General features: G+C 35.2%; 1 protein-coding gene and 1 long non-coding RNA gene across 3 annotated transcripts; both read left to right on the top strand.

Annotated features, from left to right (window-relative positions):
• The first annotated feature begins 42,995 nt into the window (after nt 1-42,995).
• TUSC3 (tumor suppressor candidate 3) lies at nt 42,996-178,574 on the top strand. 2 transcript variants are annotated; one of them, XM_045535831.1, is made up of 11 exons: nt 42,996-43,414; nt 86,001-86,170; nt 102,700-102,817; nt 108,516-108,656; nt 114,557-114,697; nt 117,678-117,767; nt 150,997-151,060; nt 161,744-161,818; nt 165,187-165,277; nt 171,566-171,630; nt 178,277-178,360. In XM_045535831.1, exons 1-10 carry the CDS (start codon nt 43,277-43,279, stop codon nt 171,582-171,584), a joined length of 1,047 nt encoding a protein of 348 aa, XP_045391787.1. In that variant the 5' UTR covers nt 42,996-43,276; the 3' UTR covers nt 171,585-171,630; nt 178,277-178,360. The 2 variants fall into 2 exon arrangements, with proteins under 2 accessions (XP_045391787.1, XP_045391788.1); XM_045535832.1 differs by lacking the exon at nt 171,566-171,630 and having other exon boundaries at nt 178,277-178,574.
• LOC123626657 lies at nt 152,648-161,730 on the top strand. Its single transcript, XR_006730959.1, has 3 exons — nt 152,648-153,230; nt 155,740-155,850; nt 161,684-161,730. It is a non-coding gene; the product is annotated as an uncharacterized LOC123626657 (long non-coding RNA).
• Nucleotides 178,575-288,358: the final 109,784 nt, after the last annotated feature.

The following is a 288,358-nucleotide window of genomic DNA, read 5'->3' on the forward strand; positions in this document are numbered from 1 at the left end:
AAACATGTCAATTGCCTTGTATTTTTTTATACTAAATGTTAACTTTTAGGTATAATTTCCAAGTTCATGTAAAGTATATCAGTTCAAAATTTTAGAATATGTCCCTAGCAGATTTTGTTACCTACCAAAAGGAGGGATTCATTTGGTTGGTGCATATCAGGCCAATAGACACAGCCAGGTTAATTATAGCAAGGGGATTTTATTACTAGACACAAGTATGGAGCACACTGGGGATAGTCCCCAAAGCAGTGTGTCCCCAAACAAGTGGGTTGGGCAAGTTTAATAGTCAGAGGGTCATGAGTCATAATCTGATCGAATTGCAATGAGATAATGCCCAGAGGTATGATCTTACTGGATCCTGCCATGCAGTATCCACTTCTTAATTCAGTCCTTGCTCCTTAATTCAGTCCTTGCTCCTTAATTCAGTCCTTGTTCCACCTGTGGTTTCACACTGGGTTCATCTGGGCATGCTCAGTTTATGTTAACTTTAACCTGGGGGTCCCTGGCAACTGAAAAACAACTCACAACTTTGTTACATAAAAGTGGAGCCAGTGGTCTGGTGCAGTTACAATATTACAGGTGGAAAAGAGGTAAAGGTCTGAGAAAGCGCAAAATGTATAACAGGTATTAAAACCTGCATTCCTGCCTGAGGGCAGTAATCAAAGGACAGAAAAATGTTCTTTGTTCTTTGTTTTCTAGTATCTTAAACCACAGGAAATGGCTCAACAGAATTGTCTGGAGGTCACTAGATCATCTTCTCCAGAGATAAGGTCAACCAAAACTACCAACTACAATTAAACAACAATAGCCCAAAGTCATGACATGTGACACTGGTCACATAGACTCAAGCCAGCCCAACCTCTGAAAACTCCCCTTTAAAAAGCCGTGTATTTCTGCTTAATGGTGGAAGGTGATCTTTCCAGATGCTAGTCTGCCGTTCTCCCACCACTTGTCCTTGTTCTTCGTTCTCACTGATTTGGCCTTGGGCACAAGTGCTGAACTTTCAGTAACACGGGCTCTGTCCTCCAAAATGTATTCTAGAGGAATCAGAGCAAAAGACCAAGCAAACTGTGGGGAACCTTTAGGGCAATGAGAGGTGGCAGAGAAGGAAGCTTTAAGATCACTGGACAAGGTGATGACTTTGACGTGGGCCAGGAGTCAGCTTCAAAGCACAAGATAGTAGTAAAGGTACTATTTGTTGTAGTTTGCACTTATCCCTACCATTGCCTCGGTATAGGGCTAGAGGATCATAATCTAAGAAGTGTCTAATGTGGCTTCCCCTTGGGCAGCCAAGTGTGAAGCCCTAATGTGTAAATCTCCTTTATAGACTGAGGAGCTAGCAGCTGGTTTCGTGGTGCCTGGGTTTCTTCACCAGAGGGCCCACAGGTCCAACTGATAAGATATTTGAGTGGCACAACTATGTAAAAAGGGTAAAAAGACAAACTGAAATACAACTTTTCATTAGGAGCAAACATATTAGAAAAGATGGACCAAGAATATAGAAGTAGTCTGATGAAATATTCTAAAAGTTATTACAAAGAGATTAGCACTATGGCTATGGACAAAAAAATCATGAGAAAAGACCAAGCAGAAATATGGGGTAATTTTTTTGGAAAAAAAAAGAACAAAGTATATGAACTAAATATCTGAAAACAAAATATTGAAGAATGAATTAATACATTGGAAACCTATATTGATTAAATCGTCTAGAATAGGAGCTGGCAAACTTTCTCTGCAAAGAGCAAGGTAATATACCTTAGGCTTTATGGGTCACAGTGGTCTCTGTCATATATATATAATTTTTTAAACATTATTTGTTAGGTAGATAGTGAGGGACCTCCGAGACTCTCCTAGGGACAAAAGTGCCTTGCCTTGGTGCTGCCTCAAGCAATTGCCCCATCTGGGAAGGACAGGGGCAGCCAGTCTTAGTGCTGCCCCACCTTTCAATTGTAAAAGGATAGTAAAAAGAGAAAATTAAAAAAAAATATCTTTGAGCAGTTTCAATTATTTCTTTTCTTCTCTTTTCTCTTTCTTCTCTTCATCCTCTTTCTCCCTCTTCTCCCCTACATCCTCCTCCTCCTATTTCTCCTCTTCATCCTCCTCCTCCTTCTTCTTCTTCATTTCTCTTCTCTCTCTCTCTCTTTTTCTGGCTTAAGAACATTAAGAGGGTTCCTATTTTAATCCATGAAAACATAAGTTTGTGACTCAGTAATTATAGTATAAAATTTTCTGTTAGGGGACTGATTTACTACAAATCACTTAGCATGAATCTTTAAATAACTGTATACATATTGGTAAGGACAAAAAAAATATAAGCTGTCATTTTAGCTAGCCTAAAGTTAGAGGAGTCATTCTTCTCTGATTCACATCATCAGCTAGGGTCAGATGAGTTTTTTCCTGGTGGCATAGAATAGTTTCAATAGAAACATCGGAAAATAATTATGATCTGATCAAAATTATAAAAAAAGATAATATTTATTATTGGCATCAAAATTGGACTTGATAAGCTCACCTGATTGTGCAATTTATGCTATTCTCAATTTATATGCTCTTAATGAGAAAGCATCTGGCAAATTAACACCTGAGCGGCAGGAAGGTAGCAGAATGGAATAATAGCTCTTCATAGTGTTTAATGGGCTGTATTGAAACAACTTTTTCAGATCATGAAGCCCTTTGATTATTACCAAATAATTAGTTCTGCAAAGCACCATTAAGTTAAGTTATCTTTTTCATTCACTTGCGTTAGAGAGAATAAAAAGGGAAAACTCACATAGCTTGGCTTACCCTCTGGTGTCAGAGATGGTTATCAGTTTATAGTTTCTCTACAATGAGAATGATTATGCTACTATAATACTTAAATATATTTATACTCATTTTTTAGTTCCCCAGGGCTTGCTATGACATCACATCTTTTCAAAACTATACATATAAAGTTCTGTTTTTCCTTCCCATAGAGTTCTACTTGCCTTTTTGATCATTGCCATGCTTGCACATTTTTTAGTGCATTCCTTGACTACAATTTTACAGGTGAAGGAACTTATACATTTGTGAAAAAGATGCCTAGAGTTCCTGTAAAGATGTTATTTAGTAAGAATCTATCGAATTGTACTCTGAAAGCCTCAGAGTTAGTTAAGCTTTAAGTGCATATAGCCAACTGGAGCATGGGAAATTAGTCAAAATGTTTTACTGGTTACCATGATTACTGATCCTTCCAGATAAGAACAAGAGTCCATGTAACTAGAGTGTATCTCAACAGAGCCGCTATGGAGTGACTCATGTCAGCCAGGTGGATGGTGCTGCTGACTGTGTTGTAGTCTCATTAATGCTCCAAGAATGAAACAAGCATGAATTTAAGCCTTAAGTACTTGACAATACAGGAGGGACCATGCAATGATACATATATAAATAGCTGTGCATCACTGGATGTGACTCAACCCATTCATGCATTCACTCATTCATTTAACAAATATTTCTTTTTTTTTCAACCCCCTGCTTTAGTACAACAAATATTTCATGAGTGCCTATTATGTGCATGAGACCAGTAAACAGAACAGAGAAAACTTGTGTTCATGATGCTTTCTATCTAGTGACCTATTAGATAGGTCTAATGAAACAAACATGTGTTAAAATAAAGTTATTTAATATTTAGATATTTATTGTATAGTTGATAATATATAATTTTTTCAACTAATAGCATTTAATTTACCTCAGTTTATCAATTAGTTTCACTTTTTCAATTGGAGTTATGGGACTTTCATATTTAACCAACGTGTATAATACAGCTCTAGATTTTTATTATCTGTAAAACAAATGGATTTATGATTTGTTTTCTTTATAGCCAGTTTCTAGTGCCTCAGAAACTATACCTTCATGAGGCACATAATGGTTTTTCTTTCTCTGCCAAAATTTGGTTATTATGATATCTTCTGGGAATCCTTGAAGACCTCTAAGACAAATTTCTACTTTACTTTGCATTTAAAAAATTTTCCATTGCCAGGTGCATCATTATTTTGCATAGCATTATGAAAGCAAAAATGCCCAAGGTGGGACACCAAAAGGCTACACTTTCAGTGTAAGGATAGAAATAAATGAAATCACCATGCAGAAAGAAGCATCAGGGAAACTTGCATGTCTCAATCTTAGCACTAGGTAGAGGAAAGAAAAGAAAGTATCTCTTCTCTGAGATTGTGAAGCACAAGCAGAAAGATTTATGTTCTGAATTCACACTATCAATGTGGTCTAAAAATTCATGAGGAAATTTTAATTTAAAGTGGTCTCCGTCTCTCCCAACAATGCTCGAAAGACACTATTGATTGTAAAATGGAAACTGATTTAAGAGATGTTAAAATGCTTTTGAAAAGCACAACATATATGCAGTAAAGTGTGATCAAAGATTTGCCATATAAAACTGCATTTAGTGTTCCTGATACTGAATTATAAAAGGCTTATTTTTTAGATCAGGAAGTCAAGCTCATGTAGGACTTTCATCTGCTTAAAATAACTCATAGTATCTTGGAATTAAAGATCACACATAAGGGTACTTCATAAATTAGTTACTTCTCTGCAGTGCAACCTTGTCCATTTCCCTTAAATGACTTATATACTGACTTGGTTGGTTTTCTCTTGGGTCGAGGTGCCTCCAAAGTAAACAAGCATTTCATCACTTTCTGTAACAATCCAATGAGTGACTCCTAGTTCATTGCAGAATACTCAGGTAACACTCAATAAACATTGAAATTAATTTAATATAAGTGTTTTGTAATGTTTTTATTTATAGTACACCTCTCAAGAAAAACATTATTAGAGTGGCATCATGAAAACTCAAATTCACATTTTTTTGTGAGGGAATTTTGAGTTTGTAAACTAGTACATGCCTCTTTTTCTTCCTGGGAACAATGCCTCACTGTATAAATAGTCAAATCATATTAGATTATTTTTAACCGAAGCAAACTGTAAGGAAATCACTATTATTTTAAAAGGTGTATTTTTAAAGTTGCTTATCTCTTCAAGGTAGCATCTTGTCTACCAGGGCCTACCTATACCAGACACATTCCTTTGGAAAATTTTAATACATCTAAAGAGCTCTATATCAAGAGGAAATCACTTGAAAATTACCTTACTCTAGTGAATTTCTTTGGAAATGAAACAATTTTTTATATTGCACAGAATCTTAATACTCAAAGCAGTTGTATGATTTTCTATACTTTAGGATATAATGTAAGTTATTTCAAAATTGTAAAAACCTAATTTTACAGTCAAAGGGATGTGCCCAATGTAGGGAAAAAATGCTTATATAAAATCAGGAAAGGTTCTTAGCTTGTTTTTAAAGTAAAATTCAATAATATACTCATAATTAAGCTAGTAAAAATCTTTAAACAGTTTTTATCCTTAACATTTGAGTTAAGAGAGGTTCGATCATCTCTTAATTCACATACTAGCTGTCCAACTTAAGCAGGGTATTTCTTAAATATTCTTTTGCAATTGTCTGAATAGCGAATGAAGGCAAAAGTTATGTGAGCTTTCCCTTCAGTCCTATTTCATTTTGTTTTCTTTTTTAAGTCATCCTTTTTAAATTCACTGTTATTGTTTTTTTCTGACTTTGCTCCATGGGAATGTACATCCACATCATGATGGAGAGTAACTATGAATCTCAATTGTTACACTTTTAATTTGTCACTTGTCCCTGAGAGGAACATTGATACTCGAACATTGCTACTTTTGTCCTCCAATGTAAAAGACTTCTTTCCTTTAGTATAAAGGAATTAGTTTCTGAATACAGTATTCAAATTCATGACTTCATCCTCCTTTTGATGTCATTTTATTGACATTTGAGAAGTAATCTTTACATTATATGAAGCAAAGGCCAGGCCAGGATAAGTGTACAGTCTTGGCTACACAGTTAAGAGCCTGGTGCATTTGGAAAGGATTCAGAAAAGAGGTATAAATTTTATCAAAAAGTAAATAAAAATCTATGGTTGAATGGTTAAAATACAACATTAATATTGTTTTTAAAGGGCAGTCAACAAGTATGTGCATTATGGTGACATTCTACTTGGGATTCATTCCCACAAATTCAGATCTGACAGCCCTTCTGGAAAATATTTAGATTTTGAATAATACTCACTTTGGTGATAACTCATTCAGTTCTTGCCAGACTATAAAACAACCCTAAGCCAGCATAGAGACTTCTAGAAAAGTATGAAGAAACAGAGAAAAAAATGACAATGGGTATGAAGACATCCTTCATATTATTAGAAGGTGTGCTTTCTGGAGATTCAAAGAATGTATCTCTTCTCAATATATAATTTAAGAAATATTTATAAAATATCTTAATTCTATCCTCAAAACATTTACAAAAAGATTTTCCATGACACTCCTCAATAAAAAAGGAATTATCTAAGTTGAGTAGATAATGCAGACAGATAAAAAAAAGAAGTTACTGTATTAAAAATAATGAGGGAGGCAGATGTAGAAGATCTGACCCTGAACAGAATTAATTAATGAAAGTAATACATGCCATACAAGTTCTCCTGGAACACAGAGGAAAAGATAAGAACAAAAACCAGAAGGTAATATTAATAATAAATTAGGCATCTCACCCTGAAGATAATAAGCTTCTCAAGAGATAATAAAGCAATTGGAACCACCAAAGCATGATTCATGAAAGAAATAAATGATAAGCTGGACTTCATTAAAATTGAACTTCTGCTCTGTGAAAGACACTGTCAAGAGAATGAGAAGACAAACCACAGGCAGGGAGAAAATATTTGCAAAAGACACATCTAATAAAGGACTGTTATCCAAAACATACAAAGAACTCTTAAAATTCAACAATAAGAAATCAAATGACTCGATCAAAAAATGGGCAAAACATCTGAATAGACATGTCACAGAGAAGATACATAGAAGGCAAATAAACAGATGAAAATATGTTCTACATATGTGGTCAGTAAAATGCAAATTAAAGTAACAGTGAGATACCACGGCACGACTATTAGAATGGCCAAAATCCACAACACTAACACCAAGTGCTGGTGGGAATATGGAACAACAGCAATTCTCTTTCATCACCTGTGTAATGCAAAATGGCACAGGCACTTTGAAAAAGTTTTTCAGCTTCTTATGAAACTAAATATACTCTTACCACATGATTCAGCAATTGTGCTCCTTGTAACTTACCCAAATGAATTAAAAATTTAGGTCCACAGAAAAACCTGTACACAGATGTTTATAGCAGCTTTATTTATAATTGCCAAAATTTGGAAGAACTAAGATGTCTTCAGTAGTTAAATAGATAGGTAAACTGTGATACATCCAGATGATGGAATACTATACAGCGCTAAAAAAGAAATGAGGTATCAAACTATGAAAAGACAGGTAGGAAACAAACTTAATTGCATATTGCTAAGTGAAAGAAGCCAATCTTAAAAACCTATATACTATATGATTCCAACTATATGACATTCTGGAAAAAGCAAAACTATGGAGACAGTAAAAAGATCAGTGGTTGCCAAGGGTTGAAGGGAGGGAAGGATGAATAGGTGGAGCAAAGAGATACTTTAGGGCAAAAAAACTAATCTGTGTGATGCCATAATGATGGATACATGTCATTATACATTGTCAAAACCCGTAGAATATACAACACCAAGAGTGAGCCCTAATATAAACTATGAGCTTTGGGTGATAATGAGGTGACAATGTAGGTTCATCCATTGAAACACATGTACCATTCTGGTGCAGGATGTTGATAGTAGGAGAGGTTGTGCATGTGTGGGGACAGGAGGTATATGGGAGTTCTCTGTACTTTTTTCTCAAATTTTTCTGTAAACCTTAAACTGCCCTAAATAATAAAGTGTATCTTAAAAAGATTACATAGCAAGTCCTTGAATAATGACATTTCAAAGGCCTTTTGTTATAATGTTGATAAGAGAAAAAATTGCTTTCCAGCCATGGTCACTGTGTGGAGTTTGCACGCTTTCCCCGTGGGTTTTCTCTGCATACTCTGATTTCCTCCCACATACTAAAGATATGCCTGTTCGGTGAATTGGCGCATCTACATGGCCCCAGTGTGAGTGAGTGTGGGTGTACGTGTGAATGTGCCCTGCAATGGAATTGCATCCTGGCCAGGGCTGCTTCCTGCCTTGCGCCCTGAGCTGCGGGGACAGGCTCTGGCCACCCTACCCTGAACTGGAGTAAGCAGGCTGGAAAATGAATGAGAGAAAGAATGAATGAATGCATACAAATTATTGTAAGATAAAAATTCATCAAGTAGACAATAATCATATAAACGCACAACAATAAGACCATGCAGTAGGAAAGCACTCAGTGAGCTGCTACTTTTGTGAACTTTGTGGTAGGAGGAGATGCCCTTGACACTTTTCACTTTGCAAACATTCAATCCTTGATTTGACCCACCATCACTATGACCACTGGCACTCATTCATTCACCAAAAATTGGGTACATAATGATCTTATTTATTTTGATTTATCTGCCTTAAATATATGTATAGCTCACATTTATGGCTATATATAATAGCTAAATGATTGAAATAAGAAGTCTTTATTTAGAAGTTTGGTGAGGTTTTTGTGACCAGAACTATGCTGTGGGAATATCACTCTTATTTATGGCAATTAGCCTGTGGTCAAATTGGCTTCATTATACATCGTTTTGCTTAGTCGCAGTTTCCAAGAACCTATGGAGGATATTAAGTGAGGATTTGCTGTATTAATTGTTCCTGGAAAAAGAGATTTTCTTACTATCTTATTACTATTAAAGCTTTTTCTTCACTTCACCTCTGATATCAAATATCTTAAATTTACTTAAATCTTTAAGGAGGAAGTGGACATTCACATAAAAGACTTCATGAATCACAGTGTTAGAAATTTATTTATAACTGAAATTTCTTTCCAGTTCCACTGATTTAATACCATAATTGAATAACATAATTCATGAGTTTCAGTGCATCTTCTGGCTATATGCCCAAGAAAGATTAATTAAAATAGGCTGCCCTATTCAAACAATGCATAATCATAGCAAACAAATTTTTAATTTTTAATAATATATGTGACATATATAAAATAATTATTAGCTTTGAGGAGTTTTTTTTGGTTTATTTCTAAAGGGAATGTGTGAGAGGAATTTTCCAAACTAGAATTAGTCTTTTTCAAACATATGGAGAAAGAAAAATAAAAGTCTTAAATTATGCCTGAAACTTGATAAATTTGCCTTTGTATGGTGAGCTTCCCCAAAATGTCTGTCTCAAATGATTTCTGTAATTTGAAAGCCCAAGAGATGCTGGAAGATTTCCAGACCAAAGATAGTTGACCACAAAAATCAGCATAAAATGAATTTCTGAAACTTTTCCATCCATGAGGTTGAACTAAAGTTTTTATATCATACTTAGGTAGGTAATTTATGATATTGCTATGAATAAATCATTTTGCAGGTGACTTTAGCAGATCTGAATATTGTCTCTGGCCATTCCTTCCATTAGAGGCAAAAGAATGTTCAAAGTAGTTAAAAGCTCTCTAGTCATCTCAATTTCCTCCTTAAGTATTCACCAAACCCAAGCTTTTGCTTCAGAGTAGGACATTGAAGTGAAAGATCATTTTTTTCTTCTGAAGCAAAGCTCAATTCGCCACGTCCAGGATGGCAAAAGGATTTATATAAGAAGGTAGTTTACCTGGGACTCTCCAGTGATAAACTGAAAACCAGGTTAATTATAAGTTTTTAACTTCATGTGGTATTAATTATTCATATTTCTACTTCTAACAAATAAGGTCAAATCTATTATGCTGTAAAAATCTATTCAAATATTTTTATGCAATTAAGTGGGAAATGCATCACAGACATAGGGAGAATGTCTACATGCAGGGTTGGATATACCCACTGACAGGACACAGTTTATAGTTAGGGTATATAAAGTTGTATCTGAAATTATATCTGAATATTATATCTAAACCTAAAGCAAAATCTGAAATAACTTACTGTCTTTTTGCTATTTATATAAAGTTCATGACACAGTCACTATTTCATTCTTTCTATATGAATCATAAATTGGCAGAAAGAGTGCAAACTTCAGAACCAAGCAAATCTGGATTCTAAGGTCAGCTATGCCCCTTACCCAAGTGTGTGAGCTTGAGTAAGTTACGTTATTTGACTCTCAGGCTGTTATAAGAAATAATGATTTCACTCTATAAATTCTTCAAACACAGAGAAATAGTTCTAGAGATGGAAAATTACTGAGACCTTTCTTGGCCATGGCACTAATAAACAGCTTTCCAGTCTTACTAAGTAGAGCTAATCTATAGTCTGTTTTCAGAAATATTTGAACCTGTCTATCAGCCAAGGATAAAAAAAATCAATCCAGTGTAGTTTAAACTTGCAAGGTAAGAAACGATAAAGTTGTATTCTCTTAATAAGGAGATTTTTTACAAGACTTCTGGAAACAAAAGAGCTATAAACTAAAAATGTACTGAATTCTCAGTGACCTTCAAGAAAGGGTACAATTATCTGAAGTCTTTGTTGTTCTCATCTCATTAAAAACCTTCTCTCATATACTTTGCTCCTTATATGACATAAATGATACTTAGTGGATTAAAATGTTACCCTTGCCAGAAATATGTGCGTTCACATAGGGCACAATTGGTGGCATTTTAAGTTTGAGCCAATGAATTGGGTCATATGATCCCTGCCTATACATCTGAAATATCTATAACTGACCAAAAGATTGGCTATTTGTAGAAGAAAGTATCAATGTTGAAGTTCTGCTACCTCATTTCTATAAAATTTTGCATGCTGTTTTATAGTATCTTATATGGATTAAAGTAGGGATTCAATTTCTTTTTGTTTTTTGCAGGCAGTACCAATTGTTTCAGCATGGCTTCTTTATCCTAATCATTTGCAGTGCACACTCCAAGATATTTAAATTTTTATATATGCATGATCCTGTGTTGGAGAGCTCTATTCTGTTACACTGATCGATACATCTTTCCCTGATCTCATGTCTCATTGTCTGAATTAGTGTAGCCTCATACTATGTCTTGATATCTCTTGGGGAAATTCCTTTGACTTTATTCTTCTTCTTCAAGAGGGTTAAACATCTGCTCTACCATATAGCCTTTAGAATCAGATTGTAAATTTGAAGAGTTCCATTGGAATTTGGAAGTGAATTTTATTGACTCTTTAGATCAATCTAAAGAGTGTAGCTATTTTCAATATATGGTATAATTCTAACATTGATGCTCCTTTAGGGAGACACAAGCTCTAGCATTGCTGTTCAAACATGCCATGAAGGAATGTGAAAAATCCACGGAGAACTGTCTTCTAGCATAAGCAAAAAAGGAGGGAAAGAAGGAAGGGAGGGAGGGAGGAAGGAAGGAAGGAAGGGAGGGGGGGAAGGGGGGAGGGAGGGAGGGAAAAAACTACTTGGAATATGGGCAGGTCCAGGAGAAATTGGGCATTTAGCGGAACTACAGCCAAAATCGTGTCACAAAACAACTTCAGTGAGAAGACTGAAGATACCGCCAATAAACCCTGAGTTTATACCATTTCTTTCATTGGTCCTGGAAGCCACTGTTGGAACTCTGGAAGCGATGAAAACATAAAACGTCTGTTCCTAGATGTTTGATATTACTGCCAACTCTGCCACCATCTGTCCCAGAATGGATTCTCTGCTAGTTCTGAATCTTTGCACCAAAAATTCTAGATTCAGAGTAGGAGGTGAGTGCGTCTGAAAAGAGGAACAGAGGTCACAGATCCTGCCCAGCTTCAAACGAGATTGAGAAGGTGAGTATCCACCATTTCTAGGTTCCATAGAGAGAGGATGGCTCAACATTATGCCAAGAAACGAGGTTCACAAGTTGGGGAACTTCTCAAAATGACAAATTTATTTATAAAGGGCTCAATATCCATTACAAACGTATGTTCAGTTACTCAATTTGTTTAAACATTGGTTAAAACTGAAATATTACTGCCATATAGTCACACTTAAGGCTAAAAATATGTGTTTTGACAGACTGAGGACAGGGAGAGAAAACATTTATAGACATAACCAAAGCGAGTTAGAAGTTAAGAAGCAAATTAGAAGTTAAAATTTACTTGTCTTCATTTGATCTTATATATTTTGATGTATTGACAGTTAATGACTAAAAAATGTTAGTCAAATTATCTTTTACTGACAAGGTCACTCTGCAGGGAATCTGAGTACATTTATAATTTTTGACGCCTTAGGCCAGAATTAAAAATAAATGAAAATACTAGAAATGTGATATGCTTCTTGGGATATCTTATTTTGGGAATTATCAATTATCTTGAAAAAAGTACATATGTATAATACGTATATACATACATATATATTTATTTATATCTACACAAACACACAGAACAAATCACACTTGTTCCTAAGTAGGTCAATGAGATCTTGAAAAATAAATTTTGAAGTTAAAACTCCCCATGAAAGTCCAGTACAAAATTCCTTCCTTCTTCCCTTCTTGCAAAACAGTTTTCATTTAATTATCTGAATAACATTCTTAAAGCTATGAATGTCTAATTTTTGCCTAGAGTTTTAATCAATTCTCTATCATTCTTTCAGATTAGGAAAGAGAGACAGATACAGACACAGAGATAGTTACAGAGACAGAGGCAGAGACAGAGAGAGAGGAAACTGTGTCAAAATGAATCAGCTAAATGAAAAGTGCAGAACTTGCCTGTTCAAACCTAGACAGGATAGAGGTTCTCATTTTATCATCCAGATTTTATTGAGTCTAATTCCGCAGTGACTTTTCCCTTAGGAAGTCTACATTTTACATATTTCTTTGTCAAAATACTAACATGAGCTAATACATAATTAAAAATATTTATTTTTATCTTTAACTAATTTAACATTTAAATATCTTTTTAAGTATTCTTGATAATAATAATAATAAGAGTAGGATTTTGGTTTTCTTTTCTTTTTCTTTTCTTTTTTATTATTTCTTTTTCTTTTGGAGGAATGGGAGAACAGGCATGTGAACATTATGAAATGATTTAATATTTCATTTTTTTGGACAATATTTTTAGAAGCTTTATTTGAGGTACAATTTGCATTACATAAAAATCATTATGTAATCACAGTTCAGTGATTTTTAATAAAATTGCGTAGTAGTATTTGCCACAATTCACAAATCTCTACATGCAGAGATTCATTTATTAATACTTATTTTGGGATTACCTATTAAAATGTTTTGATAATTGCCAACTGCTATAATTCAATTACTGCATTTGTAGGTGTCCCTTTTTTACATGGTTTGCTGCTATATGATAAAAATGGCTAATTTTAATGAGCAATTATTATGCTATCAGGAACCATGCTAAGTCTAAAGGCTTAAATTATCCCATTTAGTCTTCGCAACAACCCGAAGAGGTAAATATGACTATTAAATCCATTTTATAGATGAGCCTAGACATGCTGAGAAACTTGCCTGAAGTTGCAGAACTGGTAAAGGGCAGAGATTACACAGAATCCAAATTAGCCCATCCCCAGAGAGAGTGCTACTGTTTGGCACTGTTCCCCTAAGTCCTTTGTATGATGCTTATACAGGTAAGGCAGTATTTGAGATTTTTTTAAAGTAGTATCATCTTTGGATTCATTTTATTAGTACTAATATTATCCTTCCCATCTGCCAGTTTTCTGTTTATCTCTCAGCCTCGTAGCCAAATTTCAAAAGTTATTTTTAAACTCCCCTGGATAAACTTGGAGAACAGAAATGGTTTAACCCTGTGCAGACATTTTCCTTTTCACAGAGTTGAAAGAAAAAGTATAAATAAATAAACTGGAAAATTGGAGCTTTAAAGTACTTTGGGATACATACCATTACAAAAGCTATTTTTTAAATAAACTAATCATTTTGGTTTTATATAAAGATTATGGGCTTACGTGTGTTTTTTCCTTAGTTTAAATTGGGCACGTTAACATAAATACACATAATAAAGAGAAGTAACTAGTCTGAATTTTATAAATGTAATTAGCATTAATAGAATGCATGCACTCTGAAAGTCTAGATGGTATAGTTGCATTAATTCTCTTCTCCGATAGATTTAAGTGATTCCAGAATGTATTCCTTTCTAATTAGATTGTTCTTACAAGAATAACTCAGTACGATGTACATTTAGACTTCAATGGAACAGGACTTCTGGAATTTTAACAACATAATGAGGGTTTTTTTGGCTTTCTGTACATCAAGTTTTCAAAGATGTCTTTAAATTATTCCTACAATACTTGTTTGCTCCTACTTAGAAATTTCATTCCGAATAAAGTGAATTTTTTTTAACACACCAAAGTACAGCATGTACCAAAGGGATAACTAGGCAATTGTGTGATTTTTCAAATAGTTTTTATGCTCTTATGTAACAAAAGAACCCATTTAAAGAATTTTAAAACTCCATAGTATCTAATTCAATGTGAACACTAAGTAGAGTAGAATGAAAAAAAAAATCCACAAGAATTCCTAGGAAATACATTTAATCACCCAATATGTATGTCTTATTTCTTAATGTATTGTATTCCTTTGTGTTTTATTATCCTTTTTGTATAGTTCAGAGGTTAAAAGGATATGCTCACTTTGACACACTATGGTCTTTCTTATTTACTAAAGAAATTTTTTTCTTAAGGGACATAGTATCCACATCAATAAAGCTAGTAAATCCTCAGACACTAAGGTTTAAGAAAGGGCTCACTTGTATTTTTGAAATATTATTTAGAAAGGAATTTATGGCCAGGCGCGGTGGCTCACGCCTGTAATCCTAGCACTCTGGGAGGCTGAGGCAGAGGATCACTTGAGGTCAGGAGTTCGAGACCAGCCTGAGCAAAAGCAAGATCCCATCTCTACTAAAATTAGAAAAATTAGTCAGGCATGGTAGCATGCGCCTGCAGTCCCAGCTACTCAGGAGGGTGGGGCAGGATGATCACTTGAGCCCAGGAGTTTGAGGTTGCTATGAGCTGGGCTGACGCCACGGCACTCACTCTAGCCTGGACAACAAAGTGAGACTCTGTCTCAAAAAAAAAAAAAAAAATAGAAAGGAGTTTATTCTATATTGTACTCAAAAATTGGAATTTTCCTCTACTAGATGGGTTGCAGAGAGAAGAAAAAAGAAAAAAATTTGAAATTTTCCAATTCCATCGACCTATGGGTAAATAGGCCTTCGACCAGTTATCTATGAAGTTATACCTCTCCTTTCTTTTTTTCCTTTTTTCTGGGATGGAGTCTCGAAACCTTGCCTACAGCCTAATATCAAACTTTTATCGTAGAGATAGCTTAATTTTGCAAATAATTACTTGTAATTAACTAACTAGGAAAAATGATTTCACTTTTCATATTTGACAGCTTATAAATAATAAATATAGTAAAGAAATATATCTGTGTATACACATATGGTGTTTTCATATAAAATGTCAAAGAATTCAAGATGAGATGATATTGGCTAAATTATCTCCTTGCCTTCCTGCTTTTTTTTTTCCCTTATTTTCCTCTTTCTTGCTTATTTCCATTTAGGCTCCATAATGCTACACAAATCAGTAAAATTTCCATAGAAATTTTTATGAAGAGATACTATACTTGACTTTTCCTGGTCTGCTAGCACTGCCATAACAAAATACCACAGACTAGATGATTTAAAAGACAGAAATTTATGTTCTCACAGGCCAGAAGTCCTAGATCAAACTGCCAGCAGAGGCAGTTTCTCCTCAGGCTTCTGTCCTTGGCTTGCAAATGGGTACCCTCTGCCTGGCTGCCTTTCCACACAGCTGTCCCTATGTGCACTTGCCTGGTGTCTCAGTGAATGTCCTAAACTCCTCTTCTTACAAGGATCCCCGTCATATTGGATTAGAGCCATCCCTAAGACCTAATTTAACCTTATTGCCTATTTAAAGTCCCTATCTCCAAGAACAATTATATTCTAAGGTAATGGGGGTTAGGACGTCAACATATGGATTTTAGGGTGACACAATTCAGTCTATGCCAAAAGCATGTGTTGGTAACTTAATCACCTTTGTAACAGTATTAGGAGGTAGGCATTTTCTATGTTTCTTTGATTCTGTGTCCCATCCTGATTGAAGTTTCCTTTTCTTGAGTCACTTAAAATTCTTCTTCATTATACACTTTATTTATTTTTTATTATTTTATTTTTTAATCTTCTCAGTATCATTCCAATTTTAGTATATGTGCTGCTGAAGCAAGCACTATTATCCACTTTAAATTCATGCATTTAGTCTCCCAAATATTTTTGTCACTACGGTAGAGAAGTAGACTGAATGTTTGTGTCCTTCTCAAATTCATATGTTGAAGTCCTAATCCCCGATATGATGGTATTTGGAGGTGGTGCCTTTGGCAGGTAATTGGTTTTAGATGAGGTCATGAAGTTGGAGCCCCCATGATGAGATTAGTGGCCTTATAGAAAGAGGAAGAGACCAGAGCATGTGCACACATGAGAGTGCACTCTCTCTCTGTCTCTTTCTCTGTCTCTGTGTGTGTCTCCCTCTCCCCCATATGAGGATGCAGCAAGAAGGCTGCCTTCTGCAAGCCAGGAAGAAGGTCCTCACCAGACATCAAATCTGCCAGTGCCTTGATCTTGGACTTCCCAGCCTCTGGGACTATGAGAAATGAATGTTTGTTGTTTAAGCCACCCAGTCTATGGTATTTTGTTACAGCAGCTCAAACTGACTAAAACAGTCAGCCACTCCCCCTTAACTAGAAATATGAATAAGTATGTTGACTTTGAGACCCCCTGATAATCTCAATTATTATTTCTAAAAATTTCTAACTATTTAAAATATGGTATATCATAATATTTTCTATTCCCAAGCAAATCATATAAGGTAGTAAAAATTAATTCTGATATGACCGGAAAATCATATATTGTAAAGTTTTGTGATTCTGTTGGTGCTGAAACAGTCAAAAGAAAAGATTTGTGTGATTTTACAAGGACATTGCATCAGTGAGGCTTTAAACAGAAAGAAAGAGTCGTCAATGAGTATTTTCAACAAAAGGAATTTATTAGAGTTTGTTTGTTTGTTTTGCATGGATAATGGAAGGGTTAGAAAGACAAACAGGTGATGGTGAGTAATCTTAAACATCAAGACGAATATGAAGCCACAACTACCCCTAGGCAGGAGAGACAAAGAGAAGAGGCACTATTAACCAGAGGGGAGTAGACAGGGTGTCATCCAAATGATGCTGAAATTGTGGCAGGACTGTCCTTTGGGAGCTGGAGCCACAGAAAATTCATGACACCTACCAGAGAGCTATCTGTTCAAGGTAGAGAGGGAAGAGAAACACTCTAGCTTTCTCCTCTCCTGCTTCCTCATCACCAACCACCACCACCATCACCACCATTCTGCAGTTTTCCAGCAGTGCCGCCTATTGGCTGCACCTAGCTGGAGGTCTGCTGACACTGAGGTCTGGGAAAATGCCACCTTTGGAAGCCAGCCCTGCAGGGGAATAGTGAGGAGGGGAGCTGATGGCTCCCAGGCCCAGCACAGGCACAAGTATAGATAAGTGTGCTGGTTTCTTCCTACTATAAACCAGAGTGTGTTTGGCCTGAGAGAGGTGCTGATTTGTTCTGTGTGTGATAAACAAACATTCCCTTCTGCAATAAAAGTTGCACTCATCAAAAACAATACACTGTTTTATATTACTTAGCAAATATGAAAATCACCAAAACAATCTGCTGTAGAAGATATTTCCCTCATAATTTCATTAGCTAGATTTGTGTTACAAATCAGAGTGAATCTCCCAGATCTACCCAAAGGCCTACCTAAGGCAGGACTGAATTTCTAGTAGAGAGAGAGAGTTACAGACCTATTCTTTAATCACTGAAATGTTCTCTCTCTGCTTACACACTGACAAATACGGCTAATTGCTCTGGGAAGTCATTCCATAACCTTTTTGTGGTGTACCTTCTCTCTGACTGATTCACCAGGCAGAGGCTGGGGGTACTAGGGCTAAGGATAAGCACTATCTGAGAACCTTGCACATTTTCTAGCTACTGCCCTTCAACCTAGAGACATTAGCTGAAGAGAATAGGTTGAACATGGCCCAAATTCCTCAACAAGTTCTATTATTAATATCACTGAAAATAAATGCATTGCTAACATTTCACAACATTGCATATCCTAGACTCTCTTCTAAATAATTCACGTGATTCACTTTTGCTTTATATATTAACAACTTTAATGTTCTTTGGTGTAGCTAATTTCATCTAACTACTTAGAGTTACTTCAAATTACTAAGCAGTCTCACACTGCCAGGTTTTTGTATGTAGCTCCTGCTTCCTGAAATGCCTTCACTCCTAATCTACCTGGCAATGTCTTATTCACTCGCTTATTTGTAAGCCATTTGTTGAGTACTAACCACATGGCAGTCTTTTTGACCGCCATCTTGGAGCTAACCAGGCTATAGGTACATACAAGAGAGACCTGTGGAGCACAGAGAGGAATCTCAATCCTATTTGGGCACAGTGAGTGATGATATGAAGGGCCATAGGAGTTAGCACCAACTCAAGAAATACCCACTCTCCAAAGTCTTTCTTGACTGACCACTCCTCATATCAATAATATTAATGTGGCAGTTAATGTTACCTTCTCGTTGTTAATATTATTTGCATTTTATTATTTCAAGAGCTTGTATGCAATACAGACTTGTCCAAACAGTTCCAGAAGGCAAGATTAAGGTCAGTGAGGGGAATGTTGCAAGCATCTTAATTTGTTTTCATTTTAAAGATTAAATCTTCTAACTTTAAGAATTTCTCCAAGACTGATGATTTGAGGTGATAAGAGCCCTGTTTCCAGAAGTATTCAAACAAAAACTGGACAGAGTGGGAGATATGATGTAGTGACCTCTCAGACGACTTCAGACACAAATTATATGGTTTTTTTAAATATATAATATATCATTTAACAATATCCATATGAGGTTTCATCCTTGCATATACAAAATATGCAAAAACACAAAAACTAGGGACTTGATTATCTGATGATGCTGTCTTCACCAAGCCCTATAATACATTGTAAAAAAGACAAAACTGATAATAGTGACTACCATTTATTAAACTTCTACTATGTTCCATACACAGTGCTAAGTAATATAATCTTTAATCTTCACAAAAAATTGTGCATTGTAGATATTACTAGAAGAAGAATAATTAGGGTGGTTAAGTAACTTATTCAACGTTGCACAGTGAATGAAAGAGCTAAAGATTCTACCCTGATGTGATGCCAGATTCGGTATTATTTGACTACATTGTATGAGTCCCACTTGTAGGCATCAACTTAATAAAATGAATCACCAAATATATATTGGACACTTGGTACTAGAGCAACACTAGGAGAGTGCAATAAAATTCACAAATAAATATAAAACAGAGTTTCTGCCCTCAAAGATGGAACCATCCAGTTAGAAAAAGAAGACACTATATATTGAAAGGTGAACTTAACAATCAAGTTCAAAAATTGAGCACAAATAAAACTTACATTAATTTTGCATCTAGAATATAAAACACATAATTTTACTTCTTAATCAGTTAACCAGTTATAACTTTTACTTTAGATTGAGTTTGGAAACCAAAATACTAGAATGTCTAAATATCACCCTTCTTCATGGCTGAAGTATTCTACTGATAGTTTTGACTAAAAAGGCCAATAAATATGCTACAACCTCTTTGATGATTTGTCCACATAAAATTTGCCCTTTGATTTACAAGGCCAGCTGCTATTTGCACAACTTGGTATTATTGGCACTTCCTTCTCTTAAACTCATGGCATGCTTGAAATCTTTGTTCGAGAGTAACCCCACCATCCCAGCCTGCTGCTCCTCCAGCTGCTCTGCTCTCTGCTGCCACTGTTGTCCTCACAGCCTCTACTAAGCTATGCTGTTCCGAGTGGTCTTTTGGATGTTATATATAATCAACAAAATTTGGTCTGAATTCCTGAATTCCTTCATAATATGTGGATGTCCTATGTAGTCTATGATCTAAATGGTAGTGAGTGATATAGAGCAAGGTTTTTTCTCACATGTAAAAATTTCACTGATGTGTCAGGCCGCTGAATCTGCAGAGGGTTTATCTCCCATCTTCTTGGTAAGATTTCCAGCACAATGGCCACCTTTGCACATCCTGTCTGATCAGCATTATGTCGTAGATGTAATGGGTCAATGTGATGTCATGCAGAATGTCCAGACAGAACAGACAGACACCTCTTTGGATTTTATTATGACAAAGGTCGAGAGAGAACATAACCTTACAGCAAAAATTGGAAATACACCATTGTCCTTTCTGTGTAACTGCATAGGAATGAAAAAGAACTTATTCACCAAATCTACAGCTACATATTATGTACTCAAGGCCATTTTAAACTTTTCTAACAAAAATAGAGCATAGACAGACTGCATAGCCAATACGTTTACAGATTCAATTTGGTTGAGTTGGTGGTACTCATTTTCTTGCATCCTTCTGGTTTTTGCATGAGTGCCAAACTGGTCCATTCAATAGAGGTATGGTAGAAACTACCACCCCTGCACTCTTTAGATGTTTGAGTGGCACTAATTATTGCCTTCCCTCTGGGAGAAACTGTTTTGATTTCTGTCTTGGCTGGAGTGGGGAGGGGCAGCTTCAAAGGCTTTCACTTAGCCTTCCTGAATATGACAGTTCTTACCTGACAAAGAACATAGTGTTGGTATTTTGCCAACTACCAATTATTTCTCTTCCCAGTATATATTCAAGAGCCATGCAAATGACCTTTGGGTGAGTTCACAGACCTAGTGGACTCACTACTGTGCCTGGACCTAGACCAGGACCTCGCTTATTACTTGGCCCACATATGTCCCCAACTTTAGCAGGGCCTCACAATGACTCTTTTGGTTGCTAGGTATTATTGACACCTCTGATTCTTTGTCTAGCAGCCCTCAAAATGTCTGTGTATTCCTGTTCCTCTAGAGCTGCGGTCCCCAACCATGGCTTGTTAGGAAAACAGGGCCATGCATTATGGCCTGAGCCCCGCCTCCCACTCCCAAAGGCTACTTTTTAAATCCCAAAAGAAGTAGCTGAAAGGGTTGAGAGGCGAAAATGGGGTGGGGAAGATTGAGTGCAAGCAGTTGCACTACTTTAACACAGTGCTTTTGGTACCATTTAATTTTTTATCCCTTATAGATATCTGTCAAAAATAAAATGAAAACCATTTTTTAAAATTCTAGGTAAATTTAATGTAAGAAAACATAACATTATTAATGTTTATACCATTTTCCAAAATTTTGAAGATGATTTCTCCATCTCTCATATTCCAATATATCATAATATTTATTACGGTTGAATCCTCCTAATGTAGCACTTGGTGCATGCCAATCCTCTCCCCTGAAATTTTTAATGACTCCACATTACTTATCAAAAAATGCTTGCATTATCTTCAGTTAGTGTTTGCTGCATAATACATGTGTTACTCACTGGTAGGAAGAGACAACATCCACACTCTGCTATAAAGTCTGGGTTTGTGAGGTCTAGGATATGGATCACGACAGTAGAGAGGCAGTCACAAACAGCAGCGACTGATGGGGCTTACTTTAGAGTATGTTTTCCCTTGCTCTTTGATCCCTAGAGGGGTGCACACCCTCCTGTAACTTTTTCCCATTTTACAGTTGGAATGTCCTGTCAGAGCCGCAAAAATATTGACCTCTTACTACTCAATAGCCCTTTTATAATCAGACCTAGATCACCACTCTGAAAACAAAATAGAATTTACAACCATCAGGAACTCCTGGATCTCGAACCAATTCATTTTCAGAAAGATTATATCCTCCTGAGATTTAAGTTACATTTGTATAACTTTCAGTCTTGAAGTCTACCTTTCATAGGAAGAATCAAAAGGTACTATATAATTTGTCAGATATAAATTAATAATTGTAGAGTATAATTTAAGGATATGAAAGCCAAAAAATCTAATCTAAAACAAGATTATATTCAAAATTTTCAGGAAGTGCTTGTGAAGCTGTGGGTCAAGGGGCAAAGAAAAAAATATCTCCAAACAGGTCACTTTTAGATTCAAGAATCTTATTGAGAATTTAGGTGGTATCTTATTGACAGTACATTTAATGGTTGTTAAGGCGCTTTAAATACTTTTAGAAAGAAGACAAATTATACATTCTGGATGTTTACCTATGCAGATAAGCAAGTTACAATAGTTTTGGGTCAAGCCTATTGTGTCCTTGGTTCTACACACAAATTCTCTTCTAGTCAAAAGCAGAAAATTGGATCCGGAGTCACATGTAGGTGGTAAAACTCATAGGGGCCAATTGCCCCTGCATCTCAGCAGAGCTAATGAGAAAGCTCTTTCTCTTTTCAATCTACCTCTTACTTGCCCCCAACTTTTCCCTCTTTTTGTCTCATCTCCATCTCCTTTGCCTGGTGCCTCAGCTTCTCTTCCTCTCCTTCTTCTTCCTACTTTTCTGCTCTCAGCTTCTTTCCCTCATCCTTAATGTACAGTAGTCTTCCTTGTACAACATATAGGAACATATACAGTGCTTTTCATTCTAGTATGTGCATACTCTCTTCTATGTACCATCACTTCACAAATATACACTAAGTTGCTTTCGGCTGATGTTTATGATTTACACTGTCAAATCTAACTGGATTTAATGTAACATCATTTAGATGTTTCACCCTTATGTTGCATTACTCAAGGGAGTGCTATGCTCTTGTAATTATGTATTAATAGATACTCAGCTCTGTCTTGTTCTTGCATATTACCAGTGAATAATGAAAGAGTCATTAGGTGTAAGCTGACAAAATAAGATGTTTTCTTTCAAAATAACATTTAGATTTGTAGTAATCATTTATTTTTATATTTTAGATATTTTCTCATAACACTGTGCAAAGAATGAAGTTGAGCAAGCAAATCAATGTGACAGGAATACAAAAAATTGTTCATCATAACAAAGCATGCAAAATAAAATATATTTCTTTGGATGCTGTAATATTTTTAAATATATTAACTATAAAAGCCAAAAATATAAGGTTGTGAAATCCAAAATGTAGATTCTCCTTATAATCATGCTGAAGCTGCGTTTCTTCTTGGTGCAGAGCTCATGCCTCCTGCACATTCTAGATGCATAATTGTGTTTTGTTTTATTTTAATTTTTGGTATGGAATGGCCTACTACATTTGTTTATTAAACTATTTTTATAATTATGTTTATATGTTAAGATTAGAAGAAAATATGTAAATATTCTAGCTCAATGCCTGGCATATAATGGATACTCCATAAAAGATAATATTATTATCTAATTTAGGTTGGAAAATTGATGGCCATAGATGGACGGTTTTATTTCTGGACTCTCAATTCTTTTCCATTGATCTATATGACTTTCCTTAAACCAAGACCACACTGTCTTGATTACTGCAGTTTTGTGGAAAGTTTTGAAATCAGAAAGTGTGAATCCTTTGACTTCGTCCTTCTTTTTCAAGATTATTTTGGCTATTTGGGGGTCCTTTGCATTTCCACATGAATTTTAGGATGAGCTTGTCAATTTCTACTTTTAATGTTTTCCAAAGAACAATTAAAAAAAAATCCAGCTCTGTCAGCTGCCAATCCTGAATGAGACATCAATGCTATCAAAGTCAAACATGCTTAGTTTTTTTTTCTAATTTGCTCCATTGAAGAATGAAGATAAGACTTCTGGATGACAGACTTAAGGAAGATTGCCTGATAATTTAGCTGTGCATTTTATTTGAGTTTTTCTCCTTTATTTATAGAATGAATTGTCATTCAGTGTTTTTCTGAATCTAGCAAATGACCAAATATTACATTTTCCTTGGTTCATTATTAGGTATAGATTTGAAACCAAATTTAGAGTCTCTCACATTAACACCAGCCTAGAGCAAAATGTCAGTGCAGTTTTTGTCAATCAGGTGTTTTCAGATAGAAACATTTATACTGTATATTATGCAAGAAATTTTATTAACTATATCCTTAGCACTTTCCCCAAAACGTCTAATGTGTGACATTATCCTAAAACAAGTTTTAGGGGACTTTGGAGGAATGCATAAAGAGATCAGATTAGTATAGATTTTTATAGTTACTCATTGTTAATGACTTTCATGGTTGAGTCAACTGAATTTGACTCACCCTCATCTATTGTATCAGAGATGCTTCACTGATCTTAGAATTGGCATTTATTTCTCATATTCTGTCCTTGATATATTAAGCATATAGAGGGCTTTAAAACAGTTACAGAGGAATGCACTGACAATCAATATACAGAACTCATAATGTATTTCAACTTTTAAAGCAAGTTATTAAAATATTTCTAATGTTCTCACCTGACCTTAATTACTGACAATTTCATTTTGTTTACTAGCTTCCTTGGTTGCAGACTGCTTCTCACTTTGATTACTTCAGGATAGTATTCATTTGCAACACATTATTACACTTGAGTTCTATGTATTTCTCTTGATACATACATAGCTTCTTGATGCTATGGCAGGTGGGTTTTTTTCCCCTCTGAAAATGGTTTGGGTTTCCATTACCATACAGATTACTTTTCTTAATTACAGTGGGTAGGTTTATAAATTGGAGGCTCCTCCTTGAAACTCTCTCTTTTGCCATTCATTATTTGAAGTGTTCTCTCTCACATTCACACCACCATTAACCAGAGGGCAAAAATGCTTCTCATTTAGATAGGCTATATTTAGACAAATTAATCCTGTAAAATATAAAAGGTCACTTACTATTCCTCCAATGTTAGTTGAACAATGAAAATGATGAATAATAGACAATCAGACAAAATATAAAAATGAGGGTTATCTATTATAAAGATTAAACTTTCAAATGAGTATGATTTTAACAGTAGTATATACTGTTAGAGTGTTCATATTATTTAAGTTTAATTTTAAAGAGTGACACTAATAATTTTATGTTCTTTTTAATACAATTAGCTGAATTGAAATTCCCACTGGGCAAAAATTTTAATAAAATGTGATAGAATTTTATTTTTAATTTAATTAAGTTATTTATTTATTTTCCAGAGATTTTGCCTAGGCTAGAGTACAGTGGCAAGATCATCGCTCACTGCAGCCTTGAATTCCTGGGCTCAAGTGAGCTCAAGGAGCTCCTTCCTATTTTCACATTAATGCTGGTGTGTCTAAACTCCAAAAAGGAGGGGGTATAAGGAGGCATGTCTGACCTCCCTTTCCATCATGGCTGGGAACTCAGTTTTAAGGTTTTCTGGGGCTCCTTTGCCCAAAAAGGGGTCTGCTTGGTTGGCGGGGCCTAGGATTTTACTTTTGGTTTACAAAGTCTAACATAAAATTGAACCAAAAAATGAAAACTCTGTGTGCAAGTAAGACACAAAGTAGCACTTGCTTATACAACAAAAACATCATTACAACAGCGTTGATTGGTCCTGTGTTTCGGCTCACTGATTTGGCTCCCTGCTCACTCTGATATACACATCTGCTGACATGAGATTTATCACCCATCTTTTAATTAAATTGTTGAAGCATGATGGAGGAGTCATGATTTTGTGAATAATGATAGCATTTTATTCTCTTATTTGGCTAATTTTAGGATAGTTTTAAAACTTTTTGGGAGATAAAATCCTAATTGGATCTTAATAAAACTATAAAGACATTAATATCTTTTTATATTAATCCTAGAAGTATATTTTGTATAATCACCATTTCTGATAGTTTTTCTTTTTTTATAGCTATGTGGGCTTTCAACTAGCTTATTACTCATAAATTATAGAAACTCAACGCTGTAACAGGCTAAGAAATGATCATAGAGTTGTGGAAAGGTCTACATTTACCATCAAAGGCAACTGAATGCCTATTGTATTTTTAAATATTTTTTATGAGTGAAAATTCTCTAGTTCTTTGAATGGCCTATTCAATATGGAACAATAGTCTTGGCATGTGGCCATAGCTACTATAACTCTCAATATACCTGTTAGGTAGGGATAAGGAGGGAGAGGAGCAGATGGCACTAGGAGATGCTTTGTCTACAATAGGAAGAACAAATTGACAGAGGGGGCTTCTAAGAAGGAATGCATGACATGTCAAGGTGGCTTCCAAGGACTGTTTGGTCTACAATAGGGTGTCTCCCATGACTGACCAACCAAAAAGAGATAGAAAAGGCACAAATCAGAGATATGACCAAGGCCACAAAAGAGGGTTTTTAAAGCACACGTATAAGTAAGGTGACAATAACCTCAAGTGACCTACCATCATTAACATAGTAAAAATCACACCCACCAGTGTTATGACAGTTTACAAACGCCACGGCAACCCCCGGAAATTTCCATACAAGGATAGAAAAGGGGAGGACTCACCATCCTGGGAATTCATCACCCCTTTCCAAGAAAAACCATGAATATTCTGCCCCCCCACTTAACATAAAATTAGGGAATTGGCATAAAGGGGAGAAATCTCGTTAAACCCAGGATCTCCTCCACTCTCGGAGATAGACCTGTTTCTTCTCCAGAATGTACTATGCTTTAATAAACTTTGGCACTTTGCCTACTTGCATATGTTTGTTCTGCTCATTTGCTCCATCAGCTCAGTACCAGTAACTATTCTTCAGTACTGGGAGCCAAGAACCATGGAACACAGAGCTGGCATCTGGTCCCCCCACCTGACATAGCTAGATGGAAAAATTGAAGGTACCCATGGATAAAAGAATTAGGAATCTGTGCTCTCAAAAGCTGCCACTTCATTGATGCTGTTCTCACAGCCCCCAAGGTATACCTAATTAGATTCAGACAACAGACTCTGAGATTTTATCCTTCCAACTCACCTCTTCATCCTGCTATCCTTTCATGTCCTAATGCTTCTGTAGTCACATGATCTGTTTGTCACTAAAATTCAAAAAGCACCTTTTTCTGCAAGGGAGTATGATCTCTGTCAAGAGGGATTCCTGATTTTGTAAGTTTATACACCTGTTTAAATATTTTTAATATCATAAAGACAAATGAATGCTATCATACAATTGGATTTTCCTTCTAGCCGTACCACTTAACAACATTGTGACCTTGAGCAAGATATTAATCCACTGAAAGGCTTCATCTCCTCATAAGAAGAGATGAATAAGAAAATTTATGAAAACCACTTAGTCTAGGGGTTGGTAGAGTTCTAAAAAATTGTTGGTCATTGTTAGCTATTGTTATTTCAATGGTATTTATCTATATTTCTATGACATCAAGAGTCCTAGAGGATGCTATAAAACATTACTGCTTCTGCATTATATTAAACCTCTGCATTGTATGATAAACAAAGCTTTTGTTGCATATACCTGGCAATATAGAGACATGTAAATGATAGAGATTCATAAGTTTAACTCCTCCATAATTTTCTTCATGCATTCATATTTCTCTCTACCTATTCAGTTCCAGCCTACAGCCTGTTATTGACTTTATCCATAAGAGATTTCCCATAAATGCTATCAACTATTCAACAAAAATACAGTAAAGTTTTTCTGTGTGCTAGCTCTAGGAGATGCAGAAGTGAGTAAGTTGAACTTTCTGTCTTATAATCTTATTGGGAGAAAAAAAAAGGAAACCAACACTTAAAATGATGAAAGTGATGGTCTAGGCAGAGTCTGAAACAAAGGCTAAGTGTAGGTATTTTATTTGAGAAATGATCACAGGGAAAGAGTGAGGGACAGTGGCAGTGAGATAAGAAAAAGGGAAACCCTTTATAAGGATGTGTTATCCAGTTGGTCTCAACTATTGGAGACGGGCACATCATCCCATTTGACCTTCTGAGGCACTTTATGAAATGTTTCTCAAACCAGACACCTGTTTTTGTCCGTTGACTCCTTTTCCTCATTTGTCTGTTTCCCCATTGGTCAGGGGTAGCCCCAGGGCTTTAACTCTCCTGCACTTTTAAGGTGGTGCATGGCTGAGTGACTAGCTGATTGTGCACGTAACTCAAGCCACTGGGGTTGGAAATGAGAAGTATGTTCTAACATTCCAACCCCCACCTCCCACAGCCGCTGATCCCTTCCTCAATAGTATGGTAAAGCATTTCTGGAATCATCACCTCATGTACTGCAGAGCATTTTTGTACCGAAGCGTAAAAGAACTGTGTCAGAGGTTTTTGTACCAGCTCCAGGTAGCTTTACCAGGCTGTTCCACCAAGAGTCATATTAAGTGCTCCGAAGTCAATAAATACTCCACCTTGAGCCAACACATTCAAGATCCACTCCCACGTTATGTTTCACTGGTTCCTGCCTACCTACTGGCCAAATTGAGAACACTTCTAGAGGGTCAGCTGTTTCCTCCCAAGGCACTGGCTATTTCCCACTCCAGCTATACAGATAATCCGATCCAGGATACAGGACTGAAGGCAATGGGGAGGAAAGCATCACCTTATGAAGCTCTGGCTTCATGCGGGGCTTCTGCAATGTCTCCAGGCAAAGTGAAGCTTCTTTCCTCTAGTGAGGGGTTTACCTCTGCCAAGCTCAGGGATTCTGATGGTTTAAGATTCCCAAGCTTGTCCACACACATACCCTATTTCAGGGTTTAAGTGCAGGTAGTTTGTTTGAGAAGTGAATGAAGGTAACAAGAGAAAGAGGCAGTGAGAGTGAAACAGGGAAGGGTTAGAAACTAATACAAAGATGTGTCATCAATAAGCTGTTACCTCCAGAGACTGATGCTCATTCCTGTAAGACCTTACTAGAAGTTTTCTGAAAGACTCGAAACTATCTGCCAGCGTGATGGCAGAGGCAAGCATCTTTCCCCTGGTTCTCCTCTCCTAACAGTCAAGGGTTGCAACATGGCATGAATTCGCCTGTACTTGTGGATGTCTCGTAACAACCCCTCAGGTAGAAAACGAGAAATATGTGAGGCAGTCTGAGTTGAGGCATTGCCCCAGTGCATCTGTATAAAGCCTAGAGAAAGTGGTCACCAAAAATGTGGCTGAAGAAAGGCAGGGGATTGGGGGGAATGTGTGAGATTAGAAGTGATACACACAGATGTCTGTGAGCGCTGTAATAGAGACATAGACTTGCATTATCATTTTCCACTATATGATATACAGTCTGCAGTATCGTTTGTATTATTACTCACTACTCATGCAGCCTTCATAAGAGTTTGTTTTGTCTTCCAAAAATACATAAGCTTTTTGAGGACCAAGACTATTTATTTTACTTATTTTAAGTTCTAAGATCATCCATCAATATTCTTTATTTCCTAATAGAAGCATGTTAGATAATTGTTGATTAAATAATAAGTGTATTGCCAATTTCCCAAATATTTGATCTCCCAAATAATTGGCCTAAAAGAACTTTAAAAATAATATATTTCCTAGTAAAGGTAAGGAGATAAAATGGAAAGTAACATGGAGTTTGTTTGTTTGTTGTGCATTTTATTTAGATATATATATTTTTTTATTTTAAATTAGCCCATACTTTAAATTAGCCAGTCCTAATACTTTAATAGAATCACTTTTTTCTTAACATATGTTAACTGCTGTGATCATACCACATACTTAATTTTGCATTCTTAAAAGAAGAAATATTAAATAGGAATTAATTAGCATGCTTTAAAAATAGTAAACCTATTTACCCTAAATATCATCTTTAAATAAATCTACAACCAACCAGCCATAATAATTGTGGACATTTGAGATAATTAATAGACTTAATTTTCAGTTACCATATCTAATGGAAAGGAGTTGTGACCCAAATAATTCCCAAGATCATTTACCTTTGAGTTTGAAATAGTGTGGATTTATAAACATAATAATGTCTTACATTTATGTAAGTTCAGAGGCTTTGCTTAACAGATATTAAATTTTGCATTTTTTTTCTTAAACTAAGAATAGACCACGTGGAAATGACACCCAATATTAGTACTTAGAAGAAGTTTGAGATTTAAGGTCTCAAAGTGGGTAATCTGTGCTTGAATACTTGTGATCATGTATGATTTCCCTGTTCCTTTTATATTTTGCAGGTGGATCAAGACACAAATAGATCCAATGAAGGACTTATTTTTAGATACCCAAAGCTAGAGTTTATTCCACAGTAAAACACTTTTCACTGTCATTCTCTCAAGAGTATAAAGCAAAGTTTTGCAGAAGCTATATGACATGTCTTATCAAAACAGATTAAATGTAAAAAGACATATGAGAATAGAGCCTTTATCAAGCTAGATACTAAGACTGGCAAAAATGTAAAACAATTCCATCCTTCTCACTAATTTGTTTTAAGTAAAAATATGTATTTATGTTAACAAACAATATAAGATTACTATTACTTTTAAATAAGTTGTTTAAATTTTCTACTCAGCTTTAATTCATAATATGGCAAATATTGATAGATATAGCCCAAATAAACAAAAGCTCTTTGGGTCTTCAATAATTTTCAAGAGTGTAAGGGGGTTTGTCTTGGTAATGGGTTAGAATAGATACTATGTAGAGGGAAACTGGTAGAAATTTTTACCATAGGGATTCGTGTATAAAATGATAAGGACCTGTACTAAAGTTTCAGGGTTTGAAGCCTGAATAATGGGGTATACTAGGTGTGGAATTAAGGGAAACAGAACACTCAGATAAGATTAGAAGAAAAAATAAATATCCATAATGATGATAAATCATCATTTGATATTGAAGAGGTTTCTGGATCATAAATAGTAAATAATATTTCATACAATTTAAATATTAAGTGTATTTTTATCACAGAATTTTAATTGTTTGAATTCATAGCAAAGTGCATGAAGAATTTTAAATTAATTTGAATGATTGATTAATCAGCATCCTACATTTTCAACCATGCTACATAACTAAAAGTTTACTGTAATTTGCACATTGACATGCCCTATTAAGCTGTCTCAGTTACAATAAAGAAAATATAGTTCTTGTTGATTTAAAATTGTTACTTCACACATTATGAACCCTTTTCTATGTTATCTTTAATGCTTTGAATCCTACTTTATTCTCGGTGGGAAAGGCACTACATGCAGTAACTAAGTACCACTACTGAGAAGCAGCTTCAGTATCACTGGATGAAATAAATCTCTCACTTAAAATACTTTTTCTGTCATTCTGGAAACATTCCACATACACTCCCCCTTCTCTACCCCTACATTCATTTATATATACTTTTTATTACTAAAATGACTTTTTAGTAATAAAATCAATGTAGATTAAATCCCATTAACTAATAAATTGGTACACTTAAAAGTAGAGCTTCTTGATAAGTCCTGGTTTTAGCCCAGAGAAATATTTTTTGACATTTCTTAATAATGAATTTAGCCCCTGAAACAGATGATGAAGTCTTACAGGAAACCAGCTGGATATTTTATAATATTTTACTAATAAAACTTAATGACTAATTATAATTGCAATTAAACACTTAATTTTGTTAATATGAAAAAAAAAACTCATACTTACTCAGCTCAGCATTTGTGATTTTTTTTAAAAAGCTATACATGATTTCTTTCCATGAAAATGACAAGGTTGAAATGCACATTTATTCAGTGAAATAAAAATTATTGGCATGAAAGTTAATACCTCATTTGATGAGTTTAGGTAATAAATTAGGAAGAAAGCTGTGTACTTGGAGATTCAGTATATAGTTTACTCATTAATTTTGAAAGTTCAATTCAAACTTCTTATATAATTCAAAAGAAAGGATAATTGAAAGGAAGCCAAAATAAATTGGTCACTTGGACCCTAACAAATTACGGCATTTTTAAAACATGAGAACCACAAATCAAAATATACCGTTAAGTATTCTGCAGGAAACTCACATCCGTCCAGACCCAGACAATTTGTTTGGCATAATACGGATAGCAAAATTATCTCTGCTGCTCACCTGGCTTCATAGTTTCCTTTCCAATGTTTTCCTGGCTCTGTAGAACACTTCTTCAATTATTTCCAGAATCTCAGAGATACTCTCTACACACTCCTGTGACCTTCTTGGATTCTTTTCTCTTTTTAAAAAATTGCTACAGATTACTTGAATTAAATAGCTTCAATCATTTGTCCATATCCCTCCCTTCCCACTGTATAATTTCATTAAGATAAAGTGAATGTTCTTAGTGAGTCTAGGAAAACTGTAGATGCATTCTGCCAGAAAGCAGCCAGAGTTCGGGCTTGACCTCAGAGCATCTGATATATCTAAGAAAGTAATTCCCTTCCCATTCTGCTCCCAAGTTACTAACAAATGAACAGTTCTTTGAAATTATATTTCTTAGCCTTAACATCTGCTCCACTGGCCTCTCCAGATACATGGAACATGCTTAATAAATTAGTAAACTACTGTTTGTTTGAGATAACCAAATGTTCAACATAACCAAATCATATGCTGAGGGTTGTTTCTGAAAACATCCAAAACTCAAACACAGGTTCTGAAATGCAATTGCACAGGTGCATGCTCTTTAGTACTATAATTCCTCTTGATAAATCTTTTACTAGACTATTCCTTAATGCTGTGTTTAAAATATTAATTTATATTGGCTTTGATAGAAATTCTAGGGCAGAAAGCAAACAATGAAAAGCATATGCAAAGGCTTTTTATAAATGCTACTAAATTATAATTCAAAAGGAAAAGTTTTAATTTAATATATGAGAAATGGCATTAGGGTGAGGTTTAGCAATATTATTAAAATAATTTAATTCCTATTGATTACATAGACACAGCACTCTGAAATTTCACTTATTTTTAAGGTATGGTTTAAAATAATTGAATTAAATTTATTATGAGATACAAAATCAAGTTTACTTTAAAATATTTCTAAAAAATACTCATTTTAGAAAAGTTGTTTGCTTTAAATAGCCAACTGTTTGGCAAATACTAGCATAATTTAGATATACTAACATATTAATACATTTAGAAAAATGAGAAAAGGCAGGTAGGATTAAATATTGCCTGGTATTTCCAACCAATGGTTTTCAAACTGCGTTTTTTGGAGCTTTGGGGTTTTTCCCCTTATAATTTCCTCTGTATGATACATGTTGGCATCTGTATAATAGTTTTGAGGGAAAAAGCTTCTATACTCCTGTATTACATCATATACAGTACCAGGAGTGTGGGGCTAAAGGCTCTGCTCACATCTTTGCTCCCTGATAATGTATTGTCCATACAGCAGTCAAAGGGACGTTTTACAAGCCACTGATCTGCTCATTCCTCTAAAGGAAACATGCTGTACATTTTCTCGGATAAAGACTTTGCCTATTATTTCTTTCCTGTAGCTATTCCTGTATTTACCCCAGTGTCTGGCACAGTGGATGAGTTCATGTTTGCAATTCAGTTAAATATTTCTTGAGCAACTATTAACATAATGAGAGTTAATATATAGCCTTTACAATGTATTGGATGCTGTTATAAACACTTCCATATATTCACTTATTTCATCTTCACAGTATAATGATCCTTATTTTACAAATAAAGAAACTGAGGCACAGAGACGTGAAGTAATTTGCCTGAGGTCACAAAGCTTCTAAAAGATGGAACAAGGAGTCCAGCTCCTTAGCCCATGCTCTGGACATTCTACTGTGATTGATGCAGGGAGTACAATGATAAATAAAGCACAGTCCTTCTCCGCAAAGTGTTTACCACTCAGCAGGAGGGAAACAAACATAATTTCAATGCAATGGTAAATGCTAATAATGATGACACTGGCAAATATGTATTGTGTATCTGTTCTGAGCTTTGTAATAATTGCTTTATAAGTATTGTTTAATCCTCACAAGAATCCTTTGATTATTTTATTAGGAAGTAAAAGTTGTTTTGCCCAGTATGAGAAAAAACTAATCAACCCCTGATTCTTGTCAGCTTGAAGATGGTGTAGCCCTAACAACTGTTCTCTAACAAACAGAACAATATAAAAATATGTCAAAGAATGCTAACATCAGACAAGATCGCTATGTGCCATGGCAGAGCAAGACCAAAATAAGTATCTTCCGTGATCTTTTTGGAGCACAAACAAAAGCACGAGCACTGTCCAAACAACAAAAATGACCAATCTTCCACCTCTCTCAGCTAATACAAAGTGACTGGTCCTTTTTGATCAAAATCAATTTTAGCTTTAGTTTCACTTTGTTCCCCCAACCTTCTAGATAAAAATTATTAAGATAACCTACCATAGAATTTCCCAATTCTGACATCTTCTAATCCAGCAAAACCACACTTCTTTGAATCCTCCTGAAAACATCTAAAACCAGCCAAAATCCTATAACAAACCCCTTCTAACACTCTCTTGCTGAGACTCTTCACAGTTCCTCATGGTGTGCTATTTTCTTTGCTGCAATGAACCAATAAAGCCAACTTGGTTCGACTTTATGTGTGTTCCTGGTGGTCTTTGGCTGCAGGATATTAACAGAAATGGAGTTTCCACCAAGGATCAGGTGAGACCCTTGTTGTTGAAGCAGGACACTAACTAGACTCTGTAATAATGCACACATTGGAGGCCCCTTGGAATCTCTACTTGTCCAAGGGTTTAAACAGGCCATGGATAAGAGAGGTAAGTTTCACTCTGAATAAAACTCTTATTAATATTTCAGTGTGACTCTTCAGCATTGGATTTATTTTGTTTTGTTTATTTACCTAGGCATATGTTCTCCTGGGACTTTTGGTTATCTGGTCAGATTTATATTGCTTCTTGGTGAAATTATTTTCTGTCCTTGAAGTATTCATTTATATGGTCTACCTATTTAATGTCTTGTCTATATGAAGATATGTCTATTAGGAAAGAATGAACATAGACCTAAGACCATCTTTGAGCCAGTGCTGAGGAAGGAGAAGTTCAGACAATATCGGTAGGCTGGTGTTCTTTGGATAAAAGTTACCCATGGTCACCATTTCAAAACCTTATGAGGACTTCTCTCCCAGTCTTGCGAGAAATGATTTATTTAGTTTTATCTTCCCAGAGTCAGGGGGTTTTATCTGGCCCCTGGTCAGGTTCAGTTAGCCTTTGGCCAAGTTCCAGAGACAAAAGGTTCACTAGTACCAACCTTGTGGAGTTCTCACAGGGTCTTCTCAATCTAAAACTGCATCTCTTTCAGGTCAAACACTGGTTTCCTCTCTGTTTTCTAAATATAACGTATACTTACCCTCTGACTGGTGACATTTCCCAGAGACAATTTTGAATAATAGTGACTACTGGGGGAAAACTTTGACATTAACAAGATGTTGGTTGGACAGTTACATTCAAAGTAAAGGGGAAGAAACATTCATGAGATTGTCTTGTTTGTCTACAAAAGAGATTATTTCATGTAGAGAATGCCACTTCCATTTTGTTAAGGGGGCCAATAATTCCTAGCTTTGTAATTGTATGGCTTGATGCAATTGTGAAGGACTCTGCCTCCTTTTTGTGAGTATATGTCAAAATGCGCCTTAACTTTCTTTTCTCTCCTTGCAGGTAGGAAATAATTAGCTCATTGCAGTGATAATGTAATATTTATCTGAACTTGTCTCCTTACTTCTTTTTTTCCTTTTCTGTTCTTGTTCCTCTCTTCTTCTGGCGCTTGGGAAATTTTGAAGAATAACAGATCGGAAAAATCATTTCGTTAGTATACATGTATTCTGGGGCTATCTAGTGTAAACATTGAAAATTGCTTAAAAGAGAAAAATATTATTGTGTTTTATTTGATTTAAAAAAGTTGTGGAAGCTGAAAAGTGCATGTACAAGGTATGTAACAGGCTTTATTACTATTAATTCAATTATGAACTAAAAAGAAAAGGCCTTAGTTCCAGGATAAGAGAATAACTTTTGGCATCATTTAAACAGTCTGTAGAATTCACTTTGCAATATATTAATACTAATAGAAATAATATCAGTACAATATTTAGATTTACAGAAGACCAGGATTATATTTCTCATGGTTTAAATTTCCTAAAGGGTTTCATAAATGAAGTAAATAATCACTGTTCCTATGACTTTTTAAAAAAGTTTTAAAATATATAAAAATATGTTCACATAAACAGAGTGATAACAATGGGTATATTTTTAAAAGGTTAAATTTTATAAAATTCTTACAATGTACCAGTCATAAAGACTTACAGTCTTAACTAAAATCACATTCCAGGTTTTTAACTAACTTTAAGCTTTAAGACCTTAGACTGTTCAGTATAGTACCAACTACTATGATAGCCACTGTGGCTATTTAAATTAATTAAAATTAAATAAAATTAAATATTCATTTCCTCCATTGCACTAGCCACAGTTATCCCTCTTAAAGAATATGGAAAATGAAATATCCCTTTGTACATTTTAAAGTAAACATGTAAAAGTCTTCATCATTATTTTAAACAGTTACAAAGAATAAAATTTCCAGCAAGTTATAAATATTGACATTTAAAAAATAAAACCGTCACAGCATTCTTTTAAATATTTCTAAAAGAATGGAAATGATAGCCATTGTTATCCATGAAAAAAACCAATGAACAAGAAGGAGCTCTTTTTACAGCTATGTATTCTATATTATCTCTTTATTCCCCTGAACTTATATTTTCATTCCCTTACATCCATGGGATTTTAAAAATATACTTTTTATGAAGTTCTTTACTAAAAAATAAATTGGACGTTCAAATATAGCATATGTATATGTCATAAGTTTATGACTTGATAAATTTTCATAAAGAATATGCACTTATGTAGTAACCAGCACCCAGATCACAAAATAGATCCTAGAATATTTATAACATTTCAGAACCTTTTCTTGGGCTCTATTCTAGTCACTGTTACCTCAGCCCAAGGGTAACCACTTTCCTGACTTCTAACACTATTCATTAGTTTTGCCTCTGGATTCTTTTGTTGTAAGATTCACTTATGTTGTTATGTATAGTTGTAGTTAGTGCATTGTTATTTACGTATAGTATGACTACATCACAAATTGTTTGTTCTACTGTTGATGGATATTTGGTCTCTTTCCAGTTTGGGCTTTTCTGGATAAAGCCATTATACACATTTGTACATGTCATTTGGTGAATATATATATGTCCATAAAGAAGTGCTTGGTCATAGGTAGGTACATTCAATTTTTGTAGTATCAAAGAAAAAACAGCACTAGGTGCTTGTTAAAGATGGCAAGGCAGATTTTATGCAGACTACATCAGGAGGGGAGAGATACCGGTACAAATCGAGCTCAACTCAAGACAAAGGTGACTGAGGCTTTTAAAGGGAGAACAGAGAGGGAACAAAAAGGGGCTATGGAAAGTGAGAAAGGGTAAACAAAAAAGAGATGAGGGGGCTATGAGGAAATGGAAAATTACAGAAGGGGGTAGGTGCAAAATTACTGAAAATGATTTGGCAATATCTGTTTGGCAGGATTGTGTTTTCCTGAGCAAAAACTCAGCATGGGTGTTGGGGTTACCTTGGGGACACAGCATAATGCAAGTGAAAGCCAGGTTAAATTTGGTCAAGTTTCTGAGGCCTGTGTTTGGGCAAATTCTTGGGAGTTCATAGTTCACAGTAGATACTGCCAAACAGTTTTTCAAGATGGTTGAACCAATTTACTCTCTCACCAGCAATGTAATCCAATAAAATTTTATCCTAATTTTTTTTATGCCTGAAAGTCTTTTATTGATCTTCTAATCATTCTTTTCTGCAACACAAAGTTGTGTAAATTGAAAATTGATTTAAATAAACTTCTTGTGACTGTAAGGCTATATTAAAATTTTTGGGGATTAAATTATCATTACACTTATTATTAGTACCTAGTGGACCAAAATGTCATATATAGTTAACCCTTGAACAACACAGAGGTTAGGGGCACTGATCTCCGTGCCTTTGATAATCCACATATAACTTTTGACTACTCCAGAATGTAACTACTAATAGCTTCCTGTTGACAGATAGCCTTACCAGTAACAGTCAATTAACACATATTTTATATGTTATGTGTATTATATACTGTATTCTTACACTAAAGTAAGCTAAAGAAAATGTTATTAAGAAAATCATAAGGAAGAGAAAATACATTTACAGTAGTGTACTTTATTTATTGATACTGATTACAAGTATGTGTTGTTTACAAGATGAATCGTTGGTCTGAAATGATGGGCAACCACAGCTGCAGACCTCAATCTATGGGACATAGCAAGCAATTCAACTTTTTCTCGTAATGTCATAACTTTGCTTCTTGGGAGCACTTCAAGCATCACTAATGGCACTTTGTATGGGTCCCATGGTGTTATTCAAGGTTTACAGCATTTCACTAAACACTATGAAAAATATAAGAGAACCCCAAGAGATCACTTTTTAGTGCAATATGCAATTTATTGGAGAGATGAGCTGCTCATGTGGAGATGATAAGCATCACACAGCATTTTAAGTGGAAAGTCACAATACTTGAGCTTACCTCAATAGCAACAGGAGGTGGCTGCGAAGTTATTACAGTAGTACGGTACATACTACAGTTAATTTTATGCGGTTATGATTTACTATTGCATCTTTACAGTTGTTTGCATTTCTCTCAACTTTGAACTGTGGTGCCACACACCAGTTTGTGTGTGTGTAAGTTTTGATAAAATTTAACTTTTTATAATAGATTTGTGTATATTTTATGGTAGTAAATGATAAAATAGACTAGTATCTACATATATTTTGTTCATTCATGACATATCTAACTTTTTCTTAATTTTTTTGATATTTCTAGGCTATGTAGTTCATCTGCGAGTTTTTTCAAATTGTCACAAATCTCAAAAAATTTTTTTAATATACTTATTGAAAATAATCCACATATTAGTGGACCTCCACAGTTCAAACTCTTGTTATTTAAGGGTCAACTGTATTACAAATTTGAAAAAATATTATTAACATAGAAAGCAAAGTTGTATTGGAAAAGCATTACTTTAGAGATAATTAAGGTTTTTTTTAATTAGTGTCTCTGAGGATGTGTTACTTATTGCTAGGATGAGATAACAGCAACACTTTATTCTTATTTTAAATTTTTCTCTATTTTAAGTGCTAAGGAGCTGTGTTCATAATAAGTAGACAGGAACAGAAGATTTCTTTTAATCATATCACTAAATTCTTTGAACTCCTTTTGAATACTGTGCCAAAAATTAAACACCGATCTATGTTTATAACTATTTTTAATGATCTATACCTGACAACTGGATTATGTCCTCTTTTAATTTTATTGAAAACAGAAAATTGGAAACCCCTATTTAGCAAAAGGATTTATTGTTCTATCAGTAGAATCACTCTTTCAACAGCAACACACATACTCAGAACTGTCCTTTTGTTTGGTGCTATGGAAACGTTTAGATCCACTGGAGGCAGCACACCTTAGCGTACCACTCAGGGTGGTTGTGGGATATACCTTTCTTTTGCAAAGAAGAGATGATAATTGTGCAAAGAAAGGTGGACAAGGAGAAGGAGAGCCAGTTAACATTCAACCTTCACCTCAGGCAATTTTTCAAGCCAATTTTAGGATAGTACACAGGGTAGTTTAGAGTCTGGAAATCAATTCTCTTAAAACCATCTGTGCCTGCATAGTTCTTATAAAGTCTTTGTGCCCTCCAATTTGAAGGCTTATGTTTAGAGCAAGGGTAAAGAGTTTGAGTTGGTTGTAAACCATTTTTAAGAGTTTGGACCTCCTTTTGAACCTAGTGGGGAGCCACTGAAAATCATTGCAATAAAGGGAGTGACATGATTAGTGCTGTGCTTCAGGGAATAAACCGAGAATGGCTGGCTGCATCCATTCATTCAATAAGCGCTCTCTTCTGTGTAGTGTGGATTCAAAAATGAAGAAAACAACATCCCCGCCATCCTAAAGTTTACATTCTAATGTGGAAAGACAGACAAATGAATACAATAGTATAATGTCAGTTAGTGATGGATGCTATAATAAACAGAGCAGGCACTACTCTAGACAATGTGGATACACAGCCCCAGTCCTGTGGAGCTTGCATCCTAACGGTGGAGACAAGAAACAAAGCAAACAGCATAATGTCAAGAAAGTGCCAGTACTATTAAATGTTAAGATGTGTGTGTGTAAAGGGTAAGGAATTTATTTTTTAGATGGGGGTTTCAGACATTAGTAGATAACATCTTAGGATATCTGAGCACTGCTGTGAATAAAGTGATGAAGTATATTATGTGAACTTCTAAGTAAAAAGGGTTACAGAGTGTGCATGGCATATTTAGGGAAAACAAGACAGCTAGCCTTGCTGGAACAGCATGAGAAAGAAGAAAAATAGGAAATGAAATTGGAAAGGTGGCCAAGTGTAAGGTAACGTAAGGTCCTGAGAGTATGGAAGACTTTGTTTATTCTGGTGAGGAGAGAGAATATACTTTGCACTAATTTATGTATTAAAGGGATCACTCTGGCTGCTTGACCAAGAATAGATTGCAGGAAGGTAGGATTAAGCAGCCTTGGATTATGCTGGTATTCTAGAAGAGGCTGTTTAAGATTCTAATCAAGGGAAGGAGGATCAGCTAATAATGATATCTCATGTCTTTCTAATGAATGCTAGACTTACCAAATGGACAAAAGGAAAACAAATTCCTAAGATTCTGTAGAGGGAGGGTAACTTGGAAACTGAATATGGATGGCAGCATAGTTGGAGAGAATGAGGAAAATGAAAGGCAGCTCTGAGGCTCCAACAATTGGTAGCTGGAAGGATGGTGGTACCATTAACTACAATAAAGAAATTCAGTTTGGGAGAGAAAGGAGAAGGTGATGGATTTTGGTTATGTTGAGTATATCTAGATGTAAATGTTCAGCAGATATAAATCATAAATTTACTCTTGTCTATTACTTTGTCTATTTGGAAATAGACAAAAGTCAAGGCCATTTTCACAAGTCTCATGGAAAAAGCAAGCAGCTATTCTTTTGGGAGTGTTAAAGCAAAATAAGCAGGAGGTCCATCAGCCTGAGGTTGTTTCTGTATCTGGAGGTCTTACACAAGCACTCCAAAACTTAACTGGAAACAGTTGTCCTAACTGACTTTGAAAACAAAACAAAACAAAAAAATAAACAGTGAGCCTCAGCCATTAACAAACAGCCAACCAGCCAATTGGTTTTACAACTAGGGACCTATCATCACACCATATCCAAATAAGGCAAATGACTTATCACACCATGCCTAAATAAGGCAAACACCTAGTTGTAGTCAATCAGGTAATTTATTTTTCCTGATTCCCTGTTCAGCTGCAGAAGCTCCCTGCTACATTGCTGCAGCTGAGCTCTCTGAACCTCTTCTGGTTCAGTCTTGCCAGATTTTGAATCATTCTTTGCTCAAATAAACTCTGTTAAATTTGTCTAAAATTTTTCTTTTAACAGGAGTGATAATGTGGGCAAAATGCTCACATAATAGTGGGAAATCAAAAGCCTGGGAGATGAAAGAGATTTATTTGTAAATTCCTTTAACAAAGGTGGTGTAGCATAAACATGGCTGTGGAGCAAAAGTGCCAATATTCAAATTCCTTCTTTACCCTTTCTAGATTTACAAGTTTGAATTTGATTTTCTGGCACGGAATTTCTTTATCTGAAAATTATTATACAAGAACCTACCTGTTAGTGTTGTTGTGGAGCAAAGATTCTTAATCTGGAGTCCACAGAATTTTAGCATCTGTGAACTTTGTGTTGAAAAAATTACAACCTTATTTCTATTAACCTCTCACAAAAATTTAGAGCTTCCTTCAATTATAAAGGCAGGGAACAGACCACAGTAGTATTACCAGTACCCAGGACTTTGTTTCTTAAAGAAATGACAGATATTTTCATATCACAGTACAGTTGTTGCAGATATCTTGAAACACAGTGATCATCACTACTTCAAAATTAACATATTTATTAGAACTGCCAATATATTGCATGCGATTGCAAAATTTATTCACACTTCATGTCAGTTAGTTGGCCAAGCATCCTACAGTTCTGTGCATCTTGGTTAATCATAATCACACTGTGAAGTCTCAATGTTTACACTTTGGTTCTCACATTCACACTGCTTTCCAGTATTCCCAAAATACAAATGTTTATTGATCAACATGAGAAAGGAGGTGAATTGTTTTAATTTTGATAATGGTATTTTATCATAGTTAATTCCCTAGTAATCCTATACATTTAATTTCATGCACTTAGAAATTTGTACTTATTTGTATGAATTTAAGGGGTACAAGTGCAGTTTTGTCATGTGGGTATATTGTGTAGTAGTGAAGTCTGGGCTCTTAGTGTAACTATCACCCGAATAATGTACATTGTACCCATTAGGTAATTTTTTTATCCCTCACACCCCTTCTACTTCCCGAGTCTTCGATGTCAATCATTCCACACTCTCTGCCCATGTGTTACACATTTAGCTCCCACTTGTGAGAACATGCAGTATTTTTGTTTCTGAGTTATTTCACTTAAAATAATGCACTATTTGAAGACGGCGTCTATAGGCTTTATCAGCTCATCAAAGGTGTTCGTGGCACAAATGAAGAAATCTTGAGGTAGAGGAATAAAAAGGGTACACGTGATCCTTTCAAAGAACACTACCAGCCCCATATCAAATGCTCAATACACGGTCTGTAGCTATTGTTCTTAAAATATATGCAGAACAGGAGTTGCATTAGGGCCTATTCACTTCTGCATTCAAAATGTAAAATACAGCTCGTAGAGTGCTCCGCACTCTGGCATTCCATCAACGCTGAATGAACGAACGAATGAAGCAGAATCTAGGTTGGCGCCACAGGTCCCTCAATCGGGACTGGAAGGAACAGCTGTTAAGTTGTGGAGCGGCTTCTAGGAATCCAGGGGGCTCTGGGGTGTGTTAGATGAATGACCTCAGAGGGCTCAGCAGGAGACCCAGCCGTGTCCCTAACAAAGTCCCAAAGAGAGTGGAGACTGCAGGTGGCTACAGGAACCAGGTTCTTTCTTATTCCTCCAAGCTCTATCACCCAACATGGCAATTAGGTCTGAGCAAGGCTCCAGGTGAAGGGCGGGACTAACAGCCTCCTCGCCTTGTCCTGGGACCTAGTAACGGTTTTAGGAGCAGAATAGCCTGCGAGGAGAGTCAGCGCGCGGGCGAGCGGCGGAGAGCAGCCCCGGGCGGAGCGCACGCAGCGCCCTGCAGCGCGGCTCCTTCGCCACGCCCACTTCCTGCCCCCTCCCGCGCCTTCCCGGCCCCTCTCCGGGTGAACCGGATGCTCTGTCAGTCTCCTCCTCTGCGTCCCCGGCTGCCGCCCGGGTGCCTCCCGACGCCGCTGCCGCCCCCGAGGGCCCAGCCAGGGGGCTCCCGGAGGCCGGCCTGGCGGGTGCGGGCCGCGGTAGGAGCTGGGCGCGCACGGTTACCGCGCGTGGAGGAGACACTGCCCTGCAGCCATGGGTGCCCGGGGCGCTCCTTCACGCCGGAGGCAGGCGGGGCGGCGGCCGCGGTACCTGCCCACCGGGAGCTTCCCTTTCCTCCTCCTCCTGCTGCTCCTCTGCATCCAGCTCGGGGGAGGACAGAAGAAAAAAGAGGTAGAATAATCCCCTCGGCCGTCTCCTGCGGGCCGGGGCGGGCCGCGTTGCTAGGCAGCCGCGCCGCGTTGCTAGGCAGCCGGGTCGCGGGCGTGGGCGATGGCGGACGCCGAGCGGGAGCCGCGGGGGTGGGGGCCCTCGGGCGTCTCTTGTGGGCGCCACAGCCTCCTACGCGGGGTTCGCCCGGTCTTGACGTGAAAAACGAGGAAGCGGTCACTTGATTCTTGAGTCAGGGCGCCTCGCATCTTTCAGACCCTGGACGTTTGGACCCTCAGCTAGAGGCGGAGCTTCGGGCACTTGTGTCACCAAAAGGGGTGTGTTGGATGTGAAAATACTCTTCAGTAGTATTTGTAAACCTACAGAAATCATTTCTCCCTTATTTTCTTACTCTGCTTCCTTCGTTATTCATTTCAAGAGGCAACAGAACACTGAAAGTGTGGTTTAAGTTATTCTGTATCTTTAATTATACATTTTTAAAACCTGTTTATGTTGCACCCTACTTGTGAGAATAACCTTACGCTGTTCTGCAAATCTTTGCTGAAGTTCAGACCACCTGATTTCAATCTTAGTCCTACCATTGATTTTGCTGAGGGTGAGATTTGAAGTGACTGTATTTAAAGTCGTCGTAGGTATTTAAGGTAGTTGTATAGTTACTGGTGAATTTCAGTTATCCATCCTGGGTAGCTGATCTAGCAGCTTCAGAACAAAAAATTATTTTGGGAATATGGCCAAGGTTTCTAATTATGGGCCGTTTTGGTGAGAGTACTGTGCTTATATAATTCAAGATGGTTTTTCCTGGCGAAGTTATACACCCACCTACACGTGGCTCAAAATCTGAATCAGGTTTAAGGTATTACCAAAATTATCCTAATAGCTGAGAGGAGGGAGTGAAAAAATAGCCTCACCTGCAAAGTAATTTTGATTCTCTCTTTATTCTTTGCCTTGAACAAGCGTGCATGCAATATTAACTACTATCTTTCTCTTTAGCTTTTTTTAACGATGAAAGTAGGCCATATAAAGTTCTTGGTGGAATTCTGGTAAGGGATATAGAGAAGAACCATTGTTAAATTAAGATTGTGTTTACAAATATAAATTAAAGATATATTTTCTAGCACTTGGCATTTATATTATCACATTCCAAGAGTTTTAGATTTCATAGTTATTCATGAGAAGGGTAGAGATTGAAAAGTAGTTTCTTGTGACTTACCAAGGCAGAGGGCAATAAAAGACTATGAGGAATTCCATGGAAATTCTAATGTTTTATCTCCTAGGAAGATCACTGTGACTACACTACCTTTAAATCGAAGGTAGAAAAAAATGTAAAAAGTGTACATGTTCATAGCATCTGAATATCTCCAATTGCAAGACTACTTTAATATGTGGAAATGTTAATTTATTATAATTAAATAATTACAATAATATATGTTTCTATTAAAATATTTTACAGAAGGTATTTTAAAAAGAAAAATTACGGAGAACATTGTTGAGGATTTAAAAAAGGTGTTATCAAAATTACTTTTCTTTGGTGTAAACAGGAGAGACTAATACTAACATATATTGTTGTTACAGTGTACACATGACAACTTAAAATAGTTGAAATTTTGATACTTCATTCAATGAATGTGCGTATCTCTGAAATATAGGCCAGTTCCGTATCTGGTACTCAGTTCACAAACTGTGATCTCTTCCAATACTGGAAAAGAAACATTCCATATTGGAAATAATGAGAAGTGGTTGGTGACCAGTGTGGCCCTTCTGTAATGGTAGCCCAGGGTTGGTTTGACCGTATGTGGTTTCTTTCTTGCTTGCTGACTTTAGAAGCTGATGCCCTGTATAAGATTTGACACCAGAGAACCAGAAAGTATAGCATTTGGAACTTAATTTACCACAATAAATACTACTGACGTATGTGCCAGAGCTGTTGACTTGGCATGAGCGTGTTTTCCTTCTTTTTGGGGAAGTCAAACTGAAGTCTAAAGTTGAGCCTGGAGTCAAGAATGAACATTCCTTTCTTTAAAGGAAGTAACGGTTATGGCAATTGTAGTTACCACCATGAGTTTTTGAGTCAGAGAGATGGTCCAGTTACAGCCCAGCCTCTAATTGTGTGAAATCAGGTAAACCACTTAACCTCCCTGAATTTTAGTACCCTTGTTTTAAAATACAGATATAGTACTTACATCTGAGGGTTGTTGTTGGGATTAAATAAGACTATGTATATAAAGTGCTTACTGCAATGCCTAGAATATAACAAATGATCACTAAGTTGTAGCTGTTACTTTGAATTCCTCATTTAAATGAAAACATTAGCAGTATGATGAGATTCTAAAATGTGGTGAGATTTTTTAATTGAAATTTTTTTTGCTAAGTAAATGAACTTTATAATAGTAAATTATATGGGCTCTAGAATAAATTATCTATTACTTATTATGAAACACTGAAAATTCCAAACTCTCTTAAGTTGTTTGAGAATTTCCCAGGGGGAGATTTTGCATCATAGAATTGGTGATACTCTGTGAATTTGTGTATGTGCGTGTGTGTATGTGTGTTGTGTATATGCTTATTTTTACACACACATGCTGCTTCATTAAGACATTTTCATTCTTTAAAAATAATTAGTTTTGCCATACTCGATGTTTGAGAATGTAGTCAAGAGAAATAGTTAATAGGTAAAGAAGACTGGAGATTTTCAGTCACTTTCCTTAATTAAATTGAGTATAGTCATTAATACTAATTTTTGAATCTTCAGTCATGTTAAGCAATGTGAGTTTGTGAGAGATTTTGGCTTCTTAGTAGTATATTATTTGCATATTCATATCTAGTGCATTTTGCTTTTATTTTGACTGTCTCTGTTTTTTACATTGTTAACACTTATCAGTTAATCAGCTTCATTTAAATTTATAATAATCTGATAATGTTGAGCTCTTTTACAGCTCAAATTCTGTAATGATTTTCAGTATACTTTTTGACTTTGCTACCATCAAAAGCAGCTGATACAATAATTTATCCTATCTGCAAAGAATGTGATTAGCTAATAGGCCATGATATGTAGGTAACAATGAGTATGGTATATGAAAAACTGAACAGCTCATAAACATTTTCTAAGAAGTAAAATGTTTGCCTAAATGAAATATATTTCAATTGCCTTTGATGTAACATCTGTATGTCATTAATGTTTTTAGGCACATTTTACATGGAGGTGTATAATATCCAATTATTTTTTGTGGCACAAATGTGAAACAAACTTTACTATCTTAGCAAATGATGAAAAGAGAAAGGATGGAGGTAAGCAATGGATGGATACTGCCTTTAAACAAAGAACCTATGGGGAAGAAAAAGTTTGCAAACATAGCACAAAAATGCATAGTAATTATACATCAATATATATATATACACAGATGATATAGATGTCAGGCGGTTTCATTTAGGTTAGATGATATGTATGATAACCCCTTGGAGAATGATTGGAAATGACAGGTCTTATCTAGAATAGCCAAAGCTGCTTGTCATGTCTGCCACAGTGTCACGGATGGTGGCAGAAGACATGGGATTCCTGTGTCACAGATGAAGATAGTTTATTACTCACAGCATAGAATTGCCAGAGTATGGGCATTTGTCCTGTTTCCTTGAGCTTCAGTTCACACAGAGCAACGTGAAAAGGGCCAGATGATGCCCGCACATGTAGTGAGTTGCATTGCAACAGAGGAGCTTTGAATTTAGGGAACTCAGATCTTTTAAAATAAATTTGTTTGGCCTCTGCCATAGAGGGAGACCTTACCTTTATTAAACTCAAAAATAAACAAACATGCCCATTTTTCTGGAGGAAGACTCTATTTTCCATGGCTATGTGCTACACAAACATCCTTGGTCCAGAAGAAGTCATTCCTTCCACTAGCCAGTTGGGGAGAAACCCTTGAAGAATTCTCTCTCCAAGAGATAGGAACTTTGCCAAAAGGGAATGTTTTCAGGGTTTTTTCTCCACATGCATTCACCACCAGCATGTTCAGTTCCATAGATGTACCCTGTTCAACATGTAAGGTACAGAGAAGAGAATGAGTGGAAATGTTACCGGAGCCACATTGGGTTTATTTGGCATATCAGACTATCGTGATTGCTTATTTCCATAAGAATCCCCCCTGGAGGATCATGCTGATCCCACCAAGATAGAAAAGTTGCCTTTGGCTAAGGGCAGGAGTTCTGTGATCCCCTACTGGAGACCTGGTAAATGATGAACAAATGTGTATTTGTTACATAACATGGTGTATGTGTGCAACAAATGGATAATATTTTTGCTAGTCTCTGTCAAGTTTTTATTTCTATTTATTGGGCAAGATTTCTGCAGCGTCTCAAATTGAGCATATCTAAAAGGAAACTCTTAATCCTTCCCTTGGCCATCTGGTCCATCTGTTTTCTCATTGCTGTTAACAGTGCTGTTTTATGGGAAACAAATTTTAACATTCTAGAACTTCATTTTTTTGTCTAATCACTTGCCAGTTTAATAAATCTTTGTAGTTTTTAACCTGTACTTTGTAGACAGTACATGGGGAGGCTGGCTTCACATAATTTCTTGGGGAGTTGTGCATAGATCTCTTATCTTACAAAAATATAATTACTCTTATTGTACATGGATAAATCTCAAGGTGGATTTTTTAGAGGTGTTTTCCCAGTTCTTTGGCTCCTGGTGTGGAGGAATCCCAAGTCAGGAATGATGACAGACACTTAACACTTCCACACAAGCAGCTTTTATTGCAAGCACAGGAGCATAAAGTGAAAGGTCATTTCCTGAGGGGAAATGGGTCTATCTCCATGAGTGGAGGAGACCTTGAAGTTGTACCACACTTTTGGTTTTATGTCTATGTCTTCAGATCCCTGAAGTAACCAACGTCAGTCATTGACATAACAAATCACACTCACATCTAAAATCATTGACTATTTAGGGCTAAAGGGAAAGAGAATGAAAAAGTAAATGTTGCAAAAGGTTGAGTTATTAATATGTGGCTCGGGTAACATTTCCACTCATTCTCTTTCTCTATACCTTATGTGTCTTATGATATGCTAAATGGGGGGGGTGGTGGAATATTCATTACCTTTTCTGGAGAAAAGGGTGGAGAATTCTTAGAACTAAGAGCCCTCCCCAATTCGGTCCTTATAGGGTCACTTCCAGAGGTTGCCATGGAATTTATAAACTGTCATGGTGGTAGTGGGTGTGATTTTTAACATGTTACTGTATGTTAATGAGGAAAAGTTCACCTTTGAACATGAGTTCCTAGGTTCTGTGTATGTTCCTGGGGACTAGGAAAAGTCCCTAACTGCAAGTTCCTGCTGTTGCAGGTTAGGTTCTAAATACTCATTGGTCTCCTCCTTTTTGCCCCCTTTCTCTTTTCCTGTGGTTAATGCTGCCCAGCTACACCTATCCCTAACATATGTAACACACATATAAATATTTAGTTTGAATATTAAGGTTTCAAAACTGTTATTCACACGAATGGATAATAGATTTTTTCATAATAGTATTTATCTGCCTGCCCGTCCTTATTTCTATTTAACCTTGGAAAGAAAAAGATCAATAGTAAACTTAGAGTGTTTTGAAATCTATGATAAAAGTTTCAACACAGAACAGCATCCTGAAGGCATGAAAAAAGCTCAGAGTAAAAGGAAGGCTGTACCGGCATATTTATTGTTATTAAAGTTTTGGTTGATCATATAAAGGTATCTATCGAGTTTGACATTTGAAGGTGAAAAAGAAATTTTCTTTCCCTTTCATGTTACTGTGAGCATTTAAGTACCTTTAATGGAAAGGGCACTTAGTTTAGGTTAAATAAGTTGTGGCATTAATTTTATTTAATGGACATGTTTGTTGTTTATTTTAGAAGTATATTTTTTACAAATTGTTGTCTATATGATTTGACTCAACTTTTGGAAATATTTTGGTAGAGTCTTCTCTGCTTGGAAACAGCAAAGCGTTGACTAGTTAGTTCATATAAGTTTAGCAGTAAAATTTAGGGTACAAAATTGGTTATAAACTGTGGAATCTGTTTGCTATTCATATAAAATTTTTAATGGAAAGAAATATCATAGTATAACTTATAACTTAATGAATTTAACAAACTTGGGAGTTGAAAATAAGGTTTAAATTATATCAGGAAAAGAAAAATAAAACAAGTAACCATAGAGCTGACAGGGTGCTAGGCATTTCGCTTAGATTATTATAGCGGATTGAATGTTTGTGTCCTCCCAAATTTACAGGTTGAAATCCTAACTTTGAACGTGAAAGTATTAAGAGGTGGGGCCTTTGGAAGGTGATTAGATCCTAAGGTTGGAGTGGTCATGAATGGGATTAGTGCCCTTATAAAAGGAACCCCAAAGAGCTTTCTCTTACTACACCATGTGAGGATACGCTGACAAGAGGGCAATCTGCAACCCAGAAGAGAGCCCACACCAGAACAGGACCAGGCTGGTACTCTGATCTTAGACTTCCAGCCTCCAGAACTGTTAAGAAATAAATTTCTGTTATTTAAGCCTCCCTCCCTGTCTATGGTAATTTGTTATAGCAGCTGGAACTGACTAAGACAATTATATAATCTTTACCTCTTTTCATGATGGACTGTTATGGCAGACAGGTTAGTTTGTCTAACTTTTGTCTTTGCTAACAGTACCTTGGTTTGGTTTGGTTTGGTTTAAGTATTGAGAAAAGCTGGGACGCCTGTCAGCCCCAAGCAGTACTTTTTATTAGTCAGAGATCATTGTGATGATTCTAGTGTCTTGCAAATTATCGTTTTAGGAGTGAACATATGATACAGTGCCTGGGACTTTTTGGAGATTTTCCTTCTTTTTAATAAAGTATACAAGGAAGGGAAATTTTTTCTTCCTGTCTTTGGATATGTATGTGGCAATGGGATGCTTGAGTTGCAGAAGCCATCTTGTAACCACGAAGTACAAGCCTGAGGGCAAAACTAGAGCAGAATAGGAAGAACATGGGTACTCCATGACATGACTTAGCTAGCCTTGTAATTGCTCTAACTCTGAACTCCTTGTTATGTGAGTTAATAACCTTCCTTATTGTTTAGGACATTTTGAATTAGATTTCTAATTTTTTGTATCTAAAAGCATTCTAAGGGAAGTCTTGTTGAATTAAGGGTTTTGCCTATGAGTGTACAATGTGTACATTTACAGTCTTACTCCATAGTTGTCCTTTTCTATGTTTTAATAACTAGCTATATAACCCTATTTGCGAATTAGATATTAAATACCAGTTTACGTATATATAGCCCTTCCTGATCCTTGAATCTAGGTGATCAGTATTAGAAAACATCTGTGTGTGTTTGGAAGTGAATTTGTCCATGTGTTCCTTTTATTGAAATAACTTTTTATTGTATGAATTGAAGTTGTCTTTTTAGATGTTATGTGAACCAAAAGATTGTAGAAAAAAGATTGGAAATGAATTTAATATGTCCTTTAAAAGCTGTTAGCCCAGGAAGAGAGTGGAAGAATAATTTTTGCCTTAGTATATGATATGTTTTCTATGTGAATGCTTTTTCTGTTGTTGAAGAACCCGTGCCATAGTAGTGAATGCTTTTAAAAGTACTTATTTCTTTTATTGTATGTGTGCTTTTAATAGATTGATAGGTGGTTTCATTTTAGAAGCACACTAAGTAAAATACAGGGAGACATTTAAGTTTTATTTTGAAAAGATCATATTTTAATAATGTCCTTTTGGTTAACATTTGAATTAGAACTAAGCGAAAGAAAAATTGGGACCTCCCTTAAGGAGGAAGGAATGCTGATTGGTCAACATTTTCTAGAGTTTCCAAGGGGAATAAAGGTTTTTGCTCTTATTCATGAAACTAGAGTGGCTGTGTTGTGTCTTGCCATTGTTTCCTGTATGTTTTTCCTCTTGGAGCCTTTATGGGGAGAAAGCATTGCTGAATCAAAGTCTAACACTATTATGATGGTGCTGTAATTCAACTTAGCTTCCCACTGACAGCTACATGAGTAACATGCTTTGATGTTGGAGCACAGTGCAAATCATGAGAGAACAGTAACTGTAGAATGTGGTTTTTTATGCTGCATTATGGAATGTTAGTGCAGCAAAGTCAGCTTTTATAATAGTTCCATATTCCCATGCTCAGTTATTAAGACTTCATGCTGTCAGGGTCCCCCCAGCCCCTTTACCACTCTCATACTATTCATTACTATCACTATTCTTTCCTCTGTCTTTTCATAGGTGATCCTTCACGGAACTTTCTCTTCAAGGTACTTTTTTGTAATCCAGAAAATGATTAAAGATTTGGCAGAGTAAAACAAGCCTATTAATACTGCTTAAACTTGCCTGCTTTGAGAGTATAATTTATAAAATTAGGTCTTCTATTTCTTTATGAAGCTATTTAAATAAATGAAATTAGGCTAAGGGGAACCTAAGTCACAAGCGGCATCCAGATTATATGTAACCTACCTGGATTAAGTATGAGGGTAAGGTTCTGTTCCATTTTTCTTCTCCAGACTGTTCTGTTTATAATCCCTAACACTAAGTGAATCACTCTTACACATCTATTGCCGAGGTCAGAAATCTGGGCACATTTCACTCAAGTCTCAAACTTTTACCCACTTGTGAGTTTTTCATCACCCGACCCTCCCACCTCGGCTAAAGATATCATCTGAGACTTCTCCAAAGAATGCCAAGTCTTTGAGGAGTGCTGTTTAAATACCATTGGTTTTTATAGGACACAGTCCAAACTTCTTTGCATGTTATTTAATTTCTTTTCTAAGTGAGCCTTTTTCCACCTCCCCTATTTTATATCTCACCACTCTTACATGCTTCCTTCTGTATCACCTTAGGCGAGTTACCTCCTTTTCCCCATTTTGGATGAGGTACTCCTCTGTGCTCATGTAGGTGGATCTTTGTGCTTATTTCTTTATAGCACTTGTGTGCAGTGTTGTCTATTGTTTGTCATTCCGTTTATAAGCCCTTTGAGGAGTAGGGTTGTAGTTTTTTTTTTATATCTGTATCGCTATATTGAAGCATAGTGCCTTGCACTTGGTAAATGCTTAGAAAAGTTACTTTGATCAAATTACTTAATCTCACTAAGCCACAATTTTTTCATCTGTAGGGTGGAGATAGTCTGCTGGTCTCTCCTGTAGAGTTGTGAGTGTTAAATGAGATAATACTGTAAAGTGCTTAGCCTGAAATAATGCCTGAAATGTAGTAAGTGCCTAATGAATGTTAGGTTTGGTACTGATAGTGGTGAATGAATTCTCAGGATGTGGTATGGGTTGTTTGTCATGTTTTCAAAGTTATTTTTTTTTCTGGTAGTACAAACTGATTTAGCATTACAAAAGTTTTAAAAAATACTCAGTTTTCCTGTTAGACAAATTCTGGTACTGAATTGGCTCTTGAGAAGGCTGCCATTGATTTCCTCATTTCCAGACCTAATGGGGACCTTTGCTACTTTACTTTTCTATGGCATTTGACGTTGTTGGCTAATTTCTCCTTTTTTGAAACCTCACTGCCCGTAGCCTTTATGCTGTGACCCTTACATGGCTTTATACTAGAATGATGGGTAAGAAATTATTAGAATACCACTGTTTGCTCTTCTATTTTGCTTGCTATTAATTTAATTGTCACTTTTCTTTGGCCCTTAATTGAGGACTATGACATTGTATATTATTTGAGTTGGTCTTTCTCCCTTTCTCTTTCATTTGCTCTTTTATTCTCTTTTTCTTATTTTACTGTTTGGTAGTGTTACAGAATGGAATTAGAGTGAAAAGCAGATAATGTGATGTCTAGCCCTATTGTTTATCTTTGCAAATATTTTATCAGTTTAGACTACAGTTTCCTTCTTTACAAACTACGGATAATAATACTTGCCCATGGTTGTTTTGAAGATGAAGTAAAATAAAATGCTAACTGGCACTCTCCCTGCGCTAAGTGGGACATCTGGTCACCTTAGAGGTAGGGTAGAAGGGTTTTAAAATGGATACATTATGCTTAATACATTTTTGTTGATTACAGTAATTTTATAGAAATCTCAGTTGAAAATTTCTCTCTCTGTCTTCAAATATGGTGTTATATAGTGTGTGATTCGTTATTCATGTAGTGCTGACCAAATGTTTAATATGTTGCTCCGGTTGCTTTAGTGCTGCTTATTTGTCTTAAGTTTTAAACTCAGCTTTTAAAATTTTATCATACTATTTTTTGTGATTTCATCAGTTAAGAAACAATTCGTTTTCATTAAAAATAAAGAACTTTATTTGCTTTCATTATAAATAATGAATTTTAGATCTTATATGCAAAGCATTGGTGGGAGAAGTTGCTCAGAAAGAGCCTACGAATTTATAAAAGGTACCCACAGAATTGCTAGTTTTGTATTGTTTATAGCTTGTCTATAACATTGTAAATTCTTGATTACTTTCTCAGTATAGTGAAACTGTTTTTGCACATTATATATCTTCTCTGTAATTTATTTCACAAAACACCTTAGCACATCTTTTGGTCTTCTAGTGTTAAAAATATTATTTTATATATTACACATACACATTGAAACACATCTAATTGAATGTTTACTGATCTTCATAATGATGCTTGATGAAAATTGGTTGAAAGATTGTATTCGTTAGCTTGAAATAAGTTGCAACTATATTTATAGCATATGAAACTACATAAATTCAAATAGAGACTTAGGTTTTTTTCCTCCCCTCCTGTGTTAATCTAAAGAGCTTGGAAGAAGAAATTTGCAAATGATTTTAAAAACATATAATTGTTTAGATTTAGTTAAAGTAGGTACCACTATTTACATTTTGTTAGTATGTTTCAACATAGTTGAACGAATGATAACTACCATTCATTGAATACCTGCTATGTGCCATGTTCTAAGTATTTTATGTACTATTTTATTTAAGCACCACAACAACCTTAGTATGATTTTATTTTATAGATAAGGTTCAGAAAGTTGAAGTAATTTGCCTTGAATCGTGCAACTTGTAATTGGGCTGATATTCAAATGAAGAATTGACTTCAGAGCTGTTCTTCTGAATTAACTATTCTTTTTTCTGTGGTTCTCAAAGTGAAGGGAGAAGAGAGTGAATGCATACCTCTGGGCATCTGGAGGTATGGCACGAAGCTGCTCGATCATTCAAAATATTTTTTGTGATCTTTTAAAACATTTTGCAAACTTAGCTTTCTAAACCGTTACCTATTTTTTTTTAAATGTGACTGTTTACTTTTTGGGTTCTTAGTTGTATACAGGCATACTGCAAAGACATTGTGGGTATAATTCCAGACCACTGCAATAAAGTGAATATCACAATAAAGCGAGTTACATGAATTTTTTGGTTTCCCAGTGCACATAAAAGTTATCTTTATACCGTAGTCTATTAAGTGTGCAATAGCATTTTGGCTGAAAAAGGTGTTCATACCTTAATTAAAAAATACTTTATTGCTAAAAAATACTAACAATCTGAGCCTTCAGTGAGTTGTAATCCTTTTGCTGGTGGAGGGTTTTGCTTCGATATGGATGGCTGGTAACTGATGGTTGCTGAAGTTTGGGGTGACTGTGACAATTTCTTAATATGAGAAGACAAATGAAGTTTGCCACATTTGATTGACTCTTCCTTTCATGAAAGATTTCTCTGTAGCATGGGATGCTGTTTGATAGCATTTTGCCCACAGTAGAACTTCTTTCAAAATTGGAGTCAGTCCTCTGCTGCTTTATTTTAAGTTTATGGAATATTCTAAATCTTTTGTTGTCATTTCAACAATGTTTGCAGCGTCTTCACCAGGAATAGATTCCATCATAAGAAATCACTTTCTTTGCTTATTCATAAGAAGCAACTCCTCATCCCTTCAAGTTTTATCATGAGATTGCAGCAATTCAGTTACATCTTCAGGCTCTACTTTTATTATAATTGTAATTCTGTCCCTGTGTCCACCGCATCTGCAGTGACTTCTTCCTCTGAAGTCTTGAACTCCTTGAAGTCATCCATGAGGGTTGGAATCCACTTCTTCCAAACTCCTATTATGTTGGTATTTTGATCTCCTCCCGTGAATCACAAACGTTCTAAATGGCATCTAGAATAGTGAATCTTTTCCAGAAGGTTTTCAATTTACTCTGTTCAGATCCATCAGAGGAATCACTGTCTATGGCAGCTATAGCCTTATAAAATGTATTTCTTAAATAATAAGACTTGAAAGTTGAAATTACTCCTTGATCCATGGGCTGAAAAACTGATGTGATTGTAGACATGAAAATAACATCTTGTGTTGATCTCCTTGATATATCCCCATCAGAACTCTTCAGTGACTAGATGCTTTGTCAATGAGCAGTAATATCTTGAAATGAACTTTTTCCCCCCAGATCAGTAGCTCTTAAACTATTTGGTAAACTATGCTGTAAACAGATGTGCTGTCATTCAGGCTTCGTTGTTACATTTGTGGAGCACAGGCAGAGTAGATTTAGCATTATTCTTAAGGTTCCCAGGATTTTGGGAATGGTAAATGAGCATTGGCTTCAACTTCAAGTCACCAGCTGTATTAGCTCCTAATGAGAGAGAAGTAGCTTGTTATTTTAAACTGTAAAGCCAGGCATTGACTTCTCTGGCTATGGAAGACCTAGATGGCATCTTCTTCCAATAAATGTTGTTTTGTCTACATTGAAAGTCTATTGTTTAGCGTCCCACCTTCATCAATTAGCTTAGCTAGAATCTTATGTATAACTTGTAGAAGCTTCTCCATCAGCACTTGCCGCTTCACCTTGCACTTTTTTGTTATGGAGATGGCCTCTTAAGCCTCATGAAGCAACATCTGCTGGCTTACAAATTTTCTTCTGTAGCTTCCTCACCTCTCTCAGCCTTCATAGAATTGAAGCGAGTTAGGTCATTGCTCTGAATTAGGCTTTGGCTTAAGGGAATGTTATGGCTGGTTTGATTTTTCTCCCAACCACTAAAACAGCAATAAGGCTATTTTACTTTCTTATCATGTGTGTCTTTACCAGGAGTAGCATTTTTAATAATTTCCTTCGAGAACTTTTCCTTTGCATTCACGGCTTGGCTGTTTGACACAAGAGGGCTAGCTTTCAGCCTGTCTTAGTTTTAGACATGTCTTTCTCATTAAGCTTAATCAGTTTTAGCTTTTGATTTAAAGTGAGAGGCATGTGACTTTTCATTTCACTTTAACACTTATAGGCCATTGTAGGGTTATTAATTGGCTTAATTTTGAAATTGTTGGATCTCAGGAAATAAGAAGACTTTGAGGAGAGGAGAGAATGCACACAACATTTATTAAGTTTGCCATCTTTTATGAGCACAGTTTGTGGTGCTCCAAAACAATTACTGTAATGTCAAAAGATCACTGATTGCAGATTACCATAATAGATATAATAATAATGTAAAAATTTCAAATATTTCAACATTACCAAAATGTGGCACAGAGACATGAAGTGGGCACATGCTATTGGATAGATGGTGCCAATAGACTTGTTTGATGCAGGATTGTCACAAACTTTGAATTTGTAAAAAATGAAGTTTGTGAAGTGCAATAAAGTGAGGCACTATAAAACGAGGTATGCCTGCATAACTGTTGCTTCAGGATGGTGTACCATATTTTTCTTGTCATAGTATCAACTCACTCCAGGGGGCCTGTGATTAGTCTGTTTGAGAAGCAAGAGAGTCAGAGCTGCCTTCTAATAGAATCCACATTCAGGGTATTTACCAGCTTCAACCATTTAGTGCTTGTATGTGTCAGGCAGTTAAATTGTTCTTATACAAGAGTGGTTTGGAACTGGTAGGTTGGCTTGCCACAGTTCCATAGATTCTGCCGCTAAGGATACAAGGAGCCACAATAGGTTTTGGTAGTTTATTATTCAGGGCACAGTCAGCTGAACCTGAACCTGCTTGTTCAGGTTTGAATGGGCACATCCCAAGGGGGCCTTGGTGGGTGGATGACTCAGTGGATCTATGTCACAGCTGAGGAACATTGAATTTATGAATTCCCCAGGCTTTTAAAGGGGTTGTTAGCAAAGTTCTCCAACCTCTGCCCTGAAGGAGGTGTAGTTTCATTATTATGATGAGGAAATAAATCTGCCCTCTGACTGAGGTGGAAACCCTGCTTCTGAGGCTGTTATGCAAACGTTATTGAGAGATATTTTGGAAGAAAATGTGCAGAAATAGCATGAAGAATTGTTTGTCCAAAACGTGACATTTTGCAACTTTCCTGAAAGTGAAATATGAGGGACAAAAACAATAGCATACATCTTCATATTAAAAGGTAGAGAATGAAGAAGCTGGCTAAACCAGTCCTTTTCTTAGATAATTTTAGGTACTTGCATGCCATTTTTGGATGATATTTTGTTCCTGGAAGTTATTCCAGACTTTGTTGTTTGTATCCTTTATTATCTCAGGTGGATTTAGTATGGGAAATTCAGCATTTTCCCTCAAGGGAGCCTCACTGGCATTCAGTTGTTAATCCACTTCTGTCTCCTGTTAGTTTTTTTTGCATAATGAGTGTCCTACTTCCTTGTCATCTCCTACTTGTCCTCCTTGTTTCTCCTCTCTCTCTAGAACTATAGAGATTTAATCTGTTGCATTCTTCATTGCTGCTACCAAAAATTATACAATTATGAATAAATATGAGTGTGAGAAAATTGCATAGGTTATAGAATTGTCAAGAGGAATTATTCTTTAGTGTGCAAACTTCTTTTCTTCTGTGTCTTGTTGTCATCCTATTCTCATGTATTCTCTAAGAATAGAGTTCATCAGACTGTCTCTCTTGCTCAGACTCTTTCCTAGAACTGGAAGATTATTTTCTCTTTGTAGTTTGTACGATAGGGTAGGTCTACAGGTGTGATTCAGTAAAGCATTCAGCTGCTGCTTTACCGCAGGAGAGTAATTGATAAGTTGGTAATTCTTCTGGTTAACTGTCTCACAAAGGTTACTTTTAGGGTTTTGACCCATAGTTGTTTCCATGAGAACTAGCTCTCATTTTGTAGCTAACATTATGTCATTCCTCTTGAGAATCTGAGAGAGTTTATACTACTTTGGAGCAATAGATTAATCAAACATTATTTTAAGCTATATGTTATACTTTGTGTCCAAATGAGTTTTTATCTAGGTGTAAATCACTTGGAAAACATTTAGAGGGATTAGCCGATTAGCACTTAATAAACACGGTCAACTTTATGCTTTCAGTTATAAGGAATGTCTCTGGCTGTGAAACTAAGTGTTCTAGTGTTTATTTTAAGGTTATTTTGAAGGAGAAAAGATAGTTTAACTTTGGGATGTTCTTCTTCTGCAGTGCTTCGTTTTTATTTAAATTTTTCTTTAATTATTTAGAAAATGTTTACATTCACTGTAAGCTTACTCATCCAAAAGTGATTTTTAAAATATACTACATTGTCATTTAAAATACACATTTTATGAGATGTATTTAATCAAATAAATTTTTTTTGTGTGTGTATATATGCACACATCTTTTTCCATAAAAACATATACTACTTTATATTTGGAATTAATAGGAATTTTGTGTGTCCTGTTTTAAACACTTTGTTTTGTTTCAAAAGGGAGTAAGGGCGCCTTGTAAAGTGGCCAGGGTTGTGTTAAAAGATTTCTGAAGTAGAATTATTTCATTTTATCTTACAATGATTATTAAAACTTGCTATTTTTCAAGTCAAATGGAATTTAAATATTAAAGAAGTTAATATCTAATTTAATTTGATTTAAATATAAAGAAGTTAAATATCTAATGTGTGTGTGCACATATTGTTTCATTATAAGAGAATGGTGTGTGTTTATTTCAGAAATTCTTTTGAGATGTACTTCTTTTGCAGATACATAGTTCATATCATTTTTGGTGGAAATTATACATTTTCAGACTTTTTGAAACTATATTATGCCCAAGATTGAATTGAGTTTTAAATTGAAGAAAGGATTGTAAAGGTGAATCAGAAATTTATGGTTTACATATTAAAATATGTACCAATTTTGAATTGATATGATAACAATTGAATAAGATTACTGACTGCAGATTTTGAGACTGACCTTTTTTTTTCTCATGGAATTTGAAAGTTATGATTAAACTTTTTTATTTGAATCTATGTGTTGCTAAAGTTTCCATTTTAATTTTTCTAAATAAAAGTTTGATTTAAAGCCACAAATCAGAGTTTTTGAATGTGTGTAGAACTCTTATTTACCTGTGAGAGACTTAATTATAAGTGCATTAATTGATGCACTAGCTTTCTTTTGCTGGGTAATTAGGCATCCACTGCTTTTTTTTTTAAATCAGGGTTTGAACACTGAGCTTAGTTAAATACATTGTTTTTCTTGAAGAATGAAGTTTAAACCAGCCAGTTTTTACTATTTTTTTTTTTTTTTTTACTCCAATACCTTTTAAAATTGTTATTTGGAAATAGATTGAGGATGCGTTCATGCTATAACAAAGGACATTTTGACCACTTTGAATATCAACAACTCTAAAGTTTCTGAAAATTCTCATTTACATTTTAAACGGCTATTACAAAATTAAAGATTAAAGAGACTAAAAATTAAAGGTACTATTGACATTGTGAAAGTTGATCATACAAATTGGGTCATTCTTGTCGTACCCAGCTAAAACAAAGTCAAGAGGCTGGGCGGAAAAAGCATTTAGGACATATTTCATTGCTCCGAGAATGAAATTCTCTGTAAGCCTGGCTGCTGGAACTGCCTGCTGTAACCTGATACCAGTTTTATCTAATAGCTACTGACAGACTTGCTGGGATTTTTAACCCACTGCAGTCACTCACCAATCCTAGTTTGCCAGCTCCCCAAAACTTTACTAGTACCAATGAACTTTCTTTATGTAACATTTCTCCTTTTATAAAACCTCCAACCTTCTCTTTGTTCTTTGGACATACCAAAGACCACCCACATTCAGTCTGTTTATATGCCCCAAATTGCAAATCTTCACTTCCTAAATAAAACGTTAAATTTAGAGAGTCGTCTCTACATTTTTATTTTAACTTAGACAACATGTACAGATACATACTGCTAGGTTGACCATATAATTGATTAATAGAACTGGAACACATTCAGGAATGGAGGGAGATGCTAGTAAAAATTATCCTATTACTAGAACTATTATAAGCAACTGTAATGCAAATAGGGTTAGAGGTTATGTCATAAAGACAAAAATAAATAGTATATTTTGGTTTATATATCTTTTAAAAGCAATGTAGAGTATTAAACATTTAATATTTAATCACAATGGCTACAGAATTCAGTACTATTTTAGATTCTTTTCTAAGCTATGTTTTTTTAAAATAAATTCATAGTTCTTTTGTAATAAAATAGAACAAATAAAACTCACTCTAGATTCGAAAGGTAGGGCTAGGGCAGAGAAGATTGACAGTGACGGTAAAAAGTGAAAGCCATGTTACATGGAGAATGTTGGAAATAATTTTCTAAGTTTACCTTAGAAAGTGAAAAATACAGGCTCATGGTTGGTTGTTCACCTTGGAATTGTAAAAAATGTATCTTCTATGGCTAAGACTTATGTTTTGTAGATCCAGAGGGCAAAACAAGGTCCGGTGGGTGTATATTATTACATGGCTAAATATATGTACTCAATATAAATAAGAATGTTGAAATATTATCATTGTTTTTAAATGGAATTGAGTGCCTAGTGAGATAGCAAGCTAATTTTTACTAGATGTGTTCACCATTGATGATCAGCTGTTAGGATACTGTACGTGCCACATTGTGTGGGAGATTTAATTAAATTTCTTCTATTCCAGTGCTGATTCTTTGATGGAGGGGAATGGTAATGGATTATTTTAAAAAATGGACTCTTTTGTCTTTCTTGGACAACTCTTGAAAGGTTACAGCCATTTATATAAACCGGAAAAAAAAACCACCTTATTTATTTGAGAAGAGACTTCTCTTAAATGAGGATACAGCTTTTGGAAAGAAAAATCAGGAATAGGAATAAGGAAGGAGAATATCACCTTAATAAGCAGATGTGCTGAAGCAAATCCCATGGTGGATGGTGTAACTGGTTTGCCCACTCTAGTATATTGGCAGTATTTTGCAAGAAAATATTGTTTAAACAACTACTTGTGGGAAATCTGATCAAACACAACAGCTTAACTGTTTTAATATTTCTGTGGGAATTTAAAATGATTAGATGCTTAATTGATGTTAAACTTATTTGCTGGTTCTTTGCCATTCTCAGTTTTGAACCTCATAAAAGTATTATTATAGTTAATAGTTCTTTATCATTTTCAATTTTGAAACCTCAGAGAAGTATTATTATAGTAAATTTGAGTAACTAGTTATAAAATTATCAATCTCAGCAGAACATTGATTCAAAGGCAACCGATGCAGGAGGATAGGGTTTTGGCCCCCCCCACCTCCTTTTTATATTATATTGTAAGGGGAAAGCTTCCACTTCTATGTAGGAATTGTCTTACTGTTCTCTTATCTGTCCTGACTAATTTGTTCATTGATCATTCATTAAAAGTGGACTAGCACTCTTACAGGTTCAGGGAAAATCTAAACTGAAGAAAGTACATCCTATTCAGAAACTCTGTTTAGTGAGGGAGACAGATATGAAAACAGCAGCAATATAAGTGCTGTGATAGAGACACTTTATGACCCAATAAAAAGTCCATATCTCTCCATAGTAAGAAATGGAAAGGCTTCATAGTTGGGTAGTTCAATGAATTTAGTCTTGACAAATGAGAAAGAGTTTGACATGTTGATGGAGGCTGCAGGTTGTATCTAATGTATGTGTGTGTGTGTGTGTGTTGGGGAGTGGGCCATGGTCAAGGAGGAGGGTGAATGGAGAGTCTCAGGTGGTGAGAACAGGATTTACAAATATAGAGAAATTTCAAAGTATACTGAGTTTAGGGAATTTCAAATAGTGGGGCATTTTGCATATACAGGGTTCTGTTGGGATTCATGAAGTGAGGCTGGAAAGGTATGAGTGGAGGGCTTGGTTAGCTTGAACCCAAGCATGACACATGCTTCTACATCAGGAGGACTAGAGGCAATTAGTGTGGATACAGATCATTTGGAATGAGATGTTGGGGAGGTTTATGAAACATGGCTTCACTTTTTTTCTGTGAAGTAGGAGTCAAGATAACTGGATGCTGTCCAAATACTATATGTCATTTAAGGCTGAACATACCTATTGCTCTGGAGCCAGGCTGACGTGGACTAGCAGCTGGGGAGTAGGATCAGTAGGTATTAAACTGATAGCAGCATTAGTTTAAATGCAGTGGTTTTCATTGTATTAATAGGTCTTAAGACCACCACCTTCAGCATTATTGGGAGCTTGTTAGAATGAAAATTCTTGGGTCCTACCAAACTACTGATTTTGAAAGTCTTAATTTTAAAAGTAAGCCTTCCTAGTGATTCTGATAAATGCTAAAGTTTGAAAACTGCTGGTTGAGGGATTACACTTTGAAAACTACTGCTCTTCTTAATATGTTAATAACCAGTTTTCCTGACTCCCTTAGACATGCCTAACTCTTTTTCTTTTGTTAAAGAGGCTCTGTTTCATTTTTTCCTGTAATAGTTATTTAACAAAAATATCATAATGTTCAACTGGCTATATTCTTAAAGTGTATTACTTATATATATATATATTTTTTCTAAATATGGCACAAAACTGAAGCTAATGAAACTGCTTGTGGATTTTATTCCTTAAACTGCTCTCACCACATCTATCCTGATTTTGAGTTTATTTTTTAAAAACTACTTTCTGGATATGTTAGCATTCCAGAAATGTAAGTTTTTTTTATTTAATGTGAAGTTGTAACATTCTGTTTTGTTACTATTTCATCTTTTATATTTTTTAAAAAAAGGATTCAGTATTCTAGCTAGTCTCTCCTTATATTGGGATGTTGCATTCTCAGCACGTCGTACAGTTATTCTTGAAAACTACAAGTGAGAAATAGGGGAGGGCTGGGTCTGTCCAAGGCCACTTGGAGAATTACTCTGTAGTTCCTCATTATACTTTCAGGTAGATCTTTTTCCCAGCCTAAGGTAATTTCATCATGTATAGTAGTTGATTAGCACTCAGCTGAATACTCAAAGAGGATCTCTAAATCTGCAGGTGTCTCTCTGTGCAACACTCTCCTCGCTAGGACTCTGCCCTGTGATTCTAGCTGCCGTGGTTACTTGGACTTGCAGCTTCATCTCCATTCATTAACTCAGGAGTCAGCTGATCTCTGCTTGTACTCTCCTCTCTGTGCCTCAACCTTGAATCTCTCTCAAGGCTGTAATGTGGAGCAGTCAGAGGGCTCATTTTGTTTGTTTACTGACTCTTAAGCATCAGTGTCTTTTATTTATTTCCTGCTGTCCAGTGTCCTGAACATTATGTAATATATTTTGTTTGTTTCAGGCAGGTGGGTAAGTCCAGTCCCTGTTGCCATATCTTGGCCAGAAATGGAAGAATTATATTTGTTGCTGCTTTTTCAAAAGTGATGAAGTAAGAGATGAAATTGTGATATTGATAAGAGAAACTCTTAAGGGAAGAAGTCATTTTTAAGCCAAATGCAGTACAGTGTAGCATTCATTTTAGCTTTATATTTCTTAAAAGTTTTCTCGAAAATTAAATAAGTAAATTTCTTTTGTAGTATGTGTATGGAAATCAAAATAGATTTAAAATATTTTTTTTTTAGTCCTCAAAGTTATACTTCAGCTATCTTTGCTATAAGAATTAAAATGACAATCTTAATAAGATCAAGGTATATTATAGGGAGTTAATGATTTTAGCAAATGACTAGAATATGACCAATTGAATAATAAAAGTCCCAAAGGTATGTCTTTAACATATTTCTCCTAATCTTTAGAGTTAAGGTTATAGGTAAAATACCTCCAAAATGATAGCCAGTTTTAGTTAAATGTAGTTTGAAAGTTTTCCAATATCTCACTTAAAGTAATACAGTGTTTTCTCAGAATGAGTTTACAAGAGGCATTTAAAAACCTAAGTATTCTTTCCCATTTTATCGTCACATCTTCTAATTAGGAACATATATCTGCTAGTAATAATGAGATGTAGTTTCTGAAATGGATGTCTTTTTTAAAAGTTGATTTTATTTGCATAATTGCTCACAGAAAGAATAATATACCATATTTTAGGAGTATTTTGCTAAAAAATTATTTGGAACTTCAGTTAATGTGTCTCATAATAATAGTAATTATAAAGTAATTATGAGGCACACTGTAAATGGTAACCTCAGTTTTTCACACTATTATGCTAATGTCCTCATATTTATATTTCCCTATAAAATCCAAAATTTCATAGATTTATAAAGAGATGTTGAAAGTGGGATATGTGATGTAGGTATTGGGAGAATTTACATTGCTTAGATGAGTGGATGTAGTTCTTGGTTGGGATTGAATATAGTTTTATTATTGATAACTCTTTTTCTCCCTTCCCTGAATGTTTCATGAAATAAAAATATTCTAATTATACTCAGTTATTTAAATAGAAAATCTTTTAAAATTTAACGTAGTAGACTAGAGGTTGTAATGGAGACTGTGTAATAGGTAACAGGGTTAATAGTCCAATTTAAACCTTCGTCAGATGGCAGGAGTTGAAAGTAAATAGTTGTGGAAGGCTAGGGGAAACTGGATCAGTTTACTAGGAATCAGACTTGTCTGAGGATATCCGCAGGGGTAGCACAGTAGGTAAGAGATACAGTGATAGATGGCATATGGAGATGAGGTAGCACCTTGTCTCCAAGGTCAGAAACATGATAGTGGGATGAAGGGATAACTTAATAATAGAGATTTGCTGCAGATTTTAATGGGGATAAATTCAGTCTTTCACAGTCCAAACACAAGAACTGTTTACACAGATTTTGAAGGCCCGTGGCCCTTTGAGCCTAGGGGATCTCATTTGGTTTATCAGAGTATAGTCTGGGAAACTATTTTTTGAAGATAAACTTTGTATTCTTTTTGAGCCAATTGGGTGCTGGGTTCCTGAAGTATTAGTTGCTAGTTTGTCAGTTATGCTTCGTATTTTTTTCTTTCTTTTTCTTGAAATTATTCTCTTTGGCACAGTGAACTTTGAGTTAAGTAAAATTCTTTGCAAATCACTTTTCAAATGATCAAGCCTATAAATTACTAACAAACCTAATGTCTAAAATATTAGTTTCAAAAGCCTGGAACATTGGATATGTATAATAAATTAAGGTGCATTGAAATTAGATTGATAATACCTAGAAAAACCTTCGTGAATTTGTTTTTGGAAAATGACCAGATATCTGACATTGGAATTAGAACATTTTCTGAAAGCATATGGCTAAGTATTAACTTCCTGACCTCTGATGGTTCCATACTTTGTCATCTGTCAGACATAAGTACGGCCTAGATTTTGAAAGCAATTGGATTTCTGAATTAGCAAAGTGGCGGGTGGTGGTGGGGGGAACTTTAGTTAAAACTGTGCATTGTTTTTATTTCTTATTTCTAAATTTGTAAATTTTATTTAATTTTATTTCAGAATATTATGGGGGTACAAACGTTTTGGTTACATAAATTGCTTTTATGCCATTTGAGTCAAAGTTATAAGTGCGCCCATCACCCAGATAGTGTGAGTTGTACTGGTAGGTGTGAATTTACCCACCCACTTCCTTCCCCTTCACCTACTTGATTTCCAATGAATGTTATTTACATATGTTGTGCATTGTTTTTAGATAATAATATATAGTAAATGATTATTGCTCAGCATTTATGTATGTATACATTTACACATACACCCCTCTTATCCTGTGGCCTGGCATTGATATTTTCAAAGTGCTTTTCACGTGAGGCTGAGGCTGTTCTTTCTAAGTTCAATATAAATAATCACTGTGAGCATCAAGTTATTTATAAACTTTAAGAGTTTCTGGTTGAATAAGTCTGGTTGAAAGCAAAGTTGGGAGAGCATATTGTAAATTGGGACTTTATGTGATCTTGTTATCTAGAATTATATTTTTTCCCTATCCCCTCACTTCTTCTACATGTTCATTAATTCATAATTAAAAGTTTTTCTTCTAATTTTTTTTGTTCTATACATACTTTAGTTTCATGATACTATCCCTCCCCCGTTTTTAGCACATTTAGATTTGCAGCAGAATTGCAAGTAAGGTAAATAGATTTTTCATGTATCTCCTGCCCCCACACATGCATAACTTCCTCTAATATTAACATCCCTACCAGTGTGGTACATTTGTTATAATTCATGAAACTGCACTGAAATATCATAATCACTCAAAGTCCATAGTTTACATTAGAGTTCACTCTTGGTGTTGTACATTCTATGGGTTTGGGTAAATGTATAATGAAATGTGTCCATTATTATAGTATAGTTTAATTGCCCTAAAAATCCTCTGTACTTCACCTATTCATTTCTGCTCCTCCCTACCACCCAAATCTCTGGCAAGCACTGATCTCTTTACTCTCTCCATGGTTTTGCCTTTTTTAGAAAGTCACATAATTGGAATCATACAGTATATACCGTTTTTAGATTGGCTTCTTTCACTTAGTAATATTCATTTAGGTTTCCTTCATGTCTTTTCATGTTTTGATAGCTCATTTCATTTTGGTACTGATTAATATTCTATTGTCTGGATGTGCCACAGTTTGTTTATCCATTCACTTACTGAAGGACATCTTGATTGCTTCTGAGTTCTGGCAATTATGAATAAAGGTGCTATAAATATCTTTATACTGGTTTTTATGTGTACATAAATGTTCATCTTCTTTGGGTAGAAACCAAGAAATGTAGGTGCTGGATCATATGGGCAGAGTGCAGTGGCTCACGCCTGTAATCCCAGCACTTTGGGAGGCCAAGTCGGCAGGATTGCTTGAGACCAGCCTGGGCAATATAAGGATACCCGTCTCTACTAAAAATAGAAAAAATTAGCTGGGCATGGTGGCATGTGCCTGTAGTCCCAGCTACTCAGGAGGCTGAGGCAAAAGGATTGCTTGAGGCCAGGAGTTTGAGGTTGCTGTGAGCTAGGCTGACACCATGGCATCTAGTCTAGACAACAGAGCGAGAGTCTGTCTCAAAAAAAAAAAAAAAAAAGAGAAGAGTATTTTATTTTTAATAAATTGACTTTGAAAAACTTGCTACCAACTGATTTTAAAGTATAGAAATAAAACAGGATAGTTATGGTCCAACATGCATTGGAATAAAACATAACATGTTAATTTCAATTAAATGTAAAATAGAGCAAAATTTGTAAGAAAATATCACATCTCTAGGTTAGAATAAATTTAAAGGTCACTTAACTGGATCAAAAGCTCAATAAAAAGGGATAGTATACTTCCGGTTTTGAGTTCTGCATGTAAAGAGACTGGAAGTCATCATTCCATCCTAACAACAAGTAAAGAGCTAAACAGACTGAAAAAATCTACAGCTTTTCTTGGATCCATAAGAAATGTGAGGGCTCAGAGCAAACTGCTACACTCAAAGTAAGTGAGACAGACAGGTGAAGAAAGGGAATCTGCTTATTAGAGCGGAGACTTAACAGTGGAAACTGCCTTGGGAACCAGTGCCAGGGCAGGAAAACTTATAACTGAAAAGGTCCTAGAGGCTCCGAGTGGACAACTCTGAGAGTTAAAAACTCCAAACGTACCCAGTTACATGGGGAGCCCCACACATTTGTGTTTTAACTCCAGGAACTCAACCAGTTTCTCACAGTATCAGAAAAATCTCCTCATATTTCCTGCAAGAAGAAGAGGAAAAGGAACTATTTCTTAATGGTTCTTAACAAGACCTGCCCTCAGGAGAAGCTAGTTACCCAGAGCTGAATCTGCTAGGGTTACCAGAGGCTAACTGACCTGGGGGAAAGGAAACACCCAATTCTATACCCCTGTAGCCATCCTGTTCCACCTAAGAGGGAATAAAAGAACTGAAAAACACTTGTGAGGTCCACAGTCCAGAGGCATAGACTCACTAAAAGACTGGGATACAATCATAGGACTGTAGAATGCTTCACCTCCCCCAACACCTTACCACCACATTACTAAAGGCCTATACATTGTAGTTCCTTTCACCTAATACATCATGTCCCGCTATCAGAAAAAATTACAAGACAGTAATAGTGTCTAGTAAAAGAGACAAAACACAGTTTGAAGAGATAGAATATGAAAAGAATGTTAATTCACTTTAAGGAGAATTAGAGTGGATAGTGATTCTTACAGTTTATTTTGTGTATTAATCTCTTTTCCTTGAGAAAGTTTTATCATTGTGACTAAGTTTGTTAGGCAAATATTAATAGAATATATTGTTTTTATTCTATTTGCTTTGTCTTAGTGGGTTACAAGTTAAAAATGAATTGGATAGGAGATGGAGGAGATGGAAAACATACATGAACATTTATTTGAAGAGGTGACTCAGTAGTGGTTATGAGATAATGAAGTATGAGATATTGTTTTGCTGTGTAAGTTAAGAATTAAAATTACTCTTTTCTTGAACCTTCTCAAAGAATAGTTTGGCTACCATCTGTGGATTCTAAACTTTTTTGTGTTTGTTGGCATTGCTGGTTTTGCTCATAAAAGAATTTTGTTCTTGGTAGATGGGTTAAATAGAATATCAGTAACATTGCTTAGTAACAATAGAAATGACTAACTTGAGTTACTTAATTATAGTAATTATACATATTGAGAGCTAATGTGAGCAGTACTATGCTTAATGCTTTGTGTTTAGTGGAAATAATATTTTTTCCCTCACAGGAAATACACAGGTTCACTGGAAATCAAGAGGAGTAATTCAAAGTGCTAACTGTAATACTACAGAACTTTCTTTTATTTTTATAGATTTAGTGGGTACAAACGCAGTTTTGTTACATGGATACAGTGCATAGATGCGAAGTCTGGGCTTTAGGGCAACCGTCACGTCACCTGGATTGTGTTCATTGTACCCATTAAGTAATTTTTCACCCCTCACCATCTTCCCATCCTTCCAAGTCTCCAGTGTCTATTGTTCCACTCTCTATGGCCATGTGTACGCATTGGTTAGCTCCCACTTACAGGTAAGAACATGGAGTTTGGCTTTCTATTTCTGGGTTATTTCACTTAATAGCCTCCAGTTCCATCCATGTTGCTGCAAAAGGCATGATTTCATTCTTCTTTATGACTGAATATTACTCTATGGTATGTATATGTCACATTTTCTTTATCCAGTCATCCGTTGGTGGACACCTAGGTTGATTCCATATGTTTGCTATTGTGAATAGTGCTGCAATAAATACATAAGTACAGCTAACTTTTTGATATAATGATTTCTTTTCCTTTGGGTATATACCCAGTGGTAGGATTGCTGGATCAAGTGGTAGTTATATTTTTAGTTCTAACACTACAGAACTTTAAAATATGATTTAACTTTGTAAAATGTCATTGGATTGATTCTCAAAGTATCCATAGGTAGCAAGTCTAAAGTGAGTCTGTTGCCCAAAAGATTCTTATGAGGATGGGTTCTTAATTTACTTCAGAGGACTGTTACTTTAATAAGTAGTGTTTGCATTTACTTATTTATTGTCATGGATAGTTTATATTTGTATTTGGCAGTCTATAAAATGCATTCCCTTGCCCCTGCCTCCCTAAAAAATAAAAAAATTTCACAAACCATTCTGTGAACAGTGTCTACTCATGGTAGAGATGGAAGGTCTAAAGCAAGAGGTTTATAATTTGAATGGATTTGGGGAGAAATCCTAGTCCCATTAACAAGAAAGACCGTTGTAGTGATACTCCACCTAGTGGTGGAACCTGGCAACCCAAAACAGCGCAAAACTGAGGTCCCATTCTATAGAGAATTTTTTTGTTTGTTGTTTTAAAAAATGATAAGACACAGGCCACACAACTGGTCTGGGGTAGAACATGGATTATACCCATAACAATTTAGATTTAAATTTGATACTTTCTATTTAATTTTATTATTATCCATTTATAAAATCTATTCTGTAGCACTAGGAATATTGCTTTAACATTGAGTTAAGGCTAAATCTTAGGAGACTTTATGAAGGAAGAAGAGAAATGTATAGTGGTATTTTGTATAATACTTAGTGAAGATGGTTCTAATGTAATTGAGTACTATTGATTAAGAGATTACCTGAGTTTCTAAAGTAATGATGGGTTTTGAGGCCTTGAGAATAATTTTTATAGATTTGTGGATAAAAACATGTTAAATGTTTTATATTTCTGATGCTGTTTTTGTAGCTATACCAGTTATTGCAGTATGGATTTCTGTTAGAATTAGTTCATTTTTCTCAATTGTGATACATATTATAACTAGTAAAATATTTGCTTTTACTACATATCTGAACATAATGCTGAATTCCTTCAAAAATTTATTACATTGCTATATGCATTGAGCCATTTTTTCCCTCTATGTTTTTCCACGTGTTATGATGACCTGTATATAACCTGGAATGTAGGAATTGATGCATATTTACTGCATTTTGTGGCTTGCTTTATACCAGTGTGTATGGATATATTTGCTTTGTTTATATATGCTACATAAGAATTATATATACTACATAAGAATATGCTACATAAGAAGAAACAACTACAGTATCTTATGATATTGTAGTTATTTGTATTGTAGTTTGTTTTCTAGTTTCCAGAATTAACTGAAATGAAGAAGCAGCACTTACTTTTACATTACAATTTGTATTACAGGTTGAGTATCTCTAATCCAAAAATCTGAAATCCAAAATACTCCAAAACGCAAAATTTTTGAGTGCCAACCTGATGCTCAAAGGAAATGCTCATGGAGCATTTTGGATTTCAGATTTTTGGAACAGAGATGCTTAGTTGGTAAATGTCATGTAAATATTTTAAAGTCAGAAAAAATCTGAAATCTAAAATACTTCTGGTCCCAAGCATTTTGAATAAGGGATACTCAGCCTGTATATGGATCTTCATTCACTAGTAAATTTATTGTGTTTTAGTGCCTGCTGTTCATATAGAACCATTTTTTGTGGACTAAAATGTAGAATATATGATTAAAGTTCGATTTTTCTGTACACAAATTACATTAAATGAATTTTAATTACAGGTATGATAAAAATATTTAATAGGTTTTATTTCCCCACAATTTATCAAATGGGTTGTATTTTTACATCTCATATTTTATTGCATTTTACATCTACTTGTGAAAAGTGGCATTGAGTTTATTTAGAGGTGGTTTCTCATGGTGGAAGGAGGAAGTAATGCGCTGGCTGGAGATAAGTAACATGGAGTTTGCAGTCAGACAGGCACAAACAACTATCTTTGTGATCTTGTGCAAATTGCCTACTCTTGGTAAATGGGGTTATAGTAGTTGCTCTCTTTTTGAGTTGTGAAGATTAAAATTTTATACGCAAGTATATATGTATGTGTAAGTATATGTAGGTGTGTATACATATACACACACACAAAATATGTGTTAGTATGGTGCTTAGTATACAGTATGGATTTAATTTATGTTAGCTGTTATTAATGTTATCACTTGTTATTAGTTGTGTTTGTTTTATACAAAGCAAAAAGGTGCTGAAAGTGATCCATGGAAAATAAAATTAGGTTATTACCTCATAACCTAAATTTAAAAAGAAAAATAAAAAACTAAGTGTAAATAAACTTTAATGTTATTTTAGGAGAATATTTTATGATTTCAGGGTAAAGAGGGTCTTTTTAAATAAGACTCAAAGAAGTACAAATTATAAATGAACAGACTGAATTTGACCAATTAAAAAACAAACCTTTGTGTGACAAAGGAGACCATCAATAAATTTGTCATGTCCTTCATAGAAAATAGTTGCCATACATGTAAATAATTAATATTAATTACTAATACATTGCTAGTTAATTACCAATAAAGAACAACTATAAATTAATGAGATAATCCAGTTGAAAAATAAATAATCTGATCAGGCAGTTCATGGCAGAAAACTGAGTGGTTAATAACCATTAACAAACATCATTAATCATCATGGGTATGGCAATTAGAAGAAGATTGAGGTGGTATTTGTTACCCAATAGCCTTGAAAAAACTTAGAAAATCTGACAGTGCTGGTGTTGATATAGATGTGGGAAAATGTGAACCCTTTTGTTGCTGGTAGGAGTATAAATTGGTATAATTAGTTTGGAAAAGCAATTTGGCAATATTTTATAATTAATCAGTAATTTTTGGTATTCCAGGGGCATATTTGACAGTCTGGTGAATGAAGCCTGTGTAGTTCTTTGCAGAATAATTTTTAAATGCATAAAATAAAATATACAGGATTAAAAAAGATAACCATATTGAAACATTATTATCAAAATATAAAAATGTGATATAGTAATCTTTTCATGAAGACATTTTATAACAAGCATCTAATGGCGGGTGTGATAACCACTGTAATTTTAAAGTAAAGATGAGTGTAAACTGTATCTTGAGCTGTGAGCAACAAAGGGAATGGAATAGGAAAATATGTCTGATTTTTGTGGTTTAAAAAGTCACAGGTCTGCTAATGCTACTGTGGTTTTTTGACTTCACTTATAAATAAAATGCTAAATTTTGGTTAGAGATCTGTGTAAATGAAGACATTTTGCCCCCCCTTCCAAGTTTATCATCTCTTTAAATTACAATAATGGAATTTATGGAGAACAGTTTAAGAACGCTTGCAGAGTGTGTTTGTCTTACCCATGAATAATGCTAATGACTATACCAGTGCTTAAAAGAATAAAAAAAAAAAATGGGAAAAGTGTATGTGACCATTATTAAGATAAATGGAAAAATATAATGTGATAGATTAATATGGGGTGCTCTACAGCAATGGAAATAAGTGAATTATGCCTATATGTGTAAATATGCATTGGTTTCTAAAATAAGATTTTGAATAAAAAGTTTCAGTATGACATTGGAAAAGAACATTGTACAAATTAAAGACACATATAAAATCATAGTGTATCATTTCTGATTTTATGTATCTGTTTGTGTATCTTTATATATGTAAAGATAGATTTGAAAAAAAGTATTTCTACCTGAGTGTGATAGAGGAGAGTAAGATGGGATAAATGAGTTCAAATATATCTGTAATATTTTAAGTCTTTATGTTAAAAAAAAAAAACAAAAAACATCTCACACAAACTGACCTTATTCAATGATAATTGTTATTTATGGGTGGTAGGTACATGGATGTTTGCTTTGGTATTCTTTGTACTTTTCTGAATTAAAATAGTTCTCAAAGTTTTCAAAATAATGATTGTAAGAAAAAAATATATTATTATAGTTATTATAAATAAACATTGTAATAAAAAAGAAGTGACGCCAAGATAGGTTATCAATTGAAAAGAGGATTAACTTCTGTCATTTGATCTAGGTACATATGGGTAACTCAAGCACATAATTACAGAATTGATGTATTATAATTCAAGGTTTTGTTTGCTTTTGCTTTTCTATTTAGAATGTAAAAGTAAGTTTTTGAACAGTGGCTGATATTTATGGTAACCGAATGTAAACTCCCTGAATGTGGTTAGGACTATGGTATTCTGCAATAATTTAATAGCCCTAAATTTGTCTGTTTTTGGCATCTTTATCACCAGAAAAGCTTAAAACTTTATCTTACTAGACCCAGGAAAATGGTTTTATTTGTTGGGTTTATATTGGTTTCTTGTATCTCTTCTCTCTAATGGTTCACTAAATTAGATTTGAAACATCTGGGATTGCTTTCTTCAGTTTCTTAGTAAAGAGATACATAAAACTCTGGTTATTGCAGAAGAACTTCTGATACTCTAGGAGTCTAGGTCATTTTTACTGAAATGAACTAAGGTGTTAGTCAATAAAGATGAATGTAGTAGTAACTGCAAGTTAGAATATAATGAAACATCCTAATTTTCTCAAATAGCAGCGTGACCCAATATAAGGATTAGATTAAAGTGAAATGAATGTAGCTTCCAAAAGAGTGGGATCAATCAATAGAGGGGAAGATAAGTATAGGAACAGCAAAGGGGCTTACAGTATCTGATGCCAATGCCTGGCTTTGTTTCACATTTCTTCCTAGAGGGATCAAAATTTCTTGTCTTTTAGCTACTCTTTTTGCAATATTTCTTTCACTGTCTGTTTCTGTCTTGCAATAGCTATTGTTCTGTTGTATATAATGTAATGCAGGTAAAAATTTCAAATCAGGCCAGGCACGGAAGCTCATACCTCTAACCTCGGTGCTTTGGGATGCCAAGGCAGGAAGATAGCTTGAGGCCAGGAGTTCAAGACCAACCTGGGCAACATAGTGAGACAACGTCTCTACAGAAAATAAAAAAATAAAAAAAATTACCTAGGCATTGTGATGTGCGCTTGTAGTCCTAGCTACTTTGGGAGGCGGAGGCAGGAGGATTGCTTGAGCCCAGGAGTTCAAGGCTGCAGTGGATCCATATATATACTGATATTCTAAAATAAATATTAATATATTGGAAAATTTTTTGGAGATTTGTGACTATTTGAAAAAACTTGCAGATGTACTGTGTAGCCTAGAAATATCAAAAAATTAATGTTAGGTGTCATGAATACATGGAAAATATGTAGATACTAGTCTATTTTATCATTTATTACCATAAAATATACACAAAATCTATTATAAAATGTTAAAATTTATCAAAACTTACACAAGAGTTACAGACCGTACGTGGTCCCATTCACAGTTTAGAGAAATGTAAACAACCATAAAGATGCCGTATTAAATACCTGCGTAAAACTAACTGTAGTACATGCTATACTGTAACTGTAATAACTTCATAGGCACTTTCTGTTGCTATTGTGGTAAGTTCAAGTGTTGGGAGTGTCTGCTTAAAACAACCTGTAATACTAATTAATCTCTGTGTGAGCAGCTCATCTTTTCAGTCAATTGCAGATCACAGCAAAAAGTGATCTCTCTAGTTTCTCCCGTATTTTTCATTGTGTTTAGTGCAATACTGTAAACCTTGAATAACACCATGGTACCCATATGAAGTGCCACTAGTGATGCTGGAAGTGCTACCAAGAAGCAGAGAAAAGTTGATGACATTACACAAAAAAGTTGAATTGCTTGCTATGTACCATAGATCGAGGTCTGCAGCTGTGGTTGCCCATCACTTCAGATCAATGATTCATCTTGTAAACACAACTTAGACTTACAGTATTGATAAGTATAGTACACTACAGTAAATGTATTATCTCTTATGATTTTCTTAACATTTTCTTTTCTCTGGCTTTATTGTAAGAATATAGTATATAATACATACACAAAATATGCATTAATTATGTTATTGGAAAGGCTTCTAGTCAACAGTAGGCTATTAGTAGCTAAGTTTTGGGGAAGTCAAAACTTATATGTGGATTTTTGACTGCATGGGAGTTGGTGCTCCACTCTCTGTGTTGTTCAAGTGTCACCTCTATATCCTTTCAAATATTTAGCATATATGTAAAAAAATTAACGAGTGAATAGGTACATACAAATTGTGGATATCCTTTTATGTAAGTTTGTCTCATCTTGTTAAATAACTATAATACTGTCCTATTTCATATCATATTATGATTTAATCAAACTCCTCTTTGTAGGCACAAATATTGTTTCCAAATATTTGCAATTATAAACAGTGCTGCACTGAATATCCTTTTACATAAAGGTATGCTTTTTCTGATTATTTCTTTAGCGTAAATTCCTAGAAATGATATTGCTGTGCTGAAGGAAACAAACATTTTAAATTTTATATGCATTATTAGTGCAACCTCTTAGAAGATTTTACCAACCTAAATCCATAATGTGTCCCTTGCTATGGTTTTAACTTACATTTTCTAGTGGTATTTTTAATATAATATATTTATATATTAAATGAAGTACAATGTTTTATAATATTTTTTCTCAATGAATATTAGCACTAAACATGGTGTCTTATGTACAAACTATCTCCAAGTTTTAATGATCAGCTTTTACCCTGGGCTACTATTTCTGATCATAACAGCAAATGTTTTAAAAAAAAGGGTAAGTCTGCCACAAGTGGTTGGGGGAAGGTCTCTGGACCACGGAAATATTTCAGCCATAAGAGGGATGTATTAAGTTTATTTCTGAATTTTCAATAAATTGTTTCATTAATTATACAAATATGTATTCATGAGCTATGCACTGAAATGGTCACTAGAGACACAGTGATGAATAAAGCCATAGTTCTGGGCTTTCAGGAGTTTATAATTTAGTGATAGAAACTCACAAGTAGCTAAAAATAGGCAATTCTTTTTAAAAACTACAATTATAAAATTATATATATTTGTTAAATGATACATTATAACAAAAAGCAAAATAGAAATAAAGATGAGAGCAACAAAAATTCACTAAAACAATTTCATCACCCAGAAATAACTGTTATAACATTAAGTAAATTTTATTTTTCTGCTAACGTTTTATTATGAATTCTTCAAACATGTAGAAAAGTTGCTAGAATTTTACAGTGAACACTCAAATATCCACCACATAGATTCTATAATGAACATTTTACTGTGCTTGCTTTTTTGCATATCCATCTTATCTATCATCCATCAGTCTTTCTTTAATGCATTTTATGGTAAGTTGGAGACTTAAGTTTCCTTCCCCCATCTACACGTATAGCATTATCTTTTGCATTAAACAACAGTGTGTTTTAATTAAAGCTTATATTGATTGACTGTATGCTGTAAAAGACATAGAAATTTGGTTCTCTTACATTTCCTCCTTAATTCCCTTCCCTATTACTAAATATTTGATAAATTACTTTGTTTAATTATGGAACATAATGTGTCATAATCCTTGGGTAATCATGAAACTTACTCAAACTGGAATATTTTCAAGAGAGTAAGGGTGTGCTTTTAATAACTATACAAAGATAGTGAGTGCAGCCTGGGGCTCCCTAAGCAAACCAGGATGGTAAGACTATTTTATAACTATAATTGCTAGAGTTCCTTGTTTTTGGTTTTATAATTAAATGTGTTTGCATTTAATAAACACTATATTCAACATTTAGTCTTTAGACTAAAGACTTTAGAGAAGTCTTAGCTTCTCTGTTTCCTGAATTCTTTATTTTGATTCACCTCTTAGCTGAATTTTATCCATAGCTTCTCCTTTCCTGAGTTCTTTATTTTGATTCATCTTTTGGTTAGATTTTTACCTCAAGTAGTTCTCCCTTCTCCATGAAGTTCTAATGTGTACTAAATTCCCTAATTTTTTGTTTGCTTTGTTACCTTACATTATTTTTGTACTTTTTATAAATAAAATATTTCAATATGAAATGGTTATTTATCTCATAGGGATAAAGTGGACATTAGGGGCATCTTAGTCTACCCTGGCGGTGAGAGCATGAGGCTAGAATACTGTCTCTAATATTACTCAGTATGTTCTGCATAAAGTTCCATGTTTCTTTGGAGACTTTAGTGCCTCTGCCAGTAGTACAGATGACAGTTAGCTGTGATAATACTATACCTTTTACACAAAATAACCAAAGTGAATCTTTTGCTCTACCCCAAAAAACTTGACTTTCTCCTGCCAGTTTTGAAGTAACTTAGTAGACCAAATCCTATTTAAGTTGATGAAAAAAGCACTGGAAATCTTTTTAAGTACTTTTAAAGCTTTGTTCTTGGCTTGTTTTCTATTGGATTCTATTTAATTTTTCTTGGTTTTAATAATTTAACCATTATAGATTTTACTGATTAGTTTGTGTGCCTCAAGAATAGACTTGTTGAAAAATTATCTCAATTTTGCAGTTTATGAATAATTTTGTTTTTATTTTTTCTATATCCTTGCAGAAAAACTTTTCTTCAGCTGTGGCACATAATATGTTGCCATTAATAGTGAAGAGTTATACACAGTGACTTCTAGAGCAGTGATGATCTTTGATGATATAATGTATTATTATAATAGGGTACCTGCTATACTCGTTTACACTGGTAATGGCCGTCTTGCCTGGATCTGTGTTCCCAAGAGAGTAAGGCCAGCTGGCTGTGTACAGCTGCAAGTAGATTTTCCTCTCCGCTCTTAACAGCTGCTGACATTTCTTGTATCTGGTAGCTGTTATAATATGGGATATTTACTTATACGATAATAAATATCCAACAGAAGGATATAAAAGAGTTCACGAAAGATGGTGACAGAAGCTAATGCAGTGATGGAATAAAAATGGGATGCTCATTTGGCACATTTTATGACTGTCCCTTATTAAAATGACTTCATAGTTTGATCCTTCAGAGAGAATGTCATGGTAACCATCTTAATGATGTTGCCTCTTGACAGGAAAAGGCTATTGTATAATACTTCAGCAATTTTACAGTGAAAAATAGTTACTAGGACAACCCACATACATTTTTTATAAAAAGTTATTTTTACTTTATAATAAAAATAAAACTGAATAATTCCTGATAGTAAAAAAAATTTTGAACTATTTACATGACTTTATGACCTATCTTTATCAACACACATATACTTTTGTGTTGTAATTATTATAAACATATTACCTTCTCTCTTTGCCCTTACTGTTATGATTGAATTTTTTCACTAGTCACTGACCACTACGCCATTTTATTCTTTAATATTTTATGTTTTGATTTTCATTTCATAGCTGTTTTTATTTGTATTGCTTTTAATCATGTAACTATGTTTAGACTTTTTCTTTTGACTTATTTTTTAATGTATATTAAGAAAGATGTGATTAATAACTATAAGTTTAATGTATTTTGTATCATTGTTTTTATGTGGGACTTTAAATTTTAGGCTTGAGATTTATTTTACAGTATAACTTGAAATTCGTTTAATTCTATGCATTAATTGATCTGAGTTTGTTATTACCACCAGTATCAAATACAAAATACTTCAAAATATTATGTCATGTTTTCTGATAGAATTGAAGTATAACAGCATCTAACATTAGAATTCTTAATATTTATTACTGCCAGGGGATAGTTAAGTTTCTCATGGAGCAAAAATTCTGATATTTTTCAATGTAGAATTTATATTGTTGTGGTTATGTGAATACACTGCTCCTTTTATGAATAAGGAAATCCTAAAATAATATAAAATTAAAATTTATATTAGATCTTTGAAATACTTAGAATTTTTAAGTTCTTCTGGTTATGCCAATCATATATATATATATACATGTATATATGATATATATGCAAGTTTCAGAAACAGTTGCTTCTTCAATAACATTCTTTTTGTTTTTGAACCGGAGAATAAAAGAGAGCAAAGAGACTATTACAGATTGAAGTAAACCACCTTTAAAATATGACATTTGAATAGCACTCGTGAGTTACCAGTTACATTATACCTTAAAAATTTTTATAAATTGTCCATTCATTCAGTGTAGGGAGTTAGCCATGTTTAGGGGGCTTTTAGGGATAAGAAGATAGCCAAAATGTGATCTCTCTTCAGGAAAAATTTCTGAAGAGAGTTCAGGCTAAAGCCATAATTAAAAGAGTGTTACTGGAAATATTTTTAATGAGTCTTTAGAAAATGTTCATTTAATTGAATAGTGTAGTACCATAAATTGAAAGCTTCTTTCTTAAAAAAAAGGACGAATATCTGAATAAATGTTTTCTTAAATAGCTTTATTTCTCATTAGATCTTAATTGAATTAGATATTATACTATCTTTGACATTTTGGGCTTGAAAACTTACATGAACTTGTGGATACTGCTGTACCTGTCAGAGATAACCAAATTCCCTTTTTACCTACTGGTAGACAAAAGATCTTTAGGATCTTCCCAGAGGAATTGGTCTGAGATTTTTCAGTATTCCTTTCTTTAATTTTAAAGTGCTTGATATTAAATACATTAAAGAACTTTCAGCATGATTTATTTAGTGTATTCTGAATCTCTTTTTACCTTTGAATAGAATGATAAGTTGAAGTTTTCTGATAGAGGGTAGAATACATTTTCTGTAATGATACCATGATTTCATGAATTGTTAACTGATTATACTACATTCTTGTTTGAATCTTTGCTCGCTTTATGGCATGTGTGCTCCATGCATTTTATATTTTTGGTAAAAATGGTCTACTTGTCTTATTTATTGTACAACTCATTATGGTCTTCTGAGTGCCTTTATTGATGATATTTAGTGAACAATCAGTTTGTAGTGTAGATGAGGTGGTATAGTGCTTAATTTCTGATGTTTGGTTTCTAGAATTGCCCTTTACGTTTTATTCACATCTGAGAAGAATGACATCATTTTGAGAAATATGAATATGGATTTTTAAGTTCAAATAATTTTAGAAATTGAAAATAACTTTTTGCCCAAATACTAAATGGTATACATCTGGCTACTTCGTTTGGTTTATCATTGGGGTTTGAACTCTCAAGTCTTGAGAAGTAAAGTTGTCTTTTCCTCTCAGAGGCTCATATAAAATACAAAGAAGAATAGAAGAGGTCGTGAAATTGTTTTTGTGTGTCACCCATAGATACCTTCAGCATGCACCTCTTATTTGCATTCCAAATCTACAGCCTGTGAATTGTCGTTAGCAAGTTATGTTATGGTTATTTTGATGATAACAGGTATCTGAATAAAATGCCTTGGTAGGCTTGGTCATTAAAATGTATCTAGAGATAAAATGCTGGAAACTTAGCTTAAACAATAAACAAATTATACAGCTGTACAAAAATATTTTCTGTTTTCATATTTTCATAAGCCTTAAAATTTTTTTATTTCATAAACTTTTTTGTTAAAAGTTAACATACAGACATACATTGATCTCCTACACAGGGTCAAGATCATCAGTATCACTGCCTTCCACCTCCATATCTTGTCCCACTGTAAGTTCTTCAGGGGCAGTAATATGCATGGAGCTGTCATCTCCTCTGAGACTTTTACGGTTAACTTTCTTTTTTATTAATATAAGTAAAGGAGTACACTTCTAAAATAATGATAGAGAATATAGTATGGTAAATACATAAACAAGTAACATCGTTTATTATCAAATATTATGTACAATATAAAATTGTAGGTGCTATACTCTTGTATGATTGGCAGTGCAGTAGGTTTGTTTACACCAGCATCACCACAAACGGTGAGTAATGCAGTGTGCTACAGTGTTACCACAGCTACCCATCTTCCCTAAACAGTAGGAATTTGTTAGCTCTGTTATAATCTTATGGGACCACCATCGTATAGTATATATGGTTTATCATTGAATGAAGCATCCTTATGGGGTACATGACTATTTCTGTGGGTTTTGATGAATGAGTAGTTATGACTCCACCACCTGAGTCATGAGACAGGACACCTGCATCACCCTACAGGCTGTGATTTGGAAATAAATATTAAAAGTTGTTTGATACTTAAAATCCATATGAACATTTTTGTGTGGATTTTACTTATGTTCTGGTCTGATTTGAATAATCTAATTAAGAGAGAAGCTTGTTTGAATAATCAAGCAATTGGGACTAAGAGAATAAGAGGGACATTTCACTTCTTAATGTCACCATCATTTGATATTCACTGGAGTGCTAGAACATGGATTTTTTTTCTTTACAGCTTTTAAAGAATTGAGGGTTTTTCATATAATATATTTAGTGTTTTTAAACAGTTAATTCACAAATTATAATCAAATACAGTATATGCTTTAAAAATGATATTTTTCTCACTTCTTACTCTTTGTTCCTCCTTGTTTAGTTTGTAAACAAAAAGAAAATTTTATGGTACTGTTATAATATTGATTAGCCTGGAAAGAGTTTCATTGCATACATTTTTATCTCTTCTATAAAACAATTTTATCTGTGAGTAGATTAAGGATAAAGGACATGAGATAATTAGTAAGAGAGAGAGATAACTAATATCCAGAATTGTATAAAACTGTTCAATTTTGCCAGAAAATAACAGTGCAAATTAAAATGAGGTACTGTTTTTACCTGTTAAGTTAGAGATGTATGCTTATACACATGCACAAGAAAGAGAGAGAGAATGAGTAAGAATGAATACCCAAATCTGGTAAGGGTATAGTGAATCTCACACTTTAATGTGCTAATACATTGCAAATAGCATTAGGATTTCACCTCGACACAGTACTTTTGGGAAATACTGATCACAGTAATGAAAAATACCAATAGTGGGTTTGTCAGACTGATGCAAAATGATAGGACTAATGGGCATTTTCTTTAAAAATTTTTTCTAGAATATCTATTGTGGGAAAACTATTAATACATATAATTTTATGTGGCTTTTCAAGATATGATTGTACAAAAATTATATTTTTACATTGATTTTTAGTATGAAACATTACTGTGTACCCTAAAATCTGTAGCACAGTGGTTATCAATTTGTAGATTCTCAGTATTTAGAAAAAGGAAAGATCTATATTTACTTAATTCTGAAGGAATATAGTAACTGCATAGTAACTGCAAGTGTACTACAAAAAGAAATTCAGTTAAGCCAAGTTATGATTACAGACAGGTTGTTGCGTTTGGTTTTTAAAGGCACACGTAACTTACCTAGTTTCTTGTCACTTAAGTAAGAAGTACTCTTCTCACTGAGGAATTTCGTTGGTGATCAGGCCAGTAAATGAATTTAATGTTAACTTGAAGGTGGAGAGCTCTTGGAAAATATGAATACCAGCCTTGATCACCTTCTTTCATTTAATACAGGTTTTGGTGGAATGAAAGCATTATATGGAGTACCTGTTAAAATGGATGGATATTTTTATGGAAAGTAGCTGCTGGATCTGGCCTTTACCTTCTTGAAAGCTTAAAAAAAAAAACAAAACAAAAAACTAAAGATAATATCCTGCCAAAGATATTTTAGAGTACATGGATGTTTTTCGTAGCCAAATACAGTGTCATCTCAGAATCTAATTATGAGCGTCAGGGTTCACTACCCACATCTACCACACAATTAGTTATTGTTGACAATTTGGTATATATTTCCATACTGTCTTTTAAGTGTATATAGCATAATGAGATTTTAAACTCCTAAATGGTCAATAAACCTATATTTAATGTTTGACTTTGTCTTGTTTTTTTGTTATATCTTCAAATTATGTGTTTTAACAATGTACTGATTGACACTGTTGGGAAATAATTTCCCATGGATCTCTCATGTTTCTGCATATCTTTTGAGCACAAGCATTAACTACTTTTGTGTTGGACTATCTTTTCTAGAATATTGTTCTACAAAAAGTCTTGGAAGAAAGAGATATTGTCTCCCTCCAGGTCAGAGGGCAGTTTTGTTTACTGTCCAGGATAATAAAGATAATTTCCTCCTCCAGGGGATGTGTTGTGCAGGTTTGCTAGAAGTCCCTTTAAAAGATCGGGGTTTTCTAAGTTTTGGGTTCTTCAGCTGTGACGTAAACCCACTGTGTGTGTGACATCCACTTGGGCCACTTCACATCTCTCCCTTTTGGAATGTGAGTGACAGCATGAAGCTCATGCTAGCTATTGTGCCTTAAGAAATCTCTCTCAGGATTCTCATTTCTTCCAGCATCCATGAAACTATGGCTGGCTTCTTTGATAACTTGGAAGTAAACTCTTTGACCCTTTACAGTTATTTAATATTTTCATAGATACATATCTGTATAATTATTGATTTTCTAACAAGAAAAAAGTAAGATTATTTTAGATATAAAAGTGTGTGTGTGTGAGAGAGAGAGTGAGTGTTCTGTATGTATTTAATGAGAAAAGTATGTTAAAATATTGCAGGAACTCATAGATAAGTAACTCTTTCTTAGACCAATTCCCTTCTGCCCTCATTAGTTGATTACCCTGCTTGATTTCCAACCTGGAGGTTCTGTTTTTCCATAGAGAGTCACAGTTCCTAAATACTTAAAATAGAAGTATTTATATAGTTTTTATCTTATTAAAAAATTTTTAAGGTACAAAAGGATTTATAAACGTTAAGTTGTCTCACTGAGTGTTACGATAAACAGTAGAAGACTTTAAAATAAATCCTGTTAAGTACATAACAGTTTTCTGTATGGCAAACGCTAGTAAATTGTGTTTAACATGGAAATTACCCTCACTTTGCTTCTCGATTAAAACTAAAAACAATTAGTAAAAGTCTTTCTATATAGTTTCTAACTGTTTTGGGTGTATCAATAGGAGGCTGGATCTTCCAGAATGAGTTTCATTTAACTTTTAGTTTAATAAGATGATTATTTTACTTTGTATGGAAATATATTCATATATATTTGCAGTCTGAATTAGTTAAATCTAACTAAATCCAAGTAATTAGTTTGTTTTAAACTTAGAATCCATTTCAGTTGATGCCTTTTTGTTATGGCAAAATTATGCCAATTTTTTAAACTAACAGTTATCCCAGTAATCAGCTATAATTTTTCTTTTTTATACTGTTAGCATGCTGCTATGTGGTTATCTGAATGTTTTCTCTGTGCTGATTACTAATTCAAATGTTCTGCTCTTTGGTCAGGTTAATCTCTTTCCCTCTCTTCCCTCTGTTTCTTTCATTTTATCTTTTTTCCTCACTTACATGGGTGCAGGATGCTTTGACAAGTTTTTTACTCTAACTCAGGATAAGATGCCTGTCTTCCCTTCTTTCCTCTTCATATGTACATACATGCCCAGTCTCTCTGAGGGATTCACGGGAAGCCATTGTCACTTTTCCACTTTAGAGGAGAGGGGAAGAGATTATTTTGTCCCCAAATTCTAGAGTAGAACTTGCTCCAGTGCTACAATTGAAGCCCGTCTCTCCTGATTACTGATACTTGCTTGGTTTTGCAAGGGCAGGGAATTTCTTTTTCTTATAGGAATGTAACCCTGTAGAATTCTTAGATCTTGGACTGTTTTCAGTAAAAAACCATCTAAAGATAAGAGCACTCTGTATAGAAGCAAGAGTGCTATCTCCTTCCACCTTCCCAGGAACAGAGTATTACTTACTGGTAGGCCAGCTCCACTTGTGTTGTCTCTGTCACTAAACTTCCCAGATGAGCCACTATCCTGACTTTTTTTAATCATAAATTAATTTTTCCTGTTTTTAACCTTCATATAAGTAGAATTAAACAATACTTTTTTCGTGCATTGTTTCAGGTTTGTGAGGGTGGTATGAGATTGCAGGGTTTTGTTTTTTGTTTTGCTGTGGTATTTGGAGTAGAGCAGTTATTTGTCTCACAAGGCTGCTCCTTCTTGTCCTTTGGATAGAGAGAGCAAGGTTTTCTTGAGGCTTTGTTTTTTTGTCTGCACCCATTGGCATTCTTGGATTGCTGACTTCTGAAGCAACTAGTCCAGGATGCGTGAGGCCAAAAGAAAACCCAGGAAACTCATCGCCATGTCATTCTTGAGGTCCTGAGGTCCCTAGCCAGTCTGCCTTCTCTCCACCTTTCAGAGTCGTCTTACACTTGTTTTTTTTTTTTTTTTAATGAACATTTTTAGCTGTGTTTAGTGGGAAGATTAGGAAAATGTATGTCTGTTTGATCTTTCTAAAAGGAGAAATCTGATTGTTTTACCTCTAAGATATTTTTTATAAACCTTGAAATCATGAGAAAAAAATAAAATGAAATATTTTATGCATTTATGGTCAGTTAATGATGAGTATTTAATATATTCACCAAACCAAAGTATTTTAACAAATTGATTAGGGGTAAAATACAATCTCATGCAATTCTGTTTCTATGAAATCCAAACTGAAGAATTTTATCCTGTATAAATTTAAATTTCTATGTTTAATTGCAGAATCTTTTAGCTGAAAAAGTAGAACAGTTGATGGAATGGAGTTCCAGACGCTCAATCTTCCGAATGAATGGTGATAAATTCCGAAAATTTATAAAGGCACCACCTCGAAACTATTCTATGATTGTTATGTTCACTGCTCTTCAGCCTCAGCGGCAGTGTTCTGTGTGCAGGTAATTTATATAATTTTAAAATTGAAAAAACTATAACCCAGGCTTATATATTAATTTTATTATATTTTAAAATATGTATAAGAGAATTAAAACTTTTCAGTAGTCAAATATAACTATGTGCATTTGAAAATAAGTGTATTCTAGAAAATGACATTGATAGGCTGATATTACCTTATTTGGGATATGTAAAATATTTATTGACCAATGGAATATAGCGTTATAAAAACTTATTTGTTATCTTTATATCCTACATATTTTCTTGTAGGTCACCTGATTATATCCAGTCAATGAAGAAACCCCCTTAAATATATTTTAGTACTCTGTTTTAACAGTTTAATAGAGAGGACTCACTTTTACCTAGAGAAGTCCATTCATTTACTTTTTGATACCTCCAATGATTAGAAATTTCTTCCTGTTCTATAGAAATAAACAATTAGAAATTAATGAAATGTTTGTTGATAAGAACAAATTAAAGAAAATTTTGGATAAGTACGAATATAATACATATGCAACAAATACTTTATTAAACTTTTTATTGTGAAATAATATAGGTTCACCTGCAATTGTAAGAAATAATGTAGGGATCCTGTATACTTGTTACTCAGTTTCCCCCAGTGGTACCATGTTACAAAACTACAGTATAATATCACAAGCAGGATATTGGTATTGAGACAGTCAAGATGCAGAACAGTTCTATCACCATAAAAATACTTCCTTTTGCCCTTTATAGCCACACTCACCCTCCAGTCTCCCCCTACGCCTTGAATTTGATCTTTGGCAATCACTAATCTGTTGTCTATTTCTATAATTTTGTCATTTCAAGAACGTTATGTAAATGGAATCATACAATATATGACCCTTCGAGTTTGGCTTTTAAAAAATTTACAGTAATTCCCTCAAAATCCATCCAAGTTGTTGTATTTATCAATAGTTCATACTTTTTATTACTGAATAACAATCCATGGTATGGATGTACTGCAGTTTATTTAACCATTCATCTTTAAAAGGACATCTGGTTGTTTCTAGAACTTACATTGTTATTTTTCTGGGATAAATGCCAGAGAATGTGGTGGCTGGATTATATGGCAGTTTCATATTTAATTATATAAGAAACTGCCATAATGTTTCCTAGAGTGGCTGTATCATTTAAATTCCTATCAGCAATATATGAGTGATTTCGTTTCTTCTTATCCTTGTCAGCATTTGGTGTTGTCACTGTTTTATTTTAGCCATTCTGATATGTGTTGATATTTCTTGTGGTTTTATTTTGCATTTCCCTAATGGCTGATGGAGTTGAACATCTTTTCATGTGCTTCTTTGTCATCTGTATGTCATCTGGTCATGTCTTTTGCCCATTTCTTATTGGATTTTGTATTGATTTTTGAGAGTTCTTTATATATTTAGGTACTAGTCCTTTGTAAGATACATGATTTTCAAATATTTTTTCTTAGCACCTATTACAGAGTCTTTTGTAGTTTTAATTTTGATGCGGTTTCTCCCTTTATAGTTCTTTCTTTTCTTGTTGAATTGAAGAACTGTTTGCCTTGCCCTAGATCCCGAAGGTTTTATGTTTTTTTCCTGCAAGTTTTCTAGTTTTACCTTTTACAGTTTGATCTCTGAGGGAAAGCATTCAGTCTTTCATGGTTAAGTATGATATTAGCTGTAGGTTTTTTTGGTAGGTTTTTTTTTTTTTTTGTAGGTCTTTATCAAGTTGAGAAAGTTACTCTTTTTCCTAGTTTGCTGAGAGTTTTTATCATGAATGGGTGTTGGATTTTGTCAGTTCTTTTTAGTGTCAGTTGAAATGATTTTTTCTTCTTTAGCCTGTTGATATAATGGATTACATTGATTTTCAAATGTTGAAACAGTCTTGCATCCTAGAATAAATCTCATTTGGTTGTGACATATTATTCTTTTATATATTGTTGGATTCTATTTGCTAGTATTTTGTTGAAGAATTTTGCATCTAAGTTCATTAAAGATGTTAGTCTGTAGTTTTTATTTTTTATATTGTCTTTGCCTAGTTTTGGTATCAGGGTAATAATGGCCTTACAAAATGAGTTGGGAAATGTTCCCTTTTTTATTTTTTGGAAGAGATTGTGTAAAATTAGTATTTATTCTTCTTTAGTTGGTAGAATTCTCCAGTAAAATCATTTGGGCCTGGAGATTTCTTTTTCAGGAGCATTTAAATTATAAATTCCATTTCCTCAGTGGTTAAGGACAGCACAGATTGTCTATTTCTTTTTGGCTGAACACGTTTTTTTTCCAATAACAAACACTTTTTGTGTTGAGACTCCATGTTCCAGGACTCTCCCACATTGTATATTCATTGTAGGCTTCTAAACCATTTTGAGCTCTAGTGGAGTTATTAGTAACTTGGATCAATGAAAAAAATTGGTTTCACTCAGACTAGCTTACAGAAAGGAAATTTTGAAATTTCCAAAAAGGATCTCATGACGTCCTAATAATGAGTGTATGCTGGGGCATGGCTAGAAGTGGGTAGAGAAGAGAGTGAACAACATATTTTGAAAAACAGCACTTTAGATGATTCTGAGTTCCCCACTTATCAAATTTAAGGACCGGTACTCAAGTGGGTATTAACACTATTGTCGAAATTGGGCTAACACACATGGAGAGAATATATATACCTTAAGGGATATTGTAAAGCCCTATTCAGAGAAAAATGCCACCTTAATTGCCATTTTGGTATAACAGTTCAGTTTCTACTAAAAATAAAAAATGCCTGGCATCCTGTAATGATATATATATTTTAGGGAAATCATTATTTCCTTAAAATTGAATATATTGATTTCCTACAGTCACCAGTATTGTGAAGAAATGTATTTAATTGATCATTATATTTTTGTAACTATAATCTAGAAAGATTTTATCGAAATATTTATTTCACAGTTACATAAAATTATATGTACTGTGATAACATAAACCATAGCATACTGTTAAATGGTGCATCCTTTGGGTAGTATTTTACTTGGCTCATTATGGTGTTAAATGGATTGTTAAATGTAGACTCTTAATTTTTAAATGACACTTAGCTTCTAACAACCTTTATGTATTTATTTGCTTTTTGTTTTTCACAGGCTATTTTATAAGAAAGTTTTACATTTTAGAAGAGTTTTAGATTTATAAGAGAAAAAGATTGAAGGTATTAGAAAAAATTTAATTAATGGATCAAGATGAGGGTGGTGTTAGAGAAGAAAGAAAGAACAGGTGAAAGTTGAAAAGCAAATAAAAAGTATAGACCAGATTTGTGGACCCCATGCCTAGACATTCTGATATAATTGTTTTGGGGTGGGGCAAAGGCACTGATTTTTAAAAACTATGACCTCTGTAGTTCTAGTGTACAAACCAGTATAAGGAAAGGGAAAGTAAGAAGCAGGTTCATGACTCATATCTCTTATTTATTTATTTTTCATTGAGGAACAATGGAATTGGAGAGGTTTAACTAATTGAATAACCAGGTAGCACTGATACCCTTTTTGATACTAGACTACCTAACTTCTTAGTGAAGAATCTATAGAATTAAATGATTTTCTTCTTTAGTACTTAGCAATTTAGGAGCAAGAGCCCCCCTTCTTTGGGATTATCATGTTTGCTTTATGGTATGAAGTGGCAAATGACTAGAAGAAGCTAGTGGTAGTATATTTTAAATGTGTAACTGTGGTTTCAGAAAAGTTGGATAGGGGTCAAAGGAAGCTGTGGAAAGCTTACAAACTAGTTTTGATACAATTAAGCTAGATTTTCACAAGAGTAAAGAGCAGGTTTTGTGTAGAAGCAGGATGGGGTTGAATATTAAGTAGTTATCATAAAGGGTTTATTTAATAAGTAAATTGCTGAAGTATGATATAGATGGTTTTTGATAGTATAGAGAAGCTTGAGGAACTATAAGACTTTCATAATGTCTGGATTATAAATTTGTATGTTGAAATTATTCAGGGTGGTATTGCCATTGGAAATGAAAAAAATGAGCTTATAGAGGAATGCCTTGGAGGCTGTTAGATGAAGATGATAAATTTATGTTGTAGGATGATATAAATTTCAGAGGAGGATCTGTTAAATAATTGTGATTAAACAGTGGTCTTGAGATCTCCTACTGAGTAGTGGTCTTAAGATCTGTTATTAAGCCAAGAGAGTGCTGTGATTCATAGGAGAGTGGGCAGAGTGGATCAAAGAGATCTAAAGGGGACAAGTAAGATGCAAAAGTAAACAGGAGTTTCAAGAAAAATTACTCAAATTATATTTCTGAATAATAACTTAAGCCTCAAAGGGAGTTGTAGATACATAAAAAAAGACACCCTATCATCAGCACCGTCTTTTTTTTTTTTTTTTTCCCCTGTGAATTAATTCCCCTGGGTCCTTCTATGGCAGTGTACTTTTGGACCATTTCTATAATATGCTGCTGTAATCTTTTACAATTCTATAGAGTCTTTGAAAAGGTCCTAACTGTAATTAAAAACTCTTAGTCCTTTCCTTTATGAGAGTCTTCTGTTTTTTCTTTTCTTTAAGGAAAAATGAAATTTTCTTCTAGAGTTAACTCACACTTAGATTCTCCAGTTGATTTTCTTTGCTGAAAGGCTGGTGAATGAGCTTTTGGCTTCCCTGTGAGCCCTTTTAGCAAATCACTCCTCTCTTCCTTCACACAGTCAGTTTATTCACAAATTTCAGAATTCAATTCTCACCTCCCTCAGTGCTAACATCAAACTCCTTGGCCAAATAAAGTTGTTAATTAAGACCGCTCGATATAATTCTCACCTCCCTCAAGTGTTAACTCCAAACTTCCTTTATCAAATTATACTGTAGGACATATTCTCCATAATTGCTAAATCTTTTACATATATTCTTCCACAAAGTTATTCATCTATTCCAGGATTCACTACAAATTCTAAGAACAAAATATCCTCTTCTAAGGATGGATTGATAGTTTTAAGAAAAAAAATTCAGCTGAAGGAAAACAAAAAACTATGTAGAATTAAGCAAAGTGCATGTATAACCAAAGTTTTGGTGATGTGTTAGAGATTGATATACTGTTGAACTCCAAAGATGAAAAAAATTAATGAATTACAAGGTAATTTGAAATGGATGGTGAATAACTTACTACATTCACATACCAGATATTAACTGGTTAATATCCTTTCTCCTACAACTAAATAAAATTGTTTACTATGTGTAAATCATTGAGGGTTCTATGTTAAGTCATTTTTATATATACAGTATATATATAATCTCATATAATTGTCATTATTCTGAAAGGTATATCTGAAAAAATCCATTTTATAGATGATAAACATTAAAGCTGAGAGTTTATGTAATTTATCCAAAGTCATGCAGCTAATAGCTGTCAGGATGGGGATTTGTGACTCCAGAGCTATTAGAGTTTAATGCTTTCTTCAAGTGCACATATTCATTATTGTCCTTACCCTGTGAACTGTAATTTGTATTTTGCTTTTGCATGCCAGCTAAGATTATTAGTCTTTTAGGGCAGGGATCCATCACCCAGCATTACTTAACCTCAAAAGATTGTGAAAAGCTTTTATTCAGGGAGCATTTCCTAATAGGGATTGATTGAGTTGAACATAGTTGGCTAAAACCATGTGGAAAAGAGCTCATTAGCCTTTGGTTTCATTATAGTAAGATCACATCTCTTATGGGATTAGGTTCTAAAATTAGGAGATAAGGTGAAAATTACCCTTGTACTCACTTAAAGCTGCGGTCCCCAAACCTGGGGCCCCGGACTGGTACTGGTTAGTGGCCTGTTAGGAACAGGGCAACACAGCAGGAGGTGAGCAGTTGGTGAAGCTTCATCTGTATTTACAGCCATTCCCCATTGCTGACATCACTGCCACTTAGCGGTGGCATTGGATTCTCATAGGAGCGTAAACCCTACTATAAACTGCACATGTGAGGGATCTAGGTTGACCATTCCTTATGAGAATCTAATGCCTCATGATCTGAAGTGGAGCTGAGGTGGTGTTGCTAGCACTGGGGAGCAGCTGCAAATACAGATTATTATTAGCAGAGAGGTTTGACTGCACAATAAATGTAACGTGCTCGAATCATGCCAAAACCATCTTCCCCATCCCCGCCCCTGTCCGTGGAAAAATTGTCTTATGTGAGACTGTGCCTGGTGCCAAAAAGTTTTGGGACTGCTTACTTAAAGCACTTGCAAGTATGTTACTTTATAAATGGTTTTCATACTACAACCCTTACCATTTCCTCTATACCTTTGATAATATTTTTATGGCCCTTAATTCTTAAGTTTCCCTGACACCTGAGCCAAGATATTTTACTTCTTTATCAAAAACTGGGAAACTCTCATGTCATTCACACATTCTTTTCTGGGATTGGCTAATACATGTGAAATATTTCAGGTTTGAGTGCATCTATAATCAATTAATATGAATGATGCTCTAGGATTATTGCTGAGCTTTCTGTCCAGTTGAATTTTTTTAAATGTCTTCAACTGCTTGTTTAATGATACTTGCTTTAGTTTGGAGTATTATGTTTCAGTTTTCTCTTCTTCATGATTTTTTTTTTTTAGGGAAATTTTTTATCAGTTGAAGAATTTTATTCTTCCTGATTTTTTTGTAGTAGCTCTGTATAGATGCTCTTGATCATTTGCTGCTCATTTTAAAATATTTTTTTTTTCTTTCCTAGACCAGAAATAATAGTTTATATGTGGGCATTGTGATTAGACTTTTGGGTGGCCTACTAGTTTCTTAATTCAGGTGCCCTTTTCCGTTCATAAAGTAGAATAGATTGAGTGCAACAGTCTTTTTCCTCCTCCTCCTCCTCTTCCTTTTCCTCTTCCTTCTCTTCCTCCTCTTCTTCTTTTACAATGGTGTATTTTGATTTTGAAATGATTTCTATTTCTAAAAATTACTTTTAAAAGTATAGTCTTGGTAGGTACTCTCAAGCATTCAAAATGAAGGTCAAAGTGTCTTCATGTTAATCTCTAAATCTAGAAATATTATTTATGTAAATTCATGTTAATAAATTATAATTAGTATTTCTGCTAATTTAAAGCATTTTTCCTTGGTTTCCATGATTTTAGTATATGTTAGTCATTTAACATATTAAGTAGGATTCACTGTTTTTCATGGTCTCAGACCTTAGTCCTTGAATAATTTCTTTTAAGGTATCTAGGAATCTCGATCCCATGGGGGTGACTTAGTGCAAACCAATACTTTTTCAAGTAAAACTGCTTCAGATATATTCTTTCCCTGTGGTAGGTTGTCTTTGTCAATAAAATACAGTGAAGAAGATGAGTTAACTCCCTTTATTCATCAGAAGGTAGTCACTGTAATGAATCTGTTCAGAAAAGAATTAACACAGCAGCCCTGAGATTGTTATTTAAAAAGGCCAGTTACCAAGGTTGGCCCTTGCCTGGTGTATGGGAACTTGGATTTGGGAATTTTCTCACCATTCCTTAACTGATCAGGCTGGCTTACTGTGCCTAAACTGTTGTACAGTGTCGTTAATGCTGAACACCTGCATTCCTTCTGGGAGTCAGGAGTTTTTTTGCCTGCTATATGGAGGTTGTCCACAAGGTCAGCCATCTTGGGCACTGAATCTTTAATGAGCCTTCCTGGTACACAACATTTTACACATGTTGTCACAACTCTTTCCTGAAGTAATTGAGTGAGTCCTGTGTGACTTGATAAGGAAGCACTCTTGGAAGCTTGCATCTAGTTTGTTTCAGACTTTGTACCAGGTGCCTTTCCCTTTGTCGATTTTGCTTTATATCCTTTCACTATAATTAATTTGACTGCATGTTGATTCCTGTGAGTACTTTTAGTGAATCACCAAACCTGTGGGTGGTATTTGGGGACTCCAACACAGAACCTTCTAATAATTCTGAAATGTTTCTCATTGCTCTTGGCAAGATGTATATATTTAATATTCATTTTAGTTTTTATTTAAATTCTCATTCTTCAGGTCTGTAGTATAAGTTTTTCCCCCCTCTTAAGAATCTAAAATAGTACTGAAGACAAAAAGAAACTTTATTTTATAAACTTGTAGCTGTTTACCATGGAATTGGATACTACTGTGATGATTACAATATTATATTAATGCTGACATTTATTTTTTGAACCAGTGTTTATTGAATGGTGACAATGTATAGGTATTGTGCTGGATAATAGGGAGATAATGGTGAATAAACTGACCTGGCTGTAGCTGTCATTGATTTCAGAGTCTGGTTGAAGTGCTGGACAGTATTCACATTACATAGTTAAGCTTATAATTACCTAACTCTTAAATGCCATGAAAGAAAATGACAGAGTTTTATGAGAGGCCCCCTGGTCTTGTCTGTTAACTTTTATGTTCAAAAAGATTTATTTTGGACAGTGATAATTGAAGTATTAAGATATACAGGATAATTAGTAATTCGTGAAGCATGTTTCTCTGCCTCCACACACTGGACATGGTTGTGTGACATGTGTGTCGAGTGTGCCATATATATTGTGTATCGTGTGTGCTCTGTAAATACAGAAAGTTTGGTTGAGAAGGAAGGAAGAACACATAAATTCTATATCAAGAGTAAGCCTACTCAGTAATGAGAGAAATTAAAATAAACTTTCAGGCCTGGTGTAGGGAGTAAAAGGGAAAGTAACTGGAGATGAGACTTGAAAATGCAAATAGTCGATGGATTTTAAGCTAGATGCTGAACGCAGAAAGATTTGTGTAACCCTTTGTCATTTGCTAAAGACTTTGATATGCCTCATGCTTTTAACCTCATGACAACTGTTGAGAAAGGAATTACTAGTATTGTCATGCTAAAAAGGGAGAAAATAAACAAAGTTTATGTGACTTTTTCAAGTTTATACATTATGAAGTGCAAGGCCAGTACACAGGTCCAGGTTTTCAGAATTCAAATGCTATCTATGTTTTTTCTTTTTGGCTATGTGGTAATAATAGGAGTAATATTACATTGTTTGAAAGTCATATTAAGAGTGGTAGGGTGGATTTTATATTTGTTTTATTTTATACTAGATTATTATACTTTTGTACATTGTGGGGTTTTTTGTTTTTTAACGTAGACTAATATATTTAACTTTGGGGAATAAAACCTACCACAGGATCAAATGAATTTAACTTCATCAAAGAACCCTTTCAATTTTTTTCCCCTAGATTGTTTTGAACTTGTTCCATTTGTTGTTTTTGTACTCATTATTTACGATTATAAGTGTTAGTCTAATGGATTGAAGTATCTTGAAGCAAGGGCCTATATGTCTTAACTGCTTCCAAACATTCAATTAATTCATCTATTTATTGATTCATTTATTAATCCTTTATTATTAGTGCCGCAACTATTTATCAAATACATATTATAAGCCTCATATGGATATGTAGTAGGTAGAAAACTTGTTAAATGAACAATGGGTAAATCATTTTGTTTGTTTACTATAATACTGTGACACTTTCCTTAGCATACCACATTTAAGCATTTATATGTTACTGTTCCTCAACTTTTTTTAAAAAGAACTAAAATCTCTTTGTCTCTCTTAAACTGGGTGCTAACTATACATGTTGTATATAATTCAATATCTTTTATGTTCATATACATTTTTGCTTTAAGATATATCTTGGAATCATATTTTATGTTAGAGTTGTTTTCCAAGGAAAGGTATCTATTTAGGTCTGATGAAGGAAAAAATAGATGCAAAAACAGAGCTCTAATAGACACAACCTCTTTAATTTATCTTATCAACTAGTGAATTATGCAGAGTCAATTACAATATGATAGTAAACTGTTGATTCCTCAGCTCTTGAAAGGCATTGAGTCTATTTAATATATTTCAGTCATTCAGCAGGGTCCTAGGTATGCATAGCACAACCAGCAAAACAACTCTGTTAAAAATCTTTGTGTAGGGTGCTGTTTACCAGTTTTTTGTTCTCAGGATTCCAGAACCTTAATTAATACGTGAGTCTGCTCACTGCAGATCTATGTATATCACTATCTATAAAAATTCTTTCATTTGTAGTTTTATGAAGATATACTTTGGAATAACTATTGTATAGATTTATGTATGTAATTCATCATAAATATAACCATAAAGGCGTATAATGAGAGTTTGACATGAATCCGTTACCTTATAGGAAGTTTTAATAACATTAAAAAGAGAAACCATGCTTCTTAAAACATTCCTTCAAAAATTACATTCATCATAGTAAATATATTAAATATATGGAACTATAGATGAGTTAATAATTCGTTATCGTACATCACCTTTTAAGAAGGATTGTAATATAAAATTATAGCATTTGTATTAAGTGATATATATATTTTTTCCCATGATAAATGGAGAAGAATTCATACAACAGATTTAACATAACAGTGCCCTGCAGTAATTGCTTAAGCCTGCCTGGATCCTTTTGATGCAGCTTGACTGCCCTCTTCAGGCTGCATACGAATATATTAGATAGAGCACTTTACAGTGTGCCCTGTTTTCATAAAGGTAGACCTGTAATATTACTATGAACTACCAAAACAAAGTATTTTTTAGTTAACAGCATTGGAAATGTAGTTATTTAAGTGCTTGGAGCATTTGTAGTTTTAAATTTCTAATTTCAGATGGCAGTGAGATCAAAAATGTACTAATGCTCACTAGTAACGTCTTACTTTTCTCATCAGTCCAAGCTGACTTAGACATATGCAAGAATCTGCTGAATTTCTTTGTCTGCCACTAGTTAGGTTTCCTCTATTCCCTATTAAGCATTAAGAATTTGGAATATGGAGAGGGGCATAAAGGTTAATGGAGTAAGGATAGACAATAGGGTCTTTGTTATTAGGGTGCATTTTTTCTAATCTTTTGTACTCTGAAGAGATATCACTGATACTAAGGTACATATTTCTGAGGCTTGTTGAATTTTTTTTTTCAGTGACACACAGATATGGTCACTGATCCTGTTGGTCCTGAATTACATCCAACAGAAGAAAGCCCCCATTTCCCTTGTCAGTATTATATTTTCTCTGAGTAGGGTCAAGAAAATGTAATTTTCTTTGGCTCCTGTGGAATTCTTTATTTTTGCTAGGGCTGTTCCTAAGTACATTGTCTAGAACATTTTGTTGGGTGCTTTGGCCTGCTAGGTTCCAATGGAGAGTATGTACAAGATAAGTCACACCTTTATTTATATAATATTTTAATGGTCTCATGTATTTTCCCAATCATGCCATTTCCAAACACTTATTCTCTTTTCCTCCTATATATCATACACAGTTGCCAGATGCAGCATTCTTAAATAGTATTTTACATAATCTGCTTCTTTCAAAAACACTTGTAGTTCACTGTTTACAGAATAAATCCAGGTCCTGTGTATCTTTTTACCACTTCCAGTCTTTTCTTATTTTCTAACGTGAAGCTTATATTCTATTACTTGAACACATAAACATAGTCTTTGTTTATACTGTTTCTGTTGCCTCTCCCTGTCCTTTCTTGCTTATTGTTAACATAATTTTAGTCCTTCCAGACATACCATTGTTATTTTCTGATGTTTTTCATATTCACATTTTGTATAACTACTCCAGCCCACTCTGATCTCATCCTTCTCTGTGTGCTATATAGCACCTACAATCTATATTCCCTTTTAAAATATATGGACCTTATGTATGTATTGGAGTACAAACCTATTCTTTCCTCTAACAAGACTCTTAAAGATGGAGGCTGAAAGATGGAGGCTGTGAGGTACACCCCTTGCAGCACATATTACAATTGTTGAGTTTAAATATCATTGATGATTAAAATCTGAATTCTACATTTGCATATGAAATTGGTATTACTCACATGACATCACATGATGATTTCATCATTATAACCTTTTGAATCATGAACACTATTCCTTTGACAAACAGCATACATTTGTGATAGTACACAGATTTAAAATGTGTTTTTTTTTAACCCCCAACACCATGGAGTAAAGCAAATTTCCCTTAAAAGAGACAGTAACCTGTGACGTAAATCTGACTAATGGGCTTTTAGTCAGACTTCACTAGAATTTAGAATCTCTAATGTGGTAAATTTAGTTTTAAGGCATTTATGATATATTGACTGGTTTGAAAAGTGTAATATTCATCATCACCATTAACCTTTATTGAATGCCTACTCTATATTGGGTTCTAGGCATTGGACAATTGATACATATAAACAAAACAGATACATGTGTAAAATAAATAGTGCCACAAAGTTGCTGAGAACTTTCATTCCAGACAGTTGCATCAACAGCTATTGTAGGTGTAGAGATATGAAGTGACTTCTGAAGGAGAGGCAGTTTTTGAGAAAGATTTTGAAAGAAGGGAGGATATTCTAAGCAATGTATTTCCTGCACATGGTAAGAATGGACATACGGTATATTCATGAAACAGAGAGACCCTTTGTGTGTGGTATGTTCATAGAGATATAGTTTATATAAGTTGTGGCCAGGGTATGGAGGATCTTGACTTCTTCCCATTGTCTTCATCATATGGGTAGTGGGGAACGTTTCTGGATTTTTGAATAGAGGATAAATTATACAAATTGGTTTTTGGGAAATTAACTCTGAGAAAATGGAATGATACGGAGTACAGAGTTTGAAGGCAAGTTCAATTCATCCTCTTTGACTCCTCATTACTCTTTATCATATTTTCTTTTTTTTCTTCATAGTACTTATGATTATCTGAAAGTTGTTTATTGGTATGAGGCCCCTCTTTCTTAGTGGAATGTAAGCTTCTAGAGATTGAGGACCTTGCATTTGTTATTCACCCCTGCATTACCTGGCACGTTCTTGGCACTAATATGGACCTGTGGTTTGAATTAATGAGTTCATAAGTGTGCACTTAATCTACTCTAGTGGGCTAGGTTATAAAAGTATGAGGAAAAGAAATTCAACATTATTCTTGTCTAGGTCATTCCATAAGATGCTATACGTAGACATTGAATACTAAAATATGATTATTTTTATTTTTTAGAATGAAGCATTTTCACTACTTAGAATATCATTATCACAAGAATGCTAGTTTTTTTTCTGATTTACTATTTCTCTGTTTTATTTAAAAAGTTAAACTGTCATTTTTTGTAAAATACTCCAATAATGGAATTGTGTTTAATATTATTGTTTTCTTAATCATAATGCCATCCTTTCAGTGAGTTTTTTAAAGCAGTATTGGTCGAAGGTTTATTACTATGTAAAGATGTTCAGACCTATTTATATGTTAGTGCCAGTTCAATGTGTGAAGTTACTATACATTTTTTCTTTGAAAATTAATGATGAATACTTACCAGTCATATTACATTTCTTATGATAAAAATCAAATCTGATTTTAGGGCTCCTGTTGTTTTGAACTTTGTTTTGATTGTAGGATTGGGAGAGGCACAGTGCAACACTGTTTATACAGATGAGAGAGGGTGTAAATGTGTATTCTGTACATATTCTTGTAGTAAACAGACAGCGTGTTCTCATTTATGTTGCAGCTTCAACCTGCCAGTGTCTTAAGTTCTTTCCCTCTTTAGGCCTTTGTGCTTGTTATTCCTGCTGGCTCTTTCTCATCCTTGGCATTTGAGCTTTATTATCACTTCATCTGAGAAGTCTTTTAATGACCATACCATCTAAGTACATTCTCCATTATTTCCTATAGTGCTATTTTGTATATTGTTTTCTCATAGTAGATCTTAGTTTTTAGTTTTTTTATTATTCATTTAGTTTATTGTATGTCTCCTCACTAAAACATCAATGTTATGAAGACCAGAGATCTTGGAGATTACTTCTTATTTCTTGCTATTAGGTGTTTAGTAAATAGTTTTTGAGTGCATTACAGTAGACTAAATCTTATTTAACCACGGGAGCTTTAAAATTTGTAACTATTTTTATTGAAAATATTCTAAAACGTACTGTATCGTTTTCTGCCTACTGGGCACAATGCAGTCTTATAGTAATCATTACAGCGATCAGTTTTGGTGCTGTGCTCTAATAAAACGATGCCTTAGATCTTTATTTTATGCTAAAATGACCTCAGACTACAGCACTGTTCATATTTAGGCCTGTTAAAGTGTATATATATTAATCACAACAATCTCATGTGCTTCTTGTTAATAAAGAAGGGTCTGAAATGAAGAACTGCAGACTCTGGCCATTGCACTTACCTATCTGCAGACTTGTGTGCCAGAAATGATCACTGTCACTCCTTTGTGTTTTTTTCTTTTGATGTTTTTTTCATATCTCTAAATGTTATAACAATATTTCATACAGTATACTTGGTCTTTACGTTTCTTGCTGTGATAAGTGAAGATGTAACTCATCTTACCCCTCATGATTTTTATTTCTATTTCTTATTTATCACTGTAATGGCATTATTAAATACATCCTTGTATTTCTTGTTCACTAACTATAGATTATATATCTTGCTTCTCTAATTTTTGACATGAAGATTAGCAAGCACAGCCTTCCCCATCACCTCTTCTTCCCCTTTACCTACCAAATTCTGTAAACTATATTTCTGTATTGTCATAGTTGATAGCATCTGCATTCTACACTATAACTGTAATTACATCCATGCTCTGTCTATAGGTTAATTTAGAAAGCTGCAAGGGAATAAACAGCATTTACATTATTATTTCCCTATAAAATATCATCCACTGCAAAGTAATAATAATTTGATTCCTTTGCTACAATGCCATTGTTTACAACCCTTGCCCCAATCAAAAGAAAATGTTCAAAATATTTCTTATCACCAATTGATTAAAATTATGATATATTTTAATTTGCTTCTTATCTGGACCTTAAATCTTATGTTCATTTTTGGTTGTCCTTTTTACTGTTGTGGGAACAAATACATATTTAATTACTATGGTCTTAATATCTTCCAGCTCTTTCTGATTCTAATCGTTACTTAGAATCTATTTTTTTCATTTTTAAATCTAATTAAACTCCTGTTCTAATTTGAACTGGTTGCATGGTAACATCATAGTTAGACTATAGTTTTCTTGCATCTTCTCTTCCTGTCTATCTTACCATATTTCTGGTTGCCTTATTCTCTCTCTTATAGTGCTTCTATCATAGTCTCAGGTTTTCTCACTTTTTCATTCATCAATTATGTCTTAGGTTAATTTCCTAAGAATGCGTGTGAGGTCAGTTTTAGATTCCTTAGATTGCTGATAACATGCTCATTTCAAACTTAATTGATATTTTGGCTCAATATAGAGTTCTAAATAGAAAATAATATCCCTTCAAAACTCTCAAGTAATTGTTCTATCTGCTGGTATCTAGTGTTGCTAATGACCAGTCCAATCCCAATCTCATTGTTTGCCCCTGTTGAGGAATTTTTTTTTCGCTGAAAACTGTTAGGATCTTCTTTTTTATCCATAGTGTTCTGGAATATCACAGAATTTTTCTATGTTGGTTTTTTTCACATTCATCCTATTCTGAATCTAGGAAATAATTTTAATTTAAATATTTAGTCTCCTTTAATTTTATTGTTTCCAGAAATATCATTTCCTCTGTTTTATGGCCCTCCTCTCTCTTGGACTCCTGTTTGAAAGTTGTAATTACTGAATTATACCTATAGATCCTTTCTCTCTGCCTCTCCCTTTCCCCAATATCCCCCAATATTTCCACCTGTTTTATTTTGTTCTGTGGATTTTATTTAACTTTGTCTTTTAAATCGTTATTTTATTTGAGAAGACAAACTCCTGAGAATGGTCAATTATGTGGAAGAAGCACTCCTACTTTGTTTTTAAAAATGTTTTAGCAATAACTTGTTGCTTTTTGTTCCTATTACTGTGCTTACATGCTTCCAGCAATGCCATTTCCCTGTTTTTAATCTCTCCCTACATCTAAATATAGAGCTTTATCATCTGGAAAATTAGCAAAATGTCTAATAAAAATGAGTTCTAAATAGGAGCAAATATCATACTAGAAGAGAGTTTGCGGCATCTGGTTTAGCTACTCGGAGAAATTTTTGCCTACTTTTAGGTTCGAATGTAAATGCATTTTAAGATAAATGGAACAAATAAAGGTGCAGTATAACTGTGTTTGCAATTTTATAATTTATATTTCCTCATGATTTTTGTTTTTCTGTTAAACTGAATTGCAAATATTCTTAAAAGTTGGTCTTTCACTAAAAATTATTAGAAGATTTAATTTTATAGGGAATGCCAAAAAATGTTCCGTAAAACAAGAGTTGGCAAACTTTTTATTTAAAGGGCCAGGCCAGTCTGTGGCTCATACAGTTGTAACAACTACTCACCTTTGCCCTTATAGCATAATAGTATTCATAGCAATATGTAAATGACTCATTGTGGCTGTGTTGCAATAAAACTTTATGAATACTAAAGTTCGAATTTCATATAATTTTCATGTGTCGAGGAATATTTCCTTTTTTTTTTTTTTTTTAACAACCATTTAAAAATATTAAAAAGACTAGTCTTTGCTTGCAGTCCATACAGAAACTGGCCAATGTTTGCCCTAGAATTACCGGTTTTATAACTGCTTTGTTAATGCTTCAGTACTGATGTGTTTCTACTCTGCCCCATTATTTTTGTTAGGCAAGCTAATGAAGAATATCAAATACTGGCTAACTCCTGGCGCTATTCATCTGCTTTTTGTAACAAACTCTTCTTCAGTATGGTGGACTATGACGAGGGGACAGATGTTTTTCAGCAGGTAAAAGAGTTATATTTTATTTTGGTAATATATTTAACAGTCACTTATGGATGATATATTTTTGTTAGCCAGATAAAAATACAATTCATTGAATAAGTTAATAAATATAGTAAGTAGTTGTGATAAATTCTGTGATGTGATTAAAATAATTACAGCCAGTGTTGCCTTTATCATTGTATAGTTTTTGCCATTAGTAAGTACAGTAAACACATTTTGACTTTTGCCTTACAGAGGAACTGTGTTTTCTTAGCATGCATTGGCAGTATACATGAATTAATATTATTTTGGTATTTGTATATGGTTAAGTATTTTGCACAAACTTGTGACGTTTTATATAAAATTCAATGCAAGTTTTACTTAAACTTTATTTCTTCCAATGTGGCAGATACAGAGATTTTACATGTAAAATATTAAGTATTTATTTAAAAGTGTTTTCATTCTGTTAAGGGCTGAATTGTATTTCTCTAAATTGATATGTTGAAGCCATAAGCTCCAATGGGACTGTATTTGAAGATAGGGCTCTGAGGGATGTAATTAAGATTAAATGAGGTCTTAAGGGTGGGGTCCTAATCCAATAGGACTGATGTCCTTATAAGAAGAGGGAGAGGCAGCCAGAAATACATATGCACAGAGTAAAAGACCATCTGAGGACACAGCAAGAAGATGGCTACAAGACAAGGAAGAGAAGCCTGACTAGAAACCAACTCTGCTGGTCCCTTGATCTCGGACTTCCAGTCTTCAGAACTGTGAGAAAATAAATTTCTGCTGTTTAAGTCACCTAGTCTGGGGTTTTCTCTTATGGCAACCTGAGCAGGCTAATAAACTCTCATTTATAGTCTTCTCTATGGAGCAAGGTATTGGACTTTGACATAAGAATGCTAGTTGTCTTTGATGTTGTCATGGTTGTGTCTTTATCATTGCTAACATTGAGAGCTTAAGGACCAGGCACTGTTCTAAGTGCTTCATATGTATTCTTTCATTTAGCTTCACAATGATCCAGTGAGAGAGATGATGTTGTTGGCTCCATTTCACAGATGAGGAAATAAGGTATGGAGAGAATGTTACTTGTCCAGCATTACAAAGTTAGTGTAATGTGTAGCTAGAATTTGAACTCAGCTCTCTGGCTTCCAGAGCCCTAGCTCTTAATCATGCTGTTACCTTGCAGTTAACAATTTTTTATATGTTTACTACTTGATCAGACTCTTTTAAATGCCAAACTTACTGCAGTGCCCAGCATTGATTTGTTTGGGTATCTTGGCCTATGTAATTATTCTCATATGTGATATTCTTTGGCATAATGATCTATCAGGTCATGGAAAAAAAGCATGAAGTTCTTTAAAGAATCTACCCTACTAATTAAATTGCCATTAGTACATATTTTTACTCATTTGCTTCCAGATCAATTATTTGTCTTTGCCAGTTTCTAGTTGAATGAGGTAAATTCTGTCTTTTTGCCTTCAGTACCCTTTTCCTATTAGTATTCTTCACTTCTCCCATAAATTTATTTTGCCTTTTAAAGATGTTTCTTTGTATTTATCCATTCAGCAAATGGTATTGAGTGCCTACTATGTAGGAACAATAAATTGTCAAAAAAAAAAAAAAACATGCGTAGTTCTTCCCTATAAGCAGCTTATAGATTAGGGAACTAATAATAATAGTAATAATAATATTAAAATACTAATAAAGGAAAACATAAATATGTAATGTCAAATATCCTTATAAAGGAAAATTATAGCACTATAAGAACCAAATATCATTTCATATAATTTATAGGTCTCTATAAAATCTCAGGAAAATTGGCCTTAGAGATCATCAGATGGAAGTGCTATTCATTATGGACTTGAATGCTCTCTGTTGTACTGGCAAGTAATCACCCGGGTCCAACGCGACTGCTAGAGCAGTATTTAAGCCCCAATATTAATACCTACTCAAATAGACCTATAAACTAAAGGAAGAAAGTGGGTTGGGTTTGTTAAGTTTCACAATGATATCTTTATATTATCTTTATTGATAATATGTTATCTTTGTTTCATGATATCTAATATACTAAGTCTATACTTAGTATATTAAATGTATTAGTTCTTCACTTTTTCAGATAAATGTGCTTTCTCCTATTTTTATTGAAACATCATTCTTGATCTTTTTAAAAAATAAATCATTAATAGGAATACTTATATTTCACTTTGCTCCTAACTACTATAAGAAATAAAATTGGCAGAACACCATGCATCTGACCTTTGCTGTCATTGTTGGGGAAGCAGTGTGGAGTGGGACTGCAGCAAATTGGAGGGGACACGCTTGACCTCAGTGAGAGAACTACAGCTCAGCTCCAGCTCTATTGAAAATACGTAGGCCACATGTATCTAGATCTCTTTCTCAAGAAAAGACCCAGATATGAAATTTTACATTAAATTTCTCTATCTTTAAAATGTTGACAGTTAATTCAGATTTAAAACAAAAAAACTTGGTGGGATAAATCTTACCTTTCTGTTAAGTGCTGACTATAGGCTGCCAGTATGTAATCATGAAGATATATGGTTAGATGTAATTGTTGAATTCTTTTATATGATTTAGATATAATTTCTTTATAGTTTGACATAGGTCTGAGAGTTGAAGTCAAGATTGTTTTTAAGTGAAACATTTCCTCAGGTTAATTTTGATGCAGCAGGATTCCTAGTATAGAACTGCTTTGTCTTTTCCAAAACCTAGCCCTTGGCTTAGCAATAAGAGTTTTCATTTTAAAATGCAGAAATGCATAAAATTTATGGAAATTAATGATTTTTTATGACAAATTATCTACAAAAATGGGGACACATATTTTGCTTCGCTAGAGAACGACTAAAAGGTTTTTAATGGTTATTTTTTCCCACTAATTATTAAATCATGTTTTATGGAAGTACTCTCTCTAAATTGATGTTTTAAAGCACTGTCAACAGTATTGTGGTATCAAGATAATATTAATAACAAGTGGAGAAATTTGCTAATTTCTAGCTTGTGGAGGACTTTTTGGGAAAGTAATTTCAATTACAGTGATTTCGTAGGAATGGCTAAGGCTAAGTGTCTGATGTTAGGCCATTGGGTTAATGAGTATGGTACGTTGGAAGAAACTCTGGACTAGGAAACAAATCCATGTTGGATTCTGCTTTGTGTGTAGCCTTGGGGAATTTGTGGATTTTAATTAAGAAGAAAACTTTGAATGATAAGATTTTTTTTAAAAACTCTAAAATTCTAGAATGTTAAGCCTTAGTATGGATTTTCTGATAGTTCTGATGCAGGAAGTGAGGATAAGGGGGACTTCTTCTCTTTAATCTTATGTTTACACGTTGGCTGTAGTTTTCTCTTTTGCATCCATAAGGGAAACATATGAACAAAGTCTAGAATGAGAGAAGCACAGGGAAGAAAGGAACTTGTAACTGTGTCCTTTGTTCAGTTTAATCAGCACTACTAAATGTTCATTAAATGTAAGCCCACTGCTGGGAAATGGAATACTATAGACTTCTGATGTACAGAGACATATAATATATATATGATATGAGGCATATTTTATATGTATAATGTATATAATATGTATTATTTCATGTTATGTGTTATAATCAGTTTGTACCATGTTGCAAGAGCTTGTGTTTTTAATTAAATTGTCCAATGAACTTGTTCAAAATTTTTGTAAAAAATTCTTGATGAAAAAAATTGTTAAATTTTTATTCAGAGAGTTAGAGTTCAGAAAGTATTATGATATAGTGGTAACGAATTGTCTACAGTCAGAAGACCTGAGTTCAGATTCCATCTTTACCTATTCATAGCTGTGTGATCTTTGGTAAATTGCTTTGTCTTTTTATGCCTTTATCTCCTCATCTTTAAGAGAGGGAAATAATAGTGCATTTCTCATAGGACTATTGGGAAGATTAAAATGAGATCTTAATATATGCAGATATTTAGCTCTGTCAAAGGACAGACATATAAATGTGTACTAAATAGTTATATAACAAAATAGTTATATAATGTATTATGTAATTTACATAATATATAATTTATATATAATTATTATATAACAGTTATATATAATAACAGTTGTATATAATAGTTGATATTTGTTTCTTTCATGCTGGTATAACAGAATACCTGAGACTAAGTCATTTATAATGAAGAGAAGCTTATTGGCTCACAGTTCTGAAGGCTGGGAAGTCCAATGTCAAGGTGCTGGCAAGGGCCTTCTTACTGTATCATGACATGACAGAAGGCCAAAGGGCAAGAGGAGGCCTAACTTGCCCTTTTATAATGGCACTAATCACACCCATGAGGGCAGAGCCCTCCTGACCTAATCACCTCTTAAAGGTCCCCCTCTTAATACAGTTACAATGGAGACAAACTTTCAAACCATAGCAAACATGGACCAACTATTAATCGTTAGCAGTAGTGTTCGAAGCTTACTAATGTAGATAACTTGAAGGTAAGTAATGAAAATCTGATTGCATTTGCAATACTAAAAATGAGAAATTTTTGATACAGAGACATTTCTTTTGGGTATTCAGCTTGTTTGTGCTAAGTTGTATGAACCTCTATAAAATGATTTGGAGCTGTCTTGTACATATGAGAGCTATAGTCAGTCCATTTATAGGGCAGGAATTATTTTGGTCTTGACTGTATACTTTGTTGTTAAATTTAGTTATTATAGGGAGCTAAGCTTTTAGTATTGTATCCTTACCTTGATGCTCAATTGTGATCATATATATATATATTCTAATATGTATTTTTTTGTATATATATATAAAATTTGATTTTCATTTTCAGTATTAGGAAATAGTGAATTTTGTTTCAAGTCAAGAGCCAAAAATCTCTTGGTTGTTTATTTTAAGACATTTTTCATAATTCCTTGGCAGCCAAAATTTAACCTATATGTATTTTTTTTTGTAGTTTGATATTGAATGCAAATTAACCTAATACATGTTTTTTTAGATGTTATATCAATAATAAGCACCATTTATACTAGGGTAGTGTTCTGTGTAATACACTTTTCAAATGGAAATTACCTGTAGAAAATACTTCTGAAATATAACCAATTTAAGACAGTTGAATTAATAGAGAAGTTGAGCAGAAAAAGACTATCATTGGGGATTTCTCCTGCAGTCTCTGATGAATTCAGGTTGTTTAGAGCAAAAATGTTGGTTGCTGTTGTATAGTCATAATCATTACAAAAAAGTAAAGTCTTTAAGTTTTAAATAGGGAATTCAATCTATTTATAATCTGTTTGAAATTCATTCCATAATATGCTTATTTTTCATCAAATTCTAGTACTTTTTCTTTAATAACTGCTTAAGAAGTAAAGTAATTCATGTACTGCCAGATTGCAATATTTTCCTTTTGCACTTTCAGTTCCTTCTTTCTTTATCCTAATACTAGATCTAGAAGGAAAAAGAATGAAATGGCTGATAAAATATAGGGAGTAAAGCTGATAATATGAATGATATATGTTAAATGTGAGAGTTCAGAGAACTTAGTCAAGTTTACAAGTTCTTTTTCATTCAGTAGTGCATTAAGATGAATAAAAACAGAAATATAACTCTGGAAAACCACTTGGATTTTCATAATAAATGCTATCTTTCCAAATTTGTACAGAAAAAGTTTTTTAAAAAGTTAAATTAATGATACATAAAGAATATTAGAATATTACATTTAGTGTTTTTTATCTTGTGTTTTACAGCTCAATATGAACTCTGCTCCTACATTCATGCATTTTCCTCCAAAAGGCAGACCCAAGAGAGCTGATACTTTTGACCTTCAAAGAATTGGATTTGCAGCTGAACAACTTGCAAAGTGGATTGCTGATAGAACAGATGTTCATGTATGTTTTTATTATTCCCCACAGTTTTAATAATAGGCTTAGTTTTTAATAATAGGCTGATTGGTTAGAGCAGTGTAATAAGGCCACAGTAATATTTTTTTTATTTCTGTGGATAGTCTCTTCTTGTGTAGAGAGATCTGCGTTTGACAGCCATAAGCGATGAGCTGAACTTTGACTGTTAGGTGAATTCAGATGGTTTTTAGAATAATGGTTCATTAGTACTTTAAAAACCATTGAAAAGTATAGGAGTTAGGTACAGAGTAATTTCAGAGGCTAAAAAATATACTGAAAATGATTCAATGTTAGTAGTAATCAAAGAAATTCTAATTAAAAAGTAAGATGTATAATTTTTATTTATCTTTTGGGTAAATTAAAAAGGATAATACCCACTTTAAAACCATGTGGAAAAATACCTAATCACATTTACTGCTTTGAGGACTGTAAATTGTTATAACCATTCTAATAGCATGTGCCATGTGTTTATTTTATGGAATTTAACTTAACACTCCACTTCTAGGAATTTAACCTAAGGTTGTAATCAGGGATGGTTTAAAAATTTTAGCCATAGAAATTTTATTCATTCTGGTGGAAAAAATTGGAAAGAAATCCAGTGTCTAAAAATAAGAGACTAAGTAAATGGACTTACGGCATAGCCAAGAGATGATTTGCAAGAATATTTTGCAGAGAATGAAGCTCAAAGTATAACAAGGGAAAAGATAGGCTAGAAAAATAACATTGAGAGTATGATCTAGAATTTTGTTTTAAAACATAAATATGAGTATAGATAGATATAGATAGTTTATTCTGGAAGAAAATGAATCAAAATGTTGATGATAGTTAATACTTATTTGGAAGTCTTAATGGCTACTTTCCCCCTAATCTTACCAATATATTTTTTTCTTTTTTTAATGGATATACCACAGTTTATTTATCCATTCATCAGTTGGTGGACATTTAGATTTTTTCTGCAGTCTTCTATTTTTTCATCAGTGTGCTAATGTCTCTGTAATCTTTCCCCAAAAATTGATCTCACGTCAGCCATGAAGGAAGAGACCATGTAACACCTGCAGCTGTCCTTTTGCTTGTATAGGAAAGTTTAGATTTTTCCTCTCGAGGTTCAATATTAGGAGTCTGTTGAAATGAACGGATAATAGATTAACAGGAGAAAAGGCATACAAATTTATTAAGGTGCACATGTGTGTGAAAGCCACACAAAATATGAGACTCAAAGAAGGGCCAGATAGTTGAAATTTAAATACCCTCTTCATAAGGGAGAGGGAAGTGGAGGAATGTAGGCAATTTTAGAGGGAAAGTAAATGATATTTAGGGAAAATGAATGGGCCCTAAGAACAGACAATAGCCAGAGACAAAATTTCTCTGGGTTCTGAGGGAGGTGGCAACAAGTCATGGGAAGGTGAGGGGCAGAACTGCACTGCAAACAAAGGTACTGTGGTTAGTCGGGTAAAATCTCTCAAGTAAAAAGAAAAGTTGTTTTGGAGCAGCCTTCAGGAAGACTAGGCAATAGCTTGTTTGGGTGTGGTGACTTTGAATCTCTTTGGTAATTCATCTTCCCTGGTTGTCTGATGAATCCTAGGGAGGGGGTTCAAGACAGTGTATTCAGAACACTTGGAAGAACTGCCTTCAGTCAGATAAGGGAACTTCAGTGACAGCCCCTCCCCGCACTTTGGAAGGCAAAGATTGCAGAGGGTCAGGAGCAACAGAAGGTCAGAGAGAAACCTTGTTTCTGAGGCATTTACCTGTCTGTCTAGCACACTTATGCATTTAGTTAGTTGATAGACACAGTTTTGTAAAAATACATTCTATTTGGAAATAATTTTAAACTTTAAAAAGTTTTAGAAATGAAAATAGTACAAGTAGTGCCAGTGTATACCCTTTACTTGGATTTACCTATTGTTAACATTTTTCCCCATTTGCTTTGTGATTATCACTCTCTCCCTCACTTCCATGTCTCTGTACCTCTCTCCACCCATACACACTCTCACACAGTTTTTTTTTTTTCCCTGAAAAAAATTAGGGTGAATTGCATGTCCTAAGAAATCCGTAAGCAAAGATGCAGTACTTTTATTTGAGCTACTATTATCCATGTTACAATTTTGTAAAATGACCTAATAATATCCTTTATAACATTTGCCCACCTTCGGTATAAGATCCTGTCTAGAGTTAAACATTTCATTTGGTTGTCATGTATTTTAAGCCTCTTTAAATGTGAAACAATTCTGTATCCTGTCTTTGTCCTTTAAAGACAGGACATTTTGACGAATGTAGTCTGCTCCCACTTTCTAGATAAAATGATCCTCATTTGATTTGCCTGATGTTTGTTCATGATTGTATTCTGCTTATGCATTCTTGACTACAGTAATACATAGGTCATGTTTTGTTTTAATCACCTCCATAGGCACATAGTGTCCATCTGTCCTTCACTGGTGATACTAGTTTTGAATATCTGATCAAGGTGTTTCCCATTTCTTCACTGTATAATTACTGTTTTTTTCCCCTCCTTTATAATAAGCTGTCAGTGTGGAGATACCTTAAGATCATGCAGATACCCTGTTCCTTCAAAATTTTCTCTTAGATTTAGCATCCATTGATGATTCTGGCTTGATCCAGTTTTTACCATGATGGTTGAAAAATGATTATTTCAGTGCTAGCACTTGCTGCATATTTCTAGTTGGCCTTCAGCATTCTACTATAAGCAAGAGTCCTACTCTATCAATCGTTCATCTATTTATCTATTATTGGTATGGACTTATGAATTGTGTTTATATTGTGAATATTTTTATCTTTTCTGTATATTATGATATTTTGACATGTAAAAAAAAAAAAAAATTCTACTTGGGTTGAGACTTCTGCTCCTGGGCCTAGCCAATACTTAAAGATAACAGGCCCAGCCAGGAGCATGTCTTTGATACTCAGCTAATCAGTTCAGAGCCATACCTCCTCTGTCTGGTCCCTACACCTAGGAGATAATATTTCTCTGCCTTAATCATGTCAGGGCCAGTTACCAGGGAACAGAGACTACCCCTATAGCCCAAAGTCTACCAAAATTATTCAAACTAATGAATCCTAAACTGTTCACTCTACCTCACCACCCTGGTGTCTTTCCCACATGGTCCTGCATGGTGTGGCATGCCTCTTGTCTCTAGAACCTATGAATATAATCAATTTTGTTTTCTCCTGAGCCTCTCTAGTGTCTCCTCTTGTGGCTGTACCTGACTGATCTCTCATAAAAAAGTACAAGACACATTTTCCCCCAGTGGTTTGTAATTTACTGCTACTCTTAATTATTTTGGTGCTAAAATTGTTCCAGATTTGACTAGTGGGAGCCTCTTCATGCCGGCTCCTTTGTCCTTGTGGTATGCTTTCATCATTTTCTTTCAAGTACTTTCTTATTTTCTGACATAGCAGTTGATTCCAGGCTCATTTTTTATCTACCTGTTTACCCAACACTCAATTAGCCATCTTTTTGAGGAGTCCTGGTTTCTTTTAGTAGGGAAACTTGTTAGAACCAAGATCTGTACATACTTTAGAATTATGAGTTCATACCAGTTAGATATATTTCCAAAAAAAATAGGCTTTATACTTTAAAGTACACCATCAAGAAATTGAACAGACAGCCCACAAAATGGGGGAAAATATTTGCACATCATTTTTCTGATAAGAAACTTATATCTAGTATATGTGTATATGTATGTATATATGGGGCTCTTACAGCTCCAAAAGACACAACCCAATTAAAAATGGGCACAGGATCCAAATATACATTTCCGCAAGGAAAGTATACAAATAGCCAGTAAGCTCAATAGCTTATGAGATGTTCAGCATTGTTAGGCATCAGGGAAATGCAAATTAAAACCACAATAAGATACCACTTTATATCCACTAGGATGGCTAGAATCAACAAGTCAGATAGTAAGTGTTGGCAAGGAAGTGGAAAAATGGGAACCTTCATCCTCAACTGCTGGCTGTGATGTAATATGGTACAGCTACTTTGGAAACAGTCTGCCATGTGACCCATCATTCTACTCCCAGGTATTTAATATTTACACAAGAGAAATGAAAAAATATGTCCCTCAAAAAACTTGTATAGGCTGGGTGTGGTGGGTCACGCCTGTAATTTTAGCACTCTGTGAGGCTGAGGCAGGAGTATCGCTTGAGGTTAGAAATTCGAGATCAGCCTGAGCAAGCGCGAGACCCCATCTCTACTAATCATAGAAAAATCAGCCCATAACTACTAAAAAAAAAATAGAAAAAATTAGCCAGGCATGGTGGTACTTGTCTGTAGTCCCAGCTACTTGGGAGGCTGAGACAGGAGGATCACTTGAGCACAGGAGTTGAGGTTGCTATGTGTGAGCTAGGCCGATGCCATGGCACTTTAGCCCGGGTGACAGAGCACGACTCTGTCGCAAAGGAAAAAAAAAAAAAAAAAAGAAACTTGTATAAGACTATTTATAAACAGCATTATTCATAAGAACCAAAAGGTGGAAACAACTAAAATGTGCATTAATTGATGAATGGATAAACAAAACGTGGTATAGCCATACAAGGGGATATTATTCAGCCATAAAAAGGAAATGAATTATTGGTACATGCTACAACATGCATAAACCTTGAAAACATTGTGCTAAGTAAAGAAACCAGTTATAAAAGACCACACATTCTGTATGAAAGTTCAAAATAGAAACATCTATTAGAGACAGAAAGTCGATTTGTAGTTGTTGTACTTAGGGCTGGAGGTTAGGGGATTAAATGGGTGATTGAGATGATTAAAGTGTCTAATGACTGTGGTGATGGTTGCACATATCTGGTGAATATACTAAAAACCATTGAATTGTACACTTTGAATAGGTAAATTGTATGGTATACAGATCACATTTCAACAAAGCTGTTAAAAAATAGCAGTATAAAAAGTTCCAATTTGAAATGATACAGATATTACAGCCTCATCATACCCCTACCATTTACTAGATGATTCCATTTTCCATGAGGTGGAACCAGAGCAACTCTGGGTTGAGTTATATAAATAAGGTTTACATGTGCTTGAGTGTATTCACCTAAAATGAAGAGGAAGTCACTTTACACAGCCATGATGTTTTTGTTTTAAAGAAAGAATGCTTACATTTGTCTTTTATTGCTGAATTTTTCTATGTGGCCTAATAGGACCCACTGGATGAAGAAACATGTTCTAACAACATATTCTCTCTTTTTTATTAATTTTTAAAAAATTATTTTGTGTGTGTATTTTTTTTGTTATTTATTATGTTTTGAGACAGGGTTTTGCTCTGTTGCCCAGGCTGGAGTACAGTGGCACGATCACAACTTATTGCAACCTCCAATACCTGGGCCCAAGCAATCCTCCTACCTCAGCTTCTGGAGGATCTGGGACTCCAGGCACATGGCACTAAGCTTGTCTGATTTTTTCTTTTAATTTTTTGTAGAGACAGGGTCTTACTATGGTGTTCAGGCTGGTCTTGAACTCCTGGCCTCAAATTATCCTATTGCCTTGACCTCTCAAAGCATTGGGATTACAGGCATGAACCACTGTGCCCAGCCAAATTTTTAAATTTTTATATGTTTAGGGGGTACATACACAGATTTGTTACATGGATATATCGTGTAGTGGTGAAGTCTTAGCATTTTGTGTAATCCTTACCTGACTACTAGTATATGTAGTATGTAGGTAATTTCTCAGCCATGATTTTTTAAGGCATATATGTTTTGAGTTATAAAGAGAGTATAAGTAGTGTTAGTGCAAGATATGAAAAGTAGGGTAGAATGTTTCTGAATTCTTTGTTTTGAAAATTATAAGGACTAGAATATAGTCAAGAGAAAAATTTGGTATTTTTCTTTCACTTTTAAAATTTCCATTGCATTTTTTTCAGATTCGAGTTTTCAGACCACCCAACTACTCTGGCACCATTGCTTTGGCCCTGCTAGTATCGCTTGTTGGTGGTTTGCTGTATTTAAGAAGAAACAACTTAGAGTTCATCTATAACAAGACTGGTTGGGCCATGGTGTCTCTGGTATGTTGTCACATTGACTAATAGATGAAACATAAACTCTGCCTGTAAGGAATGCATTGTGGGGATATAGAAACTGATCAGAGACAAATACAGTGTAACATTATACATGAGTATTATAGGAATACACAGGAAAGACACCTAACCTAGAGTAAAGGGAATCATCACAGGCTCCCCAGAGTGTGACATGAGCTGAATTTTGAAGAATAAATGAAATTCTAAAGCCTTTAAAGCCAAGTATTCAACATATGTGAAACCTGGATATCCAGAGAACTATAATTCTGTGTAGCTAGAGCAATGATAAGGCAAGAGGGAGTAAGAGATGCTCCTGGAGAGGAAAGAATGAAACTGTCTTATCTACAAGAGTATGGGTTTTTGTACACTGGAAATGAGAAGCTATTAAAATGTTCCAGAGATAAATAACATGATTAAATTTATGTTTTGGAACAATCATTCTGGTAACAATGGACAGCTGAGTGAAAGGGGTAAGTAAGGCAGGTAGAAGACTGGTTAAGATAATATTAGGAGAATCTAGGTGAACATGATCTTATTTCAGTTTGTACAAAAGTATTTTTCTTCTCTATGATTGTGATCATGATAGATTTCTTTAAAATTAGCTAATAAAATGAAAATGTAAACATAGTAATAGAATGTATTCAGACAATATTGTCTGATATTTAATAGTTATAGTAATGAAAATACTGGTGTTAAAATATAAATAGTAGCATAAAATCTATGGGTAATGTGAGAGAAAATATTTGCATGCTACACATCCAATAAAGGGCTGGTAACTAGAATCTATATAGAACTTAAGAAAATTAACAAGAAAAAATCAAACAAACCCATCAGTAAATGGGCAAAGGACATGAACAGAAACTTAACAAAAGAAGACAGAATAATGGGCAGCAAACATGTAAAAATTTGCTCAACATTTCTAATTATCAGGGAAATGCAAGTCAAAACCACAATGAGATATCACTTAACTCCAGTGAGAATGGCTTTTATCTAAAAGTCCCAAAACAACAAATGTTGTGGATGCAGAGAGATAGGAGCACTGTTACACTGCTGGTGGGACTGCAAATTAGTACAACCTCTGTGGAAAGTAATAATAAAGATACCTCAAAGAACTAAAAATAGAATTACCATTTGGTCCAGCAATCCCACTACTAGGCATCTACCCAAAGGAAAAAAATGTCATTTTATAATACAGACATCTGCTTATGTTTATGGCAGCACAATTCACAATTGCAAAGATGTGGAAACAACCCAAGTGGCCGTCAATACATAAGTGGATTAATAAAACATGGTATGTGTATACCATGGAGTACTACTCAGCCATAAAAAACAATGGTGAACTAGCACCTCTTTTATTATCCTTGTTGGAGCTAGAGCTCATTCTTCGAAGTGAAGTATCACAAGAATGGAAAAACAGACACCACATGTACTCGCCATAAAATTGGTACTAACTGATCAACACTTAGGTGCACACATGGAAGTAATATTCATTGGGTGCTGGGCAGGTGGGGCGGGGAGTGGAGGGGACGGGTAAATTCATAACTAATGGGTGTGGAGCACACTGTCTGGAGGATGGGCACACTTGAAGCTCTGGCTTGGGCGATGCAAAGGCATTATATGTCACCAAAATGTTTGTACCCCGTAATATTCTGAAATTTAAAAAAAGAAAAAAATAAAGTGTTCTGACAATTCTCTCCTCTTTTAATGGCATCATAATTTTTTTCCTTACTACTAAATTATTCCTGTTAGCAATGCAAGCATCTGCTTGTTCATCCTAAAGGATTGTAACAGTTACTTCCAGATATTGTTCTATTCATCTGATTCTGTTTATAACAAAACCCCTTGAAACAGTTGTCTGAGTATTAATATTTTCATTCTTTCCCACTATACCATTGCAAATGCTCTTGTAAAGGACACAAATATTTTTTAGTGAACCAAATTCAATTTTTAGCTCTGGATTTTCATATTATCACTTTCTCATCAGTATTGTCACAACTGATCTCTTCATCCTGAATCACGTTCTTGTCTTTCAATATGCCACACTCTTGTAATTTTCCTCTTCTCTTGCTGCTACTACTTAATCCACTTTGATTGTTCGTTTATATCTGCTTTATCTCTTATTTTGGAATAATCAAAAGGTTTAGTTCTTGGTCAGCTTCTCTTCTCTTTGTCTATATTTACTTTCTAGGTGATCTCTTCCAGTTTTAAGGCCTTAAATACTGTGTAGTCATTACTGACTCCAAAATTTTATATTGGGGCCAGATCTTTCTAAACTGTATACTAATAAATTTCACTGCTCACTCTGTATCTCTACCTGTAATAGGGTGTCTCAAAATGGACAGGTACAAAATAAATTCCCGATCTCAGTTCCCAAACCTAGTTTTCTCCGTTAATGACAACTTTATTATTATTATTTTTATTTTATTTTTCCTATGTCTTTTTTGTGACTTCTTCCATCTGTAAACTTCTGAATTTACTATGTCATATATTTTGCTGAAAGCATTTAGGTACTTACAGAGATGTAAGTACTATAATCCAAGAATGTAGGCTTCTGGTGATCCAAACTAATGTAAGAATGAAATTTAAAGGATATAGAAGATGTTTATCATGTGCTTTAAAATATCACTGAAACATCAATTGTCTCCTCTGTGCTTCTGACTGGTTCAGGTGAGCACATAATATCAGATCGTCTGTCACCATGCCATATGCTTTATATGTTATCCAATTTAATCATTAACATATCTCTTTAGTAGAGTTGGTATCCCAATTTTATAGATATGGAACCTGAGATGCAGGGCGAATGAGTAACTTACCCAAAGTCCCACAGTTAGTAAGTGAAACACTTTTTAATGGATGAACTAAAAGATCATTTTTAAATGGTAGTTTTATGATAACCATTTTTTTTTTGAAGTGCAATATTCTGGTATTCTCTGGTTTACATATTGAAATATTGTACCCTGTTTTTCAGTGTATAGTCTTTGCTATGACTTCTGGCCAGATGTGGAACCATATCCGTGGACCTCCATATGCTCATAAGAACCCACACAACGGACAGGTGGTAAGTGCATTTTCTAAGTGTCAATATTCTGAAGTTTAACCCAGCTTAATATAGGAATCAGAAATTATGTTTAGCATTTAGTAAGAAAGAAATCTATTTGTAAATCAAAATATATATTCTTTCTGATCTACCTCTGTCATACATATATACACATACATATATATACACACACACACAACTTATTACCTTTTTTAGGATGAGGACTGCTTTAAGTGTTAATTTAAAATTGGTATCTAACACATCAAATATACATGTGTAAACTGTTTTTTCAGCTTTATGTACTGCTATGACAATAATATGTAACACCATAAGAGGAAAAAGGAACAATTTGTAGCCAGTGTGCCATCAGTGGTAAATTTAATTTTCTTCACAACAGAATCATAAAAACATTGTTATTGTAAGAACCCTGGCAGTTGTATTAGGAAGTTCGGAACTCTTCGCCACAAAATTAAAAGCAAAATTGATGTGTTGTTAAATTAATAGTAGAGTTCACATTAGTAACTGCCACTGAATTCACATAGCTTAGTTGGTTGCTTTCCCTTTCCTTTTGGTGGGTAGGAAATACTGTGATAGATCAACATAGCAAAATACTCTCTTTCAGGCTTAGTATTAGATAAAGATATTAGTATTGGTAAAGATAAATAACAGTTTCAAAATATGTTTCCTTTTTTCTGTAACTTTTTCTACTTTTTCTTTTGGAAAATACACAGATTTTGAGAGAATAATATAATGCCACACCCTCTTGTATCCATCACCAAACTTTACCATTTATGAACTCATAACCAATCTTGTTTCATCTATTCTTCCATCCCGTTGTTTTTACCTGCTGATGGATTCTTTTGAAATAAGTGTTCAACATCATTTCATTTCATATATAAATATTTCAGTAGGTATCCCTACTTGAAGTTCCCAGACTTCTCAGTCAGGTTATAGAAACTAATTACAAATCATCAGAGTTACAGTCATTAATACAACATAATCAATTTGGTCTCATATTTTTATGAACATTTTCAGATTTCTTTTGTAGATGGATAGCAAGGATGAGGAGTAAAAGTTGGATTATTTGGCTAATCAGTTGCCATAGTAAATCAGATACGGTTTTTGTTGTTTATATGTTTTTGAAATCTGTCATTATTTAGAGAGAAGAGTAATTGCAGAAAGGCATCAATATTCAAAATTAGGTTATTACAAAGAAAAATAATTGGAAGTAATTGCAGAGCAATAAACTACTCTTTTACCTTTAAGTCTTCACACAAATGCAGTCTTCCCAGTGAGACCCTTTCCTGACTACACTGTTTATAAATGTGGCCTTTTCCTCTCATCCTCCTCCCCAATCCCCATGTTCTCTCTCCACCTTTCCTGTTTTGTTTTTCCTCCACAGCACTAATGACTTTGACATGCTCTATAATTTACATATTGTGTTATTTTTAATAGTCTGTCTTTTGCCATGACCCCAATAATATATAAGCTCCTGACAGCATGGATTTTATTTGTTTTTGTCATTGATATATTTCTATTACATAGAGAAGAGCGTGATGCAAAGATTTGATCACTACTTTGTTAATGATACTTAAATTTATAAATTCAGGAAATCTCACAAATTTTTCATTACTGTCTTCTAATCTAAAAGAGTGTTCCTTATGTTAAAAACAAGGCATTGCTTTTTATTATTGTTTATGGTTTGTTAAGTATATGAAAAATTGATCGTTTTTATGAAATATTTTAATGTATCACTGTAATCTTCATCTTCTTACCATTTCACCAACTCATTGCTAATTTGTGAGGCGCTAGCCCTTACTTTCAGTTTAATGGAGTAAGTGCCAAAGAAGTTTGTGCTGATAACAATAACAATAACCACAACAGATGCCATCTATTGACTACTGAATGCATGTCAGGCACTAGGGTACGTAGATAAATATTTTAGGGCACAAATGAATATTCCTAAAGCATACCTTGATTATAGCTATGATATTGATATGTGTGGAGCTGAGCTACCGAAGTTGGAAATCTTAATTGGCTCTCCATTTCCTGCCTATTGTAATTTTTCTTTTCAAACTTATACCTTTACTACTTTGCAAAGAAACTCAGTGTTTAGCCTATTTGTACTGTCCCTTTTTTCCTAAATACTTATTTTGCTACTTCCATTCCTGGAATTTTTTCTACTTCTGTTGAATCATAACCCACCCTTCCAATCTCACCTAATCTGCCATCCCTCTGAAATGCATTCCTTCTTAATTATATTGGAAATTGTCTCTACTTCCCTTTACATATTTGTGAACATATAGTTAATCTATTTAGGTATTATATGCTTTCTTTTAGTAAACTACTGTTTAATATTTCTTATATCTTCTTATTAGTCAAATTCTTAGAGAGTTTTCTCTTAAGCTATTTTCTGTCTGTAAAACTTGCATATACTGTAGCCAATCCCCAATAAATATTTTATTAAATTATTATAGTAGACTCATGCTAGGAGATTTTTGTTTCTTAAGTTGGATTATCAGAATTTTCCTTTTAAATTTTTTTCTCACTAGTTAGAATAACAGGATCAACATGTTAGTGTTAATTTAGTGTGAAACAGTAACCTTAATGTTACCAGAACATTTATTTTAAGGAATAGATTAAAGAGAAGTTCTCTTTAATGATTTAGAAAATTTTTTATTCCCCTCTACATTTTTATATATTTTTCAGGCAGAGATTGACATGCCCCTTGAGAAAAGGTACTCTGATGGCACCGATGAACACATTAAGAAACTAGAATTTTCTATGTTTATAGTTTATTAATTAATAATTTATTTTTAGAAACAGAATCTCACTATGTGCCCAAGCTGGACTTGAACTCCTGGGCTCAAGTGATTGGCCCACCTCAGCCTCCCAAGTAACAGGGACTATAGGCATGTGGCACTGCACCTAGCTCTTTATTTTTAGAAGGAAAAAGCTTTTCCCTCAAATTTGCATCTAATTTTCAAATGTATTTATCTCAGCTTATCAACACTTTAATCATAAAGTTATGATGAAATTTAAGCCTGTAACAAAGATATTTAAAAAGATTTGCAAAGATTTCCATCAGGAACTTCACTCCTTTATAGTTTATAAAAATATAATTTTTCCCCATATTTGAATAAATCATTAAAATAAATGAAATTTGACAATAGATATACTTTTGTGTCTGGATGCTTTCACTTAATGTTATTTGCATCCTTATTATTTCATGTAAAAAGTAGTTACTGTTGTATATGTTCCACTGTCTTAGTATACTGTAATTTATTTTTATATTCTATTGATGGACATTTAGGTTGTTGCCACATTTGTTTTAAGTTAAAAAACCAGACAAACTAATCTGTGTGTTAGATATCAGAAAAATGGTAACCTTTGAGCTGGGTGGATAATAACTGGAATGGGACCTAAGGGTAGCAAGTTTTTCAAAGTCAGTTAATTAAAAATAAAATACCCTTCTTGCCTGGGCTAGAGTGCCATGGCATCAGCCTAGCTCATAGCCACTTCAAACTCCTGGGCTCAAGTGATCCTTTTGCCTCAGCCTCCCAAGTAGCTGGACTACAGGCACATACCACCATGCCCAGCTAATTTTTTTCTAATTTTGATCGCCCAGCTAATTTTTCCTATTTTTAGTAGAGATGGCGTCTCACTCTTACCCAGGCTGGTCTTGAACTGCTGACCTTAAGTGATCCTCCCTCCTTGGCCTCCCAGAGTGCTAGCATTATAGGCATGAGCTGCCACACCCGGTCAAAAGCATACTTTTGAATTGGTATTTTAAAGATGATGTGCTCTGAAAAAAATAGCAATAAATATTACTTAAAATGTTTCATCAATTATGGATAGTTTTATTTTTTAAGCTAAGTTGTATATATATGTCTTGTTAAATAATCCTGTAGAAAAAATGTTTAAGAATATATACATATTTAAGAACATCTATCTCTATTTATCTAAGAGAAATTTTATCTTTATTATACATTTTTAAATTCTTAAATATATATGGATAGATAATTTGTTCCCTTATGGAAAGTTTATTACTGATGCTCTGTCAATAGGTCCTGTGTTTTGAATTGTGTTTTTCTGGAGTGGTGTCTATCCATTGCAGTCCTCTGAGCCATTTATCCCTTCTGCACATTCAACTTGTAATCAACAATGTGCACTTGGAGAAACACTAATCAGAATGGCACATAGTTTGTGGCTGTCAACCGAATCGATATATAATAGGCCTGTGTCAGCTCTGAACTTCTCATTCTATCTTTAATAGCTTAATTTTCTAACTGGACTGAGCTAATTGGACCAGACAAGCTTAATAAAACAATATACTCCAGTATATTGTTGGGTCTTCATTTAGTTCTTAGTTTTTTAAAAATGTAAAGGTATTTGTAAGGTTGGTGGATCTGTTCACATTTTCATATATTAATTATGAAATAAAACATGTCTAGAAAAACTGAAAATGCTAATGAAATTTTTCTTTGTTGAACTTAAATGCAAATGAATGCAGAGAATGTAAAGAAAATTAATAGTGCAGGCAGTATTATGCTGTGCTGATTTGCAAGTTTATTTGTTTGTCACTATTAAGATGCTATGTAATGGCACAAGTCAAGTACTAATGGTCCGCTTAACAGCGTGAAAGTCATCACAAAAGCAGTCATTACTGTGTAGCTAAAGGGAAGCTATACCATTGTATGGTTACATAGGACCTAAAAACAATTTTGGTTGTTATAAAAATAATCATCTTTAATGAAATGCATTTAATGAAATAAAGCTTATACTTAGGTTGTAAACCCCACTGTGAATAAGTGCGTTGTTCCTTTTTTTTAAGATTTGGATTTTAGCTGCTGCCTGAGGATTGCTATTGGTTTATCATATATAATTCAAAATTTTTCACTGCATTATAGTTCAGTTGTGAATAAAACTGTGATATATCCTTAAGTATTATGTTCTGCTTGTACATGCAAAAGCATTTCATTGCAAAATGCCATGCTGCTGATTTAATCTAAAATTTATCATTAATAAGGTACTTTTTCCATGTCACAGGCAGCCGTAATAGTCCTAAATTTTCTCCAATTTGGCACTTTTTCATGCCTCAGGGATTTTGCACATGCTAGCTCTTTGAGGGACATATTAAGGGTACTGTCATCTCATTTTTAGTCATAAGTTGAAAATTGTATAGACTTATTTAAATTAAATATAAGTATTATATTTTTCAATAGAAATATTTACAAAGACTATTCGATAGTTTTATTGCAGTCTTCATACCATCAGAGAAAAGAATGTTAACATTATCCTGAAATTTTTAAACCAAAAAATCAGCCAGACGAGTAATTGACATACTAAAGATGTGCAGAAAACTATAGTAGTGTTTGGAATTGGGATTCTGCCATCTCATTTATTCATTCCTTTATTTTTTTTAATCCAGTAAACACTGTGGTAGTGAGTCTAGAACCTAGGATGGTGGGGGTTGGCAGTATCCAGACTTGGTGAGGCCATGTGCAGTGGCAGCTAAGCATACTAGAATAGTGAAGCACAATTACCGTTTGGGCCCTCTGTGGGTAGGTACCAGAACACAAATCATTGTGCTTCCCAGGAAAAGAGCTGTTTCCACAGCTCAGACTCTAGGGAGTTAGTCTAGCTCCAGAGAAGCAGGGTACTAAAGTGATTTGCTTTGTAGGGCCAGGTGTGTCAGCTCAGCCACTGCTCTGTTTTCTTGGGACACAGGGTATATAACAGCTCAGCTCTGGGATGTACAGCAGCTCAACTTGGCCAGGACATCAATTCCTCAGGGGGATGCTATGCCACTTCAGCTCAGGACTGAGGAACCATGACTTTTCTGGACAGCCCAGGAACTGTTTCCCTGGAATAAGTGTTGCTGCTTCAGCTTAGGTACTGGGGTGTGTGACCATTCTGGGTGGCCAAAGCACTATATCCTGGGATGTAGGGCACTGCTTCAACTTAGGCACCAGGGAAGATGACTGCTCTGAATGGCTAAGGTACTCTTTACCCAAGAGGTAAGGTACCACATGACTACTCTGGGTGACCAAGGCGTCGTTTTCCTGGGATGCCTGGGGTTGCTTTTGCTTTGGCACAGGTGGTGCAGGGCACAGAAGCGAATGGGAGGAGTATATGGAGTGTCTCCACCAAAGCCTCATTGGCTCAGGAAGCCATGTGTAGCATCAGTTTGAGTTCTGAGCGGCAGGGTGCAAAAGGGACTGGGAGGGGTGTTTGGAGCAACTCCACCAAGGTAGGTTTTCCTGGGAGGGAGTGTGTAGCTTCAGCTATGGCCCAAGGGGGTGGAGAGAGGGTTAGGTGGAACAGCTCCACCTCCATCCCTTGCCTTGGGAATGTGGGGCCAGGCCACCGGGTGGGGGTGGCTTGGCAACAGCTTAGCCTCAGGAGTGAAGGGGAGCCTGGCTACTTGTTCCCAGAGCAAGACACACTCCAACCATAGTTGCAGTTATAGGATGGTATAGTGCAGTAGCTGCATGGGCCACAGGGAGAGGGGACACAGTGTTGGCTGCTTCTCTGAGGGGAGCACAGCTGAGTGGACTCCAGGCAGCTCTCTCAGCTGGGCTTAGTGTCCCCCAGTGGTGGGGTCTGTAGGTATCCAAGGTATTGATGGGCATCGCTAGGATCCCCTTGCTTACCTCTTTGCCATAGGGAGGCATTCCTGTTGGCTGATTCCTGTTGGAGGATGGGGTGGTAGAGGTGTCCAGTGTTTCCTTCCCTTCGCCACGTGGCCATCCTGAGTTTCTGTGTGCATCAGGGTTTCTATTATTCCTTTGGTGTACTGAGGCATTCTCCTTCATTATTTTCGTTAAAATTTTGTTGTTTTTTGTGTTTGTGAGGGGGCCGAGTGCTGGGGGCTTCTAGTTTGCCATCATTCTCCAGCTTTTTTAATTGAAAATATCTTGACCACAGAATCAGAATTTTATTCATCTTTATAAGGTTATATATACTTGTTGAATGAATGAATGAATGGATGAGCAAAAGAAAGTGCATATAAAATGACCAGACATAATGGATTATGTACATTTTATTAATTATTTAGGTTGATAATGCTGCCTGTGTTCCCCTAGGCATTTATAAAATGTTACTGTTTTTGTTTTGTTATTTGCTTTATTTGGAGTAATCTCAGAAAGTATTTTAAATTTATTTTGTTTTACACACTGGGGGACTATCTACTATATACAATGTGAAGATTATTATTTATGAAATTATTTGTAGTTATATAACAATATCTATGTTTAGTGTATTTAATAATTTACCTTATACAGGTTGTAATTGTTTACTCCTTACATATGCTAAAGCTTAATCTGTTTGAAAACTTTTGGACTTGTCCAAAATATATTTAATTTGGATTTACCCCAAACTGTGTTGAAATGCAGAGTTTCTATGTACTATAAAATGTTTAAAAACAATTTAAAATATTGTTTGCCTATACTGTAACTCAGAATCTTTTATTTTATCCCTGAAGATGTAACTTTAAAAAACTGATGAAATTTATAATATTCAAAGTAAGCCTCATTCCTAAAATGAATTTTATAATAGATGTACTAGCAGAGCTGCTGTGTTAATAATGCAAAAATGCTTTAATTTTTGCCTAAAGAAGCAATTACTATGAAAAGCAACATTTTATTTCTGCCAAGAAATAAAATTATTGTGTCTTACATCAAATTTTGGAAGCATCTGTAGGAAGCTCTGGAAGTTGGGTGGCATTGCAGTTTTCTTTCACTAAAAGAATGAAAATAGTCATTTTTACAATAAAGGGAACACTATTAAATAAGTAGGAACTATATATTTTGTCTGAGATTTGATTTTTAGTTTATATACTTATTAAATCTTGAAGTTTTAGTTTCAAGTTCAAAATATAAAGTATAAATCTTCAGAAATGTTTTTTCCCATTATATGAGATTATCTCAAACCTCATTTATGAAGAAGAAATGCCTCCATTATTATTAAGGTAATCTCTGTGGCACCTAAATTGTTTGAAACTATTCAATCTCAGAATAACATTCGCTATTATCATATTGCTATTATTATATCTGATACTATATTTTGATATTTGAGATATTTCTTCTATACCGTTTCCTCATTAGTATGTGAAAACAAAATGTTTTTCATACTTTTGACTATGATACATATTGATTATGTTCTTATATTGCTTATGTTTTAGGCTTTGATGACTAGAAACGATTATTTTTTCCAGTTTGCTTATTGGTTAATATATTAAGTTCTGAAAGCTTGGGTCATCTTCAGCATATTTTAAACAACTAACAAGTTTATTAAAATACACTGTAAGTAGAAGTAGCAGTTATTTAACTGTAATAACTCTTCATTAAGTTATAATTTATACTTCATTACTGATTATTAAGTCATTACTAAAGTCATTTTCATTTTAAAGAAAGTTTTTTGTCATTATTCTCCTAGCATTCCATTTACCATACTTCTAGAAACTTTCAAACAAACCTTCATATTTCTCTCTCATTCTTGCTTTCCTGTCCTCAATCTGTACTGTTTCATTAATGCTAGTAAAACTGCAAACTACTTGGATTTTTTAAAAACTGTCCAACTGTTAGTAATCAAAATCTATCATAAAACCTAATATTAGTAGTGGTCATATGGTATGAGATAATGAATATGACTTTTAAAAGTGCTACTTGCTCTAGGAAGACAATTAAATGGAGAATGAAACTTACTTTGTTATTAATTAATGGTTGGATTTTCTAATCAACATTAGATCCTGATAACACATGACATTTTCCCTCTAATATGAGTTTCCAAGATGAGAAAATAATGTAACAAAAGTGAAAAGCCATTGAAATACTTTGTGGCTTGTTAGTACAGTTTACAAAGAGTATAGACTTTGTATTAGGCAGTAACTAAAGCACTGGAAAATTCTAATTCAATGCTTTACAAAGCACTTAGAGGTAAAATAGAACTTTTATAATAGTTTTTTTTTTTTACCAAGTGCCGTAGAATCAAGAATTATACAAGCAACAACAAAATCTATATATAATGTCTTGCTAATTTTTTATAAGCAGGATTGGTATCAGCATAAAGGAAATTCTAATATTGCAATCTCCTTACAATATACTCCTATAGAGAACGCATTATTGGTTGTAGAGATTAAATACCTATCCTTTGCATGTTCCTTAAATTGAAAAAGGACAAGATTGCAGGGAGGAGAGAAGCTTAGGTAATGAAATTCTAAGAGTCCAAATACCCCTCATCAGCAAAGAAATAAAGACAAAAAGTGAAAATTTCTGAAACAAATGAAAATGAAAACACAACACACTAAAACCTGTGGGATATAGCAAAAGCAATGTTAAGAGGGAAATTTATAGCATTAAATGCCTATGTCACAAAAGTAGAAAGATCGCAAATTAATAACGTAACATTGCACCTTAAGGAACTAGATAAACAAGAACAAACCAAGAGTTAGCAGAAGAAATAACAAAGACCAGAACAGAATTAAATGAAATAGAGATCAAAGAAAACAATACAAAGGATTAACAAAATGAAAAGTTGGTTCTTTGAACAGATAAACAAAATTGATAAACCAGTAGCTAGACTAACTAAGAAAAGCAGAGAGAAGATCCAAATAAACACGATCAGAAATGAAAAAGGAGACATTATAATCGGCACCACAGAAATACAAAAGATCATCAGAGACCATTATGAACAACTATATATGCTCACAAACTAGAAAACCTAGAAGGAATGGACGAATTCCTGAAAACATACAACCTCCCAAGATTGAACCAGGAAAAAGTAGAACTCCTGAATAGGCCAATAACAAGTAGCGAGATTGAATCAATAATAAAAATTCTCCCAACAAAAAAGACCCTCAGAACCAGATGGATTCACAGTTGAATTCTACCAAATGTACAAAGAGCTAGTGTCATTCCTTCTAACATGGTTCCAAAAGATTGAGAGGGAGGGCATCCTCCCTAAATTCTGTGAAGCCAGTGTCACCCTGATATCAAAGCCAGGAAAAGACACAACAAAAACTACCAACCAATATATTTGATGAACATAGACACAAAAATCCTCAACAAAAACTAGCAAATCATATCCCACAGCACATCAAAAGGATCATTCACCACAATCAAGAGGATTTCATTCCAGGGATACAAGGATTGTTTAACATACATAAGTAAATAAATGTGATTCACCACATAAGCATAATTATTAATAAAAACAAAAACCATGTGTTCATTGCAATAGATGTGGAAAACTATTTGATAAAATCCATCTTCCCTTCATTATAAAAACCTTCAAAAACCTCAGCATAAAAGGAACATACTTCAAAATAATAAAAAGCCCTACATGACAAACACACAGCCAACATCATACTGAATGGGGAGAAGTTGAAAGCATTCCTCCTAATAACTGGAACAAGATGAAAGTACCCACTGTCACCACTTCTATTCAACATAATATTGGAAGTCCTAGCCAGAGCAGACAAGCAAGAGAAAGAAAGAAAGGGCATCCGAATTAGTAAAGAGGAAGTCAAATTATCTCTGCTTGCAGAAGTAGGATTTTACAGGGCTTTGGGATCTGGGCTCAGATGCTTTACAGTGGGCTTTTCAAGGGAGGCAGCTGATGTGGATTAGGCAAATTTTGTGGTAGAATAATTTAAGTTTGTTGGACACTGTGAGGCAAGAATCTTAAAGTAAGCTGTTTATCTAGGTATGCAGACTATTGTCTCTGATAGAGTGATCTGTAAGAATTTTCTGAAACAGTGAGGTTATTTCTTTGGTTTATATTTTTATCTTTGCCAAAGATTTCCTTGACCGAACTATTAAGTCATGTTGACACAGATGGTCTCAGTTCTCAGAGATAAGTTAAGAGCTTGTTGATGGATTTCAAGTTATTAAGGCCATTGCCAAGATGATGGCAATGTGCTGAGAATGGAAGAACTGTTATATAAGGGACCAATGGGGGAGCATATGGGGTAAAAATAAAGAGATTCTGTTTTCGAAGCCTGATGGGGCTTATTTTTGTAGACTTTTTTTTAACTGTGTCATTTACTCTTGAGAGACCTCTCATAGATCTTATAGATGAAAGAGACTCTAATGTTACCAAAGCAGAATCCGGTGTTTGAGTAAGAAGAAACTCTTTTATAACATCCATATTAAGTAATAGTTGTTGAGTCTCTTCTTAAACAATTTAAATGATAGGGAACTTGCTTTCTCATGAGACAGTTAATTTTAGCTTTAGAAAGCTTTATTTGTTGGGAAGATGTTTCTTATATTGAGCCGAAAACTGTTCCTTTGAAATGCCTTATAGTATTTTCTTCTCCCTCTGGAATCTCATGAATAAATGCCTTCTAAGTTCGTCATATTAGCTGAACAAATATTTGAGGTAGGTTATCCTACTGGGCTTTTTCCTAGGCAGCCTATCTCCAGTTCCTTCAACTGCTGTCATGTCGCAGATTTGTAATGCCTTACTATCCTCATTATTGTTCCCTGTTTTGCTCTCTAGTTTGTCAGTGCCATTCTTAATAGTGCTGTGTTCAAGCTGAATACTATTTTCCAGATGTGTTCTGAACAGGGATGAGTAGAAGTATTACCTTTCTTTCTGGGTACCAGATTTATATTACTTAATAAACAGAAAAAAACAACAGCAAACATGAAACTGACTTTCTTGTAGCTTTTCTAATAGCTTGGTTTCAGCATTTCAAGGAATAGTTGAAAATGATAATATCAAAGTTCGAGAGAGATGAGCTGAAGCTGTTCATGTGCATGATGCTGAGAAGTATATTGTCCCTGTTTACTAATTTAGAAAAGAACCGTTGCTGTTCCCTTCCTATGTGTACTCTCGGAAAGTGAATGGTCTAAGAAAGTGTTTGTATTGAGTTTGTGTACGTCAAAACCATAATTCTGTAAGTTAAAAGAGAAAAACCAGTGTATTCCTCAAGTGATCTCCCGTCGGAGTTAGTGGTTTCAAAAAAGAGATTAGAAATATTGTCAGCAGAAGCTCCAGTGAATAGACAGCTTTTAGATTTCCTGTATGCTTAGACAATCCTGTGGCATTTGATTACTCTTAAGCAGGGAAAGATACAACACCTTTGACTCTACTAGGCCTTCTTTTCTTGAAACTGAAAACAGCTGTGCAGTGAAGGCAGCATTTGAGGTTATCTTGCTATTGTTTGTTTAGTTTAGACCCCAGTATAGGGAAGAACTGCTGAGATTCTTGTATGTTGATTCCCCAAGTGATCACAGAATCTCATTTGAGTTGCATGGCTTGCTATTATTAAGAAAGAAAGAGTCTTTCTAAACTCCTTATGAATTCAAGAACATGGTAGAAGAAATAGCAGGGGACACTAATATAGCTGTAAACTTTAAAGAGATATGTGACTTGAGCCTAATTAATTATAGATTATAATATTATGGAAATAGAAGTAAAACAAATAATATATTCCAACTACTCTATACTTTTAATTTCTTTTTCTGAACTACTCTAAGTGGGAATTTCTTCTTCAAATTTAATGTACTTTGGGTTGCAATTGAGTTGGAGAATTCAGAGTTTCCATCATTTTATGTTAATTAGTGATGTTGAAAGTAACAGTTTTGGGCAGCCTTATATTCATTTGTTCATTCATTTATCCAGTCAACAGAAGTTCAAAGAGGGTCTACTGTGTGCCGGGCATTGTTCTATTCAGGCTGCTAAGCACTCTTGACTAGTCACTGCAAATTAAGTGATGAACAAAATAGATAAACCTCCTAACCTCTTAAAGCTGTTATTTTAGCCAAGGAACACAGACAATGAAAAAGCAAATATCTCAGGTGGTAGTAAGTACTTTGAGAAAAATAAAGCAGAGTGTTAGGAGGTTGGGGGAAATGCTTTTTCATACACTGTTCTGAGAGGCATATCTGAAAAGGAGTCATTAAAGCAGAAACCTAAAGGAAATGAGAGAATGATTTATATAATCTATGGAAGAAGAAGAAACAGCAAGTGTAAAGGCCCTGAGGTGGAAACATTCTTAATTTTTCTTTTTTTTTTTGGAATACAAAGGAAGCCAGTATGGTGGTGTAATGAGAGTGAAAGAGGTTAGAGTTATAGGCGGTGTGGGGCAGGGGCAGGAGAGTGCTTTGGCATGCATACTATATAAGGCCTTACAAGTCCTGATAAGGAATTTGGATTTTAATCTAAGTGAGGTGGAAGCCATTTGGAGGATAATAAGCCGAGGAGTGAGATGATCTGACATTTTTAAAAGAATCATTAATTTTTTAGAAAGATAGCCACATAGCTTTATTGGTTCTTTGTTCTCATTCAGTGTATGGCAGCTAATAAACTAGACTCTAACACTGCTTCTCCACAGGACTCCTACTGCCAGTTAGAGGAAACTTTCTTTTCTTTTCTTTTTTTTTAATTCCCTCACCCACCACCCCCATGTCTGTCTCTCCATCTGTCTGTTCCTCTCTTTTTCTTTTCTTTTTTTAGCTACAGATTTATGATGTTTGGGACATAGAGAGAATGACAGGTGGATCATTTTCAGTCAGCCATATTTTTAAGTATTGCAGAAATAGCTTCTCTTTTGGCTCTCATCCCTCTTTCATGCTCTAAGTCTTATCAGGTAAAGCTATATTCCCCTTCCTGCTTGTAAGCCTTGAATCCCTGTTCTGTGACACAACAGAGATCATATTTAAGGTATCCATTTCCTACTGGTTTTTTTTTTTGGATTCTAGTTAAATATAACCTTTAAAGATGCTTATATTGTATATAGTTGAATCTCTCAAATTTCAGTAGTGAGTCTAACTGAAATAGTTATCTTTTATACCTAATTGAACTAGATTTTAATCTAGAATACCAGGCATTACTTGCTATGGTCTCAGTACTCCTGATAAAGTATTGTATAATGCTCCCTTTCATTCTCAGTAAATAATAAATGATTATTAAGGGATATACATATGATATATTTTGATATATTTGTATATATGTCTGGTTATTTTCATTTTATATCTTAGTAATATTATTTATATTTATTTAATCAGTAAGTCAGTTGAGAAAGCAAAGGAAAAGAAAATGTAATTTCCCATAAACAACATTCTGTTTTGAGGTGCTTTCCCTAGGAAATGAAATAGATTTCTCATAATAATATAATCTAACAAGGGCATCCAATTAGGTGTTAAAATACTGGTTCTAAATAAACTAATTATGAAAGTACCCTTCAAGCTTTTTTCATGACTGTGCTGTTATTCAAATGGATGTCAAAGTCATAATGTGAATACTTAGAAAGGGTTTGAAATGTTAATAGAAGAAGCTTCTACTCTGAAATTATGTTTGCAGGAGTAAAGATACCAGTATTATCAATTTCGTGTTGCTCATACTGAAAATAGGTTGTAATATGAGATGTTAATACAATAATAAATATTTCATAATTTGAAAATAAAATCATAAATTTTCCTTCTGCATGGATGAAATATGAATCATAATTGTACTCTTGATTGTGCAAAGATATGATGATGAACATCTTCTGAACACCCTTCCCTTGTATAGCAATTTCAACATTTTGGGAATCTAAAATACTTCCAGAGAAACATATATTTCATCTGTCAATTTTATTCTTTATCATTTTGTGCTTTTAAATTTGGGAAGTGAAGTTGTATATAGGAACTTAAGAAATTGATTGAGCCATCCAAAGTAACATAAAAACAATGATAACTAGAAGAATGCTAGTTTTGATCATTGAATGATATTATAAATCATCATTTATTGTCTGTAAAATGCTTATACTTCATTGGTTTTAGACTCCATGATTTTTTTTCTGAACACTGACTTTGTTTTCTTTTTGAGTGATTATGTCTCTCAGCTTTAACACCATTGTTTAGTAGAGTATTAAAAGTCTATCTAATTTTATATGAGATGGTATTGTTTGAGATTTAACCACCTTTATAATGCCTACAAAAAGTAACTGAACTAGATACTAGGTTAATGTAAATACGGCTGGAAAATGTTTATGCCAAGCTATTCTCAATAAGCTTTTAAATTTATATTTCAAAAATCTGAAATTAGGGTAAAGTTGTTGGGCTTTTGTTTCCTATCCTGAACATCTGTGGTATGCATTGTAATTGACAGTTCCATCATATAGTCTGTCTTTTCAGTGATTGAATACAATATAAGAATTTATAAGGTTTTGACTTTTGGTATATTTTAAACCTGTACTTTTTATGTTTCGGCAAGTAATTCTTGATCGGCTATTATATGAAGCACCACTAAATACTGGCAGTCAAAGAACAATGAGTCATTTTTCTCTCTTGATATGCTCTCAGTTAATGATATGTAAATAGACAACAACCGTGAAACATGGTATAAATATAGTGTTGAGTATATTTTTATGGGAACAAAGATGGAACTGTGGATGAATCTGCAGCAGATGAGAAAAGGGAAATGGAAAAGCCAAGATCTTTAAATTTAAGTAGGGATTTGGCAAGCGGATAACTGGGTATATTAATTTCTAGGGCTGTCATAACAAAGTGGCAGAAACTGGGTAGCTTAAAACAACAGAAATTTATTCTCTCATAGCTCAGGAGGCTAGAAGTCCAAAATCAGGATGTTGGCTGGGTTGGTTCTTTCTGGAGGTTCTGAGGGAGAAACCCCATGCCTCTCTCCTAGCTTCTGGTAGTTACTGGCAATTCTTGGCATTCCTTGGTTTGTAGATGTACCACTCTAGTCTCTGCCTCCATCTTCATATCACCTTCTTCTGTGTTTCTCTGTGTGTCCTTTTCTGTCTCTTTTAAGGATATTTCTATTGGATTTAGAGCCCACCCTAGGTCCAGTATGACCTCAATCCTTAACTAATTAAATCCACTTCCAAGTAAGGTCACACACTGAGTTTCTGAGTGGTTGTGAATCTTGGGGGTGGGAATGATGTCATTCAGCCTGCTATTCTGGGCAAAGTAACATAGTAAAGAAAGTACCTAAAGGCATAGGGGCATGTAAAGTTATTAGGAGGTTCAGGGTAATAAATTTTGAGTGAATGGAGTAAATTGAATACCATTTGGGTGATACTGAGAAAGTTGATCAGGAACAGATTTGAAAAAGCCTCGTGTGCCACGCTAAGATGTTTAGACTACCTCCTATAGGCATTTGCCTACCAGAAGCCTATAAACTTTTGAGCTGCTTGAACAGATTTGTATTTTAGGAAAGTGACGTACATGATTGAAAGAGGAGTTTGGAGACTGAGGCAACAGATAATGGGTGCCTGGATAAAAAGTATGGTAGTGATTCTAGAGTGGTAATTATGGAACTTCGAAGGGTAATAGATGAGCAGTTTTGAGAGGAGAGGATTGAAATGGTTTTGAGATTGCTTTGGGAAACAAGTTGATAATGTATGCCATAACTAAGAATTTTGGTGGGAAAGAAAAGTAAAACATTGAGTTTTTAGGTAAACAATTTGGTTGAATTGTCAATCAACACTTACTTAGTAATGCTTTCTGTCTAGCATTATCCTAGATACTTTGGAGGTTATAAGCAAGGCTCCTGTTTCAAGAACTTAATGAGACATTTGAAGTCATGAGAGTAAAAAAAGTGAAGCAGTAAACAATCCAAATCCATATATAAGTAAGTATAAACTTGGTGATTCCAACTTACAATTACATTAGAGTTTCAGATTAGAAAAAGATCTATGTGGAGTTAAGTGCTGTAAAAAGCTTAATTGAGAAAGTGGTACTTAACTTAGATTTGACAAGTCATATTTGAATTGGTTCAAAAGAAGACAGAAAAAACTCTAATTGATAAGTGATCATACATTAAGACCAGAAGGCAGAAATAAAAATGATATGTATTATACAGAAAAAACAGCCTGACTAGAAAAGAGAGGTAAGCCAAATGTTAAGATAGTATCAAGTTTGGAAAATCAAGTAGGCAGATTTGTAGTCAATGCATAGCTTATTGGTTAGCACTGAAAAAAGTTTTCTTTTAGTAATATTAGCTCAACGGTAATATACAGTTCTCTTATTAAGAAATAAAAAGATTGGAGGAAAGCCAATCTGGAAGTTTTCTGAGTCTTATGTACAGTAAATAATTTAAGAACTGTTGCTCTAAATCCAGGCTTATTTAACTACCACCTACTTTTTCTTCCTTCTCCCCTTTTTTCTTATAATCTCCCCACACTATCAGCATTTTCCTTGGCAATAAAAAGTAATGGAAAATTTCTTCTGAAAAATTCCTGTAATTTTCTCCTGAGGGTTGAACTCCTTAAACTGAGAAGGATTTCTCCCTTCTCTTCTAGGATTCCCGGGATTATTCCTTAGGCATAGAAGATTCTGCTTTTTTCTCAAATATTATTTAGAAGATCAAAAAGGATAAACATAATTTCAGAGGATCTGTGCCATTGATAATTTATTTTACTTTTTCTAAACCAAAAGCTTAGCTCAGAAAAGAGGTTACTAGGTTTTAGAAAGAAAAAAAAGGTACATAGATATATTTTTAAATTGCATTAAGCATTAATTAAGACTCTTAATTATGGAATTTGTGTTAGTTTAACATCATTTTTAGATAAGTTTACCATTGCACTTTGTAGACATGGTTTGCTAAGCAAATTAAGGCTATAAACAGTTTTGTCTATGTTTCCTTTGGTTTGCTGAAGAAATACCTTTTAGTGAACAATTAGTACCTTGTTTATATCCATAAGTATAATGCTATTTGCAAATATATGTTTAAATTGCAAATATATTTTATGTGTATATTGAATTAAGCTTCTCACTTGAGAATTTTTCGTTGACAATTAAATTTTTCTACAATTTGGGAATATATTTTAAAATATATACTTTCATCTTCCCCTTAGCGTAGTAATCAGATTTTTACTATGCTTTTAGGAACTAAAAGGAAGTCATAAACAATAAACTAACTTTATGAACAGTATCAATACATATCCTTGTGATTTGTTAAAGAAAAACATTGTAGTATCAAGCAGATGATATATTAATCCTAATTTGTGGGATAAATAATTGTTCAGCCCTTAATTTTTTAATCTTTTCAAGAGAAAAAAACATTAAGTTGATGTTCACAGTTTGTTTACCTGGTGTTATATTGTTTATTTTTAGGATTGAATATTCGTTGTGTCATTTATATTTTTTTAGAAGGCATCATCTATTATTTTAAAATACTGAAGACAATCATGTAATAACTTATTGGAAAAATAACATTAGAGGGTCTTAAAGGACTTTAGAGGTTATCTAAGTCATTCTGTCTTCAGACATGATAAAATCTTTCCTTTTTTTTTTTTTTTTTTTAAAGTGCCTTTGTTCAGAGCACCCATGCTATTGATTCTTTTAACACACTGGCTTTATATTATTTTTCTCTTTAAATTGTGCTACTTACCTATTCATTCCATTTAATCCATTCATTGGGGAACTATTAGAAGAAACTTTATTAAAAATTGGAACAATTCCAAAACCAAGATTTTGCACTTGAAATTCACATTGAGTTCAACTACTTCTCTTCTTTCATTCCTGCTTATTCTAATCTTTATTCCTTATCCATTTTCTTAGATGTTTTTTATTTCCCTATTCTACATCACCCTTTTAAAAGGGATTTACATGGTCTGCAAAGGATACTAAGAATTCTTTTTCCAGAATCTCCATCCTCTTTCTTTTCAACCATATCTTCCTTGCTGATCACTAATCGTACTAAGCTCTATCAACTTTGCTGCTACTTGGACAATATTGCAGAAAGTCAGAAATAAGGTTTCGATCAAATATATTCCACAGTGTTTATTTCTAAAGTTTCTCACTAGCACACTTGTATCCTGGTCTTCCCACTTCACACTAAAGGTCACTTTAGATGCCCTTATTTCTTATGTGAGCTACTAAAAGAGTTATCTATGTTTAAGTTTCTTTATTTCCTGTTCACTCCTCAGGGCACTTTAGTCTGGCTCCTGTACCCATCGCCATTGAAAATTACATTCTCTAAGATCACCAGGTAGTTCCATTTTGTTAAGACAGACATTTTTCAGTCATTTTAAAAAGTTTATTTTTCTACAGCATTTGTAAGTTATTATTTTTTTAGAATAGTATAAACTCCTTGATGGCAACAATAAATATTTTTGCTTTTGAAAAAAAAAACATGTTAATCCCTAAATAATCCACAAATGATTTTTTGTAGAAGTTGTAAGAGATTCAAATAATACATACCTACACAAAAGGAAAAAAAGCCTCCCTTTTATGACTGACTTTCTTCCCAATTTATCAAATGTGTTCCAAAGGTAACCATGGTTTCCAGTTTTGTGTGGATCCTTCCAACTTCTGTGCTTCTACATGCATATGTCCCCATGTAAATATAAATAATATGTGTACAATTTACATGCTTGTAAGCACTTAAAATTAATATTACATTTTTAAAAGTAAAATCTAAACACAATATTACTATTATTCTTCAAAAGGAAGCTGACAATAAGAATATATATCATTGGTGTCATCGGTTAAAAGATTTAAGAAAACTAACAGTAATTTTTGCCATTTGTAATGTATGTTTTAGTTTGGCAGGGCTGCCATAATAAAATGCCACTGACTAGGCAGTTTCAACAACAGAAATTTTCTCGTGATTCTAAAGCCTAGGTGTCTGAGACCCCGGTGTCAGCAGGGTTGGTTTCTTCTGAGGCCTTTTTCCTTGAGTCATAAATGGCTGCTTTCTCCTCCCTGTTTCTTTACGTGGCCTTCCCTCTGTGCATGCCTGTGTCCTAGTCTTCTCTTTTTATAAAGACACTAGTTATATTGGATTAGGGCCCATCCTAATGGCCTCATTTAATCTTAATTACCTCTTTAAAGAACATCTCAAAATAGTCATGTTATGAGGTACTGAGGATTAGGACTTCAACCTATGACTTTAGGCATGGGGAACACAATTCAGCCCATAACAATGCATTAATATTTAATTGAAACATGTTTTGTTAAAATTATTTCTCACAGAAATAATTGGTGATTTATTTATGCTTTTGGTCTCATTTCAAAAGTACCTGAGTAAAAATGGCATGTTAATGGCTTACTGATTAAATTTTAATTTAGTCAAAGTGCGCCTTGAAGGATAGTTCCTCTTCATTGAAGCTACAGCCGTGTTCACAATTAAGAACAACTTTCAGTAACTTCCACCTAGCTTGCTTGGCATGAGATAACACGGTAATGGTTGCATAAGGCATTTTGAAGACAGTATGTACAAATTGCATTGTACGTCTTAAAGTATTATTCACATTCTAGGTGATATTATTATTTACAATGCTCCACTGTTGGGAATATGAGGATATAATTGTTTTTGTAGCCCTTTATGTTTACCTCAAACATACTACTTTTTAAAGGATTTGAATGATTAACCTATAAAAAATTTATGTAAGTAACAAGTATAGCAATATACAGAATTATTTTGTTTTGAAATTTTCATTTTGAACCCCAAGTACATTGAAGTAAAGATAGAGGAATGAAAAAATAGCTCCTTATAGCTTGTTTTCAGCCATAAAATAATTACCTCAAATTTCTACATTACAATACAGATACTACATTTTTATAGTAGTTATATTTGGTAAATTGTAACTGCTGGAAATGCTTATTAAAGAGAGACTTTAGAGTTGATAGCAACATGGTTGTGAAATAATTATACTAATAAAGAATTGTGAGCTATCTTAAAGCATCTGGAATTATTCCAAAGCAGATATTTCAATACTGAATAAATAATTTTCAAGGTTACATGTCTTTCTCAGTATGAATGATAAATGTATAATTTCTTGTTCTCTACTGGCTGGTTTAAGGCTTCCTTCAATTTGTTCAGTTTTACTGAGAATCAGTAAGGTCAGTTGAGAAAATGAATGTTCAAAAGGAAGATATATATTAACTAAACCTAGAGAATATGTAAAAGTGAGAGCTACATAACCAATTCTGGTAGATACTAGTTTTAAATTCTTAGATGTTCAGAACTAAATTTTGCATTATATTATCAATGAGTCTCTGTCTCCCAACCTCTTTATTATTTGATTTTTAACTTTATTCTTTTGGGTGGACTATGATACAATGATAAGAGCATGTGATTTTCACATTATACAACTCTGGATTTGAAGGCAAGTGGCCTTTGACACTTTAAGATTGTGCAAGTTACTTAACCAAATGTGACTCCTTTCGTTTTCTGTAAAATTGAAGATTATATGCATTTCAGGGTTTTTTCTTTCATTACTATTTTGATAATTAAGTAATCTATATACAGTAGTCCTCTTATCTGCAGGGGATACATTCCAAGACTCCTAGTGAATGCCTGAAATCACAGATAGTACCGAACCCTATATATACTATGTTTTTTACTATACACACATAACTATTATAAAGATTACTTTATAATTAGCCACAGTAAGAGATTAACAATAATGAATAAAAAATATAACAAATATAACAGTATACTGTAATAAAAGTTCTGTTAGTGTGGTCTGTGGTCTTGGTGTCTCTCTCTCTCTCTCCCTTTCTTTCTGTCTCTCTCTCAAAATATCTTACTGAACTGTACTCACCCTTCTTCTTGTGTCATCTGTCGATCTGATAACTGAGAAGGCCACTAAATGACTAATGGGAGGGTAGCATATACAGCGTGGATATGCTGGACAAGAGGGATGATTCACATCCCAGGCAGAATAGTGAAAGAATTCATCACATTACTCAGAACTGTGAAATTTAAAACTTATAAATTATTTTTTCTGGAATTTCCCATTTAATATTTTCACACTGTGGTTAGTTGACCGCAGGTAACTAAAACCACAGAAAGTAGAACTGTGGATAAGAGGGGGACTCCTATACAGTGCTTGCTGTAAAATAGGAAAAAAAAAATCAATAAAAAATAATTTCACATTTTTCAGTAGTATTCTCTGTTCTAGGAAAAACAAAAATACTTCCTGATTATATATGAAGAACCCATGGAGATATTTTTCTGTGGTTATGATGGAATGATTCTGATTTGTTTCTGCTTATTTTTTCCCAAATAATATTTTCTTTGAAGATACACCTCTCTTTTGTATTGAGGTATAATTTATATACAGAAAAATGCAGAGATCTTAGATACACAGTTTAAGATGAGTTTTGGCTACATGTAAATATTCTAATGGAAATTTTGCAAATCTTTTTTTTTTGCCTAATATGTATTTCTGATTAATGACAAATCTGAGCAATTTCATATGAATTAGCCAGCTTTACAAAAAGCCAGTTTAAAGAGAAGTTGCTATAAGTCTTTAAAGAAGGTATATTTGCAGTGTCAAATACTCTTATAAGTGAAGGTAAGTTCTGATTTTGATAATTGCAAGCTAATGTAAGATTTTTGAAGGAATAGTGTGAGAAAATTGTGGTTAATCTGGCATCCAATCATGTCTACCTCCAAACCTCTTCCCAATAAGATCAGATAAACTATTTTGTTTTCCATCTTCTATTAATTATTCTACCTGTTTGAAATCCTCTCCCAATATTTACTTATCCTCAGTATAGTCTCCATTGAAATATGCTGTTTATGGTTAACTATCTCTGTGGAGTCTTTTCTTTCCATGTCAGCCCACAGTAATCTTACCTTCTAAATTTCTCTGGAATGCATTTGAACACGTATCTAAATGGACATATTATATGGGTCTAATATCTGAGTCCTTATCAGTGCTATTTTCATTTCTTAGACAGGTTTCGTTTATCATACTGTTATACTATATTTCACATCAAATGTCAAGATAAAATCTCTGATACCAAAGATTGAGAGGCAGTAACTTCCCAGATTTGCTGATCAGAATGCAATGGTTCTGGACATATAGAGAAAATGGATGACACTAGACTTCTGAAGCAACTGGCACTTGAACTTTAGGGGGGAGAATTGTTCTCAGGATGATATAAAAGAAGTTTCAAGAATGAAACTAAAGTCATCTAAAGTACTGGAATAGAAAAGCTGTCATAGCAGATAGTCTAGCATGATACAATGGGACTCACACTCAGCAATATTTTGTTCATATTGCAATCAATGAGGCAGTGACCATAAGTAAATACAAGTCCAAATAATGATCAAAGGGCAATCTAATAGATGTGCTGAAAGGTTCATTATTAAAGCATAATTGCCTGGCTGCCCAGGGGACTTGTCCTCCATGTGAATGTACTTATATATTAACGTATAAAATTATCAAACCATTATCATGTCAGTACTGAGAGTATTGTGGGCATCCATATTCATAGATACATTAAAAAAAGAAAAAACATGAGAACAGACTATGCTTCAGAGAAAACATTGATATTTTTTGTTTAAACACATTTTATAGACTTTTTGATAACACCTTTTTTATCCCCTAAGTGCCCCCTGAGTAACAAAAAAATGATCTGTACAAGAAAAATGAATTACAGAAGAGGTTAAATAGCTTTCCTGGGGGAAATGATTCAATTTATTAGCAAAGCTGGATTAAGGCACAGGAAACCTGTTCCTATTGCATTTGCTTAGACAATCACAAGTGCAAAATATTTGGTGATGTGAAATAAGTAACTTTATTTTTAACAAAGAATGATATACATTTTAAGCTACATTTGTTATTTTTTTATCTTGCATTTTAGATTTAAATTTATAATAATCGTGTGAAAATATTAATGTTCCTTTATAATTACTTTTTTCCCCAGGACAAAATGAAAAAACACACATTTTTGTATTGTACTTTTCATATGTACCTGATGTGATAGAGATACACAAAAGGATTTGCATTGTAAATTTACATATTTGTTATATCTCACATTAAAAGCTATTCAGTTGGATTTCAAAATGCTAAAGAATATAACAAATAATTTTTCATTTTGAACTTTTTATTCTATTACAAGTCTATGAAAGTAATTATATTATACATTTCAAGTTTTCTTTTGTCACTGAATAAAATGAAATCTATAAGTCTAGAAATATGTTGTTAACAAAATGCTAATCTAAAATTACTGCCAAGGTGAGTCATAGGACAGCCTTTTAAAGTTTTGCTTTATACTTGGAAAAAACAGTCTTATTATGTTGTCATATTTTTGTTTTCTCAACATTTATTTTATTTTTCTTAATTGCAGAATAAATATTATGGGGGGTAATTTTGAAAATACAGTAGAATAATAAGCTCTCTAATTAGTTGTATTAACAGTTTTGTTCAAAAAGTAAAAACTGCTTCCCCAAACATAGTTTATTCCCAGTAGTTGTCTCACTAATGTCTAGGGCTTAAGGTTGTTTTATATTATCCTAGGAATTTTCCAGCCCTAAACTCCTCTGTTTTTATTGGCTGACCTTCTAGGGAGGGGCAATGATCATAAATTATTTCAGCATATTCTGTATAGTGTTTCCTTAGTGTTGGGGTTTTTTGTTTTGTTGATTTTTTCTGTAACTTACGATACATAGACTAGCAGTCCTGTTTACACTGTAATTCAGCTAACGCTGATAAAGATATTTTTTCACTTTACTGTTATGATTGACAACTTTTTATGGACAGTGGTTTAAAACTTAAGTATTCCCTTCCTAGCCTGGAGCCACAATTTCCCCAAAACTGTGGATTTATCTAAGTCCCAGTTAGAAGATAATAGCCCACCATTTGGTTCTTCCATTTCTAAAAGGCCCAGTTTCTGCCTTCTTGTAATTTTTACCATACTGTTTATAGCATTCTAGAGAATCTCTCAGAATACTAGCCAGGATGATTGTACAGTCTGAGTCTTTCAAGATGCTGTGGTGTTATATGTTGCTTACTTGCCTGATTAACATCATGTGTGCAGTATCTTCTGTTGCTTGGGCTCAATTTGCTGTCACCACTCTATATGGCTTGTATCTGTAGAGCTCTAATCTATTGTAATTACAATAACAACTTATTGTTTAAAAAACCAAAAATCAAAAAATTTTCTTTCTAGTGAGGTGTTTTCTCTGCATATATACCCTTTCTGAAAGCTTTTACAGGATTACACATTGTTCCACACAGGATTACAGGATGACACATTGTCCCATCCAGTTTTCTGCAAAATGTAGTTTTATAGTTATGGCTTGTAGCTCATCAACAGTGGAATTCCTGGTTCTGTCACAGACCTATTGTATTGGAAGCTCCATATTTAGAGTCTGAGTATCTACTTTTTACAAGTATCCCGGTCACTTTTCTGCACACAAAATTTTGAAAATTCTTTTGGGAACCACTGACTTAGGTTGGTTGTCCAACATTTTGATCCTCAAATAGGATAATAAACTTTGAAGAAGCATTTTGCACTATGGCTGGGCCAGATCAGGATTTCACAGTCCACAACAACAGGTCATGTAGTAAGTTCAGCTGGGCTATGGCTAAAAGATATCCTGAAGCTTCAGGTAACAAGGGAGTGGCGGCTTATTGCTAACAACTGACAGAGACAAAATACTTTAAGTGGCAGGTAATTGAGATTTATCACAATTCTCATGAAGAACTGTTTTATTTTATCTTTCTGTTGTCACCATATTTTTAGTTTAAGTCAAATATTTAATGAAATACTTAAGAATTTCAAGGACAAGATATGTGTAGCCGCTGAGGAAATCAAACACAGTAGCATTCTTTGTCACCTAGATGTAGATAATACCTATTTATATTAATACCTCTTCTTTCAGGCAAATCCAGAAGGACTTGGCCTAGATATTATCTATATCACATGTGCCATTTGGTGTAGAGCTTTGTAGGAACTAATGCTGCCTGAGAGAAGTTGATGTAGCTTCATGAATAAAAATAAGACCCCAAGGATAGGACTAGAAACATGTAACTATCAGGAAATAGAGGAATTTTTTATTAGAATGCCAGAGTGGGATTTCAGCTTATTTTGCGTGGTGACAGTGGTGACCCAAGAAGCTTCCTTTTGCCACTAGCTCAACAGACGCTTACCTGCCTGCTTGCTTGCTTGCTTTCCTTCTTCCCTTCTTCCCTCCTCTCCTGTCCGTCCACCCTCCCTTTGTTCCCTCCTTCATTCCTTCTCTTCCATTCTTTTCATTGTTTGTTTATTTTTACTAAAGACCCAATTAATTGGTTCCAGGATTATAGTATGATACAGTGAGACATTCATAGGATACTTGTATTTCTGTTAATGTTAACACTAAGTAAGATAGTCTATTTTAAAGTTCAAAGTATCCTTTCCTGAACATTAATATTCTAAGAAAGAAACTGAAAAGGAAATAATAGACAAAGATTATTTAATTTTAGTATTCTGAGTATCTTAGCACACTAAGGAGCCTCAGGGCTGGAGTGTCACTACTGCATTCCCACTAGCTGATACATTTTGAAATCCTATCTTATTTACTTTAGAGTTACTTGGTGGTATGAACTGAACTGTGTCCCCCCCAAAGTTCAAATGTCGAAGGCTTAACTCAAATGTGACTGTATTTGGAGATAGGGTCTATAGGAGATAATTAAGGTTAAATGAGGTCATAAGGGAAGGGCCCTAATCCAGTAGGATCAGTGGCCTTATAAATAGAGGAAGAGAGAGAGAGAGACACATACTCCCCTCTATGTGAGCTCACAACAAAGAGGTCATGTAAGCACACAGTGAGAAGGTGGCCATCTTCTGCCCACGGAGAGAGCCCTCACCAGACACCAATCCTGCTAGTACTTTGATCTTGGAAATTTAATCTCCAGACTATGAGAAAATAAATTGCTGTTGTTTGATCCACCCAGTTTATGGTGTTTTGTTATATCAGTACAAACAGACTAAGACACATGGTAAAAATAATTAACTCTATCATTCACAGAAAAGCAGATCTCTTGTTGTATATAGGTTTTTCTCAGAAAAGCTATGGCTCTCTTACTGGATAATCTTAAGTAGCCAAGATGAGTTTCAACCACAATTAAGTTAATTTAAAAGCAGTAAGTTAATTTCAATACAAGATTTTTATCTTATATTCTGTTTTTATGTTACAGAAAATTAACATCTTTCTTTTTTTTTTGCTATTGCAATAATTTCTGTATTCACAAAGAATATAAAATCATATGCTAGACAATTGAGATTATCATTTAAAAGATTTTTTTTTTTTTAGATTTCAAGTGTCTGTTGCCCTTGTATTGGGAGGTAGCGAAGAAAGGACCAAAAAGGGATTTTAAAATCCTGAAAAAGGATTCACACTGGTACTTTTTCATAATATGTTCAAGGAGAGAAAAAGGAAATAGAAAAAATTTGCATTTCATTTCATAACTAATTTGAGTAAAACTACATGAAAAGATTGGAGAAAAAGAATTCATGTACTTAATGAAAGATTAGCACAGCAGTGTTTTGTCTGGCTTTTCACAAGCTCTTGGTTCAATTTTGCAAACATGTATTTTAAAATGAAAGAAAGGACCAAAAGTGTTTTTGTGGATTCATCCTGAACTGAGAAAAATTGTCATTTGGTTATCATCCAACAATGTCAAATCTTTGATGTTATAAATGGTCCTTTTTAAAAATAAATTACATTTTTAAACATGATCAAAACTCAAAACCCCTTAAACACATTTTTTATTTTTATTTTTTTTCTAATAAACAGCGTATGCCAAAGCAAATAGACACCAGCATGTGTTTTATCAATGAATAAGGGAGATAATTAATTTGAACACTATGTGAAATTGTGTTCAAAAGAGTTACTTCCTGGCGCATAATACACATATATATGCGCATATATGTACACATACACAGAGAGACAGAGTAATTATATATTACTACACTTTTTGCATTTTGCTTACGTTATTAATATTTAGTGTGTTTCAAAGCCCATTTAACTAATGCAGTCTTTTTGGGGTTCATCAAATAGGCTGGTTGTTTATATCTTTTGCTCTCAAGGCTGGTAATTTCAATATCAGCTTGGTACATAAGGGACTTGAATAAGTTTAAAAAAATTATTCACTGGCAGGAAAATTTAACCCAGACATAGTTTACTATTTCTTGACTAACAACAGGCAGAAACCAATGGACATGAGTTTTATCATCTTTGAGTCACATGACTAAGAGTAAAATTTTAAAACTGATTTGAATCTTAGATAATTAATGATAATAATAATGATACATTACATTTATTCACTTACTGGGTTTTAGGCCTGATGCTAAGTATTTTGCATGTATTATCTATAATAAATTCACATCTTACATTTTATTATTTCCATCAAAGAGCTTAACAATTTGAGGTTTAGAGTAAGTTGTTCAAGGTCTCACTTGTGGCATAAAGAAACAGACAGTTTGACTAAAATCCATTTTATAAACTACTGCACTACACTATTGCCTTCATACAATCAGTTTCATTGTGTATTTATTAGGAAACTGAGACCCAAATTATTGAACTGATCAAGTAACAACTAGTTTCTTAAATTGAATGGCTATTATCAGCATTTCAAACTAAGACTTCCAAGTTCAGTTTGCTTTTCATTACAATAGCTGCCATCTTAGATAACAGCCTGTAAGTCCACACTGTCCATTCTTATGTGCAGAACATTATGTGTTTAAAAGGACTCCTTATGGAGTATTCACTAACAACACAATTTTAAAATAATATTGAAAAAGCAGAACATATTGACTAGTGTCATATTCTCAAGAATTTAGGAATAACTTGAATGAGGTTTATTTCATCTCCTGATATACAGTATATTTAGTTGATTTGCATTTTATTTCCACTCATTCTTGATACTGCTATGTAAGAGGTATAGAACCACTATATTAAACAAAACGTACTATTTTTTATTTTCAAGTATGTTACTTAAGAAAATAGTATTCACATATTATTTTGATATTATGCTATGCAAACTTCAATCATCTAGTTTTTCTTCTAAATAAAATCAGGCTTTAAAGTCATGGGTCATGGTAATTAACTTTCTTACAAACTGATTTTTATGAACCCTTCTTTTCATTTTATTTTGGTTCATGTGCTCTATGAAGTATTCAGTGGACTGAGTAGACAGATGAACAACATTTATATTAACAGTTTGTACAAACATTTGTCTCCATGGAAAAATTGATATGTATTCAATATCAATGACTACACACATTTTATTCTTTACTAGTCATCTGATCTGTAAATACATTGCCCTTATAAATAAAAGTCAACTATATATTTTAGAATAAATTACCCTTACTGATATTTCTCTTACTCATTAGATTTAGTAAAATATCAGAGAGGGAAATAAAAAAATGAATATCACACTTTAGCTGTAAAGGAATTCATTACTCAGTGTTTCTTCTTGCAAAAGATTTTGAAAATACATGCATCCATTACATACAGATTTTTAAGACCATTTAAAAATTGTGGTCCTTAGTTTAATCTTAATTAAGTTGTTGATTTAGGTGACCCCATACATGAAAGATAACTGTGTAAGCCAGTGATTAAGACTTCTGGAATACTTATCTGTTCTTATGTTTGCTCTTACGGCTTTTGGTGTGTACCAATAATCTCTTTGTTGCACATTAGTAGACAAAATGTGTTCTTGTAGTTTGCATATGTAAGCTCCTTGAGAACATGAATTTTTATTTCCCTGTTATTGCTGGATTCTCATTGCCTATGTTGGTGCCTGATACATATTTATTGTTCAGTAAAAAACTAGCATATTAATTCAAGTTCATTAAATACTAAAGTCTCTTGGAGTATCTGGACTTGATAAGATTTTTGAAGACTAAAAAAGAGGGACAAATGTTGAATGTTAGTACAGGTTCCTGAATATCATCTTTTAAAAATATCAGTTCATCATTCTATTACTAAATTCATCTGTGAAAATAAAATTAATTTTTTGAATGATAAATGTTTAGAAGGTACATACAATCACTTTTCTGCCTTTTGGCTAAGATCAAGTGTAGAAGATAGTATTTTTTGGGACTAGAGACTATAAAATAACTTATGCGTTACTACTCTTGATTAGTTATACTTTTGTATAATTACTATAACAAATTTTAGGACAGTATTTTGAGGACTATCTCTCTATTTCCTATTTTAAAGGTGAGATAATCGTAGATATTCAGGATAATACAGCAAGTACATGGTGAATTTGGGACTATTTCCAAAGCCTTTCCCCTCTACTGCCTTATGTATACAAGAAATACGCCTCAAGTGTTATAGATTGGTTATACAAAAATGATGTCTTAAAGGACCAAGTGTGAATTTTTGTTTTACATAGTTGTATTTCAGAATTGGAGAGAAATATATAGGTTTCTTGGTGCTATGACTAGAAACGAATGCATTGCATGATATATTTTTCTCACACATTTGAGAAAGCATTGAAGGGTTCTGAGCAAGGTAATGATAGGATCTGGTTAGTTTTGAAGTATTAATCTGACTGATAAACAGGCTGTAGGGTAGAGGCCAGGAGAATAAAGGAGGCTTTTGCAATAATCTAGGCAAAAGATGATGACTACTTGGACCAGAAAATAAATCTTGGGACTTATTCTTCAGGCTCCTCTGTCAGTTCTTCCTGGAAGTGGTGCCAGTGGTTGAGTTCAGAATGAATTTTTAAAGTAGAACCAATAGTATTTTCTGAATGATTGGATATGTGAGGAGGGAGTGATGGAAGAAAGAAGGAAGGAGAGGAAAGGAATGAAAGAAAAGGAAGGACAGAGACACAAGTCCAACATTGGACCTATACAACTAGAAAAATTAAGTTGCTGTTTCCTGAGATGGGGGAGAGTGGGAAAGAAGCAGATTCTGGGATAGAAAGGGAGGCATATCACAAGTTTGATTTTGGCCCTTTTAAGTTTTAGATTTCCAAGTATAGTCTATTAGTGAAGACTGTTAGACTGCCAAGTGGAGACTGAGGTATGTCAGACTGGATATAAATGTGAGAATCATCAATACAGACGTTATGATTAAAGCCATGAGATTGGATGAGAGCACCTGGAAAGGGTGAGTATAGAGAAGAGGCTTAAGTCTGTGGAGCTCTGAGATACTCCAGAGTTTAGAATTTAGGAAGATGAGAGTTAGGAAGGGAATAGCCAAAGTGCCTGAACAGGAGGAGCCAATGAAGTAGAAGAATGAAGAGTGGCATCCTGGAGGCCAAATAAAGAAAATTTTACCAAAAAGAAGGGAGTGGTCAGATATAGCAGATTTTTCAGATAGATAAAGTCGAGTAAGACTGGGTGGGGTATGACCAGATGATTTGGCAGTGGGGAAGTCAATTGATAGCCTTGGCAAAAGCTTGATCAGAGAAGATTCTATTATTCAAAACAAAACAGAAAAGGTTTGAAGCCACTCATCTAGAATATGTCTGAAATTCTTCTCTAAATTTGTGATTCTAATATAGGCAAACTACCTTGAAGTTGTTATGTAAATTTGGGCATATTATGCTGTGTTGTTATACTCAGATATTTTACTCATTTATATAGATGTTGATTTTTAATTACTTTAACTGTCAACATTTAATTATCTGATTACCAAGTAAAGCTTTTACAAAAAGTTTTACTTTATATTCTTCCTGTTTTTTGGTAAGCTGTTACATAGCAGAAAGGACATGGATGACCTATATGAACAGGCCTAGGTTTCAGTCCAAACTTCTCCACTTACTAGTTGTGTAATATTGAGCAAGTTAGTTAAATTTCCCTAAGTCTCAGTTTCCTCATTTGGAAGATGAGAGGTAATAAGCCATCTTATATGGCTGTTAAAAAGATACAATGGAAAAAAAGTAAAACAGAAGAAGATACAATGGGGTAACATATGAAGCCCCTAATCAAATGTTCAGCAAATAACAAAGTAATGTAGTAAATAAGAGCTCAGGAGCTAAAATCAAATAGACTTAAGTTTAAATCCTAGGACATTCAATAACAGATGTGAAAACTTGGACAAGTTTCTTCACCTCTCTTAAGCCTCAGTTACTCTATGTATAAAATGGCTGTAATAAAAACACCTACCTTATGGGGGGGGTATCAGAATTAAATGAGATACTACATGTAAAGCTCTTAAGTGTCCTATGAAAAATGAGTGTTCAGTAAATAGTAGCTATTAGTATATATACTTGCCATGGTTGTATTATATGTTACAATCTTTGCTGTTATAATTATTTGAAAACTAAAACCTTAGTCTTTGTTCTTGGAATCTTAGTTTCAAATCACACTTGATGTCAAGCATAATTTATAGTGTTTGTATTTCTTTTGCTGTATTTTTTTCATAATTTCACTTGTTATCCATTAGTGATGTTAAAAATCATATATAGTTAACTAGAAGCTAGATTGTCATTTTCAAAGTTATACTTGTCTCTGTTTAGGAACATGTAAATGGATAGGGTCAGAAGAAAAATATATATGAGAGGATTCTTTAGAAGTTATAATATGAAAGGACCAGAAATGGCTACATTTTAGCCAGTCTGCCTGAAGTTGTGCCTAAAGAATACAACTGAACACACCTTCAAATGTGGCAGCTGTGCTACGAATTACTGAAAAATTAGAGATGGAAACGAAAACGGTTTAGATCAGGAGATAAAGAACAGCCTTTACATGGAAATACCAAGACAGGATTTATGACAAAACGTAGAAGACCACCTTGGTCCTCTCAATTGATACAATTATGCATCATAAGTGATGCAAAAATTGAGGACATTGATTTGTATTGTAAGATGTTATATTTTTTCCTCTGGTATTTTTTTTTTTTATACATGGAAAACTTAGACAAGGACCTTCATTTAAAACAACCACATAGCAACTAATTTTCATAGGAGAGGTTAACAGCAGAAATACTGTGGGAATCAGTTTAGAAGCTAACTATTCTAGATGGAGATCTGTGTCAGATTTTTAATAATCACCTGGTATCAACTGTGTATATAATTCTTCCTATGTATAGAAAAAGTGTACATTTTTCAATATGGTAAAAGTAGTTTTAATTGTGCTTGGAAGAAAATTTAAATAATCTGATGAAATTTGTGCATTTATAAAGCTAACTCCTTATTTTAGAAACTTTGGTAATGTAGAAAGTAGTGATTTGACATTTGATTGGTCACTTTTGACTTATTTTAAAGGAAGAAAACTCAGAAAAATTATTTCCGTTAATTTGTACCTTATGGTATCAAGTACATTTTTACAGTAACTCTGGAAGAATCATTTCAGTGTGTGTGTATGTCTGTGACAAATCTTGTAATAACTTATATTGTTTACTTTTGATATTAAGTTTGATAGTTTACCATAATATCAACCAACATTTTCATGTATTTCCATTTAAACCAATAATAATTTTATTCAAAAGAATTATAAATAGGAACTTAATAAGTAGATTTTTCCATTGTTTATCTTCATGACATAAAAATATAAAATAATTATATCTTTTTCTCAGATTGTAATTTTTGTTTCTTTGTCCTCTTTTATAGAGCTACATTCACGGGAGCAGCCAGGCCCAATTTGTGGCAGAGTCACACATTATTCTGGTACTGAGTATCCTTTAAAATACTGATGAATTGATAAAGGCAAACCAAAGCTGCATATTATTAAATTGATATTTTCCTATCAGTAAATATCAAGATTTTTAAATGACATTAAATTTTAAGTTGTACTATATGACTAATTTTTAATTCCTGTGCTAATTGTTTCCTATTACAGTATAATTTTGTTATTCTGAATCATTAACAGACTGTAATTTTCTCTTTTTTACTTACTACTGAATTTGAAAGTATTGCTTTTATTCTGCGTTGATTATCTCTGGATAGATTTTTTTGTTGAGTTTATATGGTTTTCCCCTATAGCATCTCAATGGGGAGAAAAAAAAGTGCTTTATGATATACATAGCATGTAAAAAAGGAATCATCTTAATACTGCTTCTCTTGAATATATAACAAGTCAGAAGAGGGAGAGTTAGGATAGACATCTCGTTTTGGTTATATCAGATTAAGTGTTATGAATCAGACCATACTGTATAATTCATGACTTGGAGTTACAGGGATAAAGAAGATAGCAGGATGATAAAGAGGTAATGTTTAAGCATCTAATCTGAATATTCTTAGAATGAAATAAGGTTACTCTTTGGGCAAACAGCTCTATTTTGGGGGAACTTGGTTTGTGTAAGTCTTGTGAAATGTTTGAAGGTTAAATTTATAGTGTTATTTGAACATACTGAGTGATTATGAGAATTTAAAGTGTGCCTATAGTATTGTATGTGTAGTATCTAAAGTTTATAAATACTACAAGTTTATATTTGTAAAACTTGATAACTATCCCGGTTATTCATATTCAAATGAAGTAGTCTAGACCAAATTCTCCAGTATTTTATATAATCATAGCCATAAACGTTTAAATATCTTAGAACTTATCTAGGCTAAAACTGTATTTTATATGTAGGAAAACTGGAGCCCACAAAAGTTTATTGACTTGCCTTAGATTAGGGGAGAACTAGGATTAGAATTCAGTTTTCTTTTCCCTGGTCTATTTGGTTGTAAAGGTACTTAAGTCTGTAAATACTACACTTTGTTATGGTCTGTGACATAAATTTCATGAATCAATGTCAGTCATGCCATCTTAAACTTATTACTTTTAATCTGGGTGGAAAAGACTATCTTTTTAACAAAATGGACATTTTTGTATTTTATTACTTGGTTGTGTCATAACAATGCATTGTTTTAATCTACCCTCAAAGACTTATTTGATACCATCAGTTTATTCAAGCAGCCTATTTTATTTACTTATGACATTCTGGGTACTGTATCAGGTACTAGTATATACTAAGCATTGTATTAAATTATGGTGAGGAAAAGGGTTGGGAAGTGTTTAAAGCACTTAAAATTCTCAATATGCTCACAGACTTCCTCATTTGTAAAATCAGGACTAGCAATACTAACCACATGGCGTTTCTGTGTGAAGTAAATGAGATAACACACATAAAGCATCTAGAAATTACTAAAGACTAGTTGGTTTATCCCTCCTATATTTTTCCGTCTTTCTTAGAAATTGCATGGTTACAGATAGCATGCATAAATACGTATTTATTGGTTGATTCTTTAGCATTTGACAAAAGATGTAGATGATCAGGAAAAAATACTGTGATCATAGTCACAGTATGTATAAGAATTCTAAAACTTACGATGGAGATATATTGAAATGACTAATTTTTCTAGAGTAAAATTTGTTGAACCCATCCAATCGTGTAATTTACAAGATAATACAAAGACACTATGAGAAAGCTTGATCTTGGAAATGAAGTTTGAGGAGAGATTGTAAGTCTCCAGTTAATACTGGAGGAAAACTAAACCCTGTCTTTCTGAAACTCAATGAGAAACATAGACCGTCTTCTTCCTGTGTATTAGTTTTCAACATTTTTACTACTTCCACAATTACACACATTTGGATGCACACATAGAATTGTGCATAACTCAGCGTATTCCTTGCTTTCATTTGTTTACTCACCTAGTACTTTATGGTTGCAAATTTCAGAAACTACTATGATGAGTATGTTTTTGTTCTAGTTTGTCTTATAGAGTGGAATTGGAAATATCTATATTTGAGTAAACATTCTCAAATTCTGTAATCTTCGGTGCAGTAACTACTGTGTTTCTACACTCCAACTGTAACATGGTGAGAGATTAATACTTTCTGTGCATCAGAAGGACCTTAGGTAAGAAAATAAAATATTTGTGAATATGTTTATAGGGATATTTCATCCTCATTAAAAAAGTAAGGGCAAAGCTGTATTTACTCCTAACTTATTTTTTATTTTTTAATTATTTAAATGTATTTAGAAACAAAATGCATGTATATTAAAGTAAATAGTAAGAAACACAGTGTTTGTTACAGGTAAGTTTTTAGGTCTTATTTATTTGTATATTGTGGTATTTTTTTTTTTCTTCCTTTCAATCCCTAGTGTAGCATTTGGTAATGTAGAAAGTAGTGCTTTACTCAAAGTGACAAGTTTGTTAAAACATATCAGGAATACCTAGCAAACGGATGAAAAGCTGTGTTGAGACCATCATTTTATTGTATGCCAGGAATTCTGAAAGTTTTATTTCATGGATCGTTGATACCACACTGAGGTTTAGGATGGAAAGAAATTTCACAAGCAGTATGAAGTTTTTCATACAGATTTTAGCAGTAACACAAAAGAATTAAATCCATTTTTTATGCTAACAGTAATTATTCATTGCTTTATTACCTCCGTGTTTTTATTTTGGAGATATCTATTACAAAAAGAAATAGAAAAATTCTTTTAAAATGGTGAACTTGTGAATATTACCAGGGAAGTTTTAAAAGAAGACATTTTACAATAATTTCTGGTTTTATTTTCATGTGACAGTCCACTGATATTTTTGAACTAACCACATTTTTTGTAATTTGTAGGTGTATTTTTTCCTTTATGCAAGAAAATGTAAATACCAGATGGTTACTTTTTGTTTATGTGTAGAGAACATTTTTGCCTTTTGGTTTACTCCTCCTAATTTAGTAAGTCAGATCATTAGGTGCAGTTGCTATATACAAAGTTTTGTTGGAAAAAACCTAAGAGAAAACAGATGGAGTCTCTTGGTGTCATAGGTTATAGATTTATATTTACTAAGAATAAGATTTTTTTCTGTATCAGTAGTGTTTTATTTTCTCAGTTATTCAGGGGGCAAAAAGAAAGAAGAATATTCCTAAGTGGTCTGTGAGAAAAAGGTCTATGAAAAAGGAATAAGAAACATGATATTTTACTATGGAATTTGTGTGAATCTAAGAATAACTTATATAATGGTTTATATTCTTGCTAGTAAAAGTTCATTTTTATTTCATTTATTTTTCATTCATTTATGTTTTAACACCTTATGCAAATATGAATAAGATATTTGCTATTTACATGAAGGTATGTCAATAGAAAATAACTCAAACTCTGGAAAATAATTTAATGAGATTCATTGGGAGCCAAGTTTGAGGACCATGGCCCAGAGCCATGCCCAAGATGCCCTGAGCTAGTGGACTCACTGTGATTGGATTACAGTTTGGTTTTATACGTTTCAGGGAGACTGGAATTACATGTAAAGTAATAACTCTACACATGGAAGGCATATATTGGTTTGGCCCAAAATGGTGGGACATCTCAAAGCAGGAGCTTATAGGTCATAGGTGAGTTTAAAGATTCTTTGAGGCTGGGCATGGTGTCTCATGCCTGTAATCCTACCACTCTGGGAGGCCGAGGTAGCAGCATCACTTGAGGTCAGGAGTTCTAGACCAACCTGAGCAAGAGTGAAACCCCATCTCTACTAAAAATAGAAAAAAGTAGCCGGGCGTGGTGATGTACGCCTGTAGTCCCATTTACTCGGGAGGCTGATGCAGGACAGTTGCTTGACTGCAGGAGTTTGAGATTGCTGTGAGCTTGGCTGATGCCATGGCATTCTAGCTGGTATGTCAGAGCGAGACTCTGTCTCTAAATCAATCAATCAATCAATCAATCAATAAAAATAAAAATAATAAAAAAATAAATAAATAAAAAAATAAATAATAAAATAAAAAATAAAAAATAAATAAATAAATAAATAAATAAATAAATAAATAAATAAATGAAGATCCTTTGATTTGTAATTGGTTAAAGAAATGCAGCTTTGTCTAAAGGCTTGGAATATTTTAAGTTAAGGAAGTCTGTTAATCAGAGACAAGCCACCGGTCATATACCCAGACTCAAGTGATCTGTTAAGTGAACTGATGACCTGCAGGTGTGATTTAAGCTTTGTCTTGCACAGCCTTAGGCCTGTCAATGAATTACAAAGGACATCTCCAAGAAGGGAAGGGGGGCATGACTAGGCGTGTCTCACTCCCCTTCTCATAGCCAGCAACTCAGCTTTAGGGTATTTCTGGGGCACCCTTGGCCAAGAGGAAGTCCATTCAGTCAGCTTGGGGGCTTAAGATTTTATTTTAGTTCACAGGTAGAATGACACAAAAATGTTTATAATCCAGTGAGACAAATGCTATAATCAATGCATGTAAATGAAGCAGCAAGAGAGGAGCAACTCTCTGCCTAGAGAACTTGAACTGACTTTTCAGCTGGGTTTTGAAGTATAAAAAGGAGTTTCACAGACAAGAGAGTGAATGAGGAAGGATATTCAGTAGAAGGTGTAACATGTACAAAATCATAAAATGAGAGAGAATATTCTTTATTGCAGGAAGATAAGAAATCCATTAAGGCTGGAATTCAAACTGTGAGGACATTGGTGAAAGGTTGGTTAGGCTGGACAATGAAAATCTTGCTTAAGAAATATGTACTTTATCTGAAGGTAATGGATGTATTGCAGTTAATACACCAATTCTGTATATTTGGCATTGGCTGCCTTATTAATTTTTTATGAAGTATTCTGAGGTTGAGCCCTGAATGTCTTCTTGATAAATTTGGCTGTTTAAAAGGAAATAGTGGCATGTGTTTCTCATCCCTGTTTAAACAACATAAAGTCAGTGGAGGTTTGCTCCAGTAACAATATTGAGGATAAAGTGGAGAAGGGAGAGCAGAGGAAGTAGGAGGCACTGTCAGTTGTTCTGGCTATGGAGAATGAACCTAAGCTAAGGTAATGGAGGAGTGACTCAATTACTGTTTAAGAGGAAGAATCATCCAAACTTGATAATAAATGTCATAAATGAGGTTCAAAGAAAGGAATCAGAGATGACTCTGAAGCTCAGATATGTGTTGGAGGATAGCTTACTATTAACAAAATTAAGAAATACAGGAGGAAAACAAGGTTTGGAGAGAAATATTTAGCCTGACAAAATTCCTAAGATGCACAGGCCTCATATTTGATTGATGAGAAAGGGTTTAAATTGCTTAAGATCATAAAGCCAATCAGTTGAGTCATGAACTTCTTAACCCCTTTTTTTCCTACTCAGTAATATTTTCCCCATAAATCAAAACCTGTGTTAAGTAGGCCAGTAATATTCTCACAAAACTATATAGTAAATGTATGTTTGCTATGTATTTCTGAAGGATCATTTTACTGAAGATATAGCAGATATGCTGATATTTCTTTAGTTATTCCCTCATGTCTTTGTACAAACAAAAAAAAAAGTGTGGGGGATATGTAAATATAAATACACACATATATGCATATAACTGTGTGCTGAGATGCCAAACCTAGCAAGGTCTCTGATGGTGTGAAATTTACAACCTAAATGAGAGACAGATATATACAGCAAATAATTTTGTAAATAATTATTCAGTTATAATTATTTTCTTAAAGAAGCTTTCAAATGTCCAAAATTCAGTAACAGGCTGAGACACATGGCTCTTAACTGGATTATTAAAGTGCAAACATACAGTTTTTGAAACCACAATTGCATGAATTAATATGTATATGAAATATATTAAGTTACATATAAAACTCTTTATGTAATTTATCAGAGTAGAAAATTTGAACTATAGTCATCAAATGATAAGATTAAGTAAGGTAGGATATGTTTTTGGTTATAGAATTTTCTTTAATTTCAAAACCTCATACATGTCTTTTAATGAGATAACTTGAAATCTGCTTTTCTTACTACATATACCTACAAGTATGGCACAGTGAAATAGACATGTAATTGCAAGTAGTGATTTGTTTTCATAAAAAAAGCGTTCACTTCACATTTAAACAAATGTTTATGGAATATATAATATTATTTTATTAACTAATCTGCCACTGTTTCTGCCAGTAGGCATTCTCATGGGGGAGGGTAATGTCCTTTAAAACTTTATTTAAAATTCCAACCAGACCAAATTATAGTGTCCGTTTGTCATAGACAGGAATGATCCCACTAAATTCATCAAGATGTGGTGTGTGTTTGCCAGTGGGTACAGAACATATGAGTTCTAGCTCTGACCTGCCACTGTCACTTGAGTCTGTGTATCCTGTAAGTTCTGGGATCTCAAGATGACATGAAATAAATATCAGTTGGAAGTAAAAGTGTTGATATAAAAGCAAAGGCGATACTAGCAATAATGATTTTAAAATATTTTAAAATAATTTATTCTTATAAAGATCACATTACTTTTTCTATGAGAAAAATATTTCTTTTCCATTTATGATAGAATATAGTTTTACTCTGCATTTGTGTTCAGTCTCTGATAGAGAACAAATGTTTCTTTTATTTTAATGTGTTATATACAAGGAGAAAAATAATACAGAAGAAAATTAATGATGGATGCAAGTTGAAGATAATTTTACATTTAGATTCCTTTAAGTCTTCTATAATGTGCTAACATTTTTCTCAATATCTGTACTCATTTATCTTTAAATTGACAAAATCCTGATTCCCTTCCTGGGAGCAACAGTAAACTTATCATCGTGTGCAATTGAGAATGGATTATAATGTAATGTAAATGTATGTGTTACTAGTTCCATAGGATGCTCAGTGGCTTATGGGTATTATACATAATTTGCACAAATAGCAGCTTCTATTTTATGTGGGTTTATGTTGGTATTTCGAATTTTTAAGCAGTAGGAAAGTGGTCAACAGGATCACCAAAGAAACTGAAGTGTGCACAGTAGTTGAAATATATATTGCTATGATATTAAGGCAGATGTGCAAAGTAATACGTAAACTAAACCAAGGGTGTGTATGGGGTGAAGGATGGAGGCCTATCTCTTGCTTTTTTAATGTTGGGACAATTCAGTAAGGCACAGCTAGATGGATGGCTACATTAATCAGTCTAATGGGCAGAAAGAATCTATTCAAGAGTCATACATAGAATCTTCTCAGATGTGGAAGGTCTTTTCATTAGTCAGTCAGCCTTCCACCCAATGAAGGAAAGAAACACTACATATTAACCCTGGCAGATGATCATCTAGCTTCTCTATCTAAAACTTAAGATTTTTATGTTACAAATGTGATTTTCTTCCCCAGATAATAAGTATTATGTAGACTGTTTTTTAGCCAAAAATGTTTTAGTTGATAAAATGAAACTGAAAGATTCTCAACTCTCAATGGCCTTCAGTTAAAAATGTATCTTAAATAAAAGAGAGGGAGGGTTAGCAAGTTTAAAGCCATTTTAGTTTAATTCATCTATCTTAATTACAGCCATGATGTTTGAAATAGGCTTACTGCTCTTTTCTTATTAAAGCTACAAGTTAATAAGAGAAAGCAAATGTGCTTAGGAAAAATGGGGGTGGAATAAGCAGTATACAAAAGATTAAATAATAAAAGGAATGAACATAATCAAAACATGCGCAGAATCAAGTGGGAAGCTATTAATACAGCTCTTATCAGTTTGATAAAATCAATAGTCTAACAATACTATGTTAGTAAAATGTAAGAAAAATGGAAATTTTTTGTTCATTTCAGAGGACAATATGATTGTACCTAACAAATTTGAAAATACCATACGCAACCTCTCAAAAATTTTACCTGTAGGTATAGACCCTAGAGAAAATATTGTACATATACACTAGAAGACCTGTAATAAGATATTGTTTGAAGGAATATTTGTAATAGCAAACATTTGGAAACAAATGCCATCAGTCAGATAAAGCAAATGTTTTGTTCTTAAAAGATGTTTAGATATTTGCAATTAAGAAATAACACTAATTTCTGCTAATTTTTAAAACATATTTAATGTGAAATCTTGTAACTGGTTTTGAGAGTCCATATAATTTCTATGCACTGTGAAAGTCCTGTAATGTAAGAGCATTTAGAATTAGACGCTAAAAATCTCACAAAGTAAAGTTTTAGATTATAAATTTTAAAAGTTAAGGCATATATGATTACAAAAATCATATAATTCTCTGTCACCGCATTGAATTTGTATGAAATCCAAAAGCAATCTAACCGAGAAACATGTTACTCATAGTTTTTAACATTGTGATATAAACATGTATAATTCCAACATGTTATGTAAGAGGAAGAACAGTAAAAATGATGTGAAGATATATTTATAGGGATGTGTTATACTTGGGTGGCCATAGTTAATGTCCAATGAAATATACTTTTGACTAATATACTTTTCTCTGAGATCATGTTTTTATGTGTTTATAAATAGATACATCTATTTGTGTAAATGTGTTTAGTGTGTATAAAATTTGACTCTGGGAATATTTTAATATGTGGCTCTACTCCCATGAAAATTGTCAAGCATTTAATTTTGTGAACCTTGTTTTCCCCAGTAATAGAAATAGTGGCATTTTCCCCATGATTTATTAATGGAATTGAGGAAGTTACTTAGCATATGTAATCATAAAATAAATATATGTTTTAATATTACATAAATTCATTTTTAAATGCCATTTATATTTTGAATATTTATAAAAATATATGTTGTCATAGGTAAAATAATCCAGAATTCTATCTGAATTATCAGGTTAAATTTGTATATTTTAATGTATGGACTAAAATTTATACTTGAATATACAAGGCTATTGCAGAAAAAGATTAAAGAGGAAACCTAATAACTTCTTGTTAAAGATCCACATCAGTCACATCTGTCTGCTCCAAAAAACTGAGTTAAGCGGTAGAAATTCCCTACAGATAGTTTTAGTGATACAAGTTTTTAATCTTTTCTTTCATTTTATTATTAGTAATGTCTTATGACTGTGGACTCAGTTAATTTATATGAGTAGATTGTATAAAAACACTTTTAAGAATAACGAATCCTTAAAGTCTACTTACTTACTATCATACTGTACAGAGAACAGTCATTCTCTTACAATAGCCTTTTGAGGCTATTGCTACATAATTAAAACCCAGGAATTAAGTAATTATCTAAATTTCAGTGGTTTTCAAACTGCATATCATGGATCTCTAAAAATTTAGTAGTGGTAATATGTTATATATGTGTGTTTATGGTGGAGGGAGTTGGCATTGCACAGGGCTGGTGGGGGTTTTTCTCTTTGGTTTCCAACCAAGGTTTTGTTTGTGTTTTTTTATCCCAGAAGGGGTTCCAATGCTAAAAATAAATAGTTTGAAAATTATTTGTGTAGAGAGGTCAGTGTGAGCATAAATGCCTAATTAGATAAGACAGGCATTTATTATCCAGAAGTTGGATAATATGGTCATGAAAATAGACATTATTAATAATGAGAAGTTCAATAATATGGTTATGAAAACAGACTCAGCATGGAAATATTTACTCTGCAGAATTTTCTCTGACTTCCTGCAACCTAATTGTAAGATATAGCCCAACATTATCCTTTGAGCTTTTGCTGTTAGGAGTAGAAGGCACTTAGAGACATCCAGCACAGGACAGTTAATGATGCTGTTTGTATACATATAGTAGTAGAAATGAATATAAGGAGAACATAATAAAATTAATTAAGCAAATTAAGAAATTTTTGGCCTAGAATTGTTTTATTTTTCCCTTCATTTTTTAATCTATTAGTCATTTGGCCAGAATACATAATAAATATATTTCTAGAATTGATGAGTTCTAAAATAGTAGACAGTGTCAAAACATTTTAATAACATGGCAAAGAATTTTTCATAAAGGTAAAAACCTGTCATTTTCTTAATTTTTGGCATCTTTCAGGATGGCATGAACATATCCTTTTGCAAGATATTAAGTACAGAAATAATTTTGCATTCTCATTCTTAAAATGTCAACTGACTAGCTCAAGATCCTGCTAAATTCATTAAATTGTTTTATTATGTGCTTGTTTGCTTTTGTAATCCTTATAACTGGATACCCCAAAATTTCCAACTGATATGATACCTGACCTTAGTAAAGATTTCTTTAACTCAACAAAATAATCTATAAAACAAGACATTTAGTAGTCAAGACAAAGAAAGCTATGATGCATACCGCCATACACAAACACATTGTGAAAAAAAGAAACCATGCTGAATACATTATCATTTTCTGTGATTGCCAATGAAATGTGTCACTCTGACTATAAGTAGTGCATATCTTTATGTATAGTGTGAAATGTTATAACTGGTTTTGAGAGTCCCTATAATTTATATGCACTGTGAAAGTCCTGGAATTTAACAGCATTTAAAATTAGACTTTGAAAATCTCGCAAAGTTTTAACTTATAAATTTAAAAAATGAAGGCATATTTGTATACACAAAGAATAGTGATTTTATGTTACATAATCAATTGTATTTATCTATGTGTGCATTTGTAATTTAACCATTCTGAAACATTGTGTTCAGATCCAGAAAAATAGATTTTGTTTGCATCTATTTCTACTGTCTCCTTGACAACTACTGCAGATGCTGCTATCACCATGGGGATGGTTCTTCTAAATGAAGCAGCAACTTCCAAAGGAGATGTTGGAAAAAGACGGAGTAAGTCTCTATGTTGGTATTTTTGTTTTGATATAAAGATTCATTTAAATCAAATGGGAAATATATAAAGGCCCTTCATGAACATAAACTTATAAAGAACTGGTGTGCATTGAAGATGATTTTTTTTTTTTACTTTTTTCTGTTTCTAGGATGTGTGTGTGCACATACTTGAAAATATATTTCTTCCAAAAAAGGATGAGGTGATTTTCTGTGGAACTGCACATAAAGAACTACATTTCCTTGTTAGGGGTGCTCTGATCCCTCTCTACTGAGGCTGTAGTCTGTGTTGTAATATCTGCCATACAGAGAAGGATGGAAAATTTTGTGGGGAGAGTCTTCAGAGATTTTATTAGCATATTATATGTTCCCTGTGCCACGAGAATGAGGTATGCACTCAAAGCCTGGCTTACATGGAGAAGTTTCTACATAGGTTTTGTACTCTGAAGTGTACATTACCTCTCAATTACTTCCAAACTTTTTTTTTTTACCAACATTTAAGAAAGGGAGCCATCTCCTAGAACTATCTTTTCAAGGAGCTTTGCCTTTTCTGTTAATAGGCCAAAATTAACAACCCCGTCAACTTCCACCATTGTGTTCTTAAGCAAGTTAGTTATATTCTTTCCTTTGATGGGATGATTCTTCTCAAAGAGTTGTATTAAAAAAAATAGTTTTCTAAAGTAACAAATTTTATTAGCAAAATAGGAAAATAGGTTAAGAAAGGAGAGAGGGCCTTCGAGTTAATGTTTCCTGGCACAGACCTTTTCTATAATTAATATTGAGTTATTATCCTATATGATTATACAGCCACAAACCTATAATTAAAATTTTTCTCATTATACTTCGCATTTCTGAACTTTTTTAAAACCCAAGATTTATGTATGAGGATTGTAGGTATCTGAAAAAGACTAATGATTTCTTAAGACATGTAAAATAAAAATCCAGACTTAGTTTATGGGATTTTTAGCTAGTGTGACATGTATGTGAATGAATTATAGTGATTTCTGAATATTTAGAAGTCTTAAGTGTTGCAATGTTTTGGATGTAATATGCAGTTTAGGCTACCCTGTTTTCCTATGATGCTATCTATACATGGTTGTAAAGAAGCTACAGAAGAAATGAGTGCATTACTTTGTATACTTAAGCATTGTTGAATATCATTTTATATCTTTTGAGGAAAGAATGTGATGTTCTTGGGATTGAGACATCATGTTTATGAGGACATAATCTTAATGTAATTATATGTTTATCGTATATCCTGTCATTAAGGTAAGTAATAGTAATAGATACATGATAAAGTTTATCTCACATCGATGATACTGAGTTTATAAAATCACTACTTCCAACTTCCCTCTCAGTAGATGTTTCAATAATAACTTCAGCATCCACCCCAAATTATTTATTTGTGTGTGAGAGAGAGGGGGACACATCCCTGAGAAATATGTTAAAATTATTCCCTTTTGAGTCTGATGTGACTTCTATTTATGATGTGATACAACTACTATGATTATTAATAATGCTCAGGTCAGAATGCTTCTGTCTTATCATGGCATTTTCTTTTCATGTGGGCAGCCGTGGTTCATTTAGTAATTACTAACCCCTCACCCCACACACTCCTCCTCCCTTCCCTGTATACAGGTACTTGAGTAGCATTATTTTGTTCCACTGCACAGAATCAAGTAAATATATTCTTATACTTGATCATGTATTTTGAGCCTCATTTCCTATTGAACACAACCTAGAGAGGCTACTAAAAGCAGCAAAGGGAATGAAAAGAGTGTTTTATTCTTCTTGTGGAAAACAAAAAGATAAATGAAAGGAAGAAGTGTTTGATAAAATGCCAGATTTAGAGAAGTATAAAGTAAATCATGTGTAATCTATTCCAGGTTTAATAAGATTGTAGTAAGAAAAGTTGTTAATATGCTATATATCTAGGACCTCGTGTGTGTCATACTTGGATATTCCATAATTTTTTTAAAAGATCTTTTTAATTGTGTGATAATTGGAAATCTACCTTTTGGGGTATTTTCTGCCAATACTCATTTGACGTTCAACAGCATGAGTGTTATTTGAAATGAAATGTCACAGAGGCTGCCATTGGATTTTATTAAAACGCTTATGATGTTTCACAGTTTATACTCAAAACTTACAGAATGGTATTCCTGCAGAGCTTAATAAAAACTGACAGGTTTGTAAACCATATTTTGACAATGCCATCATACCTTATCTATTCCCTGATTTCCAGGATTATAAGTAACCTGGTTTCATTTATATTCTAGAAAAATTTTTTAAACTCATACTTCATTATTATATAAGCATATAGATCTGTGTGGTCTTCCTTGTGTTGTTCTGCTTTAGTGATTTTAATCTTTTTTATAAATCAGGTTTTAACTTTTTTTTAGAATTCCTTGTAACTAATGAAAGTGTAAATATTGTGCAAACCTTTTATTCTTAAAAGATATTTAGATATTTCTTCTCAAGAAACAGCACTAATGTCTACTAATTTGTAGAACATAAAGAAAATTTAAATATATTAAACATCTATATTTAATTGGCTCTGATTTTAAGCATTTAAATTTTATAAGCACATGTAGAGTTATTTTAATAGCAATAAATCATGTTTAATTAAATAACCAAAATATATATGCAAAGAAACCTTACATATTTGATTACTCATCTGCTTTAGAGTAAAATCTGTCCAACCATAATAAAAAAGAAGTGAAAAAATAATCTCCTTTTCTGGGACAGAGTAATATTGAAAACCTAGACCACTGCATATTCTACTATAACGCATGCCCCCTATTTCTTTATAAAACACCATCACCTTGACACTATTACCTGCTATTGAGGGAGGAGTTTCTCCTGTTTGGCTCTCACTGAGACCGTATTTCTTATCCTCCAAGCTTTTATTCCTAGCCCTTCTGTACACTAGGCAATAACCTAAAATTATATTTCTTTGTAAAATACTGATGACATCTGAGTAACATTGTATATACATCATAATAATGCCAGTGTCCCTGCTAATACAGCCAATTCTTTGTAATACAGGGGCTGACAGTGTAGTTTGTGGTTCATCACATGTTTTGATCCCTCTGGGGCATTTTAGTATTTGTAGGAGCTCTATAAGAGAGGAAAACCCCCAGAACACTTAGATCAATTTTGTTGTTTTCATGCCCCAAATACTACATTTTCATTGAGAATGGAAAATAATGAATATACTGTATTGTGGATTATCTGGTTTGTTGTACCTGTATGTGCCATGAACTCTTAAATGTATGTATCCTGTAATTGAATGCATTTTAAAAATATAAACATTTGGGTTGTCATTTGCATGGTTTTAGACACTAATGGTATGTTCTGTCTCTTTCTAGTAATTTGCCTAGTAGGATTAGGCCTGGTGGTGTTCTTCTTCAGTTTTCTACTTTCAATATTTCGTTCCAAGTACCATGGCTATCCTTACAGGTAATATCTTTATCCTAATGTGAATGTTATTTTTAACTATAGGGTAAATAGAATTTCAGAGGTTAATATAACTAAGAATTAATATAAAGTACCTAACTCATTTGCTGTGTTATTTTTAAATTCACTTGAACAAGTTTTGAGCACCTGCCATGTGTTCAGCATAGTGGACTATACAAAGGAGATATAAGGCATCAGGATATCATTTCATTTTATAGATACATATATATATACACATTATTACATATTGTATATGAGTTTTAAACTTTATGGATTTCACCAAAATTTCTTCTTCTCTTTGTCTAATCATCACAAGTGTGATTTCATTTGCAAAATTGTTTTCTCATTATAATCTGATCATTGTCTAACTCATCTTTTCAATTCTGACAAGGAGTAGTTGTCATTTAGCACAATAACCCTCCAATGCTCTGGGGTTTTTTAAACCAGGATTAGGCATATAAATCACCGGGGAAGGTTTTCAAAATACAAATCCTTGGCGTCACCCTAGAAATACATAGTAAGTATATCTGAACCAGAGTATATGCCTACTTTATTAATTTCTGTATGAATGTGGCAAACATTCTTACCGTGTAACTAGTTGCACACCCTGGTCAAGGCCTTATCAGACTAACAAGGGATGAGTTTGCCTTCAGCAGCCTCATGAGGTTGGAAATGCAGATGAACTCTCTTGTAAGAAGTCAGAAATGGAAATCATGACTAAGAATAATATGTAAATATGAAATTTGACAGAGTTTAGATGAAAACCCTTATATTTTTATATCTGTCCTTTACTGAATGAAAGCCAATATAGTTTCCATAGCAGAAGATGTGATTCCTTTTTTATTTTTCATTTCGGCATATTACAGGGGTACAGATGTTTAGGTTACATATATTGCCTTTGCCAAGTCAGAGCTTCAAGCATGTCCGTTCCCCAGATGATGCACACTGCACCCATTAGGTGTGAATATACCCGTCTCCTCCTCTGCCCCCCATTAATGATACTATTATGTGTGCATGTAAGTGGTGATCAGTTAATACCAATTTGATGGTGGGTACATATGGTGCTTGTTTGTCCATTCTTCTGATACTTCAGAGAATGGGCTCCAGCTCTATCCAGGATAATACAAAAGGTGCTAGATCACCACTGTTTCTCGTTGCTGAGTAAAACTGCATGGTTTATTATCTACTCATGTATGATGGGCACTTGGGTTTCTACATATTTGCAGTTGTGAACTGTGCTGCTATAAACATTTGAGTGCAAGTGTCTCCTTGATAAAATGACTTTTTTTCCTTTGGGTAGATACCCAGTAGTGGGATTGCTGGATCAAAGGGTAGGTCTACTTTTACTTCCTTGAGGAATCTCCATACCATTTTCCATAGAGGTGGTACTGCTTTGTAGTCCCACCAAGAGTGTATAAGCGTTCCTTTCTCTCTACATCCACAACAGCATCTCTTGTTTTGGGACTTTTTGATAAAGGCCATTCTCACTGGAGTTAAGTGGTACCTCATTGTGGTTTTGATTTGTATTTCCCCAATGATTAGAGATGTGGAACATTTTTTCATATGTTTGGTGGCCATTAGTCTACCTTCTTTTGAAAAGTTTCTTTTGATGGGGTTGTTTATTTTTTTCTTGCTGATTTTCCTGAGTTCTATATAGATTTTACTATCAGCCCTTTATCGATGTGTAACATGTGAATATTTTCTCCCATTCTGTAGGTTGTCTGTTTGCTCTTGTGATCATTTCCTTGGCTGATGAGGTCCCATTTATTTATTTTTGTTGTTGCTGTGATTTCCTTGGGGTTCTTCTTCATAAATTCTTTTCCTAGGGCAATGTCTGTAAGAGTTTTTCTAATGTGTTTTTCTAGACTTCTTATACTTTCACACCTTAGGTCTCACTCTGTTATCCATTGTGAGTTGATTTTTGTGAGAGGTGTGGATCTTGTTTCAGTCTTCTACATGTGGCTATACGGTTTTCCCAGCACTATTTATTGAATAGGGATTCTTTTCCCCAGTGTATGTTTTTGTCAGCTTTGTTAAAGATTAGATAGCCATATGAGGACAGTTTTTTATATGGGTTCTCAGTTCTGTTCCATTGGTCTATGTCTCTGTCCTTGTGCCAGTACCCTGCTGTTTTAAGTCACCGTAGCCTTATAGTATAGCTTGAAGTCTGCTAAATTGAGGCCTTCCACTTTGTTCTTTTGGCTTAAGATTGCTTCTGCTATATAGGATCTTCTCTGGAAGCAGCGTAGAATGATTTTTTCTAGATCTGTGAAAAATGATGTTGGTATTGTAATAAGGATTGCATTGAATCTGCAGATCACTTTAGGGGGTATAGACACCTTAACAATGTTGATTCTGCCCACCCACAAGCATGGTATGGTTTTCTACCTCTTTATATCCTTTGCTATTTCCTTCCTCAGTGTTTTCCCTATAGAGGTCTTTTACCTCCTTAGTTAAATATAGTCCTAGGTATTTTATTTTCTTTGTTGCTATTGGGAAGGGTATGGCGTCTTTGATTTGGTTCTCATTAAAGATCTGAAGATATGTGAAGAGAGAATATGTTCAAGAATTAGTCAATAGTCAGACTGATACTATTTGTATCATATCTGAATTGCATGCCTTAGTTATCCAGCTATTCCATTGTCCAATTTAAATAATTTCTCTAATTATCTCTTCCCATATCAAAGTCTTCCAATATGTCTCTTTAGCCCTTTTGAGAATTTTTATTTAGCTCTTTTCCTACCTTCTTCCTTTTCTTATGGTGAATTGTTCATCAGGCTTCCTTAAATCTGTACAGTGTTCATAGATTTCCCTTCATAACATTCACAGTATCCATATGAAACAACCAAATACATTACCAGCTTTGTATTTGAAAATGTTGTTCATTCCCTTTTATTCTAGCACATATATGTGCTAAAGTTGCCTTTGTAATAGTCTATAGTGCCTTGGGTTTTGTTTTTATTCCATTGTATCACATTCCTTCTAACTTCCTCAGAAATAAACTCTTCTTGTGAATGATTCTGGTAATAAATAAGATGATAAACATCAAGAACAAAGTATTACACTAAAAGGACTAAAGAGAGTCTAGAGATTTGGACAAATCCTGAGCTAAATTCTAAAAACCTATCAGTACATGGAAAAAGTTACTGGAGAAAGGACAAAGGAGATGATAAAAGCAAGAGGGAATAAATGAAAGATGGAGAAAGGTGAGATACTGATAAAGAAGAAAAAACATTTTCCCCTCTAATTATCCTGTGGGAGAAGCTTGGTCAATTATCTGTAGCCACCAGCATTATACAGTTGATCATATCAGATTCAGATAAAGGCAGTTTGTGGAGAATGAGATGCAGGAAACCATCATTCCAGGAATAGGAAAACCCACAAAACATACTCCAGAAGGTATAGTACTTCTGAAAAGACATTTCTAGATGTCCGTTTTCAAAAATTATTAGCCCCTATAATGGTGAATCATAAACCCTAGGGACCAAGAGCTAAACCAGTCCAACCACGCGTGACAGAAATACATTTAAAATAGTTTATCAAAACTGTATCCTTTACTTCCCCAATTTTAACAAGTTAAAAAGAGAAAACTTGCAAGAACAGATTTATTTTTCTTAGCGATCTACTTTAATACTTGTACTTTGGATAATACTCTTGAGATATTCTTTAGTGAAAATGTACATTTGAACATAATACTTTTTAAAAAATCACCCTTAGTGGTAGGCTTTAGGCTCATATGCCAAAGTACTTTCTTGGGTGTTCAGCCTCTACATTTTGTAGCCCTCGATGTCTTCCCTGTTGAGTTTCTGTAAATTGTAACTTGTGTACCACTAATGTACAAAACTGTATCCATAATTGCACACAGAACTATGTCCATAACTTGAGTATTGTTTAATCTACAACGCTTAATTTCTTCTATATGGAGTGACCCTGTTTTTTATTCATTTTCATTTTTACTTTACTCTTAAGCCTCACAAAACCTTAATATGTACCTTCTAAAGGGATAAAAATCTACTATCAGTGGTTTTTCTAATTCCTTAGTGGTATGTATCTGTTTTATACTACCACTAAATTCTCTCCTATTTTCTTTTAAGTTTTAATAAGCAAACTTCCCTGATTGGAATCCCCAGTCTGCTTATAACTAGCTGTGTCACCTTAGGCAAGTTACTTAACTTTTCTAAACGTAGGTTTTCTCATTTGTAAATAAATGAGGTCTGACAAATCATCTTAACTAGTGTAAAGAGTACATGAGAGAATGCATGTAAATCATTCTCTCAGCATCACTTAGCAAAGTGCCTGGTACACAGTATTACTCAATAAATGTTTGATGCTAATTATTATAAATAAGTTTAAAATATTTGTCAGAATTAATGATATTTAATCTACTTTTTCTAAATAGGGTTTTTCTTTACACTGAGAATTAAGTAGCTTTGTTTTATATTTACACAATTCAGTTAAGTGAAGAACTGATTTTCCCTGAATCTTTTGAGGAACTAAATCAGGTTCCTGAGTCTCTTGAAACTACCAGTACAATATCGGGATTATTATGAATTTTACCTGATTAACATCTGAGCCATAGTTCAGAAGAAGTAATATTATTCCAATGGAAACACTGAATTAATTTTGTATATTAAATAAAAATGTAGTGTTTGTCCCATTTTCTAATAAAAGCAAAGTGCTAGTAGGGATACATGATACTCTTCACTTACAGGTAATTATCTTCCCAATAGTTTCTACTGGCACTCTATACTTGCAAAAATTTTCTTCAGAAGACATCTATGGCACATCAAATCTGTTTTAAAAGATAAAATGAGACATTTTCTGTCAATTTTATCACATTGATTCCCAACAATTCATAAGATCATCTTAGAGAGGTAGTATGGTATAATGGAAAAATAACAATAATTAGAAGTATTATAGAAGACCTGAGTTCAAGTTTGGGGTTTAATTTGGTACGTTTGGAACTTGGAGTTAGTTACTTAACTTCTGAGTCTTATTTTCCTTCACCTCCAAAATAGTGTTTTTATGGGGTTGGAGCTGGGCTCACTTGTTAGATTTGTCTTTTATTATTAAGTTTGTTAAGACTGTTTCTTCCTCCGTAAACTTGGTATAATACAGCATACCTCAGATTTTTATGAGGATAAATTGTACAATCAATTTGTAGTCCCAGAAATGCAGTGGCCTCTCAATAAAAAACACCTCACCTACCTCTCTTTCACCTGTACTAGCCCTTGTAGCCCTTGATTATTCAGGGGTACTTTACTTTGTTACATTTTTCATTAAGTATTCATACACATCTGTTTCATTTGTTTAAGTCCTTTTCCTTCGGGAAGAGTGTTAGGTATTTGGGTCCACGACAAATACCTTTTTTATATCTCCAAAGTGCTATGCACATAGTAGGTGCTCATCATATACTTATTAATTGAATCTGTTTACTCAAACTTTATTCCTTATCTACTTTCATTAAATGCAACAGGAACCATTAAAATAGAAATATAAGGAAGTGAAGAGTACTGGTCTGTCACATTGCACAACTCCAAAAGATGCAATTTACATCGAATAACACCCTCTGGAGTTGTCAGCTTCTTTCATACAACTAAAGGCATGTGTGGAAAGTAGTTCTTCCTGAAACTTGAGCTCTAAAGATAACTGCTGCAACCCCAAATTGATGCTGAACTGGCTGGCATCAAGTAAACAGAATATATATCAATTAAGCTTACAGTGGACACAGAAGGTGCCTTCCATTGTCTTAAGAAAAAATTAGAGTTCATGATGTCTTTGGGATTTTGAGAGATGATGAATAACAAGAAAATAGAATGACATGCCATAAGGGAAAGTATCCAGTAACAGCAAGAAATGAAAGGCATTATACAAATTTTGAGAAACGTTTGATAGATCAGCAAAGCAGAGATATTTCAGTATGTACAGTGTGTAGCAATATCACGTTCACTTGTACCTTTTAGATGTCCATCTTTTACCGTAGGGAAAATAAAAACAAGCTGTACAAATGGTGTGGTGATCAGCCCACAATACAGATCTTTGACAAGCATTTCATTGGTGTTGCCTTTCTCATGCTGAATCCCAGCTTTGAAGAATTGCTAATACAAAGGTCCAGAATTTACAGATAATTCAGAGAAAAGCTGAAGTGCTATAAAGGCACCATTGTCTATTCCCTATCTTTATCTAGATAAAGAATGTAGTGCTAAATCTTGTAATATTGTACAAATGGAAATCGAATCTTAAGGATTATTTTTTCCATATTGTTGTATTTCATTGTGGTGTATTGGAAAGTGATCTGGACTTTGAATGAGAAGATGTGATTTGGACCATGGCACTTAAAAACTCTATAACTTCAGGCAAGTCTTTTAATCTTCTCTGAGCCTCAGTTTCCCTCATCTTTCAAATAAAAAATCATACTATTTGTCTTGTAAGTAAAACAAGTTATAGTAAACTACTGGTTTACTAATTCTAAGATAACTGTGAAAGCCCATATCCCAGTCTCATGTTACTATACAGAGATAAGTCCTCAGATATAAATTTCCACCAATAGACTTTGACTCTTGGAGTTAACCTTTTTTTTTTTGGAAATAATGATACCTATCTCCTCCACCACAGATACAATATAATTCCTTGTTTTTTTGTTTTGACTTTTCTTTGTTATAACTTAGGGAAGAAAAGCAAAACTAAAACAATCAATACAAATATATTTACTTTTGCCTAGGAGACATGTATTTACCCCCTTTTCCTATTAAATTTAATATTCAAAATTAATGAGACAAAATACAAGTCTTCCAAACCGTTAACTTACCAAAACTATTTTTTAAAGCAACATTTGAAACTTTCAGAAATACATACCAGGAAATTTTACATAAAAGTAATTTCTTGTAGAAAATTCAGAATCCAGGTTTTTCAGTCTGGCACTGTATATCCACCCCCTTAAACCCAGGAACATAGGGTCTAAGTCAACATACACATCAAAGATCCTCTAGAAGGTTATTTCCATCACACCCTTTGGCAACCCACTGAAAGCAGGAAAGGAGTAGGAAGCTCCTGTGGTCCCAAAGAATTCTCTGTTTTTCATCTATCCCTTACCTCACGTACTAGCTTTATTGTTCTTTTCCCCCAGACCTGGTATCCATGTTTCTGGGCATGACTTACTATTAGTCAGGTCATCTACACACTCAGCTAAGTGTGTCTCTCTGTGCAGGCTATGGAGAGAACTGGCCGTAGCACTAATATGCTTGACAACTAGTATCTTGTGAGATTATGGATACAGAAAGGTTTCCATTCCCAAATACTTTTTTTTCCCCTACTCTTCATAAAGGCCTACATTTCTTTAGGTCTTTTTAGAAGACCATTTGTTTTAGACTTGAAGACTTTTCTGGATTCAGTAATCTATTACCCAGAAGAGAGCCCCAGCACTTTTGCTTAAAGAGACCTGGCTAACATCCATGCTGTACTTCTTTCTAGCATTTCCACAGAACACTTACGAATGTATAGCAAAGGTTAAAAAACAATTATGCAAATCAGTGAATTGCATTCATCACAAAGCCAATGGCATAGGAATGAAAATTGATGCACTGGCCTACCTGTGTTTAGTGAAGAAGACGGGCCTTTCTTCCATTGTGCACTTTTTTTGGATACCAGAATGGAACCTGCGCAGCTGCCCCGTAGCCACATAAGTGATTTCGGTGAGAGTGCCATTATGGAACCATTAGATCTCCCTCTTTCCTTAAAAGCAGTGCACAAGAAAATTCTGTCCAGCTGAAGACCTCAGAGAATTTCACCAACTCCCAACTGGACAGAACACATCCATTCAAGAATACTGTGTACATTCCAGTTTTTCAAAACACTAGAAACAGATGGAGTAATTAATTCACGAAGAGTAAAAACCAAAAACAAACAGCAAACCACTGTTTGGTTCCTGTTTTCCCAGGGAAAGAACAAATGTGATTTCAGTAGATCCTTGGTCTCCATTGACCACCGAGTGACCAAATCCAGATTTCTCTTTGTGTGACCTTTCTAGCCTTTTTTTTACCTGACAAGCCCCTCTTTGAAACTTTTTACCTGGATTTTGTAACATGACACTCTTATGCTTTCCTTTTTTCTTTTAGAGTACTTCTCAGTCCCAAATATACATAGCAAATCCTGACCTTTGTCCTGAGATCCAGAACTAGACCTGAATCCCACATTAACAGCTCACCCTTGACATGTGTAATAGCTGAGTCATTTCTACTTATCCTCCTCTTCTGCCCATTTTCCCTAAGACACCGCCATTCTCAGCCTTACAGGATAGAAACCTTGCAGTCAATTTTGTGCTCATCCCACATGCTCATCCTGGATTATGTTAATTTGGTTTTTGTCTCTATCATTTTCTGTTCCCACAGTTGTTGTTTTAAGTACACTGTATCCTGTTCAGACTATCACCCAGCCTCCTCATTTATCTCCCAATCTCTAGTCATTGTCTTCCATAATCCATCACTTATTCTAGGGTAATGCCAGAATTATTTTACGATGTGCACTGATTATGTTGCTTCTCCATCAAAGTCCATTAATAGCTAAGAAAAAGAGGAGACGCGTTAGTATATGTTCATTGTGGAAGATACAGGTAAGGACAATGAAGAAAATAAAATTTCTTCATAATCCCAACACCCAGGTTATCAAATGTCAACAGTTTACATTATAAATATTTTGTAAGCTGCTTTTCTTTCATATGTCCTGAGTGTATTTCAATGCCATTAATTATTCTTCTAAAATATATGTGATTTTACTGGTATGTAATAATATCATTATATGAATCACCACAAAAAGGTATTTTAAATTAGATTCAATCTATCTTTTCTCATAGTACAGCCTTCAGTATACCCTGTGGTTTAGTGCAGGGTTTAGGAATTGCTGCCTATTTTGGCATGCCCCACAAATTAGTAATCTTTTTTATGATTTTAAATTATTGAAAAAAAACAAAGCATAATATTTTGTGACATGTGATAATTACATGAAATTCAAATTTCAGTGTCTATGAATGAAGTTTTATTGACACACAATTCTTTATGCACGGTCTATGGCTCCCTTTGCACTACAGCAGTTTAGAGTTTCCACAAAGACCTATAGCCCATGAAGTTTTAAATATTTACCTTCTGGCTTATTATAGAAAGTGCGCCAACTCCTGGTTTATGCAAACTGAACACAGCACTGAACCTATTTTCATACTTTGGCACCTACCTTCACGTAGCTCCTTCAGGCTACTCTCTCCATTTTACTTATTCTCAGAGTCAGAGTGTTACTTCATTTGTTTTTGAATTTCTATAATAATTTGAATCGCCATTATATCATGTGTGTCACTGTGTTATACTTAGTTGTACCTGGATCGTTCCTGTAGATTAAAAAAAAAAAAATAAGGGCCATGACTTTGACATTCCATGTCCTGCAACCCCTTCTATGCACAATATTCTTGTATGCAATAGATGATCAGTAGATCTTTGTTGAATGCTGATTGAAACTGACCTTTTTGTGGGTCTGAATTGAGAGAGTAGCTAACACTTGGAGTCATGTTTCTCTAGAAAACCTTATATTTTGAATTTCCAGTCATAAACTTGCTAATAATCTTTTGTAATACCACTTCTCAGCGAGTCAGGGACAGCATTTTCTTTTTTGTTTGTTTGTTTTTATTTTTTGAGACAGAGTCTTGCTTTGTTGCCCGGGCTAGATTGAATGCTGTGGCGTTAAGCCTAGCTCACAGCAACCTCAAACTCCTGGGCTTAAGGGGGTCCTACTGCCTCAGCCTCCCAGGTAGCTGGGACTACAGGCATGCGCCACCATGCCCAGCTAATTTTTTCTATATATATTTTAGTTGGCCGGATAATGTCTTTCTATTTTTAGTAGAGAAGGGGTCTTGCTCTTGCTCAGGCTGGTCTCAAACTCCTGACCTCGAGCGATCCACCCGCCTCAGCCTCCCGGAGTGCTAGGATTACAGGTGTGAGCCACCGCGCCCGGCCCAGGAACAGCATTTTTATCTAAGTTCTGGATGTTTGCTAGTTTTAGGGAGTAATGAGGAGAGCCAGCCTTAAAAGATGAAATGGTTTGAGATTTCACCCCATCCCTTCTTTTTATATAGTGTCTCTGCATCTCCGCTATACTTTAAGCAACAATTGATTTGTACAGACTAGAAGGGAATAGTTGGATCCCTTAGGTTAGGGGAATAGGAGTGTTGGGGGCATATCTGCGCTGGTCCTGGACTGCCATCTAATCTCCTTATGTACAGTTGCCTGCTCTTGCCAGCTAGCTGCCACTTTATGTTGCCACCTGAGAGTTAACCATGCACATATTCACCTCAGAATACACCGGCCAGGGTAGGTAATATGATGCACATGCAGACTACTGCTAACTACAGTGGGATTCATTCAGGACAGAGTGTAGTCCAGACAGAAGTTGATGGTTGGGTCCAAGGCATATCCTTACTCTCTCAGCAGATAGAATGCAACACTAAAAAGCACAAAGAAGACTATATTGTTTTTACTATTCTTGACAGTTTTTTTTAAAGTATGATGCAAAAACATTTATATACTTTTGTGATAAGCATTATTACGAAAAATAATATCCAAGCACCATTGGAACCATAAAGCTACAAAAACCTAGTTACTCTGTTAGATTTCACATTTCCTATCTAATAATTTTGATGTATAAAGATAAAAATAACACATGTCAGACACTGATAGATAGAAATGAGAGACTAATCCCTTGAGTGATAATATCAATATATAACATTCATGTTGGAACATAACTTGGACATTTAATATTTATATAATGAAAATAAAAGTCAAACATGAAATACTGAATGATTATATAGGGAATAACAGTTCATACTTTTCTAAGAAACATTTTAACTAAGAAAAAATTTTTGTGCTTCCAGTCTTTCCAATGTCTTGAACAAATTCTTATAAAAACTTCTTTATAATTCTTTTTTTACTGGAAAGGTTTTGAGTATAAAACAATAGGAAGTACTCTGCTTGTTAATCTTTTACTGTAGGAAATTAGAATGATCAGCTCAAGATTAAATATTTGTTATTTTATAATGAGATAAAATCAAATGATTCTTATAAGTTTTTAAAATAATTACTAAGTATTTCAGTTTGGAAAACTCTAGAGTGAACAAATAGCACAAACTAAGGATTCTTAATCTATTTTTAAGAAAGTAGTCACACAGATCCTTTTACTTTGTGAATGTAACAACATGGAAATATGGAACCTTTTCAACCTTTCCAGCTCTAAAAAGTTAGGAGGTATAAAATTATCATAAAGGGTCATATTACTGTTTTTACATTTATAGTAGTAGTATCTTTAACAATAATCTTTACCACTCCATAGCTTGAAATTTTTAAATCAGTCCTTAATCCTCAGTTTTGAGTTTGAATTTTTTCAACTCTAATTACATTTTAAAATATTTTGTGATCAAGGTTTCTTTTTTCATTAACCCTCATTCTTCATTTAGCTTCACCTTCAGGGCAAGCTTATAATTGTTGACAGAAGAAGCCAAAGAGTTCATCTGCAAGTGACACATCTGTCTGCTTTGCCAGCAGTGTTTTCAAGCATTATGTGTATTGAACAGCAACTACAGCTTAATGCTCCGATGGGGTTTACTGCTGACGGTTCTTCCTCACGGAGCTAGTTACCCTTGTAACTGTCAGTCATATCTTACCTTGAAAAATACAAGCAATTGCATCTTAATTTCACCACAATTTCTCTTTTCATTTACCAATTCCTCAGAAACAGATACACATAGTAATTCTGGTTTCTATTGCATAACTATGTATATTTCATACACATAGTAATTCTGGTTTCTATTGCATAACTATGTATATTTCAATTGATACTATATAAAATATATAATAGATATTTTACATACATAAAATATATTTTATATAATGTTTTCTGAGAAAATGTTATATATTTTAAAATATATGTTTACTTTTAGTATATAGTATCACCAGAATTATAAAACATTAGCACTGGAAAGAACTTTGGAGATCAGCCAAAACAACCATTCTTTTCACTAATGAGGAAACCGAGGTTCAGAAATAAAAAGCAAAGTATGCCTAGGATATAACATTCTAAACATCCAACTATTAAACTTGCTAGTTTGAACAGTCCTTTCAACTACATGGTTTTTCAACTATAATAACCATTTCATTTTTGCTTTAATCTTTAAAAATTGGTTTATTGGTGGCTGTCTTGCAAAGTTTTATGGTGTCAAGATTTAAAAAGAACATGCCACGTATTAGCAGAAGGGTACAAATACCAAAGATTTAGTAATTGTTATTTAAATTGACTCATTTCACAAAACTGAATTTCTGTTTATAAATTAAACCATTCCTTAGGGAAGTTTACAGAAATGAAACAGTTACCTTTTACTTTATCATTTACTTTTACTTTTCTATGTACCAGCATCTGTTTGTACTGTTTCATCAGAATCTGATGATGATGATTCACGTGTATATTCTTTTTGGTTGTTCAAATTGTAAATTATATTAACAAAATACACACTATTTTAGTAATTATTTTATGTATGTAAATGAATTGTAGATTCAATGATGAAAAAAAAACATTCTCTTTTAGGACATTCAAATGACCCACTTCAAATATGTGTTTCAACTCATTCCCTTTATTTCCCCTACATTACCATTCTAAATGCTGATTTAACTATTGCTCTGGCCAGCTTTGCTCCAACAACGAGAGAGGTGTTTATGTAAATTTAAACAACCACAAATTCAAGTTTTTGTGAATCAGCATGTATTCTCTCACCCAGGACCCTATTCTCCCCCTAAGCCTAACCCCAGTACAGGAACTAATTTTTAAAAATTCCCTTGATATAAAAATTACAATTAGTTGAGTTAATATAATTATGGTGTTTTAATGTTATATTTACATATATTAATTTAGAATGGAATAAAAAGCATCTTATGTTTTCCTTACCTTCAGCACATAATAATTTTCTTTCTTTTTCAGCTTTTTAATTAAATGAAGCCAAGTGGGATTTGCATAAAGTGAATGTTTACCATGAAGATAAACTGTTCCTGACATTATTATTTTGAATTCTTAAATTCATTACTTTGCTGATTGTGATTGCTAGCTTATTCTTTGTATACTTTTTTTTTTAAAGTGTGGGTTTTCCTAGTAAATTTAATTTATAGAAATGATGGTAACATTTAATATCTACAAAGGAAACATACAAGTGTTTTTCAAGCCTATTATATGATTCAGTGTATGCCACAAGATTGAAATAAATGACAATGTAAATTATGAATTCATGTTTTAGAACTGTTCACTCATCAGTAAAGGAAAATATACTGTTAGTAAAAGCAACCTATGAAATGTATGTTAAAGAATGCTTAGTATTATACTGGGATAAAGCATATGCATGAAAATATGTACTGAAAATTATACTTATTGCAGTTTCAGTTATAAAGGACGTGCACTGTTACAAATGGTGTTTTGTTCTTATTAATCATAACTAGATAAAGATGTGCCGGACAGGGAGCTGGATGAATGACACACACTATTTAGATGCCTAACCTAGGAATAGGAGCTTCTTCCTGAGAGCTAACTCTAAAGCAAACATTCACTAACTCAACATGCCTCACTGAAATCAGGCAATGGAAACAACACACCACAACTAGGAATTAATATTTCTCTAACTTTAGAAGTGTCATCCAGGAATCCAGACTTAAAAGAGCAAGGCTAACCCACTATGGCCACTTTCCTTTTGTGTTTTATGCATATCTGAATCCAGATAAAAGGTTAGTAGTTATCCTTGGATGAGGCACTAACTCAATGAGGCTTTCTTGAGAACCAAATATAGGGAGTTTAAACACTATTATGTTTGTATCCTATTTTAGTTTATAAAGCACTTTCACATATATTATTTGTTCATCACACCATCTTTGTAAATTGGACAGGAAATGTAAATTTTTTCTGGCTTATAAAAGTAATAGAAGTTGAAAGCCAAAAACAATAAAAAAATAGACCTCATATCCAGGCTTTCAAACTCCTAAACCTGAATTTTTATATTCTGTGAAACTGCCTAACGATGAATTTAACAAAGGAGTTCTTTAGTCAGTTCAATAAATATTTATTTTCTCCTTTTTAAGGCACATTAATCAGATCTTAGTGAAAATTACATAGACAACCATGGAGCATTTTGTTCATGGGAAGTTTCAGCTGTATAGTCTCAAAGGGGGACCTGGTGTACATCCACTGAGTTTACTTATTTTGTACCTATGAATTTCAATGAAGAATGGGAAATAAAAAAGCCCACCAGGGCATGTTTATCAAGTTATATCCCAGGGAAATTATCAACGTATATCCCAGGGGAATATATATGCTAGTAGGATAAAAGCTATCTTCTCAAAACATAATTTCAGTGAGAATTACATAATAATTTAGATCTATATTAAGGTTATCACATACTCCAAAATCTTATTAAAAATAGCATTAATTTTCATATTCCTGTTCATAGATTAACAAACTTAATATTGGAATGGCATTTATAGGAAAGCAATAGGTGAACATAATCATTTGTTCAATACCTATCCTTAGGTGGCATTTGACCTGTAATTTCTAATCCACTGCATATTTTTTACATTCCCTGAAGTTCATTTAGAACCGCAGAGATTACAAATGTAGGTTGAGACCAAATTTTAAAACAAATAATAAACATGTATTATAATTACTTTTGTTTGTCCCCTTAAATCTCAAAATTATCTTTCAGTTGATGTGCAATGGACTAAATGATCTCTTTATAAAATTAATAGTGTTTAATCATAAGGTCATTCTTAGACACTCTGAGATAAGGAGTTCTTTATTCCTATACCATATTAGTTTTCCAGCCTATATTTTGTAACTTCCTCTGAACATTTAAAATAAGTCCAATTATTAAAAGATTTTTTTTTTCAGAATTTCATAATTTAAAAAGCTGTAGCTTCTCTATAGACAGTTGTTCTTAGGGAAGTGACTTGAGGGAAATAAACTACCTCAACATAATTCATTACTGACTGGAAAATGCTATAGGCAAAACTGCAAAGAGTGGCTCTAACATAGTTTGCTTACAGAATATAGTATGTGCAAAATCACATAAACAACATATTTACCTTTGCTAAATAGAATTGGTATCTGATTTTATCCTTCCTCCACTGTCACTTTTCAAACAGATTCACTGTGTTGAAAACTCATAAAATTATGTTTAACAATCTCCTGTTAGAATTTTAAAAATTACTTTTCTGCTAAGTTGGAGAGAAAAATCCTAACATAAAATTCCATCCAAAGGAGTTTCATTTTATAATAACATCTAATGAATAACTTATTGCATTTTGCTCAACATACTGTTCCTTCCATTAGATATTCCCATGAGTATGCCCGACAGTGTTTTGTACTTACTGTAATTTTTTTTTTACATGTAAAATAGTATCTGTTGTCAATTACAATTCAGCTGACATGGTGATTTGGGGAGATTATGTAACCATAGAGCTTGAATAGTATTCTTTTTCTTGCTGTTATGAGAATCTCCCTAAGGGTACATGAAGGGAGTGGTTATCCTAAATAAGGCATAACATACCATTATTTTCAACCAATGACATTAAACATTGTGTTGCAAGAATAACTGGTGACAGGGCAAACATATCAGCTAGAGCATCTGGAGACAAAATACTTGAATAGCCTCTTGGAGACTTAATATTCCTTAGAGTCCACAGACTCACTAAATTTAAAATACTAAAACAAGGTATTTTTTATACTCCAAGAAGAAGCTATATTGGTTCAGACCAATAATGCATCTATTAGTGTCTTTTTCTAATAGTATAAAAAGGGCAGGCCATTGTAGCTAGTCATACTCAAAGGGTACAAGTATACATCTATTAGCCCCTGAATTCCCTTATAGAATTCATGAACATATGTCACTTATGAATTTTCCCATACTCCTTTTATCTACTTATATGTCTGAAATATATGCATATATTCATATAACACTCCAGCATTTATACAAAGTTTTAATAAAGCATCAATCTCAGACTACAATAAAAAAGTCATGTCACATTCACCCAAATGTTGGTAATGTTGGTATGTATATTTCCATTAAACACTGTGCAGCAAAAATATGTCAGCAAAAATGACAGAGTGAGGAACTCCAGGAACATCCCCCTCCGTAGAAACGCTGGAAAAACTGGCAAAAACTGTCAGCATAAATGTTATTGAAAGTCTGGAACATAGTCAAAGGTTTACAGCAGCCAAGAAAATGCTTAAATCAAAATAAATAAATAAATAAATAAAACACAACCAAAACTCAATTGTAGCTTAATTGCATTTTCTCTTAATCTTCCTCCCCTCCTGCCTCCCCAGTCAGGAATAGTCTTGAAGAAGGCAGCCTGCATTCCTTATATGTGTTCCTGGTTTGGAAGAGAGCAAAATAGACCTTGTTCCCAAGAAATAGTGTCTGCTTTGATCTATCTAGGGACTTGACTTTGTTTCACTTAACTTAGAAGTCTCTCAGGGTAAAAAAAAAAAAAAAAAAAAAAAAAGCTATGCAGAGAATGATTTATTGAGAACACTGAAAGATGAATGAACAAGCCACTTGCTACCTGGGCAAAAGATTGCAGCTGGGACAAACAATGGATATATGGCCAGTAGCTTTGGTGGAAACCCTGGGGAGTGAGATGCTTTGGAGAATAAGGACTTTGAAAAGTTCCAACATATACCAGAGACTCTGGAAGAACATGCACATACCCAAGGCACGATCAAGGCTCATAAGAGTCCTAAGAAGATCATAAACTTTCATTTTTTGCTGGTCTTTATACCCAGCCCAAACAGGAAGTAAAAGCTAAAGCAGACTTGTAAACAGCCTGGTTAAGTGTTGAAGGAATGCCCCAATACAGAGCCTGTCTGCAAAGGTGGGGAGAGTATTTTGTTTTTTCCTTTTTTGTCTCCAGGCATTTAACAAAAGATCTGTCAAGCCACGAACTGACCACTAGAATAGAAACTTCACAGAACACATGACAAAGAATATACATTTTTATAAAAGTAGTTTGTAGAATAGTAGAAAAGTCATTAAACAAACCACAAACAAGCAACTATACAAACAACTATAATCCACAAGAAACAGCAACAATAAAACTTAGGGAGAAAACAGATTTTGATTTCCAGAGTTGCCACATTATAATAGTCAGAATATCCAGTTTACACACCCCCGCTCAAAAAAAAAAAGTGTGGGTCATACAAAGAGACAAGGAAATACAGCATTTCACAAGAAACAAATTAATAGAAACTGAGGTAGCATAGACATTGGACTTACCAGACAAGGACTTTAATATACTGAAAGAGCTAAAGGAAACCATGGACAAAGAACTAAAGGAAATAGAATGTCATCTCACCAAAAGAGATTGTAAAAAAAACTATAAAAAGGAGTCAAATAGAAATTCGGATGTTGAGAAATATAATTATCAATAGAAATCTTATATTGAGTCAATAACAAAAATACAATAGTGGTAATAATTGCAAAATACACTAGAGGGTCAACAACAGGACAAGAAGAATGAAGATAAATGAACAGGGACACTGTCAAGCATACCAGCTATGATTAATGAGCGCTCCCAAAAAGGACAGGAGAACATTTGAAGCAATAATGTCCAAACACTTCCCAAATTTGAACACAGACATGAATCTAAACATTCAAAAAACTCAACAAACTCCAGGTAGTATAAACTCCGATCCCACCAAGTTATATTATAATCAAACTGTCCAAAAATCGAGAAAATTTTGAGAGCAGCAAGAGAGAAGTGATCAAAAAAAAAAAAAAAAAACAGAGAGAGAGAGAGAAGTGACTTGAAATGTATAAAGAATGCTCAGTAAGATTAACAGCCAATTGCTCTTCACAGACTATCAAGGCAGGAAGGCATTTTAAAATGCGGAAATAAAAAAATTATCAGCCAAGAAGTTTATATCTGACAAAGTTATCCTTCAGAAATGAAGAATACAGTAATACCTTCCCAAATAAAAATTAAAGGAGTTCATTGTTCATAAGCCTCCCCTATAAAGCATGCTGAAGAGAGTCCTTCAAGCAGAAATGAAAGGATTCTGGACAGTAACTCAGAGCCATGAGGAAATGGAGAACACTGGTCAAGAAAACTGCAGATTATATTTTTATATTATAAAGACATTTTATATTTTGGTGTGTAACTTCATTTCATATACGATTTAAAAGACAAATGCATAGTACTATAATTATAAATGTTATCATAATTTATAAATTAAAATCTCTGTGCACAATGTGCAAGTGTAATTCATGACAGTAACAACGTAAAGGGGAATGGATATGGCTATGTAGGAGCAGAAATTTTCTGTGCTATGGAAGCTAAGTTGATATTAATGCAAACTAGGTTATTATAAATGTAATATGTTAATTATAATCCCCAGGGTAATCATTAAGAAAATAAATGGAAAATATGCAGGAAAGGAAATAAGAGAATCAAATGGTACATAGAAAAAGTTAATTAAACCAAAGAAAGCAGTAATGGAAGAAGTGAGTAACAGAAAAACTTATAGAACATATAGAAAGCAAAGCACAGAATGCCAGAAGTCTAACGAAAGATTTAAAAAATATGATTCAGATATATACTGTCTACAAGAGACTCCTTTAGATCCAAAGACAAAAGTTGGAAGTGAATCAATGGAAAAGGTATTTCATGCAAATGGTAACCAAAAGATAAAGGAGGACAAAAACAATGCTGTAAGTCAGTAAGATCTAACAACATATACTTAACACTGCACCAACAGCAGAATATACATTGTTCCCAAGTTCATATGAAATGTTCTGCAAGGTGGACCCTATTTTAGACAATCCTCAATGTTTACAGTATTGAAATCATACAAAATATTTCTCCAACCACAATGGAAAAAAACTAAAAATCAGTAACAGAAGAAAAACTGGAAAAGGCACAAATATGTGGAAATTAAGTCTCAAACAACAAATGGGTCACAGAAAAAGTCACATGGGAAATTGGAAAATACTTCAGGATGAATGAAAATAGAAATATGACATACTGAAACTTACGAGATACAGTAAAAGCAGCGTTCAGAGGGATGTTAAAGCTGGAAATGCCTGCTTTTAAGAAGATCTTAAACTAATATCCTAAGTACATGATAAAGAATTAGAAAAAGACAAGTGAACTAAACTCAAAGCTAGCAGAAGTTTGGAAACAAAGAATAGATGTACACAATAGAAAATAGAAAAACGAAGTCAATTAAACCCAAAGTTGGCTCTTTGAGATGGTCAACAAGAGTAGCCAGCTTTTAGCTAGACTCACTAAGAAAAAAAGACAAGTTACCAAAATCAAGTAAAGGTGGGAACATTAACACCTTACAGAAATAAAAAGGATTATAAAAGAATACTATGAATTATATACCAAAAATTAAAATAACTTAGATGATATGGAAAATTTCCTGCACACCCCAAAACTACCAAAACTGACTGCAGAAGAAATAAAAAATCTAAATAGACTTACAACAAGTAAACAGATTGAATCAGTTATCAAAAAAACCTCCCAATAAAGATAAACCCAAAACCAGATGACTTCATTGGTGAATTATGCCAATTATTTATTTATTTATTTATTTAGAGACAAGAGTGTCACTCTGTTGCCTGGGCTAGAGTGCCATGCGTCAGCCTAGTTCACAGCAACCTCAAACTCCTGGGCGCAAGCGATCCTACTGCCTCAGCCAGCCGAGTAGCTGGGGCTACAGGCATGTGCCACCATGCCCGGCTAATTTTCTCTATATATTTTTAGTTGTCCAGCTAATTTCTTTCTATTTTTAGTAGAGACGGGGTCTCGCTCTTGCTCAGGCTGGTCTCGAACTCCTGAGCTCAAACAATCCGCCAGCCTCAGCCTCCCAGAGTGCTAGGATTACAGGTGTGAGCCACCACGCTCGGCTAAATTATGCCAAATATTTAAAGAAAATGAACACAATTGTTCTCAAACTAATTGAAAACCAGAGAAGGGAAGGGAACACTTTTTAACTAGTTCTGAGGCCTGTATTACCCTAATAACAAAGCCAGACAAAGACCCTGTAAGAAGATAAAATTACATATCAGTATCTCTTATGATAATACATGCAAAAACTGTCAACAAAAATACTAGCAAACTTAATCCAGCAGGACATTAACATTTTTATACAGCATGACCAAGTGGAATTTATTCTAGGAATGCAAGGGTGCTTCAACATATGAAAATCAATGTAACACATTAATAGAATGAAGGACAAAAGCTACATAATGATATTAGTTGATAGAGAAAAAGCATCTGACCCAATCCAATACCCAGCCATGATTTTTTTTTTTTTTTTTTTTTTTTTTGAGACAGAGTCTTGCTCTGTTGCCCGGGCTAGAGTGAGTGCCATGGCGTCAGCCTAGCTCACAGCAACCTCAAACTCCTGGGCTTAAGCAATCCTACTGCCTCAACCTCCCGAGTAGCTGGGACTACAGGCATGCCGCCACCATGCCCGGCTAATTTTTTGTATATATATTTTTAGTTGTCCAGATAATTTTTATTTCTATTTTTAGTAGAGACGGTGTCTCGCTCAGGCTGGTCTCGAACTCCTGACCTCGAGCGATCCACCCGCCTCGGCCTCCCAGAGTGCTAGGATTACAGGCGTGAGCCACTGCGCCCGGCCTGCAGCCATGATTTTAAAACAATAACAACCACCACTGAACAAACTAGGAATAAAAAGAATTCCCTCAACCTGATAAAAGAGTGTTTGTGAAAAACTCACAGCTAACATATTCAGTGGTGAAAGACATAAAGCTCTTCCCCTAAAATCAAGAATATGGCAAGGATGCTCACGTTCACCACTTCTATTCAACATCATACTCTGATATATGTTCTAGATCAGACAATTAGGGAAGGGGGCGAGACAACCAAATTTGAAAGGAAGACGTAATACTCATCTCCATTCACAGATGACATGATATATATAAAATAAACCATACAGATTTTTTAAAAACTATTAGAAATAATAAATTCAAAGTTGTAGGACACAAGGACACATGATTCACATGCAAAAATACACCAGCAGTGAACAATCTGAAAATGGAAATTAATACATCAATCCCATTTATAATAGAATCAAAAACAAAATACTTTTGGATAAATTTAACTCAGGATCTAAAAATACAAAACACTCCTGGAAGAACTTAAAGAAGACCTAAACAAATGGAAGAGTATCCTCAAGTTCATACATTGAAAGACAATATTGTTAAGAGGGAAATACCCCCTAATGTGATCTACAAATTCAATTGCCTATTAAAATCTAATGGCCTTCTGCAAAAATGGGAAAGAATCCTACAATTCATATGGAAATGCATGGGGCCCTGAATGACCAAAGCAATACTAAAAAAGAAGAACAAAGTTGGATGACATATTTTTTATTTCAAAACTTACTACAGTCCTATGTTAATAGAAACGCTGGTACTAACGACTACCAGGTACACAGCTACTGGCATGAAGATAAACATAGATGAATAGAATGGAATTGAGAATCCAAAAATATGCCTATCATCTCTCATCTATTGATTTTTAATAAGAGAGCCATGACCATTCAATGGGGAAAGAGTAGTCTCTTCAATAAATAATGCTGAGACAACTGGATTTCCACATACCAAAAAAGGGACAAAGTTGGATCTTACCTCACACCGTGTATATAAAAGTAACTCAAAATGGATTAAAGACCTAAATATAAGAGCTAAAACTATTAAATTCTGGAAGGAAAGGGGTGTTTTGTGACCTACAATTTGGCAGTGATTTCTTGGATATAACACCAAAAGTATAAGCCACAAAAGAAAAAAAAAATAGATACATTAGACTTCATCAAAATTAAAAACCTTTGTACACTGAAAGACTATAAAGAGAGTGAAACCGCCCCCCCCCAGAAAGAGAGAAAATATCTGCAAATCATGTATCTGATAAGGATCTAATATCCAGAAAGGATAAAGAACACTTACAACAGCCGAAAGACAAAATCCTAATTAAAAATGGGGATTATGCATCAAATTGGGTCTCTCCCAAAAAGATACATTTAAGTCCCAACCCCAGTACTTCAGAATGTGACCTTATTTGGAAATAGAGTTGTTGCAGATATAATTAGTTAAGATGAGGTCAGAATGTTAAAAGGTGGGCTCCTAATCCAGTGTGACTGGTGTTTTCATAAGACAACAGCCACGTGAGTACAGACCTAGGGAGGCCATCATATGGAGACATAATCGGCATGATGCATCCTTAAGCCAACAAATGCCTCAGACTGCCAGCAAACCACCAGTATTTAGGGAGAGGCAAGGAAGGATTCTCATGAAGTTTTCAGAGAGAGCATGGCCTTGCCAACACCTTAATTTTTGAAATCTAAACATTAAGGCCCTGATTTCTGTTGCTTTAAGCCATCCATTTTGTGGTACTTTGTTACAGAAACCCTAGGAAACTAAGACAATGAGCAAAGAACTTGAGTAGACTAGACATTGGTGTAAAATACACAAATGTCAACAACCACATGAAAAGGTGCCTGCCCACTGACTGTTATTAACGGAAATGTTAATCAAAATCACAGTAGGATATCACTTCACACCAAAATGTCCAAAACTGTAAAAAAAAGGAAAATAAATGTTGATAAGCATGTGAAGATATTGGAGCTCTCATACATTGCCTGTGGGAACATAAAATGAATTCGTCATTTTGGAAACAAATTTAGTGGTTCTTCAATGAATTAAACAGATTATATATTAATATAACACAGCAATTTCACTGTTAGGTATGCACCCAAAAGATTTGAAAATAGGTATTTAAACAAAACTTGTGCACAGATGTTCATAACAGCACTACTCACTGTTGCCAACAGGTAGGAAAATCCCAAATGTCCATTGAAATGTTGATGAATGGACAAACAAAATGGATATATCTATACAGTAGAATATTATTCAGCCATAAAGGAGGAATGAAGTACTGCTATATCCCACAGCATGAGTGAACCTTGAAAACATCATGCCACGTGACAGTTGTCAAACTCAAAAGCCACACAGTATATTGTTCCTTTTTTATGAAATGCCCAGAGTAGGAAAATCCACAAAGAGCAGATTAGGGGTTGCCAGGGGCTTGGACAGGCAGGATGGGGAGTGATTTGTGGTTTGAGGGTTTTCTTTTGGATAACTAAAATATTCTGGAGCTAAATAGTATTGAGTGTGGCACAATATTGTGAATGTACTTAGTGCCACTGAATATTAAAATGGTTACTTTTATGTTATGTATATTTTACCACCACCACAACAGAAATAACGGATATAACTATATAAAGGTGTTTTGACAACCTAGCCAATGCTGGTCAAGAAGGTATGGTACTCTTATCTGCATTTTAGGGTCCAAATTAGGTTCATCATGGTTGAAAAATATAGATTTTGCAAATATATACAGTGTCCATAGTGGTGAAAAAGTAATATTTAAAAGCACTATGCCTTTGTGTAGGAGTGAAGTTTATTAATGTGAGAAGCAAAAGAAAATACACAGAAAACAAGATAATCAAACCAATGCAGGAAAAGGATATTAAATGATGCAGATGAAGTTACTTAACAGTGTTTCAACTGTTAAGTTTTACTGTATAATTTGGATACATAGAAAAGATGGGTTTCTCTAACTCACTGCTTTTCAAATGCAGAACAGTTTCTTTATGATAAGGCACTTATAGCTTGTCACTTTGGAAATAGTAGTAGCCTTGAAGAATGTCTTCACTGGTCATTACTTTTATATCAAGAGCTTTTCAGGTGATTGTAAGTAAGATTTAACCTCATTCTAAAGATCTTTTTAAAAAATTTCCTGGTGCCACAATTTTACCTATGATCATGTAACTGTACTTTTTTTTTTTCTATGACCCCTCAGGGAGAAAAGCATTTCTATTTTTAACATATATTTTTAGTTTACTTTATGAAGGGGTGAATATCCTAAAAAAACCAAACACATGGCTTACCATTCCTCTGGGAGAAAAGGCTGTTGTTTAATACCTAGAGAATACTATTTTTGAAACATCTTTGCAGGACATGATGTGTTAAGTATGTTGTTTTCAAAGTTCAGCCCTATCTCAAAATACAGGATTTATACTTCTCATTTACCCATGTATAGTCATTCATATTTGTAAGTTTCAACACAGGTAGGTTTTTAAACCTTCATTTTAGTTACCATTATTTAGTTTTACTGTGCTAGATATTCAAATCAATTTTTACATTCTTTTGAGATTTATAGTAATATCTTTGCCTCATCCCTAGAGTCTATAATTGGCAATAAGCTATATTATCACTTAAATACTTTTATTGTCATTTGTCCTGCACTCTACCATTGCAAAACATCATTTTAAAGAATTCTTTGAGTATTGTAATCATTTTAATTGGTATCTTACAAAAGGAGTATAAATCTCTATGAGATTATAATTTTTACTGTTATATCAAAAAGGCAAGGTAGTATGATGGGAAAAAATGTAGACTGCAATTTTAGTTAAGTATAAAACTGTTACATGTTCATTGAAAAAAATCATCTAACTTCCGTGTGTTGTTATCTCTGCCTTTAAAATAAAGTAGTGGTGCTATACCTAATGAGGCAGGTTGTGAATTGCAAAATATACATATATATTTATGTATACGTTTCTTTAACTCTCACAAAGTTATTTCCCAGCTAGAGTCTTTCTCTGAAGAGGAGAAGACACAAACAGAAGACTTTCTGGCCCTGTCTTAGAATCTGGAATAGGGTAACTGAAATGTAAGTCAACTGCTGTTTAAAATCTCCAACTTCCAGGGATATCAAGAACAACATTTCAAAGAAAAGTTTACCAACATCCCAGAAAATTCAAGGTATCATGATTATTTTCCCCACCTTTCTTGGGAGGTGGGAGGTATTACCAAGTTATTTCCAAAGATGAAGGAAAAAAGCATAATTTGCCTCAATGAACTTCCTACACTCCACATTTTCTTAACTATAGTCCTTATTACCAAAAAGGGAGATTTCAGTTTATCAGATGCTAATGCCACTGTACAAAAATTATTAGGTAAAAGATATACATCTCTATGTGTGCTGCTTAAATATAAACTTCAACATATAATTCAGGTTTGCACTATGCTACATGTTACTAGATAAACAGGAAAGAAAGTCCCTGAGTTCAAGAACATATAAATACATAAATATGCCTTTTTTATATGATACCGCTAATTTTGGAGATTTTTGCACATAAATACTATCACCTGATCCTTACAACTTCAAACAGTTGATAAGACAGTGCAACTTTACATTTCATAGATGTCTAAGGCACAGAGAGCAGAAAAGAAATGCTCAAAGGTTGACATACTGTAATGCCAACTTCCTCAATCTTTTTTTTGCTTGAAATTCCCTTTTAAAATATCACATACATATATACCCAAACACATACAAAAGGTATAAATTCATAAAACTTCTTAAAAATTAAGACTACCAATGTAGACTTTATCGGCTTCTTGGAGGAATTAGCCTCACTTCAGTGTATATGGACCCGATTAAGACATGATCGGCAAAAGAGCTCTGCCTAGATCTTTGAAAGAAAAAGCATTGATGAACATCTTTGTTTCCCTCTCCTTGCCCCCTCCAATTTCAGTGTGCCCTCACATCAGAGATGAAGAGCCCACACTCATAGGCAGAAAAACTGATAACGCCACCCTTGCTCCCGCCTAATTAGGCATTGCTGCTCAAGTACCAAAGCTGCCTCTCCCTTCATTTCCATAAGAACCCGATTTCCCTGCATTCATTCTGAAAACTACAACTCATACTAAGGCAACTTGACCTGCAGTGAGAAAGAGTGATACCAATACCAGCAACCATTTTCTTAACAATGGTGTCCTTTTAGGGTCCTGGGGAAAACAGACAAGGAGACGAGGCAGACATGTTTGGGCTCTGAATAGATGTTTTTGATTAATCACCATCTGCTATGCCAGGGGACTAAATTCAAGCCTGACTCAGAGAAGAAAACTACACTAATTATTTTATGAATACAAGCATCTTTCCTCTTTTATCCTCACCATACTTAGAATATAAAAGGAGCCAGAAGTAATTTGTAATACAATAACTTCTCTTTCATTTCTGCTCCAAATAAGCATGGCCATAATTCATGATGCCTGATGCCATTATTTAGAATCATTTAGCTAGATTTTGTACCAAATGGGGAAAGCGTATGTTTCCAAATTTACATTTCCCCAAATGTACCTTTTCCTGATAGAAAGGGCCCTTTAACTGGCCACAAAAGTAGTTGTCCCCCAAAATTAACATAGGCTAACGTGATCAGCTGGGAATTAAAGTTACAGAAAGAATCTCTATGCAAATCATTTTGACTTGAGTTGTCAGAATAATGAATACAGATGAGATATTTACAAATTTTCTGTCATTCTGGGTTTATATTAATTCTATTTGAATAGTAAAGTCAAAAGGCTCTTTGATTCACTATAACATCACCTCTACATAAGATTTACTTTCATAATACCACAGCACTAGTGCTCGAGCTGGAATGTTCTATTTCAGTTGTGTTTACACAACTGGGAAAGCACTAGGAACAGTCCACCCTTTAACATTATGTTTTTTCCTAGTTCTTCTAACCAAAGAGTAACTGTTACTATTTACTGCTTTAGATCATCCAGAGAGAAATACTGTGATCAACGGGACTCCATTATTCCAGTGATATAAATGAATCTTCTGGAATTGAAAATTGGTAATGAAAGTCCATGATGTCATTGGAGATCCTGTGTCACTAAAAAGAACCTTGAAATACTTAAGGGATTTGCTCAAAGATCTGCACAAATTCCCCAAATTAATTGATATTCACCAATTTATAAATTGTGATGCTGTACTATCCAACAGGCTCGCTAGTTAAGTGAAGAATAAAAATTGGAAAGGTAATCTCTGGGTCTTCCACAAAATGTAGAGAACAAAAAATCATCATGCAAGAAGCAGTGTAAAATAAGGGAAAAATGTGATAAAAGGAGACGTGCTTAAGGTAGCAGGTAGGATGAAAGGGAGATGGCAGTGGTGAGGAAATGCAGAAAGAAAATCAAAACAAAATATGTGGAGTATAAACTGAATTAAAGAGATTAATCAATAGAAGCACATCTTCAAGAAATTAAATCACTATGGTAGAGAAAAACTACAGAATGTCTAAGAATTCCTAGGGGAAAACAAAGACATAAAACAGCAAAGAAAATAAAAAGGAACAAATATTCAATAAAAAATTGATATTCTTAAGACTATCAGAAACTGAAGTTAAAGCAATAATCAAATAGATCATAAAAGAGACCTTCCCTGTACTAAACAATCTACATAGGATAAAATGGCTTACCATGTTACAGATTAAACTAATATAAGAAGCTAATCCCAAAGTATATTCTCAAAAAAAAATCATTAAATTTTATGACTAAGTTGGAAAAGAAAATCCTATAGCCAAGGAAGAAAAAGCTAATTTAGTCAAAAATGAAGCAAAATCAGGTTTGTCTCAAAATTCTCCATAGCTAACCCATTCTACTAAGTGAAGTATCCCAGGAATGGAAAAATAAGCATCACATGTACTCACCATCAAATTGGTTTCACTAATCATCACCTAAGAGCACATTCAGGAATAACATTGATCGGGTGTCGGGCACATGTGGGGGGGGAGGGGATGGGTGTATATCTACATAATGAGTGAGATGCGCACTGCCCAGGGGATGGACACGTTTGAAGCTCTGACTCGGTGGGGTGGGGGGGCAAGGGCAATATACGTAACCTAAACTTTTGTACTCCTACAATATGCTGAAATAAGAATGAAAAAAAAAATCATGGAAAAAAAATTATTTTATATATTGTTAAATGCTGGTATTTTTTTTAACATGATTTCACAGGTAATTCTTAAAAGCAAGATGTTTTTACAATCAGCATCATACACAGTACTTATAGAATAATGAAAATATTAATTAATACAATGCTTAATGATGGATTACAAACAATCCTCGATAATATTAATAAAACTAGGCATGAAATAGGAAATGCAATGAGAATCCCAAGTAGATGATGATTTGCTCTGTGTGAAATCCTGTGAACGGATTATATACTTATCATTGATTCTATTGCCTGGAGTGTTTGGGTAAGTCTTGTAAAAAACTGTCAAGAAAATATATTATTTGGAGGATTTTATGACGTCAATGAAAACCTTTCTCAGAATAATGAGGCCAATAGCAGCAACTGCTGTGTATTTTCTCACTATGACCAATCACTTCTTACCCCTGTGATGTGCAGCTCCAAAAGATCAGCATTTGATGCTTTCACATCCTAGGAGCTGTTTCCTATATTGGATCTTAATATGGAACAAAATCAACATGACCACAGGCTAGACTACTTATTCCACTTTATCCTAGATGGAGGGTGTCCCTGAAAATAGAACCTGCTTCCCCCAGAGTTAATATTAAAAACACAGTTCATGTAATTCCTTCCTATTCTTCAAAGAATTAATGTATGCCAGGTTGAACTTAAGTCACAAGCCCTGGTATTTGTTAAGAAATGTCATCATTTACCATTTAGAGAGAGGAATGGAGTTATGCAGTCATAACAGGTAAATTACTGTTCCTCAGATATTCCTATTCATTCTCATGTATAAAGAAAATTCAGAAGGGGTATGTAATTTTCAGGGGACTCTTTCCAAACTCCTGGAACCATCTGGACTGCCCCTTTGCCCTCTGTACTCTCACCTTCATGGGGTGATCAGGTCTTTGGCAGACCATAGCTGTGAGGGCCTTTGAAAACCAGCCAAGAATATTCGGGGAAAAAATTCTGATTTGAAAGACATGTTTAGATCTTGGTCACTAACTAAACTAAATCATGATAATTTTACATTAGAATATTGGCCTTCTTCCATTCTTGTGGGAAAGGTAGGTATCTACCTAAGAGTTAAATTTTAAGGCTGGTTAAAAGAAAACTCAAGGAAATCAGGTCTTCCTCCAGACCACCCACCTGGGAGCTGATGGACACGTCTGGGAAGGGTACTAGCAGGTGAAAGGTCTATTGTTAATTTCTCTCAGAGCCCTGTTATTTAATCGGTCTCTTATTTTAAACAGTGTGCCAAGAACGCTGTAGGTTCTCAGGAAACAGGCCTTAATGACCATGATGATGGCGCGGAGAGATGTTAACATCCTCATCATTTTAGAGTTACTAGGTAAGTTAGAAAGCCACTCTCTCAGTAATGAGAGTGAGGGGCCTGAGAGAAGTTATTGTTGGTGTTTCTACAATTCCCAGCCATTTTGGGATACGAGAGAGTCTCACTGGCAGGTGTTAGATTATTAGGAAAATTAAGCAGATGGCATTGGCAAACTCTGCCTCCCCTTTCCTCAGCTGCCAGGAATTCTTACCCTCAGGCTTAGCTTCGCATATGCTTGTTTAAAAGCTCCTGCCATTTCAAAGACACAGAATCGGTGTCATGATTCAAGCATGCCCCTAACGATGAACAAATAGCATTATCCACATCTTGCCAGGGTGTTAGGCAAACACCTTTCTGTTTTCTCTGTGTCACCCATAACCTGCCACAATAGATTCCACCGAGGCGGCTCATGTCACTGGCTCAGGGGAGGAGAGTGAGCACATCCCAGTGGTTGTTTGCAATGCTCAGTGCACCGTACTGCGGATCTGATATGCTATGTCATCACGGGAGCAAGAGCAGCCCCGCCGCCAGTCTCTGCAGAGTGAAATCACAGAACATAATGTTTCCAAGAATAGTGTTTCCTTTCGTCTCAACCTGATCCACTTCGGTAACATTCTGTTTGTCTTTGAATCATAGGTTCATTTATCAGCCAGACTTAAGAGACAGCTCACAAGTTTGATGGAGGATCTCATACAGATGCCTAATTAAGGCCATTAACATAATGAAGCTCTGACATTTTATGAATCGAAAGCATTCTGAACATTCAGCTCATCCTAACAAAAACAAAGATAACCTGTGCCTATGTGTCAATTTCATATTTGTATATGTGTATATATAATTAAACCACAATCACTTCTAAATCTATTGCAATGAGCCAAAATTTGTTAAAAGACATATAGAACGTTTACCATGAGCCTAGCACTATGAAATGCATTGGGGCTGCAATGAGGAAAAAGATACAGTTCCTGCTTTCAGTGTGCTTAAAAATGACGAAGGAAATGAAAAGCAAATCACAGTGTAAAAGAGTATCACAGTTCTCGGTGACTACAGGACATCTGAAGGGCAGCGGTACTGGGGACATGCCTCGTGATCCCTGAAGGATGGTAGGAGTTTGCCACACAAAGCACACAAATGCCAGAACTCCTGGCAGAAACCCAGACTGGAGGAGAATCTGTGTACAGTTGACGGCCATATGGAAAATGGATTGGATTGGGGCAGGTGTGGAGGAAGTTACCAAAAAGTGATGGCGAATTCAAACCAGGTAATGCAAGTGGGGATGGACAGAATTGAGATTTTTGTCTTACAGAAAAATTCACAACCTTCCTTCAATCGAGTATTTTGAAAATTACCAGCTAAATCACCTTCACCAATTTGTCTGCCCTATTATTCTTGGCCTATTTGCTTGTATAGGTGCAAATGTAATTTTTAAAAAAGCAAAAGGTAAAGATAACATGCAAACTGGGTAACCATCCCCTTCTTAACCCATTCTATATAGTTTCCCCCTTCTCCCTCTGTCTGCCTTTAAATATAATTTTGTGTAATGATAAATAGTGGTAATCTTTTCATTAACATACAGTTTATTAATTTTTATGCACAAATCTTCCCATCTGAATGCCTGGCATAGATACAATTGCAAACTGGACTAAAGATTATCTAATCCGGTTCCTGTTGGGATGATAGGACCAGGGAATTCCCTATTGTGAGAAAGACTATTTCATTATTAGCCAACGCTGTTAAAATTTTTTTCCTCTAACATTAGGCCTAATTTTCTCCCAATTAGTTTTACACCATTGCTAATGTTGAATTATAAGACCACTCTTTTTCTTATCTCACACACAGGAAAACATAACTGAAGGTGAAAAATTGAGAAAGCTCATTTAAGCTCTTTCACGTTTTAAAAAATGCACTACTCAGACCTCTTGATAAGGCCATGGGTCTCCTGCTGACTATTTTTGTATCTTCATGATCAGACCCGGTGCACTCTCTTCCACCATTCCAGTTCATCAACTGGGCTTTGCACAACATCAGCTGTGTGGCCACCCTGCATCCCCTCCTCCCTTCCCCAGTGTGCACACTCACCTAGTGAGGAAGTCCACTGGTCTTCAAGACGTGCCTTTTCCTTTCCAGAACACAAAAGGCTACAGATGAACCAGGAAGTGTGGTGGTTCATGGGTTGGGTGTTCATCCGACAGCTTCAGATTCATGATCCTGAAAACAAGTGAACCTCGTTAGCCAACCACCCACACACACAAACACACCCACACACACAAACACACCCCTGCCTACCTTTAAAGGGAGTGACCATCTAATATACATTGAACACCTAACATGTACCAAGCAATGTTTAAAACTTCACAGAGAATAAGCTGGAAACATGCCCACTCTCAGCTTCTATGTGAGAAACAGGTAATATCAAGACAACTAGGTAAACAAACAAACAAAAAATGCCTCGTAAGACCTGCTATGCAGAGAATTAAAATAGGCTGATGTTACTGAATGGCCACTTCAGAGTGCAGAGATTTCTCAGAAGAGGTAATGTGGACGCTGAGCTGGGAACAATGACTGGCTTACTTCACACCTGCGCTGACAGTTGAAATTAGTTTGGAGAAAAACGTACAAGCGTGAGGAGGAATCTCATATGAAATTCATGGTCAGGGACCTCTAGAGGACTCTTGACACCGCTGGCAATCATATTACATTTTTCCAGTCCATTTCGTACCTACTATTTGTTTAAAGCTCCAATGCACCTCCTTTTCTTTCCGTCTGTTGAAGCCCCTACTTCCTATTTCACTGAAAAAATAGAAGCAATGATAAGAAAGGTTCCCTAAGCTCCCATGATGAAATCTACCCACCTGTGCCTCCCTTCTCCTGCTGCTCTGGAGGATGAACTTCCTGTGCTCCTACATAAGGCCACTCCTTCCACTTCTGCACGAGATCTTTTGCTCTCTGACTTACCCTAAGATGGAGCTCTGGCCCCCACCCCCCTGTCTCTCCTGTTATCTCCCATGTTTCCTTCTCTCCTTAGTCAATCCTATCATCCATCATTCCAGCCTGAGTATGGAAACTGCACATAGCAACGGCCAAGGTCCCTACAAGGACCACAAAGCTCAAGATGATTCAGCCTGAGTACTTGTCTGACCTTAGCTCCTCCAACTCCTGTTTCCCTATACTCCAGCCACACTGGCCTCTTCCTGTTCCTTGAACAGGGCATAGCACACTTCCACCCCAGGGCCTTTGCACTGCTGATTTCCTCCGCCTTATCTTCCCCCAGGTATGTACCTGACTTACCCTGACCGCTCATGTTCTTTGTTCAAATGCTACTGTGAGATGCTCCCTACACTCTGAGTAACCCCCAATTGCCCTGCCATTCACCATCTCCCTTGCAACTTGCTTTTCTCCACAGCATTTGCCATGATTTGAAATACCATTTGTATCATTTATTTCCACAGTGTACAGTCTGTGCTCCTGGATGCTACTAGAATATAAGTTCCATGAGAGTGGGACTTTTTATTAACACAGTTTCTTAAGGTTTATTGTTTGATTTTGTTTTATTATTGTTTGATCCTCAGAATGTAGAACAAACCTGGCACATGTGGGTCTCTAAATGTTTATGGAATGAAGTGAATGCATGCAGAACATAGTCAGTCTTGCAGAGATCACAGGAAGGAACACTCCAGGCAGAAGGAATAGGTCATAAAAGGCCCCTGTAAAGGGAAAAACCTTGGTGTGTTTGAGGAAACTGAAGAAGGTCAGAGTGGCTAAAGCAGATGGGAGAGGGGGAGAGGCGTCCAAGATACTTCTAAGGAAGAGTCAGAAAACTGACAACTGCCTTTCCTAGTCCCTGAGTATTGCCTGTTATATCCTAATGGTTTTCTCTGTATGCTAGATGGCGCCTCCAGTTATTGATTATTGAATGAACTGCACATTTCAGTTACAGCACTTTTGGATCACTTTATATTCTACTGCCCTTACAGAGTCTGCACAGGACCCCAACATGACCTTGGCCCTTGAGAACCACTCTCTCATTGGTTCTAGTTTTTCTCTCTTTGCCTATTTTTCTGAAGACTCAGCCTTTTCTGAGGGTAAGTCTTCCCACAATGACACAGCCACTCTTATTTTCTCTAATAAACTCTAGAGAGGTGACCATTGGGTCTTCTATCTTTCCCTCTGTAACTGTAAAATCAGATGAATTTTTATGTATAAAATTGATTCCTCCCAAATAGAGGGGTAGGTCTAACATATATTTTGAACTCACTGGAACTTATTCTCAAGAACCATAAATAGTTTGAGATTTTATCCTACTCATAAGCTAACAAGTTAGCCTGCCACAGTTGCATAGATGTAGACAGGTGTCAGATTCCTTGTCAGAGATAAAGGAGAGTTTCTCACTCGAAGCAACAGCACTAGCCAGAATTACTGCATTTTTCTTCTTTCCTGAGTGTCAATTCCCAGACAGCAACACAAAGAGGGCCAGATGACATCTGCGCTTGAGGGGGTTGCACTGCAGGAGAGGAACCCTAAGCTTTGGGAACCCAGATTTTTTATAATGGGCAGTAAGCATGTTTGCCGCTTGCTCCAGAGGGGAAAAATTACATTTATTTTACTAGACAGTAAACATGCCTGTCCTTTGCTATGAAGGGGCAAAATTACTTCTATCTTCCATGGCTATACATTCTTTAAAAGCCAATCCAGAGCAAAGGGAAGTCAGTGCTCTACTCACAAGAAATGTATAAATGTGAGAGTCCTGTGAAGACTTATCTCCTAACAATATCTTCCCCTTGTTTCTGTACCATCCTGGCTTCTGAGGAATTTCCCATGAATATACCACTCCAATGGCCCCTCTGATTAATCTGACTGAAAGAGGCTGGGACACATCCTTTCAATTTGTCTTATGTAGCGTTTAATTGAGGCTATTACCAACAGGACTCCAAGAAGCAGCAGTAACTTCAATCGTGGCCCCTGGGATCCCAGGCTTAACCAGCTACACAAACCCCATAAACCATCAGTTTCTGTATTGACCTTTTCATTTGGCCCAAGGCATTAATCCAAGGACAGCAGGATGTATTAGCATTTGCACAGACTCTGCCTTAGCCGGCAAGCAGAAAATACAGGGCAATGCTACCATCCCTAACAACCTTGGCCAGTGAGCTGAAACTGATCTGATTGTCTTCCAGGGACCAAGTTTGCACCATTGATCACTTCAGTTAAAGTCACGGACAAAGTTTGTACCACCTTTTCTAACTGGAGGAACCCCATTCTGCAGATAACTGCCTGCAGGTTGCATGTAACGTGTCAGTGACCCCTCTAGGAAAGCTCTTTTGATAAATCAAGGACAGCCCCATTTTGGAGGGATCTCTGAGGTCATCTGAGAGCTCTCTTATGACCACCCCTAAGGTGTCAGTCACCATGTGTTCAGGAGAGAGGCAGGAAATGCTTGGCTTCACACAAGAAGCACAGTTCCTGGGAGGACACCAAGAAAGTGTCGTTTACAACTGTCATAGCACCCTCAGTAATATCTACACCAATTTTTGTGCAAAGGTTCCCAGGACCTCCAGTGGGATTGCCCAGCTGGCTGGTGAGCTGTAGCATTTCCAGTTCAGTTTGAATAATTTAGTCAATCCTTGTTTTGGAGGAATTGCATGAGGTCAGTCAATCCAATCTGTCCTTTATGTTCATGTCACCAGCTGAGTGGCATTTGTCTGCCCTGCCGAATGCCCCAGAGTCAGATGATCAAACTGCAACAGCAGCAATGCAGACTAAGAATGTGTTTAGAGTGCTGGAGCACCACCAACAGCCCTGAGAAGGGGCCAGCAGTTTGGTACAATTGATTTCCCAGGATCGGATTAGGGCAAAACCCCCAAGCAATTGGCCTTGCTCACCTTGAAATAAGCTGTTCAACTTCTGGCAGGAGTCACAAGTCTGGCTTGATGCAAAGGACTCTGCCTTTGCAACAGAAATGCAGAGTCCCTTCCTCTGAACCCAGTCTATGTGGGAGGATGTGTTGCCAGGCCTGGTACAACGGATTCAAGCAGCAAGAGTGATGCTCTGTGTGTTGCAAGCTCAATCAGCTAATTAATGCTAGTTGCTCTCATAAGAAAACAGGCTCGTAAGGTGTATCTACATGAGTGACTGAGATGTTCTGATGAGCATCTGTGAATTATTTCCCCAGTTCTTGGTCCCAAAGAGGGCTATCTTTAATCTACCAGTCTGTGTTTTCCCAAGTGACATAACAAACAACTAGGCCATTGGGAATAATAGCTGAGGAGTCAGTAAAAATGTGATAGAGTTCACCAAGGGTTGTACTGGCCAGATCTATGAGAACGGCCTTCAGTTATACCCACTGCCGAGAGGGAACCACATTCATTTTCTGCAGAGCTGCCCCTGAGCTGGAACAGCCCCAGCTGCCTAGGTGATACTGTTGGGATTCAGCTCAAACCATCAGTGAACCAGGTCTAGGCATTTAGGGGACCACTGTGGATTGAGGGCTCCATTGAGGTAGCAGCAGAGCCTCAGGTGACAGAAAGGGAGATAAAGTTTCCACCAAGAGGATATCCACCTCTGTTTTATGTGACATTGCTGCCAGGATGCTGAGATGCCAAGGAGGCCAGCCTGGCTGCGTTCTTCAATACACTATTTCCTTTTGACAACCCAGGTTTATGGGCCCCTTCCCACCTTGTCAGTCTTTGATTCTGAATTGAACCACTCCAAAATGGGAATGTCAGACCACAAAGTCACCAGGCCTCTGTGGGCCATGTTTTTCACTTCAACAAGAGCCCAGCAGCTGCTTTATAAAGGGGTTATACCTTACAGCCTTACCAGGGAGAGGTCAAGTCCAGAACCCCAGGGGGCACCTCTGGACGGAGGCAGCTTCTCTTTACCAGAGACAAAAAGTAGCAAAACCATTGGTCACACAAGGCAGATATTTGGGTGCCAAAATGGAGAGCTCATTTCAGTTTGCTGAACAGTTTCCAGTAGAGACTGTTGGCTTGGGCCCTATTCAAAAGATGCTGATTTTTGGATGAGCTGATATAAGGAACTAGTTGAATGCCCAAGAGAGGTACATTCTGTCTCTAATCCCTAAAAAGCCCAGTAAGTTGTTAGGCCTCCTTTTGGCATTAGGCTCTGGAGGCAGGGTCTTTCCTGAACTACCAGTGGGAGTTAGCAGTGTGGATCCACTCATGTATTTCCAAGAGGCATCATGTGGTAGGCAGCCCTCTTGCCTTGTTTCAGGATTTATCAGGCACTTCTGCTGGAGGATGTGTGATAATACCACAGTCAGGGCCTTTGAGGATGAGTATTGTGACTTGACAACATTATACATACAGTGAAAACTTTGGAAATTAGAAGAGAGAAGCACTTATGCTAAATCCTGACCTACTCACCAGTGGCAAATGGCTGAGAAGTTCATGTAACTGTGGGGAGAGGACTACAAAGTGAGTAAGAACTGATCCAGATCTTTTGGAGCCAGTGCTAAGGCAAAATAGGTGTCAGAAAGGGCTAAGACAACACACCAAGTGCTATCAATCTGTAATGGAGTCGATGACTCTTACGATGTCCGCAGCTGCTGAAGATTTGGGAGTAGTAACTGAATTCAATCGCTAGTAACCCACTGAGAATCTCCAGCTCCTGTTAGTTTTTTTCACTGATTGAACAAGGCTGTTGGATTGAGCTATTGTATCTCCTACTTACTGTGCTTTCTACCTGTATGTCCTTCACCAAGGTCATGATTTTCCCTTCTCCTTCTAAGATTCTATATTGTTTCAGTTAGACCACCTACGGGAGAACAGGGATACAAGATGGGGAATGATTTCCATGTCCCACTCGGAGTTCTCTACGTGTGGCTCTTCCCAATCAAGAAAATTGTCTCTGGCACTAAGGTACAAAGAAGCGTAATCATAACACATCAACGTCTACCATACATTCAGACACAGAAGCATCAACAACAGAACACTGACTAGGCCCATGATGTCACATTAACCTCCTTTCCCCACTGTGAACCCTTTAAAATCCCATGAGCTGAATCCAGGCACTTTCTTCTCCCCCCATGGAGCTGCATAGGACAGTGCCTGGTGCCTATATCCAAAAAGCCACAGAAGTTTGAGTCCCTCCCCTTTTCAAAATTCCCAAACCTATTGCAGTGGATGGATATAGCCTTTGGTTCCACCTTAGGGAGAGGGAGACCTCAGCCCCACCTCTAATCTTCTTTCTCGTTGAAGTGGCTGAGACCAAGGTAGAGAAAGAGTGAAGGATTGGGGACATAGAGGAGGACAGAGGCTCTGTGCCATAAACAGGGCTTCACATTTACCTTCGTTCTCGAGCAGTGCGGCACCAGCTTTGGCTCAACCAAACGAACTTCAAATACTTCCATCCCACCCAGTACTCTAACCCGGTGGTGAGACTCCCTGGCATCAACAGCACGGGCTCACTGCTTTCCAGCCGGGACCTCTCAGTTCGCACCCTCTGACCAACTCACACTTGGCTAACACAGGGGCAACTTTTTAAAGCTCATTTTAATAGGGGGCACCTGTGGTCCTATTGCTACGCTAACATCTCTTACGCTCTCGCCTTCTTTCAATGTAAGAATTAGAGACGTTTTCCATGGTGGCGGTACTGACTACAAGAACTTATACAGATTTTATTGGGTCAGCTTTTCGCTCTCCAGTGGGTCTCTTTTATCAGCATTGTAAATCCAGTCAGGGGCAGTAAGAGCCAGAATACTAGTTAACGTCTCTTCTGTGGTTTCTCCAGGAGTTTAACTATCTCAGGGAAATCTGAGAAATCTAAGGCTCCCTCTTAGAAGCCAGGATAAACAAAAAACAAAACAATCACCTCTGAGTCCTTGTACAGTTGTCTTCATGTGTTCAAGTGGATCTACCATTGGCATGAAAAACCACACGAGGATTGAACCCTAAGATGGCCCAGCGGGGACCCTTCTCCTTTCCTTAGCACATGTCCCAAGGGAACCAACAAAGTTCTAATGATTAGCCTAGTTCTGCTAACAGTGGTCCCAAATTTTCCTCCTTTCACACTCAGTATAGACACACGCTTCTGTAACTTTAATATTGTCTGAAAGGGGTGGGAAATTTTTGCAAGCCTGGGATGAATCTTAGTACTAGTTGCTACAATTCAGTGCACCTGAGCTGACCATAAGATTCCCAAAGAAGTTCCTCTGCCTGGAGGAGAGTTAACAAGAACATGCCATTTAGATGTTTCTGGACCTGCTTCCTGGTACTGTCAGCCTGCGATCACCTCCCCAGTTTCTTCTCATCAATGGGCAATGGTGAAGGACCATTTATTGTCCAGTTAACCGTACAATTTGGTCAACACATTCACTACCAGTCCCCACGGACTTTCCTCAAATCTTGTTAATCAGTCCACAGATCTTCATTCTTTCTCTTCTAGAATAGCATGTCTTTGAAAGCATCCCACCCTTATTCCCATAACTGCTAAGTACTTACCCATCTTGCAAGCTAACAAGGTAGCCTGCCCCAGTTTCATGGATGTTGATAGATGCCATGAGACTCCAGGTCAGACATAAAAGTCAATTTATTACTTCAAGTATTACCTATATCCAGAGTATCTGCATTTTTATGCCAGTTTCCTGAGCTCCACGTGTCACAGGACAACACAAAAGGGTCAGATGACCCCTGAACATTCAGTAGGTTGCAGAACAGTAGAGGATCCTACAGCTCTGAGAACCCCAATTTTTAATAATGGGCAGTAAGCACAGCCAGAGAAAATACTCCTTTATTTTCCAAGGGTGTAAGCAAACTTATCCTTAGACAGAGACACCACCTCTATATCCAAAGCTGCTCCTTGAGTAGATAGTCCAGAACACAGGACAATCGGTGCCTTGCTCACAAAACTTACAGAAACATAAGAGACTCTTGGCAAATTAGTTCTTTGTAGTTCATCCCTGAGGACACCACTTTGAAACTGCACAGATAAGATTTCCTCCTGGGATGAGCCTACTTCAGAGCAATGCTAATTTTATGACCCATCCCTAGCCGGTACTACCTGCTACCTTGCCAGCATGCCCTGCAGAACGCAGAAATTTGAAAGCTGCCTTGTTAGGAGTTTATGCACACTTAGACATTCATGGCATAACTACAGTCATACCATTCTATCTCAAACACAAGAAACTTGCAAAATGCCCTTCATTTGCTACAGTTTTCATCGGTTTGTATCAGTCTCCTTCTACATCCTAAGATTTAGCATGCTTGTTCTAAACACTCCAAACAATACGGCTAGAGATTGCTCTAGTCATTTAATCATCTATACAACAAATATTTCTTGAGCTCTTATTACATGCCTGGCACTGAGAAAAAAACTGAAAACTGGAAAAGTTCTTATCCCCATGAAGTATACATTTCACAGGAGGAAAGACAAAAGGAGAGAGAGAGAGAGAGAGAGAGAGAGAGGGAGAGAGAGAGAGAGAGAGAGAGAGAGCGCTAAGTGTGATGGAGAAAAACAAAACAAGGTAAGGAAAAGAGAAGGCCCTGAACTGCGGTTGTGGTGCTTACTTTACAAGATGGCCAGAGAAGCCATCTAGGACAGGGTGACATTTGACCGCAGACCTAGGGTAACAGAGTGAGCCCCGTCACTGCCCATCCTGGGAAAACAGCAAGTGAAAGGCCCTGAGGCTGGAGGAGCCTGCTTGGTGTTTCTGAGAGATTCTGTGGCCAGAGCAGGAGGACAGGGTCAAGTGCTAAGAAACGCAAGCAGGGAGGGACAAACTGCGGGAGCTCCTCTCAGCCATTGTCAAGACTTCGAGATTTTACTGAGCGAAAAGGAAAGTCACTAGAGGGTTTGGAGCAGGGAAATGACACACCATCAGGCTACTATTTTAAAAGGATTATTCTGACTGTTCTAAGGTGACAGACAAGGTGCAGGAGGTCGGGGAGAAACAGGAGAGAAAATCTGGAAGCAGAGACTCCATCGTGGAGGCCTTTCCTTAAACCAGGGGAGAGAGCTGATGAGGCAGGAGGCCACGGAGACGCTCGAGGCAGGTGGAAAGGTAAAGGTTTGCAGATGGTGGGGGTGTGAGACAAAAAAAAAAAAAAAGAATCATGGATGACTGCAAGGTATTTTTTTTTTTTTTTTTTTTTTGAGCAACTGCATGAAAAGAGTTTTCATATACTTGCATCCATCTCAGGATGGCGCCCGAATTGGGGTGGGGCGGGAGGAGGAAACGGGGTTTGGTTTTACACACGCTGATTCTGAGCCGTCTGGCTGACGTTCCAGTGGGAGCATCCCGTGGGCAGGGGGGGTGACTCTGGAGAGCCCAGGTCCGGGCAGGAGACGGAGATTTGGGAGCTGTCAGTTTATACATGTACCGAAGGCCATGAACTTGGAAGAGATCACGTAGGACACTTGTGTCGTTACAGATATTTGCAGACACAGCTCCGGGGGCATTTCACGCTGTGTCTTCAGGAGCGGAGGAGCCACCAGCTTTGAGACTGAGAGAGGAGATGGGCCATGAAGCAGGAGAACAGAAAGACAATGGTGTTCTGCAAGCCAAGGGAAAGAAATGTTTTGAAGAGTGTGAACTAGAAATAAAACCCTAAGCCCCCCAACCCCAACCCCCTCTCGGCCAAGGGGACCCCAGAAGAAAAGCCTTAAAACTGAGCTCCCAGCATTGAGGGGGTGGGAGGTGTAAAGCACCACTGCACATGCGCGTTTTCTCCTCATAAATATTCATGACCCCTCCTGTAGCATGTTCAATATGTATATTTAACCACCCCGCTCAGTATAAAATCCCGTTCCTTTTTGTCACTCCCTTGAAACACGTGTTCCTTCCTGGCTTACCACGAGTAGTGTTTCCCAGCCTGTCAGAGTGGCCACTGCAGGTTGAGACCCCTTCACAAGAAATAAAGCTCTCCCTTTTTAAAAATATAAACCTCACTTTTTTTTTTTTTAAGTAACAAGAGGATCATCAGCTACATCGAATATTGCCGATGAGTCCAGTCAAATGAGGACTAAGTGCTGCTCCTTGGATCAGGCAGTGTGAAGATTCTCTGTCACCTGGCCTAGAGCAAGTGCTTCAAAGTGACTTAGCTAAAGTGAGTCCAAGAGACAGTGCAAGAGTATTTGGAAGTGGTGGACTTAACTCTTTTGAAAAATGTTTTTGTTAACGATGCAAAGAAATGGAGTAGTAACTAGAAGATCAAAGGGGTCAAGAGGATTTTTAAAAATACCTATTATTACATATTTTTGCTGTTAAAAATGACATGAGAGGTGTAACTAACGCAGGGAGAGAGGTAGAATTTCTGGAGGAATGTCCTCAGTAGGTCAGTGAGGGGACAGAGTTTGCTTCTGCTTTGCCAGAAAATGGTTTTCCCTAGATAAAAACGACTTCCACTCCTACATGAGGGTTTGGTGTCTTTTAAAATTCCCAGTGCTTGAGAGATATTTAAGATATGTCATTCACATGTTCTGATTCTAACCCGGAGGGCCCTGGAATGGAGGAGGAAAACCCACAGGTGAGAAAAGAGACCAGACAAGGGAAGTTAGGAGCATCAAAACACACTCACCAAATTCGCAAGTTTGAAATGCACAATTTTGCAAGGTTCATTTTAAGTGTTTCTGTCTTTCCAATCTGTACTCCCTGTGTGAAGGGAATAAAATACTTAAATAAATGTAAATACTCACATTGAGGGGTGTGACTAAAAAAGTCCTGTTAAGTCTAGCGGGTGAGATGCCCAAAGCATACATTTCCTGTAAATAATGTCTAGCAGACTGGTGTGTACTCAGTAATGCACAACGGCAAGGGTGGGCTATGAGCAAATTTGCTAAATTAAAATGCAGAGAAGTCCACAGCAAAGTTACCTAAAAATGAAGATCAGAGAAAATATAACTATATCCCCCAGCGACTAATAAAATTGTAACTATAATTATTCCTGACAGTTCACAAGACAGTCATCAACTCCCAGATTACCACAGAGAGACATTGCGTGAAGCTACTGAATCAACCTCCCTCTCTTTCAAATCCTTCAGTCAGTCTGAGACCTGTTGTGTTTCTAAACATTTCAGTGATACACTTTTACTATTTTGCAGAGCATTTTGGGAGACTAGTGGTATGGAGTTCAGGGGCTGTGACAAGGACAGTTTAAAAATGGTAACATATATGTGGTTGCTGAGAGCATGTTTCTTGAGGAAATCATATTTGTGTAATGCAAGTTTCACAAATTGCATCATAGAAATTCTTGCATTCTGCTGATATTTTTTGTTAAATTCTTTTAGTATCCATGAGTGGGGGAAAAAAAACCCAAAATGATTTGTTCATTTTGGTATCTTGGGCTTTTCAGTAAATATGACAGCTTGGTATCTGCAGATGGCTGGGTGAATTTGAGACTGAACATAGCAGGTAAGTTGATCAAAAACCCAGAGAAAGATAAAGACTTAAAAACACAGGAGGGTTGTGAGAGAGTTGGGGAGGCTGGGTGTGGCAGGATGGACCCTCGCTGTGCTTCAGAGGGGGGCAAGAGCCACAAGAGAACCTCCTGATGCAAGGGGGGATCTTTGCCACTAGGAGCCACTTGACACTCTGGGAGGAGTTTGGATGCTCTTGCAGCAAGGCTATACATGGGCAAGCTGTTCAAGAAATGGGATAAACAGGGACCAGGGAGGTTGTAGTGGGGGTTCTGAAATGGGAGAGAGGACTCAGGAGTCCTGGAAAAAAAGACATTGATGGCTGCAATTAGATTTGCTTTTAGTGTTGTAGCTCTTCGCATCTGGCAATTCTGAAGGCTTCACCTCTGACCAGCTGTTCTCAGAACTGAATCTTGGGTAACACCTGCATGAGAGATGGCGTTAGAACCTGGAAACTGCAGTGCTGTTAAAGCAGAGAAGGAGATGCAACGATGGAAACAGAGGTTGCAGTGATCTAGAACCCTGAACCAAGGACTTTCGGTGGCTTTTAGAAGCCGGAAAGGACAAGAGGATGGATTCTTCCGTAGAGGCTCCAGAAGGAACACAGCTATTCTGACACTTTGATTTTTAACTCACTGAAACCAATTCTGGACTTCTGACCTCTAGAACTGTAAGATTATAGATTTATGTTGTCTTAAGCCATGAAGTTTGGGGTCATTTGTTATAGCAGCTTTGGAAAGCAATTCAGATTTTGATACCTGGAAGTGTGGTGTTGCTGTAACAAAGACTAAAATTATGGAAGTGGCTTTGAAATTGGCTAGTGAGCAGGGGCTGGAAGAATTCAGAAGAGGGTGGTAGAAACAAGCCCAAAGCCTCATACCAGGCTGAGCAAACAGCCCAAGTAAAGACAGGGAATCCTAAGTGTGCTTGACACGTTTAAAGGAACAGCGAAGTTTACAGAACAGAAACCTTAAGCAGACAAGTGGGACTATAGGGACATTGAGGAGGTAAAAAAGGAAGACAATGATGCCTAGTAAGAAACACGCTGGTTTTGCTGCAGCCACAGTGATTAAAGCTTGTGTAGCTCCCAGGATGAGGAGAGTGAGAAAGTATCTTGTAAACAGTGTTTCCTTTATCTGTAGACCGACATGGAAGATTCAATTTTTCCTCATATGGGGCATGACTATCATTGCATGTGTTCAATAAACACAGAGCTAATCACTTTTTTTTTTTTGGTCCAGAAATATATCCCTACTGGTCACATAATCTATCTGTGGTCAGTCTGAGAAACGGTGATCAGACAACAGACAAAATTCTTAGGTTACTCAAATGAAGCATATCTTATCGAAAGAAAAGATATTTGTGTAATCAAGTACCCAGTATTTGGCTAACTGTAGCAGAAAATTGCTAACTGCAGTCATGCACAGTGGTCATTCCAGCACTAAATTAAAAAAAAAAAAATCAAGAAGCATGTGCAATTAGTATGTGTATACCATGTCACCTGCAATAATTGCTGGATAAAAACAGTTTTCACTTTATCGTTAGGTAAATGTGTGATCCGTACAAACAACTATGGTAATATGGGCTGGGAGAAGATAAGAATTAAATACAAGGGCAGCGTTGATGTTCACGCTTCTCTTCTGAAAGTTTACCTTCTTTGACCATCATAATTAATGCAGCAGGTTGTTTTCAAATTGCTCAAAAAAAGCTTCTTTTTTTTCTTTTAAAAAAAAATAGGATTTCTCTATCAGGCAGTACACTTTGGTGGCAATATTTGATTATTCTTTTCCAGGAAAGAAAAGTAAAGATTAATAAGAAATATTGAATTGAAATGCTTATATGTCTTAGTACTAGCATTTCATCCCAACTAGACACATAAGCCTATGTATGATTAAAAAATCTATAACTTCTTTCAACATGCATTATAATTTCTGAAATCAAAACATTTCTAACTAAAGGTAAGAAAAGTCACATTAGGCAATGACAACTGAAGAATTTAATATGAAAACAAAATATATTTTTCTTAGACCAGGTTGAAATACAAATGAGCAGGAAATTTCAGCAGCATAAAAGGTTAGTTATTTTTCAAAATGTTTACACTAGTATAATTTTAAAGCCGTCTACATACACTAGCTTTTGAACATATTATTAAAGTACTAGCCCATATCATTTTTTGTGGAGATTAGAGATATTTTATTTTCTGACTGGTATTACAAAAGATATGATTGCACAACAATTACCTACCACGTTTATGCAAACTTCCTCTACCTGCTAAAACATGTTCCCCAAAGAACTTAATAACATTGCACAGACTTTTTGTTACAAATATTGGTCCATTATTGCTCTACTACTAAATTTACTTTAAAATATTAAGCATAATTATTTGAAACAATACTATATCAAGAACAGTAGGAGGTAAAATGGGTACACTTATATATTTAAGCCTTTATTAATATTCCTTTGCATTTTATTACTATCAATGAGAGTTTTTAGATATTGGACAAAGAAAACTTAAGGGGACAGGAAAGTTCTTTCTATATATACTTTTCCTTGGCCATCTCTGCCCCAGCCTTTGAGTTGATCAGATGGTCTAGAATTATTCTTTGACTTAACATCTGTTCCAATTCTCAGACCTACCATCATTACTTCTTCTGTGAAGCTAAGCGCATGGGAAATAGAAGCAGTCCATGCATAAGTCTATTATATTCTCCAAGAGTTAGAACACCACAGATGTGGTTGGGAATTTGCCTGATGGCTTCTCTATTTTTGACAATTCTAGTCTTGCTGGGTCGCAGTCTGAAATGTTGGTTCTCCCTGCACTCAGGGCTGAAGAATGACCAGATACACCAAAGTAAAGCAAGCACAAAAATGAGGTTTATTGAGGTGAGAAAGATTAGGATTACAGAGCAAGAGCAAGAGCAGGATATAGGTTTACAGAGCGAGAAACATACACCACAGATGATGATGGGACCCATTGTTGCAGCAAAAAGAGAGAAAAAGGCTTGGTGATGGTCTGGGTCTTGTTTTATAGAATCTAGATTGGGACCTCCCTGGTGGTTCACACACCACCATGGAACCACTTTGACTGGACAGTTGGGAGTAATACAACCTGAGTCTTACTACACATGCGGATCTCCCATGAGCATCTGTGAAAGCCCACTTTGAGGGAGGGTGAACCTCAAGGCACCTGCTTTCATCCCTAGGAGACCCAGAGTCTCTCCCTAACTACCTAACAATCTCAGGCATGGGTTGCTGTTAGCATTGGCCTACTGCTACAGTAGCACCGCTATCTGCTGAGGATACCTTCCAGGAGCTCCAGTGGATGCTGAAACTGCAGATGGTACCAACTATATATACTCTGTTTTTTCCTATATGTATATACCCATGATAAAGTTTAATTTATAAATTATTAATAGGCACAGTAAGAGATTAACAACAATAAAACAGAACAATTATAACAATGTGCTGTAATAAAAGTTATGTGAATGTGATCTTTCTCTTTATCTCTCAGAATATCTTGCTGTAGTGTATACTCACCTATTTTCAGACCACACTTGACCGTGGGTAACTGAAACCGTAGAAAGTAAAACCCTGGATAAGGGGGGATCATTGTAAGTACACTGACACTTCTCAACATGTAGCTTTCTTTACACTTGGCAATGCAAGACTTCTCCCAGCCTTAGGGAAAACATTCAACCCTCTATCCCTCCTATTTTTTAGAACCCTAATGCTTTTAAAACTCTAATGTGCATATAAATTACAGGGAGAATGCACTTTGTTAAATCACCTAATTAAAATGCAAATTCCAACTGAATAGTTCTGGGGTAAAGGCCAAGAATCTGATTCTCTTACATGCTCCCAGGTGATGCCTCTGCTGCTGGTACAGGGCTGACACTTTTGGCAGCAAGCCTTCAACAGTGGTTGTGTCCTTGGACCAGCTGCAGAAGCACCTGGAACCTTGCTGGAAATGCACATTCTCAGGTCCTATCCTGGTCCTATTGCATCAGGAATTCTGGGGATGAGGCCTAGAAATCTGTGTTTTAATAGGTCCTCCAGGTGATTCTGATGCATTCTGTAGCTTGAGAACCTGTGTTAAAATATACGTTGAAATATTATGTTAAAATATTTCTGTCCACACCAATTTACTATAAACAAGATGTTGAATATCCTGTCGAAAATCACTTTGCACAGTGAGAAACCAAAACATGCCTCGTATGCAATCAGTAGGTTATAATGTGGAGTAGATACAAGTAATTTGCAATTTTCATTTTCCCTACAGAGCGCTGATATGCCAATATTGACTTTATACCCGTATACCATGGAAACAGGCCAAGGTATTTTGCAATATCTCACATGATACAAATAGGTTATGTAAGATACCTAAAAAACATGGTGTCCAGAAAATATAAACAGGTTTTTCCATTGTTCTAACCACTAGAGTAGGATTATAAGAAAAACAGACAAAAATACCTCATCTCAGGACCATTCCAATCTAAGGGGAATAGACATAAACAATATTTAAAAATTATAGTATATTAGAAGGTGATCATGGCAGGAAAAAAATCAGAATGGAAATTGATAATCAGAGAATAATACCTTATATGTAAAAGTGAGGGAAGTGGCAGTTAAGAAGGGCTCAGTGAGAAAGTCACTTTTGGGCAAAGACTTGAAGGAAGTGAGGAGTGAACCATGTAGCTATGAGGGGGTGGAAGGAACATTCTAGGATGAAACGAAAGCCGGTACAAATGCCCTAGGCAGGAGCATGGCATATAAACTCAAGGAGGAGGTTGGAGCCCAGTGTGGCTGGTGGCAGGTGGACAGGCATCAGAGATGAGGTAGCCTGACACTTGACTGATGTGAGTCTACAGGGCCATAAGGATTTGGGGTCCTACTCTTGTGCAAATAAACAAAGACCACCCAAATGAGAACAAGCAGAGGCTATATATTCAGAGCTTGCTACAGCAAAGGAGTTGGCCACCATCTGTTGCATTTCACAGAGATTCAAGTCAGGCAGAGAAGTGGGAAGGTTTTATAGTGGGGAAGAGAAGAGGAAGCTTCAGATAGGCTCTGATGGGAGGGAGTTGGCACGGGGAAGTTGGGCGGGGTTAACAAGGAATGGAGCGGTTTGGCTTTCTCTGGTTGGCATGAGTTGGAAGTGGGGATAAAAAATAGGGAAGGTCTCAGCTCTTTCCCAAGCCCTGATCATTCCAGCCCAACTGCTGCAGAGGATGAAGTCTGGCTTCCTGTCCTGGTTACTGCAGAATTTGTGGTTTGGCCTCCCCAGTCCACTTCTGCAGAGGTTGGGGGTTAGAGTTCTTTTGTCATATTTGATGGGGTCATTGTCCTTTTATACATTCAGTCTCTCACTCTGAGGAAAATGGAAAGCCATTGTAGGATTTTGAACAAAGAAACATGGTAATTTTATGTATACATTAAAATGATCACTCTGGCTGTTATCTTGAGAATAAATGGTAGGGAAGCAAGGATGGTAGCAAGGAAACCTGCTCATCCCAGCAAGATGTGATCTTTGATGGAATCAGGGTGCTATTGGTGGAGGTGTGAGCTACAGTCCAATTCAGAGACAGTAGAGTCAATAAGATTTAATGACAGATTGAACATGACGGGTGACAGAGAGGAGTCAAGGACTACAAAGAATTTGGCTTGAATGAGTATAACAGACAAAGGTGCCAGCAACAGTGTGGGGGAGAGATTAGTGGTGCAGATTTAATGTCTACAAAGCATTCAAGTAAACATGCCATGTAAGAAGTTGGATAAAAAGAGCCCAGGATAGAAGTCTGGATGGCACGTAAACTTGTGAAGTGTCAATATATAGATGGTATTTAAAGCCATGTGACCGTATTGGACCCCCAAGGGAGTAGAGGTAGGCAGAGAAGAGCACCAAAGACCGAGCCCTTGGGTGACCCACAATAACAGATTAAGGTGATCAGGGTGAGATGAGGGTGATGAGGAACAACCAGGAAAGACGACAGAGAGGCAGAGAGAAAACCATGGAGTGGTTTTCTCTGCAGAGAAGGAACCAACCCACCCTGTCCCAGGCTGCTCCCTTTCCTGCTAAGCTGAGACATTGCCCACATGATTAGCAGTGCAGGGCTCAGAGAGAAAAGCTGCTTCAGTGGGAGCCAAGGGGGCAGATACTGACTTGAGTCGTTTTGAGAAAATCTAGGGGAATTGGAGATAGGTAAACACAGGTACCTATTTTTAGGAGTTTTCTTGTTGAGGGAACTAATAGTATGTTAATTGGGTTGACAGTAATTTCATGGAGAGACTGATTTTGTAAGAGAGGTGGAAGAATTGGTGGAGCAATGTGATTCAGCTGAGGAGAGGGCCAGGGGACCAGTGTACACCTGGACGGTGGCCTTAGAGGCTGTGACACCAGAGAAAGCTGGGCAGGTGCATACAGAAGCTGAGTAGGTAGGCGTGACAGTGTGAGCTTCTAGACAATCTCCTTTGATTGCTCTCAGGTTCTCAGCCAGACAAGAAGCAAGATCATCAGCAGAGAGGGAAGAGAGAGGAAAACGTGTGTGAGAATCATTTAGGAGACTAGAAGTGCAGTAGGCTTGGGAAATGCAGCACGGTTGTCTTGCAGCATTTAAGAACCAATTGTCTGTGGTAATTGCATTAACTAGGATAAGCAGATGACTCTGACAAACAACCTCCAAATCTCAGAGACTTTGTTATCCTCTTTTTTGTTACATTCCAAAGAGGTTTAGGGGGAAGAGGTACTTTTATCTACACTCTTCCCATCAAGTGTGTCCAACCATAGCTCTTCCACACCCTACTCCCAACTTCAAAATTCTCCACGAAAATTTCTTCCTGGAGTCATCAGAGAAAGAAGGAGGATGTGGAAAAGTCCAGTCATTTTAATAAGTCAAGCCTGGAGGTGGTATACATCACTTCTGCACACGTCACTGACCAGAAATCAGTCCCAGGGCATCAGCCAGCTGTGAAGGAGGTTAAAAAATGTAGTCAAGCTGTGTTTGCAGAGAGTAGGAGCTGACCAGCACTGGAAGGGTTGCAGAACAAGCACAGAGACCCAAGTGGGAGACACAAGGAAGAAGAGGATGTGAGCAACCAGGTCAATATGAAAAGTGACCTTTGAATTCAATTTGGAAAAGGCAAGTGAGGAAAGGGGTAAAGGAAATGAAGAGGTGGCACAATCAATGGACTTTTTAAATTTTAAAGCACACAGTTCTTTGATCATGTTGCAAAGGTTAAAAGAACCATCTGGGGGTAAATTATGTTTTCAAGTTTCATTGAGGACTGTCACATTTGTCTGATGTAGCAAAAGCCTACATAAAATGGCCAAGCCAGTTCTCTAGTTACTGATTTCTTCAAGATTAAAAATAGAAAAGAAAAAAAAAAAACAGTAATAGGTATTTGAAGAACAGAGGGTTTTATGTTCTCTTTGATGATAATCCATTAAAATATTTTGCCCATGGTTTCTCATTGACTTAATTTGCATTCCCTTTATTCTCCAAAGAAATAGGACGCAGGATGCAAGACTACTTTTATTGGTTTTCTTGTCAAGGTTTTGGGGACATCCAACTTAGATGAGAAGTTTTAATTGTATTGTCAGCAGGCATTAAAGTGCATCTCAAGTTGAAATGTATTTGCTGCCATGAATATAAAGCTTATAAACAAATAAGTACTCAATGTAAAATTATCTGTTTTTTTCAGCTAGAGGATCGTAGACTAAAAGGTTCAAAAGAATAACAAAAAGCAAACATTTAGAAGGCGCTGTGGGAAAGTAACAACATTCAGGAGACTTTCTATATATGTTCTATTTCTATAATCAAAATCTGAAGAAAGTGAGAGTGTACACATTGATACAACTACTAGTGGCACAATTTTGAAAAATCGTTTTTGATTCGAATATATCTATTTTCTGTTAAATAGTCTCAGAGACAGCAATAGGTAGATATAGACTTCTGACTACTATAAAAATATGGCCATGGTTGCAACCAGTTAGGCCCAGGTTTCACATGCCTCTATTAATTTCTTGCTGAGCAAATCCATGTCCTCCTGGCCATCTGCACTCAATGGCTTCCATTTGTCCCCAAAAGGGCAGCTTATTGGGGGTGAGAGGACAGTGGATGTTGGAATAAGTCCCAACAGTAGGAAATGAACAGAAACCCACTACTCATAGTATATGACTGGTGATCTCACATAAGCACGTTACGCCTCATTCCACTGATTCCAAAAGTTCATGGAATGTAAGACGTACCATGATTTTATAGAACACTAAGAAAGAAAAAAATGCTGCCACTAATCCAGGACACGATGCTCTTGTATTACTGGGAATTAATAATTTATACTTACTGGAAGAGTTCGCTTAGATTTGACATGTAATCAGCCAAAGGAAAATATAATGGAACTAGATTAGTTAAAATGTTCCTGAAAGTTCTTCCACTTTGAAGTCTGACTCATCCGCAACAGCTTTCAACTCAAGGTAACTGAGCCCTCTGTGCCATGAAGATTATTGGTGATGTAGCATTTCTTTAAACACAAGTCACTCCTGTCTCTGGGGTTTTCTTCTGAGCTTTTAAAATCATCCTGCAAGTTCTGATACTGGTTCCTTCTTAAGCTTAGCAGAAGGCATCAGATGATAATAATAACTCCCTCACAATGGCCCTCTGGCTGGCAGTAATGAAGCGATGCTGTAAATTTTAAGGCACATTTTATTTTAAAGTGATATAAAATTTAAGAATGTAAATGATTCCAAGAAATGTATCATTTGTATATTTTAATCTATGAAACATACTGTGTGGGAAAATGAAATCATTTTAACTCAACAAGTATGTAATGAGCCCCTACGATCTATACACTCCTGGGATAGATGAAAATAGCTTATTAACCCTAATATGAGAGACTTTTCCTTAGGCCATTCAATATTGTTCTTCAATCATTCACTCTTAGTGCTAACTATCAAAATATTATGTTGAGGCAGTACAATGAAGTAGTGAACCGCAGAATCCTCTGAAGCCATTCTACTTGAGTCTACAATCTAGCTCTGCCATTACTAGCTTTGTGACACTGAGCAAGTCACTTAATTTCTCTGTGTCTGTTTCCTCATAATAATAGTATCTACCTCACTAGGTGATTATGAGGACAAAATAAGCTAATATCCATAAAGTATAGATAGGCTTTTATATTATTCCAGTCCTATATTAGAAAATTATGCACATTTTATCTGTACCTTTGGGACTTCTTTTAAGGGATTTACTCATTGTTGTGATTTAGTCTTAGCATCGTCAGCATGTTTCTCCTACCAGAATTGAGAGATTAAGAACTCAGTTTAATTTTTGGCTTACTTGTAGTTGTGTTTAGTCTTTCTGTGATTCTGTGTGTGTGTGTGTGTGTGTGTGTGTGTGTGTGTGTGTGTGTGGTGTTCCTACTAAGTTCTATGATACAACTGTACCCACATCTTTTTTTCTAGAAGGATGAAGACACGAGCCTACCAAAATAAATTAGTATTTTTGTCCTACCTGACCCCTTACAGTAAAAATTCACATTTGAATATGAGTTGAAAATTAGGAAAAGTGAGGGAAACGCAGTTTTCAGTCTTCCAAGATGTAAACAAAGATGCCTGACTTTTAACCACCCCCATACAATGCATTGCTAATAAATATATATTTGATTCAACAGTTAGTTGATTTTCTGGGGATTTGGGCAGTAATACACTTTTGTGATTGAATTAGTTTAAGTCCACAGATATTTATTTGCTCAGAAGTTGAATGAAAACTGTACAATCATGTTCACAGAAAAACACCTGTATAATATCAGTCCTTGTTTGTTTCAATTATCTAAAAAGTTACCTTATCCAAAGTTTTTCTCTTGAGGAAACCAAAAATTCTAGCTGACCTATGAACTGAGAGATTTATAAACATTAAATATTTTAAGAGTGGGCAATCTTGTCAAATAACTAATTACCTAAGAATATTCATGAATACCTTGCCATAGGCTGAAAACCAGTTGGTTCAGAATTCAAGTATATATAGAGTGCCTACTGTATACTTACTAGTAAAGTTAGGTGTGTGCTCAGTGTTGCTGACTATGAGAGAAATATTAGACATGTTGGTTACAAGGAATTGTTTCAGGTTTAGTTGATAGGAGAATATATCATGAAACATATAAGACATACACACAAACAAATTAAGTGTTAGTATAATTAAGGGACCACTGATACAGGTGATGAGACAGTGTGGTATTATCAAATGTATTAACTGAATAATAAACTGTTAGTAAATACTTGGTATAAAAATGTCGGGCTGAAAGTGATTGTGAGCCTTCCAGGAAGGAATCGCACTGGATGTGTTTCTGAAGGATGAATAGAATATTAATAGAGGGGTGGTAGAAGGGAATTCTAAGGAGGGAAGAGCAGGAACAAATCCATAGACATAATCATGGAGGGTTCTTGGGGATGGAGTGAGGAGGGATAGTAAGGAAGTAAGCACTCTGAATCCCATGGAGTTTCTGGGGCATATAACAGGAAGTAATTAGTACTAAGGGTAGGCGGGGGCAGATGATGGGAGGTGCTCGGTGGGTACAATGTGCATTGCTCTGTTGATGGATGCACTGAAGGCCCTGACTTCCCCACCATGCAGTATATTAATATCAATGTAGTAAAGTCACACTTGTACCCCATGAATATATACAAATAAAAAAATAAAGGGAAAAAATTAAAAACTGAATCAGATTTTAGAGACCCTTAAGAGGTAAATGTGCCTTCACTGAATACAGAAGTCTACTAGAAGCTATTGTAAATTTTTGAATGGCCCAGTAATGTGACAAAGCTCAAACCTACAGCAATATGTGGCAGAAATTCAAGCAGGGAAAGGAGCAATACAGGAAGCACAATTAGAACTAGAAACAGCAGAATCTGTCAGTGATCTCTGCAGGGTAATTTTACCTATTCCCAGGACAAACGTTAGACTGAGCTGTGCCTTTCTAATGCTCAGCAAATCCCAACTCTTATGGCATTCTGCCTCTCATTTTCTTGTCCTTTGAACAATGAGTTCAAATCTCTTGATTCAGATAAATTCCATCTCCGTCCCTTATTAAAGAACTTGCAGACGGTATCACTAAATGTTTTCTAAAGGTGAGAGCTACAAATTATAGAATAGCAAACTTGGCATTGTTTCCAGGGAAAATTCCAGAATAAATTATCATATAGAACCCTTAATATGGTAGAAATTCTTTTTAAGTGCCATCATGGGCCCATAAATAGCAAGTCATGGGACAAACCTAATTGCCTTTTCTGGCAGGATTGTCAGAAGTAGGAGGAAGAGGTGCTGGATATATTCAGTCCAGATTTCAGTGAGGCAATTTACCCAGAGTATTGGGTGAACTTTCAGCATGAATGGCAGTTAGATGAATGACCGTATTTTCCCCATTCGCAGCTGTCTTTGGACAAATGTATCCTGGAGGGAGGTTTAGGAGCTTCTGTTGGCTCTACCTTTGGCTGTGCCCTGGTTAATGAGTCAGATTCCTAAATTATGTCAACAGATTCAGAAGAGAATTGAAGATGAGTTTTAAGAGGGATGGTGGAAAGTCTCATGCTTTGATTTGGGCCACCCTCTGCACAAATGCAGGCTGAGAATACTGGAATGCTAAGAAAATGATGAAGGGGTAGCAATATATGCATTTTAACTATTCTCCTGAGAACGAATGCATGATTTAGGCCATCTGGTATATTAATAATTCTAATAGTGAACATTCTGGCAATAAATTAAGAATGGGGTAAGAAAGATGATCAAGGTACCATGGCATAGGTAACAACCAGTGTTGGATGATCAGAGGAAAAGTTGACTCTTCTATCCCAGATTTGTGGAGTTTGCTGTTTCCACCTATTGGGAGACTTAACTCATATGATAATTTCCCCCAAACAACAAGTGCATTTAGTACAAGTGTTCAGGGCAAAGCTTTTAACCATGGTTTTATCTCTACCACCTGGAACATAACACACTCCCACACTCCCAATTTAGAGCTTTCCCAATAACTAGGGGCCCTCACAAAGTAGCTGCATTTTTGACACTCAGCACATAATTCAGTGTCATTAAATGATACGATGTAAGTAACTGACAATCAGTGTAAACTGATGTAGAAATTGGAGATTTACGGTGCCCAGCAGAACCAGGTCTCCAATGTTACACATCAAAGTGAAAAAGTAAATTCCTTACTCCTATTTTTGCTGCTCCACATTTTTCTCCTTTTATTTTGTTGGAGAATAAAATTCAAGATGTGAAGGTCAGAAACTGTAATTACCGATTAGTAATTTGGAACTTGCTGTTATAAAAAAAAATTAAGTCCAGCAGTAATTTCCATATATATTGTCATTGTCTACCTAAAAGGGACCCTCAGTCACTGCAGACTCCTGCTATTAATCAAGGCACTTACGGTATTTCTTTCTTTTAAAAACTCAAGTGGGCTTTTCTCCATTTGTTATTTGGAAGCATGAGGGACCAGAATAAGCACAACTGTGAAACTATTAGTCAGTGTTTAGGTTGTAACTTGGTGGCTGTGCCTCCTCTGAACACCACCTTAGCACTTCGCTTTCTCAATAGAGAACAAAGAAATCAATACTTGAAATGTACATGCTCAGAGGGTAACAACACGGGACACTTAGCAAACCCATAAAATGAGCTGAGAGATACAATGAACATGTTTGCTGCTCATACTATGTTCACAATGTCTTGCAGGGAGTCTACATCCACTGAGCCTTTGCCACATGGAAAAACACTGTACTAATCATGACTACACACAAACACATAAAAAACATAAAATATGAACTAAACCATGGGGAAAAAATTACAAAAATTTTGTCTGTGTTTTTGCCATCAAAACATATGCTTTATTTTTTAGGCTATAGACATAAGTTAATATTTTGGGAGTAAACAATCTTATCTATTTCACCTGAATGTGATAAACTTTTTGATATCCTGGTAAGAGGAATTATTCAATTCACCAACTAAACATTTATTGAGCACATTCTATAGGTACTATGTGTTAATAATAATAGCAATCATTTTTCACATATTTCCTATACTCCAGACACTGTCTTAGCACTTTACATGTATTATCTTACCTATTCCTCATAAGACTCTCTATGAAGGAGATATTATTATCTGCACCTTCTACATGAAGAAATGGAAGCTGAAAAAGGTGAGGTAACTTTACATTTCATAGTGAAAGAGCTGCAATGCTGGGCTGCAGGTTCAGATCTTTCAGAAACCAAAGCCCTGGCTCCTAACACCGACACTGAGCTTTCTTTTGTTGATCGCACTGATCGTGTGTGGGTGTGTTGTGTGTGCATGCTAAAATAATAAGGAAATTGCATATAGAACCCGTATATACCACCTCCCCCAAAAAGAAAATTTGCTATTTTGAATTAGGAATAGATGCCAAGTAAATAATACTATTTTCTTCTAACATTGTGTATCATAATGTGTAAAGTTGAAAAAATATTTTAACCAAAAATACTATTACATTAAACTATTATAACAAGAAACCATTGATTCATTTCTTTGAAAGTATCAGCTACAAAAAATGCATAAAATCAGTCTCTTTTTTCAAAGAGCCCAATATGCAACAAACAAAGAGAACAGCAAACTTTCAACTGGCTGAAGACAGATAGGCTGCAAAGAGAGGATCTGAAAAGTAATAGACATAGACTTGTAATATAGAAGAGCAGTTTCTTTCTTGAAAATATATTCTGCTTCTGTAATTTTTGTTTTGGCATTTTCCCAAAATTTTTGCCATATCCTTTGCCAACAAAGAATTTGGTCCTATGTGTGGTTTTCTCACTGCTTAGTTAGGTGGTTCTTAAAGTGTGTTTAAGGGGTCTAAGTGTGACAGCCATGGCATCATCTGTGAACATCGTAGGCTTGTGAATTCTCAGACCCCACCCAAGACCTACTGAATTAGAAGTTCTCAGGAGGGGCCCAATAGTCTGTGTTGAATCAAGCCTTCCAAGTGATTCCTTACATTCCAAGGTATGAAAACCACTGTCTTAGGTGAACAGCAAAGGCTAGAGTATAAGGAATCTACAAAACAGAAATTTTAAACTATGCTAATCCCCAAGAGCACAAACCAAAGGTTTTGGATGATGGGCATAGCTATATATATATATATATATATATTGTTAGAGAATGAACAAAATAAAGGTTATTCCCTCATACAATTAAAAGCATAGGGGACCTAGTATCATATAATTATAAAAATAATACTCATTAATATTTTGGGATATACTGAAAAGCCAGTGGCCTAGGACTCAAGTATTTCAATGCCTACTCTATATTCAATGCTAATAATAAAGTTATAGACATCTTTACTAAATACTACTTAACATAAGTATGAGAAATATTAGTGACCCATAAGACACTTAGAAGCTAGCTGATAAAAATGCATATATGAAACCTCACTTTAGTATATGTAACTATATTAAATGCCACTATTATAAAAAGATTACCAATATAGACTATTTCATAATAGTGTGGTATATTAAAAGGTATTAATTGTCTGATAAATTGTCAATAAAAGTTTAACACAGAAAAATTCCCACCAGGACATTCTGTAGGCTGAGCCATCAAGGAAATTATCACACAGGGGGTAGAACTGGCCCTGAGTCCTCGAGGTTGAGTGAAAATTGATAAATGAAAAGAAGGTGGAAGGGAATTCTAATAAGGTGAACAGTAGACTTCGGTCAAGATCACAGGTTTGAGGAGGTTGGCTGGAAAGACAGTGTAAGAAAGCAAGCAATCTGAATTAGATAGATTTATGGATTTTATGGGAAAAATCACAAAAAATCAATATTGACTTGTTAGCACTGAGTCAGATTTTAGAGACTTTTAAGATGGTAGAACTATTTTTACAGTTTTACTGACAGCAATTGGCTGATAGGACCTATTGTGAACTCTTGAGCGGGGCAGTATAAGGTGAATATTCTGCACTTGAAGTTCAAACCAACAGCAGGTGTAGGAGAGATTCAAGCTGGGAAAAAGGAAGGAACAAATGAAGAACAACGAGGAGATAACTACTAGGGTCCTTGGCCGGAGTCACGTTTGTAACTTTCCTGATTTGAATGCTTCCAGATGGGACACTTCTGGAGGAATAGGACCAGGAAGCCAGAGAAATTCTTGGTGTTAAACATAGTTATATACAAAGGGTCACTAGGCTGGAAATGGCTAAGCAAGAATGTGAGTCTGTTAGTAGTGACCTGAGACAGAGAAACCAATGTAAGGGAAGCTGACAGGCCAAGGGAAGTTGACAGTCAGGATCTTATCACGGGGAGCTGAGAGTGAAGCAGAATCTGGAATCCAGGATGACAATTCTGCCCTTGTAGAGCAGTTGACTGACCTAACTCTAAAAAATTTAGGCAATTGTTGCTAACTAATAGGAGAATTTGAAAGGGTAAGTTTGGATAAAAATGCATAAAGATGACAATATTTATGCACAAGAAGTTCACTAGAAATGGACTGGTCAGAGTGGTTAACCTAGAAACGTATCCATGAGCATCATTTTGAAGCCTAGGAAAAAATGTCTGATCTTTTAAATAGTGATACACACTGAGCATCCCAAATCTGAAAATCCAAAATCTGAAATGCCGTAAAATCTGAAACTTTTTGAGTGTCGACATGATGCCACAAGGTACCCTGAGGTCATTAGTTATTCACTGTATTAATGGTATATCGTAATTTTTTTTTACTGCTAAGTACTTATGTGTAAATAAGTGTAAGAAAATCATTGCTTTTCAGTAGCATATAAGTTCAAAGTCAGGAATGATAGTGAAGCCAAACAATCACAGATTATCTATGTGGGTAGATGAGAGAGTGACACCTTCACTTTCTGTTGGTTAATGTACACCAACTTTGTTTCATGCACAAAATTATTAAAAATATTGCATAAAATTATCTTCAGGCTATGTGAATAAGGTGTATATGAAACATAAACTTCATGTTTAGACTTGGGTCCCATCCCCAAGATGTCTCATTGTATATATGTGAATATTCCAAAATCTGAGAAAATCTGAAATCCAAAACAATTCTGGTCTCTGCTATTTTGGATAAAGAATACTCAGCCCGTACATGACAACTAATGACCCAAATCAAGATGTCCTTGCAGTTCAAGAGGCAGGAGAAGCAGAACATGAGGGTAAAAAGACCTTCTTGAGCTTGACTTTAGATAAGAGCATATTATAGGCCAGACGCGGTGGCTCACACCTGTAATCCTAGCACTTGAGAGGCCCAGGCGGGTGGATTGTTTGAGCTTAGGAGTTCAAGACCAGCCTGAGCAAGAGCAAGACCCCATCTCTACTAAATATAGAAAGAAATTAGCTGGTCGTGGTGGTGAAAGCCTGTAGTCCCAGCTACTTGGGAGGCTGAGGCAGGAGTATCGCTTGAGCCCAGGAGTTTGAGGTTGCTGTGAGCTAGGCTGACGCCACGGCACTCAAGCCAGGGCAATAGAGCGAGACTCTGTCTCAAAAAAAAAAAAAAAGCATATTATAATTTATTTGAAGCAATACTTGGGTTTTAGTTTCTATTTTTCCTTCTGTTTCCTTGATTAGTTCATATCCTTTAATACATTTTTGAAGACTTTCTACTTTACTGGCATTTTAGCAGTTGCTCTGTCATTTTTACTTAATTTTCAAATTGTTTCATTATAAAAGTTAAGTTCTTTGAACTATCATTATTTAACTACTGTTGCTCTCCTAGTAAAGGTACAAAAAATGGGAGCTGTGGATTCAGACTTTACTTCAGCAGGAAAATGGAAATATACACTTAAACAGAGAAATGATTGCAGGGAGAGCTGAACAATTAGGAGAAAACTGGGAGATTTCTCAGTTCCTTTTGGGTAAGTGAAATCTTCATATTGTGACTTTATCAATTTATTTGATGCAAGTGTGTTAAACATTAGAATTCCTCATATTTAAGCATAAATACAAAAAAATTTTAAGTACATCTTTACTGTTTTAGATTATCAACTCCTATATTTCTTTCCATTGGTGTGAGTTACTAAGATTACTCACTGAGAGGACCGTGTTGATTTTGACAGAAAGAGCAGGCTCAGAGAGAAAAATTATGAATTAGCTTTGGGCCAGCTGATGCCGGGCCAGGTATGTAAGTCCAACAGGCAGTGAAAGGTATGGAATGCAAACTCATAATAACTTGTGCTAGAGACAGTCATGTGAGAATCATCAGGAAAAAGGCAACTGTTAAACATTTTAGCCCCAATGTGACTGATCATCTGCATTTTCATAATCATATTGTATACATTATTAATCTCATGCTTTTGTGTTTGGTGTTATCATAGGTACTTCACACATTATTTTTGGGCTTTAATTTAAACATTATACTAAGCTTTGTCGAACCTGCATCAGTTTGCCCTCTTCCTCTCCAGTCCTGCTTCCTTCCTCTTCATAGGTGTTGATCCCTCCTAAAGATATTATCCCCATACTTTGTCTCCAGAGAACTCAACCTATGGTGCTGATGAAAATTGGGGAAAGGTGAGAGGAAGAGAAACCCAATGGAATGCTGAGGTCCTAGAATCAGGTCAGAAGCCCCTAACTCACACTGTTGATGCCAGGAATGGAAACCAGGAGACTGTTGTGAAGGAAAGAAAGGAAGAACAAATAGCGGTCTAGGTGGTTATAACATTTCAGGTCTAAATTCCGAGACTTCGGAGAAAAACAGAGGTAAGATTAGAGAAGTTGAATCAGTAGTGGAAATATTGAGATCATTATGAGATTCTGTCATCGGATGATGTTCAAATAAACTTTTACAAAGTTTTCTTTCCTCAGTTGATGTGCTAAGAAAACCCTGACACGTGATGGTCCTTATTCTTTTTCAGTGATTGAGAGAGCGCATATTCAGAGACAAACACCACATAGAGATTTCACCTACCATTGTACTGCTTCAATAGAAATCCTTTTCAAATAGCTTTTCAGCTTTTTCCTTAGAGCTGACTTTCCTGTATAAATTATTATTGTGCTTTCATTTCCCTTTTTAAGATACCTTCAAATGTACTCTATTTTTAATTTTCACAAAATTGGCGAAATTGAATGTTCTTAGATCTGTTGATTGTACAGCTTGAATCTTATCATTTCTCTCATTCTTAACACTCAGCCATTGCATTTGACAGGTGATTAAAAATGAGCTTCTAAAGAGTATAGATATCTTTCATTTCCCAAATCCTCTGTGATCGACACTGAGGATCAGAAGAGGAAATTTAAGCATAATGGTACAATGAGACTATTTCACTTTCTAAGTTTTTAAATATGAAGGGCAATCATAATTAAGTCCTACAACTGGGATTCATGCTTCAAACTACTTATTCTTTTAAGAACAAAACATTAATACCATTGTACTTGCTTCTGTTACAAATATAAATTAAGTTGTTGCTGCCCCAACTTAATACAATCACATACTTGCCATTCTGGTTTTTGTATCATTGTTAACTTATTGGTGAAGGCTTTATTTAAATATGGAACATGTTCACCTTGGACTTCATAATAAGATAAGTCAATAAGGACAAAATCATTCCTTTTACCTGGTGAAAATTCACTGCATTCTTAATTCCAGTGTTTATTTCCTTATCATCTATCATCAAAATTCATGGATGGGTGTCTGGAAGTTTACATTTAAATGTAGTTTAGCATTCTTCCAGATGCAATGTCAGTAGACTGCACATCAACTATTAATATTAAGAGAAATGCATATAAAGCATTAGTAGGAATTTTCACATAGAATGTGCCCTCAATAAATGTTATCTGCTATCACCAATGACACTACCACCTTCAGCACCTCAAATTCAGTCAAGATGACTAAAGATGTTGTCCAAAGAAATCACAATGGACTAGGATTATAAGGAAGAAAGCTAGAATCTGACTAATTACATTGCTTATAACAGTTTGATGGGGAAACAGAGTCTGGAAATGAAAAGCCTAAAGAAAAAGAAATTTTCAGTTTGTTACTCTCAGGTTTAGGACATATGATTCTTTGGCAACTTCTTGATGCAAACTCATTCATTCAACAAATACTATTTAGCACTTTCTAGATGCCAGACACTATTCTAGGTTCTGGTAAAACAGAAATGAATAAAAACAGGCAAGAATACCTGCACTTATGAAGTTTATGTTCTAGTAAAGTTAGACAGATAATATACATAATAAATGTTATAATGTGACAATTTACTGGGGAATAAAAATATAAAGTAGGGTGGGTGCAATATACAAAAACTTCAGGGAAGCGGGGAAGATTGCAATTTAAATGAGGTGGCCAGAGTAGATCTTACTGATATTTAAAGATTTAAGTCTTTTGTGGATGTAAGTTTTTATTTCCTAGCAGTAGAAAGGCTGGAGGAAATGGAAGTCATATATTAAACTTTTCAAGAAACTGCCGAACTGTTTTTCAAAATGGTTTTACCATTTTGATTTCCCACTAGCAGTGCAGGAGAAATTCCTCTTGTTTCTCAAACTCATCAACGCTAGGTATGATTGATCTCTGTAATTTTAGCTTTTCTAATGGGTGTGTGTATAGTACTTCATTGTGGTTTCAACTTGCATTTACCTTATGACTAATTCTGTAGAGCATGCTAGATGTCATTAGCTATTTGTGTATCTTCTTTTTATAGAGAATCTATTCAAATCATTTGTCCATTTTTAAATTCATTGTCATATTGTTGAGCTGTAAAAGACTTTTATTTATCCTGGACACCAGCCTTTTATCAGATATATGTTTTGTGAATTATTTTCTCCCAATCTGTGGCTTGCCTTTTCATCTTCTTAATGGTATTTTTGTAGATCAGAAGTTTGAAATTTTAACAGAGACCCATTTATAATTTTTTCTCATGTATTCTGTGGTGGTGGTATTCTCCCCAAGAAAGCTTTGCCCATCCCAAGTATGGAAATATTTTCTAAATATTTCTTTTCCAAAATTTGTTACAGGTTTATGTTTTACATTTAGGTCCATGATCTTTTTCAAATTTAATTTTTGCGTATGGTGTTAGGTAAGGGTCAATCTTTTTTTTATATATACATACATATTCAGTTGACTCAGCACTTGTTGGGAAGACTTTTCTTTTCCCATTGAATTACCTTTCTGTATTTGTTGCAAATCAACTGATCAAATATGTGTGGGTCTATTTCTACACATTCTATTCTGTTCTGTTATAGTACATGTTTAACTTTTAAGCAGTATGAAACTTTTAAGTGACTGTAGCTTTATTATAAACCTCAAAATCAGGTAAAGTAGTTCTCCAACTTTATTCATTATTTTAAATATTGCTTTGGCTATTCTACGTCCTTTGTATTTCTGTATATATTAATTTTAAGGATCAGTGAATCAATTTCCTAAAGCATTCTAGAATTGAATCCATAGATCAATTTGAGGAGTTATCTTTCTAATCAGTCTTCTAATATGGAGTATCCTAGTATAAAGCTTACCATTGATTTTTAAATAATAATCTTATGTCCTGTGACCTTGGCTCAGTTAATTTATTAGATCTAGTTATTTTGTCAATCCCCTGGGATTTTCTGCTTAAATAATCAAATCACCTACATATATAAAAAAGGTTTTCTTCTTCCTTTTCTCATCTTTATGCCCTTTATTATCCCCCAGTTTCCACTCTAGCCCCAGATATATTAATAGTTAGGACTCCAGTACAATATTGAATAGGAGATGAATTGTTGCTCTGTTTCCAATCTCGGGGTAAAACAATTCAATCTGTCACCAAATATGATGTTGGCGACATATTTCTTTTAGAGGGACTTTTATCAGTTTCAGGAAGTTCTCTGTTGTTCCCAGCTTACTGAGAGTTTTTGTATGAATTGCTGTTAAATATTATCAAATGCTTTTTTTGCATTTACTGAGTCATATGGTGTTTCTCCTTTATTCTGTTAATATGTTAAGTTACACTGATGGATTTTTAAATAATAAATAAACCGTGCATTCCTTGGATACACATACTACTTGTTCATGTTGTATTATGCCTCTTGTACATTACTGGATTCAATTTGCTAATATTTTGTTAAGAATTTCTGCATGTATATTCATGAAGGACATTGGTCTGTAATTTTTTTTATAATATCTTTGTCTGATTTTGGCATTCGGGTTATGTTGGCCTTTTCCAAAAGGAGTTGAGCAGTGATCTCTCCTTTTCTAATTTCTTAAAACTCTTCTGTGAGATCGGTGTCATTTCTTCCTTGAATATTGAAACCATTTGACCTGGAATTTTCTTTTAGGAAGGCTAACAATTTCAATTTTTCCCTCTTAAGTTCTTTAAAATATGTATTCCTGTTTAAAGTCAAAATTGTAAAATTACCTTATGAGGATGCAATGTATATGATGTTATAGATAATAGAATTGTAACATAAAGAGGGGAAAATTGACTTTTAGATGCACCCAGCTACTTACTACTTTTGTTAACAAAACAGATTTCTGTTTCCAGATTTCTCTCTGATATCATTTCTTTTCAACCTGAAAAATTTCTTCAGCATTCTTTCTGTAGAGCACATGTGCTGGTGATAAAGTCTCTTGGTTTTTCCGCATCTGAAAATATCTTATTTTGCCTCCATCCCTGAAGAATATTTACAATGAATATATAATTCTGGGTTGATAATTCTTTTCTTTCAGTGTTTTAAAGGTATTTATTATTTTCTGGGCTCTGTTATCTTTCATGAGAAATTTCAGTCATTTCAATGATTGTGCTCCTGTTTGTAATGTGTCTTTTTTTGCTAGAAGCATTTGAGATTATTTTTTTTATCTTTGGATTTTAGCAGATAGAGTATAATGTGTCTAGGCAAGTTTCCTTTCAGTTAACCCTGTTTGTGGTTTGCTGAGCTCTAATTTTATGTCCTTTATACAATTTGGAATCTTTCTGCTATTATTTCTTCAAGATATTATTTTATCCCCTATTTCAGCTTTTTGTTGATTCATACACAGAATTTGGCTAGCCTCTTCTCTGTTTTTGGTTTTTTGGGGTTATTTTTGTCCTACAAGATTTCTCCTGTTAACCTCCCAGAAAGGTGAGTTTTTGAGGGGGAATTTTATCTACCTAGAATGATGCTCTTCTCTGTGACTAAAACGTCTCCTTGAGTCAAAACCACACAAGAAAACAAAACAAAACACCCTAAGCCAGGTTGCCTCTTTACATTTTGACTCCCTTCCATAATCTTCTCCCTTTTTATTTCCTTTCAAGAGTTCACAGATAGTTTTATTTTCCTTTTATTTATCTTTATCTTTCGTTCATAAATTGTTATTGTGCCGTTTGCAATAATCTGGATAGAACTGGAGACCATTATCCTAAGTGAAGTATCTAAAGAATGGAGAAACAAACACCACATGCACTCACTATTAAACTGGAACTAACTGAAGAGCACACATCTGCATAGAGGGAAGTAAAACTCAAGGGAAATCAAGCAGGGGGGAGGGAGGCAAAGGCGATGGGCAAAAGCCTATCTAGCAGGTACAATAACACTATCTGGGTGATGGGCACACTTTTAACCCTGACTTGAGCATTACAAAACCTATCCATGTAACCAAAAGCAATTGTACCCCCTTAATATTAATACATTGAAATAAAAAAGGAAATTGTTACTGTAATTAGCAGGAGAATTGGATTTTGTGGGCTTATGCCACCAAAGTGGAACTAAATTCCTAAATTCTGTTTTTAAAGAATCATTCTGGTTGCTTTGTTGAAATTAGACTACAGAAAGATAAGAAAGATTACCTGTTGGGATGCTACCTGCACATATCCAGGTGAAAGATGATGGTGATTTGACAAGGCTGGTAGCAGTGGAGGTATTAAGATGGAGACATTTTCTAGCTATATTTTAAAATCCAACAGGATTTTTTTGTAAATCAGATATTAAGTATGGGAAAAAGTGAGGTATAAATGGTAACACTAAAAATTTTGGCTTGAGCAACTGGAAGGAAGGGTTAATCATTAACTGAAACAGTGAGCACTACAAGTAGGAAAAAAAGGAGGAATTCTCAGAAGTTTAGCTCTGACATGTAATGGTTGAAACGCTTACTACACATCCAAGTGGAGAGATCAAATTAGCAGCGATATATAAATCTGGACTTCAGAGGGAGGAGACAAGGCTACAGATTAAAAACATTTTTCTAGTCCACACATTACAGATGGTATTAATAGTTGAGACGCTATAAAAATCCTCCAGGGAAATGTTTTTCAAACTTTAGTATTCAAGAGAATCATGTGCAGTGCTTGTTAAAACTCAGATTGCTGGACCCTAATTCCAGAGTTTCTGATTAATTAGGTCTTTGGAGGGATGTGAAAATTTGAATTTCTTGCAAGTTTCGTGCTGATGCTGCAGGTCTGAGGACCACACTTTGAGAATCACTGCCCTAGGGTGTGAAAGCAGACACAAGAGAGAAGACTTTCAGGGACTGAACTCCGGGGAATTTGTGTTAAGAGGTCAGGGAAAAGACAGGGAACCAGCAAAGGAGATAGAGAAGGAGCATCCTGTGAGGTAGGAATACCAGCAAGAAGGTGTTCTGGAAAAGACTGTTTCAAGGAGGAGAGATTATCACTGTCATTTGCAGTGATAGGTAGGTAGCAGAGATAGGTTAAGTAAAATAAGACAGAAAATTGATCATTGCCTATACCAATATGGAAAATATTGATGACCTTTACACTGTGTGTCAGTTTTGTGTGAGATTTAGGGCAAAAGCCTGTTTGTGATGAAGTTACATCGTTATAACATACGTTCATTGTCCTAGTAACTCAATGATACCAGCCATTAAAATCCTTTGGTCTGGTGTTATGCTCAACAATACTGTTCATTGTAGATGCTCTTTAGAAAAGAGGATAAACAAATCAATCAATGTGATTTTCCTGTATCCTTTTATAGTTAAAAATTTCAAATTAATATATTGACTTTTTGCTTAAGGCATTAGTCTTTTAAAAGTTAGTTTAACCGTTGCCAGTTCTTGGATCCTGCTTAATTCTAGCTCTGTCAACAGAGTGGGTTTTCTGGCGCTCTCCCTAAAAGTCAGAGTCAACAGTGGCAGCTCTAACAACGCCTTGTTCTTCGTGTGAAGTCCAAATTTATATATTTCTTTCTTTTTCTTAAAGCAGCCATAACCTAAGTTTTATTTTATATGAAGTAAGAATTTTGGACTGGGTAATTTAAAAAGTCACACTCATCTTTAAAATGCTATGATTCGATGATTTACATTAAGATAATATTTGGTAAACCAGGCAATAAATATTTCTTTTCCCAAGGTTCCATATTTTCATATTGGATTCAGTATTTAGGGGTGAGTCTTGTTTATTCATTATTACAGATGATTCCAAATAAAAAATACCATAGCATACTTTAAATATTTACTAAAATCTGAATTTACCAAATTTTTAGGCAAGTATCTAGAGTATAAAAAAAGTCTGACAAAGTAAGCTTTCTCCATACAAAATGTTTGTACTTAATTGCAGACCTGATGTAAACACCTCTATTATTTAGAGAGAAATAGCAATTGTATCTAAAATATCAGTGTGGAAATCGAGTTCCTAACCCTGTAGGCAAATCAAACTGAAATTGGGAAGTTCATCTAATTCAATAATACCACTCCGTATATTGGTATATTACCACCAGTGTGATTGGTATATTAGCAGTAAAAAACAAGAATCTTTCTATTATAAATCTCTTAAGCATTATTTATTATTGTGGTTTCCATTAAGGGACAATATGATCCAAAACTGAATATGATGCCCTTCTTATATTGACTAAAGCATTAAGTAAAAGTAAAAGCAAGAAGCAATGTTTTCTATCATCTTAATAAGGTTTTGCTTCTCAGAGACATAATTTTAAATTTTCAAATGAGAAAGTGTTTAGAAACCAAGTAGTTACACTGTATTTTAAGAGGAGGAGGAACATGAGGTCCACAAAGTGCATGGTGGACCTAACTCATGGCGGAGCTGAATTGAGAATCATTATGTTATCTCATAAAACTAGTCACAGAGTAGGAAGATAGCTTGTTATTTATATTAGTGTCCAATTATTGACTCATGGATCACCCAACAGACTCCCCCGTACTTTCAAATGTCTGTTCATACATAGAGCACAAATGGACTTAACACTCAGCAATGTTTTCCTAAAAGCAACGTATGACTATCAACCAAGAGGCTTAATATATGCAATCGTTGTGCTGGGGCTCTTTAAAATCTATGGAGATGTTCACTGTTCTATATCTTTCTTATGTACTTATCACGGAATTCCCACAATGAATTTAAGCCAATCTGTTTTTCCTCCCAAGGTATGGCATTTCCTGCCTCTCTTGAGTTGGAATGAAAAGTTTTAGTATCTGTTAGTGAAATTCAGTTACAATGCCATTCCTGCCCTGCTTGACCATAAGTTTGTTTTTAGTTCTATATCAACTAAAAACTTGAGACATGGAACCTAAGCAGAAAAACACTATATAAATAAATAAATAAATAAGACAGACAAAAAAATCCCTTGAGACAGAAGTCAACCTCTTTGTAGTTAATTCATTTAAATGTTCAAAGCTGATATACATCAGCCTAGTAACTCAGCTTTTAACTAAATTCTCTGACCATGCTTTTATGTCCTCTTAGACAGTCCTGCTACCTGCTGTCAGAAATTATAGTCAGTGCCAAAGGTGGCGGGAAATAATGGAAAATGACAATTTTACACATTTATTCACTTATTCTACATTTATTCATATTTTAGGCTGGCAACAGGTGCTGGAATACTCAAGTGAAGGCTCTAATAAAGGCACTGTTTTTATCCTTAAGGAAATGAAGGTCCATCAGAGGAAGGCAGACCTGTATACAAATAAGTGCCTTGAAGTGTTAATACCGGGGATACTGTGAGAGATATACACACTGAGATTACAAAGCAAAGAGAATCTCCTGTGTATCTTTTGCCCAATTATGTTGCTGGTAAGGCCTTCACTATTTCACCTCAAGTTCATTCTCTTTAATGTATGATAAGTCCAGTGAAATGATTGATAAGGATAAATTACTGAATCATTTAACAGGGTTTTACAAAAAACTCTTCAAACAAGAAGCAACACACTTAAAGAACTTCTTTGCCTAGGAAAATTCATGCACAGACTTGAATACATTAAAATAAAAATTTGCTGAGGTGACCCAGATTTTACCTCCTAATAAGATGCTATCAGCACGTCATTTTCCACATCACTTTGTATTTCTAGGTGGAGGTATGTTGCCTCTGAACATACCTCTAGTGTATAAACATGATGCATGACTCTGATTAGTTTAAATATAGAGTTCATACATTCTTTGTAAAATTTTGGGGATCACTTAAGAATGTCATTTCGGGAGATGGAATATTTGACTGCAGTGGGAATTCTGAAATTTATGGAACTACTCTGGGTTATTTTGGATTATTTGAGCACTAACAGCCTTTGGCCTGCCATACTTCAGTGGTAATCATCTTTCATCTTCCAAACAGCAAATATGTGAAGAGTGAAGATTAATTAGCACTTTCCGTACTTTTAATTGTTATAAGTGCTTTTTCAGGAAGTTCTTTCCTGAATGTGGAGAAAAATAATGTTCCTCTGGCTTAGCAATGGTGCACATTCTATAAATCCAATAGAGCTGTTTAAAGAAAACACTACTCACTCCTGTGTTCTGCTGTACTCAAGAGTAAATGATCCCAGGTTTGGATTTTTATCTGAGCTATTTTCTCCTGCTTTTAAGGTAAAGTGCTGCTACCTTTTGTGGAAATAAATGAATAGCACTCAAACGAGAAGCAGAAGAGGCTATTTATTTAGAGCTTGCTGTAGCATAAGAATCAGCCACAATCACCTGCATTTCATAGAGGTTCAAAGGCAGGCAGAGGAGTGGGAAAGCTTTACAGTCAAAAAAACAAAAAAGAAACCTTCAGATACCCACAGATTGAAATTTTTTGGTATGGAGAAGCTGGAGATGGAATATCTAGAAGGGAGCATCTTACATGATTGGTTTGAGCAGCATATTTGGCCTTCCCTGGTTAGTCCTGAGTTGGAAACAGATAAAAATAGGGAAGCTCTCAATCCTTAACTAAATCCTGACCCTTATAGGTTGATTTGCTGCAGAGGTTGTGGGTCAGAGTTCTCTTGTCATAAATGGTCTGCCCATTGTCCATTTGTATATTCAATCTCTCCCTTTGAAACCCCCCCTCCCCCCAGATTTCGGACATTAGCATCCCACTGTCTCTTGTCTCTGAAGCTTTTCTTACTGATATAGAGGAAATTTAGAGACTATGAGCACATCCCTCTCTATGATCCTACAAAACTGATGGAGAGCCAGTGGGCTTCAGTATGAGCATTTGTAAAAGGAGCATGTGATCTCTTATGTAGCAATGACATTCTTAGATTTTAACTCATGTACGGCTGAAAAAAAAGATACCATTTCTGGAGGAATAATTTCATACTTAAGACATATTAAAAATACTTCCTTCTCCAAATATGTTCCACCAAACATTAGTGTTATATGTAATATTCATGAACATTCTGTAAAAAAGTGGGGGATTTTCTGTACAACAAATCCCAAAGACAACTGGGTACAAGTTTGGAACAGCTTCGAGAGGTTGGGGTAAGTGTTGTACCTTGTACTGAGTGGGGTTCAATTACTAGTGTTCAGAGTTTAAATTGGGCTTTGCTGTGTGATCCTGAGACAGACTGAAAATTTCTCTTTGATTATTAGACAGATAAAAACCTGTGGTTCTGTTAATATAAGTAAAAATTACTTCTGAAAACTATAAAATGATAGGCTTCCATCTCTAGAATTTAGGCTTGAAATTGTTTCTATAGACTCAATCATTGTAGCATTTAAGAATAACTTTTACCCCCAGATTTTGCTAATTGATACATTTGGTCTTTGGACTCAGATCTTTGGTAAGTCATAATGCCCTTAATAAAATGTATCAGGAAACTTAATCATTTGCCCCAGGAAGAAGCAGACCCTGAGTCTCACCTATAACTGATTTGGATAATTTAGATGATTAGTTTGAAACTTTAAGGTGATGATATTCAGATGATAGTTGACGCTGGGATGTTGAAGACTTTTTTGGGGTGTTGGAATGCGGTGAATATATTTTGCACATGGGCAGGACATGAATTTTGGGGGGCCAGAGGGTGGACTATTATAGGTTGAATTATGTCTCCCCCCAAAATATACTGAAGTCCTAGAAACTAATACAGAATTTGATATCATTTTTGTATCTCCAGTTTGTGTCACTAGGTTTTCTGTCAGTATCTGTAGGTGCCCATAAACTATTAGACTCTTTAACTGATGTCCTAGTCTCTGTTACTGCTGAATAAAATATTATTTAACTCTAAGAAATGTTGACTGGATCTTTTTTGTTTTCTGCAAGCTACTCTTGCAACTTTTCTAACAGCTAAAGTGTTCTACCCAGCTTTCATTTCGGTAAATCTGAACAAATGAAAATTATATAGCTTTTCACATCTTAACTAGAGAAACTGAATACAAAGGCATGCATTTACTATTGCTTTCGGATCAAGAAAGAATAAGATGTTAGCAAACAGGAAATAATAGTAAAACAGGAAATATAGTAAAACACAGTGTAAACAATATATAATATTGGACTTTTCAGTGAAACTGTGACACCAGAGACAAAAGGCTGGAACAATCGTTTCCCACTTATTTATATTTTGGTAGAAACCATGCTAGATGCTGGCTGCCTAACAAACTCACCAAGGCTGCAAACAGTCGCCTTTATGTTTCTTTCTTTGTGTGCTCAATCTTATTATGCCATTTGTTTTGTCACTGGGGGAGGAAGGAAAGACAAGCAAACAAATGTTGGAGTGAAAGAAAATACATGAATCCACTAAATATTTAAATGGCAGTTTCCTGTGTTGACATAAAGCGCGACTTGGAAAAAGCCTCTAATTATAGCAGAGTTCCTGCCAACGTCCCAACTCATGCCGTTTTATCCATTTTTTCCAAATTTTCACTTATGCTTTATTCTCATACATACTATTTCTCTTTTCTTGTTTCCATATTTTATTATCGTATTCTATTGTGTGTGCACTATAATTCCATTGTGTATGTACTGCACCTGATTAAATCAGTTCCCTAATAAGTAGCATTTAACTTTCTAATAATTTGCTGTTAGAAATGCTGTTGGCAAAGGATGAACTTCACTCATGTCATTTTATATGTGTTTCAGTATACATGTGTGTTAGAGTTTTGAAGTAGAAGCGCTACATTATGGTCATGTGTACTTTGGGTTTCGAAACATACTGTCAAATTGCCTTGCACACAGAAGCCGAGGGGCTGTTTTCTCACTCAGACTTAAACATTATCAAATTTTTCATCTATCCCAATCTGATAAGAAAAAATTATCTCAGTTTTATTGCATTTCTCTCATTATATGCAATATTAAATTTATCTTTAATTTAGTCCTTTGTAATATGAGTTGCAAATGTATTTCTCAGTTTTTCATTTATCTTATCTTGGATTATAGTGGATTTTGCTATGCAAAAATTTTAATTTTTTTTAATTTATCAATCTTTTCTTTCATACTCCTGGGTTTTATGTCATACTTAAAATGCCTGAGATTATGAAAATATTTTTCAGTGATTTCTGTCAATATTTCTCTAGTTTTTTCTTAAAACTATTTAAATATTTAATATGGAGGTTATTTTAATATGTGATGTATAAATCCAACATTTTTTTTTCCTATATGGCTACCATTAATCACAACAATGTTTATTGATTGGTATGTCTTTCCTACTTTAGTCTAAAAAGTCATACTTATCAAAATATACCTATTGGCATTTGGATTTATTTCTGTACTTTCTTTTCAGTTCAATTGGTCTACCTCACTATTCATAAGATAGTACCACATTGAATTAATTTTTATAGTTTTGTATTTTGTTTCTTATAGTAATCTCCCCAACTCTCATTACTTTCTTTTTCAGGTTATCTAATTCCAAAAATTCTATGTTGGAATCCTTATGATATTGATTTATCTCAGGACATACTCTAGGTTTTCATTTTTTGAAGCCTTCATTTTTATTCATTAGAATTTTTGTTTTCTTCATGTTGACCTTGCCTATTTCATATTCAGTTTATTCCTAAGTTTTCCAGGTATATAAACATAATAAGTTAACTCTTTCTTTTGTGTTAGTATACCTTTAATTTCTTTCTATTGTCTTATTATGTTGAATAGTCCTGCCAGACAAATCTAGCATGACCATAGTTGTATACCTTTGCCTTGTTATTGCTTCCAGGGAGAATATTTCTATCATTTCTCAATTTTAACAGCAAAGGTCTACTCATATGTGGATGTTTTCAACCAAATGGCAGATCTAAAATACAGTATTGGCAGGATGTGAAACCCACATATATGGAAGGCTGACTTTTTGTTTACATGGGTTCCTTGGGGCCTTCCATATGATTCATTTTCTGGTGAGTATTTCTTTGCCTGCTGTTTGGTTTTACTTTTTCAAACCTCCTCTTTTTTTTTTTTTTTTGTAATATCTTGGTTTACATCTTATTTTGGCTCCATTTTATGTCATTCATCTTTAAATAAAATCAGGTTTTCTTCAACTAAATCTTTACCAGAACTGTGTATAAAAGAAGAGTCTAATGTTGTGGTCTAGACTAGCAGGAATTTTAATCATGACCTACTATTCTTTTATACTTCACTTCTTCCCCAATGGATGGCAATAGCCAACTCTATAGTTGTTCATAATGTAAAGTCTCTATTTCTGTGCCTTATCTCACCAATTGACCACCTCCTGCAATTTCAGAAAGCCAGTCTGTGCTCTGAAAGTATCTTACCAGCCTTTGCACAGCTTTTGTTATTGTAAACAAGAGATTTTGGTTTAGTACCTCAAGGTGTGTCATTTACCTCTGAGACTTATACTTTCATGCATTTATGGAACCGTACACCCAATATGCCCTTTTTCTGATTTATTTTGCACCCAAGTTAGAATATCAATGCTTGGAAGCCATTCCAAATGTTTTGAGTTTAGAGTTTTAGATGATTTCTATTTTAATCAAGCCACAACTATAATGCCAAGATAGTTCAATTTCCAGACTTGCCTATATATCATGACCACGAACAACCTTCTATCACCTCTCTTTCCAGACTGTTGAGAGACAAAGTCTCTGTATTCAGACCCAAATCTTGGCCCATTTTCAAATCCAGGAAGTTGCCCTGTCTTTCAACAAAAACCTTTACTTAAAAAAAATTCAGGAGAGCAGAAGCAAAGAATGAAAAATCTTAGAGATATGTGGCAGAAAAGAAACTCTAAGTCTAGGAGTAAAGAGCTTGGGAATTCCATAAATGAAATTATTTAAAAAATGTAAGAAGAGGGAAAATGTAAGATGGTAATAGGGCATGGAAGAGAAGAAAAGTGGGTAGGTCTCTAATTTTTGAAGTCTCAAAGTTAATTTCTCATTAACACTCAGTAGCTTCTTATAATCTGGTATGAAAAGATAGTTCCTACTGAAAAAGAATCAGAATAAATAACGATAATAATTTTGGCATGTTTATCCAGAAGAAATTCCATCATCTTCATAATTTTTATGATTTGGAAGAAACAATAATGGCTCTGTCTTTCTAAAATTAATCATATATCCACTTAGATGCCAATGCCAAAGTGAGAATTAACAATGTATGTAGGTCCCTGAGCTTAAGCTAATGAAATAATAAATAAGAAGTCAATAATTTAATGGCAAATGCAGTGCTTGCATACGGATTAAAGTTGGAACAAAAATTTCTTTTTGGTCCACTGTTTTATTGAAAGTGGTTGACAGAAGACATTTATTTTGTGTATTTCAAAATCCATTATTAACAGCACTAGGAGTCCCTTTAGCCCAATTAAAACCTGTGTTTATATTTTCCATTAGCTGAAGTTGTTCCCTGGTTTGGCATTAATTATCACAGCCATGTAGCCAGTATCCAAATTTATTGTTCATATGCTTTTCAGGTGCTGTAAATCTTATAATTGTATATATCTATATCTTGTTATTCATATATATATATTTTTAAAAAATCAGTTTGTTTTAGTGTCTGTATGTCCAGAGATAATGTTTCCAAATTCTATAGTCTATAGGTCAGGGAGACTGGGGATTGGATTATACATTTTAACACAATTCATGGTAGTAATTAATAGGTTTCATGGAAATTATGCAGTAAATACATTTACTTCCTAAGGTCAAATCCTCCCTTCTGTCTATTTGTATGTTAATTTTTCTCATGGAAATTTTATTCTAACATAATCGGCCAAACTGAACTAAATTTTACTACTTTGTTAGGAATCTGTTACACTAATCATGATCATGATACAAAGAATTAATCTTTACTGTGTTATGAGACAACAATGTTCTTTGTTTAGTGTATAACAACAAACGCATTTCTTTCACTCCATTTAGAAGGAATTCAGTTTACACACAAGCCATCTATACCAAATCTCAGTGTTTTCTACCTGTGACTTATTTTAAGCTTCTAAATTTTTCCAACTATGAATACATTCCTTAAAAACTATAAAAGAACACGCTGTATGAAATCTGTTCTCTAAGATGGCTCTGTTAGTGACTTGCTAACTGAAATTTGGTTCCCAAGAATGTTACTCGCATTCCTAACTCCTCACAATAGTACAGCAATCATTCAACACACGTTTACTGAGCACCTACTGAGTACCAAGTACTCTTCTTGGCATTAAGGATACATCAATGAACAAAACAAACAAAATATCTGTGCTCCACAAGCTACATCTTAAGAGAATGATTACGAGTCAATCTGACTTAGGGTAGGAAGTGCATCCCAACTAATTAAGAGCAGTGTGGCCTTAGGCTAATCACCTCATAGTTCTGACCCTCCTTCTCTTCCTCTGTAAATCAATCCTAATACTTACCTCATATGGCAACATTGCAAAATATGTGAAGATTAAATATGATATTCTAACCAGAGCTCTTAGCACAATAATTGGAGCGTAATAAAGGCTTGATAAGTTTATAATAACTATATTTAATTATTTTATCCTGACAGGTATCAAAGATTTCTGGATCAGAAGCAGACTGATTATTTACATACTGGTGATCTTAGCATCGGGTTCCCATCCCCAGTCCTCCACTGGGGCAACACCATGAGGGCAGTTATTTCCTGTGCCTGCAAAGCAGGATTTGGGAGAAGCCTTGAAATTACGAATCTCAGCGTTTACATAGGAGCTCAACAGCTCCTTCTCCTCCCTCCTAAGAAAGACAGAAAAACTTTTGCTCTCTGATGTAAACAAATCCTCTCTAGGAAAAGAAGGGGAAGGTTTTTAGGTGTTTACAACTCTTTGGGAGGTGAACAAATGGCTCCAAGGGAGATAAACCTGCACATCTCCCCAGGATGTTTCACCATCTTTAGCTTTTAGGACTTTTACCATTCACTGATCTTTTCACAGCCAGGTTACCAGTAATTTTTGCTCAGGAAGCCCCGATCCTGCAGAAATATGAAAATGTTCATGTTGGTTTTTTGACAATGCTCAATAATCATGCATGGTGATTATTATTATCATTCTTTGTGGCAGCCACAGCATAAGAACATAATATATGTTTCAGGCTCTGTGTTCTCAAGGAAGGGAGGAGAAAGAGCTTTCGGGAAATGATCCATGCTTTGCAAAATGATGGCATTTATCCTCGTGATTTTTTCCTCCCCGCCCCTTCACATTCATAGTCACAAGACACAAAATCAAGCTACATGTTTTAAGTATTTCTGCAGAATGTTATTTAACTCATTATTTTCAAAAACTCCAAGTACAGGAAGAAAAACTTAAAGGAATGAATCTATAGCAATGGGGGGGTCTCAGATTCTTAGGTAGTTGGATAAAAGAGATAAATTTGACAGTCAGGCATTCTTAATACCACTCAAAAATCACTTGGATAGGTGAACACCAATTCAACAAAATTTAACATGTATTAATATACACCAACAAAGTTTTATATATAAAGATATATCTCTATATATCTCCTATGTCTCAGACTTTATACTTAGTACTGGGGATACAAAGATGTCTTATGAAACATAGCTTTCCCCTTGAATATCTGATATATCAACAAGATCTGCTCTGAGCTGTTAATCAAACCTTCTATAAATACTGCCTAGATTCTCAGGACAATTCTACCTTAAACCCCATTTATAGCATTTGTGTTTAGAAACTCAATCTTTGTGGTTTACTGGGGGATAGAATAAAAATCTAATTTCTGTCAAATCCCTTAGACATCCCTTCTCAAATAGCCTAATCAATTTCAGTGACTCTGTAAGTTTATTACTTTCTCAATTTCTTCTATCTCTGAAGAAGCAATGACTTCTGACTCCCCCTCCGCATTTTATTTTTTGCTGGTGTTACAGAATCCGCCATAGAAACAAACTGTTTCATAGAAGAGATGGCAAATTTTTTTCTTTATTTACTTAAGTCCCCTGTCCATGGAGTAGGCAGAACACTGATTTCTTTACTTCCTTTAGTCACTTATGAATTCGACAGATATTTCCTGAGCATTTAGTATGTGTCACACACTGTGCCAGTTACTGTGTTTTCATAGCACACCAGGACAGAGCCTCGGTCCTTAACAAGCTAAGTGTCTATTTGAGAAGACAGAAAAATAAACAAACCAACCAAATATGGCTTAATAAATCAATCACAGGAATATTTTCAAAGTACAAGGAGAGAACAAAAGAGGAGTGATGAACCCAATTGCTGCCTGCAAAGAGAGAAATGAGATTAAAGAAAGGTCATGGGTCCATAACTCAGAACTATGTCATTTTCTTCTGCCCACTGATGTAGCTAAAATGAAAAAATAATGTCTGCATATTAGTATCTAGATAATCTCCAGTATTGCAGTGGTACATAACATTATAACCTTCAGTTGACTACTGGTCCTAGGAAAGTCATTCTTTAAATCTGGGGATTAAGATTAGCATGCCTACCTCATCAGAAAACCTGACAACACCTACTTTAGATTACCATCCTGTGACTTTCAATAGAAATGATACTGCCTAAGATATTTTAAAGCCTATTTATTCTAGAATCTCATTTTACTTTAAAGCAATTTAATATTGCAGCATGAAAATCTGATGCTCTGAGAACTATCCCTGTGATGATCATAAGTGCTCTTAAAATTTTCTCTACGACCCCTTAAAGAGACATATTACCCTGACATTTAAAAAAATGCAAGGGAAACAACGGATCAGAAAATACAGTTATTCAAATGGAAATAGTTACAACCTAATTAAAAGTCCCTTTTATTAATAATTTAAGCCCATCTAGAAAGTTCCTAACGGGGGTATGTAAGGCATAATCACGAATTGGAACTGAAAACCCCATGGTTGACTTTAGTAGGTGATTTTAAGTCCCTGGGGTAATGAGTTGCTGCAATTTGGTTGGTAAGTCTAATCAGATGTGGGCGAAATATTGGGATATGTGGTCTTTGTTCTGCTCCAACACCAGTTAGACATGTGACCCTGGGCAAGGCACTTGAGCTCTGAAAAGTGGGAAGTTCTGATTTCATTGGGGGTTCCACTAGCTCTGGAAGTCTTAATCTGCTAACAATAGGCTCAAGAAATCCCTGAACTCCCTAAAATTGTATGCACGCTTGTATTAATAGGCATATGTGCATTGTTTTCAGGAAGACAGTCCTCAAATTACATTAGACATTCTCTGTCCCCCGAAAGGTTAATAACTGCTAAACCAGATGATCTCTGACATTGCCTGTAGTCTCAAGCATTTTAAGGTTCTGTGACTTTTACAGCTTAATATTTTGGTCACATTTTCTGAGGGCATAGGAAGTATTTGGAATGAATTTGGGTCCCATGAAACAACTGACCCGTTGAAATCCTGAGTTTTCATTTTTTTCAGGGGGGAGCAGTATTTCTTTCTGCTCTAGGTGTCTGGAAAAGTGAACCCAATAGCCACAAGCCCTTTACTCATTTCCATTTTGCTTCTTTCACTTACAGTTATATGTATATTCCAACATTACAGGCAAGTGTTAGTACTTATCTATAAGAGAATTACAAAACTGTTCTTAGGACAATTCTATTTTTTCATTGCAATTCATTTAGATAGAAAGATCGAGATTCCTGCATTTACAGAGCCTGTGCAAGTTCACTTGCCTCAATTTTTTGAAAGGGTACCTCACTTAAGAATGGCAAACACCACCAGAGAGCCTGGAAACCACAATTTAAGCCAGAGAAAAAATGATTCCCTAACAGGACTTCCTGTTCCTTATACTCCATATGCATGGCCAACTCCCAGACTTGCAAAGACTGTGGTCCCATGAGGAATCTGGTCAACCTCAGTGCAAGACCCAAGCACAGAGTGAGGCCACAATTTTTGAAATTAGATACATCCTCATTCTTCCATTCCATCTCATGTACTTCAAGGAGACTTTTGGGCAGGTATGCATGGTTTGCAGGGATTGGAGGCAGGAGAAAGAGGCAGAGGAAGAAATTTGAACCACTGAGTTCTGCCGTATATGTGAGGGTATGTGTTAGACAGAGGAGAGAAGAGAGAAGAGAATGCATTCTTCTATGAATTCTGCAGTAAAGAAAAAATTATCTTGATTGCACTTGGTTAAATTTCTCTTTAATTCCTATTAGTGTGCTCTTCTAATTTCACAACCTGCTCTCTGGGTACAAATCTCTCACACCAGGTGCTTGAGTTTGCACCCATTTAAACAGCTGTCCCTGTGTCCTTACCCCGAACACAATGTGTGCACAGGCTTAGCTTCTTCCTCTGTGCTCCCACCCTCACTGACTACTGTTTTTCTGACCCGTATTTTCCCACCCAAATGGGTTCTCTCTAGATGACATCATTTCCCCTGCTGCCTTCTCAAACGGTAGGCTGTGAGTTGTGACGGAAAGAGTAGGAATTTAAAAGTACCTTTAAAAAACTCTGATTTGGAACACCAACTTTTCCATTTTTTTAAGCTTTGTGATCTTGAAAATGTTACCTGACTACTCTGAGTTTGTGGGAATTCAACTCGGAGGTAGGGCGCATGCACACATTTTGGAGTCAATTTCCAATATGTCTGCTTTCCAGCAGAGTGAGAACTGAGGACATCTTCATACTCCTGTGTCTAACACAAAACCTGGGACCCTAAAGGCTGTCAGTGAACATCTGCTGACTGAGCAAAGAAGCCTTATTGAAGCTAGAAGTCATCATATCTTGCAAGGCTGTTGTGAGAAATAAAATTATTCATTCATTCACCAAATATTAACTGCTACATATTAATCACCAATCAGCAGGCCTGGGACACAGTGGACATACGATACATGTTAACTCGATTTTTCCTTTCTTTCTCCTTTCTATGGCTCACTGTAGGAGGGGGCTGGGAGCATTCCTCTTCCTTCCCAGTGCCAATTCTGGCCTACTGTCCTGCCATCCTCGACTTTGCAACGTGTGAAGTCATTATGTGTCATCTATCTGTAGTCAACCACAAGACTGGGCGTAAGTGACCTGATACATGAGCTGTCATGGATCGAGGACCTGGATTCATCCTCCTCTGTGCAGGACAATTCTCTAGGTGACCTTGGACTGACCCAGTTCTCCCCCCTTTCTCATCTGTATTTCTCAAGAATAACTGTCGGATAGACTGGGAATGTGGCATCCTGCGATATGAGAGTTGCTGGCTGGAACAGCTTGGGCTCTTTTCCAGCGACCTCTTAGAGACAGGATGTCCTCCAATGCTTTATCCGAGGTTGTCCTGTCGCCCTGTGCTAGAAAAGTCAGAGCAGGCTACATTTTGGGGTCCCTCGGAGGCCGTGCAAGTGCAGCACACACAGATCAGACTCCAATCACCCAGGGTAGCTTTCCTGAGCCCTGGGGCAACAGCTTCTGTTGTCCCTTGCTGCCTCTCTGTATGTATAATAATCAACCAACTTCATGTAACTTGTGGTGTGCAGGGGTCTATCTCACTGGACTCAGACAAGCTGGTAACCAGCACACAGTGACACGGCGAACCTGCTTCACACCCTACTACAGCAGTGCAACAGTGAGGCTGGAGTCAAGAGCCTTCAACTTGGAGTTACAATACATTTTTGAGTAGGTTTCTGTGTTCATATGGAAATAACTTCTTTGGGACTTTTACATTCCATAAAACAAAGGTGTTGAATTAGTTGATCTCCTAGATGCTTCCTGTTTTAAGTTCTAGAACATATCTAGCTCTTAACCTCATAGACTACTATGCAGTACTTGCCTTTATATCAAGTCTTACTTTATCTCAACTGAAAACCTTTTACAGGCAGAAAGTATGACATATTTCTATATCCCTTGCATACCTAGAGTACTTTTAATGAAACAAGAGCTTAAATGCTTATTCTCTAGTTAGCAAGATGAATAAGAATTTTTCAGATTTGTATAACAGACTTCAAGGCTTAAAAATGAAAGATATTCCATTTGGTCAAGATTCAAACATTCAGTTTGGGGCATTTAAAAATTATAACGTATTCACCCACTGCTACTTAGGGGTAATTATATATGTCACTTTATACCTAAAATCATACATTAAGAATAACATTTATTTCACAGAGGGGATTGGCACTGGCACAAACTTGATCATCCCAGAATTCATTTTATGAAAGATATACCTTTCTTCTAAAGATCTGTCAGTTTCCAAACAAGAAAGTTTTCATATGGTGAAACTGAAAATTAAACATACTTGGCTCTGGGGAAAAAGTATCGTGTAAAACCTGTAGGAGATAAAGTAAAAGAAAAATATAAAGCCTAAATCAAAGAAATCTACCAGGAGGTACAATCTCCCCTGCAACAAAGTGCGATTTCAACTGGCCATCCTTGGGCACAGTCTTCGACATCTTTCAGCCTCCCTGTCACACATGAAAATCCTTTTAGAGAGCCTGTAGGATAAAAATAAGGATGTCTGTGACAGAGCCGGGCTTTGCAGAGCCCAGTGTAGTGCCAGTCAACTGAGTGACTCTGCTTCCTGCCCAGGCACAATGAACTGTTCTGATTTGATGGCCGTCTCTTGGGTTCACGCCTACGCAAGGAAAGCAAAGCATCTTGAAACGAGACTTTGTGTGGTTCACCCCAGTGCCAAGATCCAAGAGATCCGAGCATCAATTTCAAAGTGGTGAAGGAAAATAAGACAAGGGAAGCCGCCATAAAGAAGCCTTAGTGTTTAGAACATTCTGTCCAAGTTGTTTTCCATTAAAAGTAACCTTTGATACCATTCATCTTCAACTTCCTCTGTCTCCTTGGGGCTTCTATTTCCACATCAGCTATCTGGGTCCTGTTGAGGCTGTGAAAGTGATTTATCAAACTGCTAGATCTTGTTTATTCTTTTCAGCCATAGCTTCATTTTTTAAACATTAAATCTCTGAAATATCCAATTTAACTTGCCTTTCTCAGTAAGATGTATCGTGCTCTGAAACTATGCAATTAAATAGTAAATGAATTATTATTATTATTTTATTTTCTTTCCTTTTGAGACAGAGTCTCGCTTTGTTGCCTGGGCTAGAGTGAGTGCCCTGGCATCAGCCTAGCTCACAGCAACCTCACTCCTGGGCTTAAGCCTCCCGAGAAGCTGGGACTACAGGCAGGCGCCACCATGCCCAGCTAATTTTTTCTATATATATTTAAGTTGGCCAGATAATTTCTTTCTATTTTTAGTAGAGACGGGGGTCTCGCTCTTGCTCAGGCTGGTCTCGAACTCCTGACCTCGAGCAAACCACCGGCCTCGGCCTCCCAGAGTGCTAGGATTACAGGCGTGAGCCACCGCGCCTGGCCCCACTTGATAGGTATTGACTCAGTCATCACTAGAATCTGATGAAGTGCGTGTTATTATTCTAATTTTATAGATGCAAAAACTGACACACAGAGGGATTAAGAAACTTGCCCCAAATTATACAGATATAATATCTATAAAGCAACAGGATAAAATATCAGACAATCTGGCCCCCAAGCCAGTCCTCTGATCATCTGTGCTATGGCTCTATGTGCTACAACTGCCAGCAGAAAGGGAGGAAGCAAAGGTTCCTATGAGGAAAAAAATGGTGTGTCCAGGGAGCTGTCTAGGACAAGCAACATCCCCAAGCATTTGTATAACTTCTTACCCTTCAACCCTCTGAGGGATCTATCTCTGCCCGTCACCCTGCTGAAGTCCTTGCCTCAGGCCATGGGAGTTATCAGACCTGAGGAGGGAGCAGAGTTCCCTCCTGTGTTTAAAAAAAAAAAAAAAAAAGCTCCTATGTGTTTATTACCCTTAAGAGGTTGAGTTCCTAGTGCTTTCTGGGTACACGCTTTATTTTAGGTAATTTATGGGGAAACCGAGCTTTATTGTTGTGTTACAAGACTATGGAAAGTCACTTTGTATTCAAAGCAAACTTCTGAACAATAAAGTCAGCAATGCCTACGTTTCTCCCATCCCCTTGCACGACTCTAAACATAGCTGATTTAGTGACTTTTCTCAACCACCATTTCACAAACAGATGCCACCAGTTAGTAGGGGGTCAAGAGAGAGGCTATCCTCACCATCACAAGAAAGATGAACAATAAATCCATGTATTTGAGATTTTGTATTCTCCCTCGAGCTCCTACACAGAAAACACCCCTTACTGTTGAGGCTTCACTCATGTCAGTCCATTGGGGCCTCCTTTCATGTAGTACCTACCATGTCCAAGGCTTCTCTTCTGCAGACAAGGAATAAGTAAAATAAAGACTTCGTAGCGCAATTCTAACTGTTTACTTCAACATTTTAGGATATAAAAGTATAAATTCATTTAAGCTATTTTCATGACCTTTTTCTCAAGCAGTTAACAAGCAATTGAGTTGTCATCTAACAACAGATGTTTCAGTAAGAAAATAAGAAGGTGTGATGAAGGACCTCGAAACAAACAATAGCATACCCACCCTTAGTTTTCAGAGAGGAAAAAGTAATTTTATTCATACATATTCATGGCAGAATAAATTATTACTTTTTTCATAAATATAGCAGTGAGAGTTAGAAAACATCAAATTACTTCTTAGAATTTGCATAAGCAAAGGAAAAGATGTATAATGTAGTTCTACTCCTGAACAAAATGTCCCTTATTAATAGACTAATAGATCATATTAATGCTACCTTTGTAAAGAGAAATGGACATGGACAAATTTAGCACAAATTTTCCCAATAAATAAAAAAGGCAATATAATAGCTATGTAATCATATTTTTCCATTTATTGCTGTACATGATCTTCATTTAAAGTAATCACACCATTATAATAGTGTAAGGGTTGCAGAAACATCACCTTAGAACAAATGAGATAGCTTTAAACCTCAATATATGAATAGCTCATGCACTTCCCTACTTTGTTTTGCAATCTAATGCAAACTTTTGTGGCATTTTTAGATTGATCTGAAGAAAAATCAATCTGGGATTTACCACAACTTTATTCTCTACAGAGTCTGTATTAATGGGGTGGCAGGGTGAATTTGTGATTTAAAAAGTCCCTGTCTGCCCCACCAGTCTTAGGTCCATGAGGAAAAAATGTACCTGACACTCTCATGTTTGGTTCTTGGACCCCAGTGAATTGATTTCAGAAAATCCTTCTGAATCAGCTTAAAATATAAATTATTTGAAAAGGAATGAAGTTATTGAACTGCATCAGTTTCCCTGATGTTATATGAGAACCTAAAGGCAAAAATTGTTCAGCAGGGTCCATAGATTGATTTATGTAAAAGATTTATTTCCCTGCTTCGACTTGGAGAGGACTTCCAAGCCGGCTGACAGCCAGAAAATAGCCAGGTGCTAGGGAAGCTTCAAAATCTTTTATTTGACAGGCTACTTCATCAGTAAACATAGAAAACAATCGTTCCTACCAAATGTCCTTGAATGTGAATAAGCTGCTTCATGGATCAAAATTTCCCTTTCATCTCTGTCTCTGAATCTCAGATTTTAACTTTTGAAGGTGCTCTTGTGAGCTTTGAATCTGTGGCTTCCATCTAGGTTGTTGATTAAAACAACACAATACCAACTTTCCCTTCATGATAGGCTTAACATCACTGTTAAAGAAGGAAAATTAAAGGATTATTCAAAATGACACACAAATTTATTTACCATCAGCAGTTCTATTATTTGTGATAACTGGCTTAAGTATTAATTTGCAGAATTTTTGCTGTAACAAATCAAGGAGTGTAATATAGTGGAAAGAAAAGAGATTTAGGAATCTAACATTTTGTGGGTTATGTCATTAAGTAGCTATAGAATCTTGAACAAGGTGCTTAATCTTTCCAAACCTTATCTAAATCACCTCAAAGAGTCCAGGAACACATGACTCTTCATTAGACTACAAAGGTGTATTGGCGTCAGACACTCAAAATGATATTGATTTTAATATATTCATGGATGGTCTTTTGACTTTACTATGAAGAATGTATTGTCATTGGAATAAAGTCTGTTCAGCAGAGCTTTTTCCTGAAACAAGTACATGGATACTTAGAACGGTGGTGATGGGTTCGACAAAGGACAGTTTATTTATCATCAGATTTCGCAGATTCATCACAGACTTAGTCTCTTTAGGTGGATTTACTATGCTTTGGAGACAATGTGGTGCCAAGGTCATGAGAGGAGGCTTTTTGTCAGATTTCCTGCCCTTGCCATTTATTTAACCTGTGTCACTTGCAAATTAGTTGACTGCTTAAGTGATGCTTTCCTCTCTGTAGCACGGTGATAACAATATCAAATTTACATGGGCACCGTGGAGTTTAAAAATGACGATGTATATGTGGTCCCCATGCAACAGAGGTGGATGTCTGAAAAAGGGCAATGCAATGTTTTATGAGTTGTCTTTTTCAAACCTCCCACCCTTTTTGGGAATTAAAACCTGCGTTCCTTCCTAAGGCCACTAATCAAAGGGGCAGAAAAATGTCCTTTGCTGTTTGTTTTCTATTATCTTAAACCATGGGAAATGGTTCAACAGAATTGTCTGGACAGGGTCACCAGACTGTAGTCACCAAAGATAAGGTCAACAGAAACCACCAATTATAGTTAAACAACAGCCTGAAGTTGTGACATGTGATACTGGGCAGGAGCCCACTAGCCAAAAATCCCTCTTCGAAAAGCCCTGTTTTTCTACTTAAAGACAGGATGGTGGTCTTTTGCCGCCCGACTCACTTCCAGGCAAATTAATCAACTTCTCTTTCCTGTTTCTGAAACTGCTTATCCTTGTTCTTCTTTCTCACTGATTTGGCCTCGGAGATAAAGTACCAAGCTTTCGGTAACACCTGTCTCTGTGTCATGTCTCCCTTTCTTTTCCAGTTTTTTCATGGCCAGGAGAAAGCTGTATCTGTGATAAAGTTAGTACATTAAAAAAAAAAATCTCACTTCTGGCTACAATTGGCACATTTTAGCACACTTCTGAGCAACACCTTTGACAGATAGTCTGAGCCCTCCAAATTGAGTGGCTTTGTGCAAAGTTGCCTACTCATTTATGATTAAGACATCTAATCAAATCTAGAGAACTTGAGGAATTGGCCAGTAATAGTGTTTGTAGGCATATGAATTTGGGGGGAAACTGCAGAAGTGATCTAAAAACACCCCAGAGATCTAACCGTTATCCACCAAACATGATATTTTATAATTTATTGTATCTAGAATATCTACCAAGTAATTTGGCTTTCAGAAAGAGCTCACTTTAGAAGAGAGTTAGAATTAGATGCCAAAGACTAAAGAACAAAACATAATGTTGTGAAGGTAGAATTTTCTCCAGTGTTCTCACCCTGAACCCAGGAGGAATGAATCCCCATTTCCCTGTATATCCTGCATATCTACAGCACCCTGCTCAGTGTGTGATACTCATACTGTACACTGTGCTGACTTTGTTTGCATGCCTGCTACCCCTGCCAGTAGACTGTTAACGACTTGAGGTCAGAGCCTTATTCACTCCTGTACTCCGACAGCCTAGCATATAAAACATTTTTGAAACAAAATGAATGGATGGATAATCACAAAGTCTGTAAACGTGAGGGGCATTATTTAGACAATTCTTACCATTTAGTACATTGATAGTTGTGAATTAAAAGAAGAAAGAAAGTATACAATCAAATACCATTTCTTAGAACAAAATTTTCTAAGAGATTAAATTCATGGGACTTGGGTATTTCTGGTCTCACTTCCTTTCTCAGCAGGTGGTCTTTGTTACCTGAGGAGCCATCAGGAATTAGTTTTACTGTCTCTGTCACTTTGGCCTGTGTCTCCTGCATTTGTCTCCATCCTCACATCCAAGGTGACAACCTGCCCATAACTAACATCCTCTTCAAGTCCCCTCGTCAATTATTTTATTCCTTTTTGTGGGCAAACTTCAGCTCTTTCCACAAGAGTGTATTTTGTCCCCAAGGTTTCTTTTGTGTGAGTAGCAACTCAGGCACATTAGTTTACTGGTGAAGTGAACACACCTCACAAAACAAGTAGGTTTTTTGCTGGTTTGAAACAAACAGCCTAAAGTCAGATTGAGTAAATACTTCCCATCAGTCTGGCTTGGACCCAGCTTTTTAGGAAAAAATTACTATCCTCCTCCCATCCCCCATCTCCCCCTATTATGTGGCACAGAACCTGATTTTCATCCTGTCTCCTCAGAAGTCTTCCATTCCAGCTGATCCCACTAGGTATTCATAGGGATCAGCTTCTGATTTCATTATTTTGATTCATGTTGTTAGAAAGGGATGGAAGTGGAAAAAGTTTTGGTAATTCATCTGGCTACAATAATAATTTTTCCAAGCAGTGGGATTTGAGCTTTTTTCAAATGACCATCATCCATGTATTTAAAGACTATCATAGTAAGTCTAAACAATATGCCTTAAATGTGTTTCTTTCACTTTTGTTAATCATGGAAAATGGTTCTCTTATTAAATTAGATTTTTTTTGCTCCTTCCCCACTCTTGAACCCCCATATTTCAATTACTTCAATCACTGCTTTGTAGAGAAATAGAAACCACCCATCAACAGCTGGACATGTCGTCTTCGTTACTCTCACTCATTAGTTTCATAAGGGCATTGATGACACTCTACTTTAAGAGCTATTTGATTTTAATTAAAATGATTAATTCATACTTAATCAAGTTGGTATGGTATATTAGTATTTCAAAATGTGTAATTGTCTACTCTAAGCTTAAAGTGATTTATCTGTTCAAACAAGTAACTCCCCAAACCTCAGTGGATTAAAAACAACAAAGTTTATTTCTAGTTCACAGATAGTCCAACATGATCAGGAGAGATCTAAAGCATAGAAAAAGTAAAGATGTTTTTAGACTACAGTATATTTAACCAGAAAAGGAAGCTTGATTGTTTTCTATTTGACATTTGATTAATAGTTAATTACACAGCTTTTGCTACAGTAGAATAATTAGGCTCAACCTAACTAAATATAATAAAAACATATTAATGTTTGTATAAATGTTAGTATATCTAAATTACAATTATACGTATCCTTACTGAAATTTATTCCATCTGCTATTTTACTATTAGAAGAGAATGGTAGCTAGCGTTCCTCCAACAGATGTATGTAGCATCTATTTTTTGTTTCTTTCTTGAGGATATAACTTACAATTTGGAAAATGAACATCTGATCTGTGAAAATCTGATTTGTAGAAACATTTCAATGGTCAAAATAAATTTTCTCATACTTACTGTTAGAACAGGTCAAAATCTTACATTTCTATGCTCTCAAATTTAAGGATTAGAGGTGACTTATCTGGAAAGCTGTCTAGCATAGTCAATGGGTTGTTCTTGGTCATTTATCAGTGACAGCCTTTCTACTCCAATGGTAACAGTGAGGGCAGGGGGTGCTGGCAGGAGAGATACACAATTACAGATGTGCTCGTAGAATAAAATACTTTCGTGAAAATGTGGATGTAAAAGCAGTGACTGCTTATTACGGATCTTATACTCATAGCAGAAACCGCGGTATTGATAGAAATGTGAACTTGGCATCAATTTTCTATTTCAAAGCGTTCCATGGTTGGGTTCAAATCTACCATGCTGCTATTCATTTTTTATTTTTCTCATCTGCTCTTTTCTCCCTTTGTTCTTCCTTTCCTGACTTCTTGTAGATTGAACAAGTATTTTCTGGTATTCATTTTTTTCTTCTCTATTGAAATTTTAACTATTCCTCTTCTATTTTAACGTTTTATGTATTTTGGTGGGGTTTTTTAGAGATTAAAATATGCTCAATTTATCATAACCCACTGTAAAAACTTTACAAGAGTATAATTCCATTTACTCCCTTCTATTGTTCATCCTATTTAGTATTTAATTTCTAAACATATTATAAACCTTGTCATTTATTATTGCTATTTTTTCTTCAAACAGTTAATAGTCTTTTGTAGAAACTTAAAAATATACTTTTATACTTATCAACATAGTTGCACTTCTATCTCCCTCAAAGGCCCAGTAAAAATCTTACTTCCTCCGCCAGTTCTCTCTGTTCATCTCACGGAAGTCCTGGTAAGGAATACTTCTTTCACAGCTAGAATACAATGATTAAACTTTGGCTTCTACAGTGGTTACATTTGGACACAAACGCACCCACACGTGAAGTATCTTCCTCTATTCATTAGCATTTAGCATAGTGCTTTGTTGAGACCAGTTAGGGGCTCTTAATATATATTTAATTTCATGATTGACATATGTTTATCTTGACAAGTTTTTCTGGATTTGTCTGATAAACTTCTATTTAAACTAATACCTTATTGCTCTATCCTTTCATCTCTCTTTCGTTATTGCCCACAGTTTATGATCTCAACTTGGATGTGACCAAGAGTGTCTTCTGGCAAGCTCCATCCAATTTAACATTTCTATTTTCTTTGAATGTCTGCAATGACTACTGTATTCCCTTTCCTTTCGTTCCCGCCAAATGAAATCAGCTTATATATCAGATTTTCATTTGCATTCAGGAACCATCCTTTCTGACTCAGTTGGCACTTACTTAAAAGATCTGCTTGTAGGTGAGAAGCCTGCATGGAGTCTATTCTACAAGTTAAAATGCTAACTGTTCCTTTCATTCAATGCATAGTTTTATTATAACATTAATTCCTTTAATACATGGTACTTCATCAGGATAAAATCTAACATTTGCTTTAGCCATACTTGAACAAGTCTCAATTTTACTCCACAATGGTAAAGATTTGTTCTTATTGAAATTTCAGCTAATCAGCTATACACTTTCCTACAAATAATTCCATTATTTTCACCTCATTATTCCCACTTAATATCATACTCCTAAATTCTCCATCAAAATATAAACATCCATTCAACTATGCAGTTTTTCCATTAACCATTCATGTGTATGTATGTGTACTTAATATAGTTTGCATGGAGAAGAGTTCACAGAACAAAAATTCATAGCTCACTGGTTTACCACAAAGCAAATACTTGTTACGCAACTATAGGTCAAAAGGAGAATATTATCAGCATCAAAGAAACTCCTTTCCTGTGGCTTCTCAATCATTATTCACCTTCTTCCCCAGCAAAGTAACCACAATGCTGTTTTTTCTTGCTGTATTTTATAGCTTTATCTCCCAGGCATGTATCCCTAAATACTATAGTCCAAGGGGAATTATTTAATATGTGATCATTTATAGCAGGCTTCTTTTCCTCAACAGTGTGATTGTAAGATCTATTCCTGTTCTTGTGTAGAGTAGTTCATTGATATATAATTTTCTTCTATAGTATTCTGTTGATAAACATAACACAATATATTAATCTATTCTACTACTGAGGGACATCTTGGCTGTTTTCTTTTTCTTGTTTACAAATAATACCTTCATAAAAAATTTTTCACCATTCTCTTTCAGGCACATACAATTTGTTGGGTATGTACCTAGGAACAGAACTACTAGATTATAAATTATGTATTTGTTCAGCTTTCATAGATATTGTCAAACAGTTTTGCAAAATGTTAGTACCCTCTGCAGTCCTGCTTCCATCTGGGCATCTCTGCTGCTGCTCCCAGCCCAGAAGGCAGAGCCCTTCTTCCCGGGTACAAACTAGAAACAGGACATGGTCTTGCCTCTTGCCTGGGGGACCCCTTGTAGACAGCTGCACACTCCAAGACAGCAGTGGTGCCAGTAAACAATATTTCTTTTAGTCTCAGAGGAAGAGACAAAAATTATTTCAGTTGTGAAAAAAATTTTAATTTATTCAATAGTATTCCCACTACATTGAGTACATACTTCAGGTAAACATGTGATCCTGAATTTTGGTAATTAATGATGCTTTGATTAATCATTCAACCTTCTGTGCATTCGAACAATAGAAACCACATAGAGTAGCATATAGCATAGATGGCCACTCTCTCCTAGCAGACCTGCATTCAGATGAGACCACAAACTTCTAACCTAGTAAGACTAGCAGAGCAGAACGAAGGGAGATAAAATGGCAACCTGTTTACAGTGATTTCTGTTATTGATAAAACCTCAGAATAATTTATCTGACCCAGTGGTCTTACATCTTGACTAAGTGTACACTTACCGACCATCAGTGCATCTGGGCTTTGGAGCACTTCCAGGTCATCAGCCCTGATCCGACTTAGGTGCAAATCCTCCTGTTCTATGCACCAGTAACCTTTCAAAATCCCTTCTGAACCCTCATATACATCAGGGCTTTTTGGTTGTCATTTCTACTTGCTTAGAATAAAAATATCAGAGCAGGGGAATGCCAATGAAAAGGATGTATACCAAGGTAGGAACTAGAGAGGATAAAGTAGCATAAATATCAAGGAAGATGAATTTTTGATCATTGTATTATCAGTTTATCACTAAAAATCCTGTATACACTGTATATGATATGCAGATATGTATGGAATGTATAATAGAATATAATAAATTGAGTTAAATTTAATAATTTCTTCATAGATGCCTTTTATAAAACTGCTCTGTTTTATAAAAGAAACTGAACAGCTGCCTTTATTCATATCACCTGTGTATGTGTTCGGAGTTAGGGAGGCAGTGTGTGAGAGTGGCTGTCAGTGCAGGTTCTCAAGTCAGAATTTCAGAATCAAAATCTGGCTCTATTACATAAACTGTGAATTTGGGTAGCTATTAATTCTTGTGTGTGAGTTTTCTCATCCTAAAATAAGGATGACAATAAATATACACATTTCCTAAGGTTGTGACAATCATATTGATATAAATGAGTATATTTACTATCTCTCCTTTAGGATAAGGAAGCACCTGCAACAGTTTAACAGCTGACCAGGTTCACAATTTTTGACATTAGAATTAACTGCACAATTTTGTATGAATTGGATTATCTGGAGTGGACTAGAACATGCCACCAGCTGTGTAGCATCCCAATATGACGGATAAAATGTAATCCATTGGAATCCCATAACAGCATGTTTGAATTAAAAACTAGGTCTTTGTAAAGGCCTCAGTTTCCCCATTTGTAAAATAGGAATAACTCTTTTATGGAGAGTTGCGAATATTAAATGTGATACTTTATAAAGCTCCCATGATATAGTAGGTACTTAATATTACTTCCTTTTCTTCTCCTTTCTTTAACTGTTAATGATTTGGTAATAGAAAAGTTTTTCTACTATAAAAATTTTCACTATAACTGAGAGCAGCAACCACAAAACTTTAAAAACTGAAGCTACCATCTTTGACTATACAGTCTGAAATTCTTCCTTTGCCCTCAGTATTCTAAGTGAATTGAATTTTCACAAGGGAAACCAGATTACATTGCTTTGATAGTGAATCAAAAGTGTCCTCTCTTTCAATAAACCACATTTCCTTATCCACAATGCTGCCTAACCCAAACCATGGCTTTTCTGCTACTGGAGTCTTAACATTTTTCTTTTCTCAAGTGAATTATTTTTATGATGATCACAATTCCCTCCCGTAAACATGTCCTATCTCTTGACCCATTTGCATTTCTATGGAGATCCAAATTTCAGAGGAAGCACTTTGATCATTTTCGAAATTCTGTAACATTTTTTAAGTAAACTGAATGCATATTGTCATGTTTTTAACCAGTTTACAGAACTATTACATTACAACCTAAAATAAGTTTAAAATGTCTCCTTGACTCGAACTTTTAGTTTGTGTTTTTATTAAGGATAGGATTCTGTGAAACTAATCATATAAATCTAAGTTTCATAAAAAATTATTTCAAAATGCTGAACAGAAATTTGTTTAGAATCTTTAGTACACATTTCAGCTGCAAACTTACATTACTCCATTGGAAAAGCATTGCACTTCATGAACATTGGTTTAAATGCATTAATACACACAGGGCATAATCCCCATTTTAAAGCTGTCAATAGAGACTTTGGATATGTTAGTCAAAGTTTTAAGTATTTTAACTATTCTTTAGAGTTAAAAATTATTGTGAAAAATACATGCATGCTTTCATGTAGATGTCCACCTAGCAAAAATCAACAATGACAAACGTTATCACTAAACAGATTTGAAAAAGGTTTCTCGAAACACTCTTGTGCACTATACAAACATTATGTAGGAAAACTAGGATGTAAGATAATGTTTATGTCCCCCATTTTCATTCTCATTAAAAGTTTCGTTGTTTTCTTTCCTTTTTAACACAGTGATGGCAGCCAATTTACTATTATAGGTTGCCTTGATCATAAAATCTTAGATGGGGGAAAGGACTTTAGAAATCATCTAGTAGTTCTCAAACCTGAATGGTCTTCTGAATCACCTAGGATGCTTTCATAAAAAACCCAAACTTTCCCACGCCTGGAGATTCTGGTACTGTGCAGTTGAGGGGAAAAACCAAGAATCTGTCATTTTAAAAATGCCCTAAGATGATCCCGGTGATAAACCGCATTTGACAACTATCCACTGTAGAATTTAATCTTGTCTATAACATCTTTGCCAAATTGTTATTTGGTGTTATTGAACACCTTGGGTGCTAGAGAATTTTCTCTCTCCAAGCAGTGATTTTTCTTTTTGGATATATCTGTTTGCAATAGTTTTTGTTATATTGGATGAAATCTACTTCTCTGTTGTTTTTACCTTCTGATCTCAGTTACCATTTGTGACAAACACAAGTCTCATTCTTGTTCCACATGACTTCTTTGAATATTTGAAGAAGACCTGGATGTCTTCTAGAGTCTCCTCCAGGATAAACAATCCAAATTCAAGCTTATTTCGTCTCTCATGATTTTTTAACTTTTATTCCCCTTTGGTGGTTCTCCTCCAGACACTTTTTCATCTGTCTGCCTATGTTCAAGTATGTTTCTCTAGGTGGTATGAAGAGAGGTATGCTTTAAACATGATAGTTGGCTGAAGTTCCTAAAATTATATTAGTTTAAAATAGACCTATGGGGTCAGGTACAGTGGCTCATGCCTGTAATCCTAACACTTTGAAAGGCCAAGGTGAGAGGATCGCTTGAGGCCAGGAGTTTGAGACCAGACTGGGCAACAGAGTGAGATTCCATCTCTACAAAAAATTAAAAAGTTAGCTGGGCATGGTGGTGTGCACCTGTTGTCCCAGCTACTCAGGAGGCTGAGGCAGGACTTCAGCCAGGACTTCAAGGCTGCAGTGAGCTATGATCGGGCCACTGCACTCCAGCCTGGGTGACAGAATGAGATCCTGTCTCTAAAAAATCACGTCTTGTTAACTGTTAATTCTTATAGTTCTTGCTCTCAATTAAAATTATTCTGTTTTCCTAACATGTGCTAATGCTAAGTTTTATCTTTTCCATCTAATTAATGTGATGATTTTTTTTGATTCATTGCTAAGTTTTTGTACTCTAAAGTATATCGTGTTGAATTTAAGCCATCAGAACAAATTTTAATAGTGCTATGTTTGGGGTATGGTTTGTTCCTGCCAAAATTCATGTTGAAATTTAATTGCCAATCTAATAGTGTTAGGAGATGGAGCCTTTAACAGAAGTGATTAGGTTGTTAAGATGGATTTATCACAAGAGTAGGTCAGTCCTTGTGGGAATGAATTATTTTCTATGAGAGTGGGTTGTTATAAAGTGAGATTGCCTCTCATGTTTTGTCTCTTTGCATGCACAACTCCCCTTCCTTCTGCTTTCCACCACGAGTTGAAGCAGCAGGAGGTCATCACCAGATTGGCTGCCAAATAGTGGACTTCTCAGCCTGTAGAATTGTGAGTTAAATAGACCTCTTTTCTTTATAAATTACGGTCTCGGGTATTCTGTTACAGCAACACAAAGTGGACTAAAACAAATGTTATTCTCAGATCTTGATTTTCAACGTATTTGATATTCTTCCTACCTTCTTGCCATTCTTGCATTGATGAACATACTCTATATGTCTTCATCCTATTGTAAAGCTATGGGGGTAAGAACAGAGACCTGGCATTTTCACCTATACATCCCTATACAATTTCATGTCACTCCAAAGATCAGAATTCTATGATATAGTTATTTAATGTACTTCTAAATGCTCCTGGACAAAGTATATTAACCTAGCTTGCTTCTAAGAAAATAATGAGAAATATTATTATAACCTTGCTGAAGTCCAGATACTTCCTTCATCTGCCAGACTAATAAAACAAAGAAACAGCTGAGTATGACACAAATTGTTGTTATCACTATGCTTTCTAGTCCAGACTTCTAATCCACCTTTCATTTCCTATTCCATTCCAGATTTTGAACAGTTGTCATTGGTGAAGTCTCAGGTTGGTAAAATCTACTACTTTTGCTCCCTAGTAAAACTGAACCCAAATTTGCTAGTGTGCAGCCTCCTAGTACTTATTTGCCATGATTTCTCAAAAATTACTGACAGTGGTTCCATGATCTCACTTATATGCTGTTACTCCAACTGATTTTCCAAATCCCTCTAGGTGATTTTGAGCTTTCTTTGTGGCAGCAAGAGACAGGAAAGGAAATGAAGGTAGCACGCTGCCACAATGGTGAGTAACTTAAGCTTGTTATCCATAACTTTTAGGAATATGAGCTCTACCACTTCCTATACAACACTACTCACCAAGAAGGACAAGGAGAGGTGACAGAGACCAATATTCTTAGCTTACTGGGACTATGACCAGGCAGACATTAGACAGGATAGAAGAATAGCGCTTGAGATGTTTCTGAAGGCACAGGCTCAGTGAACTCATTTTATTTAGAACCCTTTATAATCTATTCCCAAGGTCATCTTTTGTCTTAAACTTCTCCCAAACTTTTCCCCCACTGACTTTCTAACACAGTGGAATTAACTAGAACGTGCATTGCTCAAGCTCACATTATTAACTCTTCTCTCTGCATGAGAAGTCCCATTGCCAAGCTAGCTTTGAGGAGGTTCTAAGCAGCCCATATGGACACAATCAGATGAACTCGAGATAATCGAGTCTCATTCTTGTAAGCACAGTGCAGTCAACTTTTCCAGTCTGTTTTCTCAAGATCATCCTGAAATTTAATGGATTGGCTAACACCTTTCTCTGTCACAAAAATGTTTCAGTGGGGAACCTGTGGCCTTGGGGCCACATGTGGCCTTCTGGATCCTCAAGTGTGGACTTTAGACTGAATCCAAAGTTTGGATTTGGTGGAGGGGCCTCCCTTGGGGATCTGGAGGGCCACATGTGGCCTTGAGGCTGCAGCTTCCCCACCCCTGCCAGAGAGTGTTTACTCAATCACACTTTACTTTAGATATTTTTATTTTTCTTCCTTCATCAAGATTATTTGCATTTTCAGTTCAAATTAAATTTTTGAAAACTTTCAAATCTTTTTGAGTTTTCACATCAGAGGATTTATGGTCCTTTTCTCTTTGAAATTTTGAGATCAACCTCTCCAAACCGTAGGTTTCACAGATAGCCAGATACCATTCCTTGCTTTTACAAAATGGAAGATAGCATGATTGCCTTTTTTGTGTGGTTGCTGTGAAAGTTCTTCAAAAACCAACTTCTTGTTGGTCACAACTGGGCCTACAGTCGCTACTAGGTCCCCTGATTACTTGATTACTTTGTATCATGTCAACTCCTTTTCCTGTGATTTTTTTTTTTTAGTTTAAAATTTTCATTTCTTTTGTGCCTACTCTGAAATCTTCAGTTATTACTTAATAAATAAGAAACAAAATAATACTATCTCTGAGTTCTTGGTGAAAACTGTATTTTTCTCTGAAGAAACTGCACCTTTTTATTGGTTTCAGAAAAAAAATGAGACCTCTTCTTTCATGAGCATTTATCAAAAGCACAAGTTTCTTGTCATTTTTATTGCTATGGGAATTGTATTCATTAGTTTTGATCAATATTCTTTCTAGTGTATTTATATGCTAGCACTCTAGCATAAAGCTATTATTTAAAGCCTAGTTTTGTATTAAATATATTTGTCTTTGAAATGAGGAAAACAGAATATAGATTTTAAAGGAAAAATGTATACTATGCACTATGACAATCTAAGAAAAATACTTGGTACAATTTTAATCTCTATAATAATGCAAATTAGATTTAAAAGGAGATGTGAAATCAGAAAATTTTCTTAAATGAGCTCTATAATTTTACCATAATTGCTCAGTATTGAAAATTACTTTGCATACTCGTATTTTAAGTTTGTTAAGGATTTCATGTAATATATATATCCCAAACATTTAAATATATATTACATATCATGAGATAGTACACAGCACTATCATCAGAAATGCTTGCAGGCTGTGATGCTATATACATATTGTAAAATGCTAGGTTTTTAATAGAAGTTTGTCAGTGACCAATGGTAATAATGACCTTTAAGGAAATGATTCACAATACCAAACTTTTTGGGACAATTGAATCAATAAAATAATGTATCCACCTCTAGTCAGAAAGTTTTTGGTACAAAACTTTGACCAAATAAATCCATGGCCTAACTTGGTTATATCTGAAAATCAGGAATGCTTTTTCTGATTACATTCCTGAGACCATTTTTCCTGCCTCTAATTGAAATGGAGATACTAAAACTCATGGTTTGACCCATTCTAATTGTAGTTTCTTTGAACAAATCGATGTCCAGGAGTGATGAGAGAAGCCAGAGTTAGAAGATGTTAAAAATGTACTCAGCTCATTTCAACATCTCCGATGGTACTACCTGCCTGTTTTACCAACCTCTTTGCCATCATCTATTGGTTAAAGACAAGTCCCAGGTCCTGTCCACATGCATGGGCAGAAATTATACAAGGTGTGAATGGGGTCACCTTTGGAGTCTATCAGCCACGTAATTGTACCAGGTCCTACACACACTGTTCTTTGGCAGAGACATCCTATTTGACTTATTCCAGTCAAGTCCCCTATTTGAGACCTTCAAGGCATATTAAAAATTCTATTTCTTATTATCTACTTTGATAATGTTTCAAAGAGTTTTTATAGATACCGTTGCTTGATAGACTTTTGTTCTTTAGTGTTAAATCTCTTAAACTTACAAGTTCTTTGTAAGTTCATTAAAAAGTCTCAAGAAAGATAATAGTTGTTTTTTATATTTGCTATTTTTCAATTTTAATTGCAGTTTATTTCCATATTTGCTATCTTGTCGCTACTATATTGCAACGTTGTGAGGTATAACAGGATAAACAAATACATTTAATAATTTGCAAAGTCTCAACATTTCTTAATCGTTTACACAATGTAATTCCTTTGTGGTTTTCATCAGCTTCATTTACTTCAGAATAAGATAGTTGCCTCACCTCTCATGTATTGCTTCTTGCCTGAGAATTCTTAACCAACATATTCTTCCTGGTTTTAAAAATAAATGTTACTTTCTGGGATTTGTGAGGCAGCGCATGATGAAAAGTGGATTTATTTTTTTTTTTACCTGGACTACCAATAATATTGTCACTTCTCTGTTTTGCTGGCAACCTAAACCTGAAGAAATGCTTTCACATTATTTCTTCTTTCACCTGCCAAATCAGTCATTGGGATAGTACAAAACACATTATACCCTGTCTCTTCGGGAGCCTTGGAAGTAAGTTTAGCTGATTTACTTTCATCAGTTCATGGGAAAGGCAAAGGATAGTTTGTATGTTCAGAAAAAGAGTAAGCTTCAAAATAAAAATTCAAGTGTAAATGAAAATAACAAACTTTAATCTATATAACTATAAAAAACCTTTGACAGTAATAGCCATTGAATACAAATTTATAATTTCTTTTCTGGCCATGCCAGAGCTCCTGGATACTTGCAATCAGAAGTAACGCTGTGTTTCTGCTATGACATCAGGAAGCACCAGTGTCTGATTCTGTGTTCTCTGACAGTCAGTTTATATCTCTATGGTAGCCCGGAACCTCCCACACAGGAATATGGAAGATACTAAATAAAGTTTATTGGGTACATGAATGATAGATTTAATGAATGAAAAAGTATTCTAATTTCTAAATATATATTTAATATTGATAAGTATCTGAGTATAGACATTTAATATAGAAGCATACAAGTATTCTATGTCGTTTAGCCTTGTATGAATTTGTTAGATTTGGCTCTTAAGGACTGTAACTAGACACAGTGATGGGCAAGACACTTTGGACAGGTATTGGAAATAAACAATCATATATTGCACCTTGGGCATAGTCATGGCTTTTTTCCAGAGTAACTAAGAGTTTCAGGAAAGTAATCTCAACCAGAATTAGATTTACAAATCGAGACCTTTTTGCCATGAAAATTAATTGTATTGCATTCTATGATGTCATGTTTTTAGGATGTAGGAAACAAGCTCTTTGCTATCAGAACAGATAGTATTAAGTAGTAGAAAGCATTCTGGAGTTGGAGTGAAAAGGACTGGCTTTGAATTCTGACTCCATCCCTGGTATGGAGGTTTCTCTTATACTCACTTCCAACAACTGTAAAAAAATAAAAATAAAATGGGGGTAGTAACAGCTTCCTTTCCTGCTTTCCAGGGCTGCCATGAAGGCCAAAAACACATGTGACAGTGCTTTTATAAACTCTAAAGCAACTGTAGGGTTTTATTATTAGGAGTAACCTCTTTAGATACGTATTTTTCTACAGTTATACACAAAAGCTATACCATGAAAACTCATGATGTAGCAATACTAAGCACACAGAAGAAAGCTAAAAAAAAAAAAGTTAATGAGCTATGAGACCAGTAAACACCTAAGTGGAAATTAATTTTTTCCTACCTACTGCGCACTGCACAGTTAATAATATGCTCAAAATTCAGGGAAAGCTTTCTATCTGGTCATGTTGTCATCTATGACCCCTTGTATGAAAAGGCAGGAAAGAATGGCCGGTTAGAGGAGGCAGATATGCTATCAGAAATATCATGCAGATTATAAATGAAAGTATTAGGAAACTTCCTTGGAGAGGGCAGACTTGTAAGAAACTGAAAATAGGAAATATTTGTCCGAGAGATAAATTCTTCACACAATATTTAGTTTACCTCCTTAGAGACGATTTCTTTCAAGTTTAGAACAATACTGCTGACTGGGGTTGTGAATTTAAATAACTTTTCCACAGCCAGTCATGGACTCCATTCCAAAACAGAACAAAAGAAGCAAAAACATTTGTAGAAAGAGAAAAATGCTACCTGGATTGAGGTACTTTTTTTTTTGGCTCCTATAATGTAGGCATAAAGTATGCGTAATGTGTAGTGTACTTAATTTATTTTAAGAGGTACTCTAAACCCTACTTAAATTTATCAACTTGCTGAAATGGCATCAATTCACATTTCTGGAAGGCTACCAAGAAACTTCTGTGGATTTTTTTAGACATTGCAAGAAAAGCAAATAGTGATAGGCAGAATACCAGTAGTTTAAAGGACAAAATGAATGGACTACTTGAGCCAGAAAACTTAACCAAGCCCATCTACAAAAAACAGTACACCTTTAAGCATATATATATGCACATACTTCCATATACACACACGATGGAAGGCTGAAACCTTCACTACGTAGAGTAATGCAAACAGAGTCCTCAAGAAATATACTTTCTCTTTCATGCAGGCTACACTGTCACAGCAGGCTGGATTATTTTCTATAGCCAGAAGCACCGTAGCTTATTCATAGAATAGATCAGTAAATCACTAGAATGATATAGCAGAAACATGTTTCCCCAAACTTCAGGTAGTGAAAACTTCAAAAGGTAGAAAAATCTCTCTCTAATCTTGATTATACTACTGATTTGCAGTATTTCCTAAATCAGGGTAATAAATAAATGGAGTACAAATCCCTTTTATTAGATTTTGTGGCAGGGGACATCAGTCAGTAAAAAGAATTGCAAAGGACCGAAACAACTAAAGAAAAAGTAGCACAGTTTAGGCTGGTTTGATGAGTAGGAAGCTTCTTTTCATCTCCTCCCTGTATTTTTGCACATCTCAGGATAACAATAACTGTCATTATTTTGTTGTTGACCATAAAGGCTTCCTTTTATGAAGGATAAAATCCATAAAAAGTTATTGGTGAGTTCTGTAGTTAATGTTTCAAACCCTTACAGACCTGGAAGTGGTGTGCTCAAAAGTCACTTCCAAATGTGTTTAAACAAAGTTGTGTGCTGGTTTTATCAAAGGAGTCTGTTAAAATTAACAGTACAAGTATGCACCCCATAGACTGTTTATAGCTGAAATCAATAACTCATCCCAAAACAGCATGTGTATCTAGAAAAATATATTTGCTAATAGTTTCACTTGACCTATTTCTAACAAATGCACTGTTTATTTCATTTTCCTGTGAACTGAATATATTTGCTTAAAAATGGAATCTGTAAGCAGATATATGAACCTTTAATTGGGAGAAAATTTGAGGAACCAAACAATTTCACAGAAAAGCTTCTCTAAGTTTCCATCATTAAATCTGGTGGATTTGAGATGAAGATGAAGGTGCTAATTCGTATCTTTAAATAAACAGGGAAAAAGTTTTCAGATAGACAGATGGACTCCTTCCCCGAAAAAAGCCCTGGGGGAAAAAAAAACAAAAACACAAACAAAAACAAAACAAAACAAACTACTTGGATATAACCTTTCCTTCAAAAGTATATGCTTACCAAAAGAAGTAGTTAATTCTCAAATGAGTTAGAATGAACATATTAACTTTTCTCTTGATGAGAAATCTTCCCTGAAAATAAGTGTTGTGGCTAGCTCTGTTCAACTAAGAGTATCTTTAAAAGATAAGAATGTACATACATGGGCCATGGTATGTATATGTTATCCTGAATAGTCTATTAAAAATCAGTTCTATTCTCACATGATACTAAACATTTGATGATTATAGACTAATTCAGTTTTCTTGCAGATATGTGTCATATCTTGTAATGACCCTTACACTTTGATGAATTATTATTGAAGTCTTTGCTCAAAAGTTAGCTTTTCATGGAGGCCTTCTCTCATCACCCTATTAAAAATTGTATTTCTCTACCCTGTAGTCTGGGTTCCCCTCAGTTGCCCTCCTTTTTCTCTTTTTCCATGGCACTTTTCACCTTCTAAAATGTTATATAATTTACTTGTTACATTTATTGTGAATTATTTATCTCCTTTGCTAAAATGTGTGGATGTCACAAATAACGTGTTCATGAGTTGCATGAGACAGAAGATAACTAAAAGAAATTTCATTCTACCAACAAAACAAAACAAAACAAAAGGAAACACAAGCAAACCAAAAACTCAACTCTGGTTTTGACTAACATCTACTCTAGAAGTGCTGGTTGGAACCAGAGCCTCAACATCTGGGCTTCTAGGGTAGGTATTTGCAACAAGGTGAAGGGTTGGGAAGTGGGAATTAAGGGAGAGTGGGGAGAAAGCAGTCAGGCCTGGACGCTCTTGCACACAGCAGAGGAGCCGCACGTCTGTGCTCTACTCAGGAACCACTGGCTCCTCTCATTGTAGTCTTGGAGCTTAGAAAACAGAAAGAAGGACGAACCCTAATCAATGGAGCCAGGAAACTTAAGGGAATCTTGTATTGTCTATATGTGCCCTGAATGTATAAAAGATTATTTTTAAAAATTAATTTTCTTTTTTAACTTTAGAAATAAGATCTATTCTGTCACCCAGACTGGAGTGCAGTAGCAGGATCACAGCTCACTGCAGCTTCAAACTCCCAGGCTTAACTGATCCTCCTGCCTCAGCCTCCCAAGTAGCTGTGATTACAGGTGTGAGCCACCAAATCAGGCTCCTAAAAGTTTCTTAAGTTTGAAGATTTTTCTACATATTACAATATCAGAAATTCCCAGATATTAATAAACATCACAGACTTATTGGTTTAGTCTTTGAGAGAGAATATAGTCCATATATCTTAGGGCAGGGAGTACTGGGATATATAAATATTTCAGGATCTTAAGAAATAGGAATTTTAAATGAAATGGTATTAAATGGTTTTATTTTTTCCATCATCCTATGTGAGCATTTAACAATTTGAAGAATTAGGTTCTGTCTCTAGTAAATCATACACAAAGTAATAAGAATTACTAAGTATTCTTTTCATAATGGGGGTTATCACTAAATTTTCTTTACAATTTCTTGAATTTAACATGCTGCTAAAAGTTTAGCTAGCATTATCCTCTAAATATTTGTTGTCACAATTATAATACACGAGTTAAAATGACCTATCATGATGCCCATGAGAGAAAAGTTTAAAACAAAACATAAAAGGCTTACAAAACACAGGTAAACTTGAATTTTAAAGAATCACAAAGTTAACTTAATATATTTCTTTTTAATTTACATAAAATTGTATATGAAAAAAATCTCATAGAATAAAATACGCTATATTACATTTGAGTTCAGCAGAATTCTCTTCTTATCTGGGTATAGTTGTGGATACACATAGGGAGAATGTGGGCTAATGTCACGGGCACTGACTGGTTGTATATTATTCAGCTTTTAGGGGAAAAAAGGTTGGCAAAACCTAAATTTAGCTGAGTATATAATACTTGCACCAGTCTAGGGAGGACTTGAAAAATAACTTGTGCAATGACAGCCACACACAATTTTATCCTAATATTCTGTAGCTATGAATGATTGAACATGTGTTGCACTAATTTGTGGGAAGATGATGCAACAAGTCCTTTGCTACCTTACTAATACTGTTTTCTGTATTATGCAATTGCTTTCAGCCCACCAAATGTGGCACAATAAAAATAGTCAGGCCTGATACTTATAAATTTAAAACCTGGGGTAAAAGTACCCTTAGAAAAATGAGCCTATTTTTAAAAATATATACCGAGAAGAAGTGTGGGTGAAGAAAAAAGTTTATAGAAAAGGGAGCAAGCTCAAATGTATCATGAGAAAGCAGAATTTTAAGCAGCCTGAAAAGTTTTATTTAAGAACCCAACTTCAAATACAACCTACTCTATTCAAGGGTAAGATGGAGTGATGTTTCAAGTATAAAAGTTAGATCACTCCTGACAGATTTGGGCCAGGTGTGGAATTAGAGTATTTACACTCTCAGGGACTCTTCCCAATTGCTCAAAAGTCATCCTACCTTCTGGTGTAATAAAAGAGCTCCTTTCCATTTAATTTGCCTCGTATAGCTTAAGTAAGCAGTTTACAGTTTTCTTTTCTGGAATGTAATGAAGATTTATTCATTTTACCTTCCTCTTAATTTGCTCACTTATGAGCAAAAAAGAGAAGAGGACCTGGCTTTCACATGGAGAACAGAACTGTCCATGTGTCGGGGGCAGCTGCAAATACTATTTCTGTGCTGACAGCTTGAAACTAGCTGTTACGTTTCAACGGGGATGAGAAGATTTAGTGAGGGAGACATTTCCCCAGTTATCTAATTAAAATAACAGACAATTCAAAGGAGAAATGCAATCTATTCTTTTCATAAAAGAAGAGAAATTGTTCAGCCTAGAGAAAAATAATAAGAACCTCATATCTTCTATCTTTTATGCAGCTACATATATATTATGTTATAGAGGCATCAACATGCCCGGCAGTCATTGCAGGTCAAGATGTTACTTTATACGACTTACATTTGGTCACTATGTCAAAAATGAATGCTACTTTTGTGTTTTTGATAAAATGGAAGCTTTGGATGTGTTGCTAATGCTCAAACATACCCTTGTATTCCTAAAGGGATTCTGTAGGTAAGAATTTGGTTCAAAACTTGTCCATTTTCTCTAGATTTCTGATAAGCAGTGAACAAACTGCTAGGATTCTGGATGTCCTTTTAAATGCACAATTTAAAGAAAATGCTACTTATGATTGCCTGGCAAGCTATCCCTCAGTAACTGCTGATGAAACACTCCTGGGTAAAGATTCACTGTGCTGGATGTGGCCGGCAATTGCAATTTAGGTAGGAACCAGATTCACAGCCCAAAGAGTTAATATCTAATTTTACAGTCAGTCCAAAATCCCTTCCAGATTTATTAAGGAACAAATTGCTGTACATATAGTAGGCTATCATGTACTTTCTATGAGATAATGCTTTATTCTCCTTCAATTTTTTACTTTTTTGAGCATAAAAATAGGAAATCTAAAAGAGTTACTGCCTTTTTTTCTTTTAAAGAGAAGAGGTAATCTGCAGAAGGTCGCCTATATTCAGAAAGATCAAACCTGGCTTCCCCAACACCCTCACCCCCTCAGGTATAGAGAGATTATTTTTTTTTCTCTACCTAGGAATAGCTATGACCAAAGGGATCAAAGGGCTTTTTGACTGAATATGATCTAACCCCATGTGAATCATTTCCTCAGGTATAGACAGGGAGAAATAAATAAATGCTTATTTTTGTCCACGAAGAAGTAAAAACTTTTGTATTTTTTTTAGTAAGAATTGAGGATAAACTAATCCTTTGCTTATTATAAAGATTGTTTGGTGAAGGGAGAGAGTACTGTCGGGGTGATTACAGGGGTAATCACCTGTAATTTCTTTATCTGCACGTCAGGTCCTTGTCCTGTGAAAGGCTGACATTGCTTTCTAACCGGGGGCCCTTGGGCAAGTCACTTAACCCCTGGGTGTCTCAGTTTGCTCAGACACATAATGAAGACGAGGAACACACTTATCACATGAAGCTTCTGTGGGATTAACTGGGATAGTGAATGTAAACATCTGGAGTAGTGCCTAGAATATGACACATTCTCAATAAATATTAGCTATTATTCTGTAACAACCATTTACGTTGATATTTTAAGGATCAAGTGTCGAATACTTCCATATGTTGTATGTTATTTTCCACACACGTGATAACACCTGCTCACATGTGTTCACCCACACATCTGCAAACAGGCCATACAGTTGTGGCTATCATTCTCTGCTCTGTGAGCCCTAGTTTTGCATGGCTTACCATGCATGGGTCAGATGTGAACCAGACAGTATTTGGATTCCTAGTTCCATGTCTTTTCACGATGATATTCTGCCTTAGGGATCACTTGACTGATTGACAATTTGGATAATACAGGCAGCCAATGTAGATAAGACTGGGCTAATTCTTTAGTTAAATAAGAAGCTTGATTTATGCCTTAAAGAGAATTGGGTTCAATTTTACTTAAACACGGGAATAGATTCTTTTCTGAGAGATGAAAATGTAATGAGAGAAAATCATCTGGGGGGCTTATGAAGTGCTTGTGACTGTTATGTCAAAGACCTTGTCAAACGACTGAAGCCCACAGATTTCTAGGATGAGAGATAAGAATGAACAATTTCAGTAATTTTCTCATGCAGCTTCATGTTAATCTTTTCAGATTGTGTATAAAGTACATTCACTTCAAATGGAGACTAAGTCTTTAATTCATCATATTTAGCCTAATGATGGAGAAGTAATTCTACAATTATATTATCAAGGCAGTGTGCTACAAAATTTCAGGGAAAGATTACTCATTCACTTGTCTAAATGGATATTTAGTGAGCCATCTCTACACAGCAAGGATTTTGAGGATACATGGGTGATAAGACAGACATCTTTCCTGCCTTCAGGAAGCTTCCATTTTAGTTAAGGAGACAGAAAATAAAAGGTAGACAGATAAGTGTTGTACATTCAGGTTATATTAAGTGTCATGAAGAAAAATGGAGTGGAGTAAAAGGATTAAGAGGATTAACAGGATTAAGGGGCAGGGCTAGTGGTAGTGGGGTGGGGGAAGAAGGAGGGTGATTAGTGAATGGGTAAATTAGGGGCAGCCTCTCTGAGCAGGTAAGATTGGAGCAGAGACCTGGATGAGGGGAGAGAAGTGCTGGATGATGAACATTTCAGGCCACGGAAGCCAGTGTAAGTCTCCTGTGGGAGAGAGAAGGTTGGATGCCAGGGTAGCTCAGGTGGGTTGAGCAGAAGCCAAAACGACTAGAGGGAAATTTGCACAGCTGGGTCAAGAGTTTAGATTTTATCTAAGATACATAGAGAGTAATGTTTGCAAAAGATGATTCTGTGGTGGATAGGCTATACGGGATCAAGTTCGGGAGAAGGGAGGACAGTTGTGGTGTGGTGGACAAAACCCAGGTGAGAGATTGAGATACAGGAGGAACACACACACACACACACACACACACACACCACGCACACGCACATGCACACGCACAGAGGGTGGGGAGATCAAATCAAGCACAATGGTTTTGCAGAGCCAAGGAGATGGAGAGGAGAGTTCAAGTGACCTAAATGTTGCCATCTGGCTTCCCTCTGTGTCTAGAGGAGCGAGTCAGCTTGTCAATGTCCCCAGAATCTTCTCTCCTTATTCCCCCTCTTTTTCTTACTCTCTTCCTCACAAAATCAATCGCAATTTTCTTATGGACTACCTAATAAATTAGTAAAATTATCAGTAATTCCCAATCTATAATAAATATCACTAGTAGCAATAATCACCAGAAAAATTGAAAATGGCAGAAGCTGCAAGTGTTAAAATTTCACATTGATAAAAATAGTACAGGAAGAAAATAACCTAGACTGCCTTTAAATTGCCAAATCTGACCTGGAGGATTTACACTGGGAGGGGGAAATAGCCATAAAAGAACATGTATAATAGCAGAAACTAATTTTAAAATTTGACATGGACTGAAAAAAAAAATTGAGTAAGAATCAAACCTTACTTGGAAATCTTAAGTGGAAAGTATTGAAACTGATATAAATAATTTTAGTAAGTTAATAAAAACAAAAAATTATGTGACAAGTCTGTATCAATTAATAAAAAAACAAATTGGCTTAACAGAGCTTGTTTCTAAAAAAAATGCCTTCTGGATGAACATTTATCTGTATCAATATAATTGTCATTAAAATATTGTATTAAAATGATTTGGCAGTTAAAAACAGCAGAGACAAAATATCTCACTTTACCTAATACAATACATAGTAGAAATGTAATATACATTTTTATCTTTTTCCAGCTTTCTTTAGACTGGGAATATGAAAGTGAGTAAAATAACAACAAACTAACAAGCAGCAGGTTCAAGTTTGGGTACAAAATCAGAGTGGCTGGGATTCTAGAGGAGAGGATGGGTATAGCTGCCAGTAGTGCTCCTTCTTCTCTTACTCCTTCCTCTTCCTCTTCCCCCTCAGCTTCCAAGCCTCCAGGCCTTGGCTTCCCTTCTACAGATATGCTAAAGAAATATTTAAAGATGACCTGTCTTCTACAGAAGAACTGTACGTTCATACTCACCAAATGAAGGCAGTAACCCTGATCATAATAATTACTGGCAATAAATAATAATTTTGGAATTGGGGGATGAAGTATTGGGGAATTTTTTGGTAAAGACTTGAGAATGTAGAATGTTGTTATCCCCTTAATAATCATGCAAATGCTCATTTGGAATAAAATGTGTTTTCCCTGAACAGCAAAGATTTAATTAAATTGAAAATGACCTTTTATTGAAGTGAAATTGTTTATCTTTTCCCCTGCATTAATTAACTAAAAGGTTAGGTAATATATGGTTAAAATAGTTTACAAAAAGAGGGAAGATACTGACATGATTACATAATTCATGTTTTGTTTTCCTTGGAAGTATATGAGAAAATTGTCACCTCTGAGAAAACTTTCAACCTAACAGATAAATAATACTTTGTTACATAAATGGTTCAATGACCTCTGAGAAGGAGGTAGACTTTAGTTGCTAGGTATAAGATAATCTAGATTTGTGAGATGGCTGAAGATCTTGTGAGTCAATAGACCAAACCTTTAATTAAGGTAATAAAAATATTTTTTAAAGTTTAAAAGTATAATATAAAAAGAAACTATAGTTTTAAGAACTTAAAGGATAATTTCCCCAGGGAAAATATACAAGGACAAGTCTAGACAATCTAATTTTAACCTTAGAAAGATTAATAGGAACCACGATCTCTCTGTCTGAGGCTGCAAACCTACATCTCATTTCAAATTAGCTCTCTAAACAGATAACCACAGCATTGGGATATACTCCAATACACAAACTGATTTTTTTAAAAAAATTAAAATTGATTTCCCATATTTTCTCCTTACAAATAAAATGATCCAATCCATAAAGCTATTATTACTGTAAATGTATTAAAATTATAGCACTGATCTGGGAAATAGTATCTATTTTTTTCAGTCTGATTTGTGCCAAATGTTGTGCTATCAAAGCAGGCTAGGAGATTCAGTCACATATTGTTTAATGACTTAATAATTTGACCTCATCGTGAAAAAGTATCTTTACAAATGTTTTGTTTTTGTAATCTCCCATATATTTCTAATTCATATTTTTAACTGATGTAACTCCCTCAGAAGTAACGATATGTCAATCTGAAAGATCTATGCTTGCTGAAATTCTATTGACTGTAATCTATAACACACACACACTTTTCAATTTCATTAGAGAAGAAATCGGTATAATGAGTAAAATATTTCAGAACAGTTTCACTTGCCCCTGGTAAAAGTAGTTTCTTCTGAAAAGTTGTGCAATTGATTTGGCAACGAAAGTTTCTTTTTGCAGAATGAAAATAATCTGGTTATAGTTGTGAAGCTAGTGTTACGTGATGAAATAAGCAGTATATGTGTGATTAGCTATGCAAGCTCCTTAATACCATATTTTCTTTCACAAAAATTGCTATACTATCTTGAAATTTTAGCTTAGAAACAACATCATCAATAGTAGTTACTGAGCCCTTACTATGGGTATGTTTCGGCAGTTTGCTAAGCGCTTTACATTCATTAGCTTATTTGATCCTCATATCCATCTCGTTTTACAGATAAGATGACAGATTCAGAAAATTTATACAACTTTTGCAAGCCCATGTGGAAGCAAGTGGTAGAGCCTGGATTGGTTCTTTCTGACTTTCATTGCTCAGTTCCTAGGTATTATTGTGCTATGTCTAATTTTGGCTTTTATCATTCCTACTAGACTGTGAGAGATTATAAATAAAGAGCTTTGCAATATATCAGTCTATTCTTTGTAGTCATTCTGTCAGGATTTAACAAATCATTATTCAATTTACTATCACCTTGATATGTGAAGCAAATAGAAAACTGTGCTTTGTGGTACTATTTACATAGTATAACCTTAAACGATTGAAATTATAAAGAAAGAGAAATAATTTATGTATAGTGAATAATTATGTATCAAAAAGCAAAACAATGAATATTGATTAGGAAACCTGTTTGAAACAATATAATACATTTCTTTTAGAAGTAAATAAAAAAGTGAAAATCACCAAATGTAGAACCTGATTCTTCCAATTTAATCATGGTAGGAACATTCAGCTGATGTTTTAGTAAGTACTTATGGAGCACCCACAGGGACATAATTTAGTATTAGGATTTTGAGAATATGATTCTGTATTTGAGGATTTTAAAAATCTAACTAAGGAAACACAAAATCAGAATTGCAGTGTACAAAAAATGATTATAAAAGTGGGCTGAAGGTAAGGAGTCAGAAAGGGGTGTTTTCTCTGTGTCTGTAACATCAACTAGGAGAAAGGGAGGGTCATGGTTTGAGGGAAAGTAATGGAGTGACGATGTTTCAGGCAACCTCATTTTGATGATCAAATATCATTTCACTTGTGGTAACTTCCTTGATGAGTGATTGCTAATCGATCTTGCTCATCTCACTGAATACTTCCATTTCTGCACTTTTGTAAAAATGGGGATATGTCTCTGTTAGCTCATATCTTGTTTTAATACTTAATTTGCAAGTGCATTCTTCCCTAGGATGAGTTTCTCCATGAAAAAGGCCGTGTCATCCTCATCTTAGCCTGGCACCCACCACAAGGTTGGCATACTGTTGGTGCTCAATAATGAATAAATAATGAATGAATTAATATATCCATAAGGAATGACAAAGAATTTGGGTTGGAAGGATTGTACAGCCTTTCTGCTCACTATTTCTTTCCTGCTCCCTCTACATCCCCCACTGATCATGTATAGTTTACATTTCAAGCTATCAATGGCCCACGTAAGAGTACTGAAAAGCCCTATGATCACAAATACACCAGTGGCACTTCCCTTATATGAATCTCAGATTTCTCCATGAAAAAGCGAACAAATACCCAGAGAAAATGTTAGCATCCTTGTTCTTTCCCCATATTCTACACAGTATAGGTAGTTAAATAGATTTGCTGGTTTGAGGAAGTCTATTTTCATTAAGTGTTTACAAAATACTTTCTAGGTACCCAACATTATATTTGACGACATGAACACTGAGTTGCAAAATCAAAGCCTCTAGCTCAAGGAACTGTCTATTGGGAGATAGAGAATTATAGCAAAGTTTAGTAAATATGATGTTAGAAATGTGTACAGAATGCTATAAAAGAACATATGATATCACCTGACGTAGCTGCAAGGGGCAGTGAAGTTACCAAATCTTGTGATTGTACTTTTTTTTTTTTCCAGTGCTCAAGAGACCAGGTAGAAGTGTATGGAAGGTAGTTGGGATTGGTCTGTGGTTGGAGTGTTTTGGGGGCCAGGTTTTATGAGAACAGAAAACAAGGGAAATGAAGACATTGGGAAGCATGTAGTTGAGGTGGTGAATGAAAGGGTTTAGGAAGGAAGGGAAGATACAGGGAAATAAATAACAGGGAAATGAAAATGGGAGGGCCAAGAAATTGCAAGTCTAATTAAAGTGGAAGAATAGCTGTAGTGGGCTGGAAAGAACAGAGGCTGAGATACTGGAGTCTGGAGAGTGTTTCCTGGGGGATTACTAGACTTGGGATATGCCCATTAATTTGAGTTTCTGGAATGGAGTCAAGGACTCTTACAATTAGGGGAGGCAAGGAACTAGCAACCTACAGAAACATGAAGCAGCATGATTTTTCATTACTTAAAAAAAGTGTCTTGTGCCTTAATTAGAGAACAACGTAATATTACTGTATTATTTTTAATGTGCTTTTATATAAACACTGCTCTGTTTACAATTTTTATTAATATTAGAAGTAAACATTCCCTAAAAAGTCTACCTAAAATTTGTTCAAAATAACTGGAATTTGTATTTCATGCAATCGATCAGATCCTTTTTTTCCCTCCTTTGTCTCCTAATACAGAAGTTGATATTAATTGGTAGTCTGGAACAGTAACAAGTGTTCTGGTTCTGTCTTCTCTCCTTTGGTTGAGCTTCTGTGAGAAGCAATGGATTTTGTGTCCTTTAATGTTATATATTACTTTGTCTCAGCAACCTCACTTCTCCTGTGGGAGGTTTCTTTTGATGAAAACTTACAGCCCCTGGGATATCCCTGCTACCTACACTTTGGCCAGTAACACAAGTCAATCTGGCAGGCAGCAGGAATCTGTCTAAATCAATCTTCATCTATGTATGTCCTCATACTTGTTCAATCATTGTGTTTTCACTGACCACATGGCCAAGATGAAAAGGATAGAAAAAAGATACCAGTGTGTGGTTACCATCATCTGACTTTGGAAACAGTAGCCATAATAACTCCTTGCTTCTTAAAATCACCTCATTGATTTCATTACTTCATAAACAACTTGAAATTGAATACTTATTGACATTGTTGGTTATTATAAGATGAGCCTACCGACAGTGATTATAACATTGTCTTCAGGCACAGCTGAAAAAGAACTATGTTTTAAGCAATAAAGTTGCATTTTGTCTCTGTGGTACAAAAATATAATGAGCCAATTACTGTAAACTTAGCTTTTAAACTAAGAATTCTCATGGAAAACAGCTCAGCATGGGAAGAGAAAGAAAAACCATTTGTAAAATACATGGAGCTTATACTTTTAAGTTAAATAACAAGAACACATGAATGATTAGAAAGTACTGAAGTTTTAAAACTCTACATGTATTATTATTGATTATCCTAAATGAATCCATACATGCAAAATATGAAAAAGAATATATCCATGACAATACAGTGGCAATTTAGTTGACACGACAATTTAAGAAAGATATATAGACATACAAAAGAGAATTTATTAGGGGAATTGGTGCACATGATTATGAAGACTGAGAAGTCTCACAATATGCCACCTACAAGCTGGAGAAATGGGGAAGCTGGTGGGGCTCAGTCTGAGTTTGAAGGCCTGAGAGCGAGGGAAGGCAATGATATAACTTTCAGTCCCAGGCTGAAGGTTTGAGAACCTGGGTGGCCTCTGGTGCTAGTCCCAGATTCTACAATGCAGAGAACCTGGAGTTATGATGTCCCAGAGGGCAGGGGAAAAAGGGTGTCTCAGCTCCAGGAGAGAGAGAGAGAGAATTTTCCTCTGTTCTATGAGGGCCTCAGCTGATTGGATGGTACCTGCCCACACTGGGTAAGGTCGGATCTTCCTTAGTCAGTCCACTGATTCAAATGTCAATCTCTTCTGGAAACACCCTCACACACACATACCTAGAAATAAAGCTTTACCAGCTATCTGGGTAGTCCTTAACCCAGTCAATTGACACCTAAAATTAACCATCATGGAATGTGATCCAGCGATCACAGCCCATCTGAAGAACAAGGCCAACAAGCGGTAACTGGATTATTAATAGAAAAAAAATCCAAACTCTGTAAAATAATTTAAAGAGGATTATTCTGAGCCACGTGTGTGTGTGTGACAGCCTGGAGCATATTTTTAAGAGGTTGTGAGAAAATGTGCCCACAGTAACTAGGCTACAGTTTGGTTTTACACATTCATGGATTGAGGAATTACAAGTAAGATCATAAGTCAACACATGGAAGGTGTATATTTGTTTGGCCCGAAAAAGGCGGGACATCTCAAAGGAGGGAGGCTTTCAGGTCACAGGTGGGCTTAAAGATTATTTGATTTGTAGTTGGTTAAAAAAATAAAGTTTTGTCTAAAGGCTTGGAACTTCAAAAGGGAGAAGGCATAATGAGGTGTGTCTGACCTCCCTTCTCCTCATGGCCAGCAACTCAGCTTTAAGGTTTTACTGTGGTCTCTTTGGCCAAGGGGGGTTCCCATTCAGTTATCTGGGCTTAAGATTTTATTTTAGTTTGCAGGATCTAAAAATTCCCCAATTATCCTAGTTGTCTAAGAGTACTCACTTAGAAAGCCTATGCCAGTTCTTCTAGCTTTTAATGCAGAAGTGATGGCTGAAGCTTTAGCAGTCATACCATGACCATGAGGCAATGCCAAGAGGATAGCAGAGACATTGACTCTGACCAGTAAGTACAGGTCTACACATCTTTGAATGAACATTCTCTGTGTCTTCAGGAAGTTTGTACAGTCTCAGATGATACAGACTGGTACTTATTGGAACCAATTCTCTACTCTTTTTCTGAGGGTCCTGCTTGCTCAGCAATTTAAGGATATCAGAGTCCATGTCTCTGCTGTTCTCTTGGCATTGGGGAAAAAAAGCCCTATTCAATAAATGGTGGTGGGAAAACTAGATAGCCACATGTAAAAGACTGAAACAGGATCCACACCTCTCACCTCTCACAAAAATCAACTCACAGTGGATAATGGACTTAAACCTAAGGTGTGAAATTTTAAGAATTCTAGAAGAAAATGTTGTAAAAACACTTATGGACATCCACCTAGGCAAAGAATTTATGAAGAAGACCCCCAAGGCAATCACAGAAAAAACAAAAATAAAGAAATGGGACCTGATCAAATTAAAAAGCTTCTGCAAAGCCAAGGAAACTATCATCAGTGCTAATAGACAACCTACAGAATGAGAGAAAACATTTGCATGCTATATATCCAATAAAGGGCTGATAACTACAATCTACATAGAATTCAGGACTATCAATAAGAAAACATCACCATTAAAAGGTGGGCAAAGAACATGAACAGAAACTTTTCAAAAGAACACAGACTAATGGCCAAGAAACATATGAAAAAATGCTCAACATCTCTAATCATCAGGGAAATGCAAATCAAAACCACAATGAGGTATCACTTAACTTCAGTGAGAATGGCTTTTACCAAAAAGTCCCAAAACAAGTGTTGGTGTGGGTGCAGAGAGATGGGAACACTCTTATGCTGCTGATGGGACTGCAAACTAGTACAACCTCTATGGAAGTTAATATGGAGATACCTCAAAGAACTCAAAGGAGAACTTTCATTTGACCCAGTAATCCCACTACTGGGTATTTACCCAAAGGAAAAAAAGACATTTTATAAAAAAGACATCCGCTCTTGGATGTTCATAGCAGAACAATTCACAATTGCAAAGATGTGGAAACAACACAAGTGTCCATCAATATGTGAGTGGATTAATAAAATAAATTAATACCGTGGTATTAATAAATTTACTACTCAGCCATAAAAATGATGAAATAATATCTCTTGCAGTATCCTGGATGGAGCTGGAGCCCATTCTTCAAAGAGAAGTATCACAAGAATGGAAAACAAAGCACCACATGTACTCATCATTAAATTGGTACTAACTGATCATCACTTATGTGCACATATGGAAGTAACATTCCTAAGGCTTCAGGCAGGTGGGAGGCGGGAGGAGGGGATGGGTAAATTCACAGCTAACAGGTACAGTATGTGATGTTTGGGGTTTGGGCACGCTTGTAGCTCTGACTTGGGCAGTGCAAAGGTAATATATGTAACCAAAGTATTTGTACCCGCATAATATTCTGACATAAATATAAAAAAAGACCAAAAAAAAATGTTCATCCACTCCCTTACTAAAACAAATAAGAAGTCAAAGGCATCAATCTCCCAGCATCACTAGTAAATTTTTTCACTTAGAGACTAATACTGAAAATGAAAAGCTAGACAAATATCAGCCTTAGAGGCATGATGTACAATCTTTTCTCACACCTTTTTTCTCCTTATGCCTTCTGGTCTTTAGGTGTCTTTGAGCCCTACTCTTTGAATCCATTTTCTCCTTGTGCCCCTATTTAGTTCTTTGCCACAGACACTGCTAGCGCTAATAATTCTTTCCCCTTTGCTTAATAATACACAGCAATTTCTATTAACCCTAACTAATATCCCATTGGTAAAGTGCACATTGTAGTGTCAGAATGATGCAGGCAACATCCTTTTCCACTGCCCCCAAATCTGTCCCAATCTATCTTTCTGGAAATCTTGGTCTTGTTTTGTAAGAAATGGTTTAAAGGTCTTTTGCCTTCTCTGCGAAAGAGGTTCAAAATAAAATACTTATTCCCTGGGGATACAAAACAACATTTAAAGAAAAAAGACTTCTGGAAATAATAGGCCAAGCCTGTGACAAATGAATTATTTTAATACCTGAGTACTTCCTGATTAACATTTTAACATAATTGCAATTTCTCAGAGAACTTTGGGTGTGTGGCGATACCTATTATTACCTCAGTTTAATATTTTTTCCACTTCCCCAAAGCCAGTTAAGAATGTAATGAAAAACAATAATTTATACATATCAAACTACCAAATTTACAAATAGCTCATATCCAGGAAGTTCTAAGAGACAATGATAAGAGGTTCATGAAATATTCACATAAAACCAAAAATCAATCATAGCAGCTCAAAGAAAGGTGGACTGTTGGTTATTACTGATTATAGTACCTAATCAAAGCACAATATTATTCATCTAATGTCATTACAATTATTTTCTGGCTATTTTTATCAGAACCCCAGAGTTATTAAAATAAAACACTAACAGAAAATACAAAATATTGCAGCCATTTCAGTTTTAGTGAAAATGCACTGATTTTTGAATGGAATAAGTATGCTATACATATATGCTATAGGAAACCAATTATAATATTCTCACAACCATTAAAGAAATAAAACATGTAGCCATCTAGCTTTTTGGCCACAAAATATAACTTAATGCACCAATGATACAATTAATAATGTCATGTAAGAAACTTTCAAAACTGGGAAGATTTAAATTCCCCAATACAAACATGCCATTTATTTAATAAAATTTTGTTTGAAAAATAATATGCCAAATGAAATGACCTAGTTCGTAGTATTTGAGGAGTTTCCCCATCTGTCTCTTCGAAAACTTTAGTAATTGTAAACTGAGCTTTTGGCAGATTTACAACCTTCCTTAATTTTCCAATAAATCTGGATGAGGAAAAATTCTCCCAGAGACCAATTCCCATACAATAAAACTAATTCCCATAAAAGGGTAAACTCCCACTGAGACAATATTGCATTTTTTTTCAGTCTTACACAAGGGCATATAAATTAGCAATAAACAGGCATCTCTGAAACCAAGTATTGAATAAAAAAGCCTCATCTGCTGCCGATTTTTAGCAGGCAGCAGGGACCTGCATCAATGTAGCTCTCCTGCAGACCTTGAAATATAAAGGGCAGGAGTTTTTTCCCAATTTAGAAAGGAAAAATACCAAGTAAAGGGAAATAGATTTAACGACAGTAAATTGCTCCTCCAGAAAGGAAAAATGTATACATTTTTTTCATGTGTAAAGCATACTGGCATGTACCTTGTATTACTCAGTGTAATTCAGTCACCTATGAAAGCAGATGCAACTTGAACTAGTTCAACAAAACAGGAGAATTTAACGTCATAACTACCATAGTAACCAGAAACCAGGCCACAGTAAAGGCGGGGACAGATCTGGATATGGGAAGCCCTAGATCCAAGGGCTCAAACAATGGAAGGGTTTCTAAGTGTCTCCTATACCCAATGGTTCTGTCCAGTTGGATTCATTGTCACGGATTGGGTTCTTTATATAATCTCGGAAGGACATGGTCTTGAAACCTATAGGCTCATTCTTACAGCTTAACAAGGCAAGGATGAAGACTCTCTTTCCCTGGGATGTGTCACTCCCTTGAACCATTTCCCTTAGCCAAAAAGAATGGGTAATAGGATCTCTTGGGATGGACCCACTTGGATCTCATCCCTGTGACTGCTACGGTAGACAACCATGATTGGATACCTCCAATCTGAAGGATAGTCAGAGTAAGGATGTAGGAGTTGCCCAAAAGAAGTTCAATATATATCAAAATACATTCAAATTCCTTAAAGTTGATTCAATTTTTGCTTTTCACTACAGAGGAATGTTTGTTTAAAGCAGCGTTCCCTACAGAAATTAACTGTTTAAAAATCCTTTTGGTGTCTGCTTTTCAAGCAAACCATAATGACTAATTTTTAGGCTATACACATCCAGCTGGTTCTTAAGGTGGTTGTTCTAGTTATAAAAGAAGCGAAATATCCATGGAGAGAAATAGATTTGACGAAAATCCTAACATATGAGTCCCAAGTCTGGTCAAATCTCAAGGGCATTTTCTGTATTTTTAAGAGATCCTGTGCTCTATTCATACGTCGTCCCACAAGCCATGCAAACCTTGCAGGGGCCTTATTTCTGGCCTTGCCTGTCAAATTCTCAACATAGCCACTGTTTGTAACCCTTCCCAAACAAGCTGAAACTGCCAAAAGAAAAAAAGAAGCACTTGCCCTTTTAACTAACTCAGACTAAAGGTGAGTTAATTAAAAAAGAGGATGTTTTCCACTCTTCCAATTTTCCTGCCCTTTTAAACAACTCAGGCAAAAACTAAGTTAATTAAAAAGAGAAGGTAGTTTTCACTCTTCTAATTTTCCTAGAGGTTAGAGAACTCCTTGTTATTCTACCTGACAGTAACAAGGGAAGGGGTTTCCTCACCTATTATTTCTTCCCTGTTGTACTGGGAGACAGTCATTCATCTCTCCCTCATCTTGTGTATTTCAATTCATAGGAGAACATGTCTCCATCAAGACCCTAAAAGATACTGCTACACGTTCTAAGCATTCCTGACCCAGGATCAAAATTAATCTATAATTTAATGCAATTCCAGTTAGAATTCCCCAAAATGATTTTTTTTTGGAATTAGACAAAATTATTTTGTATCATATACTAAAATGATAAATGCTCAACCATAGTGAGTAAAATGAAAGAATAGTAAAAAAATACTTTTCTTCTTTTTTTTTTTTTTTTTTTTTTTTAGAGATGGGGTCTTGCCCTGTTGCCCAGGCTGAACTACAATATTGCGATTATAATTCACTTCAGGCTTGAACTACTGGGATCAAGCAATCCCTCCACCTCAGCCTCCAAAGTAGCTGGGACTACAGGCATGCACCACCACACCCTGCTAATTTTTTAATTTTCTGTAGAGAAGGGGTCTTGCTATGTTGCCCAGGCTGGTCTTGAACTCCTGGCCTCAAGCTATCCTCCCTCCTTGGCTTCCCAAAGTGCTAGGATTACAGGGATGAGCCATTGAGCCTGGCCTAAAAAAGACTTACATTACTACATATTTGAAAAAACTATAATCTACTTTAATAAAATCAATACATTATTAGCATAAGAATAGATACTAAACAAAATAAAATGGACAATTTAACCTCTCTATGTGTGCATGTAATATATAAGAACAGTACTACATTGATTCAAAGAGAAAAGATGGGATATGTAATGATGATATCGGCACAATTAAATCTCCATTTGAAAGAAAATAAACCTAGTTCCCTATCACATTTGCAGATATGCAAAATAGAAAACAATAATATCTTTAGTAAAAAAAAAAACTATGAACTCTATACAATCTAGGGCAGGAGATCCTTCTCAACTAAGTCAGAAATCCAGAAGCTCTAAAAGGTAAATAACTATAAACAAATCAAAGGTAAAGTTCATATGGAGACACCATATTTGCTAAACAAATAGAATTTTCCTACATACAAATGAAATTAAAGTTTGTATGGATAAAAATAAAGTCTGTATAAAGCAAAAGTAAACAGAAAAACAAATGTGGAAAAATGTTTATTTTAAAATTTTAATTATAACTAAAAATATTTAATTAAAAATGCTATATAGTACATCTGATTTGGATGGTCTTTATTTATTTCTCTTGCCTGATTGCTCTGGCTGGAACTTCCAACACTATGTTGAACAGAAGTGGTAACAGTGGGTACTCTTGTCTTGTTCCAGTTCTCGGGAGAATGTTTCAGCTTTTCTCCATTCAGTATGATGTTAGCTGAGGGGTTGTCATATACGGCTTTTATAATTTTCAGATATGTTCTTTCTATGTCTAGTTTGTTGAGGGTTTTTATCATGAAAGAGTGGTGGATTTTATCAAATGCTTTTTCTGCATGTCTTGAGATGATCATATGATGTTTGTTTTTGCTTCTGTTTATGTGGTGAATCACGTTTATTGATTTTCTGTGTTCATATGATCATGATGAGTTATCTTTCTGATGTGTTACTGAATTCAGTTTGCTAGTATTTTGTTGAGGATTTTTGCATCTATGTTCATAAGAGATATCGGTCTGTAGTTTTCTTTTTTTACTGTGTCCTTTCCTGGCTTTGGTATCAAGGTGATTGTAATACTTGCTTTGTAGAATGAGGTAGGGAGGATTTCTTCCTTCTTGATGTTATGGAATAATTTCTGTAGGATAGGTACCAGTTCTTCTTTGTAGTTCTAGTAGAATTTGGCTATGAATTTGTCTGATCCAGGGCTTTTGGGGTTGGGAAATTTTTTTATTACTGCTTCAATCTTGCTGCTCAATATCTTTTTTTTTTTTTTTTTATTCCAGCTCTTCATGGGGGTACAAAACCTCAGGTTACATACATTGTCTGTATCCCGGCCACCCCCCTGAGTCATTTAAAAATTAAAAATACTATACAGCACATTTGAAATACCAAGCAGTGTTCTAAGTTCTTTTCATGTATTGAGTTAATTATTCTTCACAGCAACCCTTTTAGGTAGTTATTAATTATCTTAGTTTGGGCTGCTTTAACAGAATACCATGGACTGGGTAGCTTATGACCAACAGAAATTTATTTTTCACTGTTCTGGGGGCTGGAAATCTTAGATCAGGGTACCAGCATGGTTGGGTTCTGGTAAAAGCTCTTTTCTAGGTTGCAGACTCTCAATTTCTCCTTGTGTTCTCACATAGAGAAAAAAGAGCTAGCTCTCTCCTGTCTTTTTACTAATTCCATTCATGGGGTCCCCAACCTCCTGACCTAATCACCTCCCAAAGACCTTATCTCCTAATACCATCATATTGGGTAGTTTCAACATAGGAATTGAGGAGTGGAGTGGGGCACAAACATTCTGTTCATCGCTTTAATCTTCTTAAATATATATATATATATATATATATATATATATATATATATATATATACATAGTATCTCTTTTTTAATCACAAAACTTCAGTGGCTAATGTGGCTCTCAATGAAATATAGTTACACTGAGATTCAAAGCCCTTTACAATGACTCAATTTCCCTTTGTGGGCCCATCTCCTACTGTTTCCTTCCATGAACCTACTCTGGGTTTTCTATTCCTTATGTCCTTACTTCCATAATAAATTCTGCTTGGGATACTTTTTTTCCTGATTTGAAATCTAATGATTTTCTCCAGCTCTACTTTCTTTATGTAATCTTTTCTGATCTCACATGAAGTGTAATCTCCCCATACTCAACCCCCTTAGGACTTTTTTTATGCTTTTCTGCGTACACACAGCAAATTCCCTACGGCACAGTAAGCTCTTTGATAACAGAAAATATGTTTTACTTATCTCTGAAGTGTTTAGGAAAGAATAATTGCTTGAAATATATCTATTGAACCTGATACATGAACGAAAGAAAACGGGGGGATTTCTGCTAGGATTACCAGAATTTTCTACTCAGAAATTTTCAGTGGCTTCTCAGAGCCTATATTCTAAACTTTCTAGCACAGAATTTGAAGCTGACAAAACTTACTATTCTAGTCTTTTACAGCTGTACACTTTTATTTGAATTCTTTCCAGTTTAATTATTTATCCTCCCTAAAATATATTTCTCAACCTTCCTCTATTTGTGATTCTGTTTATTCTGGTATTCTATAAATTCTTTGAGGGCAGGAACTATGTCTTATACATTTCAGTATTTTTATGACTAAACAGTACAGGGTCATCGTAGGTACTCAGAACTATCTCTTGAGTGAATAAATGCTATTTACCAATCTGTAATGTCTTCTTATCTGCTCTTCAATTACCATGAGCTAATGAGTTACTTGAAGCTCAATTCCAATACTACACTGATTTGTAAAGCCTCTCTGACCACTGCATGTGGGAATAATGCATTTCTTCTAACCATAAATGCATTATATGTATTACTTTAATTTGGAGATTTTTAACCCAGCCTTAGTTGGTATCCTAGTTTCATACGATCTAGATATGCCTTCCAGATAGTAAATAAGCACCTTGACAATAAAATCACTTCCTGTATTCATTTTACATGTCTGGCCAATGACAATGCCTTACATAAGTTCAACTTCCACTCTATTTCAGTGGCTGAACTGAGTCTACACCACTTCCAGAATCATACAGCACATTTTTTTTCCTTAAAATTTCTTGTGACATTTTAGTTTTAATATTTATAAGTCAGGTACATATACGAGTCATCTCCTCTATGAAACAAAAGGTCCCAGAAGCCGGGAGAACCTGTATCCAGTCTATCTTATATCTCCCTTCAATATCTGGTATAGTGGGTAAAGAAAGCATTACATAAACATTTATTTAGTAAAATAATATAATATAAATATAATATAATGGCCATTTGCTGATGAAAGGTAACAGCATACTTTTCAGGTTTTTACAGCTCAATTTTTTTTTTTAACAGATGGGGTCTCACTATGTTGTCCAGGCTGGACTCAAATTCCTGGGCTCAGGCAATCCTCCCATCTTAGCCTCCTGAGTGGCTGGGAATACAGGCACATGCCACCAGGCCTGGCTACAGCTGTATTTTTTAATTTGATGTATTTAACAACTTTCCTCTATTTATGGTTTAAATACTTGCTGTATATTATTTTTTATTTATGTTATTAATATAATTATATACAAATACAAAGTATTAAAAAGGTCATTTGTTTATCTTGAGATCCTATTTTAATTCCTGTATGAAAAGGTTCTAACATGTCTTAAGTCATGTCTTTTAGTCTTATAGCTTTTTAGTCTTTTAGTCTTTTAAAGACATGATATTGGACATATAAGTACTTTTAAACAGGAATTAAAATACATTATAGTTATAATTAAATGTATAATTATAAAATAGTAAAAGTTGCATAAGGGGAGTATTTAAAATACATGTTACCAATGTATCTTAAGGGTATTAGGAATCAGGAGTACATCATTCTATTTTCCCATGCTTGCCTTGTGGATTTAGTCATGACATTAAACATGTGTAGGTTAGTTTCTCCATCTGCGAATGCAAATGAAAATATAGGCACTCTCTTTCCTATACGGCTGGTGTAACACTTTGTCATTATGCTTTGTAAATGGAAAATGATTCAAAAATACAAAAACTTTATGATAGACAAAACTAGCCATTTTCTAAGTCCTAGTATTCCATAATATGTTAATGAGCATTTTATTT

Source organism: Lemur catta, chromosome 22 (genome assembly GCF_020740605.2).
Source record: "Lemur catta isolate mLemCat1 chromosome 22, mLemCat1.pri, whole genome shotgun sequence".
NCBI classification, from domain to species: Eukaryota; Metazoa; Chordata; class Mammalia; order Primates; family Lemuridae; genus Lemur; species Lemur catta.

Bases quoted from the DNA above. Each gene is read 5' to 3' on its own strand.
- TUSC3 (XM_045535831.1), top strand. From the start codon at position 43,277: ATGGGTGCCCGGGGCGCTCCTTCACGCCGGAGGCAGGCGGGGCGGCGG. The intron at 43,415-86,000 runs GTAGAATAATCC...GTTTAATTGCAG, and splicing joins GAGGACAGAAGAAAAAAGAG to AATCTTTTAGCTGAAAAAGT. The intron at 108,657-114,556 runs GTATGTTTTTAT...CATTTTTTTCAG, and splicing joins CTGATAGAACAGATGTTCAT to ATTCGAGTTTTCAGACCACC.